The sequence below is a fragment of the Chiloscyllium punctatum genome, chromosome 4 (genome assembly GCF_047496795.1).
Source record: "Chiloscyllium punctatum isolate Juve2018m chromosome 4, sChiPun1.3, whole genome shotgun sequence".
NCBI lineage: Eukaryota > Metazoa > Chordata > Chondrichthyes > Orectolobiformes > Hemiscylliidae > Chiloscyllium > Chiloscyllium punctatum.
The window spans coordinates 34,829,209-35,117,566 of record NC_092742.1 but is presented as its reverse complement, the minus strand read 5'-3'; the positions used below and the strand labels follow the sequence as shown (position 1 = coordinate 35,117,566).

The 288,358-nt window shown below is 43.7% G+C and overlaps 1 protein-coding gene across 2 annotated transcripts; it reads left to right on the top strand.

Annotated features, from left to right (window-relative positions):
• The first annotated feature begins 53,451 nt into the window (after positions 1 to 53,451).
• LOC140476179 (protein kinase C epsilon type-like) lies at positions 53,452 to 277,675 on the top strand. 2 transcript variants are annotated; one of them, XM_072568361.1, is made up of 14 exons: positions 53,452 to 54,468; positions 127,216 to 127,234; positions 176,118 to 176,292; positions 179,136 to 179,170; positions 179,910 to 179,992; positions 185,646 to 185,775; positions 187,488 to 187,627; positions 189,440 to 189,580; positions 194,424 to 194,597; positions 216,080 to 216,234; positions 240,474 to 240,612; positions 247,445 to 247,633; positions 270,659 to 270,805; positions 275,641 to 277,675. In XM_072568361.1, the coding sequence occupies exons 1-14, from the start codon at positions 54,124 to 54,126 to the stop codon at positions 275,779 to 275,781; spliced, it is 2,013 nt and encodes a 670-aa protein (XP_072424462.1). In that variant the 5' UTR covers positions 53,452 to 54,123; the 3' UTR covers positions 275,782 to 277,675. The 2 variants fall into 2 exon arrangements, with proteins under 2 accessions (XP_072424462.1, XP_072424461.1); XM_072568360.1 differs by having other exon boundaries at positions 127,216 to 127,279.
• Positions 277,676 to 288,358: the final 10,683 nt, after the last annotated feature.

The following is a 288,358-nucleotide window of genomic DNA, read 5'->3' as shown; positions in this document are numbered from 1 at the left end:
TGCTTCCCCATATCAGCAAACACACGGGACTGCTTCCCCATATAGGCTTCCACACGGACTGCTTCCCCATATCAGCCTCCACACGGGACTGCTTCCCCATATCAGCCTCCACACGTGATTGCTTCCCCATATCAGACTCCACACGTGATTGCTTCCTCATATCAGCTACCACATGGGACTGCTTCCCCATATCAGCTAACACACGGGACTGCTTCCCCATATAAGCTTCCACACGGGACTGCTTCCCCATATCAGCCTCCACATGGGACTGCTTCCCCATATCAGCCTCCACACGTGATTGCTTCCCCTTATCAGCCTCCACACGTGATTGCTTCCGCATATCAGCTTCCACACGGGACTGCTTCCCCATATCAGCCTCCACATGAGACTGCTTCCCCATATCAGCCTCCACATGAGACTGCTTCCCCATATCAGTCTCCACACGTGACTGCATCCCCATATCAGCTTCCACATGGGACTGCTTCCCCATATCAGCCTCCACAAGGGACTACTTCCCCATATCAGCAAACACACGGGACTGCTTCCCCATATAGGCTTCCACACGGACTGCTTCCCCATATCAGCCTCCACAAGGGACTGCTTCCCCATATCAGCCTCCACACGTGATTGCTTCCCCATATCAGACTCCACACGTGATTGCTTCCTCATATCAGCTACCACATGGGACTGCTTCCCCATATCAGCTAACACACGGGACTGCTTCCCCATATAAGCTTCCACACGGGACTGCTTCCCCATATCAGCCTCCACATGGGACTGCTTCCCCATATCAGCCTCCACATGTGATTGCTTCCCCTTATCAGCCTCCACACGTGATTGCTTCCGCATATCAGCTTCCACACGGGACTGCTTCCCCACATCAGCCTCCACATGAGACTGCTTCCCCATATCAGTCTCCACACGTGACTGCATCCCCATATCAGCTCCCACATGGGACTGCTTCCCCACATCAGCCTCCACATGAGACTGCTTCCCCATATCAGTCTCCACACGTGACTGCATCCCCATATCAGCTCCCACATGGGACTGCTTCCCCATATCACCCTCCACACAGGACTGCTTCCACATATATGCCTCCACACGAGACTGCTACCCCATATCAGCTTCCACACGGGACTGCTTCCCAATATCAGCTTCCACACGTGACTGCTTCCCTATATCAGCCTCCACACGGGACTGCTTCCCCCTTTCACCCTCCACACGGGACTGCTTCCACATATCAGCCTCCACACGGGACTGCTTCCCCATATCAGCCTCTACATGGGACTACTTCCCCATATCAGCTTCCACACGGGACTGCTTCCCCACATCAGCCTCCACATGAGACTGCTTCCCCATATCAGTCTCCATACGTGACTGCATCCCCATATCAGCTTCCACATGGGACTGCTTCCCCATATCAGCCTCCACATGGGACTGCTTCCCCATATCAGCTAACACACGGGACTGCTTCCCCATATAAGCTTCCACACGGGACTGCTTCCCCATATCTGCCTACACATGGGACTGCTTCCCCATATCAGCCTCCACACATGATTGCTTCCCCATATCAGCCTCCACACGTGATTGCTTCCACATATCAGCTACCATACAGGACTGCTTCCACATATCAGCCGCTACACAGGACTGCTTCCCCATATCAGCCACCACACAGGACTGCTTCCACATATCAGCCTCCACATGGGACTGCTTCCCCATATCAGCTTCCACACGGGACTGCTTCCCCATATCAGTCTCCACACGTGACTGCTTCCACATATCAGCTTCCACACGGGACTGCTTCCCCATATCAGCCGCCACACGGGACTGCTTCCCATAACAGCCTCCACACGGGACTACTTCCCCATATCAGCTTCCACATGGGACTGCTTCCCCATATCAGCCTCCACACGGGACTGCTTCCCCATATCAGCTTCCACACGGGACTACTTCCCCATATCAGCTTTCACATGGGACTGCTTCCCCATATCAGCCTCCACACGGGACTGCTTCCCCATATCAGCTTCCACATGGGACTGCTTCCCCATATCAGCCTCTACATGGGACTATTTCCCCATATCAGCTTCAACACGGGACTGCTTCCCCATATCAGCCTCCACATGAGACTGCTTCCCCATATCAGTCTCCACACGTGACTGCATCCCCATATCAGCTTCCACATGGGACTGCTTCCCCATATCAGCTAACACACAGGACTGCTTCCCCATATAAAAACATCCACATGGGACTGCTTCCCCATATCAGTGTCCACACATGACTGCTTCCCCATATCAGCTTTCACACGGGACTGCTTCCCCATATCAGCTTCCACACGTGACTGCTTCCCTATATCAGCCTCCACACGGGACTGCATCCCCCTTTCACCCTCCACACGGGACTGCTTCCCCATATAAGCTTCCACACGGGACTACTTCCCCATATCAGCCTCCACATGGGACTGCTTCCCCATATCAGCTAACACACGGGACTGCTTCCCCATATCAGCCTCCACACGTGATTGCTTCCACATATCAGCTACCACACAGGACTGCTTCCAAATATTAGCCGCTACACAGGACTGCTTCCCCATATCAGCCACCACACAGGACTGCTTCCACATATCAGCCTCCACACGGGACTGCTTCCCCATATCAGCTTCCACACGGGACTGCTTCCCCATATCAGTCTCCACACGTGACTGCTTCCACATATCAGCTTCCACACGGGACTGCTTCCCCATATCAGCCTCCACACGGGACTACTTCCCCATATCAGCTTCCACATGGGATTGCTTCCCCATATCAGCCTCCACACGGGACTGCTTCCCCATATCAGCTTCCACATGGGACTGCTTCCCCATATCAGCCTCTACATGGGGCTATTTCCCCACATCAGCTTCCACACGGGACTGCTTCCCCATATCAGCCTCCACATGACACTGCTTCCCCATATCAGTCTTCACACGTGACTGCATCCCCATATCAGCTTCCACATGGGACCGCTTCCCCATATCAGCCTCCACACGGGACTGCTTCCCCATATCAGCTAACACACGGGACTGCTTCCCCATATCAGCCTCCACACGTGATTGCTTCCCCATATCAGCCTCCACACGTGATTGCTTCCTCATATCAGCTACCACATGGGACTGCTTCCCCATATCAGCTAACACACGGGACGGCTTCCCCATATAAGCTTCCACATGGGACTGCTTCCCCATATCAGTCTCCACACATGACTGCTTCCCCATATCAGCTTTCACACGGGACTGCTTCCCCATATCAGCCTCCACACGGGACTGCTTCCCCATAAAAGCCTCCACACGGGACTACTTCCCCATATCAGCTTCCACACGGGACTGCTTCCACATATCAGCCTCCACACGGAACTGCTTCCCCATATCAGTCTCCACACGTGACTGCTTCCCCATATCAGCCTCCACATGGGACTGCTTCGCCATATCAGCTTCCACACGGGACTGCTTCCCCATATCAGTCTCCACACATGACAGCTTCCTCATATCAGCTTCCACACGGGACTGCCTCCCCATATCAGCCTCCACACGTGATTGCTTCCCCATATCAGCCTCCACACGTGATTGCTTCCGCATATCAGCTTCCACACGGGACTGCTTCCCCATATCAGCTTCCACACGGGACTGCTTCCCCATATCAGCTTCCACACGGGATTGCTTCCCCATATCAGCCTCCACACGGGACTGCTTCCCCATATCAGCTTCTACACGGGACTGCTTCCCCATATCAGCTTCTACACGGGACTGCTTCCCCATATCAGCCTCCACTTGGGACTGCTTCCCCATATCAGCCGCTACACAGGACTGATTCCCCATATCAGCTTCCACATGGGAATGCTTCGCCATATCAGCTTCCACACGGGACTGCTTCCCCATATCACCCTCCACACGGGACTGCTTCCCCATATCACCCTCCACACAGGACTGCTTCCACATAGCAGCCTCCACACGAGACTGCTTCCCATAACAGCTTCCACACGGGACTGCTTCCCCATATCAGCTTCCACACGGGACTGCTTCCCCATATCAGCCTCCACACGGGACTGTTTCCCCATATCAGCCTCCACATGAGACTGCTTACCCATATCAGTCTCCACACGTGACTGCTTCCTCATATCAGCCTCCACACGGGACTGCTTCCCCATATTAGCTTCCACACGGGACTGCTTCCCCATATCAGCCTCCACACGGGACTGCTTCCCCATATCAGCCTCCACACGGGACTGCTTCCACATATCAGCCTCCACACGGGACTGCTTCCCCATATCAGCCTTCACACGGGACTGCTTCCCCATATCAGCCTCCACACGGAACTGCTTCCTCATATCAGCCTCCACACGGGACTGCTTCCCCAAATCAGTCTCCACACATGACTGCTTCCCATATCAGCTTCCACACGTGACTGCTTCCCTATATCAGCCTCCACACGGGACTGCTTCCCCCTTTCACCCTCCACACGGGACTGCTTCCACATATCAGCCTCCACACGGGACTGCTTCCCCATATCAGCCTCTACATGGAACTATTTCCCCAATTCAGCTTCCACACGGGACTGCTTCCCCATATCAGCCTCCACATGAGACTGCTTCCCCATATCAGTCTCCACACGTGACTGCATCCCCATATCAGCTTCCACATGGGACTGCTTCCCCATATCAGCCTCCACAAGGGACTGCTTCCCCATATCAGCAAACACACGGGACTGCTTCCCCATATAGGCTTCCACACGGACTGCTTCCCCATATCAGCCTCCACACGGGACTGCTTCCCCATATCAGCCTCCACACGTGATTGCTTCCCCATATCAGACTCCACACGTGATTGCTTCCTCATATCAGCTACCACATGGGACTGCTTCCCCATATCAGCTAACACACGGGACTGCTTCCCCATATAAGCTTCCACACGGGACTGCTTCCCCATATCAGCTTCCACACGGGACTGCTTCCCCATATCAGCCTCCACACGGGACTGTTTCCCCATATCAGCCTCCACATGAGACTGCTTACCCATATCAGTCTCCACACGTGACTGCTTCCTCATATCAGCCTCCACACGGGACTGCTTCCCCATATTAGCTTCCACACGGGACTGCTTCCCCATATCAGCCTCCACACGGGACTGCTTCCCCATATCAGCCTCCACACGGGACTGCTTCCCCATATCAGCCTCTACACGGGACTGCTTCCCCATATCAGCCTCCACACGGGACTGCTTCCCCATATCAGCCTCCACACGGAACTGCTTCCTCATATCAGCCTCCACACGGGACTGCTTCCCCAAATCAGTCTCCACACATGACTGCTTCCCATATCAGCTTCCACACGTGACTGCTTCCCTATATCAGCCTCCACACGGGACTGCTTCCCCCTTTCACCCTCCACACGGGACTGCTTCCACATATCAGCCTCCACACGGGACTGCTTCCCCATATCAGCCTCTACATGGAACTATTTCCCCAATTCAGCTTCCACACGGGACTGCTTCCCCATATCAGCCTCCACATGAGACTGCTTCCCCATATCAGTCTCCACACGTGACTGCATCCCCATATCAGCTTCCACATGGGACTGCTTCCCCATATCAGCCTCCACAAGGGACTGCTTCCCCATATCAGCAAACACACGGGACTGCTTCCCCATATAGGCTTCCACACGGACTGCTTCCCCATATCAGCCTCCACACGGGACTGCTTCCCCATATCAGCCTCCACACGTGATTGCTTCCCCATATCAGACTCCACACGTGATTGCTTCCTCATATCAGCTACCACATGGGACTGCTTCCCCATATCAGCTAACACACGGGACTGCTTCCCCATATAAGCTTCCACACGGGACTGCTTCCCCATATCAGCCTCCACATGGGACTGCTTCCCCATATCAGCCTCCACACGTGATTGCTTCCCCTTATCAGCCTCCACATGTGATTGCTTCCGCATATCAGCTTCCACACGGGACTGCTTCCCCATATCAGCCTCCACATGAGACTGCTTCCCCATATCAGCCTCCACAGGAGACTGCTTCCCCATATCAGTCTCCACACGTGACTGCATCCCCATATCAGCTTCCACATGGGACTGCTTCCCATATCAGCCTCCACAAGGGACTACTTCCCCATATCAGCAAACACACGGGACTGCTTCCCCATATAGGCTTCCACACGGACTGCTTCCCCATATCAGCCTCCACACGGGACTGCTTCCCCATATCAGCCTCCACATGGGACTGCTTCCCCATATCAGCTAACACACGGGACTGCTTCCCCATATAAGCTTCCACACGGGACTGCTTCCCCATATCTGCCTCCACATGGGACTGCTTCCCCATATCAGCCTCCACACGTGATTGCTTCCCCATATCAGCCTCCACACGTGATTGCTTCCACATATCAGCTACCATACAGGACTGCTTCCACATATCAGCCGCTACACAGGACTGCTTCCCCATATCAGCCACCACACAGGACTGCTTCCACATATCAGCCTCCACATGGGACTGCTTCCCCATATCAGCTTCCACACGGGACTGCTTCCCCATATCAGTCTCCACACGTGACTGCTTCCACATATCAGCTTCCACACGGGACTGCTTCCCCATATCAGCCGCCACACGGGACTGCTTCCCATAACAGCCTCCACACGGGACTACTTCCCCGTATCAGCTTCCACATGGGACTGCTTCCCCATATCAGCCTCCACACGGGACTGCTTCCCCATATCAGCTTCCACACGGGACTACTTCCCCATATCAGCTTTCACATGGGACTGCTTCCCCATATCAGCCTCCACACGGGACTGCTTCCCCATATCAGCTTCCACATGGGACTGCTTCCCCATATCAGCCTCTACATGGGACTATTTCCCCATATCAGCTTCAACACGGGACTGCTTCCCCATATCAGCCTCCACATGAGACTGCTTCCCCATATCAGTCTCCACACGTGACTGCATCCCCATATCAGCTTCCACATGGGACTGCTTCCCCATATCAGCTAACACACAGGACTGCTTCTCCATATAAAAACATCCACATGGGACTGCTTCCCCATATCAGTGTCCACACATGACTGCTTCCCCATATCAGCTTTCACACGGGACTGCTTCCCCATATCAGCCTCCACACGGGACTGCTTCCCCATATCAGCCTCCACACGTGATTGCTTCCCCATATCAGACTCCACACGTGATTGCTTCCTCATATCAGCTACCACATGGGACTGCTTCCCCATATCAGCTAACACACGGGACTGCTTCCCCATATAAGCTTCCACACGGGACTGCTTCCCCATATCAGCCTCCACATGGGACTGCTTCCCCATATCAGCCTCCACACGTGATTGCTTCCCCTTATCAGCCTCCACATGTGATTGCTTCCGCATATCAGCTTCCACACGGGACTGCTTCCCCATATCAGCCTCCACATGAGACTGCTTCCCCATATCAGTCTCCACACGTGACTGCATCCCCATATCAGCTTCCACATGGGACTGCTTCCCCATATCAGCCTCCACAAGGGACTGCTTCCCCATATCAGCAAACACACGGGACTGCTTCCCCATATAGGCTTCCACACGGACTGCTTCCCCATATCAGCCTCCACACGGGACTGCTTCCCCATATCAGCCTCCACACGTGATTGCTTCCCCATATCAGACTCCACACGTGATTGCTTCCTCATATCAGCTACCACATGGGACTGCTTCCCCATATCAGCTAACACACGGGACTGCTTCCCCATATAAGCTTCCACACGGGACTGCTTCCCCATATCAGCTTCCACACGGGACTGCTTCCCCATATCAGCCTCCACACGGGACTGTTTCCCCATATCAGCCTCCACATGAGACTGCTTACCCATATCAGTCTCCACACGTGACTGCTTCCTCATATCAGCCTCCACACGGGACTGCTTCCCCATATTAGCTTCCACACGGGACTGCTTCCCCATATCAGCCTCCACACGGGACTGCTTCCCCATATCAGCCTCCACACGGGACTGCTTCCCCATATCAGCCTCTACACGGGACTGCTTCCCCATATCAGCCTCCACACGGGACTGCTTCCCCATATCAGCCTCCACACGGAACTGCTTCCTCATATCAGCCTCCACACGGGACTGCTTCCCCAAATCAGTCTCCACACATGACTGCTTCCCATATCAGCTTCCACACGTGACTGCTTCCCTATATCAGCCTCCACACGGGACTGCTTCCCCCTTTCACCCTCCACACGGGACTGCTTCCACATATCAGCCTCCACACGGGACTGCTTCCCCATATCAGCCTCTACATGGAACTATTTCCCCAATTCAGCTTCCACACGGGACTGCTTCCCCATATCAGCCTCCACATGAGACTGCTTCCCCATATCAGTCTCCACACGTGACTGCATCCCCATATCAGCTTCCACATGGGACTGCTTCCCCATATCAGCCTCCACAAGGGACTGCTTCCCCATATCAGCAAACACACGGGACTGCTTCCCCATATAGGCTTCCACACGGACTGCTTCCCCATATCAGCCTCCACACGGGACTGCTTCCCCATATCAGCCTCCACACGTGATTGCTTCCCCATATCAGACTCCACACGTGATTGCTTCCTCATATCAGCTACCACATGGGACTGCTTCCCCATATCAGCTAACACACGGGACTGCTTCCCCATATAAGCTTCCACACGGGACTGCTTCCCCATATCAGCCTCCACATGGGACTGCTTCCCCATATCAGCCTCCACACGTGATTGCTTCCCCTTATCAGCCTCCACATGTGATTGCTTCCGCATATCAGCTTCCACACGGGACTGCTTCCCCATATCAGCCTCCACATGAGACTGCTTCCCCATATCAGCCTCCACAGGAGACTGCTTCCCCATATCAGTCTCCACACGTGACTGCATCCCCATATCAGCTTCCACATGGGACTGCTTCCCATATCAGCCTCCACAAGGGACTACTTCCCCATATCAGCAAACACACGGGACTGCTTCCCCATATAGGCTTCCACACGGACTGCTTCCCCATATCAGCCTCCACACGGGACTGCTTCCCCATATCAGCCTCCACATGGGACTGCTTCCCCATATCAGCTAACACACGGGACTGCTTCCCCATATAAGCTTCCACACGGGACTGCTTCCCCATATCTGCCTCCACATGGGACTGCTTCCCCATATCAGCCTCCACACGTGATTGCTTCCCCATATCAGCCTCCACACGTGATTGCTTCCACATATCAGCTACCATACAGGACTGCTTCCACATATCAGCCGCTACACAGGACTGCTTCCCCATATCAGCCACCACACAGGACTGCTTCCACATATCAGCCTCCACATGGGACTGCTTCCCCATATCAGCTTCCACACGGGACTGCTTCCCCATATCAGTCTCCACACGTGACTGCTTCCACATATCAGCTTCCACACGGGACTGCTTCCCCATATCAGCCGCCACACGGGACTGCTTCCCATAACAGCCTCCACACGGGACTACTTCCCCGTATCAGCTTCCACATGGGACTGCTTCCCCATATCAGCCTCCACACGGGACTGCTTCCCCATATCAGCTTCCACACGGGACTACTTCCCCATATCAGCTTTCACATGGGACTGCTTCCCCATATCAGCCTCCACACGGGACTGCTTCCCCATATCAGCTTCCACATGGGACTGCTTCCCCATATCAGCCTCTACATGGGACTATTTCCCCATATCAGCTTCAACACGGGACTGCTTCCCCATATCAGCCTCCACATGAGACTGCTTCCCCATATCAGTCTCCACACGTGACTGCATCCCCATATCAGCTTCCACATGGGACTGCTTCCCCATATCAGCTAACACACAGGACTGCTTCTCCATATAAAAACATCCACATGGGACTGCTTCCCCATATCAGTGTCCACACATGACTGCTTCCCCATATCAGCTTTCACACGGGACTGCTTCCCCATATCAGCTTCCACACGTGACTGCTTCCCTATATCAGCCTCCACACGGGACTGCATCCCCCTTTCACCCTCCACACGGGACTGCTTCCCCATATAAGCTTCCACACGGGACTACTTCCCCATATCAGCCTCCACATGGGACTGCTTCCCCATATCAGCTAACACACGGGACTGCTTCCCCATATCAGCCTCCACACGTGATTGCTTCCACATATCAGCTACCACACAGGACTGCTTCCAAATATTAGCCGCTACACAGGACTGCTTCCCCATATCAGCCACCACACAGGACTGCTTCCACATATCAGCCTCCACACGGGACTGCTTCCCCATATCAGCTTCCACACGGGACTGCTTCCCCATATCAGTCTCCACACGTGACTGCTTCCACATATCAGCTTCCACACGGGACTGCTTCCCCATATCAGCCTCCACACGGGACTACTTCCCCATATCAGCTTCCACATGGGATTGCTTCCCCATATCAGCCTCCACACGGGACTGCTTCCCCATATCAGCTTCCACATGGGACTGCTTCCCCATATCAGCCTCTACATGGGGCTATTTCCCCACATCAGCTTCCACACGGGACTGCTTCCCCATATCAGCCTCCACATGACACTGCTTCCCCATATCAGTCTTCACACGTGACTGCATCCCCATATCAGCTTCCACATGGGACCGCTTCCCCATATCAGCCTCCACACGGGACTGCTTCCCCATATCAGCTAACACACGGGACTGCTTCCCCATATCAGCCTCCACACGTGATTGCTTCCCCATATCAGCTTCCACACGGGACTGCTTCCCCATATCAGTCTCCACACGTGACTGCTTCCACATATCAGCTTCCACACGGGACTGCTTCCCCATATCAGCCACCACACGGGACTGCTTCCCATAACAGCCTCCACACGGGACTACTTCCCCATATCAGCTTCCACATGGGACTGCTTCCCCATATCAGCCTCCACACGGGACTGCTTCCCCATATCAGCTTCCACACGGGACTACTTCCCCATATCAGCTTCCACATGGGACTGCTTCCCCATATCAGCCTCCACACGGGACTGCTTCCCCATATCAGCTTCCACATGGGACTGCTTCCCCATATCAGCCTCTACATGGGACTATTTCCCCATATCAGCTTCAACACGGGACTGCTTCCCCATATCAGCCTCCACATGAGACTGCTTCCCCATATCAGTCTCCACACGTGACTGCATCCCCATATCAGCTTCCACATGGGACTGCTTCCCCATATCAGCTAACACACAGGACTGCTTCCCCATATAAAAACATCCACATGGGACTGCTTCCCCATATCAGTCTCCACACATGACTGCTTCCCCATATCAGCTTTCACACGGGACTGCTTCCCCATATCAGCCTCCACACGGGACTGCTTCCCCATAACAGCCTCCACACGGGCCTACTTCCCCATATCAGCTTCCACACGGGACTGCTTCCCCATATCAGCCTCCACACGGGACTGCTTCCCCATATCAGTCTCCACACGTGACTGCTTCCCCATATCAGCCTCCACATGGGACTGCTTCGCCATATCAGCTTCCACACGGGACTGCTTCCCCATATCAGCCTCCACACGGGACTACTTCCCCATATCAGCTTTCACATGGGACTGCTTCCCCATATCAGCCTCCACACGGGACTGCTTCCCCATATCAGCTTCCACATGGGACTGCTTCCCCATATCAGCCTCTACATGGGACTATTTCCCCATATCAGCTTCAACACGGGACTGCTTCCCCATATCAGCCTCCACATGAGACTGCTTCCCCATATCAGTCTCCACACGTGACTGCATCCCCATATCAGCTTCCACATGGGACTGCTTCCCCATATCAGCTAACACACAGGACTGCTTCCCCATATAAAAACATCCACATGGGACTGCTTCCCCATATTAGTCTCCACACATGACTGCTTCCCCATATCAGCTTTCACACGGGACTGCTTCCCCATATCAGCTTCCACATGGGACTGCTTCCCATATCAGCCTCCACAAGGGACTACTTCCCCATATCAGCAAACACACGGGACTGCTTCCCCATATCAGCCACCACACGGGACTGCTTCCCATAACAGCCTCCACACGGGACTACTTCCCCATATCAGCTTCCACATGGGACTGCTTCCCCATATCAGCCTCCACACGGGACTGCTTCCCCATATCAGCTTCCACACGGGACTACTTCCCCATATCAGCTTCCACATGGGACTGCTTCCCCATATCAGCCTCCACACGGGACTGCTTCCCCATATCAGCTTCCACATGGGACTGCTTCCCCATATCAGCCTCTACATGGGACTATTTCCCCATATCAGCTTCAACACGGGACTGCTTCCCCATATCAGCCTCCACATGAGACTGCTTCCCCATATCAGTCTCCACACGTGACTGCATCCCCATATCAGCTTCCACATGGGACTGCTTCCCCATATCAGCTAACACACAGGACTGCTTCCCCATATAAAAACATCCACATGGGACTGCTTCCCCATATCAGTCTCCACACATGACTGCTTCCCCATATCAGCTTTCACACGGGACTGCTTCCCCATATCAGCCTCCACACGGGACTGCTTCCCCATAACAGCCTCCACACGGGCCTACTTCCCCATATCAGCTTCCACACGGGACTGCTTCCCCATATCAGCCTCCACACGGGACTGCTTCCCCATATCAGTCTCCACACGTGACTGCTTCCCCATATCAGCCTCCACATGGGACTGCTTCGCCATATCAGCTTCCACACGGGACTGCTTCCCCATATCAGCCTCCACACGGGACTACTTCCCCATATCAGCTTTCACATGGGACTGCTTCCCCATATCAGCCTCCACACGGGACTGCTTCCCCATATCAGCTTCCACATGGGACTGCTTCCCCATATCAGCCTCTACATGGGACTATTTCCCCATATCAGCTTCAACACGGGACTGCTTCCCCATATCAGCCTCCACATGAGACTGCTTCCCCATATCAGTCTCCACACGTGACTGCATCCCCATATCAGCTTCCACATGGGACTGCTTCCCCATATCAGCTAACACACAGGACTGCTTCCCCATATAAAAACATCCACATGGGACTGCTTCCCCATATTAGTCTCCACACATGACTGCTTCCCCATATCAGCTTTCACACGGGACTGCTTCCCCATATCAGCTTCCACATGGGACTGCTTCCCATATCAGCCTCCACAAGGGACTACTTCCCCATATCAGCAAACACACGGGACTGCTTCCCCATATAGGCTTCCACACGGACTGCTTCCCCATATCAGCCTCCACACGGGACTGCTTCCCCATATCAGCCTCCACATGGGACTGCTTCCCCATATCAGCTAACACACGGGACTGCTTCCCCATATAAGCTTCCACACGGGACTGCTTCCCCATATCTGCCTCCACATGGGACTGCTTCCCCATATCAGCCTCCACACGTGATTGCTTCCCCATATCAGCCTCCACACGTGATTGCTTCCACATATCAGCTACCATACAGGACTGCTTCCACATATCAGCCGCTACACAGGACTGCTTCCCCATATCAGCCACCACACAGGACTGCTTCCACATATCAGCCTCCACATGGGACTGCTTCCCCATATCAGCTTCCACACGGGACTGCTTCCCCATATCAGTCTCCACACGTGACTGCTTCCACATATCAGCTTCCACACGGGACTGCTTCCCCATATCAGCCGCCACACGGGACTGCTTCCCATAACAGCCTCCACACGGGACTACTTCCCCGTATCAGCTTCCACATGGGACTGCTTCCCCATATCAGCCTCCACACGGGACTGCTTCCCCATATCAGCTTCCACACGGGACTACTTCCCCATATCAGCTTTCACATGGGACTGCTTCCCCATATCAGCCTCCACACGGGACTGCTTCCCCATATCAGCTTCCACATGGGACTGCTTCCCCATATCAGCCTCTACATGGGACTATTTCCCCATATCAGCTTCAACACGGGACTGCTTCCCCATATCAGCCTCCACATGAGACTGCTTCCCCATATCAGTCTCCACACGTGACTGCATCCCCATATCAGCTTCCACATGGGACTGCTTCCCCATATCAGCTAACACACAGGACTGCTTCTCCATATAAAAACATCCACATGGGACTGCTTCCCCATATCAGTGTCCACACATGACTGCTTCCCCATATCAGCTTTCACACGGGACTGCTTCCCCATATCAGCTTCCACACGTGACTGCTTCCCTATATCAGCCTCCACACGGGACTGCATCCCCCTTTCACCCTCCACACGGGACTGCTTCCCCATATAAGCTTCCACACGGGACTACTTCCCCATATCAGCCTCCACATGGGACTGCTTCCCCATATCAGCTAACACACGGGACTGCTTCCCCATATCAGCCTCCACACGTGATTGCTTCCACATATCAGCTACCACACAGGACTGCTTCCAAATATTAGCCGCTACACAGGACTGCTTCCCCATATCAGCCACCACACAGGACTGCTTCCACATATCAGCCTCCACACGGGACTGCTTCCCCATATCAGCTTCCACACGGGACTGCTTCCCCATATCAGTCTCCACACGTGACTGCTTCCACATATCAGCTTCCACACGGGACTGCTTCCCCATATCAGCCTCCACACGGGACTACTTCCCCATATCAGCTTCCACATGGGATTGCTTCCCCATATCAGCCTCCACACGGGACTGCTTCCCCATATCAGCTTCCACATGGGACTGCTTCCCCATATCAGCCTCTACATGGGGCTATTTCCCCACATCAGCTTCCACACGGGACTGCTTCCCCATATCAGCCTCCACATGACACTGCTTCCCCATATCAGTCTTCACACGTGACTGCATCCCCATATCAGCTTCCACATGGGACCGCTTCCCCATATCAGCCTCCACACGGGACTGCTTCCCCATATCAGCTAACACACGGGACTGCTTCCCCATATCAGCCTCCACACGTGATTGCTTCCCCATATCAGCCTCCACACGTGATTGCTTCCTCATATCAGCTACCACATGGGACTGCTTCCCCATATCAGCTAACACACGGGACGGCTTCCCCATATAAGCTTCCACATGGGACTGCTTCCCCATATCAGTCTCCACACATGACTGCTTCCCCATATCAGCTTTCACACGGGACTGCTTCCCCATAAAAGCCTCCACACGGGACTACTTCCCCATATCAGCCTCCACACGTGATTGCTTCCCCATATCAGACTCCACACGTGATTGCTTCCTCATATCAGCTACCACATGGGACTGCTTCCCCATATCAGCTAACACACGGGACTGCTTCCCCATATAAGCTTCCACACGGGACTGCTTCCCCATATCAGCCTCCACATGGGACTGCTTCCCCATATCAGCCTCCACACGTGATTGCTTCCCCTTATCAGCCTCCACACGTAATTGCTTCCGCATATCAGCTTCCACACGGGACTGCTTCCCCACATCAGCCTCCACATGAGACTGCTTCCCCATATCAGTCTCCACACGTGACTGCATCCCCATATCAGCTCCCACATGGGACTGCTTCCCCACATCAGCCTCCACATGAGACTGCTTCCCCATATCAGTCTCCACACGTGACTGCATCCCCATATCAGCTCCCACATGGGACTGCTTCCCCATATCACCCTCCACACAGGACTGCTTCCACATATATGCCTCCACATGAGACTGCTACCCCATATCAGCTTCCACACGGGACTGCTTCCCAATATCAGCTTCCACACGTGACTGCTTCCCTATATCAGCCTCCACACGGGACTGCTTCCCCCTTTCACCCTCCACACGGGACTGCTTCCACATATCAGCCTCCACACGGGACTGCTTCCCCATATCAGCCTCTACATGGGACTACTTCCCCATATCAGCTTCCACACGGGACTGCTTCCCCACATCAGCCTCCACATGAGACTGCTTCCCCATATCAGTCTCCATACGTGACTGCATCCCCATATCAGCTTCCACATGGGACTGCTTCCCCATATCAGCCTCCACATGGGACTGCTTCCCCATATCAGCTAACACACGGGACTGCTTCCCCATATAAGCTTCCACACGGGACTGCTTCCCCATATCAGCCTCCACATGGGACTGCTTCCCCATATCAGCCTCCACACGTGATTGCTTCCCCATATCAGCCTCCACACGTGATTGCTTCCACATATCAGCTACCATACAGGACTGCTTCCACATATCAGCCGCTACACAGGACTGCTTCCCCATATCAGCCACCACACAGGACTGCTTCCACATATCAGCCTCCACATGGGACTGCTTCCCCATATCAGCTTCCACACGGGACTGCTTCCCCATATCAGTCTCCACACGTGACTGCTTCCACATATCAGCTTCCACACGGGACTGCTTCCCCATATCAGCCACCACACGGGACTGCTTCCCATAACAGCCTCCACACGGGACTACTTCCCCATATCAGCTTCCACATGGGACTGCTTCCCCATATCAGCCTCCACACGGGACTGCTTCCCCATATCAGCTTCCACACGGGACTACTTCCCCATATCAGCTTCCACATGGGACTGCTTCCCCATATCAGCCTCCACACGGGACTGCTTCCCCATATCAGCTTCCACATGGGACTGCTTCCCCATATCAGCCTCTACATGGGACTATTTCCCCATATCAGCTTCAACACGGGACTGCTTCCCCATATCAGCCTCCACATGAGACTGCTTCCCCATATCAGTCTCCACACGTGACTGCATCCCCATATCAGCTTCCACATGGGACTGCTTCCCCATATCAGCTAACACACAGGACTGCTTCCCCATATAAAAACATCCACATGGGACTGCTTCCCCATATCAGTCTCCACACATGACTGCTTCCCCATATCAGCTTTCACACGGGACTGCTTCCCCATATCAGCCTCCACACGGGACTGCTTCCCCATAACAGCCTCCACACGGGCCTACTTCCCCATATCAGCTTCCACACGGGACTGCTTCCCCATATCAGCCTCCACACGGGACTGCTTCCCCATATCAGTCTCCACACGTGACTGCTTCCCCATATCAGCCTCCACATGGGACTGCTTCGCCATATCAGCTTCCACACGGGACTGCTTCCCCATATCAGCCTCCACACGGGACTACTTCCCCATATCAGCTTTCACATGGGACTGCTTCCCCATATCAGCCTCCACACGGGACTGCTTCCCCATATCAGCTTCCACATGGGACTGCTTCCCCATATCAGCCTCTACATGGGACTATTTCCCCATATCAGCTTCAACACGGGACTGCTTCCCCATATCAGCCTCCACATGAGACTGCTTCCCCATATCAGTCTCCACACGTGACTGCATCCCCATATCAGCTTCCACATGGGACTGCTTCCCCATATCAGCTAACACACAGGACTGCTTCCCCATATAAAAACATCCACATGGGACTGCTTCCCCATATTAGTCTCCACACATGACTGCTTCCCCATATCAGCTTTCACACGGGACTGCTTCCCCATATCAGCCTCCACACGGGACTGCTTCCCCATAACAGCCTCCACACGGGCCTACTTCCCCATATCAGCTTCCACACGGGACTGCTTCCCCATATCAGCCTCCACACGGGACTGCTTCCCCATATCAGTCTCCACACGTGACTGCTTCCCCATATCAGCCTCCACATGGGACTGCTTCGCCATATCAGCTTCCACACGGGACTGCTTCCCCATATCAGCCTCCACACGGGACTACTTCCCCATATCAGCTTTCACATGGGACTGCTTCCCCATATCAGCCTCCACACGGGACTGCTTCCCCATATCAGCTTCCACATGGGACTGCTTCCCCATATCAGCCTCTACATGGGACTATTTCCCCATATCAGCTTCAACACGGGACTGCTTCCCCATATCAGCCTCCACATGAGACTGCTTCCCCATATCAGTCTCCACACGTGACTGCATCCCCATATCAGCTTCCACATGGGACTGCTTCCCCATATAAAAACATCCACATGGGACTGCTTCCCCATATCAGTCTCCACACATGACTGCTTCCCCATATCAGCTTTCACACGGGACTGCTTCCCCATATCAGCCTCCACACGGGACTGCTTCCCCATAACAGCCTCCACACGGGCCTACTTCCCCATATCAGCTTCCACACGGGACTGCTTCCCCATATCAGCCTCCACACGGGACTGCTTCCCCATATCAGTCTCCACACGTGACAGCTTCCCCATATCAGCCTCCACATGGGACTGCTTCGCCATATCAGCTTCCACACGGGACTGCTTCCCCATATCAATCTCCACACATGACTGCTTCCTCATATCAGCTTCCACACGGGACTGCTTCCCCATATCAGCCTCCACACGGGACTGCTTCCCCATATCAGACTCCACACGTGATTGCTTCCCCATATCAGCCTCCACACGTGATTGCTTCCGCATATCAGCTTCCACACGGGACTGCTTCCCCATATCAGCTTCAACACGGGACTGCTTCCCCATATCAGCCTCCACATGAGACTGCTTCCCCATATCAGTCTCCAAACATGACTGCATCCCCATATCAGCTTCCACATGGGACTGCTTCCCCATATCATCCTTCACACGGGACTGCTTCCCCATATCAGCTAACACACGGGACTGCTTCCCCATATCAGCCTCCACACGTGATTGCTTCCCCATATCAGCCTCCACACGTGATTGCATCCCCATATCAGCTTCCACACGGGACTGCTTCCCCATATCAGCTAACACATGGGACTGCTTCCCCATATCAGTCTCCACACGTGACTGCATCCCCATATCAGCTTCCACATGGGAGTGCTTCCCCATATCAGCCTCCACACGGGACTGCTTCCCCATATAAGCTTCCACATGGGACTGCTTCCCCATATCAGTCTCCACACATGACTGCTTCCCCATATCAGCTAACAAACGGGACTGCTTCCCCATATTAGCTTCCACACGGGACTGCTTCCCCATATCAGCCTCCACACGGGACTGCTTCCCCATATCAGCCTCCACACATGATTGCTTCCCCATATCAGACTCCACACGTGATTGCTTCCACATATCAGCCTCCACTTGGGACTGCTTCCCCATATTAGCCGCTACACAGGACTGCTTCCCCATATCAGCCACCACACAGGACTGCTTCCCCATATCAGCCTCCACACGGGACTGCTTCCCCATATCAGCTTCCACACGGGACTGCATCCCCATATCAGTCTCCACACGTGACTGCTTCCACATATCAGCTTCCACACGGGACTGCTTCCCCATATCAGCCTCCCCATGGGACTGCTTCCCATAACAGCCTCCACACGGGACTACTTCCCCATATCAGCTTCCACATGGGACTGCTTCCCCATATCAGTCTCCACACATGAGTGCTTCCCCATATCAGCTTCCACACGGGACTGCTTCCCCATATCAGCCTCCACACGGGACTGCATCCCCATATCAGTCTCCACACGGGACTGCTTCCCCATATCAGCCTCCACATGGGACTGCTTCGCCATATCAGCTTCCACACGGGACTGCTTCCCCATATCAGTCTCCACACATGACTGTTTGCTCATATCAGCTTCCACACGGGACTGCTTCCCTATATCAGCCTCCACACGGGACTGCTTACCCCTTTCACCCTCCACACGGGACTGCTTCCCCATATCAGCCTCTACATGGAACTATTTCCCCAATTCAGCTTCCACACGGGACTGCTTCCCCATATCAGCGTCCCCATGAGACTGCTTCCCCATATCAGCCTCCACATGAGACTGCTTCCCCATATCAGTCTCCACACGTGACTGCATCCCCATATCGGCTTCCACATGGGACTGCTTCCCCATATCAGCCTCCACAAGGGACTGCTTCCCCATATCAGCAAACACACGGGACTGCTTCCCCATATAGGCTTCCACACGGACTGCTTCCCCATATCAGCCTCCACACGGGACTGCTTCCCCATATCAGCCTCCACACGTGATTGCTTCCCCATATCAGACTCCACACGTGATTGCTTCCTCATATCAGCTACCACATGGGACTGCTTCCCCATATCAGCTAACACACGGGACTGCTTCCCCATATAAGCTTCCACACGGGACTGCTTCCCCATATCAGCCTCCACATGGGACTGCTTCCCCATATCAGCCTCCACACGTGATTGCTTCCCCTTATCAGCCTCCACACGTGATTGCTTCCGCATATCAGCTTCCACACGGGACTGCTTCCCCATATCAGCCTCCACATGAGACTGCTTCCCCATATCAGCGTCCACATGAGACTGCTTCCCCATATCAGTCTCCACACGTGACTGCATCCCCATATCAGCTTCCACATGGGACTGCTTCCCCATATCAGCCTCCACAAGGGACTGCTTCCCCATATCAGCAAACACACGGGACTGCTTCCCCATATAGGCTTCCACACGGACTGCTTCCCCATATCAGCCTCCACACGGGACTGCTTCCCCATATCAGCCTCCACACGTGATTGCTTCCCCATATCAGACTCCACACGTGATTGCTTCCTCATATCAGCTACCACATGGGACTGCTTCCCCATATCAGCTAACACACGGGACTGCTTCCCCATATAAGCTTCCACACGGGACTGCTTCCCCATATCAGCCTCCACATGGGACTGCTTCCCCATATCAGCCTCCACACGTGATTGCTTCCCCTTATCAGCCTCCACACGTGATTGCTTCCGCATATCAGCTTCCACACGGGACTGCTTCCCCACATGAGCCTCCACATGAGACTGCTTCCCCATATCAGTCTCCACACGTGACTGCATCCCCATATCAGCTCCCACATGGGACTGCTTCCCCATATCAGCCTCCACATGGGACTGCTTCCCCATATCAGCTAACACACGGGACTGCTTCCCCATATAAGCTTCCACACGGGACTGCTTCCCCATATCAGCCTCCACATGGGACTGCTTCCCCATATCAGCCTCCACATGTGATTGCTTCCCCATATCAGCCTCCACACGTGATTGCTTCCACATATCAGCTACCACACAGGACTGCTTCCACATATCAGCCGCTACACAGGAGTGCTTCCCCATATCAGCCAACACACAGGACTGCTTCCACATATCAGCCTCCACATGGGACTGCTTCCCCATATCAGTTTCCACACGGGACTGCTTCCCCATATCAGTCTCCACACGTGACTGCTTCCACATATCAGCTTCCACACGGGACTGCTTCCCCATATCAGCCTCCACACGGGACTGCTTCCCATAACAGCCTCCACACGGGACTACTTCCCCATATCAGCTTCCACATGGGACTGCTTCCCCATATCAGCCTCCACACGGGACTGCTTCATCATATCAGCTTCCACATGGGACTGCTTCCCCATATCAGCCTCTACATGGTATTATTTCCCCATATCAGGTTCCACACGGGACTGCTTCCCCATATCAGCCTCCACATGAGACTGCTTCCCCATATCAGTCTCCACACGTGACTACATCCCCATATCAGCTTCCACATGGGACTGCTTCCCCATATCAGCCTCCACACGGGACTGCTTCCCCATATCAGCTAACACATGGGACTGCTTCCCCATATCAGCCTCCACACGTGATTGCTTCCCCATATCAGCCTCCACACGTGATTGCTTCCTCATATCAGCTACCACATGGGACTGCTTCCCCATATCAGCTAACACACAGGACTGCTTCCCCATATAAGCTTCCACATGGGACTGCTTCCCCATATCAGTCTCCACACATGACTGCTTCCCCATATCAGCTTTCACACGGGACTGCTTCCCCATATCAGCCTCCACACGGGACTGCTTCCCCATAACAGCCTCCACACGGGACTACTTCCCCATATTAGCTTCCACACGGGACTGCTTCCCCATATCAGCTTCCACACGGGACTGCTTCCCATATCAGTCTACACACGTGACTGCTTCCCCATATCAGCCTCCCCATTGGAATGCTTCGCCTTATCAGCTTCCACACGAGACTGCTTCCCCATATCAGTCTCCACACATGACTGCTTCCTCATATCAGCTTCCACACGGGACTGCTTCCCCATATCAGCCTCCACACGGGACTGCTTCCCCATATCAGCCTCCACACGTGATTGCTTCCCCATATCAGCCTCCACACGTGATTGCTTCCGCATATCAGCTTCCACATGGGACTGCATCCCCATATCACCTTCCACACGGGACTGCTTCCCCATATCAGCCTCCACATGAGACTGCTTCCCCATATCAGTCTCCACACGTGACTGCATCCCCATATCAGCTTCCACATGGGACTGCTTCCCCATATAAGCCTCCACACGGGACTGCTTCCCCATATCAGCTAACACACGGGACTGCTTCCCCATATCAGCCTCCACACGTGATTGCTTCCCCATATCAGCCTCCACACGTGATTGCATCCCCATATCAGCTTCCACACGGGACTGCTTCCCCATATCAGCTAACACATGGGACTGCTTCCGCATATCAGCCTCTACATGGGACTATTTCCCAATATCAGCTTCCACACTACTGCTTCCCCATATCAGCCTCCACATGAGACTGCTTCCCCACATCAGTCTCCACACGTGACTGCATCCCCATATCAGCTTCCACATGGGACTGCTTCCCCATATCAGCCTCCACACAGGACTGCTTCCCCATATCAGCCTCCACACGGGACTGCTTCCCCATATCAGCCTCCACACGTGATTGCTTCCTCATATCAGCTTCCACATGGGACTGCTTCCCCATATCAGCCTCCACACGGGACTGCTTCCCCATATCAGCCTCCACACGGGACTGCTTCCCCATATCAGCCTCCACACGTGATTGCTTCCCCATATCAGCCTCCACACGTGATTGCTTCCTCATATCAGCTACCACATGGGACTGCTTCTCCATATCAGCTAACACACGGGACTGCTTCCCCATATAACCTTCCACATGGGACTGCTTCCCCATATCAGTCTCCACACATGACTGCTTCCCCATATCAGCTAACAAACGGGACTGCTTCCCCATATAAGCTTCCACACGGGACTGCTTCCCCATATCAGCTAACACACGGGACTGCTTCCCCATATAAGCCTCCACACGTGATTGCTTCCCCATATCAGCCTCCACACGTGATTGCATCCCCATATCAGCTTCCACACGGGACTGCTTCCCCATATCAGCTAACACATGGGACTGCTTCCCCATATCAGCCTCTACATGGGACTATTTCCCCATATCAGCTTCCACACGGGACTGCGTCCCCATATCAGCCTCCACATGAGACTGCTTCCCCATATCAGTCTCCACACGTGACTGCATCCCCATATCAGCTTCCACATGGGACTGCTATCCCATATCAGCCTCCACACGGGACTGCTTCCCCATATCAGCCTCCACACGTGATTGCTTCCTCATATCAGCTACCACATGGGACTGCTTCCCCATATCAGCTAACACACGGGACTGATTCCCCATATAAGCTTCCACATGGGACTGCTTCCCCATATCAGTCTCCACACCTGACTGCTTCCCCATATCAGCCTCTACATGGTATTATTTCCCCATATCAGGTTCCACACGGGACTGCTTCCCCATATCAGCCTCCACATGAGACTGCTTCCCCATATCAGTCTCCACACGTGACTACATCCCCATATCAGCTTCCACATGGGACTGCTTCCCCATATCAGCTACCACATGGGACTGCTTCCCCATATCAGCTAACACACAGGACTGCTTCCCCATATAAGCTTCCACATGGGACTGCTTCCCCATATCAGTCTCCACACATGACTGCTTCCCCATATCAGCTTTCACACGGGACTGCTTCCCCATATCAGCCTCCACACGGGACTGCTTCCCCATAACAGCCTCCACACGGGACTACTTCCCCATATTAGCTTCCACACGGGACTGCTTCCCCATATCAGCTTCCACACGGGACTGCTTCCCATATCAGTCTCCACACGTGACTGCTTCCCCATATCAGCCTCCACATGGGAATGCTTCGCCTTATCAGCTTCCACACGAGACTGCTTCCCCATATCAGTCTCCACACATGACTGCTTCCTCATATCAGCTTCCACACGGGACTGCTTCCCCATATCAGCCACCACACGGGACTGCTTCCCCATATCAGCCTCCACACGTGATTGCTTCCCCATATCAGCCTCCACACGTGATTGCTTCCGCATATCAGCTTCCACATGGGACTGCTTCCCCATATCACTTTCCACACGGGACTGCTTCCCCATATCAGCCTCCACATGAGACTGCTTCCCCATATCAGTCTCCACACGTGACTGCATCCCCATATCAGCTTCCACATGGGACTGCTTCCCCATATAAGCCTCCACACGGGACTGCTTCCCCATATCAGCTAACACACGGGACTGCTTCCCCATATCAGCCTCCACACGTGATTGCTTCCCCATATCAGCCTCCACGCGTGATTGCATCCCCATATCAGCTTCCACACGGGACTGCTTCCCCATATCAGCTAACACATGGGACTGCTTCCGCATATCAGCCTCTACATGGGACTATTTCCCAATATCAGCTTCCACACTACTGCTTCCCCATATCAGCCTCCACATGAGACTGCTTCCCCATATCAGTCTCCACACGTGACTGCTTCCTCATATCAGCTTCCACATGGGACTGCTTCCCCATATCAGCCTCCACACGGGACTGCTTCCCCATATCAGCCTCCACACGGGACTGCTTCCCCATATCAGCCTCCACACGTGATTGCTTCCCCATATCAGCCTCCACACGTGATTGCTTCCTCATATCAGCTACCACATGGGACTGCTTCTCCATATCAGCTAACACACGGGACTGCTTCCCCATATAAGCTTCCACATGGGACTGCTTCCCCATATCAGTCTCCACACATGACTGCTTCCCCATATCAGCTAACAAACGGGACTGCTTCCCCATATAAGCTTCCACACGGGACTGCTTCCCCATATCAGCTAACACACGGGACTGCTTCCCCATATCAGCCTCCACACGTGATTGCTTCCCCATATCAGCCTCCACACGTGATTGCATCCCCATATCAGCTTCCACACGGGACTGCTTCCCCATATCAGCTAACACATGGGACTGCTTCCCCATATCAGCCTCTACATGGGACTATTTCCCCATATCAGCTTCCACACGGGACTGCGTCCCCATATCAGCCTCCACATGAGACTGCTTCCCCATATCAGTCTCCACACGTGACTGCATCCCCATATCAGCTTCCACATGGGACTGCTATCCCATATCAGCCTCCACACGGGACTGCTTCCCCATATCAGCCTCCACACGTGATTGCTTCCTCATATCAGCTACCACATGGGACTGCTTCCCCATATCAGCTAACACACGGGACTGATTCCCCATATAAGCTTCCACATGGGACTGCTTCCCCATATCAGTCTCCACACCTGACTGCTTCCCCATATCAGCTACAAATGGGACTGCTTCCCCATATAAGCTTCCACACGGGACTGCTTCCCCATATCAGCCTCCACTTGGGACAGCTTCCCCATATTAGCCGCTACACAGGACTGCTTCCCCATATCAGCCACCACACAGGACTGCTTCCCCATATCAGCCTCCACACGGGACTGCTTCCCCATATCAGCTTCCACATGGGACTGCTTTCCCATATCAGTCTCCACACGTGACTGGTTCCACATATCAGCTTCCGCACGGGACTGCTTCCCCATATCAGCCTCCACACGGGACTGCTTCCCATAACAGCCTCCACACGGGACTACTTCCCCATATCAGCTTCCACATGGGACTCCTTCCCCATATCAGCCTCCACACGGGACTGCTTCCCCATATCAGCTTCCACACGCGACTGCTTCCCCATATCAGCCTCCACTTGGGACTGCTTCCCCATATCAGCCTCCACACAGGACTGCTTCCCCATATCAGCCTCCACACGGGACTGCTTCCCCATATCACCCTCCACACAGGACTGCTTCCACATATCAGCCTCCACACGAGACTGCTACCCCATATCAGCTTCCACACGGGACTGCTTCCCCATATCAGCTTCCACACGTGACTGCTTCCCTATATCAGCCTCCACACGGGACTGCTTCCCCCTTTCACCCTCCACACGGGACTGCTTCCACATATCAGCCTCCACACGGGACTGCTACCCCATATCAGCCTCTACATGGGACTACTTCCTCATATCAGCTTCCACACGGGACTGCTTCCCCATATCAGCCTCCACATGAGACTGCTTCCCCATATCAGTCTCCATACGTGACTGCATCCCCATATCAGCTTCCACATGGGACTGCTTCCCCATATCAGCCTGCACATGGGACTGCTTCCCCATATCAGCTAACACACGGGACTGCTTCCCCATATCAGCTTCCACACGGGACTGCTTCCCCATATCAGCCTCCACATGGGACTGCTTCCCCATATCATCCTCCACACGTGATTGCTTCCCCATATCAGCCTCCACACGTGATTGCTTCCACATATCAGCTACCACACAGGACTGCTTCCACATATCAGCCGCTACACAGGAGTGCTTCCCCATATCAGCCACCACACAGGACTGCTTCCACATATCAGCCTCCACATGGGACTGCTTCCCCATATCAGCTTCCACACGGGACTGCTTCCCCATATCAGTCTCCACACGTGACTGCTTCCACATATCAGCTTCCACACGGGACTGCTTCCCCATATCAGCCCCCACACGGGACTGCTTCCCATAACAGCCTCCACACGGGACTACTTCGCCATATCAGCTTCCACATGGGACTGCTTCCCCATATCAGGTTCCACACGGGACTGCTTCCCCATATCAGCTTCCACATGGGACTGCTTTCCCATATCAGCCTCTACATGGGACTATTTCCCCATATCAGCTTCCACACGGGACTGCTTGCCCATATCAGCCTCCACACGGGACTACTTCCCCATATCAGCTTTCACATGGGACTGCTTCCCCATATCAGCCTCCACACGGGACTGCTTGCCCATTTCAGCTTCCACATGGGACTGCTTCCCCATATCAGCCTCTACATGGGACTAGTTCCCCATATCAGCTTCCACACGGGACTGCTTCCCCATATCAGCCTCCACATGAGACTGCTTCCCCATATCAGTCTCCACACGTGACTGCATCCCCATATCAGCTTCCACATGGGACTGCTTCCCCATATCAGCCTCCACACGGGACTGCTTCCCCATATCAGCTAACGCACGGGACTGCTTCTCCATATCAGCCTCCACACGTGATTGCTTCCACATATCAGCCTCCACACGTGATTGCTTACTCATATCAGCTACCACATGGGACTGCTTCCCCATATCAGCTAACACACAGGACTGCTTCCCCATATAAGCTTCCACATGGGACTGCTTCCCCATATCAGTCTCCACACATGACTGCTTCCCCATATCAGCTTTCACACGGGACTGCTTCCCCATATCAGCCTCCACACGGGACTGCTTCCCCATAACAGCCTCCACACGGGACTACTTCCCCATATCAGTCTCCACACGTGACTGCATCCCCATATCAGCTTCCACACGGGACTGCTTCCCCATATCAGCCACCACACAGGACTGCTTCCCCATATCAGCCTCCACACGGGACTGCTTCCCCATATCAGCTTCCACACGGGACTGCTTCCCCATATCAGTCTCCACACATGACTGTTTGCTCATATCAGCTTCCACACGGGACTGCTTCCCTATATCAGCCTCCACACGGGACTGCTTACCCCTTTCACCCTCCACACGGGACTGCTTCCCCATATCAGCCTCTACATGGAACTATATCCCCAATTCAGCTTCCACACGGGACTGCTTCCCCATATCAGCCTCCCCATGAGACTGCTTCCCCATATCAGCCTCCACATGAGACTGCTTCCCCATATCAGTCTCCACACGTGACTGCATCCCCATATCGGCTTCCACATGGGACTGCTTCCCCATATCAGCCTCCACAAGGGACTGCTTCCCCATATCAGCAAACACACGGGACTGCTTCCCCATATAGGCTTCCACACGGACTGCTTCCCCATATCAGCCTCCACACGGGACTGCTTCCCCATATCAGCCTCCACACGTGATTGCTTCCCCATATCAGACTCCACACGTGATTGCTTCCTCATATCAGCTACCACATGGGACTGCTTCCCCATATCAGCTAACACACGGGACTGCTTCCCCATATAAGCTTCCACACGGGACTGCTTCCCCATATCAGCCTCCACATGGGACTGCTTCCCCATATCAGCCTCCACACGTGATTGCTTCCCCTTATCAGCCTCCACACGTGATTGCTTCCGCATATCAGCTTCCACACGGGACTGCTTCCCCATATCAGCCTCCACATGAGACTGCTTCCCCATATCAGTCTCCACACGTGACTGCATCCCCATATCAGCTTCCACATGGGACTGCTTCCCCATATCAGCCTCCACAAGGGACTGCTTCCCCATATCAGCAAACACACGGGACTGCTTCCACATATAGGCTTCCACACGGACTGCTTCCCCATATCAGCCTCCACACGGGACTGCTTCCCCATATCAGCCTCCACACGTGATTGCTTCCCCATATCAGACTCCACACGTGATTGCTTCCTCATATCAGCTACCACATGGGACTGCTTCCCCATATCAGCTAACACACGGGACTGCTTCCCCATATAAGCTTCCACATGGGACTGCTTCCCCATATCAGCCTCCACATGGGACTGCTTCCCCATATCAGCCTCCACACGTGATTGCTTCCCCTTATCAGCCACCACACGTGATTGCTTCCGCATATCAGCTTCCACACGGGACTGCTTCCCCACATGAGCCTCCACATGAGACTGCTTCCCCATATCAGTCTCCACACGTGACTGCATCCCCATATCAGCTCCCACATGGGACTGCTTCCCCATATCAGCCTCCACATGGGACTGCTTCCCCATATCAGCTAACACACGGGACTGCTTCCCCATATAAGCTTCCACACGGGACTGCTTCCCCATATCAGCCTCCACATGGGACTGCTTCCCCATATCAGCCTCCACACGTGATTGCTTCCTCATATCAGCCTCCACACGTGATTGCTTCCACATATCAGCTACCACACAGGACTGCTTCCACATATCAGCCGCTACACAGGAGTGCTTCCCCATATCAGCCAACACACAGGACTGCTTCCACATATCAGCCTCCACATGGGACTGCTTCCCCATATCAGCTTCCACACGGGACTGCTTCCCCATATCAGTCTCCACACGTGACTGCTTCCACATATCAGCTTCCACACGGGACTGCTTCCCCATATCAGCCTCCACACGGGACTGCTTCCCAGAACAGCCTCCACACGGGACTACTTCCCCATATCAGCTTCCACATGGGACTGCTTCCCCATATCAGCCTCCACACGGGACTGCTTCATCATATCAGCTTCCACATGGGACTGCTTCCCCATATCAGCCTCTACATGGTATTATTTCCCCATATCAGGTTCCACACGGGACTGCTTCCCCATATCAGCCTCCACATGAGACTGCTTCCCCATATCAGTCTCCACACGTGACTACATCCCCATATCAGCTTCCACATGGGACTGCTTCCCCATATCAGGTTCCACATGGGACTGCTTCCCCATATCAGCCTCCACACGGGACTGCTTCCCCATATCAGCTAACACACGGGACTGCTTCCCCATATCAGCCTCCACACGTGATTGCTTCCCCATATCAGCCTCCACACGTGATTGCTTCCTCATATCAGCTACCACATGGGACTGCTTCCCCATATCAGCTAACACACAGGACTGCTTCCCCATATAAGCTTCCACATGGGACTGCTTCCCCATATCAGTCTCCACACATGACTGCTTCCCCATATCAGCTTTCACACGGGACTGCTTCCCCATATCAGCCTCCACACGGGACTGCTTCCCCATAACAGCCTCCACACGGGACTACTTCCCCATATTAGCTTCCACACGGGACTGCTTCCCCATATCAGCTTCCACACGGGACTGCTTCCCATATCAGTCTACACACGTGAATGCTTCCCCATATCAGCCTCCCCATGGGAATGCTTCGCCTTATCAGCTTCCACACGAGACTGCTTCCCCATATCAGTCTCCACACATGACTGCTTCCTCATATCAGCTTCCACACGGGACTGCTTCCCCATATCAGCCTCCACACGGGACTGCTTCCCCATATCAGCCTCCACACGTGATTGCTTCCCCATATCAGCCTCCACACGTGATTGCTTCCGCATATCAGCTTCCACATGGGACTGCATCCCCATATCACCTTCCACACGGGACTGCTTCCCCATATCAGCCTCCACATGAGACTGCTTCCCCATATCAGTCTCCACACGTGACTGCATCCCCATATCAGCTTCCACATGGGACTGCTTCCCCATATAAGCCTCCACACGGGACTGCTTCCCCATATCAGCTAACACACGGGACTGCTTCCCCATATCAGCCTCCACACGTGATTGCTTCCCCATATCAGCCTCCACACGTGATTGCATCCCCATATCAGCTTCCACACGGGACTGCTTCCCCATATCAGCTAACACATGGGACTGCTTCCGCATATCAGCCTCTACATGGGACTATTTCCCAATATCAGCTTCCACACTACTGCTTCCCCATATCAGCCTCCACATGAGACTGCTTCCCCATATCAGTCTCCACACGTGACTGCATCCCCATATCAGCTTCCACATGGGACTGCTTCCCCATATCAGCCTCCACACAGGACTGCTTCCCCATATCAGCCTCCACACGGGACTGCTTCCCCATATCAGCCTCCACACGTGATTGCTTCCTCATATAAGCTTCCACATGGGACTGCTTCCCCATATCAGCCTCCACACGGGACTGCTTCCCCATATCAGCCTCCACACGGGACTGCTTCCCCATATCAGCCTCCACACGTGATTGCTTCCCCATATCAGCCTCCACACGTGATTGCTTCCTCATATCAGCTACCACATGGGACTGCTTCTCCATATCAGCTAACACACGGGACTGCTTCCCCATATAAGCTTCCACATGGGACTGCTTCCCCATATCAGCTAACACACGGGACTGCTTCCCCATATAAGCCTCCACACGTGATTGCTTCCCCATATCAGCCTCCACACGTGATTGCATCCCCATATCAGCTTCCACACGGGACTGCTTCCCCATATCAGCTAACACATGGGACTGCTTCCCCATATCAGCCTCTACATGGGACTATTTCCCCATATCAGCTTCCACACGGGACTGCGTCCCCATATCAGCCTCCACATGAGACTGCTTCCCCATATCAGTCTCCACACGTGACTGCATCCCCATATCAGCTTCCACATGGGACTGCTATCCCATATCAGCCTCCACACGGGACTGCTTCCCCATATCAGCCTCCACACGTGATTGCTTCCTCATATCAGCTACCACATGGGACTGCTTCCCCATATCAGCTAACACACGGGACTGATTCCCCATATAAGCTTCCACATGGGACTGCTTCCCCATATCAGTCTCCACACCTGACTGCTTCCCCATATCAGCCTCTACATGGTATTATTTCCCCATATCAGGTTCCACACGGGACTGCTTCCCCATATCAGCCTCCACATGAGACTGCTTCCCCATATCAGTCTCCACACGTGACTACATCCCCATATCAGCTTCCACATGGGACTGCTTCCCCATATCAGCTACCACATGGGACTGCTTCCCCATATCAGCTAACACACAGGACTGCTTCCCCATATAAGCTTCCACATGGGACTGCTTCCCCATATCAGTCTCCACACATGACTGCTTCCCCATATCAGCTTTCACACGGGACTGCTTCCCCATATCAGCCTCCACACGGGACTGCTTCCCCATATAAGCTTCCACATGGGACTGCTTCCCCATATCAGCTAACACACGGGACTGCTTCCCCATATAAGCCTCCACACGTGATTGCTTCCCCATATCAGCCTCCACACGTGATTGCATCCCCATATCAGCTTCCACACGGGACTGCTTCCCCATATCAGCTAACACATGGGACTGCTTCCCCATATCAGCCTCTACATGGGACTATTTCCCCATATCAGCTTCCACACGGGACTGCGTCCCCATATCAGCCTCCACATGAGACTGCTTCCCCATATCAGTCTCCACACGTGACTGCATCCCCATATCAGCTTCCACATGGGACTGCTATCCCATATCAGCCTCCACACGGGACTGCTTCCCCATATCAGCCTCCACACGTGATTGCTTCCTCATATCAGCTACCACATGGGACTGCTTCCCCATATCAGCTAACACACGGGACTGATTCCCCATATAAGCTTCCACATGGGACTGCTTCCCCATATCAGTCTCCACACCTGACTGCTTCCCCATATCAGCCTCTACATGGTATTATTTCCCCATATCAGATTCCACACGGGACTGCTTCCCCATATCAGCCTCCACATGAGACTGCTTCCCCATATCAGTCTCCACACGTGACTACATCCCCATATCAGCTTCCACATGGGACTGCTTCCCCATATCAGCTACCACATGGGACTGCTTCCCCATATCAGCTAACACACAGGACTGCTTCCCCATATAAGCTTCCACATGGGACTGCTTCCCCATATCAGTCTCCACACATGACTGCTTCCCCATATCAGCTTTCACACGGGACTGCTTCCCCATATCAGCCTCCACACGGGACTGCTTCCCCATAACAGCCTCCACACGGGACTACTTCCCCATATTAGCTTCCACACGGGACTGCTTCCCCATATCAGCTTCCACACGGGACTGCTTCCCATATCAGTCTCCACACGTGACTGCTTCCCCATATCAGCCTCCACATGGGAATGCTTCGCCTTATCAGCTTCCACACGAGACTGCTTCCCCATATCAGTCTCCACACATGACTGCTTCCTCATATCAGCTTCCACACGGGACTGCTTCCCCATATCAGCCTCCACACGGGACTGCTTCCCCATATCAGCCTCCACACGTGATTGCTTCCCCATATCAGCCTCCACACGTGATTGCTTCCGCATATCAGCTTCCACATGGGACTGCTTCCCCATATCACTTTCCACACGGGACTGCTTCCCCATATCAGCCTCCACATGAGACTGCTTCCCCATATCAGTCTCCACACGTGACTGCATCCCCATATCAGCTTCCACATGGGACTGCTTCCCCATATAAGCCTCCACACGGGACTGCTTCCCCATATCAGCTAACACACGGGACTGCTTCCCCATTTCAGCCTCCACACGTGATTGCTTCCCCATATCAGCCTCCACACGTGATTGCATCCCCATATCAGCTTCCACACGGGACTGCTTCCCCATATCAGCTAACACATGGGACTGCTTCCGCATATCAGCCTCTACATGGGACTATTTCCCAATATCAGCTTCCACACTACTGCTTCCCCATATCAGCCTCCACATGAGACTGCTTCCCCATATCAGTCTCCACACGTGACTGCTTCCTCATATCAGCTTCCACATGGGACTGCTTCCCCATATCAGCCTCCACACGGGACTGCTTCCCCATATCAGCCTCCACACGGGACTGCTTCCCCATATCAGCCTCCACACGTGATTGCTTCCCCATATCAGCCTCCACACGTGATTGCTTCCTCATATCAGCTACCACATGGGACTGCTTCTCCATATCAGCTAACACACGGGACTGCTTCCCCATATAAGCTTCCACATGGGACTGCTTCCCCATATCAGTCTCCACACATGACTGCTTCCCCATATCAGCTAACAAACGGGACTGCTTCCCCATATAAGCTTCCACACGGGACTGCTTCCCCATATCAGCTAACACACGGGACTGCTTCCCCATATCAGCCTCCACACGTGATTGCTTCCCCATATCAGCCTCCACACGTGATTGCATCCCCATATCAGCTTCCACACGGGACTGCTTCCCCATATCAGCTAACACATGGGACTGCTTCCCCATATCAGCCTCTACATGGGACTATTTCCCCATATCAGCTTCCACACGGGACTGCGTCCCCATATCAGCCTCCACATGAGACTGCTTCCCCATATCAGTCTCCACACGTGACTGCATCCCCATATCAGCTTCCACATGGGACTGCTATCCCATATCAGCCTCCACACGGGACTGCTTCCCCATATCAGCCTCCACACGTGATTGCTTCCTCATATCAGCTACCACATGGGACTGCTTCCCCATATCAGCTAACACACGGGACTGATTCCCCATATAAGCTTCCACATGGGACTGCTTCCCCATATCAGTCTCCACACCTGACTGCTTCCCCATATCAGCTACAAATGGGACTGCTTCCCCATATAAGCTTCCACACGGGACTGCTTCCCCATATCAGCCTCCACTTGGGACAGCTTCCCCATATTAGCCGCTACACAGGACTGCTTCCCCATATCAGCCACCACACAGGACTGCTTCCCCATATCAGCCTCCACACGGGACTGCTTCCCCATATCAGCTTCCACATGGGACTGCTTTCCCATATCAGTCTCCACACGTGACTGGTTCCACATATCAGCTTCCGCACGGGACTGCTTCCCCATATCAGCCTCCACACGGGACTGCTTCCCATAACAGCCTCCACACGGGACTACTTCCCCATATCAGCTTCCACATGGGACTCCTTCCCCATATCAGCCTCCACACGGGACTGCTTCCCCATATCAGCTTCCACACGCGACTGCTTCCCCATATCAGCCTCCACTTGGGACTGCTTCCCCATATCAGCCTCCACACAGGACTGCTTCCCCATATCAGCCTCCACACGGGACTGCTTCCCCATATCACCCTCCACACAGGACTGCTTCCACATATCAGCCTCCACACGAGACTGCTACCCCATATCAGCTTCCACACGGGACTGCTTCCCCATATCAGCTTCCACACGTGACTGCTTCCCTATATCAGCCTCCACACGGGACTGCTTCCCCCTTTCACCCTCCACACGGGACTGCTTCCACATATCAGCCTCCACACGGGACTGCTACCCCATATCAGCCTCTACATGGGACTACTTCCTCATATCAGCTTCCACACGGGACTGCTTCCCCACATCAGCCTCCACATGAGACTGCTTCCCCATATCAGTCTCCATACGTGACTGCATCCCCATATCAGCTTCCACATGGGACTGCTTCCCCATATCAGCCTGCACATGGGACTGCTTCCCCATATCAGCTAACACACGGGACTGCTTCCCCATATCAGCTTCCACACGGGACTGCTTCCCCATATCAGCCTCCACATGGGACTGCTTCCCCATATCAGCCTCCACACGTGATTGCTTCCCCATATCAGCCTCCACACGTGATTGCTTCCACATATCAGCTTCCACACAGGACTGCTTCCACATATCAGCCGCTACACAGGAGTGCTTCCCCATATCAGCCACCACACAGGACTGCTTCCACATATCAGCTTCCACATGGGACTGCTTCCCCATATCAGGTTCCACACGGGACTGCTTCCCCATATCAGCTTCCACATGGGACTGCTTCCCCATATCAGCCTCTACATGGGACTATTTCCCCATATCAGCTTCCACACGGGACTGCTTCCCCATATCAGCCTCCACACGGGACTACTTCCCCATATCAGCTTTCACATGGGACTGCTTCCCCATATCAGCCTCCACACGGGACTGCTTGCCCATATCAGCTTCCACATGGGACTGCTTCCCCATATCAGCCTCTACATGGGACTAGTTCCCCATATCAGCTTCCACACGGGACTGCTTCCCCATATCAGCCTCCACATGAGACTGCTTCCCCATATCAGTCTCCACACGTGACTGCATCCCCATATCAGCTTCCACATGGGACTGCTTCCCCATATCAGCCTCCACACGGGTCTGCTTCCCCATATCAGCTAACGCACGGGACTGCTTCTCCATATCAGCCTCCACACGTGATTGCTTCCACATATCAGCCTCCACACGTGATTGCTTACTCATATCAGCTACCACATGGGACTGCTTCCCCATATCATCTAACACACAGGACTGCTTCCCCATATAAGCTTCCACATGGGACTGCTTCCCCACATCAGTCTCCACACATGACTGCTTCCCCATATCAGCTTTCACACGGGACTGCTTCCCCATATCAGCCTCCACACGGGACTGCTTCCCCATAACAGCCTCCACACGGGACTACTTCCCCATATCAGTCTCCACACGTGACTGCATCCCCATATCAGCTTCCACACGGGACTGCTTCCCCATATAAGCTTCCACACGGGACTGCTTCCCCATATCAGCCTCCACATGGGACTGCTTCCCCATATCAGCCTCCACACGTGATTGCTTCCCCATATCAGTCTCCACACGTGACTGCATCCCCATATCAGCTTCCACACGGGACTGCTTCCCCATATAAGCTTCCACACGGGACTGCTTCCCCATATCAGCCTCCACATGGGACTGCTTCCCCATATCAGCTTCCACACGGGACTGTTTCCCCATATCAGCTTCCACACGGGACTGCTTCCCCATATCAGCCTCCACATGAGACTGCTTCCCCATATCAGCCTCCACACAGGACTGCTTCTCATAGCAGCCTCCACACGGGACTACTTCCCCATATCAGCTTCCACATGGGACTGCTTCCCCATATCAGCCTCCACACGGGACTGCTTCCCCATATCAGCTTCCACATGGGACTGCTTCCCCATATCGGCTTCTACATGGGACTATTTCCCCATATCAGCTTCCACACGGGACTGCTTCCCCATATCAGCCTCCACACGGGACTACTTCCCCATATCAGCTTTCACATGGGACTGCTTCCCCATATCAGCCTCCACACGGGACTGCTTCCCCATATCAGCTTCCACATGGGACTGCTTCCCCATATCAGCCTCAACATGGGACTATTTCCCCATATCAGCTTCCACACGGGACTGCTTCCCCATATCAGCCTCCACATGAGACTGCTTCCCCATATCAGTCTCCACACGTGACTGCACCCCCATATCAGCTTCCACATGGGACTGCTTCCCCATATCAGCCTCCATACGGGACTGCTTCCCCATATCAGCTAACGCACGGGACTGCTTCTCCATATCAACCCCCCCACGTGATTGCTACCCCATATCAGCCTCCACACGTGATTGCTTACTCATATCAGCTACCACATGGGACTGCTTCCCCATATCAGCTAACACACAGGACTGCTTCACCATATAAGCTTCCACATGGGACTGCTTCCCCATATCAGTCTCCACACATGACTGCTTCCCCATATCAGCCTCCACACGGGACTGCTTCCCCATAACAGCCTCCACACGGGACTACTTCCCCATATCAGCTTCCACACGGGACTGCTTCCCCATATCGGCCTCCACACGGGACTGCTTCGCCATATCAGCTTCCACACGGGACTGCTTCCCCATATCAGCCTCCACACGGGACTGCTTCCCCATATCAGACTCCACACGTGATTGCTTCCCCATATCAGCCTCCACACGTGATTGCATCCCCATATCAGCTTCCACACGGGACTGCTTCCCTATATCAGCTTCAACACGGGACTGCTTCCCCATATCAGCCTCCACATGAGACTGCTTCCCCATATCAGTCTCCAAACGTGACTGCATCCCCATATCAGCTTCCACATGGGACTGCTTCCCCATATCAGCCTCCACACGGGACTGCTTCCCCATATCAGCTAACACACGGGACTGCTTCCCCATATCAGCCTCCACACGTGATTGCTTCCCCATATCAGCCTCCACACGTGATTGCATCCCCATATCAGCTTCCACACGGGACTGCTTCCCCATATCAGCTAACACATGGGACTGCTTCCCCATATCAGCCTCTCCATGGGACTATTTCCCCATATCAGCTTCCACACGGGACTGCGTCCCCATATCAGCCTCCACATGAGACTGCTTCCCCATATCAGTCTCCACACCTGACTGCATCCCCATATCAGCTTCCACATGGGACTGCTTCCCCATATCAGCCTCCACACGGGACTGCTTCCCCATAAAAGCTTCCACATGGGACTGCTTCCTCATATCAGTCTCCACACATGACTGCTTCCCCATATCAGCTAACAAACGGGACTGCTTCCCCATATAAGCTTCCACACGGGACTGCTTCCCCATATCAGCCTCCACACGGGACTGCTTCCCCATATCAGCCTCCACACATGATTGCTTCCCCATATCAGACTCCACACGTGATTGCTTCCACATATCAGCCTCCACTTGGGACTGCTTCCCCATATTAGCCGCTACACAGGACTGCTTCCCCATATCAGCCACCACACAGGACTGCTTCCCCATATCAGCCTCCACACGGGACTGCTTCCCCATATCAGCTTCCACACGGGACTGCTTCCCCATATCAGTCTCCACACGTGACTGCTTCCACATATCAGCTTCCACACGGGACTGCTTCCCCATATCAGCCTCCACACGGGACTGCTTCCCATAACAGCCTCCACACGGGACTACTTCCCCATATCAGCTTCCACATGGGACTGCTTCCCCATATCAGTCTCCACACATGAGTGCTTCCCCATATCAGCTTCCACACGGGACTGCTTCCCCATATCAGCCTCCACACGGGACTGCTTCCCCATAACAGCCTCCACACGGGACTGCTTCCCCATATCAGCTTCCACACGGGACTTCTTCCCCATATCAGCCTCCACACGGGACTGCTTCCCCATATCAGTCTCCACACGTGACTGCTTCCCCATATCAGCCTACACATGGGACGGCTTCGCCATATCAGCTTCCACACGGGACTGCTTCCCCATATCAGTCTCCACACATGACTGCTTCCTCATATCAGCTTCCACACGGGACTGCTTCCCTATATCAGCCTCCACACGGGACTGCTTACCCCTTTCACCCTCCACACGGGACTGCTTCCACATATCAGCCTCCACACGGGACTGCTTCCCCATATCAGCCTCTACATGGGACTATTTCCCCATATCAGCTTTCACACGGGACTGCTTCCCCATATCAGCCTCCACATGAGACTGCTTCCCCATATCAGCCTCCACATGAGACTGCTTCCCCATATCAGTCTCCACACGTGACTGCATCCCCATATCAGCTTCCACATGGGACTGCTTCCCCATATCAGCCTCCACAAGGGACTGCTTCCCCATATCAGCTTCCACACGGGACTGCTTCCCCATATAAGCTTCCACACGGGACTGCTTCCCCATATCAGCCTCCACATGGGACTGCTTCCCCATATCAGCTTCCACACGGGACTGTTTCCCCATATCAGCTTCCACACGGGACTGCTTCCCCATATCAGCCTCCACATGAGACTGCTTCCCCATATCAGCCTCCACACGGGACTGCTTCTCATAGCAGCCTCCACACGGGACTACTTCCCCATATCAGCTTCCACATGGGACTGCTTCCCCATATCAGCCTCCACACGGGACTGCTTCCCCATATCAGCTTCCACATGGGACTGCTTCCCCATATCGGCTTCTACATGGGACTATTTCCCCATATCAGCTTCCACACGGGACTGCTTCCCCATATCAGCCTCCACACGGGACTACTTCCCCATATCAGCTTTCACATGGGACTGCTTCCCCATATCAGCCTCCACACGGGACTGCTTCCCCATATCAGCTTCCACATGGGACTGCTTCCCCATATCAGCCTCAACATGGGACTATTTCCCCATATCAGCTTCCACACGGGACTGCTTCCCCATATCAGCCTCCACATGAGACTGCTTCCCCATATCAGTCTCCACACGTGACTGCACCCCCATATCAGCTTCCACATGGGACTGCTTCCCCATATCAGCCTCCATACGGGACTGCTTCCCCATATCAGCTAACGCACGGGACTGCTTCTCCATATCAACCCCCCCACGTGATTGCTACCCCATATCAGCCTCCACACGTGATTGCTTACTCATATCAGCTACCACATGGGACTGCTTCCCCATATCAGCTAACACACAGGACTGCTTCACCATATAAGCTTCCACATGGGACTGCTTCCCCATATCAGTCTCCACACATGACTGCTTCCCCATATCAGCCTCCACACGGGACTGCTTCCCCATAACAGCCTCCACACGGGACTACTTCCCCATATCAGCTTCCACACGGGACTGCTTCCCCATATCGGCCTCCACACGGGACTGCTTCGCCATATCAGCTTCCACACGGGACTGCTTCCCCATATCAGCCTCCACACGGGACTGCTTCCCCATATCAGACTCCACACGTGATTGCTTCCCCATATCAGCCTCCACACGTGATTGCATCCCCATATCAGCTTCCACACGGGACTGCTTCCCTATATCAGCTTCAACACGGGACTGCTTCCCCATATCAGCCTCCACATGAGACTGCTTCCCCATATCAGTCTCCAAACGTGACTGCATCCCCATATCAGCTTCCACATGGGACTGCTTCCCCATATCAGCCTCCACACGGGACTGCTTCCCCATATCAGCTAACACACGGGACTGCTTCCCCATATCAGCCTCCACACGTGATTGCTTCCCCATATCAGCCTCCACACGTGATTGCATCCCCATATCAGCTTCCACACGGGACTGCTTCCCCATATCAGCTAACACATGGGACTGCTTCCCCATATCAGCCTCTCCATGGGACTATTTCCCCATATCAGCTTCCACACGGGACTGCGTCCCCATATCAGCCTCCACATGAGACTGCTTCCCCATATCAGTCTCCACACCTGACTGCATCCCCATATCAGCTTCCACATGGGACTGCTTCCCCATATCAGCCTCCACACGGGACTGCTTCCCCATAAAAGCTTCCACATGGGACTGCTTCCTCATATCAGTCTCCACACATGACTGCTTCCCCATATCAGCTAACAAACGGGACTGCTTCCCCATATAAGCTTCCACACGGGACTGCTTCCCCATATCAGCCTCCACACGGGACTGCTTCCCCATATCAGCCTCCACACATGATTGCTTCCCCATATCAGACTCCACACGTGATTGCTTCCACATATCAGCCTCCACTTGGGACTGCTTCCCCATATTAGCCGCTACACAGGACTGCTTCCCCATATCAGCCACCACACAGGACTGCTTCCCCATATCAGCCTCCACACGGGACTGCTTCCCCATATCAGCTTCCACACGGGACTGCTTCCCCATATCAGTCTCCACACGTGACTGCTTCCACATATCAGCTTCCACACGGGACTGCTTCCCCATATCAGCCTCCACACGGGACTGCTTCCCATAACAGCCTCCACACGGGACTACTTCCCCATATCAGCTTCCACATGGGACTGCTTCCCCATATCAGTCTCCACACATGAGTGCTTCCCCATATCAGCTTCCACACGGGACTGCTTCCCCATATCAGCCTCCACACGGGACTGCTTCCCCATAACAGCCTCCACACGGGACTGCTTCCCCATATCAGCTTCCACACGGGACTTCTTCCCCATATCAGCCTCCACACGGGACTGCTTCCCCATATCAGTCTCCACACGTGACTGCTTCCCCATATCAGCCTCCACATGGGACGGCTTCGCCATATCAGCTTCCACACGGGACTGCTTCCCCATATCAGTCTCCACACATGACTGCTTCCTCATATCAGCTTCCACACGGGACTGCTTCCCTATATCAGCCTCCACACGGGACTGCTTACCCCTTTCACCCTCCACACGGGACTGCTTCCACATATCAGCCTCCACACGGGACTGCTTCCCCATATCAGCCTCTACATGGGACTATTTCCCCATATCAGCTTTCACACGGGACTGCTTCCCCATATCAGCCTCCACATGAGACTGCTTCCCCATATCAGCCTCCACATGAGACTGCTTCCCCATATCAGTCTCCACACGTGACTGCATCCCCATATCAGCTTCCACATGGGACTGCTTCCCCATATCAGCCTCCACAAGGGACTGCTTCCCCATATCAGCAAACACACGGGACTGCTTCCCCATTTAGGCTTCCACACGGACTGCTTCCCCATATCAGCCTCCACATGGGACTGCTTCCCCATATCAGCCACCACACGTGATTGCTTCCCCATATCAGACTCCACACGTGATTGCTTCCTCATATCAGCTACCACATGCGACTGCTTCCCCATATCAGCTAACACACGGGACTGCTTCCCCATATAAGCTTCCACACGGGACTGCTTCCCCATATCAGCCTCCACATGAGACTGCTTCCCCATATCAGCCTCCACATGTGATTGCTTCCCCTTATCAGCCTCCACACGTGATTGCTTCCGCATATCAGCTTCCACACGGGACTGCTTCCCCACATCAGCCTCCACATGAGACTGCTTCCCCATATCAGTCTCCACACGTGACTGCATCCCCATATCAGCTTCCACATGGGACTGCTTCCCCATATCAGCCTGCACATGGGACTGCTTCCCCATATCAGCTAACACACGGGACTGCTTCCCCATATAAGCTTCCACACGGGACTGCTTCCCCATATCAGCCTCCACATGGGACTGCTTCCCCATATCAGCCTCCACACGTGATTGCTTCCCCATATCAGCCTCCACAAGTGATTGCTTCCACATATCAGCTACCACACAGGACTTCTTCCACATATCAGCCGCTACACAGGACTGCTTCCCCATATCAGCCACCACACAGGACTGCTTCCACATATCAGCCTCCACACGGGACTGCTTCCCCATATCAGTCTCCACACGTGACTGCTTCCACATATCAGCTTCCACACGGGACTGCTTCCCCATATCAGCCTCCACACGGGACTGCTTCCCATAACAGCCTCCACACGGGACTACTTCCCCATATCAGCTTCCACATGGGACTGCTTCCCCATATCAGCCTCCACACGGGACTGCTTCATCATATCAGCTTCCACATGGGACTGCTTCCCCATATCAGCCTCTACATGGTATTATTTCCCCATATCAGCTTCCACACGGGACTGCTTCCCCATATCAGCCTCCACATGAGACTGCTTCCCCATATCAGTCTCCACACGTGACTACATCCCCATATCAGCTTCCACATGGGACTGCTACCCCATATCAGCCTCCACACGGGACTGCTTCCCCATATCAACTAACACACGGGACTGCTTCCCCATATCAGCCTCCACACGTGATTGCTTCCTCATATCAGCTACCACATGGGACTGCTTCCCCATATCAGCTAACACACGGGACTGCTTCCCCATATAAGCTTCCACATGGGACTGCTTCCCCATATCAGTCTCCACACATGACTGCTTCCCCATATCAGCTTTCACACGGGACTGCTTCCCCATATCAGCCTCCACACGGGACTGCTTCCCATATCAGTCTCCACACGTGACTGCTTCCCCATATCAGCCTCCCCATGGGACTGCTTCGCCATATCAGCTTCCACACGGGACTGCTTCCCCATATCAGTCTCCACACATGACTGCTTCCTCATATCAGCTTCCACACGGGACAGCTTCCCCATATCAGCCTCCACACGGGACTGCTTCCCCATATCAGCCTCCACACGTGATTGCTTCCCCATATCAGCCTCCACACGTGATTGCTTCCGCATATCAGCCTCTACATGGGACTATTTCCCCATATCAGCTTCCACACGGGACTGCTTCCCCATATCAGCGTCCACATGAGACTGCTTCCCCATATCAGTCTCCACACGTGACTGCATCCCCATATCAGCTTCCACATGGGACTGCTTCCCCATATCAGCCTCCACACGGGACTGCTTCCCCATATCAGCCTCCACACGGGACTGCTTCCCCATATCAGCCTCCACACGTGATTGCTTCCCCATATCAGCTTCCACATGGGACTGCTTCCCCATATCAGCTAACAAACGGGACTGCTTCCCCATATAAGCTTCCACACGGGACTGCTTCCCCATATCAGCTAACACACGGGACTGCTTCCCCATATCAGCCTCCACATGTGATTGCTTCCCCATATCAGCCTTCACACGTGATTGCATCCCCATATCAGCTTCCACACGGGACTGCATCCCCATATCAGCTAACACATGGGACTGCTTCCCCATATCAGCCTCTATATGGGACTATTTCCCCATATCAGCTTCCACACGGGACTGCTTCCCCATATCAGCCTCCACATGAGACTGCTTCCCCATATCAGTCTCCACACGTGACTGCATCCCCATATCAGCTTCCACATGGGACTGCTTCCCCATATCAGCCTCCACACGGGACTGCTTCCCCATATCAGCCTCCACACGTGATTGCTTCCCCATATCAGCCTCCACACGTGATTGCTTACTCATATCAGCTACCACATGGGACTGCTTCCCCATATCAGCGAACACACGGGACTGCTTCCCCATATAAGCTTCTACATGGGACTGCTTCCCCATATCAGTCTCCACACATGACTGCTTCCCCATATCAGCTAACAAACGGGACTGCTTCCCCATATAAGCTTCCACACGGGACTGCTTCCCTATATCAGCCTCCACACGGGACTGCTTACCCCTTTCACCCTCCACACGGGACTGCTTCCACATATCAGCCTCCACACGGGACTGCTTCCCCATATCAGCCTCTACATGGGACTATTTCCCCATATCAGCTTTCACACGGGACTGCTTCCCCATATCAGCCTCCACATGAGACTGCTTCCCCATATCAGCCTCCACATGAGACTGCTTCCCCATATCAGTCTCCACACGTGACTGCATCCCCATATCAGCTTCCACATGGGACTGCTTCCCCATATCAGCCTCCACAAGGGACTGCTTCCCCATATCAGCAAACACACGGGACTGCTTCCCCATATAGGCTTACATACGGACTGCTTCCCCATATCAGCCTCCACATGGGACTGCTTCCCCATATCAGCCACCACACGTGATTGCTTCCCCATATCAGACTCCACACGTGATTGCTTCCTCATATCAGCTACCACATGCGACTGCTTCCCCATATCAGCTAACACACGGGACTGCTTCCCCATATAAGCTTCCACACGGGACTGCTTCCCCATATCAGCCTCCACATGAGACTGCTTCCCCATATCAGCCTCCACATGTGATTGCTTCCCCTTATCAGCCTCCACACGTGATTGCTTCCGCATATCAGCTTCCACACGGGACTGCTTCCCCACATCAGCCTCCACATGAGACTGCTTCCCCATATCAGTCTCCACACGTGACTGCATCCCCATATCAGCTTCCACATGGGACTGCTTCCCCATATCAGCCTGCACATGGGACTGCTTCCCCATATCAGCTAACACACGGGACTGCTTCCCCATATAAGCTTCCACACGGGACTGCTTCCCCATATCAGCCTCCACATGGGACTGCTTCCCCATATCAGCCTCCACACGTGATTGCTTCCCCATATCAGCCTCCACACGTGATTGCTTCCACATATCAGCTACCACACAGGACTTCTTCCACATATCAGCCGCTACACAGGACTGCTTCCCCATATCAGCCACCACACAGGACTGCTTCCCCATATCAGCTTTCACACGGGACTGCTTCCCCATATCAGCCTCCACACGGGACTGCTTCCCATATCAGTCTCCACACGTGACTGCTTCCCCATATCAGCCTCCCCATGGGACTGCTTCGCCATATCAGCTTCCACACGGGACTGCTTCCCCATATCAGTCTCCACACATGACTGCTTCCTCATATCAGCTTCCACACGGGACTGCTTCCCCATATCAGCCTCCACACGTGATTGCTTCCGCATATCAGCCTCTACATGGGACTATTTCCCCATATCAGCTTCCACACGGGACTGCTTCCCCATATCAGCCTCCACATGAGACTGCTTCCCCATATCAGTCTCCACACGTGACTGCATCCCCATATCAGCTTCCACATGGGACTGCTTCCCCATATCAGCCTCCACACGGGACTGCTTCCCCATATCAGCCTCCACACGGGACTGCTTCCCCATATCAGCCTCCACACGTGATTGCTTCCCCATATCAGCTTCCACATGGGACTGCTTCCCCATATCAGCTAACAAACGGGACTGCTTCCCCATATAAGCTTCCACACGGGACTGCTTCCCCATATCAGCTAACACACGGGACTGCTTCCCCATATCAGCCTCCACATGTGATTGCTTCCCCATATCAGCCTTCACACGTGATTGCATCCCCATATCAGCTTCCACACGGGACTGCTTCCCCATATCAGCTAACACATGGGACTGCTTCCCCATATCAGCCTCTATATGGGACTATTTCCCCATATCAGCTTCCACACGGGACTGCTTCCCCATATCAGCCTCCACATGAGACTGCTTCCCCATATCAGTCTCCACACGTGACTGCATCCCCATATCAGCTTCCACATGGGACTGCTTCCCCATATCAGCCTCCACACGGGACTGCTTCCCCATATCAGCCTCCACACGTGATTGCTTCCCCATATCAGCCTCCACACGTGATTGCTTACTCATATCAGCTACCACATGGGACTGCTTCCCCATATCAGCTAACACACGGGACTGCTTCCCCATATAAGCTTCTACATGGGACTGCTTCCCCATATCAGTCTCCACACATGACTGCTTCCCCATATCAGCTAACAAACGGGACTGCTTCCCCATATAAGCTTCCACACGGGATTGCTTCCCCATATCAGCCTCCACACGGGACTGCTTCCCCATATCAGCCTGCACACATGATTGCTTCCCCATATCAGCCTCCACACGTGATTGCTTCCACATATCAGCCTCCACTTGGGACTGCTTCCCCATATTAGCCGCTACACAGGACTGCTTCCCCATATCAGCCACCACACGGGACTGCTTCCCCATATCAGCCTCCACACGGGACTGCTTCCCATAACAGCCTCCACACCGGACTACTTCCCCATATCAGCCTCCACACGGGACTGCTTCCCATAACAGCCTCCACACCGGACTACTTCCCCATATCAGCTTCCACATGGGACTGCTTCCCCATATCAGTCTCCACACATGACTGCTTCCCCATATCGGTTTCCACACGGGACTCCTTCCCCATATCAGCCTCCACACGGGACTGCTTCCCCATATCAGTCTCCACACGTGACTGCTTCCCATATCAGTCTCCACACGTGACTGCTTCCCCATATCAGCCTCCACATGTGACTGCTTCCCCATATCAGTCTCCACACGTGACTGCTTCCCCATATCAGTCTCCACACGTGACTGCTTCCCATATCAGTCTCCACACGTGACTGCTTCCCCATATCAGCTTCCACACGGGACTCACTCCCCACACCAGCCTCCACATGGAGCTCACTCCCTGCACCAGCCTCCACATGGAGCTCACTCCCCGCACCAGCCTCCACATGGAGCTCACGCCCTGCACCAGCCTCCACATGGAGCTCACTCCCTGCACCAGGTTCCACATGGAGCTCACTCCCCGCACCAGCCTCCACATGGAGCTCACTCCCCGCACCAGCCTCCACATGGAGCTCACTCCCCGCACCAGGTTCCACATGGAGCTCACTCCCCGCACCAGCCTCCACATGGAGCTCACTCCCCGCACCAGCCTCCACATGGAGCTCACTCCCTGCACCAGCCTCCACATGGAGCTCACTCCCCGCACCAGCCTCCACATGGAGCTCACTCCCCGCACCAGCCTCCACACGGGACACACTCCCCGCACCAGCCTCCACATGGAGCTCACTCCCCGCACCAGCCTCCACACGGGACACACTCCCCGCACCAGCCTCCACACGGGACACACTCCCTGCACCAGCCTCCACATGGAGCTCACTCCCCGCACCAGCCTCCACACGGGACACACTCCCTGCACCAGCCTCCACATGGAGCTCACTCCCCGCACCAGGCTCCATATGGGACTCACTCCCCACACCAGGCTCCATATGGGACTCACTCCCCGCTCCAGGCTCCATATGGGACTCACTCCCCGCACCAGGCTCCATATGGGACTCACTCCCCGCACCAGCCTCCACATGGAGCTCACTCCCCGCACCAGGCTCCATATGGGACTCACTCCCCGCACCAGGCTCCATATGGGACTCACTCCCCATATCAGCCTCCACACGGGCCTCACTCCCTGCACCAGCCTCCACATGGGACACACTCACTGCACCAGCCTCCACATGGGACACACTCCCTGCACCAGCCTCCACATGGGACACACTCCCTGCACCAGCCTCCACACAGGACTCACTCCCCGCACCAGCCTCCACATGGGACTCACTCCCCGCCACAACTTCCAAATGGGGCTCACTCCCCGCCACAACTTCCAAATGGGGCTCACTCCCCGCATCAGCCTCCACATGGAGCTCACTCCCCGCACCAGGCTCCATATGGGACTCACTCCCCGCTCCAGGCTCCATATGGGACTCACTCCCCGCTCCAGGCTCCATATGGGACTCACTCCCCGCACCAGGCTCCATATGGGACTCACTCCCCGCTCCAGGCTCCATATGGGACTCACTCCCCGCACCAGGCTCCATATGGGACTCACTCCCCGCACCAGGCTCCATATGGGACTCACTCCCCGCTCCAGGCTCCATATGGGACTCACTCCCCGCTCCAGGCTCCATATGGGACTCACTCCCCGCATCAGCCTCCACATGGAGCTCACTCCCCGCCACAACTTCCAAATGGGACACACTCCCCATATCAGCCTCCACACGGGCCTCACTCCCCGCACCAGCCTCCACACGGGACTCACTCTCCGCATCAGCCTCCACACGGGACTCACTCTCCGCATCAGCCTCCACACGGGCCTCACTCTCCACATCAGCCTCCACATGGGACTCACTCCCCGCACCAGCCTCCACACGGGACTCACTCTCCGCATCAGCCTCCATACGGGCCTCACTCTCCACATCAGCCTCCACATGGGACTCACTCCCCGCACCAGCCTCCACACGGGCCTCACTCCCCGCACCAGCCTCCACATGGGACTCACTCCCCGCACCAGCCTCCAAAGGGACTCAATTCCCACACCAGCCTCCACATGGGACTCAATCAAATTCCAAATCACTAGTTGAAATAGATGCAGAAAAGAGGCTAAAGAGAGAAAAAAAGTAAAAGAATGGATAGAGCAGAAGATTCCGACTGGAGCGTTTCACTCTGCCACCATCTTGCCATCTCTAGTAAAGAACTACACACAATTTGCCATCAATTACCATTAATTTGCTAATGTTACAATTAAAAGTTTAATTGGATAAACATTGTGGAGAACCTTAGCAAGGAGGTATTGGCCATGGAGGGAGTTTAATGTTGGTTTACGAGAATGATACCTGGACATCAGTGATTATGTTATGATGAGAGATTATTTAACAGACTATGATGAGAGATTATTTAACAGACTATGCCTGTTTTCTCCAGAATTTAGAAGGTTAAGGGAGAATCTGATTGATGACTTTGAGATATTTACTGGAAAAGACAGGGTAGATAAAGATAAACTGTTTACTCTGGTTGGCAATTCTAGAACTAGGGGCATAGTCTGAGAATTAGGACCAGACCATTCAGGAGAGATGTCAGGAAACACTTCAACACACAAAGGGTGGTAGACATTGGAAAGCTTTTCCACAAACAGAATTTAACACTTGATCAGTTAATAATTTTAAATCTGAGATAAATTAACCTTTATTAAGCAAAGGTATTGGGGGATCTGGGCCAAAGGCAGGTATGTAGAGTTAGGTCAGAGATCAGCCACGATCTAAGTGAATGGCGAAACAGGCTCAAAGGGCTGACTAGCTTACTCCTACTCCTCTGTGCCAATGATGTTGTGCTCTTGCTGTAGGGAATATTAACATGAGTTTAAGACAATGATAGCAATAGAATGGAAGGAACATGTAACCTGTGCCATGCCTATTGTTATGTTAAAATTAATGATAAATCATAAGATGATATTTGATCACAAATAATTTTTTTACCCTGATGAGCACAACAATGAAAAAACATGATTACACTTTGCACCTTTATTACTTACTTCCCAATGGAATATCTCATTGTGATGACCATTGCCATTCTCGAGGCAAACAAAAACAGAATTTTTTTAGCAGTTTTAGGCTAATGTTCTTCTTCTTATTTTTTAAAACCAGAAAGGCTCGAAACAAATCTTTTTAATTAAAATATCCCCAATGAATTCAGTTTTGGAATTGAGCCATTTGGCATCACTAAGTGTTCAATCCTGTGCAATGTTTTCCAAATCCAGCAGATGGTGCTTTAATGATTGGATGCCACAAACTGTGAGACAATCACTGCATCATGTCACATGGAACTTAACCAAGGAACGAATTAAGTCTAAAAGTCTTGAAAAATTGGTTAAAATTTTGAAATCCTCAAAATAATCCTAATGTTCTCATTGTTTCTCTGTCTGGATTGCTGATGTCAGGAATAACTCATAATATACTTTATAGAAGAAAAGAAATTACTGCTAAATTAGTTATCAAAATAAAATATCCCTTAAACCTTAAGGGATCGCATAATCTAATGCGACTCAAGGTTCATTAAAAAATTATATCATTGTAAAGAATTGCCTTTAATATAATTTATTGCTTTTAAACATTTCTGTTTATTCTGTTAAGTTAACAATATAGTCCAAGAAACCAGTTTGAAGAATTTGTAAGAGGAATTTAATTAATCTCATTACAGATACCATAAAAGTAGGGATCTTCAATTTGAACCCTGCCTGTTAATTTCAACCCAGATTCTGTCAGATGAAATGTTTTCTGTGAGCCACTTTTCCTGAAGATGGTATCTTACTGAATTTAATTGAATATTTTTGCAGATTTCATCATTACTTGGAAAGGGTTAACTTGTTATTCGTCTCTTTATACACTTGCTGCATTTTAACTAGAGGCGAGTAACAGCATCTATAAACCCTCTTGCATCATGCATGCCGATAGTAAACCTCATTTGAAGTTACACAGTTAGCATTTAACCTGATCCCGACACTTGTGGAATCTTGCCCCTACATGAGTTGCCAACTTCAGGTGTACTGTACTGGAAAGGAGTTGTGCACAGTGTGCATGCCTTAACATGTACAATCAGCCTAAAGAATGGGATGAGCTGGAATTGGCTATGATCTAATATAGATGTCTCAAAAATGAACTGTGAGGAAAACAATGAGTGATCAGTTTAACTTTCTATGCGGTTACATTCCAAAAATGCTTCCACTTTAGTTCATCTTTTCTATTGAAAAAACTCATTGCTTCCCACATACATATTAATGCCATAGTTACAATATAAAAAGTGTTTTTTTTGTATGATTTTGTCAATTAGGTAGACAAATTCTTCATCTTAAATGGCCTTGCTGAATTTTTACTCGAGCATTTTTTTCCCCTGAATCAACCTATTCAGGGATGTTATTATTACATACTGCTGGAACAGGTGAGACTTGAACCTAGACTTACTGGTTCAGGGGTTGGGACACTACCACTTCACTACAAGAGCCTCTTGAATATGTACTGTTGTTTTAACATAACAGGCGTGATGTTCCTGAAACATCTGCAGTGTTGCCAAAGTTCACAAATACTGCGAATATTTGAAACACTCTGCAAGCAGCTTCATCTAAAACAAAATGCTCAGATTTTTCTATAGAAATTCTGATTTAACCTGTTGTTTATGACCTGCTGTTGTGATGAATTATTATTTACTGAGACTTACTTATTCTTGTAGGAGTTGAAAAGTGTGGTGCTGGAAAAGCACAGCAGGTCAGGCAAAATCAGAAGAGCAGGGGCATAAGCCCTTCATTTGAAACTTCGACTCTCCTGCTCCTCAGATGCTGCCTGACCTGCTGTGCTTTTCAGCACCACATTTTTCAAATCTGACCCTCCAGCATCTGCAGTTCGCACTTTCTCATTACTCTATTAAGAACAAATTATGAAATGAAATGAAGGTCAATGGGTTTATTTGGTTATTGACAGACCATGCTTTTTTAACAATTGTTCTTGGGATGTAGACCTTGCTGACTAGGCCAGCTTTCATTGGCCATCCCTAATTGACCAGAGGCTAGTTAAGACTCAACCACATTGGTGTGGGTCTGGAGTCACATTTAGACAGACTAGGTTAACTTGTCTCTAGATTGCTAGTTAATACCATTACCATGAAGCCATGGCCTCCCCATGATCAATTTTATTAACAGGTAGTAAATGATTATTTTAAATTGTTCTAAACATTTTCAGTGTTGTGGGGAGTGTGTTACCTATTGGCTCTAGTTACATAATTTTCTACAGGGGAAATGACATATGATTAAAATGCTACTTGACCATCCAAGCCCCTCCTCCAACAATGCAACATAAAATCACCTTGGAGTGGGCTAATTGAATGAGCACAATGGTATTAGTAAATGTATTAACAAACATTAGGAGTAGGAGACCACTCCCCATTTGTGGGTCTTGAGTGACATATAGGCCAGACCGGGTGAGGATGGCAGATTTCTTTGCTGTATTTCCGTACAAGTGACTTTCTTACTTACTGGGTATCTTTGCAACATTAACTTTTTAAAAAAAGTTTGATACTATTTTCAGAGCTTTTCTGAAGGGTCACTGGGCCCAACCATTAATTCTGCCTTCTCTCTGCAGATACTGCCTGACCTACTGAGTTTTCCCAACAGTTTCTGTTTCTTTTACTAAGCCCAGTAAAATCTAGTGCTCTCTGGTTGATTTCAGAACCCCATCCTGTGACCACTCCATCTACGCTACCTTTGCTGCTTTGATTTTCTAGTTTAAATGTAAATTAAAATGCTGTATTATTATTATTGCTGTACTTTTCCCAATCTTTCTTCATTTTTACTCTGTCCTACCCTGTAGTTAGTGGTAGGTATCTGTATACTACTCCTGCAAGGAAGGGACTTGTCTTTATCGTAATTTAACATCTGTCTTCCAACCGCTTCTACAACTGCACTTGGGTTATACCTCCCTAATGTACTGAAGCAATTAATTAAGTCAACTTTTTCAGTCGGTCCTATCTTCCTAAATGTCATGTATCGTCCAACATTCAGGTCCCAGTTCATATTCTCCCGCCTCTGCGTCGCTATAATGGTTATCAGATTGTACTTTTCGCTCTATCATTTCATCTGTTTCACAGTAAATGCCAAGTGCATTCAGGTAAAAGGCTTTTCCTTTCCACCTTACACTAAACAAAACAGGACACACACAAAGACACGTCCCTTTCTCACTCAACACCTGACAACGTAAACCCCACCCAACAGGTGAAGTTGCAATGGGGCCACACCCTCAACAGAGGGGATGGACTGGGAGTCACCTATAGGTCGACGCAATTGGTACTTAACAGCCTTCAGTCGCCAAATATTTCAGCTTCCCAGCCAATCGCAATCAAAGCTGGGTCTATTGATGCACGCTCCGTTTTCTGGAAGTTGTAGTTTTGAATATTCAATCTTGTCCGTAACAAAAGTAAGGCAAGACTACAACCCCCAGAATTCTTTGCAAGGTATCCAAGTTAAAAAAAAATGTCAGCCTAAACCTGAGCCTTTCTAAAACAACAACAAATTGTGAGCAAGGTTTATTACTGAAGATTGATTTCCCCCAATTGGGAAGTGCAGCCCTTAGAGAAATGTAAGTCTCTGGCAGCGTGCATTGCTTTAAAAGAGCCCAACACTTCAGCAATTGACACACGGAAATTTGACGTTTGATTGCTTCCTGCTTCTCCGTAACCAAATAGTCTGAAATAACAAGTGGGTCCTGTTCACACAGACCGAGTGTCAGGGAATCCGGTACTGGTCTGGGGTCACTCAAAATCCTCAACTTCCTTCGATCCTTCTGAAGGTCTCCATCTGAAGAACCGAAAGTGTCTGGCGGACCATTTGAACAAAACCTGTTTCAGTCAGTAAAGGACTTCAGAGGTCTCCCGAAATTCTAGCCACCTGCAATGTTTCCTGCTTCAGGACTTGCTTGGCCAGGTAGGAATACTGGCAAATGAGGAATCTCTCTCTCTGTGGCGGTAATTAAACTCTCCTCCACGGTCAAATCAGGGTTGTTTTATTTTAAATAATTGTTTTCAGCACTTTTTGTTACTTATCTCCACGACTTTCTGAAGTGTGAATAGTCAGAAGGAGGGTTCCTGTGAGAGCCGGGTGATTATAAAGAGCGCACTGGATCTTCAAGCATGGTCGTTTTCAGTGGATCTCTGAAAGTGAAGATCGGGGAGGCTGTGGATCTGAAACCAACCCGATGCGCCCTCAGACACTCGATATCTAGCAAAAGTTACCAGTTACTGGATCCGTATGTGATGGTGAAGGTGGATAACCGGAGGGTCGGACAGACTGTCACTAAACAGAAAACCAGCCAGCCCACTTTTAATGAGGACTTCAGCACCCAGATCTGGCGAAGCAGTGAGCTGGAACTCACCGTTTTCCATGATACCCCCATTGGCTACGATGACTTTGTGGCGAACTGTACCCTCCAGTTCGAGGAACTGCTGAAAAATGGCACGAAGACCTTTGAAGGCTGGGTAAGCAGAGCTCTCGTTACTTTAGTCATTCATTTAAAATATTGTCACTTCAACACAGTGTACATCCGCGGGCAGGTCTCACGAACAGAACTGACCATTATTCTGTCATGACGGTTTGAAACAAAAAGTCTTGACTCCATCCATCCACTGTCAGGTTTTGACTACAGTGACCCAGAAATAAAATTGAAAGGACGATGTTGTATTTCAAAACGCCTTTTTTTTTTAGTAGGTTTGTAGACGAGACAATGGATCTATGATCACACATAAAATAGCTATGTGCATTAACATCGACTAAACACAAGAATTGTGCACAGTGAACTATTCCTGCTGGCAAAAGTGACTAGATGACAGTAGCTAAACATGTGCAAGAACTCCATAATGAGGTGACATTATGTCTTTTAAGTGGCATTGCCACTAAACATTGAGAAGTTGCATGTATTCTATACATACCTGCTGCCTTTAAACATTTCAAAGTTCCAGGTGAACATTTTTATGTATAGCTTAAGAGAGATGCAGGAAAGGTGTGTTGATCCTATGGACTTCAGTCTGCTATAGTTTCTGAGGCTGATACTTTAGAGCATTGTTACAAATTCAAGCAAATATTTAGTGGATACTGATGAGTCCTATAACTAGAAACTGGATGCAACATTTGGTGGTACTGGTGGGCTTGTTATAAAATACTGAGCCTGCAAACTATATGCGCTGTTTAGTGTTTACAGACCACAATGTTTCGATCTTTCGTGCTGCAAGTCTTCAGAGATTGGGAGGGAATTCTACTCCATCACAATCCTGTGACTCTTGGTTTATCTAGGGAGAGGAGGAGACGCAAATGTTTTCTTCTGTTTGAATAGACTGGTGCTGATCAGTGACCAGTGCTGTGTATGGAGGCCATTGACTGGAGTAAGATCATCAATGTGGGAACCAGGTCATGGGGCTCTTTGCATTGTACAACTGATCTCAAACTGGTCATCACCTGAAGTTAACACACGTTATTCCACAAAATATCACCAGATAACAACCAAGAGGAAGAACATTTAACTAATTTCCTCCATCCTTCTCCCACCTCTTGGTCCCCAACCCAAGTATTTTTAGGCCATTTGCAGCGCCCCAGATGCGGTCCAATTGAGAATGAAATGAAATTAAATACTGACAAATCACCAGGGCCAGGCAACCCACATCCCAGAGAACTACATGAAGTGCCCTTGGAAAGATTAGATGTATTGGTGGTCATCAGCTATGATCGAATGGTGGACTGAATGGCCTAATTCTACTTAGAACATAGAACATAGAACATAGGACAATACAGCACAGAACAGGCCCTTCGGCCCACGATGTTTTGCCGAACTTCTAACCTAGATTAAGCACCCATCCATGTACCTATCCAAATGCCGCTTAAAGGTCGCCAATGATTCTGACTCTACCACTCCCACGGGCAGCACATTCCATCCCCCCCACCACTCTCTGGGTAAAGAACCCACCCCTGACATCTCCCCTATACCTTCCACTCTTCACTTCTGCATATCTTATGGTCTTCCAACGTTCTATGGACTGTGGAGCAGTTCCTACAGATTGAAAGTCAAATATAGCCCCCACTATTTTAAAATGAAGGAAGTAGAACAAAAACAGAATTATAGCCAGTTGGCAAAACAGCAGTCATGGAGAAAATGCTAAGGTCTATTATAAAAGACATGATAACAGAGCACTTGGAAAGCATTAATGGGATTAGACAAAGTCAGCCTGGGTTTATGAAAGGGAAATCATTCTTAACTAATCTACTGGTATATTCGAGGATGTATCTAGCAAAATTGATTCGGAAGAAGAAGTCTTTTTATAAAGTCCTACATCAGAGGATTGTGGGCAAAATTTAAAGTTCATGAGCTTGGGGTAATATACAGACATGGATTGAGAATTGCCTGATAGACCAAAAACACAGGTTGGAAATAAAAAGGGTTGGGGTGGCAGGTAGTGACTAGTGGTCTTACAGAGGGATACGTACCTGGGCCATAGCGATTCATTACATAGAAGTGATTTGTATTAGGACACCGAATGCAAAAATTCCAAGCTTGCTGACCATGTAAGATTAGGTGGGTTTATGAGTGTGAGGAGAATATAAGAAGGCTTCAGGATAATCTAGTCAAATTGTGTGAGAAAAGCCACAGCAGTGTCGTAAAATGTGAGTAAGTGTGAAGTTATACAGAACTTCAGAGGATTACTTAGAGTGACATATTAGGAAATGTGGATGTACAAAGGGTATCCTTGTACATCAGTCAATGAAAGTAAGTGTGCAGCTGCAGCAAGCAATTAAGAAGTATGTTAGTTGTCATTGCAAGATAATTTGGGTTCAGAAATAGGGATGTCTATATGCCATAATACAGGGCTTTGGTGAGACCACACCTGGAGAACTATACAGTTTTGGTATCCCTGCCTGAGAGAGGATATGTTTGCCATAGAGGGAGTGCAGTACCAGGGATGGTAGATTTAGTGTATAAGGAGAGGTTGGTTTGACTGGGCTCGTATTGACCAGGGTTTAGAATGAGGAGGATCCTATTGAAAGATACAACAGGAGGTTGTCAGACTAGATACAGGCAGAATGTTTCCCTGGTTGGGATTTCTAGAAGGCCAGGGAGTCCAGGGGTCATGTCCTTAGGATACAGGTTAGGCCATTTAGGTCTTGGAAGAGGAAACAGTTCTTCATTCAAAGGGTAGTCAACATATGCAATTGTCTACCACAGAAGGCTATGCAGGCTGGGTCACTATCAATTTCTTTTTTGAATATAAACAATTTTTAAGATATTAAAGGTGTCAATAGGTAAGAAGAGAAAGGGAGAAGATGGTATAGAGATAGTGTATTACAGATGATCATGTTGAATGGCAGAGCAGGATCAAAGGGCTGAATGGCCTACAGCTGCTCTTAGTTTCTATGTTTCTGTGACTTAACTTAGCAGAGATTAGTTATGAGGATCAACATAGCTGTGTCCCACACAGTGGAATATATTTACCAACAAAGCATTTTGGGAAGCTAATCTCCATCTCTTCTCTCTTCTTCGGTTATATTCGATGCTGCTTTAATGTTATAATTCATAATTAGCACCCACTTCAATAACATGGATTCACACTTTTTGCAGTACATTCTATTTTAGCACACAGTACTTCAGCGAATCATCAAGCATCATCTCTTGCTCTTGCCCCTGCACCTGGTTCTGAATGAAGCTTAGAAATGCGTTTGGAAGCTGGGGGCGGAATGATCTGCCACACTTGGATTTCAACAAGCCGTTACTAAAATTTGGAGAAAATGCTGGTTCATTGCTGTCTCTGAGCAAGGGTTTTAAAAAGGAAGAAACTACTAACTATTTATCTACCAGTCTCCTGAATGCTCAACCTTAGCTTCATCTCAGTAAAAGTATTTAAAAATATTGTATGTTTGGATATCCTGATTTCTCTGGGGCTCTGTTGGGTTGCATTATTTTACCAAATGCATCTCTTTCTGGCAGTTTGTACCGTGTTGCCAGCAGATTTCTATCTGACTCTGAATATCAGAGGGGCTGAATTGCCTATTCCTGCTCCTAATTCATATGCCATAGACTCCTACAGCATAGAGGCAGGCCCTTTGGCCCAAACTCATCCATGCCGACCATAATGTCCATCCACGTCAACCCCATTTCCTGCAGTTGGCCCATGTCCTTTGAAATCTTTCTTATTCATGTATTTGTCCAAATGTCTTTTAAATATTATTAATGCACCCAACGCAACCACTTCCACTGGCAGCTTGTTTCCATATGTGTGCCACACTCTGTGTAAAGGAAAAAAAACGTTGCCCCTCAGGTTCACTTTTATCCTTTCCCCTCTAACCTTAAACTGATGCCCTCTGGTCTTCAATTCCCCAACTCAGAAAAAGACTGAGTGCATTTACCCTCTCCATGCGCCTCATGATCTTATAGACATCTATAAGATCCCCCTTCCATCTCCAATGCTCTAAAGAAAAAAGTCCTAGCTTGCCCAACCACTCCTTATAACTAAGACCATTGAGTCCGGGCAACATTCTTGTAAATTTTGTCTGCACTTTTTCCAGTTTAGTAACACCCTCCTATAGCAAGGTGACCAAGAATACGATACTCCATGTGCGGACTCACCAACATTCTGTACAACTGTAACATAACTTCCCAACTTAGAGTCATGGAGATGTACAGCATGGAAACAGACCCTTTGGTCCAACATGTCCATGCCGACTAGATATCCCAACCCAATCTAGTCCCACCTGCCAGCACCCGGCCCATATCCCTCCAAACCCTTCCTCTTTTATATTCAGTGCCATGACTGATGAAGGCCAGTGTGCCAAAAGTTGTCTTCCTGCCCTGTCTACCTGTGACTCCACTTTCAGAGAACTGTGATACTGAATTCCAAGGTCCCTCTGTTCCACTACTCTCCTTAAGGCCCTACCATTCACCATGAAACTCATACCTTGATTTGACTTTCCAAAATGTAAGTCCTCACATTTATTTCTATTAAGCTCTATTCTTGGTCCGCTGATCCTGCTGATTAAGGTCTGCTGCAAGTCCTGATAACCTTCCTCACTGTCCATGACACTGTCTATTTTAGTGCTATCTGCATCTAATCGTGCCTTGTACATTCTCATTTAATTAATTGATTATAGATAACAATAGTAATGGACACAGCACCAACCCCTGAGGCACTCCACTAGTCACAGTCCCATAAGCATCTTTCTACTATTACCCTCTGCTTCCTACTTTCAAGCCAAATTTGTATCCAATTTCCCAGCTTTCCCTGGATTCCATGTGAACTAACCTTCCGGAACAGCTTACCATATGGAACCTTATCAAAGACCTAGCTGAAATCTATGTGGACTATGTTCGTAGGGAGAAAGTGGGAACTGGGTACTGAGTTGGAAGATCAGCTAAATTTAAGAGGTCAGACTTTCTCAGTTTGTAAGAACCTTGGAGCGGCACGGTGGCTCAGTGGTTAGCTCCACTGCCTCATACTGCCGGGGACCCGGGTTTGATTCCAGCCTTGGGCGAGTGTCTGTCTGTGTGAAGTTTGCACATTCTCCCTGTGTCTGCATGGGTTTCCTCCAGGTGCTCTGGTTTCCTCCCACAATCCAAAGATAAGTAGGTGAGGTGAATTGGCCATGCTAAATTGCCCATAGTGTTAAAGGATGTGTAGGTTAGGTGCATTAGTCAGGGGAAATGTAGAATAATAGGGTAGGGGAATGGGTCAGGGTGGGTTACTCTTTGGAGGATTGGAGTGGACTTGTTGGGCTGAAGGGCCTGTTTTCATATTGCAGGGATTCTATGATTGTAATTCACAAACCTCGAGCTTTCTAATCAAAAACACCTGCTTTGAAAATCCCACAAACAAACCTTTCCCACTGAGGTAACTTGTTTCCTTAATTGCTCTGAAAAAACAGCTCCTTTTGCAGGAAAAAGACAATATTTGCCTTTGATCTTTGTCAGGTATCCTCCAAAACTGCACTAGAAGTTTTAATTTCTATTTACTAAGTTAAAATTAATCTTTAATTATTCTGAATCAAAAACAAACTAAAAGCCTGCAATGTTTACTCTCTCCCTACTGTAAACCTCCGTAGTATGCAACGTTTCCAATTGTACTTTAGGTGTTCAGTCACTTGCACTCTGACGTGTCATACTTGAGTAGGTCACGGTTCCAGAAGGACTCACTTATGTGTCTGTAACTGCCCATGTGCAGTGTGGACATTCTTGCTCGTTGGTGTGTCCCTCCTGTTTGTACTTGCCCTGTGTACCCGCTAGTGTGTGCATGCTGACAGGTGCACTGCAAAATACAGGATCACCTCAATCAAAAACTCTCTACACTCAGACTATGGCTCAGCCCAGGTCGGGGACATGACTTTGTGTGGTCATGTGCAAGAGTGAATGGTGTACCAAATTGCTTCCATCCCTATTTTAGTTTCTGTTGATTTCAGTGGACAGTGGTGAGGGATGTAGAATAGGGCAGCTGATTCACTGCAAACTCTTCCTCACATGGAGAAAAGGCTAGTCATTCACTATCTCCCAGTCCACTCAATCCAAATGATGCTCATGTTCTGATACATCAAAAAGTTACAGTAACAGCAGCCAGTGGGCTGAGGAGTGGCAGGTAGAGTTTAATTCAGATTAGGGGTGGCATGGTGGCTCATTGGTTACCACTGCTGCCTCACAGCGCCAGGGACCCGGGTTTGATTCCCACCTCGGGTGACTGTCTATGTGAAGTTTGCACATTCTCCCTGTGTCTGCATGGGTTTTCTCCGGGTGCTCTGGTCTCCTCCCACAATCCAAAGATGTGCAATTTGGTGAATTGGCCCTGTTAAAAATTGCCCATAGAGTTCAGGGGTATGTAGGTTAGGTGTTTAGTCTGGGGTAAATGTAGTGCAGTAGGGGAATGGGTTTGGGTGGGTTACTCTTTGGAGGGTTGGTGTGGACTTGTTGGTACAAAGGGCCTATTTTCATTCTGGAGGGATTCCATATCTTCTAAATCTATATCTAAGTGTTGCATTTTGGTATGACAAATCAGGGTAGGACTCGCACAGTTAATGGTAGGGCCTTGGAGTGATTTTGAACAGAGACCTTGGGTGCAGGTACATAGTTTCTTAGAAGTAGCATCACAGGTAGACAGGGTGGTGAAGAATGTGTTTTGCATGCTTGCCTTCATGGGTCGCAGCATTGAGTACAGGAGTTGGGATATCATGTTTAAGCGAGACATTAGTAAGGCCTCATTTGGAGTACTGCACACAGTTGTGGTCACACTGCTATAGTACGGATGTTATTGAACTGGAAAGGCTGCAAAAATGATTCACAAGGATGTTACCAAGACTGGACGGTTTGAGTTATGAGGAGGGGCTGGATAGGCTGGGACTATTTTCAGTGGAGTGTAGGAGGCTGAGGGGTGATCTTCTAGAGGTTTGTAAAATCATGAGGGGCATAAATAAGGTGAATAGCGAAGGTCTTTTCCCCAGGGTAGGGAGTTCAGAACCAGAGAGCATAGGTTTGAGGTGAGATGGGAAAGATTTAAAAGGGTCCTGAAAGGCAACTTTTTCAGAGTTCTGTGAATGAGCTGCCAAAGGAACTAGTAGAGGCGAACATGATTACAGCATTTAAAAGACATTTGAACAGGTCCTTGGATGGGAAATTATTTTTGTGATGTTGGTTGAAGAGTAAACATTGATTGTTTAACCTGTTTTGCTCTTGTTGAAAAGTTACTATTTGATTTTTTTTTACACTCCTGAGAGGACAGAGAAGGTCTTGATTTAAGATTTCACTTAAGTGTGAAACCATTGACATTGCAGAGTCAAAACGTATCGCGTGGAAAAACAACAGCGAGCCAGGCAGTATTCAAGGAGTAGGAGAGTCGACATTTTGGGCATCACCCCTTCATCTCTCCTGTTCCTTGGATGCTGCCTGATCTGCTGTGCTTTTTCCAGTGCATACTTTTCGACTCTGACTCTCCAGCATCTGGAGCCCTCACTTTCTCCTGAACATTGCCATTGCAGCATTCCTTTGGTACTGCGCTCAGTTATCAGCCTACATTATGTACTCCAGATACTGCAATGTGTTTGAATTAATTGCTTTTCTGCTCCAAAGTGAGTGTTACCATTCAACAAATGACCCATGTTTTGTGATGGTGGCTATTTAACCCAAAATATCTCTCTGAGGCAACTTCAGTTGTGGGTTGGACAGCCAGCCAAAATCCCTCACCTCTTTTTCTTTCTTTGAGGAAGGTATCTTGTCCTACGCAGAATTTGTCAGAGCAGGAATAGGTTTTCCCTCGGGATCAAGGGCCCTGAGGGGAAAATCCTCTCTCCTCCCCACTAATCAAGCCATCATTGCGTGGCGGCTGTATTGAGTGGCAGTACCATTGTGGAGGTGGTGACACTGCCAATACGACAGAGACCTGGGATCAGCACTGGATATAAGGCCAGAAGTGAGTGGTGGGGAGTGGTTTGTGGGTGGCGGCTGCTAGAGTGCTGAGATAAGTTGACGGCAAACCAGTGGGGTTGACTCTCAGTGGAAGCCCTCTCCCCAGTGCGGAGTCTCTTGTCCGTTTCAACAAAGGGCTACCCACCCACCCCATGGGTTTGCTTGTTGTACTTACCACATGTTGAGTCCTCAGTTGAGTTAACACATGACATGGTAGCATGAGGCATTAACTGCCCTCAACCATGTGACTTAATCAAAGTGGAGGCAGGGAGATGGCAGGGGTCCCTATCTGTCCCTCTCCTGCCTGATTAAATTGTGATCCACCACCAAACCCATTGGAGGGGAGGGCATGAGATTCTCCCGCTGGGTTCAAACACAGAACCTTGCTAAATTAGCTGATCTCTGCTGATACAGGGCAAGGGAAAACATGTGACTTGTGTTGATAGTGACTGAATGAATAGAAGACTTGGTTTGACTATTGCGTCTCTTTCTCTTTGAGTTGCACTGACTGCTAACATTTACTGTCCAAAGCAAACATACAAAGATTGATTGTTTTGGCAAGATGTCTGGATGGTTTTGCATACTGTGCACTAGTAGATGAGAAAATCAGAGGAACCTATGGGGCTTTAAGCAAATGAGTGCTCAATGCTGATATGGATTGTAACAATTGTAAGGAAACCTTTGAGCACAGATTCCCCAGTGAGAGAGCACAAACAAAATTCACACCCAGCTTTTTCCCCAAGAAAATTATTGTTATTTTCTAGAGACTGTCATCTTTTTGATATGTTGTATGAATCAGAATATATTTTTGTCAGGGTGATAAACAGTTTTATTATTCAAGACTGAAGAATGTTTTCACGGATTTCCGTTGTTAGAAACAATGAACTGTTATCACTGTTAGGAGTTTCACGATATTTAAGTGTATACAATATAGTTTCATTTTTGATTGGGTTGTTTGAAGTTTGGCAGCAGATGGCATGACTCAATGCCATCTAACACGAGGTTCCATTCTCCATACGCATTGTTAATAAATTTGCTCAGCAGGAGCTGTTTGTTAGTCTGTGTTTTTAAAACCAGACAATGTAATTATGCTCAACCCCCTGCAGTATATCCTTTTTTGAGGTGCAAGCCCTGCTCTAACATTTGAAGATATTGACCTAGAATTTGCAGGTCTTGACAAAACGGTGATGCTGATTTTTTTTTTTGTTTCATGATAATAAATGCCATAGAATTTATCTTTGGGCTACTGCGCAGGAGTCTGTGATTGCATGGTATTCTTTGCAGGCACTCTGTGGACAGGACAAGCAACAACAAAATCTTTCTTCTATCAGTCAGAGGCAAGTGGGATCTTAAATCAGGAAATGAACGTGAAACTGTAAAACCATGCAGTGAAAGCAAAGTAAAGGGAGGGAAATAAATAAGGAAATGTGAGAAAACAAAATAAGAGACAAAGAAAAATTTAGAAGCATTTTTATTAAATTGTAATAATTTTGAAAAGATCATGAACAGTAAGTACAATTTGAAGGAATGAAATTCTGCACTTGAACACTGCATTCTCTTTATTTTTGAGGTTGTGTGACAGCAGTTAAGATTTAGTGAATTTTTTAAAAAGATCACATCATCTGAATGGACAAGCCTTAACCACCAATTATGCTGGAAAAAGAAATACCTACAGGACAAATAGCACAATTTAATTCCTTTCATGTGTTTCAATGCTTGGCCTATTCAATAGGTGTATGATGTTTTATTCTGGGTGGTGTGGTGAGGTAGCAATAGATTGTGGGTAGTCTGGTTCTGTATGAGTTAAAGTTAATATGGGCAGGGGCTTAGCAAGTCAGTAAAGGGGCATTGGAAAAGTGGGGATCAGAAGTGACAATGGTTAAGATGGGGATTTAATATATGCAATGAGGTAGAACTGGAGTTGGCAGCATTGAGATAGTAGTGGCAGCCTTGTAAATGGAATATATGTCAGTTATTAAGCCCAGCACAGGGTTGATGTGGTTGCGGTTGAGTTGGGTTGAGTTTGGTTCAGTTTACACAGAAGCAAAATGGATCCAGGGAATGCAGTTTTTGCAGGGGCACAAATGGGTTCACTTTCATGTCGCTAATTTTCGGTTAGAAAATGTTTCATCTTTTCTACTATGGGATTAGACCCAAAGTCACATAATGTGATGCCAAATGGAAGATGGAGACAGTCATGGAACAATAATACTTCAATGTTTGTAAGTAAAATGGTTAGATCATTAATGACTCCTATCCTTGATTATCATTCTGATAATTAATTTTTTTTTCCAAACGTTTATTAACATTATACTTCTGCAAAGGTTTCATTCAATTAACATCATTTTTGATAAAAAAATTTAAATGTTGTTGAAAATTGCCTCCCTTGTATTGAATTATTCATGGCATTTAGGTAATAGCATTTTAGCTGTTTTAGAATATTAAACTTTGTATGAATTTGAATAATGATATTTTTAAGCTCTTCAGTCTCTGGTTTAGAGAGATACATCTATGGAGGCACATACATGTGAAGAATAATATATGTCAAATATGACACTTTGACACACTGGAGGTGACCATTTAGAAAGAAATCATTGCAGGTGACGTAGTTTATATCGTGCACGATAGAATTACGAGAATGTATTGTCACACAAATCTCCGTTTTGAAGGATGATGTGATGGACTGTTTCCAAAGTGTAAGAAAGTTGAAGGGAAGGAGAGGAATAACACATGATGGTCACATTATATAGAATGTCATTAGTGACATTCACTGGAAGGAATTCAAACAGGGACATGTAGGCATGAAGGTGATTGGTGACAATAATTCGTAACCTTTAAAGGACCTTTTTGATAAGGACATGAACAGGAAAGGTTTGGAGGAAAATAGGCCAAATACAGGCAAGTGAGACTAGTTTAGGTTGGGAATATGGTTGGCGTGGACTAATTGGACCAAAGGTTCTGTTTCCATGCTGTGCGACTCCATGACTCTTTTTTTTTTGAGAAGAAAAAGGATGCTGGAGAGGAGGGAGATATTTTGAGAAGGATGGTAGGATTAAGTGTAGGGCGGTGACCACAATTTTCATAAGGGAAACTATGCCAGAGGAAAGGGAGAAGTTAACAAAATTGGGCAGCATTGGATCAAGGAGGAATAGTTAGGCCAAGAGAATGTGAATTGGGTATGCTGGAAGAGTTAAGGACTGTAGTAGAGATACAGGGGATGCTGTAGAGGATTTGAAATACAGGGTGGACTGAGAACAGTTGGTGGGAACAGGCTGTGGAAATTGAGGCAGCTCAGTGGATCATTATTGAAGAGACCAAAAAGATTGTTTCTTGCAACAGAAACAAGTGGGACATAACACAAGCCAGTGCTTTTCAAGCTTGTGTGTGAAGAGCTTTGAGATAAAGCAGAGAGATATAAAAAGCTCCCTAAATAATTTTGATTTTTTTGGCAAACTAATAGAGTATTTGATGAGAAATGCTTGCAGTGTTTCAATTTTTTCCACCTGAGAGATTCCTAAATGGGGGTTAAGTTTAACGAAATCTAGATGGTCTTTGTCATTTGAACAACCAGTCCTCATCCAGCCCTACCCAACTGAACCTGTTCTTTCTTTGGACAATTTCTCCTTTAGCCTGTTTTGCTCCCTCCAAATAAATGGTTGCTATGGGTCCTCACATGAATCGTATCTATATCTGCCTTTTTATGGCTTTGTGGAAGCTCTTTGTTGCAGTCTGACTTGGGTACCTCTGCCTGAAATCTTTTTCCATACTTTGACTTCATTGATGCCAACATCTGCTCAAACATAAATACTACTTCAACCTTGCTTCAAATTGTCACCCTTCTCACATCTTCAGCTGGTCCACTCTGTGACACTTCCCTTCCCTCCCATGACTTCTCCATCTTCTTTTTTGGCGACAGGTTTGTAAATATTGTAAACCTACAAAATTCCATCTCTCCTTTTTTGTTTTACCCTTCCTCACACCCCGTTGCCTGCAAGGATTCCATTCAGTTCTCCCCATTTTCCTTCTCTGCATCTGCTCTGATGCAACCTTCCTCAACAGCACTTCTGACATATTTTCCTTTTTCCCTCCACCGAACACCATCCCCTATTGTGATTTACAGGGCCTTCCTCTGTGTTCAACTTGTTTTCCACACTCTGTTCTTGCCCTACTCCTCCCCCTCAGAACAAAAATGGGATTCCCCATGTTCTCACTTTCCTCACCCTCAGCCAACACTTTCAAAGGATCATCATCTGCCATTTCCGCCATCTGCAGCATGATGCCACAGTCAAACCGATCTTCCTCTCCTGCATCGGCATTTGAAGGGTTCCTCATTCTGTGATGCTCTGGTTGATTGCTGAATCACCTAAACTACACCCTTGACTTACTGCAGTGTTCCAGAGAAGCTCGGTACAAGCTGAAGGAACAGCAACTATATCTCCCAACTAGGCACTTTACTGCCCTCTGGAATCAACATTGAGTTTAACAAAGCTAAACCATAAACTCTATTTCCAAATTTTGAATATTTTTGCCAGCTGATTGTTCTTAATCATATTTTTGCTTTAAGACATGTTGCCATTACTGTATATATTGCAACTCCCTTGCACTATATTGAACAACCTTCCTTGTTATGGAAAGCTAACATGCTGCAGCAGTAAGTAAATCCTGCCCTGCACAGACAGTTAGTTATAAGTGGAATTTCAAACTGGAGGAAATCCTCAATGTAGCAAATTCACATGTTGACACCTTTTGAAGAGTGTTATGAACTTTTATTGTTTACTTGAAATATTTGTTTCATTTAACCTAAAATTGCTCTGTAGTTTTAAACTCAAAGGTTTTGATTAGGAACGTTCTGTTTTTGGCTCCAGTGAACCACAGGTTTGAAGGCAAATGACTAAAGAGTTCCATTTGGATTAATAATTGTAGATCCTATCTATTCACGTCGAAACATGAGCCCAGAACTATGTTGCCTGCAAGTCCTTGGAACCACATATTGTTATGGCACGAATACGTATGAATTGTATGGGTGGGTGTGTTCAGGGAGGCTGATGTGGTCAGTGTCACTTTTTTTGGAAAATTGCTGTAAAAGCACTTGCTGATTGCTCAATAAATAAGAATATACAAACTCACAGCCCAGTGTTTTATACATGATACATTGCAGCCAAATAGAGGGTAATTTTGGCATGTCCACAAAAGAAATGTATTTATTAGGGGAGACATTGCATCCCTTTTCTTTGGTTGGCTTTGCACTTGTATGTGTTGGGATGATGACATAATCACCGATTATTCTAAGTTGCTGAATATCTCAAATCTTTGCAATGTTTGTATGCAGTGAAAAGCTTCAGTGGCTACTGGTTTTTTGCTCTTGACTAGCTAGGTAAGACAGCAAATGGCCAAGGTAATTAGATCATAAAGAAGGCATCAAATTGAATCCCCAATATTTTTATTCCAAATCTTAGCTTCATGACTGATAGTAATTCCAGTCTTCTTTAAATAATGATCCTCTCCTAGCTCCTTAGTGAACCATTGCTCTTAGACCTGCAGATATATTTGGGAAAAGTTTGCCATATTGTAACATAATCCAGCTTTAACAATTTGAAGGAAATTTACAGTTTCCAAAATTGGAGAGATTTGGATTTCTAGCATTAATAGTCAGCGTGCAACCAAACTGTTCCCATGGGGAGTACTGGTTATTTGAATATTTTAATGAGGTTTGTGCATGGCCTGCATTTTGGGTTACCCATGGCCAGTTGTGGGAACCCTGGAAGGTGAGGAAAATTGTGTGGAAAGATTACATGATTTTCTCAGGCAAAGTTTAAAAATCACACAACACCAAGTTATAGTCGAACAGGGTTATTTGGAAGCACCAGCTTTTCGGAAAGCCAGTGCATCCAAATAAACCTGAGGGTTATAATCTGGTGTTATATGATTTTTAACTTTGTCCACCCCAGTCCAACACCGGCTCCTCCACATCATGGTTTTCTAGCACTGCTTGTGGGTCAAGAGATGAATTAGCAATTTGTGCCATCTCCCCAAGTTAACCAGCTTCCCATCCTGAGCACTGAACAATTGTTGCCCACAATCACTGAATTCTTTTCACCTCTCCACCCAATCTGTGTTTGCAATCACCCTGTGATCTCAATTCATACCGTACTCACTAAACCTCCATCTCCACCCTCCCTATGAATCTGCTCCTCCATCTTCAGCACAAGTTGGCCTCCCTAGACTTCAACCTGTCCTGTCGCATTACTTAGCCAACAGGAAGCCAGGTCTTTATTATGTTTGGAGCTCTCTTACATCGGTCTCTTATGTTGTTTGCCAGTTCTCCCAACCTGAAAAGTTTGGCATTGGTTGTGTTTGATGACATTGGGAATTTATTAATGCTTCAGATGAGATCAAATCTGTAAGTTGGATTTGTCTTGGTTGCAGACTAACCACTCAATTAATTTTATTGGGCAGGAACCAAGCATTTGAAAGTTTGGTGAAGCTTGCTAAATTTGTGGAAGCAACCATGAGTGTTTGAAAGTGAACGCAGCTTGTTGGAGTGAGTGGCAAGTGGGCAGATCGCCTTTATTTATACCCCATAACGTTCCTATTCTACTCTATTATCTACTTTCTCAATGGGGTTTCTTTTGTGTCTGCCTTTGAGGAGGTTTGCAGATTCTGATAGCAGTATGCACTCTTGCTCACTTCTGAATTGCAAACCAGCAAGTGAAAACCCAAAAAACAGTCTAACTGGACCAACAGAAGTGGAAGCATCTATGCTAGTACAAGGCTGGAGGTTCTGTGATTGTGCACCCTCTGTAGAAATGAGGCCTTTTGAGCAATTACTATTGATATGTCTGTACACATTCTTTGCTCTACTTGCTCTATGTTCCTAGCAGATAAAAGAAGATACAAATTTGCTGTAGAAAAGTAACAATCTTGACATTACTCGGCTTTTCATCATTCAGTCAGTGATAGGCACACTGGATTTATTCTATCAAGGATATTATTAATGCAATCACTTGGATGTTCCTACAATCTCCATCACTGATTGGGAGGCACATCAATGTGTTGTTTATTCTCTGTGACCTCTCCCTTTGTATTTGTGAGCTGTAGAATTTATGGAAACCTCTCCTTTGTATTTGCTCCCCACTGCAAGATGGAGGGGGAGGAAAGAACTGTAAGTTACACAATCACCTAAAGTACAATTAATGAAGATGACAACTAGACCAGTTTAAGTGTAAACGTGAGTGACAGAGATGGGGAATGGATATATAGGATATGTGAAGGGCATAGTGTATATTAAATGGCTGTGAGGGGTGATGCAATTGAGAATGCTTGGGAAAAGTGTGCAAGGAGCTTGGGGCTTACATCACAGAATGTCGATGAATCAGCAAATGTGGACCTGGTTAAATCATGAAGCTACTCTTACAGTATTCCAAACCAGGGCATAATATTCTGGTTCACCTCTTCAACCATCTCCAACCACACTTTTTTGACAGCAGCAAGGGTTTGGTTTTGTTTTGTTCCATCATTAGAGAAAAATTTGCTTTTGACTGCCTCCAACAGCAATTCAGGGTGGCATTATGGAATCTGAATGCTGTCCTTGCACACTATGAATCCAAACAATGCTGTAGATCTCCCAAAGCAGAGAGGCAACAACCTCTCAGTTTATCCCAGTCGAGTTCCTTCAGAATATTGTTTGTTTCCATCAGATTACACTTCATTGTTCCAAGTTCCAGTCCTATCTCTCACTGATTGGCTTTGCTTTGTGTTGTAACATGTGGTACTATTCCCTGAGAGGAGCCTTCCTAACATTCCATTGCACCATTTCTAACTAATTTCCTTGACCTGCAATCATGGTTTGATTTAAAATGATCATAATTTTATGACATTTCTTCAGAAGTGGGTATGTTCACTATTGAATGTGGAATGGTCTGTATCATTTGCCACTTCTCAGATACTGATGTGACGTGATCTGTGTCTTGCGATCTTATACTCCACTATCACCTGATGAAGGAGCAGCACTCTGAAAGCTAGTGCTTCCAAATAAACCTATTGGACTATAACCTGGTGTTGTGTGATTTTTAACTTTGTCCACCCCGGTTCAACACTGGCTCCCCCACACAATGTGACGTGTGTCCATTTGCTCTCTATTGGATGGAGTCCTACCTAGCTCAAATGATAATGGCTGGATTATTGGAGGTCAATTCACAAAGGATCACAGCAAAAGTTCCTCAGGAGTGTCCTAGGCCCATTTTCTGCTGCTTCATCAATGATCTCCCCTCCATTGCGTGGTCAGAAGTGAAGAATTTTCAGATGTGCGTGCAATGTTCAGCACCATTAACCAGTCTTCAGGCACTCAACAGCCTGTTTCCAAAGGCAGCAAGATCTGGACAACATCCAGGTGTGGGCTGAGAAGTGGAAAATAACATTCATGCCACATGGGTGCCAGGCAATGATCATTTTCACAAGAGAGAATCTAACAATCTCCCCTTGATGTTCAATGGCATAACTATCTCTGAATCCCAGACAATCCACAATCTGTGGGTTACCATTGACCAGAAGTTAAACTGAAGCAGGCAAAAGATATAGCAGAAGTAGGCCACTCTGCCCATCGAGTCTGCTCCACCATTTAATGAAATTATGGCTGATTTGATAATCAACTCCAACTTTCTTGCATTTTCCCAATAACCTTTGATTCCCTTACTGATTAAAAATCTGTCTATCTCCTCCTTTTAAAACCCGAATACTTCTAATAACCTAAAGCCCTCTGGTAAAGAATTCCACATTTATTACCACTGACATAGTAAGTTCCTCCTCATCTCTGTCCTAATGCCTTACTATGAGATTATGTCCTCTGGTTCTATACACTTCCACCAGGGGAAACTACTACTCTGTATCTACCCTGTCAGCCTCCTGAGAGTTGTCTATCTTTCAATAAGGACTGCACTCCTTCTTCTCAATACCTGTAAGTACCCACCCAATCAAATTGACCTATCCTCAGATGACAGTCCCTTCATACTCTGGATATTGATAGTGGGGGATTCAGTGATGGTAACAGCATCAACTGTCCCCAAATCAATATACCTTAATGCCAAAAACTGTCATACTATTCCTGCTGTAGTCTGACTAGTGCCTTGTATAGTTTTAGCAAGGTCCCACTCCTTTTATATTCCATTTGCTTTGCAGTGAAGGACAATGTCCTATTTGCCTTCTGACTGCCTGCTTAACTTAGAATCATAGAAACAGACTCTTTGTCCATTCTGACAAATATCTGAAACTAATCTTGTCCCACTTGCCAGCATTTGACCCATATCCATCTTAAACCCTTTCTATTCATATAGCCATCCATATGCCTTTTAAATGTTGCAATTGTACCAGCCTCCCATCTTCTTTGGCAGTTAATTCCACACATACATCACCCTCTGTGTAGAAAAGGTTGCACCTTAAGTCCTTTTTAAGTCTTTCCCCTCTAATCGTAAACCCATGGCCACTAGTTTTGGACTCCCCCACCCTGGGAAAAAGACCTTTGCTCTTCACCCTATCCATGGCCCTCATGAATTTATAAACCCCAATAATGTTACCCTCAGCCTCTGACACTCCAGGGAAAATAGCCCCAGGCTATTCAGCCTCTCTCTATAGCTCAAACCCTCCAAACCTGTCAACTTTTTTGCTAGCTATTTGAAATGTGTGCACCAAGACCCCAAAAGCTCTCTGTGCTGCAGCTTTCTGCGGCATCTCCCCATTTAATAATACTCAGCTCCTCCATTCCATCTACCAAAGTGTGTAATTTCATTTATATTCCATTAGTTAAGTTTTTTTTTTGCCTATTCACCTAACCAGTTGATATTTCTCTTCAGACTCTGTCATCTTCATGATATGCCTTCATGTCTGTTTTTTTTTGTCACCTGCAATCTAGGTGACTATACATTCACTTCCTTCGTCCATGTCATTAGTGAAGGTTGTGGCCCCAGCACTGATCCCTGTGACATGCTACTAGTTACAAATTGCCATTCTGAAAGTGCCCCTCTTCTCCTAACTCTATCTTCTATTCATTAGCCAATCATTTATCCATTCTGATACTATTGGCTCTTCCCTTATTAAGTACCTAAATCTGTGGTATCTTATTGAATGCCTTTTCAAGATTCTTTGGTTTTATATCCTTTGGCCCACTGTTTTTACACATTTTGTATAAATGACTTGGATATGAACATAGGAGGTATAGTTAGTAAGTTTGCAGATGATGCCAAAATTGGAGATGTAGTGGACAGTGAAGAAAGTTACCTCCAGGTACAGTGGAATTTTGGGGCAATGGGCTGAAGAGTGGCAGATGGAGTTTAATGTGAGGTAAATATGAGGTGCTGCATTTTGGAAAAGCAAATCAGAGTAGGACTTGTACCTTTTTAATGGTAAGGTCTTGGGGAGTGTTGAACAAAGAGTCCTTGGAGTGCAGGTTTGTACTTCCTTGAAAGTAGAGTTGCAGGTAGATAGGATAGTGAAGAAGGTGTTTGGTATGCTTTCCTTTATCGGTCATGCATTGAGTAGAGGAGTTGGGAGGTCATGTTGCAGCTGTACAGGACATTGGTTAGGCCATTTTTGGAATATTGCATGCAGTTCTGGTCTCCTTCTTATCTGAAGGATGATGTGAAACTTGAAAGAGTTCAGAAAAGATTTTCAAGGATTTTGCCAGGGTTGGAGGATTTGAATTATAGGGAGAGGCTGAATAGGCTGGAGCTGTTTTCCCTGGAGCATCGGAGGCTGAGGGGTGACCTTTATAGACGTTTATAAAATCATGATGAGTATGGATAGGATAAATAGGCAAGGTCTTTTCCGTGGGGTGGGATAGTCCAGAAGTTGAGGGCATAGGTTTAGGGTGAGAGGGGAAAGACATAAAAGAGATCTAAAGGGCAATCTTTTCATGCAGAGGATGGTGTCTGTATGGAATAAGCTGCCAGAGGAAGTGGTGAAGGCAGGTACAATTACTGCAATTAAAAGGTATCTGGATGGGTATATGAATAGGAAGGGTTTAGAGGGATATGGGCCAAGTGCAGGCAAATGGGATTAGATTAGGTTAAGATATCTGGTCGGCATGGATGAGTTGGACTGAAGAGTCTGTTTCTATGCTGTACATCTCTGACTCTATTCATTGCTTCCCCTTTAACTATCTTACTTGTTACCTCCTCAAAGAATTTTAGCAAATATGTCAGATGTGATTTCCCCTTCATGAAGCCATGTTGGTTGATTTTGATTCTAAAAAATATTTCTAATATTCTACTATTACAACCTTTGCAATCGACTCAGCATTTTTCTGATGATAAATGTAAAGCTGACTGACCTATAGTTACCCTTCTTCAAAAAGGCAGGGAGACAAAAAAGGTATTTTATTGTGAAATTTCCAATCCTGAGACTTTTCCAGAATGTATAGATCCCTGGAAAATTATTACCAGTGCATCCAATATCTCAATAGCTACTTCCTTTTAATATCCTAGAATGTAACCCATCAGGTCCATGGGATTTATGGGCTTTTAGCCTCATTACTTTTCCTAATGATTTTGACTGTAGTTACTGTATTTAGTTTCTACTCTTGCCATATCAATACTGCCATATGAATGCAGCTGTATAAAAACTGTGGCTACAAGACCATGCAAAAAGGGAAGTGTTCTCCAGTAAGTAACTCCCCTATCTCCCCATCACCTGTACACCATCTACAAGGCACGTATCATGAGTGTGTTAGAATACTCCCCACTTGTCTGGATGAGCACAGCGCCAAAAACAGACAAGAAGCTGGCTACCACCTAGGGCAAAGTGGCCCACTTGATTGCAAGCTGGAGCAACAGCACCTATTTTTTCACTTCGACATTTAAAAGCTACCAGGACTCACTCTTGAGTTCAACAAATTCAGACCACAAATTTCAGACCACCATTTTGAAGAATCCTAAACTACACTAGTGGAAAGACAGCCCATTATGACACTGAACAGGACAGTTTTGTGGTAAATTCAGCATCTGTGAGGAGGTCAGTACAGCATTGCAACCTTTGCAGTAGTTTGAATGTTGACATGTTACTTTTGAAGAATTACCTCTATGTGCATGTCTGTCAGATGGCTTCAATACAATAAATTTACAAACTGAGATAAACTGATGGGACTCTGTGGATGAGATCTCTTCCCAATTATATATTAATGCCAGGAAATGAGTGTGACATGTGACTGGATCCTGTGCATGTGTTGATTTTCGGCCATACCACTAGTGTTCAATTTTCCACCTGTGATTTGAAGCAATAACTGATTATTCTTGTCGTATTTGGTGGTATTTAATCATTTACTCTGTGGGGAAACATTTACTCATTTCTACGTCTGTTAATTTTTTTTTCCACCCTGTGGTCCACATTTTGTTTCCACTCAAGTGTTAAACAATCGTGATGTGCCTTTAGTTTGAATAATTGCCCACTCAAATTTGCCATGCTTGACAGAGTCGTGCAGCTCAGTCTTGATAGTTCTTGAACTTTCCTGCATTGTTTCTCAGATAAAGAATTACTTTTTTTGTTGCAAAGTTAATCAAGTAAGATTCGCCAACAGCACTCTGCACCTCAGTCTGCCTTAGAAATATGTGGGTGGAATAGCTGTGTGGGTGCTTGCACGAATGACATTTTTTTTCCATTTTTAATTATAGCATGCACTTTTCTGCAAAGCCTTTAAGTGCCTGATATACAGTGTCACTCTGTTTGGCTTCTTTGCAGATTGATTGCTGTGATCATCGTTGCCAAATTATAATGAAATAATTCTCTCTAAATATGTTCAATGGTGTTCATGACAGCTAAAATCCAAACATTAAAAACAATGATAGGCAAGTAAAGACCAGCTAGATCAAACACATGATGATTGAATCATCATGACTCAACACCTTTTTTTTTTCCCTAAAGTTATGTATGCTCTTAAAGGAGGGAAAACCCCAGGGTCAATGACTGGGGAAAGAAAATAGTCTTGCAAACGTCCTTTCCAACCACCTCAGGTGATTCTATCCGATGTGGGAGAGTACATGGATTATGTGCTATCTATTAACCAACTGATCTTGTACATGACGCAACCCCAGTCAAGACTGGGCTCAACACCCATTTGAAGATGTGGAGAGTCTTCAGACATAACAACAGCTGGGAACATAATCTAAGGGCTGACTGTGCTCTTGGGAAAAGAGGAATCTCCTGATGCCCAGTCTATTCCTCCTTGTGCACAGCTTAAACTCATTCCTCCATGTCCTGTCCACAATATTAAGGAAAACAAATAAGGTCCTCATTTCTACATTAGCTTTGCAAAGACTGTATGTCCTCGAGTTGGTAGGTCATTCTACCTAGTGTATGCTGTGTGGTGCCCCAGTTTAGTCCAAAACTTGAAGACTTCCTTGCACATATGGTGGTGTAGTGAGTTCCAAGAAAATCTAGAGCATTCTGTTAGTGCAGTACCTTGTATGCCAGCTTCACATAAGGTGAATCTGTATGCCAGTTAAAAATGAGTGACTGTACTGTTCTTTATGTGACATCAATTCTAAATCTGCAGTGTCTTTATTTAGTATGCAAAATCGTTCCAATCTCATTGTTTAAGATTTCTGTAATTTCTTTTAGTTGAATATCTTGTTTCATATTATTAATTGTTCCATGATATTAATTATTAACATAATAGGACATTGGTCAGGCCTCTTCTAGAATACTGTGTCCGGTTTTGGTCTCCCTGTTTATAGGAAGGATAATATTAAGGTGGCGAGGGTTCAGAAGAGATTTACCAGGATGTTGCTAGGTATGGAAAGTTTCAGTTACAGGGAGAGGTTGGATAGGCTTTTTTCACTCGCACATAGGGGGTTGAAGGGTGACCTTTTATAGAGGTTTATAAAATCATAAGTGGCATAGATAAGGAGAATATCAGGTGTCTTTTCCCTTGATTGGGGGATTTCAAGGCTTGGAGGCATATTTTTAAGGAGAGGGAACAGATTTTTAAAAAAGATATGGGGCAATTTTGTTTTTTGTTTCGATTGGTTCGTGTGTGGAATGAACTTCCAGAGGAAGTGGTGGATGTACGTACAGATAGAACGTGTATAAGACATTTAGGTAGGTACATGAATAAGAAATGTTTGAAGAGAGATGGGCCAAGCGCAGGCCGGTGGGACTAATTTAGTTTGGGATTACAGTCAGCATGGACTGGTTGGGCCGAAGAGTCTGTTTCTGTGCTGTATAATTCTGTGACTCTATGATACTACTAATGATTCCATCTCTCTCTCTACCAAATGGCAGGCGAATGTGTTTTAGTTTTAAAAACTAGGGATTTGTAGTAATTGGAACCAGATGGATTTCTGACCGAGATCCTTGATTGGTTCAGGTTAACAAACCCAATCGGGAAGCCCTGGCTGACCAATAGAAATGGGATTCGGAGTCTCTCAGATCAGGAATTGACTCTAAATTGGCTACAGCCAGTGTACTGTGCACATGTGACTTGATGACAGGCCACTGGCGCCGCTGCAGTTATTTCAGGATCAATCTCCGGGTCTGCTCGAAAACCCTTACAATCTAACGCAGATATAAAATAAGTGATTAACCTCAGGGCTTCCCAAATGATGTGTCAACACCAAATGGGTGTGTGTGCTGCAAACCAGCAATGGCCTCCATAAAGCTCTGAACCCACCACCCCCATCCCCACTTCCTGCCATACCTTTGCTGTCACTATTTTTCTTACTCCCACTCCTCTAACAGTGTCAGATTTCTACGTACAGGATACATATGCGTTTTGATCTTGCTTCTGCATTGCACCAAAATCTGGCTTTAGTAGAAAATAAATGTTGGTTTGGTACTTAATGGAGTGACAGATTTTGAAAATGATCTCCCATCTGGCTGTTTCTTTCGATGGTGGTATATTGCTGCTGAGTGAAACGCAACTTAGTAAAGTCTGTGCAGGAGACTTTGAACTTCTGACACTCTGAAAAGTCTACTGTATGATCTACAATTCTGTTTCACAGTACAGTTGAAATAATGGATCACATCTTAATCAACTATTTCTAACATTTCTCTTGAGACAAAGCCAGTTTCTATTCCATCATTATATGTTGCCCAGTATGTCTTAAGATCCTTACAGCAGTCAAATGGGATATATTTGATTTCACACTGAATTCAAATGTTCTTGCTGAGCTTGGATTTCCATTTGTGAATTTTACCCCCCTCCTTTTTCCACAAAAGGCAAAAATTAGATCTGTTGGAAATGGGGATGGCGATTTAACGTCTGGCTCCTTTCCAGCATAATTAAAGTTCCCGAGTTTTGGTTTTTTCAAGTCGTGGCTCATGTAACTTTAATTTATTTACTTGGTTTGAAGCTGTTAATACTCATCAAAATGGAATGGCAATTTTCTGTTCCTTTCCAGACAAAGAAAAACTATTTTATTATGCATATATTCAGTTTCAAGAAAGACATTGCTAGGAACCTGCCTCCCAGTTTTTTAAGACCAGCACTATAGCTGAATTTCTAGTTTCAACAACTATCCGTTGCTCCTATAATCAAGAATTTCCGCCAGTGCTTTGTAGCTATGTTTAACAATAGCAGCATTTAATGAATTATCAAATACCACAATTTGCACTTTGTACCATGGATCCTCTGACTAGATTCCCTACAATATGGAAACAGGCCCTTTAGCACAAGTCCACACCGTCCCTCCGAGGAGTAACCCACTCAGACCCATTCTCCTACCCTATATTTACCCTTGACTAATACACCTAACATGATGGGTAATTTAGCATGGCCAATTAACTTCACCTGCACATCTTTTGGATTGTGGGAGGAATCCACACAGACAGTCTGCCCAAGGCAAGAATCGAACCCAGGTCCCTGGTGCTGTGAGGCAGCAGTGCTAACCACTAAGCCACCATGCTGCCCATAAATGCTTAACTGTCTCATGACGATCCACTGATGGGTGCTTCAGGCTGAAAAATTATAAATTGTGACACATGAAATTTATAATCTTGAAAAGAACTACTCCAGTGACAGAACGACGTTGCTTTCATTTTGTTCAAATGGGATGTATATTAAAGCAATTGTTTACAACAACACCGTATTCTGCTAAGAATGACTTTTATTTCTCAGTATGGTAGTGGATACAATATGGCAAGGATGACAAATGAACTGAGTTCTTCACTCCTCTGTCCAATAGGTTTGTGGTCCAATCAGCAAAATCAAAATCAGATGTAGGCCTTTTCAGTAACAAATGAGAACTGTTGTATTTTCAGCATAGACAAGAGTTTGAATCCATGTTTGACTGTAATGTAAGCATTAACAGCCTGCAGTGATGTGTTCAGCAGTGAGAGCTGGGACACCTGTGGGGGAAGTGGGCAATGTGACCTCCACCTACTAAGCTCAGCTGCAACTGCTTCTAAAATGATCAAGGTGGGCAGTAATCGAAAGAAGCAGTTTGCAATAGAAAAAAGAACTGAGGTTGCTGTTCATTCCCACGCTAAGAAAAACTATCTTATAATTCATATATTCAGCGTCAAGATAGTCAGTCATTCCCATGAACCTGCCTGCCAGTTCTTAAGACATGCACTATAGCTGAGTTTCTAGTTAGGGACGTGGAAAGAAGCCTAAGACACTAGCAGTGCTCAGTTGAAATACAGTAAGACTTCTTTTAAGAACTTGAAGCCAGTTCCTTGGCCATGATTGTAAATATGGATCTAGAATTTGACAATAGCAGACGGCAACAGGAAAAGGAGAGGTTTTAGTATCAGATTGTTAGTCCGAGTACTGTGTTCACTAGTCCTAATGTAGTCTTCTTTACTTAAGAGAGGCCAAACACTGACTAAATGCTTTAAACACCGCTAATTTACCTGAAAGCATGGCTGTGAGCTTGCAGTGGCCTGTCGTTTTATTCTACAACGTCATCTCTCATTGATGTCTTTGTTCTTGGCCTGCTGTACTCTTCCACTGACGTCCAATGTAAGCTTCAGGAACAGCATCTCGTCTTTTGATGAAGTATCTTGCAGCCTTCTGGATTCAACATCCAGATTATTGAACTCAATATCTCCATTTTGTTTTATTTTCTTTGCACATTTCAGATTTTCTGCACTGTTGCTTTCAGAAAGTAAAACCATCAACTCGAGATACATCGTTTCTTGTGCCGTTTGGCCCTGAGGCTAACTTTTTCTGTCAATCTCTCCTCTTATTGCAGGCCTTCCTTTTTGATGTCTTGTCCCACCTTTCAAAACATACTACCCCTCTAGCTTTTCCTAGTTCTGATGAAAGGTCATCAACCAACAATATTACCTTTTTGCTTCTCTCTCCACAGATGTCTGACCCACTGAGTATTTCCAGCATTTTCTATTCTTGATGTTTTGAACAGGGAGAGCCATCTGTGTTCTGAGAGAAGCAGCAGGAGGGTGCAAGAAAATGGAGAAATCAGTTTTGACAGGCTTCCGGCTGGCAATGCCAGGAACGACTGCGCCACAGCACCAACTAATTGAAGACAACTGGGAGGACTTGATCACTCTTATTAAATGTAGCAGATGGAGAGGCAATGGCCTAGTGGTATTATTGACAGACTATTAATCCAAACATCCAGGTATGACTCTATAATATTCTGACGATCTGAGTTTGAATCCCATTGTGGCAGATAATAGAATGTGAATTCAATAAAATTCTGGAAATTAAAATTCTAATGGTGCCAATTTTTGGAAAAACCCATCTGGTTCACTGATCCCTATAGGGAAGGAAATCTGCCATACTTACCTGGTCTGGCCTATGTGTGACTCCAGACACATAGTAATGTTGTTAATTCTTAACTGTCCTCTGAAATGGCCTAGCAAGCCCCTCAGTTGTAACAATCGACAGAAAGCCTCAAATAAAGGAATGAAACTGGATGAACTACATGGCATTGACTGAGGCCTTGGAAATGGCAACCACGGCCCTGCTGAGCTTACTAACATCAGAAGGCTCAAACCAAAATTGGGAGATCTGTCTCAGACTAGTCAAGCAACAGCCTGATATAGTCATACTCATGGAATCATACCTTACAGACAATGCCCCAAACATCAACACCACCACCACCAGCAGCACAGGTGGTGGCACTGTGTTATGTTGTCAATAGGGAGAGTCTTTCCCATTGACTCCAGAGCTCATGAAGTCTCATGGCATCAGTGCAAACCTAGGCAAGGAAATCTCCTGCTGATTACTGCATACCGTCCTCCTCAGTTGATGAAGTTGTACTCCTCCACGATGAACAGCATTTGGAGCAAGCACTGAGTGGCAAGAAATTTTCTCTGGCTAGAGATTTGGCTGCAGCACTACGGATCAACTAAAGGACATAGCTGCTAGATTGGATCTGCAGCAGAGGGTGAGGGAACTAACAAAAACATCTTCCTCCAACTCCTCACCAATCTGCCTGCTGCAAAGGCATCTGTCCATGACCGTATAACTAAGAGTGACCACTGCACAGTCCTTTTGGAGACAAAGTCCCACCTTCACATTGAGAACACCCTCCATTGTGTTCTGCGGCATTATCATTGCGCAGACTTTGAACAGATCTAGTAATTAAGACTGGGTATCCATGCAGTGCTGTGGGCCATCAGCAGCATTGTACTCCAGCTGGATCTGTGACCTCATGGCCCAGCAATATCCCCCACTCAATCATTGCCATCAAGCCAGGGATCAACCTTGGCTCAATGGAGAGTGCAGGAGGGCATGCAAGGAGTAGCACTAGGCATAGCTAAAAATGGTGAGCTAACAAGCTGGTGAAGCTAAAAACAGGACTAATTGCATTCCACACAGTATAAACAGCAAGTGGTAGACAAAGCTAAGCGAATGCAGACCCATTGGATAAGATCTAAGCTCTGCAGTCCTGCCACATCCACTTGTGAATGACGGTGGATAATAAAACAATCAATTGGATGATGAGGCTCCACAAATATCCCCATCCTCAATGATGGAAGAGCTCAGCATATCAATGCAATAGATAAAGCTGAAGCATTTGCACTAATCTTTAGCTAGAATTGCCAAGTGGATGATCCATCTCAGCCTCCTCTAGTGGTTCCCAACACCACAAATGGCAGTTTTCGCTCATTCACATGTCACTCCATGTAACATCAAGAAATGATTGGAGGCTCTAGGTACGACAAAGGTTACAGACTCTACAATGTTCTGGCAATAGTACTAAAGGCTTGTGCTGCAGACCTTGCCATTTCCCTGGTCAAGCTCTTCCAGTATCACTGGCATCTACCCTACAATGTGGAAACTGACCAGGTTTGTCCTGTGCACTAAAAGTAGTACAAATCTAATCTGGCCAATTATCCCTGCATTAGTCTACTTTAGATCATCAGTAAAGTGAAGGACGGTGTCATCAACAGTGTTATCAAGCAGCACCGGGTCAGCAATAACCTGCTCAGTGACGTCCAATTTGGATTTCACCAGGGCCACTCAGCTCCTGACCTTACTACAGCCTTGGGTCAAACATGGACAGAGCTGAATTCCAGAGGGGAGGGGAGAGTGACAGCCCTTGGCATCAAAGCTATATTCAATTGTGATTGCAGAAGTGTTGGCAAAACTGGAATTATGGATATCAGAGGGCCAACTCTCTGCTGGTTGGAGTCATACTTGACACATAGGAAGATTGATTGTGGTTGTTGGAGGTCAGTCATCTCCGCTCCAGGACATTTTTGTGGGAATTCCTCAGGGTATTATCCTATGTCTAACTATTAGGTGCTGCTTCAATGACCTTCCCTTCGTCATAAGGTCAGCAGTGGGGATGATCGCCAATTATTGCACAATACTTGTTCCGTTAGCAGCTCGTCAGATACCGAAGCAGGCCATTTTCAAATGCAACAAGATCTGGACAATATCCAGGTTTGGACTGACCAAAACTAAACTGGACCAGTTATCTACTATTGGCGAAATGAGGTCAGAGACTCGGAGTCTTGTAGTGAGGTAACTCGCCACCTGACTCCCCAAAACCTGTCCATCATCTATTTGCTTCAAGTCAGGTGAGTGATAGAATACTCCCCACTTGCCTGATGGGTGCAGCTCCAACAACACTCAAAGCTTGACACTATTAGGACAAAGCAACCTCCTTGATCATTACCATTTGCTCCCTCCATCACCAATAGTCAGTAGCTGTAGCTAATGCCATCTTCAAGATGCACTTCAGCAATTCACCAAGTTCCTGAGACAGCACCTTCCAAAGACAACGAGGTAAAAACAATGACTGCAGATGCTGGAAACCAGATTCTGGATCAGTGAATAAAAGTAAAGTGACAAAATGGTATGTAACAGATGCCTAAAGTATGTTTTGTTTACTTAACTTTACTACAGATGTAAACGTAAACGTACATTGATCACTGATACAAATTTGTGTCACCCTTTACCAAAAACCAAACCGGTCGCTCATTTCCTGATCTTTTCTACTGACAATAGAAATGGTTTGGGGTATTTCCCAGTTGCTAGATATCTACAATGGAACCTTTTCACCAAAGGCATTTCCGTGAGATTGCCATTAGGGATATCTAGAGATCAGCTAGTCTCATTTTGACCTCTGGCTGGATCAAGTTAGTAGTTAAATATTGTGGCCCTGCAAAAATACACTAGTTCCTCCTCCGTACAAAATAATGTATTGTGCATTGGTAAGATGTACATATTTCATAGCTGAAATAATCAAATCTTGTGTTCTTCTATACCCATTTCTTTCAGGATGTGTGAATAATGCATTAAGTTTTCTCCTTGTGGGTGTACATTTTCCAGGCGACATGGTATATTGTGGGAGGACAATTTGATGGAAGCTATTTATTAAAAGCATATGAGATTCAGAGTTTCAGAAATAGTTACAAAACAAGAGGTAATGCTAAATTATATAAATTGCATCATAGACCACATTAAAATATTGTGGTCAAGATGTAGGTTCCCAACTTAAGGTTGGATTTAAAATCATGAAAGTGCTGCTGAAGGAAATGATGAGGAAAAAAGTAAGAAACTGGTGCTTTCTTTTTCATTTGACCAATGATGATGAGGGTAAGGATGGATAAATGCTTCCAAAATTGGTAAAATTAATGAGTAGAAAATGATTGCCACTGGCCAGTATGTTGTTTATCTGAGCACATTGACCTACCATCATCAAGGGTGTATTAGGAGAACTATTTTTATGTTGTGAGATTATAGACTAACAGACATTAGTCGAAGCTGAGTCTAAATCTCTTTAAAGAGGGATAGAATTGAATCACAGAATGGCTATGGCACGTGAAACTGTTCAGTCAATGTGTCTGCATTGCCTCTCTGAAGGAGCAATTTACTAGTGCCAATCTGTCTTTTTTTTTCTCCATAAGTGCACACAATGCCCCTTTTCAGTTCATAATCTAATTTCGTCTGACACATCCGACTGCCTCCACCCCCAATTTAACACATCCTAATTCTTTGCTGCATGAAGAAGATTTTACCAATGTTGTGAAGGTATAGTTGAAAAACGAAAACATATAGAGTTTGGAGAAAGAACAGCGAAATGGCACCGAATGGAATCATCTTTAGTTATCAGGCTTAGTTATAACTGACTGTGTTCTGAAATTCTTTAACTCTTTTATAAATCCTGCATACATTTCATAATTTAAGTACATACTTCAATATAATGTAGATGCTATTGTATAGATTGACTTTGAATACATTTCCTGTGTCTTTGTGGCAGTAATGGGGCATTGTAATCATTTTTAATGGACTAGAGCAAAATTCTCCATTTGATCTAACTACATTAAACTGCATCTCTCACCCTTACTGTACACAGCATTCAGCAAATTAGATGAACAGAGGTGGCCAGTTAAGGTGCCTATGGAAATCTGTATGCCAAGTTAGGGAAAAGGCCTTAAATTCCCTCTGCAACTTCCCTCTCCATGCGAAAAGGAGAATTAAACTTCTTAAAGCTAGATTCCCTGAAGAATAGACCTCTGTTGGCGGACTTCGGGCAATCTGAGTTTGCTTGCTTGTGAGGCCTTTGTGTCAGTAACCACTAATTGTGCTGATCCCCATACCCTTTTTTTTAAAGAAGGGAAAATTTTCCCATCATTGTTTAAAAAGCTGCAAAAGTATAACAAAATACACAACCTACTTTTAATGTTCTGGAATAAAGCTCTTTACCTAAGTGTTCCTTCAGATGGCAACTTGTGGTTGATAGCACCACGTTTCTAATTCTCTCTCTGGTTTTTGAAAATGATCGCACCTATTAGCTGATGCAAGAATCTTCTCTGTAACGATTGTGTAAGCTTTAGATTTTGAGCATGCTCTGACATGCGCAGCACCTTAACCCACAATGAAACTATCCCACACACATTTCACTGCATTTGACAAAGCAATTGCTTGTCAACACAAAAAAGAAAATGTTGTTTCTTTTCCTTATTATTTTTTTTTAAAAGTATTTAAATCTATAAAAACACAAGCACAAATGTCAGATGTTGCAACCTCTGAGACTACTGTAAGAGCAGGTTGATGCAAAACAGTTACATAGAAAACATAGTTTAGTTCCTAACCGATAAGTTTATTTTGCAGCCTTCATGCTGTTCTCAAGGGCAGTGTGGGGGACAGAGAGAGCATGGGTATTTCCATCCTGCTAAGGGAGGGAAACCTGTAAACTTGAAGAATGGGTGTGTACTCAAAAGCTTGTCTGTACTGAACCAACTCCGGTGCTGAAAATGTAAAACTTCTAGTTTGTGCTTGACCACATGGTTGCTATAATCTCTGCGGTTTCCATTGTGTTTGTGCACAGTACAGTGAGCTCTTTGAAACTGACTTGGAGCAGTTCTTTTTTTCACTTTACTACCTGTGATTATACTGATATAAATAATACCCTATGAGCTGGTAGTTTCCTATATGGGAATGACTTCAGCACACAGCGCAGACATTGAAGTTACTCAAATGATGACTGAAAACACTGGATTATACAACAAATGTGGCAACAACAGTCAGGAACATCCCCACCCCCTGCAGGGTTTGTGCAAATATTGGACTTCGCTCAGCACTGGAAGCCAAATGCGAAGAGTTCTCACAGACGTGACTAAATAGATTGCTCCTAATGCATACAATATTAAAAATATGACCTTCACCTCTCTGTGGTACACAGAGCTAGCTGGGAGACTATTCAGGAGAATTCTTCAGAATTCTTCAGAAAATTGACCCAGTTAGACTGTAGGCACCAGCCAAAGCCATCAGTAAAAATTTTATATTGTTGCCTTTTCCTGTGTCTAGTTATGTTCGTACTTTCTATTATTTAAGTGGATGGTTTTGAAAGGATCTCCTATAGAAAGGTTTACTCCTTTTATCACTACTTGCACCTCTTGGAGATGATTTCATGTAGCTTCTGTTGACCAAACTGCCTCTCTCCCTCCCTGCCTCAGCCCATCTGCTGCTCACTCAAGACTTGACTGTTCTATCATCGAGTCAAAGAGATGTACAGCATGGAAACAGACCCTTCGGCCTAACTCGTCCATGCTGACCAGATATCCTAACCCACTAGTCTCACCTGCCAGCACCTGGTCCATATCCTTCCAAACCCTTCCTGTTCATATACCCATCCAGATGTCTTTTTAAATGTTGCAATTCTATTAGCCTTCACCACATCTTCTGGCAGCTCATTCCATGCACATACCACCGTCTGTGTGAAAAAGTGACCCCTTAGGTGTCTTTTATGCCTTTCCTCTCTCACACTAAACCGCACCACACCCCCCTCCCCCCGGGAATGGACTTTGTCTATTTATCCTATTCATGCCCCTTATGATTTTATAAACCTCTATAAGGTCACCCCTCAACCTCTGACACTCCAGGGAAAACAGATTCTTGTAGGAGAAAGTGAGGACTGCAGATGCTGGACATCCGATAAAGACTGTGTTGCTGGAAAAGCACAGCAGGTCAGGCAGCATCCGTGGAGCAGCAGAATCGACGTTTCGGGCAAGAACTCTTCATCAGGAATGTTCTATTCTTCTCCTGACTGGCTTCCCATCTTCCACTTTGCATAAGCATAAGTTTTACCCAAAACTCCAGAAACTCTATCAATATTATGATTTTGTTGAGATCAATAATTTTTGAAGGGAAATTCTAACATAACCGATTTAATAGCTGAAAAAGCGAATGCAGCAAAATATCGTGTCTTTAATTCTTTAACTGTAACAAAAGAGTAAAATCACTGTTGATTAACAGTATTTTTGTAGGCGAATCATATATAAACTAAGGAACAAAACAATCATTTTTGACATCTAAAACACTTGAATATCATCCTTTACATTCCACCCTGCCCCCAGAACTCTTCTCTATTGCATTTGGAATCTCATGGATCTTGTATTCAGATATAAATACTGATTAGCAAATTTTGAACTCCAGGTTTATCCTATCTAGAAACCAAATGGGCCGTCTTAATACAACTGTTTACAATCTGCCATTCTTAACACCTTCCTGGGATATTGGAAGCTACCTGTTTAATCATTGTATGCATATATGCTATTGTCATTGCTTTCTGAGTAAACACCATATATCTATGCCCAGTAGAACAAGCTCGTCTCCCTTAATCTTTAACAGCCACGTCACCTAAACCTGTTGTCAGGCTGACCTTAAGAACAGTTTACATGATTCACTTCATGTTGCCCCAAATTAAAGACACTGCCCAAAACACACACAATTGTTAGGATTTAATAGTTTAACAAATTATTGTAGCCACGATGTGTCCATTGCCTTTGTTTGCAGACCTGCAGTGGGCTCTTGTTCCACCCATCGTTTTAATATTCTCCTTCTCACATTCAAATCTCCCTCTGGCCTCACCACTCCTTATTTCCATAATTTCATTCACCCCATTCTTCTAACTCAGGAGCCTCTGTTGTGCAACCCCAGTTCCTCTGATTCACTGTTGGCAGCTATACCTCCCAGCTACCTGGGCCATTACTGCTGGAAAGCTTCTTAATCCTCTCTGCATCCCTCTCCTCCTTTTTAATTACTGTCTTTAAGTCTTGCTTCTTTGATTAAGCTTTTACCACCCATTCCAATGATCAGAATATCTCCTTGGCTTTGTGTTAAATGTTACTTAGTTTTGTTTTTGTTGTAATTCTTTCACAGAATGGAGTGTCACTGGCTTAGCCAGTATTCATTGGTCACATCTAGTTCTTGAGAAAGTGATGGAGAGCCACCACATTGAACTGTTGCAGTCCATACTTTACAATATGGGACTTAGAAGTTGGAGCTGGCTACTTGATCTTTTAAACCTGCTTCAGCATTCTGTAAAAAGATGGATGATCTGGATGTGGTATCAGTTCCACCTTCCTGTCTTCACCCCTTATTCCTTGACTTCTTTTTCTAGCAAAGAACTATTTAATATAACAGAGTCAAGCAGACCCTTCGGTCCAACTTGTCCATGCCGACTAGACATCCTAACCTGACCTTGTCCCATTTGCATCCATTTGGCCCATAGCCCTCTAAACCCTTACTATTCATATATCCATCCAGATGCCTTTTAAATGCTGTTGTTGTACCAGCTTCCACCACTTCCTCTGGCAGCTCATTCCAAACACGCACCACCCTCTGTGTGAAAAAGTTACCCCTCCTATCTTTTTTAAATCGTTCCCCTCTCCCCTTAAACCTAGCCCTCTAGTTTTGGACTTCCCTACCCTATGGCTATTTACCCTATCCATGCCCCTCACGATTTTATAAACCTCTATAGGGTCACCCCTCAGCTTCCATGCTCCAGGAAAAAAAGTCCCAGCCTTTTCAGCCTCTCCTTATAGCTCAAACCCTCCAGTCCCGGCAATATCCTTGTAAAGCTTTTCTGAACCCTCTTGAGTTTAACAACATCCTTCCTATATAAGGGTGACCAGAATTGTATGCAGTATTCTAAACATGGCCTCACCAATGTCCTGTACAGCCACAACATGACATCTCAACTCCTATACTTAATGTTCCGAATAATGCAAGCGAGCATGCTAAACATAACCTTTGCCTTGAATAAATTTAAAGATTTATTCTCCCATTACTTTCTAATGAAGGGAATCCTACAAACCTGAAAGTAAACTTGACTCTTCATCTGTGTTAAAAGGGGTGGCATCTTATTCTTAAACTCAGTCCTTTAGCTTTTGTCTTTCCCATAAGTGGAACATGTTCAGGATGTCCATGCAGTCCCCTCAATATCTATTATCTTTCAAAGGATCACTTCTCATTTTTCTAATCTCCAGTGGGTATAGACCTAAGCTGTTCAACGTTTCTTCATAGTATTACCCTTTCATCCCAGCTAGGAGTCTGGTATAGGTATCTGATGTAGGTGCTGTTAGGAAAGGGCTTTCAGGATTTTGACGCAGTGACTGTGAAGGGATAGCAATATAGTTCCAAGTTAGGATGGTGAATTTACAGGGGAAAGTCAGGTGAATGTTCTATGTGATAGAAGTAGCACTTTGAAAGGTGCTGTCAAAGATATCCTAGTGACATCTTTTGGATGATGCACACTGCTGCCTCAGTGAGTTGTTGCTGGAGGGAGTGACCTTTTGAAGGTGGTGGAGGGGTACCAAGCAAGGAGGTTGCTTTGTCCTGCATGGTTTTAAGCTTCTTTTGTGTTGGTGTAGCATCTAGGCAAAAAACATTTTCTCTTCACTGGAAAGCTCTGTGCATGTTGATCAAATGTGTCAATGAACGTCTTATGCCTCTGGAAGTGGCTGCTGCACTCGAATCTCTGAGGACCACACTTATTATGGCGAGACGGTCATTAATGAAGAAGGTCAACAGAGAATGGTTTACTACCCTGAGGAACACCTGCAGAGATGTCCATGACTGACCTCCAACAACCACAGCTATCTTTTTGTGCCAAGTATGACTCCTGATTCCTGTAGACTCTTGTTTTGTTCAGGCTTCTTGATGCCATATTCAGTCAAATTCTACCCTTGATGTTAAGGGCGATTATTCTACCCTCCACAGGACTTCTGCTTTCCTATCCACATTTAGCCCAAGCATTGTCATGAGCTAAGTAAGCAGGCATGTAAGCTGAATATTGCACTCTTGTGAAGAGGTCTGACATCGTCATAGGCACTACACAAAAGTAATGTTGTTGTTAAATAAATTTGGCTTAGATCACCATAGCTATATTACAACTTGACTCAAAAACTGCCACATATGGGGGAAAAATGATTAAAAAATAAATTTAAAGGTTGGGAGTCATGTAAGATTAACATAATCCAACAATTTAAATGTGTTGCTACTTGACTTAATGCTGGGCCCACAGAGTGGTTTCAGAAATTTAAATGTGGGAAGACCACATATTACTAAAACATCGCTTTTTAACAAATGAACCATACAATATATGCATTCAGAACAATAGCAGAATACTGAAGATGATAGAAATCCAAAATTAAAAAAAAGTTGGAAATATTCAGCGGGTGCAGCAGATAGAGAAACAGTATTGCCAGATCAGTCTGATGACTGGAACATATTGGAGATAAGCTGCTTTGAGCAAGTATAAAGGCAGAGAAACTTGGACCAGGCGCAATAAAATGGAAAGGCGAGGATTGCAATTGGTTGGTGGAGTAACTCAAGTGATGATGGTGCAAGGCAAAAAGGGATGCTACTGAGAATAGCACTGAACCAAAAGTTGGTTGCTGTGGAGGTGTCAGTGTATGTAGCAGAGTAGCAGCACTGAGGAAGCTTGGAAAATCTGACTAATACTGGGTACTGCCTGAATCCAAGTATGTACATTTTATAGTGTGTGCTGTACCCTCTTTGCACAGAGATTATCTTTGTGTTGAGCATTGTCTCTATCCTATCCCAGCAGTGATTGGAACAAATGAAGCATGCAAATCCCTGTCTACAGTGAGAAGTCTTAAGTTTCCATGGCCTTATTCTCCACCTGTACATCAGTGCAAACAATCTCCCCCTACTCACCTATGATAAAGTGTTCATGTTTCCTGCACTTTATAGACTGTTACTCTCTCACTAGTATACCCACTCATTTCCTTCATTTGCTGCTGTACTGGATCCCAGGACCCACTGCTACCCAATTCTATCTTTCTGTCCTATACCACCTCCAATTCCATGTACCTAGTTCCTGTCCACTACTTTTTTGTCCAGCCTCACAAATCAGCTGCCTCTCTGCATCTATTCCAGTAAGTCCCTTTCCTGATTACCTCTAATTCGGTGCTGACTCTGTGTGATGGAGGAGATTCTGGATTAGTGGTGCTGGAAGAGCACAGCAGTTCAGGCAGCATCCAAGGAGCTTCGAAATCGACATTTCGGGCAAAAGCCCTTCATCAGGAATAAAGGCAGTGAGCCTGAAGTGTGGAGAGATAAGCTAAAGGAGGGTTGGTGTGGGGAGAAAGTAGCATAGAGCCTTTTCTCCCCACACCAACCCTCCTCTAGCTTATCTCTCCACGCTTCAGGCTCACTGCCTTTATTCCTGATGAAGGGCTTTTGCCCGAAACGTCAATTTCGAAGCTCCTTGGATGCTGCCTGAACTGCTGTGCTCTTCCAGCACCACTAATCCAGAATCTGGTTTCCAGCATCTGCAGTCATTGTTTTTACCTCCGTGATGGAGGAGATGTAATGCCACTGAAAAGAAAGGGAGCAGTATTACAGGAATACAGAGTCAGTGAAATTTTTATGCTGCTTTACCAGAGGTATATAGTAAATGTCAATTCCCTGCAATATTTGGGTGCTTTCATGAATGATTTAAAGTCACAAATATGAGTGTAACTTTATGAATAAATGTGCAAAATCTACTTCTTTTTACTGCAAAGTGACCCTGGAAGTTTAGAATATACCTAACTTTGAAACTCTCATCCTTGCTTTCAGATCTCTTCATGCTATTGCCCTCCCTATATCCACAGACTCCTCCAACCCTACAACCCTTCAGGATATCTGCATCAAATTAATTCTGACCCCTTACATACTTGTGATTGTAATTGTTTCACCATTGGTACTTTTCTTTCTTTTTGTCCCCAGGCAATGCACCAAGCAATTTCTCTCTGATATTCAATTATAGTACATTCTTGTTGCTGAGAAAGTCAACAATTTTGATGGTTACTAATCCTCCTTGGGAGGGTATCGGTGAGTCCCTTTTTGATCTGTTGCTTGTTGCTTGATGTAGGTACACCCATAGTTCCACATTGGGAAGTTCCAGCTTTTTGTCCCTGTGTTGAAGGAATGCTGATATTGTTTCCAAGGTGGGGCAGTATGTAGTTTGAAGGTTGATTGATGCTCTGGGCATCCACGATGCCACTATCTTTCAACGTGGTAGAAGTCAGAGGTTCAGAAGCAAAGAAAACCTTGGACGAATAGAAAATCGTGTGAATGGTGCACAATGTTGTCACTGTGCATTCATGGTGAAAGGAATGAATATTTTATAGGGGTGGATGAGATGCCAATCAAGAAGAATGTTTAGTCCTGGATGGTGAAAAGTTTTTGATTTGTTATTGGAACTGCATTCATCTAAGTAAATTATTTTATCATTAACTTTTGATTTGTGCCTGTAGATGGATAGGCTTTGGGGAGAAAGAAACTGAGTTACTCACCATCGAATTCCCAGCGACTGAACTGTTCTTGTAGTCATAGTATTTATGTGACTGATCCACTTCAGTGTCTAGTCAATGGTAAAAGTCCAGGTGTTGATTAGGGGTTTCAGGGATGCCAAAGAGAGATGTTCGTCTTTTGTTGGATTCTCAAGAGATCTCAATTCACCTTGTCTCTCTCAATGCGACTCTTACGTAGAGTCTGACCTCAAGACTGCAAATAGTGACACTGAGGGATAGCATTTAAACGAAAAATAAAAAATGACCAAAGTTAAATCTTTGGGGTATTCCTCCAGCTGACAGTATAAGACTGGATGAAAGATACCCTGATTGGACACTGTGTCCGTCAGGGGCAGAGAAATGGAGAAGCAGACGTGTTTCAGGAGAAAGTCGGACTGCTCGGTGTTTTGCTGTATGTAAAGCTGCAAATGGTATGGTAAAAACAGGCAGATGCAGAAGAAACCAGAATCACAAGAACAAAGATTTCAGTCAGGAGACTTTGTAGGGCATGAGGAGATAGAGATATTGATAACTGAACCTTGTGAAAGAATGTTTAAAAATTAATGAGAAATTTTAACATTTGAAATATTGGGGGCATTCAGAAGGCAGTATAAATAGCAAAGACAGAGTTGACATGCTGGGCAGGTAGTGGACTGAAAGATTGGTTTTGGATGCAATCAGATACTGGAGGGGCAGGAAAATCGACGTTTCGGGCAACAGTCCTTCATCAGGAATAGAGACAGGAAGCCTCCAGGGTGGAGAGATAAATGGCAGGGGTGGAGCTGGGGAGAAGGTAACAAACAGTACGTTGCTGCCTGCCTGCTGTGCTTTTCCAGCACCACTCTGATCTAAACTCTGGCTTGCAGCATCTGCAGTCCTCACTTTTGCCTAGATACTCAAGGGACTTTCCTGATAATGTCACGAGTGACATTTTTTCTGTTTTATTTTCTCAATTGACATGTACCTGCGTTACATATGAAACTTGGAGTCCTCTGTCTTCTAGAATGTTGGAGATAAAGTTTTCTCTTCCAGTGCGGCTCACAACCACTGTCCGATTTGGTGCTGACCTGTGACCATATTTTAATGGAATAATTCATCTGAGATGATTAAGTGAATCTCTGTATATTTTGTCCAATAGTGCAAATTTGAAAGTTGCAGTCCTTCAAGTTATTGGCTGCTGTAGCAGTCAAATCTCTTCTGTATAACGATATCTTACATTTCTATCAGATTTTCTCTTTGGCTCGTTATAAGAAGACAGAATGGTGGTTAATGGAAAATGTTCATCCTGGGATTCAGTTACTAGTGGTGTGCCACAAGGATCTGTTTTGGGGCCACTACTCTTTGTCGTTTTTATAAATGACCTGGATGAGGACAAAGAAAAATGGGTTAAAAAATTTACAGATGACATTAAAGTTTATGGTTACAAAGAGACATAGATAAGCTTTGGAGCTGCTCTGAGAGGTGGCAAATGGAGTTTAATGCGGAAAAGTGTGAGGTGATTCAGTTTGGAAGGAGCAACAGGAATAAAGGGTACTGGGCTGGTATGATCTTGATAGTGTGGATGAGCAGAGAGATCTCGGTGTCCATGAGCATGGATCCCTGAAAGTTGCCACTCAGGTTGATAGGGTTGTTAAGAAGGCTTACAATGTGTTAACTTTTATTGGTAGAGGGACTGAATTTTGGAACCATGGCGTCATGCTGCACTTGTACAAAACTCTGGTCCGGGCGTAATTGCTGTATTGCGTACAGTTCTGATTGCTGCATTATAGCAAGGATGCGGAAGCATTGGAAAGGATGCAGAGGAGATTTACCAGGATGTTACCTGTTATGAAGGGAAGGTCTTTTGAGGAAAGGCTGAGGGACATGAGGCTGTTTTCGTTAGAGGAAAAAGGTTAGGAGGTGACTTAATAGAGGCATTCAAGATGGTCAGAGGATTAGGTAGGATAGCCAGTAAGAGGCTTTTTCCTCTGATGGCGATTGCTAGCATGAGGGGACATAGCTTTAAGTTGATGGGTGATAGATATAGGACAGATGTCAGAGGTAGGTTCTTTACTTAGAGTAGTAAGGGCATGGAATGCCCTGCCTGCAACAGTAGTGGACTCGTCATCATTAAGGGCATTTAAATGATCATTGGATAAACAAATGGATGATATTGGAATAGCGTAGGAGAGATAACCTTCAGATTGGTTTCACAGGTTGGTGCAACATCGAGGGCTGAAGGGCCTGTATTGCATTGTAATGTTCTATGCTGTAAGCTTTATGAAACAAAATTTTTTTACCAAGCTACATGAGAAAAGTTTGGGCCAGTTGATCAAAACCTTGGTCAAAAATTTCAGTAAAATTGGTTTGACTTACAGTCAATTGTGAATGAACTGGCAACATGCTTGCTGAATGTTTTCCGAGAGAAAATGGGGATGGATTCCATATTAGTATGGTCATATTTCAGTGATGTACTCTGGCACTATGAGAACTGATTTGCTAATCTGAAGCTATTGAATTCGTAAGATTTCTGTGTTAATAGCAGTACATGTTTCTAACTATACTGCCTTGGCGACAAAGTCTAACCTGCAAAAGGTGTGAATATGCAAGGCTTTTTCTCTTTGGGTAATTTTCTTTAAACAGGGTGATTTCAAAACATGGTAGGTTTCTGGAATTGAGGGAGGTTTTGCGACACTGCACATTCTGGAGCAGTAAACAAAATTGCTTCATTACTATGCAAATATGCCATATGCGTTGAGCAGAAATCATTTCAGCGATGTAGTTATACCTTAAAGCTGGAACTTTGCCAGAGTATCTCTCATTCCATTGACGTCAGTGATGTGTGGATCAAAGCTGTGCTTCCTTTAAATGAATTTAGCACTCTAACATCGGAAAAGATTGAACCTGGCAACAGATTGAAATGGCTTCTTGCGATTGTGGCATCCAACATGTTGACAGTGGGGGACTCATCAATAGTAACACATTTAAAGATCGTGCAGAGGTGACCCTTCTTAATATATGACTATTATCTATCACTTAGCCCAGATCTGGATGTTGTCTCAGTGTTTTCTTGGACTGGCGTAGGCTGATATTCTGCTTAATGATGTTGGATAGATGCTGGGCAGCCCCACACCTGGCCTAGTGGTGAAGAGTAAGCCATGAATGAACAGCTAAACATTGTCATGTTAACAAACTCCGATGTCCTGGGCTGTGATGACAGTCACAATCATTGACATTTTGTGCCAAGTATAACTTCAACCTTTCCCATTTATTCCTATTGACTTCAGTTTTCCTAGAGGTGTTTGTACCATTGTTGAAAAAAACAGTTTTGATGTGAGGAAAGTTACTCTCGCCCCTTCATTATCTTTCAGCCCAGCCATAGAATCATCGAGGTATAGAGCATGGAAACAGGCCCTTCCATGTCTGAATTTAGGTTGTGGAGAAGTCAGAAACTGAGTAGTTCTGCAAGAGTTCTGAACAGGTTCTTGTGAATAAGAGCTGCTTGATAGCACTTTGTTCATAGTTTTTGACGAGGGTAGGACATACTTAGGCAATTTTTCACATTGTGTGGAAAGTGACAGCCTCACTGATGGGCTGACTTGGGGGTTGATGAGCTCACTTGGCTGGTTGTGATGCAAAGTGATGTCAACAGCATGGGTTCAATTCTGCATGTGATGAGGTCACCATACAGAACTCTCCTTCTCAACTTTCCCTCTCATCTGAGATGTGATAGTGCTCAGGTTAAACCAGCCCCAGCCACCTCTCCTATTCGAGAGGACAGTGAATTTTTTTTAATGGAACACTTTGAGAGGAGCAGGTATTTCTGGTGGATCGATCTTCAGCAGTTCCTCTTGTCTTAATGGCTTTGGAAGTTTAATCCATAACTTTTCTATTTAAAAAACAATCTAGCTGGTCATCTTTAAGATCAAATTAGTAACAACATTTGTATAAAGTGTTTTATTTTCTCAATTAAATTCTTTGAATCCTAATTTACTGATTGGAATGAACAGTGATGTTTTAAAATTAAAATGATTCCTATGCAGTAATTTCAAACATGGTGGTGTTAGGTCACACTGAAGGCTAAAAGAAGCAAACCAGCAAGATTGCATTGGGAACTTGGAGGCTACTCTTCAGACTGCCTTGTAACTAAGGAGCTTGAGTATCACTTACCTCAGAGGTTCACGTAAAATAACCCCAGTGGAAGGTGGATACTTCTGACCGGGGATTCTCTTGAAATATGTGTAGTTAAGATTGTGTCGATTATATAAATTCTAGGTTGCATCTGATAAACTGGAAGAACAGGCTTAATTTAACCATCATCATGCCCAACTGACATACTTAACATTCTGTGTGTAAGGGTAATCAGTGAGAATTCTAAAGGCTAGTTACAATTCAAGTTGTTTACAGCATTGTTTAAAAGCAATGCACTGTGATGTTGGAGCTTTCTCCTTTGTCTATTTCACTATAAAATTTAGGTTCATAGTCTGGTATATTGCTCATTCCTCCAACACTGGCACATTACCAAATTGTTTTGGTTGCTGTAGAAGAACATGCCAGGGGCAACACCAGGCTTACCTGACAATGAAGTGCTAAACTGGTGAAGTTACAGCATACAACGGGAACAGTAAAGAGTGCAAATGACCTGATGTAGACTGAGGTCAATTCCACAATGTACAATGATTGGTTCAAAACTCCACCTGCAGTCCTGCCACGATCAGTTGTTGATGGTCAAATGAGTAACGAATGTTTGCAGGAGGTTTGGTGAATATCCTCATGGTACTGTAGCCTAGCATATGAGCGCAAAGGACAAAACTGAAGAATTTGCTGCTATTGTCAACCAAGAGTGCTGAGTGGATGATTCTTCTCAGTCATCTTCTGAACTTGGTGCCATCATGGATTCCTGACTTTAGCCAATTATGTTCACTCCACATGGTATCAAAAAGCAACTGAGTACACTGGACTTAGGCTGCAAAGGTCCAACAGCATCCTGGCTATAATACTGAAACCTTTTGCTCCAGACCTATCTATACCTCTATCTAAGCTGTTCTGACACCTACTCAAACAGTTACTAAATTCCAGCTTGGGCATGTGTCCCTCTTCCTCCTTTGTCACGGGATCATAATCCTGAACCTCTCAACAGGATTTTAGGATTACCTTCACCACATGGACTTCAGCTGTTCAAGAGAAAACCAGCTACCACTTTCATGAGGAGGAATAGGGATTAGCAATAAATACCGTGGAGCTGGAAAAACGCAGCAGGACAGGCAGCATCCGAGGAGCAGGAGAATCGATGTTTCGGGCATAAGCCCTTCTTCAGGAATGAGGCTGGTGTGCCAAGTGGGCTGAGATAAAAGGTGGTGGGGGGGGGGGGGGGGGGGTGCGGATTTGAGGGAGGGGCTCTGGGAATACGATAGTGGAAGGAGGTGAGGGTGAGGGTGATAGGCTGGAGAGGGGGTAGGGGCAGAGAGGTCAGGAAGGAGATTGCAGGTCAAGAGGGCGGTGCTGGATCCAAGGGTTGGGACTGAGATAAGGTGGGGGGAGGGGAAATGAGGAAGCTGGAGAAATCTACATTCATCCCATGTGGTTAGAGAGTTCCTTGGTGGAAGATGAGGCGCTCTTCCTCCAGGCATCATGTGGCCAGGGTCTGGCGATGGAGGAGGCCAAGGACCTGCATGTCCTTGGCAGAGTGGGAGGGGAGCTAAAGTATTCAGCCACGGGGCGGTTGGGTTGGTTGGCCGGGTGTCCCAGAGGTGTTCTCTGAAACGTTCCGCAAGTAGGTGGCCTGTCTCCCAGTGTAGAGGAGACCACATCGGGTGCAGCGGATACAATAAATGATGTGTGTGGAGGTGCAGGTGAATTTGCGATGGATATAGAAGGATCCATTGGGGCCTTGGGGGGAGGTGTGGGCGCACGTTTTGCACTTCTTGCGGTTGCAGGGGAAGGTGCCGGGAGTGGAGGTTGGGTTGGTGGGGGGTGTGGACCTGACGGGGGAGTCGCAGGGGGAGTGGTCGCTCCTGAATGCTGATAGGGGTGGAGAGGGAAATATATCCTTGGTGGTGGGGTCTGGCGGAAATGACGGAGGATGATGCGATGTATCTGGTGGTTGGTGGGGTGGAAGGTGAGGACCAGCGGGGTTCTGTCCTGGTGGCGATTGGAGGGGTGGGGTTCAAGGGCGGAGGTGCGGGAAGTGGAGGAGATGCAGTGGAGAGCATCGTCAACCACGTCTGTGGAGAAATTGCAGTCTTTGAAGAAGAAGACCATTTGGGCTGTTCGGTAGTGGAATTTGTCCTCCTGGGAGCAGATGCGGCGGAGGCGAAGGAATTGGGAATATGGGATGGCGTTTTTATAGGGGGCAGGGTGGGAGGAGGTGTAATCGAGGTAGCTGTGGGAGTCAGTCGGTTTGTAGTAAATGTCTGTGTTGAGTCGGTCGCCCGAGATAGAAATGGAGAGGTCGAGGAAGGGGAGGGAGGAGGCTGAGATGGTCCAGGTAAATTTGAGGTCGGGGTAGAAGGTGTTAGTAAAGTGGATGAACTGTTCAACCTGTTCTCCTAGTTTGAATGGCATCTGTTGGGGATGATTCTATTTTCCACTGAAAAAACCCTGTGAACTACCTTTTATTGCTTTACTTGGCCATTATCATTCTCTTTAGCCGAGTAAGACTAACCCTCCTGCCATTTAATCTCTTCTGTCTTGCACTCAATCACAGGGTGATTTTCCTTTTGTCCTTTTTTCACACCTACCCCTTGATTAAAATGTATTACATTCATAATTCTTACCAATTCTTATGAAGTGGCATGGACCTGTCAACTCTTTCTTTCTCCAGGCTGTCAGACCTGCTGTAGATTTCAGGCATTCTGTGTTCTTTTTTTGGATTTCCAACGTCTGTTGTTTTCTACTTTTTCATTACCATCTCCTTTTCCATTACACGACCATCCCTTTTATCATTTTCATCACTCCTGTCTTCCATCCTATCATGGAAGATGACTTTGTCCCTGGCCACCTTTTTGCTGCCATTCTGCTTCCTTAAAATGTGTTGGATCTCTAATATTCACGAGTTATGGTGAAAAGTTTCCAAAATATAATTTTAAATGTTTTTTTCTCCATTGATTCTGGCTGCAGAATATTCTGTGCTGTAACAATTTTGTAAAGATCAGTCTATCTTACTGTGACCAACACCAAAATAAACAGATTATCTGGTCATTATAACACTGTTATTTGTGATATCTTGCTGTGTATAAGTTAGCTGCTTGACTGGTTAGTGCTGCTGCCTTACTACACCTCAGACCTGGGTTCAATTTCATCCTCTGCTGACTCTTCATGGAGTTTGCATGTTCTGTCCACATCTGCATGGATTTCCTTTTGGGTGTTATCGTTTCCTCCCACAGTCCAAAGATGTGCAAGTTAGGTGGATTGGCTGTGTTAAATTGCCTGTAATGTCCAGCAATGTACAGGCTAGGTGGGTTAGCCATGGTAAAAATCCCTGGGTGGGATACTCTTCAGAGAGTCAGTGTAGTCTCAATGGGCCAAATGGCCTCTCTCTGTGCTGTAGGGTTTTGAGGATTATTATAGTGACTACACTTCAAAAATACCTAAGTACTTTATGATTTCCTGATGTGAAAAACCCTACATAAATACAAGTTTTTTTTTTCTGAAGTCCTGCCTGACAAATCTGCTAGACTTTGAAGAAGTAACGAGCAGGTTAGACCAAGGAGAGCCAATGGATGTTATCCACCTGGACTTCAAGAAGGCCTTTGACAAGGTGCCACACAGGAGGCTGCTGAATAAGATAAGGGCCCATGGTGTCAGAGGCAAATGCTAGCATGGATAGAAGTCTGGATAGAATGCAGAGAGTGGGGATAAAAGGTCCTTCTCAGGATGGCAGCAAGTGGCAAATGGTGATCTGCAAGGCTCAGTGTTGGGACCACAACACTTCACTTTATACATTAACAATCTCGCTGAAGGAACTGAGGGAATTCTGGCTAGGTTTGCAGATGACACAAAGGTACAGTGACAGGTAGCATTGAGGAGGCTGCAATGAGGCAATGACAGTAAGATGGAATATAATATGGGAAAGTATGAGGCATGCATTTTTCTAGGAAGAATAGAGGCATGGATTATTTTCTAAATGGGGAGAAAATACAGAAGTCTGATTGTTAAGGGCTCTGGGGAGAAGGCGGGAGAGTGGGGTTGAGAAACTTATCAGCCATGATTGAATGGCGGAGCAGACTCGATGGACTGAACAGCCTGATTTCTGCTCCTATGTCTTATGGTCTTAAGTGTTTGTTTAATGTAATTTTGTATGACTTGCAAGTAAAAATAAAAAGACCTTTTATAGCTTGGTTTAATATGACATACAATTAGCATCATCAGGGGACTTTACATTCAGAATTAGAGAGTCACATGTTATTTACCACTTGCAGCAATCATGTCAATACAGACCAGTACACCCTCTAACATTTCACAAAGGGAACAATTCTGAACATTAAGTTAATGGAAAATTGTTCACACTGCTAGCTGATGCTATTCCCTGAGCTCTCAATATTTCTCTTTCACTCTCTCTCGTATGTTTTAAATTCAGCTGTTAAACTTGTGGCAACACTGTCCCTATGGGTCATGAATAATTCTTGCACATATTCAAAGATAGACCCAGATCAGGTTTGAGCTGTTCTGTCATAGCAAGGAATGTGAGGGAGTGTTTGTTGATTTCCAGCAATGAATTTAAAATATTTTGATTTATTTTCATATGGAAATTTGCCAAAATGACAAACCATAAATCCGGGAAAAATTAAATCAAAGTGATTTTTTCTTTTCAGGCCTGTTATTTACAGGCAGAAGTTTCAGACAAGATGGTAATCTAAGGTTCGGGTTTGCGTCATCATTTTTTAGACTTGCTTTTGCTCTGTTCCAGATGTTAGAATGAATAATGTCTGCCCTTTCTGCAGGTGTAGGGCGTGCTCTGTTAATGGGCTCTGTTTTTGGCATCAGGGTGTTGTTTGTTACGCATAGGATGTACCTGAGAATTGCATTCAGGTTGGGAGACAGGCCATGGCCTAGCTGAACAATCAACAACAGCTAATGGATAGAAGGAGTGGAAAAGTAAGGCTTGAGGGCTTTACGTATAGAATTACAATTCCCAGACCATGAACATCAAAAAGGTTGAGTGCATTCCCCAATTCTACTGAACTCAGTCCAAATGACGTACTATAGCGCAACACCCTCTCTCCATGAGTAAAAGGGTTCTCACATCAGTAACAGTAAGGAAATGTGTACGATGTTTAGGTATTAGTAATTTTAAACAATTCTTTACAACTTCCAATTTCAGTTTAGATTCCTTTATAAGAAAGGTAATTTTAATCAAGTTGGAAGGACTCCTATCAAAGTAATGTTTAATCACTGCTTTGCTCACAGAAATGTGTGTTCTAATGTAAAAGTATTACTTAAATTACCAAGTGTGTGAACTGGACAAGTAAAATCATTGCTCTGTTAAATTACTTCTGTACACTTCCAGAACAACTCCCATATGATCCAACTATAATGTACACTATGACTCCATTTCACCCCAGGCATGTAGGGGATTTATTTCAAGTAGAAACACTGCATCAGGTGGAAGCTTTCCATTCTCACATATTTTGAACTTTAGCTTTCTAACACGAGGTGTGCCAGGAACTGTACTGGTTCAGAGTAATTTCCCCTGCAAGCAAAATTTACATATGTCAGTGCTCAGGGAAGCAAACAGAAAATCTCAAGGGGGAAGGAAGACTTAAAAAAAACCCATCTAAAAACACTAAACAGCTACAGCAGGAAATGGCACAATTGAAGTGTGATTTATAATAGAGGGAAATACAGTTAGCTCAAAATACAGTCCACGGCTTCAGGACATATTACAGCTATCTGCAGGTACAGAGAGCATTTCATGTGTATCACATAAGCAGAGATTCTGCTAGAGATCCCAAACAAGCAGTCTGGATTGACAATATGCAGGGTCAAGTAGTTGAACAACATGGGTTATTTGCCAGTTCCTGAGTTCCCAGTTTCTGCTGTGTAACTACGAATAAATCTTCATGCCTTCCCAGAAACTGAGGCCACGTTGGAAAACAAGTCTTCATTCCTATTGTTGCTTGCCTCCTGGGTTGTCCTTCACCGTTGGACATTGTACACCAGCCGGAGGTTACATCAGATCACCTTCCTCTTTCCTACAAACCATGTGTTATGCATTTTAGGTTTTTAAATGTTTTACAGCACACAATGGATTCTATTTCCAGGGCATGAAAATAAAACATTTTTGACAGACTCATTAAGCAATTATAGAACAGAAATGATAATTGGAGTTAATAGCAGAAAAATCTTTACTAAACATGATCCAGTGTCTTCCCTGTGATGGGCATGATTACACCATTTATTTTAACTGGGTTAATAGTTGACAGAGAAAAGTCATATGAGCATGTTTAGCATTCAATTGCTGTTATTATCAGCCATAATTTCTGCTGCACTATGTTTAAAATGCACAATAGGTTCATCAAATCTGCAAAATGAAAAAAGAATTGCTTGAGTGTTTGGTGAACTTCATTTATTATTGGAATATTGGACAGAACCTAATGTCCTTCCCTGGCTTTTATAAGCCTTTGACCTGATTTGAGTCCATGTGAGGGAAGGCCAGTAGATGGTTACCTGCCCCATCATCCATTGAAACTCTTGGTGGGTAATTAAAGCTCACTTGTTCTTCCCCAGCAACAGGCAGGCAAAACAAGAACCAAATGATGCAGTGCTTGCCTGCAGGCCCCCCAAAGAGGAGTCGGGGTTTCCGCAAGGTGGAGAGGGGAGTGATTCATGTCCAATATCCAAAACCTGGTACCTAAGCCATTTATACAAACTAATTTGACATTGAATATCCTGAAGTGAAATAACTCCAGATTCTTGCTGGTGCTTCATTTGAAGCATCCATGTTTTCTTTGTCAGATGCAAAGGGAGGAGTGTAATGTGATACCTGCAGGACACAATAAAAAGGTGTTTGAACAAGGACCAGAGGTTAACGTCAAAACACTGTCAATGAGGGTAATAGGAGATGGGCAAAGCAAAGTTCAATGCTTCTCTCTTAGTTACTCCCTACCTGCATCCACCCATCACCTTCCCTGCGACTATCCGCCCTCCATTTTCTTATTTATCTCTCATCCTCCTTCCCCCTTCACATTCCTGATGAAGGGCTTATGCCCAAAACGTCAACTTTCCTCCTTAGATGCTGTCTGACCTGCTGTGCTTTTCCAGCACCACCCTTTTTGACTCTGACTCTCCAGCATCTGCAGTCCTCACTTTTCTTCTCCCACCGATACATTGACCAGAGTCAAGGACCTTTCATCACAACGGGTGAGGAGCTGAATGTTGGGCACCTGCCATAAGACCATAAGACATAGGAGCAGAAATTAGGCCATTCAGCCTAGTGAGTCTGTAACACCAGTTAATCATGGCTGATAGGTTTCTCATCTTCATTCTCTCACTTTATCCCAGTAACCCTTGATCCCCTTGAGACTCAAGACTCCTATTTATCTCTGTCTTAAATATATTTAATGACCTGGCCTCCACAGACTTCTGTGGCAATGAATCCCATAGATTCACCACTCTCTGGCTGAAGAAGTTTCTCCTTATCTCCATTCTAAAAGGTCTTCCCATTACTCTAAGGCTGTGCCCTTGGGTCCTAGTCTCTCCTGCCAATGGAAACATCTTCCCCACATCTACTCTGTCCAGGCCATTCAGTATTTTACAAGTGTCAATTAGAGCTCCTCTCTTCCTTCTAAACTCCACCGAGTATAAACCCAAACGTTCCTCATATGTTAAGCTTGTCATTCCTGGGACCATTCTTGTAAACCTCCTCTGAACACATTTCAGCGTCAGTACATCAATCCTGAGATATAGGGCCCCAAAACTGTGCACAATACTCCAAATGTAGTCTGACCAGAGCCTTATAAAACCTCAGAAGTATGTCCCTACTTTTATATTCAGATCCTCTCAAAATAAATGCCATCATTGCATTTGCCTTCCTAACTACTGACTCAACCTGCAAGTTTCCCTTCAGAGAATCCTGGACTAGAACTTCCAAGTGTATTTGCACTTCAGACTTCTGAATCTCTTCCCCATTTAGAAAATAGTTCCTGTCTCTATTCTTCCTACCAAAGTGCATGACCTCATACCTTCCCACATTGTATTCCATCTGCCATTTCTTTGCCCACTGCCCTAACCTGTTCAAACCCTTCTGCAGCCTCCCCATCTCCTCAATGCTACCTATCTTTGTATCGTCTGCAAACTTAGCCAGAATGCCCTTAGTTCCTTCATCTAGATTGTTAATATATAAAGTGAAGAGTTGTGGTCCTAACACTGAGGTTTGTAGAACATCACTTGTCACTGGCTGCCTTCCTGAGAAGGACCCTTTTATCTGCTTTCTTCCAGACAGTTAAGCTTCTGTCTATGCCAGCACCATGCCTTTGAACCATGGGCCATAATCTCACTCAGTAGTCTCCTGTGTAGTACCTTGTCAAGGGTCTTCTTGGTCTAACCTGCTCATTTTTTCCTCAAAGAAGTCTAGCAGATTTGTCAGATCTGACTTTTCTTTGATGAAACCATGCTGACATTGCCTTATTTTACCAAAGACTTCCAAGTATTCAGAAATCTCATCCTTCACAATGGATTCTAGTATCTTACACCCAACAGAAGTTAGATTAATTCATCTGTAATTTTCTGTCTTTTTCCTTGCTCCTTCTTTAAACAGGGGTGTCACGTTAGTAATTTTCCAGTTCCTCTGGGGCCCTCCCTGATTCTAGAGATTTCTGAAAGGTCACCGCTAACATTTCCATGACCTCCTTTAGAACTCTGGGGTATAGTCCAGGTGATTTATCCACCTTCAGGCCATTCAGTTTTTCTAGCACCTTTTCCTTGGTGAGGGCTACCATATTCAGCTCTGCCCCCTTAATCTCTTGAATTTTTGGGATATTACTCATATCTTCTACTGTGAAGACTGACGTGATGTAATTATTCAGTTCCTCAGCCATTTCCTTGTTCCCCACTGCTATCTCTTCAGCGTCATTTTCCAGAGTCCCTGCACCATGCATCTTTTTCCTCTGGATGAATCTCTGCCATGTCTCCTGAATTACTCCCAGAAATTCCTGCCATTGCTGTTCCACTGTCTTTGCCACGAGGCTCCTTTCCCAGTCAATTGTATCTAGCTCCTCCCTCATGCCTCTATAGTTGCCTTTATTCAGCTGTGATACCATTACCTCTGATTCTATCTTCTCCCTCTCAAATTGAAGAGTAAATTCAATTATATTATGATCACTGCTTCCTAAGGATTCCTTCACCTTAGGCTCCCTGATCAAGTCTGCCTCATTGCACAGCACTAAATCCAGAATTGCCTGTTCCCTAGAGGACTCCATCACAAGCTGCTCCAAAAAGCCATCTCGTAGACATTCCACAAATTCCTTTCCTTGCAATCCATGGCCAACCTGATTTTCCCAGTCACATTGAAATCCCTCATGATCACTGTGACTTTGCCCTTCCTCCACATCTTTTCTATCTCCTGGTGTGTCTTGCACCCCAGTTCCTGACTACTATTTGGAGGCCTGCACATAACTTTGACTATGGCTTTTTTTTTAAAACCTTTGCAGTTCCTCAATTCTACAGACTTGCATCCAAGCTGGCACTTTTTGGCTTCTTATGAGCAGTTTCCCCCTTGGAATGAGAGAAAGGGAGGGATTGGGTGGGGGTGAAACTGGGTGACACAGCTGGTATTGCTGGTGTAGGTGAGGGAGAAGTGGTGAGGTCTCCCAAATGAGTGAGTAGGTAGCACAGAGGCCATGCAGGATTAGCATGTGGGGTGTTGAAATGGTCAGAGCAGGTGGGACCAACTGTTGCATGCATCAAGAGAGATGTCTAGGGCAAATATCATGGACCATGTAGGGCGGTTCCAGCCTGTCTGACTGGGTGCATAATAGTTGGCACCAGGAATTCTGGGATATCTTGGCAATGGTGAGCAGGGCACCATAGAGTGTGATACATCATCCATGGTACACTTGGGATGAAAACCTCCTTAACATTGTGGAGAGAAACCCTTCATAACAAAAATGGCGCTGTCAATTTCTGCTAGGATTTGGTGGCAACACAGTTCTCAAGCATCACAAAATAAAAGCAGCTGGATTAAAGTGGGTGGAGAAATAGACGGTTGCCTGCATGACTAGATCTAAACCTTTTGTTTTTCTAGTAATGGCTGAACTCTTGTTACCTTTTGTGGGGTGAAAAAAAAAGACCTGCATTTATATAGCACTCTTTTTTTTCAATGACCAGCTGATGTCAGTGAGGAAAACACCCCACACGTGACAATCTGAAAATGACCAGAAACTCTTTTTAGTGATGTTGATTGAGGGTTAAGTAAAGAAGAGTTGATTTGTACGTTTGGGTTGTGACTCACGTCTGTTTTTGGGTGCCACAGTGCACTTCAGGACTTTCATCGTAAGGGTCTATGAACCCTGTGCACCATGATTGGCTCCATATTAGAGAAGATTCTCCCACTCACACTTTCTTCGCCTGAACCTTCTACTTACTGCTCCCTTGTGGAACCTCGCATATGCCACTCCTTTGGCCACTCACCCTGTTGCCAGGAGAATCTCCTTCCCTCTGGGAGCATGCAAGCACTGTAAAAACCAAAGTGTTTTTCTGAGGAACTTACCAGACTGCAGGGAGGACAGAACTTTAGTGAATGTTGCTGAGTTTCATCAAAATTTTACTAATACCAGTTTTATTTCCATGTTAGTGTTCCTCTTTTGTCATTCTGTCACCAAAGCTTTTTGTATTATTATTATCATACCTTACTATTCCAGTTATGTGACACACATTCCATTTTCATTAATGTACTTCAGTTCAAGTTCCCAAATCAGCAGTTAGTTATATTATCACTATTCAATAATTAGCTTAAATGTCAGCCTGTTTCCACTTGGCTCCATTTGAATTTGTGGTTTTGATTATCATTCTGAGCAGCAATGCGTTGATCTTAGGGCGTTCATGATCACACTTACCTAATGTAGGCAGTTGACGATTTGCAGCAATTTTCTGATAGTTTATCATGTTTGTTAACCAGCAACAGTTTAGATATGATACATTAGTGAATTAAGCTAAGGGAGTATAACACCATGACAATTGGCGATTGTCTTCTGGAATCAGTGAACCATCAGGTTGACCGGGCAGACTGTTTCCATCTTGTTAACTTTATGGGGGACAACATCTGGCTCTTTGGCCTAGGGGAGCTCTTCCCTGGGTTGTCTTCCTCTTCTTCTGGTCTGGTTCTGGTCTTTGGAGAGGTCAGCTCTCTGAAAGTTGCCTAATGATGCCTGCAATCTCAGGACAAGTGAGGAGAACTCTCCTCTGCCTTGAGTGCTCATGGTTATGATTCTAGGTGCAAGTTATTGGTGTCAGTCAATTATCTGAACCCTTTTGTCCAATCGCCATAGAAATACGCACTCATGATGTCAAAAGTCTGTTGTGCCCCCTACCCACCTCCATTTACAGATTAATTTTCATTCCTTTTACAAAAAAAATCATCTTACTTTTAAAAACAACACACTTGATAATTGGGTACGTTTAGCACCAGGTAAATTATTGACATTTGTTCAATGTGCATCATGACCTCTGTTTCTCATAATTCCTTCCCTTTGTTTTCCCATGCTAGAATTTTGGAAAGTTAAGTACTCTGTAAAAGCTGATAAATGAAATTTCATGCTGTACAGTAAATACCAGGAAAAGTCAATTTCTGAGGGACCACAATTTCCACTTTTTTAAAAACTGAGGAGCGATCGAGTTGAGGATTTTTAGCCAAATGTTGGAAATTTACTTTCACACAAGATTCACTTTTGCTCAAACACTACATAGCATTGACCAGGATACCAGACAGTGCCCATACTCCTCTCTGCATTAGAGTCATACAGTCAGTTCTATCCGCCCTGCAGTCTGGCAATAGTGATTTTGTACATCTGCCTGAGCATGCTGATGAAGCTCCCAAAATGTGACAATGTGGTGGTCCCTTAGTTCTTTATTTGAACCTGAGCTAGGATTTGTTTTTCAATTTCATTGATATCTGTTTTTAGTCGTAATTCTCTCCACTGTTTAATCAGAGCAAAAACGATAGTGCTGATGTTATCCGTTGGAGTTTCTTATCTCTCCAACACAACAACCAGGGAAGGCACAGGTGAGTGAAAGAAGAGGAGGGTTGTACAAAGGGAGGTGCAAGTCAGTCGTGTGGCTTGGCTGCAAAAGCACGGTGTGGAATGAAGCCCAGCTAAAGAAGCATCAATGTTGCAGGACTGAAGCAGTCTACATTCAAAGCAAGCCGGTTTGCAAATTGCTCTGAGACAGTGGCACCTCGTCCTCGTCCTTCTCCTCCTCCTCCTCCTCCATTTAAAGACTTTCTGAGCACTACTTTGAATTTCTCAGGGTGGCTTCATTAGGAGCCCATGGGTTTGATGGGAATTAGAACTGGAGAATTGAGATGCGGTTACAATATTATAATACCATTTTGTTGCATAATTTCTTTACTTCTCTGAAATGAAAATTAATGCCTGTCATTTTATAATATTAACAATCACGACCTTGATCACACTTGTGCTTAACCCATCAGTTCTGTTTTGCTCAGCATTTATTTTGGCTTTTTTTTAGAGAAGCAACAAAATATCATTGAAGAACAAAAACCCAGTCACTCAAGTTCAAAATGTTGTTTCTGAAGGGAAGTTGGAATTACATTGGTATATAAACAAGCATATTCAATGCAAGAGATAGCGGAGTGAAGGAGGGGTAGGACCAGAGAAATAACTAAACATCTGCTACCTGTGGTACTGGTGAGATCAAAATGTACATCCAGAAAACTGCACGCCCCTGTACGTTGGTTACCGAGCTCAATAGCTATGTGCAGACAGGATGTGGACTAAGCCAGTAATATATTTTGCTTCTGTAGAAGCTTATCTTGGGTTATGTCTGACTTTAGTATAAAAGTGACTCTTGCACTTTGCAGGTTCAAAAGATATTATGATCTCAGGCCATTTAGCCCATCGACATTGCCCCATCATTCATTAAGATCAGGGCTGATCTGTTTGAGATTCAAATTTCGCGTTTCCATTTACTCCTAGAAATCTTTGATTTGTCTTGCCTCACAAAAATCGCCCTCTGCATGAAAAAATACTCAATGATCCGAGATCCACTGCTTTCTGTAACAAAGTTCTAGTGTCACTCAAACCCCCAGGGAAAAAAAAACAAGCCTCCTCATCTCATTACTAAAAGGCCAACCCCTACTTTTAAAACAATGGCCCTTGTTCTGGACTGACCCACAACAGGAAATGTCCTTTCCTTGTCCACCTTATCAAGAATGTCAGGATCTTATACACTTTAATCTAGTGACCCATCACTTTTCTTAACTCCAACTGAATCAAGCTCAGCCTGTCTAACCTCTCCTTATTCCATAACCCATTCAAACCAGCTATCTACCTGGTGGAACTCCTCTGAAACGGCCTGTAATGCATCTACATCCTTTCTCCATCAAGGAGACCCAAAATTGCAAACTATATTTAAGATGTGGTTTCATCAATGTCCTGTATAACTCAAGTACAATGCTCTTACTTTTATATTAAATTCCTTTTGTAATAAAGGAAAGCATTCCATGAGCCTTTCTCCTTACTTCCCATACCTGAATGGTAGCATTTTTAAAACTATAAAACACCACGATTCCTCTTCATCTTGGAACTCTGCAGTCATTCTTTATTGAATACAGTGTTTTTTAATTCTTCATACCAACGTGAACAAGTTTATATTTTCCTATATTGTATTCCATCTGCCAGATGTCAACCTAAGGAACCTGAATTGGTCTACAACCTCCTCATTGTTTTCACAACGTGCTTTCCTGTCCATATTTGTCACCTTATAATTTAACTATCATACCAACACTCCTCTCGTTTAAGTCATTGATAAAAATTGTAAAATATTGAGGCCCCAGCGTAAACCTCTGTGGGACCCCACTGTCAGTCAAGAAAAGATCCATTTGTGCTTGCTGTTTATTGCCAGCTGGCTCATCCTCTATCCCTGGTAATATGTTACTCCCGTACACTGTGAGCTCCTACTTTGTGCATTCACTATTTCTGTAGCAGTGTTGTCAAATGCTTCTGAAACTGTAGCACAATTATTGATGTATGTACAGGTATTGACTAAGTAATTATCAAACTCTTTGGGGTGGCATGGTGGCTCAATGGTGAACACTGCTGCCTGACGGCGGCAGATATACAGGATCGAGTCCACCCATGGGTGACTGCCTGTGTGGAGTACACATGTTCTCCTCATGTCTGCATGGGTTTCCTCCGGGTGCTCTGTTTTCCTCCCAGGTTAGGTGGATTGGCCATACTAAATTGCCCATAGTGTCTAGGGATGTGGAAGCTAGGTAGATTAGCAATGGGAAATGCAGGATTACAGGAATGGGGGAGGTCTGGGTGGAATGTTCTCTGGAGGGTCATTATGCATTCGATGGGCCTGCTTCCATGCTGCAGGAATTCTATGATTTAGGGATATCTGTAATATTGCATGTGGAATAAATATGTCAAATTGACCATGCAAGACATTTAAATAAATGTAAATATTTGAAATAAATTGGAAAAATGTAGAACTTGTGATCCTTTTTTGACTAGTTTTCAACATCTGATTTATCACCCAAGAACTGGCAGACACCAGGAGCTGTTTTTAAATACTTATGACAGCTGGCTAAAGAGTTGTTAGCATGTACATCTAAGGGTGATTGTATATGTCAGAGAAACCAGAGCTGGATTTTTGTGCAACTAAGAAAAACCTGACCAGTGCATTTTGCGTCTTCTACAATGCACACTCAACCCATGCCCAGCATGTTTGCCTTTTTAGAAAGGAATTGAGTTCAGTGTATTTTGTTTAATACAATCAAATGCATGAAAACTGAAAGAATAGGAGGCAGAGGGAATAGAAAACCTACTTCCATTCTCCAATGCAGCAATTCACCTTACATCGTTTATTGAAAAGCCTCCTAAATCTCATCCTTCTCCTCTGGATTATCCACCCTTCCTCCAGCCCCTCCCCTCAGAAAACCAAATTCAAGCCCCCTCCCTTAACCCCCATATACCCCCATATGTGGGAGGCAATGGCTACTGTATTCTTGCTAGATTATTAGCCCAGAGACCATGGTAATGATCTGGGGATCTGGGTTTGAATCCATTTGGCGGAATTTGAGTGGAATAAATGTGTGGAATTAAGAGTCTAATTATGACCCTGAAACCATTGTTGATTGTCAGAAAAAAAATCACCTGATTCTCTAATTTCCTTTAGGAAAAGAACTGCCATCCTCACCTGGTTTGGCCTACACATCACTCCAGACCCACAGCAATGTAGTTGACACTTGACTACCTTCTGGGCAATTGGGGATGGGCAAGAAATGCTGGCCCAACTAGTGATGCCCACATCTATTGAATGAATCAAAAACAACTTTCCATAGTCATTCGCCCAGAATATACTTTTAGGAACTATGCAAAAGCAATGGGAATTATATTAATCTTGTTGGGGGCAAGAAATACTAAACCTCTAAGAATCTAATAACATTTTGAACTCAAATCCATTGTCATAAATACCGTTTAAAAAACACCCTAGTGTTTTAACAAATTATAATTTGTTATTGCCAATTAGGTTTGTAAATGATAAATACACCACATCCAAAGCACATTCTTTTGTTACAGCTTCCAGAAATTGGCAATCATTCTTTGACCAATAGAGCATCTACTGAGCTGAAGCTACATAGAGTTTGAAGTCCAGCCGAGCAGTTATAATGACCACAGCTGTTATTACTAAAGCTGGCAGTGACTTTGTCTGAAACTGACAGAATAGAATCTTGTACAATCAATGAAGAGGAGGAAATGAAGAGGTTTTATTAACTTTCAAAAGCAGGATTTCTTTTGGTAACAGCCAGAGTTGTCAGTTGATTTAAATGATGAGACAAAATCTGACAGCACAGGTTGGTAGCATGGTTTTTTTTCGCATTTCTTTAATTTATTATGGCACCTTCTCAGTGGAAAAAGTAATACAATGCATGACCGCACTAACACAATGGTAGTCCACTCACCTTCACAGGACAGATCCCCAGGATTAATCATTGCATTAAGAAGATTGACATTACAATACACAATCTAGTAGGGATATTGGAAGGTGTCAATTTTTTTTTACACTTCAGAATGTTTTCCAATCCTCAGCAGACTTCCCCCACTGGTGGGGAACTTTCCAAAGAATGTGTTTACAGAGCTTCCTAACCCAGCACAGACACATTATGCTTGGGAGCAATGTAATTTTCTTGTGGCACTTACAATGGGTGCCCGATCCTCAAAGATGCATTTGCATGGAAAGGTCAGATGAGAATGTTTGGAGGTAAAGTATGAGCAGCAGAGATTAGGCTACATTTTGGTACACAAAATCAAATTTGGGAAGACCTAATGTCAATGTTATTGATGTAATTAAACACTCCCTTGGAACACTTTACTGAGTAAAAGGCACCAACAAAGACTGTACAGTAAATGGGCTGATTGTTACAAAGTTCTCATTTTGACTCTGACAGAGACAGGATGACGTCCTTAAGGGGACAGCAAACACCCACTTAAGGGGTCTCAGTTGGCTGACTGGTATGCGGCCTGCTTGATTTCACTGGTTCCGGTATTAAGATTGCAGTGGGGACCAAGGGTAGGCTGGTAAAAGGCAGGCAGGTTGTCCACCAGGTTATATGTTCAAGCCTGTCATCAAACTTTGTTCGCAGGATAGCATTGAATCCAGCTGTGTGTCTCCGATTGGTGGAGCTAACTTTTAGATAAATTTGATTGCCTTGAGAATTTTAATGTTGGTCTTGGAAACATTTTAAAAATGCAAGGCAAGGTGAAGTAATTCTGGAAGTATAGTTTGTCCTTTGAGCAAAGGAGGCTGAGGGGAAATTTGACTGAAATATACAGAATTGTGAGAGCCCTGGATAAAGTGGATGAGAAGTATGTATTTACCTTAGCAGAGCACTCAGTGACTAGGGGGTATGGAACGGTAGGAGAAAGTGAGGACTGCAGACGCTGGAGATCAAAGTCGAAAAGTATGGCACTGGAAAAGCACAACAAGTCAGACAGCATCTGAGGAGCAGGAGAGTCAACGTTTCGGGCGTAAACCCTTCATCGATTCTCCTTCTCCTGAGCTGCTGTCTGACCTGTGCTTTTCTAGCGCCACACTTTTTTGGCATGGATTGGTAGAAAACGTAGAAGGAAGAAGACGATTTTCCTCTTTTTTTTTCCACAGGTGGAATCTGAAATTTACTACCAGAAATTCTGGATTCATTTAAGGGGTGCCTGGATATGCACCTCAAGTGCCATATGAACAGAGGTTGAGTAGATTAGGTTTATTTTCACTAGAAAAAAGGAGATTGAGGGGGGGACCTGATTGAGGTTTACCAAATCATGAAGAGTATAGACAGGATGGATAGACACTAGCTTTTTTCCAGGGTGGAGGATTGAATAACCAGAGGTCATGCTTTCAAGGTGAGAGGTGGAAAGTTTAAGGGGGATACACGCGGCAAGTACTTCACACAGAGGGTGGTGGGCATTTGGAACGTGTTGCCAGCAGAGGTGGTAGAGACAGGCACGGTAGATTCATTTAAGTTGTGTCTGGACAGATGCATGAGTAGGTGGGGAGCAGAGGGATACAAATGCTTAGGAATTGACAGTACATTTGGATCGGCTCAGGCTTGGAGGGCCGAAGGGCCTGTTCCTGGGCTGTAAATTTTCTTTGTTCTTTGAATATTGCAAAATGGAATCTGTATGGCTGATTTTTATTTTGTTTTCTTCTGCGCTGTAAATTTTCTATGATTTTTCTCAAATATAACTGATGTGGTGATAAGTGGACACCTATATTTATAGATAGCACCTTTCAGGATTTCCAGAAGCACTTTACGGCAAATGACATTCTTTCTGAAGTATATAGTCTCCATTGTATTGCAGGGAACAGGCAATGAGACAACAAATAGTTATTTTGTTTTGTATTTTTGTTTTTGATTTGAAATAGAAATTTTGGGGAAAGCACCAGGAATAAGTTCTCTGCATTTCTTCGAAATGTTGACATTGAATCTTTTGTGTCCAATCAGGAAATAGATGAGGTACTCAGTTTAAAGTGTCAACTGAAAGATGTCATGAAGATCATTGTCAGAAGTACTGACTCACTCAGTACTTCACTGGAGTGTCAGCCTCAATCTTCATAGCTTCGTGTCCACTGTGAGACTGGAGCCCATGATGCGTTTTTTTTTATTGGAGCAAATGATCAAGATGAAGTAGGCATCCCCTTCAACTCAAAATAAAAGCAAAGAACTGTGAATGCTGGAAATCAGAAAGAAAAGCAGAAATACTGTAGAAAGTCAGCAGGTCTCTGAATAGGAAAACGGAATTAGTATTTCCAATCCAGTGACCCTTCATCACTGTTTCTCTCTGTCAGACCTATTGAGTTTCTCCAGTACTTTCTGGTTTTGGCTGCTGTAAAGTTTTTATGTGCTGGCTACATGGAACTCGGAGGCAACATGACCCACAACTTTCCGGTTCAGAGGCCTGAGGGGAAAAGAGATAAAAGCTTTCCAATCTGTAACAGTCAGTTTTCAGTTAACTGGTAAATCCCTGGGTTCATTGAAATGTTTGCATGGTGAATACCTGTACATCAGGAAACCACAGAAATGCCAACAATGCTTTACGTAGTTATTGTTGGTGTGTTGTTATTACATACTTCAAAGGAACAAAATGACTTTGAAATAAACCACTACACATACAATAATAACTTGCATTTATGTAGCACTTTTAATCTGGCAACATAGATGAAAATTGACAGTGGAAAAGAAGATAACTTTAGGGTAGGTGACTGAAAGCTTGATAAAAAAAGTTACTTTTAGGAAGCATTTTAAATAACAGACAACTGGAGAGGTTTAGGGTGGGAATTCTTGAGTCTTAGGCTTAATTTACAGGTGGTTGATGAGGAATAAAGGGAGTGGGGGCTGCCCCAAGAGGAATGCTTTTCTTATTAGAACAGAAATTAAAATTAGATTTTGTTTGGTTATAGCAGTGAACCTGCTGATTTGTGTTCCAGAGAAGTGCTAGCTTTCCATCGAAAGATGTGGTTTAGGGATGGAATGTTGGACATTCAGTCTATACCTGACTCAGTTATATTTACTGCAACCTCTTCTGTCCCCTCACTTCTGAGATATTGGCACTGTAAAAGAGATGTTCTGAGCAAGTGGTTGATAATCTCTTTAAATAATACTGCAAAGGGTGGGAGGGGTTAATGCCACAGTAACCATCCCCATAATGAAGACAATGTTGAACATATTGTCACACAGCATGCCACATTGATATGGTGCCTGTGCTGACGTTTTTCAGCTCAATACTTCAACCAACACCCTATTCTAACAAGTTAGCTCAATTGACTGGACAGCTGGCTTGCAATGTAGAACAACAGCAACAGCATGGATTCAATTCGTACAATGGCTGAGGTTACCATTAAAGGGACTCACCTTCTTGATCTTGCCCCTTGCCTGAGGCATGGTGACCCTCAAGTTAATCGATCAACAGTCATTGCTCACTAATGAAAGAGCAGCCCAATGGTCCATTGTGATAATGGCACCTTCACATGTGTCCTAACCGTCACCGAGTTGAACTTGCATTCAGCAACGGGAAGGACCTCTCCTACCCTTTACAGTATTATTTAAAGAGATTATCAACCACTTGTGGTTAGTTGCTGGTTGACATATTCTGGCTGCTGCTATGATTCTACAAGTACCTGATGCTTTCTAGAATTTCAATTGCTAATGCTTACAGGGAGCACAAGTGCTGAAGTGTATTTTGGTGACTTTAAGATTATAAAACAAAGCAAAGATGATCATACTTAGTAAGACTGCCACTTGGAATATAGCCTGATGAGGAAAATGAACAGAAGGCCATCTACAGCAGGACAAACTGTTCCTAGACCACACGCCCACATTACTCACCAACCAAGAATTCCTGTCAGTCGATACTCATGCCTAATGTTTATGGGTATCACTTCACCCTCACACATTGTACAAATATATAATCTCACAGCTTGCACACATTACCAGTTATTCAATCATGACATCCAAGCACATTGTACAATTTTCACTGTAGCTTGACACACCAAGTTGCATTTATTGATTTGGAACTGCTCCTGTGAGTACATTAAACATCTTGTGGCATTGCATCCAATTCCTCTGGGTATAGCTCTCTAATCTCCCTGTTTCTATTGTGTTTTAATATCTGCAACTTTAACTCCATACATACAGCCTTGCCTTGTATACCTTAATACTTTGGTTGAAAACAAACTTTCCTATTTTAGTTTTAAAACGAAAAATGAATTTAGTCTCAATAGCCATTTGCAAAAGTGAGTCCCAATTTCTGCCAGTTTTTGAGTGAAGATGTTTCCTATTTCTATTCCTGAAAGGTTTGATTCTAAACTTTTAAAAAAAAATAACCTATCCCTAGACCTTCCAAACAGAGGAAATAATTTCCATTTTTATGATCAAATTATTTGCTTTTGCAATTTGGAAAGTGTTCTGTTTTATCCACTCTTCATCCCTACATTGAAAAAGGCTCAGTTGGCTGGCTTGTCGGTTTATAGAGCAGTATGATGCCAACAGCATGGGTTCAATTCCCATCACTGGTTTGAAGGAACTCTCCTTCTCAACCTTTCCCCTCACCTGAGGTCTGGTGGCCCTCAGGTTAGATCACCACCAGTTGCTTCTCTATCTCCCTAATCAGAGAACAACTACAATGGTCTGGTAAGACCATGGTGACACAACAATATTGAAATCTATTTGCCACAGATTTGTTCATTATCTTAATCTATCAATATCTCTTTGAAATTTAAGCTCCCATTTATCTTTCTACAATGCTGCTGAACTTTTTGTGTCATTAGCAAATTTCAATATGTGGCATTGCAACCCATTATCTAAGTCACTAAAAAATATAATACACTTTGCGTACTGGAATATCACTGATACTACATGACCAATTAGAGAACCTCCTGTTATCCATAGTCGACTGCCTCTCAGACGATTTTTGAATCATGTCATTTCCATAAGCTTCAACTTTAGCTAGCACTCGTGTATGAGATTTATCAAATTTCTTCTGGAAGTCTATATAAATCACATCTCTAGAAATTTCCTAGTAACTCTTTTAAAATCCTCAATCAGATTTATCAGGCATTACCTTCCCTTTACAAATCCATGATGTTTATTGGCAGAACATTTTTGAGATAGTCCATCATTCAATCACTTAATGCTAAACTCTAGTACTGTCCTGAAACATGCAAACTAACTGGTCCTTAGTTTCTTCATTTCCCTTGCTTACTTTTCTTAAACATCAGAGTGATGTACACAATTTTCCAATTGAAGGGAATGGCTCCCAAATCTGGAAACTCTAAATCTTAGTTATATGGTATTGGCAATGTTGTCGCTTAATTCCTTTAAAACCTTGGAATGGGAATCATCTTGTCCTGGTGATTTGTTATTCTTTCATGCCATACTTTCTTCATGTCTGATCTTTTGCTTATGTTAGTTTTGGCTTGACCTTATCCTTGATGCAGTATTAATTTCCTTGATGCTGATGTCTTCTCAAACTTCAATTACTTCAGAGTAGTTAAACAGCATGTTTGAATTTAAGTGGAGGAATATAGGACAAAAGAGCAGGAATAGGACATTCAGTCCGTTGATCTTGCAGATCATGCATGATCTCTGATCTCAACACAACTTTCCCACATTGATTCCATGTCCCAAATGCCTTGATAGTTTTAATATGTTCATTGAGAACATCCCTGCCATTGTTTTTCGAAGGATCTCCATTTCTCCTAATAATTTTTTAAAAACCCTAGAAACGTAATGTTTTTGGTTTTAATACTGATAACCCCTGTGAGCTTCTTTACACCGTCCCTTTTTATGGTACCCTTGTTTTCTGTTTTCACTATTTTCTGTTCTTTGTTACCCAGGTCTTTAGCTATTCATGGCTATTTTGTTTGATTAGTAATTATCCCTTAGCAATCTAAAAAGGTCATATATCACATAACATAATTCTCTGATCTTCTGTTGTTTTTTGCCTGGTTTACTGTATCCAGTCTCTGTCTCATCCAATTAAAGCCTGACCTAAAGCCTAATAGCTCTTCAGTTTTCTCCTTTTCACACTCTGCATTGAAATCAGTCATATTATGTGTATTACATAAATGTTTACATACTATTAGGCTGATATATAACTTCTGCTCATTAGAACAGAATGTGAAGCTGCTGTGTGCTTCCATAAGATCCCTACAGTGTGGAACAGGCCATTCGGCCCAATGAGTCCCCACTGATCCTCCAAAGAGCGTCCCACCCTGACGCATCCCTCTACCCTATCCCTGTAACCCTACATTTCCCATGGCTGATGCACCTAACCTATACATCCCTGAACACTATGGGTAATTTAGCATGGCCAATCCACCGAACTTGCACAGAGTCATAGAGACGTTTAGTATGGAAACAGACCCTTTGGTTGAACTCATCCATGCCAACTAGGTATCTTTGCACATTTCATATCTCTCACATCTGTAGTGCTTTGGTGTGTGGCATGATCCTCTGTTGGCTCCTAGACTTATTGTTGCAGGTATAACTGTGGCAGGGTAACTGGAAGCAGTGTGGGCGAGCATTCATTGGCTCTATCACGTTATAGTGTTGGGTCCCCAGCTGATGCATGCAACCAATGAACAATGCATTGACTGTTAGCTGTACGCAGCAATCATTTGATTAACTAGAAGGTACTAAAGTTGGCATGTTGCTGCGTCACAGTGATTGGCCATGAATTATTCACAGAGTGCTATCCTCCAGAATCCTTTTGGAGATATCCAATTTAGGCCTCACTTGAGAGTTTACCTCTCAGTGGTCAGGGCAGCTCTTCAGCCTATTAATTTAATTTTAGGAATGTATGACCTGACCAAAAGTGAATACAGCCTCACTTTTCACGTCACCATATTGTTTTAGTGGCTGCAGTGCTGAATCCACGGACAATTGTGTGAGGGAAAGCTATAATCCAAACCAGACTAAGGTTTATTTTCCAAAACAGACCTGAAATTGTTATAGTTAGGCTTACAAAAATGACGGATGAACCTTGCCTCCAACTCATGTATTTACTCCAATAGCCAGAGATCTATAACACGATTCATATGCTAGTTTCTCAGAAAATCCAAGAAATTACTAGCATTAGACATACTGTTTCAATTATACTGGAAAAATGAATTGAACAGTGTGGCTTTTCAATGGATTGGTTTTGTTGCAATCCACTGTGTGACTGAGAACAGGCTTCTCCATTGGCCAAGGTCAGGATGAATGTCTGTGAGAAGCAATCAAGTGGTCCACCCAGTCCTTCTGAAATGCTTTCACATTACCCTTCCAATGCTTAATATTCAACAATTGTGGCAGGAATTACAATGACAATACATTTCCCTAAAACTGATGTACCTGTATCCTTCTGTTGACAGACATAGGCCTGAGTTTTATAATCTGCCCACAGTTGGGGAAAACAGGCAGGTGGACCCATAAGTTAGGGCAGTTTTGCTGCCAATTTACCCTCCCCTCCATGATTGTAGGGGCGGTGAGAGTTGTAAGATGGGTTGTCCACCTATGTTGAAGAGTGTGGTGCTGGAAAAGCACAGCCAGTCAGGCAGCATCCAAAGAGCAGGAGAATTGACGTTTCAAGCATAAACCCTTCATCAGGAATGAAGGACCTCCCCTGCAGGAAAGTTTTGATTGATACTTTGAAGAGCACTGATAAGTGACAAACATGATGTTGCTGATCTGACCATACCTTTTAGCATCCCATGACACTGTGAGATGAACTTTGAGAACAAGTGAATTGCACTCTTGCAATTGGTTTATTTCATGAAAAAGTAATTGCTCTGATACATTTAAGAGACAATGAAAAGGGAGACGTGGACCATTTTACACAGCTACATTCTGCAAGGATTGTTTCAATCAAGCTTTTGCAATACATTAGTTTTTAATTCCAAACCTTTGCCCAATATCCATGAAATGTTTGCCAGTCAAGCCAACAAGCTGCTTGGCTTTAAGTAAGATTTCAATGTCAGGGCCATTAATTATGTGGAGCAATTTGACAGACATTGTTTGATCTCTCCCTGGAGCTGCAGCCTCTGGAATAAACAAAAAGATCATTTTGAGCTGAAATATTAGCAGAACAAGTTATGAATATAAGGTCCTTTTTTGCTGAAAATAGTAAACTCTAATTTTCTGCTTTGAAGCTGTGACCTGTCTCTTTATGGTGAAGCCAACTTTTGCATTGTGCCATTTACTTCTTGAATATTACCACTGAATTTTTTTGAGATTGGTTTTGGTTTAGTTTAACCAGTTTGCATTTTTGAATAAGTTTTCAATCCTAAAGGAGAATTCTTAATTGTGAGATTACTGCAAGGTGTGGATATTTAAATATTTATCTCATTAAAGAGTTGGTGTCATATGGGTGAGTGATCATTTTAAAGTTGTGGATTACTAATAATTAGTATTTGTCATCATAACATTGTTGTTGAACAAGGGAATGGAATTATTATTAAATATTACTTCCTTGCTTGCTGTATCTTCAGCAAATAAATACAGCCATTAAGAATTCTACCAAACTTGACCGTCTTTTATTTGTAACATAGATACTGTACATAGAAGGGATAGACACAACAGTATAACAAATAGATCTGAAGATAGGTAATACACATACGTTGAATTAACAGTCTTCAGTAATGGTTTTAGAGCTGATGAAACAATTTTAGTGTAAACGACTGCTGCTAATCAGTTAATCCTCCCTCGCCCAGGCTATCCTGGCCTGAACAAGTTAGAATTAATCAAACCTTTGAGAGGTTGACTGAGCTCGGACTTTTTTTCATTGGAGAAAAGGAGGAGGAGAGGGGACCTAATTGAGGTATACAAGATAATGAGAGGCATAGATAGAGTCAATAGCCAGAGACTATTTCCCAGGGCAGAAATGACTAACACGAGGGGTCATAGTTTTAAGCTGGTTGGAGGAAAATATAGAGGGGATGTCAGAGGTGGGTTCTTTACACAGAGAGTTGTGGGAGCATGGAATGCATTGCCAGCAGCAGTTGTGGAAGCGAGGTCATTGGGGACATTTAAGAGACTACTGGACATGCATATGGTCACAGAAATTGGAGGGTGCACACATGAGGATCAGTGATTGGCACAACATCGTGGGCTAAAGGGCCTGGCCTGTTCTGTGCTGTACTGTTCTATGTTCAATGTTCTATGTTCTTTGTATCACTTCCAAATTATTTGCAAATAAGCCTTTAAAAATAATCGCTGATCTATTTTTACTGGGTTTTTTTTGGCATCCGGCCATGAGGAATATTCTAAATGCAGTGGTAGGAGAAAGTGAGGATGCTGGAGATCAGAGTCGAAACATGTGGTGCTGGAAAAGCACAGCAGGTCAGGCAGCAACTGAGGAGCAGGAGAATTGATGTTTTGGGCATAAGCCCTTCATCAAGAATGGCTTCTGCCCGAAACATTGATTCTCCTGCTCCTCGGATGCTGTCTGATCTGCTGTGTTTTTCTAGAGCCACACTTTTCGACTATCATAGTATCAATATTCTGGTCATAATTCCGGATTATTTCATTGTCTCGTGGGGTGGGATGATGTTTCTGTTCCAGAATCTCTAGAAATGGGTTCATGATATCATTGCATTTTGAGAGAGTTTTTCTTCTGTTTGAAAGATGAAAACATTTGTACTCAGGAGTGTAAAGAATGCCTTTCCATAGAATCCTGAAGCACAGACAGAGACCAGTGGTCAACTGTGTCAGTGTTGGCTGTTTATTTGATTGTACTCATAATTTTTATGCAGAAATATACTTGCCCAAGGACTCCTTGCAATGTTACACATTTTGCATTGTGTCCCTGATTTAGAATACAGCTGGATAGCTGACAGTATTTCTTCATAGGCTCTAACACTATTACTGAAGCCTGTTAATTAACTTTGTTTAATGCAGATCTTCAGGTCTACTCCTTATACTAGGTTGTGTCTGTCCCTCTTGTAAACTTGGTGAACTGAAGCATTCCTTTTGCTGACATGTATGTCGAATGAATTTCAATGTTGCCTCCTGAATAATGACATTCTACAGGAGTGGAGCTACAGTTTCCAAAATTTCAGCTTTATTTGTTTCAACTTCTGATCTCAAAAATAAAGTATGCCGAGAGCAGTAAATAAAAACCACACCACAAATAAAGGATGTTGAGCAGAAATGAAACAAAAACCACATTCGATAGGATTGTATGCAACGGGTAGACAACAACTCACTTGAGACTAACACTTGGTTAAAGCACACAAAATGTGCTCAAACTTCATCTAATGGTCAGCCGTTTCTTCTAATCGTTTGAAAGATAGTCATCAGTAGCACTTTCTTTCAGTTATCACACGTAACTTCAGGCTTATGACTAATGGACTAACATTTTTCAATTGTTTCTTGCCCTGGTTCTCATTGCAATCATGGCTTTAATGAAAATATTTAAGTATTTCACTGATTCAATTTTGAGAGCAATACCTGCTGCAAGCTGGTTTTGAATTGGCCAGCCCACTCCTGATGACTTCTCACGAAGTTGTCTAGAAGTCAGACTTCAATTTGAAAGTGTGTGGATTTTTGTTTTAATTCTCATTTGAAGATGCCATCCTTCTACATAACCTTAATGAGCTAACATTTAAGTTTTATTTCTTCCACAGAAAACTGGTGAAAATCATAAGATTGAAACTGAAATAGGATAAGTTGCAGTGCCGTTTTGTATTTGATTCTATCAAATTGCCTATTAGATGAGAACCAAAACACAAGCTGCAGTGCATCCAGCGAATCTGAGAAATTACTAAGAAAAATATTGCAAAATTACTTCATTCTTTTATTAACTGTGAATTAACTGACCATTAAAAATACCAAAATGTACACGTTTATAACTCAGCTGTACCACTGGGGGACCTGAGCCAATATCAGAGAGAACACGGATTTAATGTAAAATGGTTGTCATGTAAAAATATTCCTATACTATTAGCCAGAATATCATTATCTCATTGTTCAATAAAAGTGCAGGATGAAAGGGATGCAGAAAACAGTTCCTGTATTTAACTGAACATTACTTGGTAAAATCCTTTGAACAAGTTGGCTTCATTTATTTTAGTTCTTAAGAAACATAGGAACAGTAAAATGTTATTTAGCTTATTCAACCATTTAATATGATCATGGTTGATCTGCAACTCTACTTCACATGTTCACCGTTGTCCCATATCCTAAAATATCTTTGGTTTACCGTAATCTGTCAATCTCAGATATAAAATTAGCAACTGACCCAGAATCACTAGCTTTTTGTGAAGTGTTGCAAACTTGTGGAATTCTTCCCTTGGTGGAAATTTATGTACATTTTTTCCCCACTCCCTTAGTACACTGCCTTTCTCTCTCACTCTATTTCTCCACCCACAATAACCATTGTTGGATGCAGTGAAATCAGATACAATGGCAGCAACAGTGGCAAAGTACATATTGTTTACCTGTCTCACCTGGAATTCAACCATCAACTGGGCATCAGGAGGCTTCCCTGCCCTTGGGCCAATTGAGGCTGGTTTTGTGGCATTCTATCCAGTTGTGGGATCATTATGGTGGCTTTTTGCAAGCTGAGGAGGGGATCCCTCCTGTATGGACACCCTGTGCCTATTAGAAGTAATTCTCTGCCATCCTTTGTGTTCCCTTCTCCTCTAACCTGCAGCTCCTGGTCACCCATTCTGTTGTACTGGGGCCTGCCAACCTGATCTGAGATTTCCTTCCTGATCTGGCAACATATTACCTCTTAGCAGATTTCCTGCAGTCCTAGCAATGGCCACTACTCCTACTGGCCCTATTTCGATAGGAGGGCAGCCAGGCATTTGATTGTGTCAGATGGGGTGGTGACCTCACAATGAGCCAGTTAATGACCTAATGACTGTTAAATGGCGGTGGGGTTACCCTGGTAAATGAAGGCAGGCTTGCCTCAAACTTTCTACCTTGCCATGGACCCACTGCCAAACTGAAGGCTTTTTGGGTGGAAGTACTTCTTCATTTCACTTTTGAAAGGGTCCATCCCTATTTCTTAAACTATAACCCTTCTAGTACTCTAACTGCTGATGTTCTTTTTTTCTATCAGCTCAATCTTTGCAGCTTAAAATCTTAAAACTTTAATCAAGTCATCCCTTAACCTTCTCAAAAATAGGATGTATGAACTTAGAAGATTCTAAACTATTATCAAATCAAACCACATTGCACTTCTTCCAAAGCTGTACTGCTTCCTCCTCATCCTGCACTTCCTCCTTGATCAGATAACCCAATCAGAGAAGGCTATTAGAATGTTGGCTTTCGATTCAATGGGAATTGAGTATAAATACAGAGAAGCCTTGCTAAGGCAATGTAGACCACATCTGAAATACTGTGAACAGTTTTGGTCCCCTTTTCTAAGGAAAGATGTTCAGGTATTGGCGGCAGTCTTAAAGGTGCTTTAGGCTGATCTTGGGCATGAAAGGAATGTGATATTAGGAGAGGCTGAGTAGTTTGGGTGTGTACTGACTGGAATTTAGAAGAATGAGAGACAATTTTATTGGAACTTGTAAGATTCAATGGTCAATGCAGGGAGGTTATTTTCCCTTGTGGGACAGTCGAGGACCAGAAGGCATAATCACAAAGTAAGGGTTCACTCACTTAAAACAGAGGTGAGGAGGAACTTCTTCCCTGAGGGTGGTGAATCTGTGATGTCTTCACTGCAGAGGGGTGTTGAGGTTTGATCTTGGAGTATATCCAAGGTGGATTTACATTTTTAAGTAGAAGGATATTAAGGACTACGGGGAGGAAACATTAATGTAGAGTCGAGTATTATCAAATCAGCCATTTAATGCTAGAGCAGAGTCAATGGGCTGAATGGCTGACTTGCGTCCTATTTGCCTTACAATCAAAGCCATTGCAAGGATGTATTGCAAACAATAGCACAAGAACCCAAGAGGACTCTGCGGTCCCATTGGATCCCAATGTTTTGGATAGTGGAACCCTTAACAGCAGTGATTTATTGGATTAGCCATTTTAAGTATAATATTTTACAAAACCTGTCAGCCTGTTTACCTGAAACAAATACAAATGACATTAGAGTTCCATCTGGATGAACTGGAACTCCCTTGAACGCATCATGGCAAGTTAGTGTAAATGGGGCATTTATTTTATTCAGCTGGTTATTATGACACTAAATAACCTGCTGCAATGGCTTCATTGCAGCTGAATCAAATTCTCCAGGGATGTGTTTATTCTGTGAAAAGTTGAACTGTGTGTCATTAATCCCAAATAGGCAACACAATGATGTCACTGTACATCTGTTTGCTGAGTCAACCTTGACAGTGTCAGACTCCACCTATCTCACTGTGCTGCATGTCAGTCCTTAGTTTCAGTATGTTATTCTAAAATTATTGTTTTTCATTTCCTCCTTTCTTTCTTTCTCTCTCTCCCTCTTTTTCTCTCTCTCTCTCATACTCACATTTGCTCCCTCCCTCTCTCTCACTCACACTCCCTCCCTCTCTTCTTCTCACACTCATACCCTCCCTTCCTCCTTCTCACCCCCTCTCCCCCTCACGCACACAATTAGTCACCTTCTATCTGCCTTAACTATTCAGCTGAGTAGCATCTAGACTCACAGCCATCAGAGCAGTCCATATGATTCTCTTAAAATCAAAGAACCTACAGTCCTTTCAGAAATGAAGTAGTTCATTAAAACAAGTTAAAATGACAAGCTGTTGACAATTTCCCAATGCTTAGATTCTAATTACAATGTAACCTGTTCCAGCCATAAAGCTATGCTTTCTGGCATTACCTGAACCACTAATTATGTGATTCCCCTGAGCAGTACTCATGGCCATTGATTATACGCATTATTCTTATTAAATAAATGCCTCTATTTTCTCGGGAACAAAGAAACAAGGGAGGAAACCAAAAGGCAAGCATAACCTTTCAACTGAAATTCCTTTGCTGTTGTTTAATAGTTTCTCTGTGAGGAACCAGGAATCCCTAACTGGGTTCTTCAGCTTTCAAGAGGAAAACATCAAGCATAGAAACTTTTTAAAAACAATGTAGATAATAAAAGGATTTGAATGTCTGACACATTTCCTACATTCGTCTCCTAGGAAACTGGAAGATTATTAGTTTTGCATTTAATGAGAAATGGGAGAAAGTGAGGGCTGCAGATGCTGGAGATCAGAGCTGAAAGATGTGTTGCTGGAAAAGCGCAGCAGGTCAGGCAGCATCCAAGGAGCAGGAGAATCGACATTTCGGGCATAAGTATTAGAAATTAGAAATATCGAGTAGTTATCCTTGATCCCAACTTCCTTTCTTCTTAAGTAAAGTTTACTGTCTAATGTTTTATAAAATAATAACTATGACATCCTTCTAAAACATTGGACGGCTTAATCAGTTGTGGACTGAGAAACTGCTGTCATTGTCCCTGAAATAACTCCATGAAGGCCGGTATCCTATTATCAAGTCACCGTTTATTTAGATGTTCTCAATATATGACACTGACCCAGCTAGCTCAGAGCTGGCTTCTAGGGTGAGTAGAACCTCTGACACTTATGTTTATATCTATCAGCCAGGATTCCCTGATTGGGGCTGTGAATCTTGTATTCTGAGTTAGCTGACTCGTATTCTGAGACAGTCACCTGGCTGACCTCCTTCCAATGACTACAGTCCCCAAGCAAAGTACAGTACCTTGTGCCACTCATTCAATAAACTACTATGATCCTTGCTTAAATCTCGCTAAACAATAAACCATTGCATTCAGGCAGACTCCAGCATGGATCACATGACATCTTAATCTACCATAAATTTAATGTAACGGATCAAAAATGTAGTATTTGTATAAGTCAAAAGGTACAATTCTAGTACTTAGCCATTTATAAACCTTTGTAATTCTAACAATATAGAGAAACATTAACATCGAACGAAATGTGCTAATATAGAGAAAATAGACACTGGGTTTAGATTTAGGTTGCTCAGAATGGTAATCTTCTGTGTCATAAAACTTCTATGGTTGCATCAATTTAAGGGTCTGGCATGAGAATTCATCTTGGTTAGGCTTCATTATGTTTCTGTACATATGAGTGTATGACATATTACTTGTATTAGTTTGTATTTTAATCTCTCCTCATGTTCTTTTGTTAGGTCGATTTGGAGCCAGAGGGTAAGCTTTATATCCTGATAGATATGAAAGAGATGACTTCTGAAGGTAAGACCCAACCTGTTGCTAAAACAATGCTGATGTTTGAGACCACTACTATATTTGCTGATTGAGCCAATTAACAAACTATTCCGCGCCAGTTTGGTTTTCATTTTGTGCTATTAATAAAAGCCAGTGAAATTCCATATGCCCTGTTTTGAAACAAAATGGCAGCTAGTGCAGAATATTTGCAGCAAGTTTTATAGATTTGAGTTGGAAGTCATTTAGTTTGTCATTTTTAAAGAAGTTTTTTTTTAACTTAGTAAATAATTCAATAAATCAATACCATCTAGAAATATTGTAGCTCTGAGTTTGTTAGTTCTGTAAGCAATTACAAGATCAATTTTAAAAAAATACATCAAATCCCACTAGTTGAGCTAATACAATAAAGTCTTAAAGTCCTCATTGTTTTGTGTTCATTTGGCTGGAAAAGTATCATGTGGAATAAGTAAATCATATTTATGGGAATTTATAGTCAAAATGAGGGATGGAGGGGGTCGTCGAGGGTGTAGTGTGTGTTTGTTTGTGTGTGAGTGTTTTCTAAAAAAAAATCTTCAAAGCTCCTGCACAACTTTCATCAAAGCCTATTGTTTTTATTGATAACGTGCACAACATATTGATATGTTGAATACAAGAGTAATCAATGTCAACATATATTTATGTAGCATGTTTACCATAATTAAAAATGCCAAGGCACATCACTGAAACAATGTGAATCAGTGTATGGCACTGAACCCTATAAGAGGATAGCAGTTCAGGCAGCATCCAAGTAGCTTCGAAATCGATGTTTCGAGCAAAAGCCCTCCTGATGAAGGGCTTTTGCCCGAAACATCGATTTCGAAGCTCCTTGGATGCTGCCTGAACTGCTGTGCTCTTCCAGCACCACTAATCCAGAATCTGATTTCCAGCATCTGCAGTCATTGTTTTTACCTATAAGAGGATAGTAGGTCGGTATGATGAAAAGTTTAGACAGAGAGGTTAGTTTTAAGGAATGCTTAAAGGAAGAACATTCGCTTGAGACACCGAGATGTATGGGAGAGAAATCCAAGCGTTTGACCCAGCAGCTGATGCACACCCAATAGAAATCAGCAATATTCCAGGGGGCAGAATGATAGCAGCATATAAATCTCTGGAAGGTCATGAGGCTAAAGGAGATTACAGAGGAAGAGTTGAGACCGTGGAGGGACTTATAAACATAGAAATAACCGTTAAAACCAAGCTATGCTCAACCAGGAGCCATTATAGGTTACCCAGCACAATGGAAAAGGTTAACTGGACTTGTTGCAGCTTAAGTCAATGGGCACCCGAATCTTGAATTTATGGAGAGTGATGGGAGACTAGTGAAGAGCATATTGAATAGTTACATCTAGAGCTAGCAAAGAGGAAATTATACATTATTTTAGTTACAGTTAACATACTGTATGCTTTGTTGAGTATCTCAACTTAGAAAACGCATATGAATCAAAGAGATCACACGTGGATGTAGTGCTGGAAAAGCACAGCAGGTCAGGCAGCATCCGAGGAGCAGGAAAATTGACGCTTCGAGTATAAGCCCTTCATTAGGAATCCTGATGGGCTTATGCCTGAAGTGTCGATTCTCCTGCACCTCGGATGTTGCCTGACCTGCTGTGCTTTTCCAGCACTACACTCTCGACTCTGATCGCTAGCATCTGCAGTCCTCACTTTCTCCAAAGAGATCACACGAGGACTACCCCAGGGATGGCAAAGTTCAGTTAGGATACTGAGAATACTTGCACCGGAACAGGAAAATTAGAGGTTAAATACTTTTGGCAGAGGTAAACGGGAAAGATACTTGATTTGCCGTACAGTACTTGGGGAAGGGTTAGTGATGAGGAGTCATCAACTTAAAAGTGTTATAGAGAATGAGGAAATGTGTGAGAAGAAATTTTGCAGCATACCTTTGGAGTATGGAATGTTGTACCATCCCAAATAAGGAGTGATGAGACTGTTGCATTATTTTAAAGGGAAAAATTAGTAGCTGCTTGAAACAAAGGAGGACACAGGATTGTGCAGAGAACAAAATGGAGGGATTGCTCCAACAAACAGCAGGCATAGGCAAAATGGGCCAAATAGCCTCTTTCATATTATAGAGTCTCTATGGTCTAAAACAATGGTTTGAAGTGGGTAGTCCTTGATCTGTACTGAAAGATAATGCACACTATCTAGTCCTCCTTCTATTTTAATACAGGAAATAGAGACCAAGTCATGAGAATCATTTGATCTGTGAGAGAGATCTTTTCTAGCAATGCTGGCTGGAAAATTCTGAAGTAGAAATGTTCCTCATGATAGCCATTGGCCTTTGCGAATTTTGCCATGTTTAACTAGAATTCTTCAACAATAATGATTTCCTAATCCTTAAAAAAAATCCAGCCACTGGACTTATTTGGGGGTATTATTGGTCAATTAACACCAGACAAAGGATGTCAAATAGCTCCCTATTGACGACAGTTATATTCACACAGCCACCATCCAGGTTTATGTTGAATTTATACCTTTGCCTTGAAGAGATTTTACCTTTAAGGACTCCGGCTAGTAATACACATGACATCTCAACCTTTCTATCTCTGTTATAGACTGGAATTTCCCTCCTAAAAGAGCAGACTTGTAGCCACTTCCTTTAGCTGTCAAAACATTTGCTGAAGTTCTGAAGGAATTTTGCTGATCTCAATTGGTAAAGCAGGTTACAGAGGGACATGAGATTTTCACAGGCATTTTGGTCAGCTGTTTTATTTGTGTAATGTCCAGAATGTTTTTTTTATTAGTTGGTCGTTCTGCTCCATTACTTTGGAAGGTCCCTGATTCTGGAAAGACCCAGCAGCAACCATCAACATGCACATTGAGCCGAGCTGGCTCATAGTTGATTCTCGAAATATCAACATCTCGTGCGCCCTAATCCTGCAAAAAAAATCAAAATACTGTGACTGCTGGAAATCTGTAATAAAAACACAAGTGATGAAAATACACAGCAGGGAAGTCACCATAGTCCCGCTGTCTCTTTGGAAAAGACTGCTGATGGGTTAAGTAGAGGGTCACCATGCCCCAGCTGAGGGTGAGGTTGGGAAACCAGCTTGGGCATTGTCTGCATAACTCTGTACTGCAAACAAACTGACCAGCCAAGTGAGCTAACTGAGTCGAGACCAGCAGTATTGCTGTCAAGAAAAATATAATGTTTTGAGTTGAATATGACTTTTTTTAAATTTCTGAGATTCCAAAAGTTGACTATGTTTTTCTCTCACCACAGATGTTGCCAGAGCTGCTGAATATTTCCACTTGTGTTTACATTTTACATAGTTCTGGGCTCCGTGGGATAATTCTTGAATGCAAAGGAATACTGTCCTTAAAATTGTGCCTTGTAATGAAATATTGACCTCCTTCAAGGTGTGGATTAGTGGTGCTGGAAGAGCACAGCAGTTCAGGCAGCATCCAACGAGCAGCGAAATCAACGTTTTGGGCAAAAGCCCTTCATCAGGAATAAAGGCAGTGAGCCTGAAGCATGGAGAGATAAGCTAGAGGAGGGTGGGGGTGGGGAGAGAGTAGCATCGAGTACAATGGGTGAGTGGGGGAGGAGATGAAGGTGATAGGTCAAGGAGGAGAGGGTGGAGTGGATAGGTGGAAAAGAAGGTAGGCAGGTCGGACAAGTCAAGGAGGCAGTAACTGAGCTGGAAGTTTGAAACTAGGATGAGGTGGGGGAAGGGGAAATGAGGAAGCTGTTGAAGTCCACATTGATGCCCTGGGGTTGAAGTGTTCCGAGGCGGAAGATGAGGCGTTCTTCCTCCAGGCGTCTGGTGGTGAGGGAGCGGCGGTGAAGGAGGCCCAGGACCTCCATGTCCTCGGCAGAGTGGGAGGGGGAGTTGAAATGTTGGGCCACGGGGCGGTTTGGTTGATTGGTGCGGGTGTCTCGGAGATGTTCCCTAAAGCGCTCTGCTAGGAGGCGCCCAGTCTCCCCAATGTAGAGGAGACCGCATCGGGAGCAACGGATACAATAAATGATATTGGTGGATGTGCAGGTGAAACTTTGATGGATGTGGAAGGCTCCTTTAGGGCCTTGGATAGAGGTGAGGGAGGAGGTGTGGGCACAGGTTTTACAGTTCAGTCTCCTGGATAGACACCAGAGTTCCAAATTGGGAACAATGCCACCTAATGTTACTAGAACTTCAGACAAACTCTTGCCTGTTGAATTGTATGATATTTTCTAATCAACCTTGTCAGACATGCCTCTGGAGTGGGTGGGACTTGAACCATCTGGCTCAGAGATGCAGACACTACACTGCACGACTATATATGTAATACATGTGTAATGACAAATGAGTGGTGATTATATTGAAATATAAGAATTTTAATTATTGTTGTCACCTGTATCTATGTACAGTGAAACATTTTGTTTCGCTAGCAGTACAGGCAGATCATAGTAAACAACAACATAATGATCATGGGGTGCTTATACCGAGGCATACAAGGTTACAACTGAAGAAGAAGTACCCAAAGCAAGATCAACATTATTTGAAATTAGAGAGGTCTGTTCAGCAGTCTGATTACAGCAGGGAAGAAGCTGTTCTTGAACCTGTTGGTACGTGTGTTCAACCTTCTGTATCTTCTGCCTATCGGAAGAAGTTGGGAGAAAGTATTACAAGGATTGCAGTGGTCTTTGATGATGTTGGCAGCCTTTCCGTAGCAATGAGACATGCAAATGGAGTCCATGGATAGGAGGTTGGCTTCCATGATGGTCTGGGCTGTGCACACAACTTTCTGTAGTTTCTTATGGTCCGAGGCAGAACAGTTACCAGACCAAGCCATTATGTACTCTGATAGAATGCTTTCTGTGGTGCGTCTGTAAAAGTTGGTGAGGGTCCTTATGGATATGCTGAATTTCTTAAGCTGCCTGAGGAAAAAGAGGCATTGGTGTGCCGTCTTGACTGTGGCATCCATGTGGGAGGTCCAGGACAGATTGTTGGTTATTGTCAGTCCTAGGAACTTGGTGCTGTTGAATCTTTCAACCTCAGCTCCATTGACATAAATGGGCTGTGTTCTCCATTGGAAGCGGCTTTACAGGATAAATGCTGAGACAATGCTTCTGTGCGTGAGGAATCTAGATGTCAGGGTCACTGTTTCAAAAACCCCAATTAATATGAAGTTGAATGCATGAAATTTGAAGAGGGTCATTTTGTTTTTGCAGTTTTCTTCCCATGTTAGTAGTGGACACTAGATCACTGCAAATCTATGAAATGAGTTGGCCAGATTTTGGATTCATAAGGGTGTCGAGAGTCTAAATGACCTACCTGTGCTGTAATTCCTTATATTCTTATGCCATAATTTGTTTCACTTAAAAGCTTGACCAGGCACCATCCATCCACCATCCTACTCTCACGACACAATCATAGAATCCCTACAGTGTGGAAACAAGCCATTTGGCCCAACAAGTCCACACCGACCCCCCAAAGAGTAACTCACCCAGACCCATTCCCCTACTCCATTACTAGACATTTCCCCTGATCAATGCATCTAATCTACACATCACCAAACACAATGGGCACGTTAGCATGGTCAATTCACCTAAGCTGCACATCTTTGGATTGTGGAAGGAAACCGGAGCTCCCAGAGGAAACCCCCACACACACTGGGAGAATGTGCAAACTCCACACAGACAGTTCCGAGGCTGGAATCAAACCAGAGTCCCTAGCACTGTGAGGCAGCAGTGCTAACAACTGAGCCACCATGCCACTAATGTGCTGAAGTATTGGAAATGTGTTTTGGCCCTGAAACCTTCTGACTCTAATCATATATGTTATGATCCCAACTGATGGTAATGTATGAAAAGACAGATCCCAGATTGAACCTAACTTGATAGGCCATATGTTTTGTTTTAGCACTTCAGATAAGGAGGCTGGTTAGCTCATTTGGCTGGAAGGCTTGCATGTGGTTCAATATAACAGCAACATGTAGATTCTGTTCCTGTTCCAGTTGAGGTAGATTTGGAGCCCTGCTTCCTTGCCTTGCCCCTAAGAGTGGAAAGCATTTTCAAGTACACAATGAGAAGGTTTGATTAATTATCCTGATATATATGGTCCCTGAGAGTGGCAATAACATTATTCTTTGGAATGGAAAGTGAAGTAGTCTAATTCAATGCGAGGGTGCTAATTCTAAACAAGAGGCGGCACGGTGGCTCAAGGGCAGCACTTGGCTTAGTGGTTAGCTCTGCTGCCTCACAATGCTAGGGACCCAGGTTCGATGCCAGCCTCAGGCGACTGTGTGGGTTTGCACATTCTCCCCGTGTCTGCGTGGGTTTCCTCTGGGTGCTCTGGTTTCCTCCCACAATCCAAAGATGTGCAGGTCAGGTGAATAGGCCATGCTAAATTGCCCATAGTGTTAGGTGCATTAGTCAGAGGGAAATGCGTCTGGGTGAGTTACTCATAAAGTCACAGAGCTGTAACAGCATGGAAACACACCCTTTGGTCCAACTCATCCATGCCAACCAGATATCCCAACCCAATCTAGTCCCACTTGCCAGCACTTGGCCCCATCCCTCCAAACCCTTCCTACTCATATCCAGATGCCTTTTAAATGTTGTAATTCTACCAGCCTCCACCACTTCCTCGGCAGCCATTCCATACACGTACCACCCTCTGCGTGAGAAAGTTGCCCCTTAGGTCTCTTTTGTATTTTCCCCCTCTCACTCTAAACCTATGCTCTCTAGTTCTGGACTCCCCCACCCCAGGGAAAAGACGTTGTCTGTTTATCCTATCCATGCCCCTCGTGATTTAATAAACCTCTATAATGTCACTCTTCGGAGGGTCAGTGTGGACTTTTTGCACCAAAGGGCTTGTTTCTACACTGTAGGGGAATCTAATCTCCTAGAATCTAGTCTAAACTGAAACTGTAAAAGAATGAGGGTGATATATTCATGAAAGGTTGGAAGGCAATGGCGAATATTTAAGAAATGAATACGTACATTGCAACAGTTGTACAGACAGGTAGTTCCTCTATGAGATGTGATGGTTGTGTTCTTGTGCAACCTTGCATTATAGAAAAATTGTGCTTTAGATACCGCACTTAAAGTGTTGGTGATGTGATCACAATACAGCCAATACATGTATTAAAAGTTCACGCTTTAGAGACAGTGTCCCCACTTTGTCAATCATGTTACAGCGAATTCACATTAACGGAACATGTGTTATAGCAGAACGACCTGTACATATTCTGGTACAGCAAACACGAGAAAAAGTGACTCACATATAGCTGACAAAATAAATTAAGGGTAGTATTACATCCAAAGAGGAATGATCTAGAATTGAGGAAAAAGTAGCAAACCCTTTAAGATTGAGAATTTAGAATTCAGCAAAGGAGGAACAAGAGATGGATTCAGAGGACAAAAAGTGAGCATGAGGGCAAATGTACAGCATAAAAGATTTTAAAAGTCTTTCGGAGTGAAAAGCAAATATTTAGTGAAGACAAATGTGTGTCCTTACCGTCTGAAACAGGAGAATTAATAAGGGAGAACAAGGAAATGGCATATCAATTTAACAACTATTTTGGTTCCGTGTTCACAGGAGAAGACACGGTCAATTCCCAGAAATTCTAGGGAACCAAGAGTCCAGTGAGAAGAAAAAAATGAAGGAAAATAGTAAAAACAGAAGTGCTGGACAAATTAATTGAACTTAAAGCTGCTAAATCCCCTAGTAATCTACATTTCAGGATATTAAAGGTGGTTGCCATGGAAATAGTCAATGCATTGGTTTTTCGTCTTCTAAAATTCTGTAGGTTTTGTAACAATTTAGCTAGATTCACAGGTGTTAAAGATAACTCATTATTTTTTAAAAAAAGAGGGAGGCAACAATAGAGAATTATGGATTGGTTAGCCTAACTTCAGTAGTAGGGAAAATACTGGAGTCGATTATAAAGGATGTGGTACAGAACATTTGAGCACATAGAAAATATCAACATGGTTCAACAAAGTCAACATGGATTTATGAAAGGAAAACTACATTTGACAAACCTGCTGGTGTTTTTTGAGATTATAACTAATAGAATAGATAAAGGAGAAATAATACAAATGAAATAATTGGATTTTTAGGAAGCTTTTGATAGAGAACCTGTGTTTGCGTGTCTGCGTGTCTTACGTGTTTAGTTTGCAAAATCAAAGTACATGCGATTAGGGATAATATGCTGGAATGGATTGAGAATCGGCTAGTGTAGCGATTGTAACAAAGTCAGCCAGGTGGACATCATAGAAGGAGTTCCCTGATTGGGGCTGTTAATCTGCTCCAATTGTGGACCCCTGGCTGATGGATAACAACAGGAGTGTCAGAGGTTCTGCCTCTGAGTAAACTGGATCAGTGTTAAAGAATCTTCAAGGGTAACTAAATAGTGAGTTGGTGATGGGATACTAGCCTGTGTGGTAAAGAGAAAAAAGCAAGCTCACGAAAACATTTGTTCACAATGGTCATCTTTGAGTTTTTTAGATTAGATTAGATTCTCTACAACGTGGAAACAGGCCCCTTTGGCCCAACAAGTCCACACTGACCCTCTGAAGAGTAACCCACTCAGACCCATTTCCCACCTAACACTACGGGCAATTTAGCGTGGCCAATTCGCCTGATCTGCACATCTTTGGACAGTGGGAAGAAACCTGAACACCTGGAGGAAACCCATGCAGACACTGGGAGAACGTGCAAACTCCACACAGACAATCGCCTGAAGCTGGAATTGAACCTAGGACCCTGGTGCTGTGAGGCTGCAGTGCTAACCAATAAGCCACCGTGCCGCCCTGTGGGGGTAAACATTTCTGGCATCATGTTGTTATTGGGAAGCTTGACTCATTCAATTCTGTCATCGAAGACTGAGCTCAGTATGTGGAAAGAATATTATTGTTTCCAGGGAAATGACATTGGGGCAGATGAAAAGCAATGAGTAATTCTCCTGACAGCTTCTGGAACCATAACCTTTTTGGTTATTAGGAGCCTAACTTTACCTGAGACACTAGATACTAAAATGTTTCAAGATTTCGTTAAGGAATATTACAAGCCCGAGCAGCCTTTATTTCTGAGATATTATCAGCTTTACTCAGCAATTCAAGAATCAAGGGAATCCATATCGGGATTTTTGATTTGTTTAAGGTGGCTGGCAGAAGGATATGACTTTGGTTTATCCCTTAATGAGATGCTGATGGATAGTCTGATTTGTGGGATTAGTGACGTAACCATTCAAAAGTGTCTAATAGCTGAGGTCCAACTGGACTTCAAATAGGTACTACAAATGGCTTTATCATTGGAAAATTCAGCAAGTGGAGTTGCAGTGTATTTAAATGGAAATGGGCACCCCTGCCAGTCCTACTGAACTTGGGAAATACCACTTATGTGAAGGCAAAGGCATAGCCTGACCCAGGACATATCCTGAACAGAAGGACTAGAAGACAGAGGGTGGTGGTGGAGGGTTGTTTTTCAGACTGGAGGCCTGTGACCAGTGGAGTGCCACAAGGATCGGTGCCGGGCCCTCTACTTTTTGTCATTTACATAAATGATTTGGATGCGAGCATAAGAGGTAGAGTTAGTAAGTTTGCAGATGACACCAAAATTGGAGGTGTAGTGAACAGCGAAAAGGGTTACCTCAGATTACAACAGGATCCTGACCAGATGGGCCAATGGGCTGAGAAGTGGCAGATGGAGTTTAATTCAGGTAAATGCGAGGTGCTGCATTTTGGGAAAGCAAATCTTAGCAGGACTTATACATTTAATGGTAAGGTCCTAGGGATGTTGCTGAACAAAGAGAGCTTGGAGTGCAGGTTTATAGCTCCTTGAAAGTGGAGTCGCAGGTAGATAGGATAGTGAAGAAGGCGTTTGGTATGCTTTCCTTTATTGGTCAGAGTATTGAGTACAGGAGTTGGGAGGTCATGATGCGGCTGTACAGGACATTGGTTATGCCACTGTTGGAATATTGAGTGCAATTCTGGTCTCCTTCCTATCAGAAAGATGTTGTGAAACTTGAAAGGGTTCAGAAAAGATTTACAAGGATGTTGCCAGGGTTGGGGGATCTGAGCTACAGGGAGAGGCTGTAGGTTATTAGGAGCGTCGGAGGCTGAGGGGTGACCTTATAGAGGTTTACAAAATTATGAGGGGCATGGATAGGATAAATAGGCAAAGTCTTTTCCCTGGGGTAGGGGAGTCCAGAACTAGAGGGCATAGGTTTAGGGTGAGAGGGGAATGATATAAAAGAGACCTAAGGGGCAACATTTTCACGCAGAGTGTGGTCCGTGTATGGAATGAGCTGCCAGAGGATGTGGCGGAGTCTGGTACAATTGCAACATTTAAGAGGCATTTGGATGGGTATATGAATAGGAAGGGTTTGGAGGGATATGTGCTGGGTGCTGGCAGGTGGGACTAGATTGGGTTGGGATATCTGGTCGGCATGGACATGTTGGACCGAAGTGTCTGTTTCCATGCTGTACATCCCTATGACTCTATGACTCTCGGTCAGCCCACAGCAAAACCCCAAAATAAAGCCAAGCCTCAGCCAAGTGATGAAAATTTTCTTCAGGGTCTGGGCTAACAAGCCTTTTTTGTTCGTACCAGTATATGGACTTGAGACAGTCCCACTTTACATAAATTGAATACAAGAACTCATAGGTCAGCATCCAGGAGATTGTACACCTTGGAAAATCAATCTACATCTGGTTTGCAACAGTTAAATTGCTTAGTGACATCCAAATCAAAGCCAGTCAACATAAATGTCTGGTTAAGTGGTCACCCAATTCCATTGGAGGTTGATACTGGCATGGCGGTTTCAGCAATTGCTGAACCATTCTTTAACAAAGTTCACTCTGGACACCAACCCTTAAATTTGTGCAAGATCTCAGCTGGACTGAGAACGTATATCAAAAAACCTTTACAGATTAAGGGTACAACTTCGGTTCCGCTCTCTTACGAGAAGCAGCCGGTTTAGTTCCCATTGATTGTTGTAGAAGGTTGAGACCCAAGCTTGGTGGAGTGCAATTGATTGAGAAAGATTCACGGTTTAATAATAATGGACCACAAACCCCTGCTAGGTTAATTAAAGGGGAGAAGGCAGGGCCACCCATAACTTCAGGTCAATTCAGCAGTGGACTCAAATACTAGGTTCATTCAATTACCAGATGGTAGTCAGCGTGAAACAGCATCAGAAAAGGTAATGTCAAACATAAGACTCTGCCAAATGAGAGAGAAGTTTAATTCAGAGGATGAGGTATTGTCTAGGAACCCTGGAAATGATCCTGCACAGGCAAGAGGTGTGGTTGATATAAGGTCAGGTCCAGTTTGGGTAGGTGTGACAGTCCTGAACATGGATGTGGATTGTATGAAAGCTACAAACTCGTAAACAGTGTGAGAGCAAAACCTACATGACTCCTCGACTGCCCTTCAGACTGTTCCAGAACCCATGGGTTCTCCCTCTCCATCAGGCATTGAAGATATCTCGGAATCTGAGACAGACGCAGATACAGTGGATGTTGCAGCCTTGACATCATTGCTGCCTGGACAGGAATATCAATTTCTTCCGAGACACTCTGGGTGTAAGAGGTGAACTACTGCACGTTACATGCTGTCCATATTGGAAGCAGAGTTGGAGGAATTTGATCTGATGCTAAAACCTGCCAGGAGGAACTAAAAGAGAAAAGATCCGGCCTATGTCCTCAAACTCTGGGAAGGGGCGAGGGAATGTAGTGATAGTGACGAGGTCAGCCAGTTGGACCTCCTCAAACATGAGTTCTGTGTTAACCTGGTTCAATCAGGGAGCCCTAGCTGACAGATATAAACATGAGTATCAGAGGTTCTGTTCACTGAGAGCTGACTCTGAGGGAGTGGGATCAGTGTCAAGGACTCCCCACATGTAAATGAAGGGTGGCTTGGTGACAGGATATATTGGCCTCTGGAACGATTTCAGTTAACAAACCAAAATAGTGATTAGGTCTAAAATAGGTCTATTTCAGAGCGGCAGTTGTGGTGATTAATAGGGGTACTGTAATGATCAGTGCTTGGACCTCCGCTAATCACAATACATATCAACAATTTACATGAGGGATTAAATGTAATGTTTCTAAGTTTGACAGTGCAAAACTAGATGGGCTTGTGTGAGGTAGGAAAAATATAGGATGGCCGCAGGCAATGTCAAGTGGAAGAGTGGAAAATACAGAACCAGTTCAGTATAAAGTGGTAGTTGGGTTCAAATAAATCACTTAATCAATGTAAGGAGTATAGGAGCATTCTTAAGAAGGAAATTAGAAAAGCAAAGAGGGGAAATGAAATAGCATTGGTCGATAAGGTTAAGGATAATCTCAAGAGATTCTACAAGCACGTTACTAACAAGAGGGTAATTGGAGAGAGGGTAACGCCCATTAAAGAACAAAGAGGTCATCTTTGTGTTGAACCCCAGAGATGGTAAAGATATTAAATGAATATTTAGTGTCAGGTCTTACTGAAGGGGTGGAGGGGAGGAATGGAGGCAAGAGAACTCTGGGAAATAAATATTGATGTTTTAAAAATAGTTCCCATAACAAAAGAGGACTTTATGGAGGTCTTTGAGAATATAAATGTGGATAAATCTCTGGGACCTGGTCTCAGGTATCCCAAAATGCAGTGGGAAGTGAGGGAGCAAATTGTGGGGCCCCTTGCTGAAATATTTGCATCATCTATAACTGAGGGTGAGGTGCCTGATGACTGGAGGATGGCTAATGTTGTGCCTTTGTTTAAGAAGGGTTGTAAGGAGAAACCAGGGAACTATAGACGCGGGAGTCTGACGTCGGTTGTGGGTAAATTGTTGGAAGTGATTCTATAAGATTAGATTTATAAATATTTAGAGAGGCAAGGAATGATTAGGGATATGCAGCATGGTTTCACGTGAGCAAAATCACGTCTCATAAACTTGATTGAGTTTTTTGAGGAAATTACTAAAAAGATTGAGAGCAGACCAGTAGATGCTGTTTACTTGGACTATGGTAAAGCCTTTGACAAGGTTCTGCATGGTAGATTAATTAGTAAAGTTAGATCACATGGGATTCAGGGTGAGCTTGCCAATTGGATACATGATTGACTTAACAGCAGGAGACAGAGTGACGGTGGAGGATTGTTTTTCGGTCTGGAGGCCTATGACTAGCGGTGTGCTGCAAGGATGAGTACTGGGTCCTCTTTTGTCATTTATATAAATGATTGGGATGAGAATATAGAAGGCCTGATTAGTACCTTTGTACACAACCCCAAATTGGTGGCATGATAGGCAGTGAAGATTTTCTAAGATATCAAAGTAATCTTGATTAAATTGGTCCATTGAAAAATGACAAATGGAGTTCAGTTTGGATAAATGTGATACATTTCATTTTGGAACCTCAAACAGGGTTATACAATTAATGGTCGGGCCTTGGGTAGTGTTGTAGAACAGATGGACTTAGAGATTCAGTCTGTAATTCTTTGAAATCACATGTAGGCAGGGTGATTAAAAAGATGTTCAGCACATTTACATTCATTATTCAGTCATTTTAGTGTAGGAGTTGGGAAGTCATATTGAGGTTGTGCAGGCCTCTTCTGGAGTACTGTGTCTATTTCTGGTCACTCTGTTATAGGAAGAATGTTATTAATCTAGACAGGGTTCAGAAGAGATTTGCCAGGATTTTGCCAAGTGTGGAAGGTTTGAGTTATGAAGAAAGGTTGGGAGTTTTTTCACTAGAGCATAAGATGTTGAGAGAAGACCTTCGACCTTTATAAAATCATGAGGGGTATCGATAGGATTAATGGTAGGTGTTGTTTTATTGGGATGGGACATTTCAAGACTGGTGGGCATATTTTTAAGGAGAAAGGAGAGAGACTTAAAAAAAAACATGAAGGACATTTTTTTTACACAGATGGTGGTTTGAACTGCCAGAGGGAGTGATGGATGTGGGTACAATTACAACGATTAAAAGACACTTTGATAACTTTGTGAATAGGAAAGGTTTGGAGGGATATGGGCCAGGAGCAGGCAGGTGGGAAGAGTTTACTTTGGGATTATATTCAGCATGGACTGGTTGGACCAAAGAGTTTGTTTCTGTGCTGAATGACTCTATGTGGGGTTATTCACATCTGTAGAGAAAGTAGAATGGAAAAGAATCATTTATAATTGTGGAGCCAAAGTCACTGAATATATCTAAGAAATAAATGGATTTCTAAGGGCCACAGTTATCCAGAAGGAATGGAAATATGGATTTTAGTTTGATGCTCAGCCATGATCATATTGTATGGTGGAGCAAGCTTGACGGGCTGAATGGCTTTCTCCTGCTCCTATTTTCTATGTTGCTATGCTATTGTGGTGGTCAGTCACTGAATATATTCATAGAAGGCTCTCAATATACTTTTATTAGAAGAACATCCAAAGTTATTACACACCAAAGGGAAGAAGTGGGCATTATGGTGGTAGTGGGTGTCATGGTGGCACAGTGGTTAGCACTGCTGCCTCACAGCGCCAGAGACCTGGGTTCAATTCCCGCCTCAGGCAACTGTCTGTGTGGAGTTTGCACATTCTCCTTGTGTCTGCATGGGTTTCCTCCGGGTGCTCCGGTTTCCTCCCACAGTCCAAAAATGTGCAGGTCAGGTGAATTGGCCATACTAAATTGTCCATAGTGTTAGGTGAAGGGGTCAATGTAGGGGAATGGGTCTGGGTGGGTTGCTCTTCGGAGGGTCGGTGTGGACTTGTTGGGCCAAAGGGCCTGTTTCCACACTGTAAGAAATCTAAATCCTTACCATTTTTACACTATAAAAATAGTTGAAATGATCTTATCAAAAATAAATATTTAAGCCTTTTTATCCTCAACAGCAAATGATGGATACTGAAACCTCAGTGGAAGGGCATCCTGCTTCCATTTTAAAATTCCATTTTTAGTTACCATGGCTGTACTTCCTTTATTTCTAGCAAATACCTGCAGACACTCAACATGAGTTTTCTTTTAATTCTTCATAAGACCCTTAAGTGAACTATATTATCCGTTTGTTTATTCCTTCACATGAGTCCTTGCAACCCCTCTTCAATAGACTTCCTTTTCTGGAGCTTCTTGGGACTTTTTTGTCCTGCACTGACTGCTCTGAAGACTGCTGAACAACACTGCTTCTAGTACAGGCCTTTTTCTCTGAAGGACACTTGTGCACTGCCCTGAAATGAAGGAAGGAATGTTCCCACTCCCTGGTATTTAGATGGATCTGATTTTCTAAAAGAACTGACTTATGTCTCCCTGCGTCATTATACACTTTGTTGCTATGCAACCGTTTGATTTGATTTCTCTCTCACTCCTCTTCTTAATTGATTTGGAGATGCAGGTGTTGGACTGGGGCATACAAAGTTGAAAATCGCACAACACCAGGTTATAGTCCAACAGGTTTAATTGGAAGCACACTAGCTTGCGGAGCGCTGTTCCTTCACCTGATGAAGGAGCGTCGCTCCGAAAGCCAATGTGCTTCCAATTGAACCTGTTGGACTATAATCTGGAGTTGTGAGATTTTTAACTCTTCTTAATTGTTAGAGTGAGTCAATTACCGGAAAGGTTTTAAAATCCTCAGTTTCAATGCTTGTAAACAAAATTTCAAACACCCCTGCACCATTCGCAGAACTCAGGAATGAACCAAAAATTAGTTTTTTTTTCTTATCCTTCACAATATAGGTCTTAACTTTTAAGACCACTTTGGTCCCAAGTTTCCAGATAGTAATAAGAATATCATGAATCTTCATTCCACCCAGGCAAACACTTCTGAACCTGATCTGTGGATTGGAAAACCATTTTTCTCCCCTGATTTTACTCTTTTGACTTTTCCTAAAATTAGTGACTTCAGACTTCAGAGCTATTGAAGAGTGGTCAGGGCTAAGAATTCTGGTTAACTTTGTGAAATTCTGCTCCCTAGCTAAGTATGCTGAGTGTCGAGTTCAGGCATTGAGCAGGTCAGCCAACTTAACTGAGGCCAGGGCTTGAAGCTAGTTCATTCTGATCTATTTATATTTTTCACAGTTAAACTTTTGGAAGAGCCTGCAAAAGTTTCTAGAGAGAATAAAGTTTGAAAGTGATGCTGTAGTTAGCCAACTAGAAACATTAAATTCTCTGCTCCCAATGGATTTGTTTAACCAAATAAGACCATGTTTAAAGTGCGATTAACTAAAGCTTAGATAAACACCACCCACTTGACTTCTGGCCAGGTATTCTTGCACTGGTATGCAATGGATTCTATGTGCACTGGGTGTGGAGAGTGCAAATTGAAATGTGTTGCTTGCTTTGCACTCGACATTTTGTTCTACCCTCCTGTAAAAATGCTTAAGCTTCGATTTCCTATCAAAACCACTTTAAGAAAATAAATAGCACATTTGCTGCATGCACTGACCACACGCTCAGAAGGGACTGATTGCAAAGCACGTGACCAATGTAAACATCCCCTCATTGTCACACAAACGGCATCTTTGAGTCACTTGCTTCAGGGCACTGACATACTCCTGCTGCAACATCTTATCAAAACCCTTTTAAAATACCAATTGAAATACATCCCTTCCTAAGGGATGTCTTTAAAAAAAAACTTTTGTTGGGAAATATTAACAAAGTCTATGACCTGAAAGTTTTGTTTTGTGATCATGACACACAAAATGGTTAAAACTCAACATTTTTCTTTAACTAGCTTTTCATATTCTGTACACCATAACAGAAAGAAATTTTATGTGAATTATAAAAATCTTCAGGCACAGAGTCATTTCTATGTCTGTAATATTTTATAAGATCCACTGCTGAAGATTCGTTCTGCTGACTATTTGGCATGAAGTAGGGTAAAGAAGGATTATAACTTCACATGTCAGATTTGACTCTGTAGATAGCCATATTCCTATCAGTGGTAGATGTCCCATTTCAACTATTTGAGCAATTATTCTTGGCTCACACTCTGTCTATTGCAGTGTTCAGGGAGTTCTGTACTATCAGAGGTGCCAATTGTTGAAAAAAATGTTAAATTGAAGCCTCCATTAGGGCACACGTTTAGGGTGAGAGGGGAAGAATTTAAAAGGGACCTAAGGGGCAACTTTCTAATGCAGAGGGTAGTGCGTGTATGGAATGAGCTGGCAGAGGAAGTGGTAGAAGACGGTACAATTACATTTTAAACACATTTGGATGGGTAAATGAATAGGATGGGTTTAGAGGATATGGGACAAGTACTGGCAAATGGGACTAGATTGGGATAGGATATCTGGTTGGCATGGAGGAGTTGGACTGAAGGGTCTGTTTCTGTGCTGTACATCTCTATGACTCTATGACTTGGGTAGACATAATGATCTTATTGAAAGGAGAAAGTCGAAAATTTGTCCTGGCTAACTTTTATCCCTCAATTCATGCCTAAAGCAGATATTTGTGGGATTTTGCCGTGCTCAGATTTTCTGACATTACTGACAACGTTCAAAATATATTTAATTAGCTGTAAAATATGTTGAAAATCCTCAAGTTGCAGTGACTGCTATATGAATGCAAAATTATTTGTTTCATCCTATTTGTCTCTCTTAGAGCAAGGAAAATCTCACAGAATTTTCAAATATATTATATAACTCAGTGAGCTAATATTTTATCTGTAGTATTTGGATACTAGCAGTTGGTGATAAACCATCTTTAACAATGGATACATGTAGTGACTCAGGGCCTGCTAATGCATTAATGCTATAATGAAGGCAGTCACCTTTGATTCTAATTTGGGGCCTAAGCTTTGTGGTTGACATGCAGTGTCCCTTACTGGAGAATTAATTTCATCCTTTATAATGTTTTTGTTTTTCCATTGAGCATTGGCATGCTGAACTATGATCCAACATATATGTCTGTAAATACCCAGTCTAATTGGGCAGTCCTCAATTCTGACTGCTTTATGTTGGAGTTTAATGTCGAAAGGCAAATTAGCTGCGAAACCTGATCTAGCCTTCCCTTTGCTTCTAGTTTATGCCTTGACTCTATTGTGTCATCTCACACAGTTATTTTTAAAGTGTAGAATTTCCCACATGTAAAAGCTCAATGCGCAAAGTGAATTTCACAACTATTTTCTGTCATTTCAGAAGTCTGTAAATTAGGTTTGTTCTAACCATCTTTCAATAAATATATACATTGCAGACCAAACTATATAGATTGTATAGTAAAGAAACTGGCTGTTTGACTCTGCTGTCTGCACTTGTGTAAGTGCCTTATGTGTCCCTTCTCTCCCATCACCATATCGTTTTGCTTGTTAGTCCCTCAAATCATTATCTAGCTAAACAATAAATCCATTTTAGAATCCTATAATAATAATAAAAATAATAATAAAGAGCCTATTTGGCCTGCCATATTTTTTCCACCTTTGAGTTTTCTCACTGCCTCTCTTTACCCACATCCCTTCGTTTTCTTCTCCATTAAGTATTTATCTTTTGAAAGTTAAAAATCACACAACACCAGGTTATAGTCCAACAGGTTTAATTGGAAGCACACTAGCTTTTGGAGCGACGCTCCTTCATCAGGTGATAGGCCTGATCACCTGATGAAGGAACGTCGCTCCAAAAGCTAGTGCTTCCAATTTAAACCTGTTGGACTATAACCTGGTGTTGTGTGATTTTTAACTTCGTACACCCCAGTCCAACACCGGCATCTCCATACCATATCTTTTGAAAGTTACTGTTAAAACTCAAGGCATCACCCTGTAAGGCAGCAGGATTCAAAGCACAATCCTTGCTGCATAAAAATGTTTCTCCTCCTACCAGTCAGACTCCTTTGCTAATAATCTCCTTAAATCTGTGCCCTTTGGTCTTCCCTCCCTGTCTGCCTTGTCAGGTTATATAAGCTGTGAGAGACCATACTCCACCTATCTTTAATGGCAGCCTACTGTCAACAAGCTGAATCTATTTTTGAATGAAATATTTTTTAAAATGAGAGATAGGATGCTACTGTAACCACTGAACAAGGTCAGCCAGGTGGATCACCTAGAATGAGTTATATTGGGCCTGTTAACCTGGCTGACAGATATAAATAGGAACGATTGAGGTTCTGCACACTCTGAGAGCTGGCTCTGGGGAAGCTGGATCAGTGTCAAAGACTCTCCATGTGGGAATAAAGGGTGACTTGACGATGGGATACCAGCCTCTGTTGAGCTATTTCAGCCTCCATCCCAAGGCGCACACTCTATTTTTTGCCTTTCATTGCAACCTGCCAGCTTGTGACAAAATGCCATGCTTTTGATTGATCTTGAAACTTTAAGAACACATGTGCCACCCTTCACGGGATGGTGAACCTGTTTCCAGGCTGCCCAGTGGCAAATCACTGGTGAATGATTGATTGATTGTCTCTCCTTCCACCCACACCCTTGCTGGGGGTGAATTCAACAACTGAACCAGACTCCTCTTGTGTCCCCAGAGGGAAGATTCAGCATTTATGTACTGGAGCATCACTATTTTACCTGACCTCTCTGTATGTGCGCTTATCAACAGAGCTCCCTCAGTGCTGAGCAAGCTTTCACGTCCTACACTGGCTTGAATTTGTTCCTCCCTGAGATCAGGTTTGCTGAGGACAACAGTAGTTTCATCAGTTCCAAAGAAGAGTCATACTGGACTCAAAACATTAACACTTGTTTCTCTCTCCATGGATGCTGCCAGACCTGCTGAATATCTCCAGCATTGTCTGTGTGTGTGTTTCGGTAGGTCTATCCCTGCAGTCTCAAATGAAACAGTCTAAGGATAAGCCACAGTTTAAATTTTGTATTTTGTATTATATTGTTCCACGAGATCATTAAAGGGGACACAATGCCTGTATTATTTTGTCTCTGTGTGTATAAGTTCAGTTTGCCCATCTTAAAATGTAATAGCCCTTTCCATCCAGCACTCCCAGTTACTGAATCCGCTTCATTGTGTTTGTAGATAATATCTATCACGCTTTCTATGGGAGCTGGCCATGACTTACATTGTTCTCATGGTTCGTGTTCAAACCATTGAGTTGTAAATAATATTTGTAAGGTATACAACTCTAAAATTAAAAGAGAAGCATCTTAACGTTCTTACACAGTGGTCGAATTAAAACCTTGCCATGTCTGCCAAAATTGCTCAAATAAAGACAAAATAGTACAGAGGCTGGAAACTTGAAACAAACACAGGAAATACTGAGGAAACTCAGCAGGTCTGGCAGTATCTGTGGTGAGAGAAATTGAGTTAATGGTTTAAGTCTTAAAAGCCATACCCAACTTGAAGTATTAACTCAGTTTCTATCTTTGTGGATACTGAGTTTCTCCAGCATTCTCAGCTGTGTTAATTGATGTGAAGTGAAAATTAGATTGGATTACTTAGTGTGGAAATAGGCCCGTCGGCCCAACAAGTCCACACTGACCCTCTGAAGAGCAACCCACCCAGACCCATTCCCCTACATTTACCCCTTCACCTAACACTATGGGCAATTTAGCATAGCCAATTCACCTAACCTGCACATCTTTGGACTGTGGGAGGAAACCAGAGCACCCAGAAGAAACCCATGCCGACACTGGGAGAATGTGCAAACTCCACACAGACAGTTGCCTGAGGCGGGAATTGAACCCAGGTCTCTGGCGCTGTGAGGCAGCTGTGCCACTGTGTTGCCCATAAATTGAAAAGTTTAATCCTGGTGAAATAAATGAGAGTTAATTGTATGGCCTGAATCTTTTATAGGTTTTTGGCTAAGTGTGAGTTGTCAGGTTTTTGGGTGCTGTGAGGCTGAGTCAGATTTCTTGCTGTATCTTTGTCAAATACGCTTCATTAACTACTTATTCCACTGCGAGGATATGTCTCATGCTATTCTATCAGCATCTTACCGTGTGCATTTCCCAAAACAACTCACCACTCCACGGATACATGCTGATACCTTTGTCATTCCAACTTTGAAAGACCACTGCCAATGCTTGCCTTGGTGCACAATCTAGGCATTGCCATTCAGCAGCATAATGACACAGCAGTTCCAAACTGACACTGACCATGGCACATACCTGGTGTGGCTGGCACTCCCTCATATTTACAACATTCACTGCAGCCTATGTTTAACCACTTTGCTACCCTTGTTTATATCTCACGTAAACTCTCTCCCGGAGTCATTATTACTCTTTCCCCAGTGTCCACTGGTCAGCTGCTTCTTGTTATTGTCTAGTTGGGGAATATCACATACAGGAAAGCAATCTGACATTTCCAAACATGAGTGTTTATTGACAGTCAGACAAAGGAAACACAAAGGAAACGAGTAGGGGCTGAAGTTTGCTCCTACAATGGGATCCAAATGCTGACACCATGACCTTGATGGTCGAAGATGGTTTGCTGCCCCCAGCTCTCCTTGACTGGAAGCGGGTGTCAGTCAGGTCCTTCTGCCTCCTAGCGCCCAATGTAGCAGAGCTCTGCCATTCACAAAGAGAGCTTCTTCCAGCTCAATGTCTTTATCTCTTTCCTTGAATGACTGACTCTCTTCCCTCATTCCTGAAGAAGGGCTAATGCCCGAAACGTCGATTCTCCTGCTCCTTGGATGCTGCCTGACCTGCTGTGCTTTTCCAGCAACACATTTTTCAGCTCTCTTCCCTCAAACCCTCAGCATCTCTTGCATCATCTCATTGCCTGCTCCACTTGTACACAGAACACAGTACACCAGGATGGTGCAGCACACTCTGGCCGGACTATTTTGGTGGGCCCACCAGACCACTCCAAGCTGCCCAGGTGAATCCTCTGCTCCACCATGGTCCTGGTCACAGCATGTGCACCAACGTGGTGAAGGGGTTGCACCAGCTGAGTGATCAGCACATTGCATCCAAAAGGGAATGTCTGCTGGCCTCTGACCCTCTTCCCATTGCAGACCCATCACAAGCATTCCACTTTCCATTGCATTCATTCGAGTCCATCGTCCTATCTGTACAAAATAGGATGGAGTGATGTTCCCCTTGTGCCTTAGCAATCTTGGAAGTTCCCCAAGTGATGGGCCATTTTTGCTGCTAACTGCTAACTTCTACATCACTGAGATGAACAATGTTAGCTTTGCAAGCACCAAAAGCCTGGTGCAATCCACCCCGACCAGCATTTCCCATATCAGCATGTTCACTCGGCATGCTTTACATACATGTGAAGGGACATTTGCAAATGAAACATAGCTGCAGCTTGCAAACCCATGCTTCATGTATCAGCTCCTTCAATGTTCTAATAGGCAACAGACATGGATCCTGTGTGCTTTAGTCCATATAAGTGACACTGATCCTGTCTACCCTGGACATTGTATTTCACAAGAGGTGATGGTGAGCACAGCTCCCAGTGGACACTACTAGCACTGTGCTCTGCCTGGTCACCTGACTGACAACTAGCCCCCTCCTCCCCGCCCCCACACCATGGAACTAATGTTGGCCTTTAGTTCTGGCTAAAGCTAACACCTGCTATCAGGTACAGCCAAGCACTGCATGGATGCAGCTCAGTGCTAAATGAGTGAGCACTAAGGGAGCACACGAACAGCCCTGAGTTTCCAACCTGCTTCAATCCATCAAGAGTGTGGTGCTGGAAAAGCACAGCAGGTCAGGCAGCATCTGAGGAGCAGAAGAATCGACATTTTGGGCAACAGCCCTTCATCAGGAATCCCTCCTGAAACCGAAACGTCGGTTCTCCTGCTCCTCGGATGCTGCCTAACTTGTTGTGTTTTTCTAGCACCACACTCTCAACTCTGATCTCAAGCATCTGCAGTCCTTACTTTCTCCTGCTTCAAACCATCAGCTTGCAATGCAGGTCTCTCCCCTGAACCACCTATAAGTGTATTAATGATGGTCACAAGGAGTTGGTAAATGTTGGAAGGCAGTGTCTGTGGATGAGGGGTATGCATGGCAGGTTTTGAAATGCTGTTTAATCCTAAGCAGATCCTTCAGAGCCTGTTGTAAACGGAAGTCCCCAGGTATCCGCTTTAGTTTCAATTGGAGCCTTTCCTGTACTTCTGCATGGCTATTTGATATTGTCCTGCCTTGTGTTCCGACTTGCGTGCAAATTAACACGTAAACAGACTGGGGAACAGAACCCCATCACAACTCTGAGATTGCCCCAAAATGGAATCCAGCAAATCTGACCGAACGAGCTTCATTGCACCATTAGATCACTGTCTAGTTTTAAACGACAACATTTGACTTTTATCTCAGTAAAGTAGGGCACCATGTGGGTTCCACCACCCACATGAAATATACAGCTGACCAAATCCATGTTACAAAGAGAGACAAGCATCTCATCTGTGTATATTTGATCCAGAAAGAGTCTGTTACCTCTGGGCAGTTGAGATCACAGGATAAGAGGCACAGTGGAGCCTTGGAGTACTCATTTAGTGGAAGTTTCCAAATCAAACCTACCCTTCCCCACCTCCTGTCAACTTCCTATGTTCACCTTTAAAATATTTTTCAGTAATTTCCACTAATGAATGCGTAGAAACTAATTACCCTGTTTCCTGTTTGAGTTTATCAACCATGATTATTGTTATTATCCTCATTAAATTTAGACTGTGCACATGTTTAACGCCAGTGTCTTTCTTTCCTGATGAATAAAGGCCGTTGCCACTAAATGTACCTGTCTTTTGTCTCCCATCACTGACATTTTGATGAGTAAGCGACGAGAATCATTTGCATTGTATCACCAGTGGGAGTAACCTGGTACTGGTATTCGTGTGCAGGATGTGAAGGTGTGTGGTCAGAGTCACCATATCAGACGGGTTATTTAATTGTGTGAGGCACGTTAGCTCAAACATGGAAATGATTTAGGTTTTACAATATTTGGCAGTTGGATAAGTCGAGAAACAATTCCAGTTTAATATTAATATCACTGGACTAGTAATTCAGAGACCCGGATTAATGCATCCAGGGACAGGAATTTAATTCTCATCACAGAAGATTTAAATTCAATTATTAATACACATTGGGATAAAATGTCACTTTCACAATTGTGCAACTATTCAGTTGTCCTAAGACCCCATTGAGGTCAGTAGCAGCCTTTGGAGAGAAAATCAGCCAATGTTAGTTGGCCTAGCCTCAAGACCCACAATATTGTGTTTGCCTCTTAACTGCCCTCTGAAATGCCTGAGCAAATCACTTGGTAAAAGGACAATTAGGAATGGGCGGTAACTGCTGGCCTTGCCAGCAATACTGACATTCCATTAATTAATTTTAAAAATACAGCCTGTGCCTGGATCAGGCACAATCAGTGTAATGGTAAAAACAATGACTGCAGATGCTGAAAACCAAATACTGGATTAGTGGTGCTGGAAGAGCACAGCAGTTCAGGCAGCATCCAACGAGCAGCGAAATCGACGTTTTGGGCAAAAGCCCTTCATCAGGAATAAAGGCAGTGAGCCTGAAGCATGGAGAGATAAGCTAGAGGAGGGTGGGGGTGGGGAGAGAGTAGCATAGAGTACAATGGATGAGTGGGGGAGGAGATGAAGGTGATAGGTCAAGGAGGAGAGGGTGGAGTGGATAGGTGGAAAAGAAGATAGGCAGGTCGGACAAATCAAGGAGACAGTAACTGAGCTGGAAGTTTGAAACTAGGATGAGGTGGGGGAAGGGGAAATGAGGAAGCTGTTGAAGTCCACATTGATGCCCTGGGGTTGAAGTGTTCCGAGGCGGAAGATGAGGCGTTCTTCTTCCAGGCGTCTGGTGGTGAGGGAGCGGCGGTGAAGGAGGCCCAGGACCTCCATGTCCTCGGCAGAGTGGGAGGGGGAGTTGAAATGTTGGGCCACAGGGCGGTTTGGTTGATTGGTGCGGGTGTCTCGGAGATGTTCCCTAAAGCGCTCTGCTAGGAGGCGCCCAGTCTCCCCAATGTAGAGGAGACCACATCGGGAGCAACGGATACAATAAATGATATTGGTAGATGTGCAGGTGAAACTTTGAAGGATGTGGAAGGCTCCTTTAGGGCCTTGGATAGAGGTGTGGGAGGAGGTGTGGGCACAGGTTTGTAATGTTGAGTCTATGGACAGAGAGTACACTAACACACAACTGAAGTACAGTATATAGGAGAAAGTGGGGACTGCAGATGCTGGAGTACCAGAGTTGAAAAATGTGGTGCTGGAAAAACACAGCAGGCCAGGCTTCCCTCGGAGAAAATTCTTGCCCTGACCTACTTTCAATCTCTTAGAATAATGCTTTCAAATTTATAAAACTCCAGTTTTGTCATTTATTCAACATCACTTGATGTTTGTAAGATTATTATATATTTGACACTGTAACTTTAAATTTAGGGTAAATGAAGGGAGTTATTGGACCTGTTCTAAAATCTGCCAAACAGTAGAACTGGGTAGTTTTAATTGTTAAAGATCAAAGGAAAGTGCAGGTTATGATACTAAGAAGGTGGTGCAAGGTATTTGAGACAATTACAGCAGGCACTGAGTTTACTGTGAATCTCCCAATGTCTCAGAAAGGTGTGGTTGATATTGGATTGTGAGGATTACACCTCTTCCCAACCTATCTCTTGCAAAAATGCCATCCCGTATTCCCAATTTCTCCGCCTCCGCCGTATCTGCTCCCAGGAGGACCAGTTCCACCATAGAACACACCAGATGGCCTCTTTCTTTAGAGACCACAATTTCCCTTCCCACGTGGTTAAAGATGCCCTCCAACGCATCTCGTCCACATCCCACACTTCCGCCCTCAGACCCCACCCCTCCAACCGTAACAAGGACAGAACGCCCCTGGTGCTCACCTTCCACCCTACAAACCTTCGCATAAACCAAATCATCCGCTGACATTTCCGCCACCTCCAAAAAGACCCCACCACCAGGGATATATTTCCCTCCCCACCCCTTTCCGCCTTCTGCAAAGACCGTTCCCTCCGTGACTACAACCCACCATCCCATTCTGGCACTTTCCCCTGCCACCGCAGGAACTGTAAAACCTGTGCCCACACCTCCTCCCTCACCTCTATCCAAGGCCCTAAAGGAGCCTTCCACATCCATCAAAGTTTTACCTGCATATCCACTAATATCATTTATTGTATCCGTTGCTCCCGATGTGGTCTCCTCTACATTGGTGAGACTGGGCGCCTCCTAGCAGAGCGCTTTAGGGAACATCTCCGAAACACCCGCACCAATCAACCAAACCGCCCCGTGGCCCAACATTTCAACTCCCCCTCCCACTCTGCCGAGGACATTGAGGTCCTGGGCCTCCTTCACCGCCACTCCCTCACCACCAGATGCCTGGAGGAAGAACACCTCATCTTCCGCCTCGGAACACTTCAACCCCAGGGCATCAATGTGGACTTCAACAGCTTCCTCATTTCCCCTTCCCCCACCTCATCCTAGTTTCAAACTTCCAGTTCAGCACTGTTCCCTTGACTTGTCCGGACTTGTCCGACCTGCCTAGCTCCTTTTCCACCTATCCACTCCACCCTCCCCTCTCTGACCTATCTCCTTCATCTCCTCCCCCACTCACCCATTGTACTCTATGCTACTCTCTCCCCACCCCCACCCTCCTCTAGCTTATCTCTCCACGCTTCAGGCTCACTGCCTTTATTCCTGATGAAGGGCTTTTGCCTGAAGCATCGATTTCGCTGCTCGTTGGATGCTGCCTGAACTGCTGTGCTCTTCCAGCACCACTAATCCAGAAATTGGATTGTGAGGAGTCATATTGTAAACTATCCATTTACTACTAAAGTGAAAGGGTGTTGGGATTAAAGATCGATGATCTAGATTTCTACCTTGAAATAAAGTTATTGTCTTTCACTTTGCTGTGGGGAAGAGGATAGAGGAAGCCATTTCTATGATCAGGTTACAGGCCTTCCTCACAAGTTAATGAATATCATGGACATCAGAGTATTGGTGTGGTTACCAGAGGGAAAAAAAAACCTGAACTCCTACAAGCTATTGCAGCCAGGTGCAGGAGGCTAATGGAGGAACATTCTGCAATCTTCTAAATTTCTAGTTTGTTCTTGTATGGGCAGGGGAAGATAAATTATTGAAATAGGCTTATTAGTGTTGGTAGATTTAAGAAACTCTCTGAAACCGAGGAAAGCACTTCCAGCTAGTCACTCAGAGTTAGTAGTGAATGAAAGGGGGGATGTAGGAACCCATTGGAAGCTGGAAGCAAAAGTGGACTTTTTATTATAAGAGCCATTATCATTACTTCCTGCTGTCTCAGGAAAGCAGGCAACATGATTAAAGACCCCTCCCACCCTGGTTATACACTCTTCCACCCTCTCCCATTGGGCAGAAGATACAAAAGTTTGAAACTATGTACCAACAGGATTAAGAACAGCTTCTTCCCCACTGTTATCAGACTTATGAAGGATCTCTCATACATTAAACTTGATCTTCTCTGCACCTTCTCTGTAGCTGGAACACTATATTCTACATTCTGTTCTGTAACCCTGATGTATGATTTGTCTGTATGGCATGCAATACAATAATTTTCACTATGTCAGTACACGTGACAATAATAATATATCATATTGTTGATGAGTATAAAGGAGGAATCATCCTCTCCCTAGTTTGATGCATAAATTGTCTACAAATCATTGTCATCAGCAATCACTCGCTAATGAGTGTGATTGTCCAGCTAGGAAATTGCGAGTTACTGGTCCTAGGTTCTGTGGGACCTTGTGTGGCTGATGAACCCGATCCTAGAGCTACATCTCCAAGTGCATAGTTGGCAACTGTTTCTGGGAGGTGGAAGTGGACCTTGGCCTTGATCATTGGCATTCCTTTCTCCATTTCCTTTTCTTTACTTCCTCTTGCTGCCGGGTGTACTCAGAGTTGTGCCCCTTCGAGCTGGAAGTTCCTCCAAGCCAGTTTTGTCTGAAAAAAGGGGGTTTCCCACACATTCACATCAATTGTTGCATTTCTTGGGAGAAGCTTCAGAGACTCTTTCAAACACTTCCTCTGCCCCCCTCTTGTTCGAGTGCCTTTCTTGAGCGGGGCAAAGATTTGTTACAGGTAATTGGAGCTCAGGCATCCTAAGCAAGTGGTTGGCCTAGCGGAGTTGGTTTCAGATGATTGTGGCCTCGTTGTTGGTGCTGTTAACTGCTTCAAGGATGCTGATATCAGTACACCCATCCTCCCAGGTGATATGGAGAATTTGTCTCAAACAGCAATGGCGGTACTTTTCAAGGATTTTGAGGATGCATCTATATATAGTCTATGTTTTGGAGCCATATAGAAGAGTCAGAAGAATGACTGCCTTATACACACGGATCTTGGTATCAGCACAGATGTCACGGTCATTGAAGACTCTCATCCTTAAGTGCTTGTAGATTGGATGCGATGTTGAACCTCTGTATCGACGTCAGCCTTAGATGACAGGTAGCTTTCCATGTAGGGGAAGTGTTCACATTTATGAGGGTTTGTCTGTTGATCTTATTGGAGGGATGAACCAGAACTATACCTATGACAAGTTGGTAAAGGATTTGAATCTTCTTGAGGTTAAGGCTGAGACCAATTCTTCAGTGTGCTTCTGCAAAGGCACTAAGTGAGACTTGAAGATTCACTTCCGAGAGAGCAGAGATGCCATTGTCACCAACGTACTGAAGGTCCCTAAACAAGATCAGTGTTGTCTTTTTCCTTGGATTTCCACCAGTTTAGGTTGAAATGTTTTGTAGATAATGTCCACAAACTGGGAAACTTGTGCTTGCCGGAATGAAGAATGGTGATGATGAAGGTGGAGAAAATGTTTGGGCTGATGTCACATCTCATCTTGACCTCCAAGGATCCTGTCATATTACTATTGGTGAAAAGCACTGCCAACATCTTGTGGAGAAGATGGAGAATGTTGATGAATTATTTTGGAAATCTGACACAATCTTCCAAAGCAGTCCCTGATTGATTGAGTCGAAAGCCTTGGTTAGGTTGATGAAAAATAGAAATTAATGTTTAGTCAATAGAGTTTTATGTCATTTGTTCCAATAAATATTTTGTGACATGTAACTTTAACATTTTATTCTTCTATTAACTGGAAGTTTGAATTTAATTTTGAACTTGATCTATGTCCAAAATGATTGGAAGCGGTAAGCTAATAGTTAACTGAACACTTATGTAGTATAAACAGGGTAACCCGCTGTTCAGTTTAGCTGCTGGAAGATGAGACAGATGTAGAGTTATTGTTCCCATTTTGAGGTGGAATCAGTGGTCAGGTTGCATTAGCAGTGTTGCATTTAGCACATTTTGAAAGTGGATCAGTATTGTGCTTGGTCATCCAATAAAGAAGCAGCACAATATGACTAACTTTCTCCCTTATACAAGAAGAAAGAACAGATTTTTTTATAATTAACAAATACAATAGCCGAAAGCATCATGCTGAAAATAATGCACTATCGTTGACTAAACCTCGATCTCACCAAGAAAGTTTCTTGCATATAATACTTTTACAAATAAGTTAGACCTTGCTGGGACAATTCAGTGCCTTCATTAATATGTTAAATATATGGCCAACAAATCTATTGTTGCATTTAATTAACAATAGTGATAGTGGGCATGCAAAGTTGCATATATTGATCAAGGTAGTAGATATGGCAATAACACAAGTGAAAATACAAAATCAGTAAAAGCAAGGCTGGGCAAGTGGTTTAGAATAAGAAAGCTTTAAGTGTAAAATGGAGAAAACATTTAAATATGGAAATAGTGCAATTATGAAGGAAAGGTTTTGTGCCATTGTGTACGTTTTGAATTGGTAAAGTCAAAATGAGACAAAGCAAAAGGTATCTGGTCCTGAAAGGCAGAATGCCTGTTACACCAGTGATTTGCTTCAAGATGGAATTTCAATCCCATCTATTGCCTTCATGGGGACAGTTATTTCAACACCTTCTGTCATTTCTGTAGCACAATTCTCATGTGACAATAACAAGTATAATAAGTTTTATACAGCACCTACGATATTGAAAATTCTGTCAAAGAAATCACAGTGAAGTAATCAAACAAACCGATGTTGACACTAATGTGTAGATAATAGGTGAGGTGGTTAAAAGCTTGTTCAAAGATAGTGTATTTGGTGGATGTTTTAAAGAAGAAAGGAGAGGTGGAGAATATGAGAATTTAACAAGGAGTATGAGCCTAGATGGCTGAATGTTCATTCGCCAATGGCCAAGCAAATGAATGGGTGCTCCAAATGTGCCCACTGGAGGATTGGAGAGATTTCATTATTGGGGCCACTTGCTGAGAAAGCGAGGGGGTCTGAGGCCATATTAAAGCATTGCAATGATAATTTAAATTTGTAGATATTGGGTACCAGGAGCCAAAGTAAGTTACCAATAAAAGGAGTAAAAGGTGAATGGAATTAAGTGCAATCTAGGCATCTGACTGTAGTGATTCGAATAAGACAAAGATTTTCAGAGTATGGGAGATGGGAGGGCAGGGGAGGGGAGCATGGGAATATTTGTGTTGGAAGTGACAAAATGGTAGATGAGAATCTCAGTACCACTTGAGCAGAGATGGGGTTGGGATGCGTGTGGGGGTTGCGGGGTGGGGGAGGTGTAGTGGTCAATTGGTTCAGCCTGATATAATGGCTGGGGATGGATGTAATTCCTGACAAGGGGCTGCAGGCTCTGTGATTAGTGCTGATGTTGAAGGCGCCTGTCATCAAAACTTTAAGAGCAGGACATTTTTTCTTTCTTTTCAAAATCGTACAGAGGCTTTGGTGGGATCACGAGAAATGATGAAGTGATAAGTGTTGGCATTATCAGCTGATCCACAAGTTTGGATGATGTTGCCAAGCACAGATGTTTGGGGACTCCAGAGATACTGATCTGTGGGGTTGGCGGGGTGGAGTGAAGATATTGAGAGACAGGTTTTGGGCTAGGATTAAATAGATCAGAATTCAAATTTATGAGGACAGTCCCATTCAGCTGGACAATGGGAGATGGTTATGGAGAAAAATTGTTGACCATATCAAAAAGATTTTTTTTTGTTATTATCTTCATGGTGATTGAGTTTTAGGAATATTGGTTACTACTTCTTACTTTGCAACACCTAAGGTCCATCTAGGTTGTCTTCTGTTCCCAACTAATCACATGATATGATGACCATGAAGTCGTTGGAGGTGGGGATAGGAGGAAAGGTCAGATGCTGTCCTGGTGTAGCAAGGCTTCTTGGGAAACATGATAAGCAAGGATGCACAGTGGCATGGTGGCTTAGTGGTAGCACTGCAGCCTCACAGCGCCAGGCACCTGGGTTTGATTCCAGCCTCTGGTGACCATCTGTCTGTGTGGAGTTTGCACATTGTCCCCATATCTGTGTGGGTTTCCTCTGGGTGCTCTGCTTTCCTCCCACAGTCCAAAGATGTGCAGATTTGGTGGATTGGCCATGCTAACCTGCCCCGTAGTATCTAAGGATGTGCAGTCTAAGTGGGTTAGACATGGTAAGTACGGGGTTACAGGTGACCAAATGGCCACTATCTACGCTTTAGGGATTCTGAGTTGACCAGTAATGAGAGCTGAGGCTGTCTGGTATTGAGATGAGTTGTGCAGAAAGTCCTGATTGGTGCACTGACACTGTGTTGAAATTTAAAAGAACAAAAAATGAAACAAGATACATCTGCATGCTCCATTCATTCCATCATTCCATTACTCTTCCCTCCCCCCCCCCACCACCACCACCCCTGCCAAGTTATGCTGCTCAACCCAACCCCCCTTTAAAGTTTCAATTCCAGCTTTGTCCCAACTCATTGCCCTCACAACATTTGCCATTTCCCTACCTGTAGATACCTGCCAGTATCTACACTGGGCAGATTTCAAAACACAAGCAGATTTGAGGCAAAGCAAAACTCTCCAAAACAAAATTGTTTATGGTAGAATTTACATTGCAAATAAAAACCTCACGTTTGTAAACACATTTACATCCCTTCAACTGAATAAAACCTTGCACAGACCCTTATAACAACAAGCAATGGAACTCATTCATAGTTCCAGTTCACAAGGCATGTAAACACTTGTAGCTGTCAATGGGAATGGAAGGCACCCCCTGTGATAATAGATGATGGTGTAGCAGCAATTAATCATGTAGCAGCAATCCAGTAACAAAGCCTTCAGGCTTATATCAGATGGCAGAGGGAAAAAGCCATCAATGATTTACTTTAAAATATTCCAGACATTTTCTTTTGAAATAAAGTAAAATATCTCATTAGCTTAGTGAATTTTGAGAAGATTTGTAGCTCAGGTTGAGGTTTTGGATGTAGGTTTGCTCGCTGAGCTAGAAGGTTCATTTCCACATGTTTCATTACCCTACTAGGTAACATCTTCAGTGGGCCTCAGGCGAAGCAGTGCTGAAAATTCCTGCTTTCTATTTATATGTTTGGGTTTCTTTGGTGATGTCATTTCCTGTGGCAAAGTCACTTCATATTCCTTTTTTAGGGGGTGGTAGATGGGGTCTAACTCGATGTGTTTGTTGATAGAATGCCATGCTTCTAGAAATTCTCGTGCATGTCTTTGTTTTGCTTGTCCTAGGAATGATGTGTTGTCCCAGTTGAAGTGGTGTCCTTCCTCACCCATACGTGAGGATATTAGTGAGAGAGGGTCATGTGTTTTTGTGGCTACTTGGTGTTCATGTATCCTGGTGGCTAGTTTTCTGCCTGTCCAATGTAATGTTTGTTACAGTCCTTGCACGGTATTTTGTAAATGACGTTAGTTTTGCTCATTATCTGTATAGGGTCTTTCAAGTTCATTAGCTGCTGTTTCAGTGTGTTGGTGGGTGTTGGTTGGTAGGACGACTCAGACCCCTTGGCATCATGGTGACCCACAAACCCACCTGATTAGTGTCAGTTGTTGTTAATTACAACTAGAGCATGCAGATGTACCCATTCAATTGACCCAGCATTTGCAACATTCGAAGAATCACTGAGTCCCAGAGTCATACAGCACAGAAACAGATCCTTCAGTCCCACCAGTCCGTACTGAATATAATCCCAAACTAAACTCATCCCACCAGTTTGCCCCGGCCCGTATCCATCCAAATATCCTATTCATGTATGTGTTCCAATGTCTTTTAAATGTTGTAATTGTACCCACATCCACCACTTCCTCAGGAAGTTCATTCCACACGTAAATAACTCTGTGTAAAAAAAATTGCCTTTTGTCTTTTTAAAATCTCTTTCTCTCTCAACTTAAAAATGTGTCCCCTAGTCTTGAAATTTCCGATCTTAGAGAAAAGACAACTATCTTCAACTCTGACTATTTTATAAACTCCTAACTGGTGACCTCTCAACCTCCATGCTCCGGTGACAAAAGTCCCAGCCTATCTAGCCTTTCTTTATAACTCAAACCTTGCATACAGGCAACATCCTGGTAAATCTCTTCTGAACCCTCTCCAGCTTGATAATATCCTTCCTATAACTGAGTGATCAGAACTGGACACAGTGTTCCAGAAGAGGCCTCACCAAGTTGTCTTTTGTACAACAGCAGCATAATATCCCCATTCCTATACTCAAACGACTGAGCAACGAAGGCAAGCTCCCAAACACCTTTTTAACCACCTCTTTCCTAAGAGAGAAAAAAATTAACAAGCATGTATTTACAGACAAAGTAAAAAGAAAAAACAATGAAGGGAGAGGAATGTGCCTTACACATCCAAGACTTGTATCATGAGGCATCCTTCTTTTGGAACACCCCCCACCCCCAATAGTTTCTGATTGTTTGACCAAAATGAACACTTTCAGTCAGACAGTTGCTGGTTTTGCTATCTGGCCATTTAGATTTGGAGGTATGTTTTACAACATTTGTGTCAAACTTACAATAACAACACATTACAGATTAACATCCACCTCAAAGTAAAATGAATTGATCTATATGGTTGTAGTTTTGATCCCCCATTTCTTGCAGACACACGCTTTCATTTCCTAGCATCAAAGAAAATTTCATCATTAGCCCTTTGGCAACACATCAACCAGGTAGCTGAACCACTTTAAAATATTTACTTCATAATATCCATTCTTATAATATGACAGAAATGACTATGACAACTGTTGTATTTTTAAAATTAAATCCTGTACATAAATTGTTCATGTTTAGGTTAATATCAAACAGAAGCAGCAAAACAAAGATTAGTCCAGGATGCTTCTTAAAAAGAAGTTTTATTTTAGTTAATGCTCTAGATTCTGCACCAATAGGCATTGTTATTGCCGTTCATGCATCAAATTTATCTTTTCTGTTTGCTGCTTCCTTCAGTGTCCTGGTGTTCCTTTGTTTGTTAGTGAAGAACTAGGAGTTGCAATATGTGTCTCTTTATCAGTCAAAATTGGCCTGCATTCTCACAACCTAATATCAGGGTTTACTGTTCAGAATCATAATCCCACTTCGCCTATCATGTAAGCGTTCCGATTTTTTCTTAGTTCCAGACATTGTAGAATTGAATGTTTGGGTGGATTTACCTAGTGTTAGAAATGCATCTTCACCATTTTAAATTGTGAGAAAACTTACTGTGTGTTAATTGAATTTCTGATCATACCAAAGGGTGCATATGTTGAGCTGCAATTAATCAGTTGGAGCTAATTTCTGTCAATATATGTGACAGGGAGATTAATCTATATTCTATAAATAATTTGAGCATCCATGGATTAGCTCCAGTACCCTATCCATCTGTGCAAAAGACATAATATTTATTGCACCAGACACCAGGTTTTAATACTTGTTAATTATCTCTAGATTTGTGAATAGCCACATTCTGACGCCTGTAATGTCATGTTCATATAAGGCTAACAACTGATAATCCAGTAACCTTGCTTTGCTAAATTATTAAACAGGTTATAGACATTTGTTTTGGTGCCTGCCAGACCTGCTCCTATTTTGTAGTCTCGTAAGCTTGTATTCGTGGTGAAAGTCAAACTGATGACAAATAATAGGAGTATAATAAAAGAAATGTTTCCTGTTTCAATGGTGAGCGTGGAAGGTACATTTGTATTGAAGCATTTCAATATTGTTGCTGTCTGCCCAAGTTAAAGGAGTAAATTGACAAATGTTAAGATCACCCCGTCTGAATGAGTGGATTCTTGAGTGATTGAAGAAAGACTGTAGCCACAATCTCCAGTCCTTTTCAGATTGGGATTGGAGGATTGTCAATTGACATTCCTGTTCAACAAGAAAAATGGTATAAACCCAACAATTAACCTAGCATCAATGGTAGGGAAATTGTTGGATATATTAATCTAAAATAAAATTATATTGAATACATAAAATAGTATTTTTAAAATATAAGTTAATAAATGAAGGTTGACTTGAGTTTGTCAAATGTAAATTTAATAACTTGATTGAGTTTTTGATGCAGAAATGGAAAGGATGGATAAGGGTAATGCAGTTGATGAGTATGTATATGGACTTTCAACAGAAGTCTTATATTGTACAACATATTAGTCTTGTCAGCAAAATTGTAGTGAAGCTCATTAGGGCAGCGACTGCATAGCTTTGAAAATGGATAGGGGATAAAAACAAGGAATACTAGTGAACTGTTTCAGACTGTGAGTTGAGATGATGTAGAATAGACTGACTGAAAGTGTGGTGCAAACAAATTTAATAATAACTTTCCAAACGAAGGAATGTGTTATTTGTCATCATATAGATAGCAGTGATGCCACATAGAGGTCACTGTTGGGAACACTGCTGTGTTTTATGATTATGAATGATTAGGTATACAGATCATAATTTCAAAGATTGTAGATGACATTAATCTCTCAAATGTGATGAACAGTGAAGACAATAGTGACAGACTGGGTGAAGATAAAGACTGGTGAAATAGACAGGCACATGGTAGATAAAGTTTAACACAAGTGCAAAATTGCTCATTTTTAGGAGGACAAACAAGAACAGGCAATAAAACTTATACAATTTTGCAAAGAGAGAGCCAAGAGTTGTTGACGGCAGTGGTGGTGAAAGCAATTTAAAAGGTATACAGGATCCTTTGTTTTCTAAACGGAGGCTCACAGTATCAAAACGTGGAAGCTGTACTAAACAATTACACTAGTCGAACCTTGGCCAGAGTAACGTGTTAAATTCAGATCACTACACTATAGGAAGGATGTCAAGGCTTCATAAAGGATGTACAGGAGATTCCCTGGAAATGTACCTGGATGGACATTGGTTACATGCAGCAATTACACCAGCTTAGGCTTATGTTGTTTAAATTCTTGGAGAGTTTTGATAATGTAAGTAAATGGCAGGCAGGTCTGTAATCAGAGTTCATTGATGTAATTGGCAAATAAACCACAGGTAACGTAAGGAAAATGTTTTTCAGACAGTGAGTTAAGATGGTCTAAAATAGACTGATTGAAAGGGCGGTGGAAACAAATTTAATAATAACTTTCCAAATGAAGGACAATAAATGCTTGATGAGGAACCAGCAGCTGGACAATGGGAGAGAAAGCATGGAAGTGGGACCAATCAGTTAGTTCTTACAAAGACCTAGCAGAAACATGATGAACTAATAACCTCCTTCTGTGCTGAGTCTTTCTTTGAATATAGGAACAGTTCTTCCCATTCATTTTGACAAAACTGTAATTGGTACAATCTGAACACTAATTATATGTGTGTTGAGAGAATCTGTACTTTTATTGTTTGCTAAATGTTTGGGCTTTTTATTACTTGATTTCACATCCGTCGGTTATGAAAAATGCTATATAAATGCAAGTATTTTGTCTTTTACTTTTGTAATTGTAATTAAATGCATCTAGTTCTTTGGTTTGTGTCTAATATTCCTTAATTTAAAGAGTATTTAATGGAATAGAGTTTGACTGCATTTAACCCAGTAAAAATTGCATCAATTACAGTCCTCTCCATTCCATAAGGGACACATTTCAGTGTGGGCAGGAAAAAAAACTAACTTAAGATGTCGGGTGTACGATTGACTTGGAAGAACCAACCACTCAATTTTGAGAGAAAACTTTTCCAGAAACACAAGATAATATCATAAAATAATCTTGGAAGAACGGAACAGGAGTAGACCATTCTGCCCCTTGAGCCTGTTCTACTGTTCAATGAGATCATTGCTGATCTGGGGCCTAACTCTATATGCCTGCCTTTGGCCAATATTTCTTAATACGTTTTGCTTAACAAAAAAAAGCTATCTTAAATTTAAAATTAACAACTAATCTAGCATCAGCTGCCATTGTTGGAAGAGAATGCCAAATCTCTATCAACCTTTGTGTGCAGACATGCTTCCAAACATCTCTCCTGAACAGTCAAGTCCGAATTTTCTGACTATGCCCCTTAGTTTTAGAATCCCCACCAGTGGAAATAGTTTATCTACTGTATCTTTTCCTGTTATTATCTGAAAGACTTACATTGCCTTTTCATCAGTGAGAGTATTTAGGATTTAAAAACTGAAACACTTGTGCTCTATTTGCAAATGCATCGTGGTATTGCCTTGCAAATATAATACATCTGCCATTGGCTGCTCCTCTGTAAAAGTGGTGCATCTGCATATTACTGGATTGCTCTGTTATTTTGCATCATTATGCAACTTTGCCACATCTGTATTTGCAAACTGCTATGTGCTGGATAAAGTAGATAGGTTTCCATACATTAATGAGTAAATAGAAGCATCTCCATATCATCATGTAATTTCAATAACAATGCATATTTTTACACCAATGGTAATAAATTCCCTAAAAGCAATGGAATTACACAGCAATGTTTGCAGAGAGGAGGGTACATGTATCTGTGTATTTGAATTGAGTTATCGTTTTCAGTACTTTGGTACTCCAGATTGGATTTCTACAGTAATGAGTTTGATTTTGCTTCTCCGTTTGACATCACAACGATATGTAAAAGTCCTACCAGCATGAACTTCTGTAGAATGTCAAGTCATCCAAAATGCAAGTCAAATGTGACCTTAATGTACCTTTGTGGTGTTTGGTTCCTACATATGTTGTTAGAATGCAGTTGCTATAGAGTTTAGACAGATGCACTTGGATCTTTCACATGAGGCAGATAAGCGCATGTTGTTGTCTGTTCCTATGGCTCATTCTTCCTGGAACAGACCATAAGACCTAGGAGCAGAAGTAGGCCATTCAGCCCATTGAGTCTACTCTGTCATTCAATGAGATCATGGTTGATCTGATAACCTTCAATTCCTCTTTCTTGCCTTTTCCCCATTCCCTACTGATTTAAAAAGATTGTCCATCTCAGCATTGAATATCCTTAAAGACCCAGTGGTAAAGAATTCAAGAGATTCATCACGCCCTGAGAGACGAATTCTTCCTCATCTCAGTCCTCAATGGGTAACCCCTTGTTCCAACATGATGCTGTTGTGTGCTGAACTCTCCAAAAAGGAGAAACATCCTTTCTGCATCTACCCTGTCAAATCCTCTGAGATCTCTGAGATTCTTGGGTGTTCCAATAAGGTCATCTTTGATTATTCAAAACTTTAATGAGTATAGGGCCAATCTACAAATGCTGACCTAAGTAGATAATCCCACCAAACCTGTGATCAGTCTAGTAAGCCTTCTCTGAACAGGCCATTAGTCTGTCACTTTAGGGCACCATTCCACATCAAACATATCTGACTTGGAGACTCTTATACCTGCCATAGACATTTTGAAAGAATTTCCAGGGTGATATTCCTCCTTTTTGACACATTGTGAACACATTCTTCATAACTATCAAGTCCCAGAATGGGACTTGAACCCAGAGCAAGAGTGCTACCCGCTGCGCCAAGGACCCCTCCTTGGTAAAATTGGAAAGGACTTATTGTTTCTGTTTTCATAGTCTGTGTCTGACTGGGGGCATATTGCTATTTTTCTTTGTCAGGTTGCAAACACAGGTCTTGGTGAGTTTTCTTTTTCACTTATATGGATGAATGAACTGGACTACTGATTACGCTTATTTACAGTCCAGTGATTCTTGGCAATAGCCAACTCAAATGAAAGATAGCAGAAACAAAATTTCCAATCTTCAATAACACCCGTCTTTTCAAGTCTTGGGAATCACCACTGACCAGAAACTTGCCTGAGAGAAAAGCAGATTTGCATGGACTGGACAAACCACTGTGCTGCAAGACCAAGGCAGTGGTTTGGTACTCTTCAATAAGTGACTGAGCTTCTGACAGCACCAAGATTCTCTACCACGTGCAGTATCACACCAAGAATATGACGGAATACTCACTGTTTGTATGGATGGATGCAGCTACAGCAACATTTGTAAAAACTTAAGACTTTCCAGAATGAAGCACATTCACGTCACAGTCACATTATGCTGACAGAGTGTGTGACTTGTGAAGATAACGTCACCAGACCTTCACTCCTTTGTAACCCCTGCAACTGACAGGAGCAATCAATGTTGTACCATCTCCAACTTGCCTCCAAGCTGCACATGTTTCTGTTGTGGAGGTGCATCATCATTGCCATTCCACCTTCATTCATGGACCAATATCTTGAAATTTCCTCTGCAAAGCATCATTCTGAACCCAGAACCTAATCATTCAGCGGTTTGAGAGAAATGAGGCAACTAGTTATGGACAATAAATGCAGCCAGGCCAGGGTTCCCTAGGCCTCAACAAATTTATTCAAAACCTATGTCCTCCAAAAGATAGAGAGGTAAGAAGCAGTCATTTTGATGAAAATGGGGCAAAAACGAGTCAATGTCAGGCACGACATTCCTAATGTGGTGTAGATGCACCTACATCATGAGCTCTGCTATGACTGGAGAGGCTACCTTGGAGACAACAGCCTAAGGCAAGGGTTAGAATCCTGGTATATGTAACTGCATTAACCATGAAGTTCCCTCCTTCCCAACCTCTCCCCTTGCCCTGAGGTGTGTAACCCTCAAGTTTAAACCACCATCAGTTATCTCTTTTTAATCAGAGAGAAAAACCCTATCGTCTCCTGGGACTATGGCAACTTTATTTTATATGTAAATGAGTCACCTGACGTCTATTCCATGTCCTATTGCAAAAGCTTGTTTGAATTGATCAAAACAGGGATAATCATTGTTGAAGGTGTCTAATGGTTAATATTTGTCTTGGCAATGAGGCAACATAAAATTTGAATGTTGCCTTTCCACAGATAACCTCTCAACAGCCAACACTGTTCATATTAATTTCATGTTGGCCTCAGCTCTCCCTCTTGTAGTATGCTGTCCTTGAAAATGAGATGAAGGAATACCAACTCCATCAAGACCATCCTTATTCAGCACTGCACCAAAGAGTATCCCTAGATTGCATGTAGTCGTTCTTTAAAAATGCAGTGTTTTGATTAGGGGAGAGAGTGCCTCCATCTGAATCAAACTAATATAGTATATTTATTTCCAATGTCCATGGGTTGAACTATGAGGGAAGACTGGAAAAATTGGGTTGCCAAAGGATATTGCTGAGGTGAAACCTCACAAAGGTAGACAAGAAAGATTTGATGTGGAGCACTAATTCAATGCAAGATCTAACAACAATAGAAGGGACATAAGCTGAAAATAATGGAAAGTCAACTTAAGAATGATGAGTACCACAATGTAAATTGAACAATATTTCTAATGGTTTCAGAGCACATTGGTATAGGACAGATAACCTACAGGAGAAAGCAGCCTTCCTTCCTTGTATTTATTATAAGTAGATCTCCTCACTTTTTCCATTGGACCTGCTGCCCCAAGTACATGAAAAAATGTGATGTACAGTACTGCAGAGAATGGCGATCTGAAATAAAACCAGCAGGTGTAGCAGCATTTGTGGGAAGAGAAGCAGTTACCATTTTGAGTCCAATGTGAATCATTTATGGAATTGAAGAGAGGTAGAAAGGTGATGCTATTGAATAAGAGGGAAAGGTCAGGAAGAACAAAAGGGAAAGTCAGAACTAGGTTAGAAGGAAATTGAATACCAAAGATGTCAAGGTGTAAAAAGCAACTGGAATAGTACTGTTATTGGTCCAAAATTACACAAAAAGGCCAATTCTGTCTGAAAGTAAATACGTGAATAAAAAATGCATATGGCTCTTGGTCGAAAGAGATTAAAATGGAGAATAGAATTTATGGTCTAAAATAATTGAGTCCAGAAGGCTGTAAAGTGGAAGATGACTTAATGTTTCTTCAGCTTGCATTGGCAAGAATGTGAAATTGGGTGTTTGATCCAGACAGCGATTGGTTGTAACACTGAAGATTGCAATCACTGTCATACCAAATGCATATGAAGATATTCCAAGTATAACTGAGGATGCCTTGTGGGTTATGTGTGCTCACATTATACTGATACCTCTGAGATTGTATATACAAGCGGAATCCTTCATCCACAGTCCTCACTTTTGTTTTGAATCCAGCTTTGATAGATGGTTCAGATGGGGCACGGTTTTCACGCGCTTGCTTTTTGAGAGAGTGATGATCATTTCAACTCTTTGTTTAAGCTAATCACATGATGCTTCCTGTGGTTGTGGTCTGCAGAACTTTACAAACAGCTCAACATCACTTTGTGAGTTTTTACTTCTGCATATGTGTGGATGCAGGTTCAGAATAGAAATGAGAGTTTACCAGTGTTAAATGGGGATTTAAAGACACTGACCACTTGCAATGCTCACAGGCAGCTGCATACTTCTTCAAATTCATCGTCAGGATTTGGGGAGACAGTGGTATATTACATCTCTCAATGAATAAACCAGAGATTTAGGCTAAACACTCTTGGAGATAAGTGTTCAAATCCCACCATGGTAATTGGTAGAATTCAAACCAAATAACTAAAATATGGCAATGAAAGCTCATCTTGTTAATGGTGTTGAGGAAACAATTATCAATTGCCGTATGAACCCACCTGGTTCACTGTTATACTTTTGGGAAGGAAATCAGCCTCCTTACATGGTTTGGCCTACATGCTACTCCAGGCCCAGGGCCATGTGGTTGACTCTGACTGCCCTCTGAAATGTCTTATCAAGCCACTCAGCTCAAAGATGAACAATACATATGATAGAGTCATACAGCACGGAAACAGGTCATTGCATCCAACTCGTCCATACCGACTAGGTTTCCTAAACTGATCTAGTCCCATTTGCCTGTGTTTGGTCCCTATCCCTCTCAACTTTCCTTTTTCATGTATCTGTCTGAATGTCTTTTAAATGTTGTAATTGTATCCATCTCCACCACTTCCTCTGGCACCACCCTGAGTAAAGTGTTTGTCCCTCAGGTCCTATTTAAATCTTTCCCTGCTCACCTTAAACTTATACCCTCTAGTTTTTGATTCCCCTGCCCTGGGGTAAAGACCTTGGCTATTCACTTTATCTGTGCCCTATGTGACTTTATAAATCTCTCAACCTTGTATACTCCATGGAGAAAAAAATTCTGCCTAAGTAGCCTCTCCTTTTCACTCAAACCTTCTAGTCTTGATAGATAGTCTAGATATTTTGTGCACCCTTTCCAGTTTAATAACATCCTTCCTCTATAGGGTTGTCCAGAATTGTATGCAGTACTCCAAATGTGGCCTGACCAATGTCTTGTATAGCTGTAATATGACATCCCAACTCCTGTGCTCAATGTTCTGCCCCATGAGGAAAGCATGCCAAATGCCTCCTTCACCACCATGTCTACCTGTAAAGCTGCTTTCAAGGAACTGTGCACTTACACCCCTAGGAGAAAGTGAGGACTGCAGATGCTGGAGATCAGAGCTGAAAATGTGTTGCTGGAAAAGCGCAGCAGGTCAGGCAGCATCCAAGGAGCAGGAGAATCGACGTTTCAGGCATGAGCCCTTCTTCAGGAAGGGCTCATGCACCCCTATGTGCACCCCTTCTTACACCCCTAGGTCTCTCTGTTTGTCAACACTCCCCAGGGCTCCAACATTAACCATGTCAGTCCTGTCCTGGTTTGTCTTTTCAAAATACAAGACCTGGCATTTATCTGCATTAAACTCCATCTCCCATTCCTTGGCCCAATTCATCCCATTGTGCTCCTAAATAACCTTCTTCACTGTTTACTATATCATCAATTTTGGAGCCATCTGTAAAATACCAGCCATGCCTCCTATTTTGTCACCCAAATAATGTATATAAATGATGAACAACAGTGGACCTAGTACCAATTCTTGTGGCACACTGTTGGTCACAGGCCTCCAGTCTGAACACCAACTTCTCTATTACCACGCTCTGTCTCCTACCATCAGGCCAATTTTGTATCCAATTGGCTAGCTCTCCTTGGAATCCATGTGGTCTAATGTTATTAACCAGTCTAACATGTGGAACCTTTTGAAGATCTTGCTAAAGTCCATGTATCTATCTTCTTTATCACATTTTCAAAAACTTAATCAAATTTGTGAGTCATGATTTTCCACACACAAAGTCATGTTGTCTCTCCCTAATCAGTTTTTGTCTTTCCAAATGCATATTGATCCTGTCTCTCAGAATCCCCTCCAAGAACTTAGTCAGCATTGACATTAGGCTCACCGGCCTATAGTTCCCTAGTCCTTCCTTACAGCCTTTCTTCAATAATGGCATCACATTAGCCACCCTTAGGTCTTCTGGCACCTCACTCATGGCTATCAATAATGCAAATATCCCTGCGAGGGAATCTACAATTTCTTCCCTAGCTTCCAACAATGTCCTGGGATACACTTGATCTGGACCTGGGATTCGTCTACCTTTATGCATTTTAAGACCTCCAGCACCACCTCTTCTCTAATGTGGACTAATTTTCAAGACATCAATGTTTATTTCCCTGAATTCCCTAACTTCAATGTCCTTCCCACAGTAAATACTGACGAGAAATATTCATTTAAGATCTCACCCATCACCTGTAGTTCCACATGTAGGTGATCTCATTGATCTTTAAGGGGTCCTATTCTCTCCTTAGTTGCTCTTTTGCCCTTAATATACTTGTGGTATCTCTTTTACATTATCTATCTGCCAAGACTATCTGATGTGCATTTTTGTCCTGATTTCCCTCTTGAGTGTACTCCGACACCTCCTATACTTCTCAAGGCATTCACTTAATTCCAGCTGCCTATACCTGACATATGCATTCTCCTTTTTCTTGACCAGTGCCTCAATATCTCTGGTCAGCCTACATTCCTACTCCTGCAGCTCTGCCCTTCTCACTAACACAAACATACTGGCCCTGAACTCTCGTTATCTCGCTTTTGAAAGCCTCCCACTTATCAGATGTCCCTTTTTTACCAGCAGACAGCCTCCCCCAATCAACATTTGAATGGTCCTGTTAAAACCATCAAAATTGGCCATGCCCCAATTTAGAACTTTAACTTGTGGACCGGACCTATTCTTTTCCATAACTACTTTAAAACTAATAGAATTATGGTCCCTGGTCCCAAAGATGCTCCTCACTAATGTCTCAGTCACTTGCCCAGCTTTATTTCTGAAGAGGAGGTCAAGTTTTTCCCCTTCTTTAGTAGGGCCATCTACATATTGATTAAGAAAGTTTTCCTGAATAGACTTAACAAATTCCTCCCCATCCGAGCCCTTAACACTACGGTGTTTCCAGTCTATGTTTGGAAAATTAAAATCCGCTACTACTGCAACAGTCCTATTCTTACAGCTATCTGTGATCTCCCTACATATTTGCTCCTCAATTTCCTACTGTCTATTTGAGGTGGGGGGGGGGGGGGGGCTATAATACAATCCCATCAGTGATCAACCCCTTCTTATCTTTCAGTTCCACCCATACAGCTTCCCTCAAGACAGTCCCTCAGGAATATCTTCTCTAAATACTGCTGTGATATTTTCCCTCATCAAAAATGCCACTTCACCTCCTCGCTTGCCTCCCCTTCTGTCCTTCCTATTGCATCAGTACCCCAGAACGTTGAACTACAAGCCCTGTCCCTCCCCCCCCAGCCATGTTTCTGTTATAGCTATAATATCCTAGTTCCATGTTCCCATTCCGTGGCCTGAGTTCACCTACCTTACCAGTCAGGCCTCTTGCATTGAAGTAAATGCTGTTTCATTCAGCAGTCTTCCCTTGTTTCCTGCCATGCTCTTGCCTGCCTAGTCTATTTGACTTGCTTTCTTTAACATCTGCACTCACCTCACCTTTTCTTCTGTCTCACTTCTGTTTAGGGTTCAAAACCCAGTGAAGAATAAAGGAAGGATGCTGTTGGCAAGATTGGCATTTATTGCCCATTTCTAGTTATAGTAGGCCTTGTGATTGAACCACTGCATGGTGAGGGCACCAATATTAGACTGAGGGAACAAAATGACATTTGTCTCTTGCTTCCAGGCTGCAGGCTGACAATTCACTGCAGTGTTGAAGATAAACCATGTTAGCATGAGAATGGAGTCATCCATAAATCTGACAGACTGGGTAAAGCCAGCATCTACCTTGCCTAAATTAATGAACCAGTTGGGCATTCATATCCATCTAACAACTTTATAGTTATTATTTTCAGATATTTTTCTGACTTGTAATATCATGGATTTTAAACTGAATTCAAACCGACAAATTCTTGTGACAAAATTTAAACTACCATTCTCTGATTTTCTAGCCAACTGATCCCACTAGTACACCATCGCCTTGATGATACGTTCATGCATGCAAGAGAAAATGTGTAACCTTAAGAGCCTCCTCTGCACATGTGCAGAAGAGTTTTTGTTTTCTGTTTATGCTGGGCAATAAATACAAACCATTAAAGTTTGCCAACCAAAATAATCTTTTATTTCCACATCCTCAAACCTATGTTCATATTCATTTCAAGAGGGTTGGTACGGATTCTCATATTACCACTGGAGATGGGACCCTGCCAATTATGTTTTGGATTTGACAGGTAGCAAAAGTAAAATCAAGAAACATTGAAAGTGCATGGCAAGGCAACCAGCCATGAGAACTAGAAAAGACAAGTTGGTAATTCTGAAGAGGACATTTGTCAGCGCACAATGACATAGGATCTTGCCCTAAATATTGCCTTATCTTCATTATTTGTGTAAAAGGGTACTCTGATTGCCAACTATCTACATAAAGCATCAACCAGTCATGTTTTTCAGCTTCCTTCCTGCGGCCCATGCTGTAGCTGAACTCTATGGTTCATTGCTATTTTACTCTATTTTGTGTTATTTGCTACCTACACAATGTTGTAATATATGTGCAAAATTAGAAGACTCCAAAGCATTATAATTGTGGCACCATTGGCTTGAAACCCCGTAGATGGGTAATGGACTAGGTTTTACTTGCTATTTGGAGGTAGGTGGGAAGCAGATAAAATGACGTTCAAATGGGTTGGGGGGTAGCAGGCGTCCAATGGCTTCCTCCTCCCATGACATTTTACCAGTGGTGAGATCCTTAGGTATGCCGCTGCCCAGTGGAGGCAACAGAAGTAATTAATTCCATTACTAAGAACCACCTTGCCACCATCACCCTGCTGCCTTTAGAATTGTATCAGTGTCAAGAGGGGCCGTCTCTGTATCGGGCAGTCTTCCTAAAAGTTCCTGAAATGGAGGGTAGCAGATGGGTGAATAATAGCCCTCAAAACTCATAGTTTGCGTGATATCCTGGACTGCTTTGGTGACCTAAGAAAATGGGAAATACATTTTCTCAGGCATTGTTTCCTTCTTGGCTCTGGGTTTTCCTGTTTCTTCACCTGTTCCAGAATATTACATGCCCACAATGGGCCAGGGAAGAGTCTAGTATAATACTGAGGCCAGTATGAGCATGGGACAGGCTTCGTGGGCTCACTGGCCACTTCCTGCCCATCCACTTAGTGTCTGTCAATCAGTAATGTGAGGAAGACAACTGAAAACAAAGATTCCGGGGACCATTCAGACAGGCAATAACATCAACATAATAATAAATGAAATCGCTTAAAAATAAATGCACACTTTTATTAATATTTGTGCAGCTCCAATCACTAATTTTTCTTGCTTCTCTTGCTGTACCTTTGTGAGGTTTATGAAGTAGTACATTAATGCTATGAATGGTATACTTAATGAGTTTTACCAAATTAGTTTTGTCTAGTACAGTTCGTGTGAGTGAGAGGTTAATGTATAACTTACTCACCAAGCTGGTGAATTGTTGGTGTGTAGAAAGGAAACTGAAATGGTTTCTGATCAGTAGGGGAGGAATGCTCTGTCCTTGAAATAAAGAACCGAAACGCAATAATGGGAAATGTAAATAAGATACTTTACTTTTAATTTTGATTTTAAGGAAAGGGAACTGTTTGTTTGATGCGATTTGGATAAATTCTCGACTGCTCTGACAAGCTTAGTTTTCAGATCAGACTAGATTGCACTGGCTGATTCAAGTGTTACTGCCTCTCTGACTAAAATTTAAGTGAGGGTGCCTCTTAGATTGTGAACATTTATCACTATCTGTAAGTGAATGGATCCAGTTTAGATACAAAGAACCATCGGATGGCACTTGCTCCTTAGTGATTACAAGTAGTAAGATTCACAGTATCATCTCTCTCTGTGACATATGGGCAGTCTTGCTTGCTCTATCACCTTCCACTATTATTAAACTTTATAGAAGAAAAAACATTATTTATAGAACACCTGTTTGGTGTTAATACAATTTACACCATTTCATGTGAGTTTTTGATCTCAGTCGGGAATGTGTCAATTCATCTTTATTTTTGAAGTTGATTTGCCAGCTCGTTATCTGCTCTGCATCAATACAGACAAGGAAAAGGAAATAGTGTATTAAAAATAACCAGAAAGCAATTCCAGAAAGTTCATGCTCCCAGATATCCCTGAAAAAACTTGTAAATTTGCAAAACAAATTGATATTCTTCATTCGACTGCAGCTTTAATGGAGATCATTTGTTGCCCTCCACTTTCCCATTTATAATTGATTTTTTTGACAGATGACATGAGATTATTGGGTTTTACACAAAAGTGAACAGAATCACTTGGGATTGCAAAACAATAAATCAAATTCCTTAATTGCAATCCAACAAAAAGAAATTTAATCTATTTGGTGTCCCTTGGAGTAGGGATCTTGGTTAGAGACTTTTCTTCAGTGCTATTTATCAGTTCTTTATTGAAATATCAGCTTTTCTCACACAGCCATTTTTTCTTAAGGCCATGGATTAGTTTTGCCAAGTTGTGTGGGTTAACATGGACCATGGAGCTGTCACGCAGTGTTGGTGAAGGACCTAATAAAGCTACAGGCACTTTGAGTTTCAACGGACTATTTTAGCTACAGCAATAAGGGCTCTTGAGGTAGATGTCCTACCTCTGAGCCAGGTGACCTCAGTTTAAGTTTCACCTGCTCCAGAGGTGTAATAACATCTCTGAACAGCTTGACCAGGAAATACTTAACTGTTGAAATGAAAGCAAGTCACCTTCATCTCACCATAACATTCTCTTCCTTCGCTTGCTTTCCTTCCGTTCTCTAGTGAAAGAAATGTCACAATGTACCAGTAACCAAGATGACAGTCCAAATCTGTGAAAATGGGAGGCTCTATTCTTTCAGACAATTTCTGGTTGTAGGGATAAATCTGCTTTAAAGAATTCAAGGCCATCAACTCAATGAGAAGTTGGCAGTCTTTGATCTAACCAGGGAGGGCAAGAGTTGGGAAAACAGTGTAATGATTGTTACATGTTTGTAAGCATTTTTATTTTGCCAAATATATTTGTGCTCCTTCAGAGCCCATCAGAGCCATCTTGTAAAACGTGATACCAATTGTTTAAAGAGAGTTATTTAATTAATAGTCATTGATGAATAGCCATGCTTTAAGGAGATTTGCGTGTGGTTTCCGAAATAGCCTGAACGAGTAGCAAAAATGATTCTCAAGTCATGTTATAGCTTGATAAAAGAAAATGAGGTGCACTTTGTCAAATGCAGAGTTGTTGTTCAATGAAGTCATCGAGAAAGGTGAGTGCAAAGTGCTGAAAGATGAGCTTTAATCTCCATGGCAGTGATGTTGCAGATTGGTCTGGCTTATTCCGTTCTATAACCCCTTCCTTGCCTGGTGCCGCTGCACATCCTGGTTGAGGCAACTGAAAAATGTACTAATTTTTAAATTTGATGTTCACTTTTAATAATACAGTTTACAATTTCTTCTTAGATCCTGAGGAGCAAGTCAATTCCAATTCAAATGAAAGAGCATTCAAGGAGCGCATATTTTCTAGAAAACGCCAAGGAGCAATGCGGCGAAAGATTCACCAGGTCAACAATCATAAGTTCATGGCCACGTACCTGCGCCAGCCCACGTACTGCTCCCACTGCAGAGAATTCATTTGGTAGGAAGCTCCTGTATTAAGTTACAGGTGTTAAATATTGTACTTTCTGTTTAAATGTTACATAACATAAAAAAGAAGCACTTGCCAAGCCATTTATATCTGTGACATTTTTAACACAGGATAATGAAGATCTGCCTCATAAGGGTACTCATCCACTCACTACCTCATGCGCTTGGGCAAATAAATATCCCTGATGTTGAAGTTTATTTGCTGCTACATTATCCTGTGTTGTAAATATAGCTTATCTTTTGTAAACATTTTGAAAGGCAAAATAGTCAAGCATGATGTCATTTGAAATTAAAAGGCAGATTTCTATAGGGCTTTGGTAAATATGGCCTAGGGCAGCACTTACCAAACTACTTTCCAATTCAATTCACATTAACATTTAGAAGTCAATGAGACCTCAGATGCCAAAAAAAAAGCAAAACAGCTTTTCTGGAGAGGGAGAGACAGAGAAAGCAATTGTAGGCTGAAAGTCTCTCTAATTCTCTGCAGCAGAAATTGGCAGAAGCTGGCACTCAGATTGAGCTGAATAAATTGTGGGGAGCTGAAGTGAGGGTGAAATATTTGCCTGGCTACAGCTAGGAGAAGTCTTCAGGAAAATTTCCACATTAAAAGACTGTTTTCCAATTAAAATCTGTCAAAAGAAAATTTCTGAAGTAAGCTCTTGGCGCTCAGATTCATTTTGGACTGATACTGGGAGAACTGAATGTCAGCCTAAAGAACAATGTAACATATCCTTGATTGTAGGCTTTCCTGGTTTTGTTAAAAATAAGAATGGAATATTCCATTCTGTCCTTTGAAAAATAAGTTGCTGACAAAACTAGTGTTCAATTGGTAGGGCTGTTGTTTGTTACAGTAAATGTCTTAAACTCTTTCAGTTATTGACAGTAAATTAAGATATGTTGTTCAAATGTTATTAGTATCCAAACAATCAGAACAAATGATTAAACTTCATGTATGAAATTTCTTATAACTATGGCAACATGTAATGAAAATCCCAGTCCTTCAGTGAATGAGCTGTCATTGGACACTAAATCCATGTCCACAAACTCGCTGTGACAAATCTCTGACATACTTATAACAGTGATATAACCGACCGACTCCCACAGTTACCTAGACTACACCTCCTCTCACCCTGCCCCCTGTAAAAACGCCATCCCATATTCCCAATTCCTTCGTCTCCGCCACATCTGCTCCCAGGAGGACCAGTTCCAAAACCGTACAACCCAGATGGCCTCCTTCTTCAAGGACCGCAATTTCCCCCCAGACGTGGTCGATGATGCCCTCCACCGCATCTCTTCCACTTCCCGCTCCTCCACCCTTGAGCCCCGCCCCTCCAAACGCCACCAGGACAGAACCCCACTGGTCCTCACCTACCACCCCACCAACCTCCATGTACAGCGTATCATCCGCTGTCATTTCCGCCACCTCCAAACGGACCCCACCACCAGGGATATATTTCCCTTCCCTCCCCTATCAGCGTTCCGAAAAGACCACTCCCTCCGTGACTCCCTCATCAGGTCCACACCCCCCACCAACCTAACCTCCACTCCCGGCACCTTCCCCTGCAACCGCAAGAAATGCAAAACTTGCGCCCACACCTCCCCCCTTACTTCCCTCCAAGGCCCCAAGGGATGCTTCCATATCCGCCACAAATTCACCTGCACCTCCACACACATCATTTATTGCATCCGCTGCACCCGATGTGGCCTCCTCTATATTGGGGAGACAGGCCGCCTACTTTTCAGAGAACACCTCTGGGACACCCGGACCAACCAAGCTAACCACCCCGTAGCTCAACATTTCAACTCCCCCTCCCACTCCACCAAGAACATGCAGGTCCTTGGACTCCTCCATCGCCAGACCATAGCAACACGACGGTTGGAGGAAGAGCGCCTCATCTTCCGCCTAGGGACCCTCCAAACACAAGGGATGAACTCAGATTTCTCCAGTTTCCTCATTTCCCCTCCCCCCACCTTGTCTCAGTCAAATCCCTCGAACTCAGCACCGCCTTCCTAACCTGCAATCTTCTTCCTGACTTCTCCGCCCTCACCCCACTCCGGCCTATCACCCTCACCTTGACCTCCTTCCACCTATCGCATTTCCAACGCCCCTCCCCCAAGTCCCTCCTCCCTACCTTTTATCTTAGCCTGCTGGACACACTTTCCTCATTCCTGAAGAAGGGCTTATGCCCGAAACGTCGATTCTCCTGTTCCTTGGATGCTGCCTGACCTGCTGCGCTTTTCCAGCAACACATTTTCAGCTTATAACAGTGATATCCCAGCATGCCTTGTTGGAGCCACCATAACCATTCAAAGTGTGCGATATCAAGGGAGTTCATCTTGTGATCGGTTACTTCTCACCTCGCAGACAATACAAGACACAGGAAGATTAACATAATTTTAATTATTATGAGCCATTTTGCTTTTTCTGTGACTGTATTTGGGATCGAGACCACTAATTTAGAAACCAGTGGCTGTGGAGTTGTTTGGGGAAAAGCCCTTCACTGAGGAGATTAGCAAGTCAACATATTGTCAAAGTAATGTTGCAGCAGTTAAGAGAATGCAGCCTGCGGGAGATATTCCATCATAAGGTGGGTGATCAATAAGTGAGTAGGATGCCAGGAAGATGGTTGATACCAGAGCATTACTGAGAAGACTAGCATTTATTCTTCCTCTGTAAATGCCCTTGAGGATAAGACGCAGTGAGCTGCCACCTTGAATGTGTTTCAGAAACCATCAGATGCTGTAATGGAGAATGATAAAATGTTGAGATAAAATGCATCGGTGGATGCCTTCATCCCAATCTATCTGGTGACTTTCATGTTCTTTTATCCACAGGGGAATTTTTGGAAAGCAGGGATACCAGTGTCAAGGTAATCATTTATTTTAACTTAGTGAGCCTGAGGAGGCTTTATCCAGTGAAGAATGCACCTTAATCTGTATTCATGCAAAAACACAACTTTTCAGTCATGTTCCTCATCCTAAATACGATTTCAGCTAAAAACAAAAATCTTTATTTTATCTGACCACTGGCAGATTGACTTAGAAAACTGGGTTTGTGCTCATTTTCACTCTGACCTGAAGTTCCTGAAATGGGGACAGCATGGTATTCATGAAATAAGTGAGCCAGTAAATAACTCTGATGATCAGTGTTAACCCATCTGAGAATGGCATGTAACTTATTGTGTTCCGGACAATTTAGGAATTTATGACTAGTATACAGAGAAAAGTTTATTGTTTAAAATAAAGTCCCTTTCTCATCTGTTAAATTCTAGAAGGGTTTGTTGTATAGCACACATTATTTGTTCTTTACTTCGTCTTGTATATGAAGAACTGTCAATATCCATAGATTCACGCTTTTTTTCAAGGAATAAGCCTCACTGGGCCCTCTAGGCACATCTGTTCAGTGGTTCATGTTTGAAAAGTGATTCTTTAATAATATTGTCTGCGTTACAACATTGAAACCTTCTTTGAGCTGAACAAAATATTCATAATATTTTGAAAAAATTGTGCTTTCATGTAAAGAATTGGATCTGTTTGTGATAGGCACAGTCTGCAGTTTAAATGGCTGTTAATTTGTAGCATTAATCTTCCCTCCTGTTTATCTCACAGTGTGTACGTGTGTGGTTCACAAACGCTGTCACCAGTTAATTGTCACAGCATGCCCGAGAATAAAGAAGGACAAAAAAGAGGAGGTACAATCAGCACAAAATTTCTGTTTGTTTAATGATAGTTTGGTCTGGTGTAATCGTCTAAATGGCTTTGAATGTGTGAGATTTCCAATTGTGTTTTAGCAGCACTTGCAACATATATCTGTATAGTAGGAAGGTAAAGGTCCGTCACATGGTGATACGTCACAGGTTTGGAATTCTGTGGTGAGTAACTCACCTCCAGTCTCCCCAAAACCTGTCTATCCACCTGCAAGGCACAAGTCAGGAGTTTGAAGAAATACCATTGTTTGCCTTGATGGGTATAGCTCCCACAAAACTCAAACCAACCAGAACAACAAAGCAGCCTGCTTGATTAGCAAACCATCGAACACCTTTGATATTCACTCATTGCACCACTGACACTCAGTAGCAGCAGTTTGTACCATCTCCAAGAAATGTTGCAAAAATTAACCAAGGTTCCTTGGACAGCGTCTTCCAAATCAATGTCCACTATCATTCTAGAATGACATGGGCAGCAATCGTTTGGGAATACCACTACCTGCAAGTTCTCCTCCAAGCCACCCACCATCTTGACTTGGGATTGTTTTGCTGTTTCTTCACTATCTCAGTGTCAGCATCCTGGAACTATGTCCTGACAGCACTGCAGGTGTTACTAAACCCCAAAGATTGCAGTGGTTCATGAAGGCAGTTTCCTACCTCCAAGGCAATTAGGAATTGAAGTCTCATATTCAGATGAACCCAACTATTTTGTCAAAAAGTTAATTCAGAAATTGAAAACAGCAGCCATTCACGTCTATGGGAGATAACTTCTGAAATGTGGGGTGACAGGGGATGTGACTGTCTGCCTGGCTAGGGCACTCATCTCCCAGCCCTGAAAGGGTGCCATCTGAGAACTCAACTCTCCTGCTCCCATCACCTCTGAGAAGCTGGGAACCAGCTGCAAAATCCCAATTTGCTTCCATTGATACATTGATAAGCTTTCATAAGTCCTTGGTGGCATGGTGGCTCAGTGGTTAGCACTGCTGCATCACAGCGCCAGGAATCCAGGTTCATTTCCAGCCTTGGGTGACTGTGTGTGTCAAGTTTGCATGTTCTCCCTATATCTGCCTGGGTTTCCTGTGGGTGCTCCAATTTCCCCCCACGGTCAGAACATGTGCAGGTCAGGTGAATTGGCCACACTAAATTGCTCATAGTGTTCAGGGGTGTGTAGGTTAGGTGCATTAGTCAGGTAAAATGTACAGTAATCGGGTAGGGGAATGGGTTTGGGTGGGATACTCTTTGGATGGTTGGTGTGGACTTGTTGGGCCAAATGGTTTGTTTGCACACTGGAAGATTTCTGTGATTTTTCTATGATTGTGTCTAATGAGTGTGATTGGCTGCCTACCAACATCGCAATGTGTGTATGGCCAACAACCCCCCCCCCCCAAAGACACCCTACCATACCTCCCTGTTGTCCGTCTACTCCCCTATGCTACCTCCATGGCCCAGGAGCATAATCCCAGGAAATTGGCATACCCAGCTAATGGGGTCTGAGCAATCCAGCCCACATTTTTCCCTGGGGTGGGTAAGTTCAAACTAGTGATCATCATTTTAAGTGAGAGGAGAAAGATTTAAAAGGGACCTGAGGGGCAACGTTTACACAGAGAGGGTAGTTTGTACGTGGAATGAACTGCCTGAGGAAGTGGAAGATGCAGGTACAGCTAGAATGTTTAAAATACATTTGGACAGGTACATGAATAGGAAAGGTTCAGAGGGATTTGGGCCAAAAGTGGGACTAGTTTAGTTTGGGAAAATTGGTCAGCATGGAACCATTGTTCTGTGCTGTTCAACTGTATGCCTGGTCTGTCCTAGTCTGTGTGAACATGGACCAGTAGCCCTTCCCAGCTGTTTCTGTAACAGATTAGCAGCCCACACCAAACTTATCCTCTGGGAGTGAGAAGCAGAATTGCTCCTAATCAGAAATTATCTGCAAACAAAATAAGTTTCTGTCCCAAAGTCACGATATTTTTCTGATCATTTTCAAATCCGCGTCTCTTTTTTTGCTTCATACTCACTTTCAGCCAAATAATGTGCCAGTGCCCTCTGGTGGCATGAGACAGGAGGAACCTCAAGTATCCGAAGGACACGGGCAGGCAGCATTTCGTTTGGTTAATTGAATTCCAGATAATCGAATGCTGGATAACATAGTTAAACTGAGATTGGGACTTTGCGATCTTGCCGGATAATCTGATATGCGGATAATCGAATGCTGGATAATCAAGGTTCCTCTGTATTTCAATACACCATTCAATTTTCTTAAGAGTCACACTGTCACAGATGTACAGCATGGAAACTGACCCTTTGGTCTAACTTATTGCAATCAGATATCCTAACCTAATCTACTCCCATTTACCAGCATTTGGCCCTTATCCCTCTAAACCCTTCCTTTTCATATAACCATCCAGATGCCTTTTTAAATGTTGTAATGGCACCAGCCTCCACCACCTTCTCGAGCAGCTCATTCCATACACGCACCACCCTCTGTGTGGAAAGGTTTCCCCATAGGTTCCTTTTAAATCTTTCCTCACTCACCTTAAACTTATAACTTCTAGTTTTGGATTACCCTCCCCTGGGGAAAAGACCTTGACTATTTACCTATCCACGCCCCTCATGATTCTATAAGGTCATCCCTCAGCCTCTGACACTCCAGGGAAAACAGACCCAGCCTATTCAGCATCTCCCAATAGCTCAAATCCTCCAACCCTGGCAATATTCTTGTAAATCTTTTCTGAATCCTTTCAAATTTCACAACATCCTTCCTCTTGCAGGGTGACCAGAATTTAATGCAGTATTCCAATAGTGGCCTAACCAATGTCCTGTACAGCAGTAATATGACATCCCAATTTCTATACTCAATGCATTTATAAATAAAAGCAAACATACCTTCTTCACTACCCTGTCTACCTGTTACTCCACCTTCAAGGAGCTATGAAGCTGCACCCCAAGGCCTCTTTGTTTAGCAACACTCCTCAGGCTCCTTTTTGCTTCATGATCACTTTTTCAGCCAAATAATGTGCCAGTGCCCCCTGCTGGAATGAGATTACCATTAAGTGTATCAGTCCTACCCTGATTTTCCTTACGAAAATGCAGCACGTCTCATTTATCTAAGATAAATTCCATCTGCCATTCTTTGGCCCATTTGCCCACCTGATCAAGGTCCCATTGAACTCTGAGGTAACCTTCTTGTGTTCATTACTCATCTCCTATATTAAAACAAGGTCCTGCAGCCTTGTGACCAGAATGTTTGACAGTCACTGGAGATGAAAATTTATGCGTACTGTAGTGATTGCAATGAGGTCAGCCAGGTGGACTTCGTAGAATATGAGTTCCGTGATTGGACCAGATTACAACCCCAATTAGGAGGCCTGGCTGACAGATATAAACTGAAGGGTCAGAGGTTCTGTTCACTTTGAGAACTGGCTTTGAGGGAGCTGGACCAGTGTCAAGGAGCCTTATAAATAAAGGGTGACTTGGTGACAGGATACCGGCCTCTGTGGAGTTACTTCAGTGGCGATGAGAGTAAAGCATGCTCCTAAAGAAATTTGCGTGCCACAGTTGTCTTTGAGTTGGGGTAATTTCCAGCATCATGCCTTTATTTGGAAAGCTTCATGCTTCAATCCTGCCATCGAAGACTGGGCCCAGTATGTGGAATGAATGCATTTTTTTGGGGGGCAGATGAAAATAAAGAGTAACAGCATGTGGACCCGCAGCTTTTTCAGTTATTAGGAGCCTAACTTTACTGGAGGCACCAGATATGAAAACCTTCCAAGAGTTCATGGATTTAGTTCAGGAATATTATGACCCTGAGCCTCCTGTAATTCTGAGAAGCTATGGGTTTTACTCGGCAAATTCAGAACCAGGAGAATCCATATTAGGATTTTAACTGGGTCAAGATGACTGAGAGAGGCTTGTTACTTTGGTTTAACCCATAATGAGATGCTGAGACACTGTTTGGTATGTGGGATTAATGATGTAACCGTGCAAAAGCGCCGATTAGCTGAATTCCAACTGGACTTCAAACAGACGTTACAACTGGCTTTATCATTGCACAAGTAGAGCATAATAGTTGCAGGATATTCCATTGGAAGGGGACACCTTCACCAGTCTGACTGAGTCATTTGTGTGAAGGCAATTGCATAGCCTCAGTCGGGACATATCCTGAATAGAGGGACTCAAGGTCAGCCCATAGCAAATCCCCAATACAAAGCAGAGTCTTGACCAAACTGTTAAAATTTTCTTTGGGATCCGGTCTGGCAAGCTATTTTAGTTGCTGTCGGTATGCGGACTCGATAGTAAACGAGTCCCTTTAGACCTAAATTGAGGAAGGGAACTTTGGTACCCAGGACATTGCACATTCTGGAAATTACACTTACATCTGGTTTGGAACAGTTAAATCAGAACCAATCAAAATAAACATTTGGTTAAATGGTCATCTGGTTCTAAATGGAGATTGATACTGATGTAGCCATGTCAGTGATCACAGAACCAGTCTACAACAACATTCACTCTACACTCCAATCCTTAAGTCTGTGAATACATATGGTAGACTGAGAACCTATACCAGGGAACCTTTACAGATGAAGAGTACTTCTTTGGTTCTGAGAAGCAGCTGGTTCAGTTACTGCTGATTGTAGTAAAAGGCTCGAGCCCAAGTCCCAAGTCTCTTTGGACATCCATGCATTTAACTTCATATCATTAGATAAATCATCTTTTCTGTTCTTTTTTGGTCTAAAATTGATAACTTCACATTGTTTATATTGAACTCCATCTACCCCCAGTTTTGCCCATTCACTTAGTCTATCAATATCTCCTTGTAGTGTTATGTTATTGTCTACACTGTCTACAATGCCACCTAACTTGTGTCTTCAGCCAATTTGGATATATAACTTTCTATGCCATTATCAAAGTTGTTAATAACTAATGTGAGTAATTGAGACCCTGACGAAAGATTCTAATGGGAAACCACATCCTGCCAATTGTGTACCTACCGTTATCCCTATTTTCTGTCATCTGCCACACAACCAATTCCCCAGCTATGTCAGTAATATGTCCTCAATTCCATAGGTTACCTTAATTAACAGTCTGTTTTGTGGGACTTTATCAAATGCCTTCTGTAAGTTCATATAAATATCTATAGACTTTCCCCTGTCCACTAACTTAGTCACCTCTTCAAAAACTTCTATCAGGTTTGTCAAGCATCACCTATCTGTCATGAATCCATGTTGGTTGTCCCTAATTCACTGAAAATTTTCAGTTACCCCTATCCTTAATTATAGACTCCAACAATGGCCCTACCTCTTTAGAGGGTTGTTTGTAATGCTGCTGTTTATGCACTCTCACAGCAACTATTGGGTGAAACATCTTTTGGAATGTTCAACATAGACAGGCCACTGTAGGTGCAGTTTCAGATCAGTTGCCTGTAACACAACCCATCATGATTGTTTGGTCATTCCAGCTAGGAAGTAGAACATTCTATCCAAATGAAGAGAAGAGAACACCCCCTGCAGGGAGAAAAAAATTTGAAAAGTGATATTGAAAATAAAATCAAACCTTAGAAAGTGGCTCCAATAGGCAAGTCTATCTTCATGTTTATTTATGTCTACAGCTGTCTTAAACAATTGACCGTTATATTTCATAGGTATGTGAACAAAGATTTAGCATCAATGTACGTCATCAATTCAACATTCATAACTACAAGGTGCCAACATTCTGTGATCATTGTGGCTCCCTTCTGTATGGGCTGATGAGGCAAGGAAAACAGTGTAAAGGTAATCCTGTTCGTAAGACACTCTTACATTACTTAAAGTCATAGAGATGTATAGCACGGAAACAGAATCTTTGGTCCAACTAGTCCATATCGATCAGTTATCCTAACCTAATCTAGTCCCATGTGCCAGCATTTGGCTCATTTCCTTCAAAATCCTTTCATTTCATATGCCCATTCAGATGCCTTTTAAATGTTGTAATTGTACCAGCCTCCACCACTTCCCTCTGGAAGCTCATGCCCTAGACAAAGCAAATGAGAAAAGTCGAGTTTGCATATTTATAGAGAGCAACAGATAATGTGAAATAGCAAGCACTGATTTTTAACAATGCAGAAAGGATTTTCAGAAGTGTAGAAAACAGATTTAATTCCCTTGACAACTTGCCAATTCTCTTGATGTACCAATGAGTTTATCCAAATTTACACGCATTAATTTATAGTTGGAACGATCACATAGGGCACTTCCCCTCCAGGGCACTTAACCTGTCCCAGAAGTGGCCTTTGAACTACCCAGAAGGGAATAGCAACTGTCCAAAAGAGCTCCCTACATCTCTGTGAACTCGAGCAGCTTTAGATCTTCTCCTGAAAAGTGTAAAGTCCATGTGTCATGCTTTTGACATCCCAGTTCTGGAAATTAGGTCTATTTGAAGGCAATTATATTTTTTTCATGTGTAGCTGTCTCCATGGCCACTGAGGTGCAAAGAACAAATTGCTCCCAATCCCCACTATCTCCCAATTATAGTTGGATGATTATATTGAGAGTGTGGTCCTGAAGCATTTATTTCACTTGCATTAAATTGTTTCCTCAATGTTGTTGGCAGGTGATGCTTCTGAAATGCATTACTGTTTGTAAACTCAATTAATAATTCTGTTCGAGTCAACTTAGCTCAATCAGGTAGAACTCATCTGAGTTAAAATGTAACCAAGGTAATTTTAATAAGAAATAATCTGCTAACAGCCATTTAGCACTGCACCAAAATCAAAATGAACTCTATTGTTCTGTATTGCCCTTTTAAAGCTGAATTAAGATCCTTTCTCTGTGTTTAAGCAGATTTTAAAAGATCATAGAATTTTTTTTTGAAAAGGGCAACATGAGAAAACCTTCCTACATCCAAAGCTACATTTCATTGCTGTGTGTTAGATGTTGCTGGCAGACTACATAAGAATTCTATTGGTCAACTTGCTCCCATTGGATTGGTAACTGGAATGACAAGAAGGTTACAATCAGGAGTGAATACAGTATGTTGAAGTCTACCAGCTGTATACATCTTGAACTCTGAATTGTTCTAAAAAACACAACTGAAAGATAAATTCTATCCAGGACTTAATTACAGGATTGTGGTAAAGAAATAGAGTGTCTGTCAAATGGCCTCACTAATACAGACAATCAGCACAGTGTTGTCCCTTTTAATCAGAGCAGTTTAATAGATATCCTGTCAGTGAAGGAATCCTGAGATCATACAGACTCCTTTATCAAGAGAGTCAGTGGCCTGCTGATGATTATGTGAACAGAGTCAGAGTGACTGAGAGAGCTTGTGTTATTTCCTGGATACCTATTAAGAGCTGGTCAATGTGAAGGTGTTACATTATACGCTGGACATGTAGAATTCCACAGGGAAGTTGTTTTCCCTTTGGCTGTTTTAAAAACTGATATTCCTGACTAGGATTTATTCTCCATGAAACACTTATATAAAATAATGTCTCTCCTCTTGACAGTTTGCAAAATGAACATTCACATTCGCTGTGAGAACAACGTTGCCCCAAGCTGCGGAGTAAACTCTGTGGAACTCGCTAGGAAGCTGGCAGAGATGGGACTCAGTGCAGGAGGCATCTCGACTTTAAAGAGGAGGCAGACGGTAAGGATGCTGCTGAGCTGCCTCACTGGTATTTCTAACATTGAATTGTTGGAGGTTTGCACTTGTAATCAATGGACAATGATGCTATCGGTGATGCAGTCCTTGCCTTGGCTGTCCTGTTTTCTACATTACACCCTCAAAAGGTTATTCTTTGGCTCAAGTTCTTTGGCATGCTGAGATTGGAAAATGTGCTAAGGACGTATAAGCCACTGTTTATTCCAACTGCACACATCCATTGGGAACCATGCCTGGCAATAAGTGCATTAGAATTTCAGGTGGATGATTGCCAACTATTTTAATTAGACTTCCCAAAAATTCTATTTAATTAGACTTCACCAAAAATTGATGATGGTATAACTGTCAAACATTTGTTGTGTACAAATTCATGTGGCTCTGGAAACAAAGCACATCTATCTTTTACACAGATGGACTCCATCGGCTCAGGGGGTGATTAAGTGAATGATTAAGCTTGACATTCCAGAATATTCCACATTCGATGCCTGCTCTGTGCTGAAGAGACCATTCTCTATTGGTGCACCAGTCAGATCAGTTCATTTGCCGTTAAGTTAATTGACCTTCACTGAGGCATCAGGCAGCCTTTTGCAGCTGACATTACAGATGCTGGGTTAGAGAGGGAGGCACTGGCCTGGGCTTCTCTTCCAGGACATTGTCCTGAACTCACTGGTAGCTGATAAGGACAGGATTGGATTCTGTTGTGATGTTTCAAATGTGCACATGAGTAAGCACCAGACAGAAAGACAGGTTAGCAAAGACAGTCAAACAGGAATTTAAAGTGTATAGAAAAGTGATTGGACAGAAAAGAAAATGACTCACTGTTACAGTGGTTAATCCAGACTGAGTGTGTGTGTGTGTGTGTGTGTAGGTGTCTGCATGCAGATGGAATGGAGTTTTTGTTATGACTGAGGAGTATCACGAGTGTAGTTACATTCTCCTTGCTGTGTAGGTGCAAGTGTTGTACTGTATCGTATGTAGAGAATGGAATGAAGAGAGAAGAAATTGACGGGAAGAGTAAAATCCCATTAGAAATCTGGCATGTTTAAACCACTTTGCATTCAGGTGGTGTCACTGTAGAGCTTAATAGAGGTGCGAGTGTATAAAACAAGTAACAAAGTTGCAGCCTCAGGGCTTTCTCAACACTACAGAGGGGATTGCAGCAACCTGTACTGGGCTGCAGCTTCTGGGAATGAAAAAAAGGATCTGATCGTGGAGTGCAGTATTTTAAGACTTTGGACCTCCTGATTTTCCACATTATTCCCAAATTACTGTGCTGTTGTAAAAAGCTCGACACCAGCAATGCAAGGTTCTGTATTTTATGACGCAGACCTCTTTCACTATATTCCCCATTGAAAGACATTTGTGTGATGCAGGACACTAAATTTATATCATTACATGTTTGTTCTCAAACAGAAATTCTGACAAAAGAAACATTGCTAGTGTTGGTATCACATTGCAAGAAACAGGTGATGACTGTGACTCAGTCACAAAGTACAGTTTTAAGCAATACAAAGGAAACAATGGCAAGGTTTTGAAGCAAGAGCAGGGTGTGGGATTAATTAGAGAGCTACTCTGTCACAATAGTGACGGGTTAATGGGCCACTTCTTTACCATGTGATTTTCTGAAATAATTGTGTCAATCAGACTTTATAATCTTGACACTATTTCTGTCCTTTAGAAAACATTCTGTTGCAATCTGTCAGTTGTATAATCCAGGAGCATTAATTAGCTGGTATTAGTTATTCACTCCACTGTATGTAACAATAACTCTTTGTATCTATCTTTTCTCGAATAAAGAGACAAAGTCGACAAAGCCATGAAGAAAACGAGACCCTGGGTAATGCAGTCGAGAACAGTACTGGCCAGCAAGTACGACGTAAACTGGGCATTGACGATTTCACCTTCCTCAGTGTCCTAGGGAAAGGCAGCTTTGGGAAGGTCAGTGACACTGATAAACCAGAGAAACCATAAGCTATGGGACTGAATCTTGCTCTGGGCACAGGAAATCCCGACCTGAGCATTTCTGTAGCACACCAACTGCACATTCAACACATACATGCCTTTACAAGCTATTTGCAAAGTGGGGTCAGATTTACAGTGCAGGTTGTGACCCACATTGGAGTGTGGTTGTGGAAGCAGGCCATTTAGAAGGCCTACCTCAGTTCTCCAATACAACAGCCCGGCTCCCAACAGTACATGCATACCCCTCAAAGCACACCTCTTCCCTTCACCGCTGCCACCTGTCATCCCCATTCATGCCATACCCCCTCAAATCAGCCATGCCATCCCTATACCCACATGCCTACTGAAATCACCATGCCTTATCTATGTTCTGTATATCATCCATAGCCACTGGCCCTGTATGCACTCTGCACCTCAGAATCCATGCAATGTCAAAGGAAAATATTTCACATATCTTGGGGGAGGAAAATAAATCTCTCGTGACCTTTAAAAAGTCTTCGTATCATTGAAACTGGGAAGAAATTCTTTCTGCTACGTGAAAATATCCTTGTAATATTTGTATTTATTTTAGCGTTGATTAACAAACCAGAAATCACATCCAAGTAACAATCTGTTATCACAAACCTTTGTCATTCACCGTTCCACCCAGCTTTGTGTCATATGCAAACATGGAGACATTGCATTTAATTCCCCCATCTAAATCATTAATATGTTTTCAAAGCGGGATCCAAGACTGATCCTTGTGGTACTCCCCTATTCACAGGCTGCACTTGGAAAATTACCCATTTATTCTGACACTTTTTTTGCCAGCCAATTCTCTATCTTTAACTTCACGTATTAATCACTTCTATGGAAGCTTATGGAAAAGCTTTCTGAAAGTCCAAGTAAACCACATCCACTGGTTTCCCTTTTTCAAATCTACCCATTACATCCTCAGTGTTCTTGCACATTTGTAAAGCATGATTTCCTTTTCGTAAATCCATGCTGACTCTGTCCAATCCTGTCATTGTTTTCCTAGTGTTCTGCTATTAAATTGTTTATAATGCACTCGAGCACTCTCCCTCCTATTAATGTCAGTCCAGCGGTCTGTAATCCTCTGTTTTCTTTCTAACCTTTTTTATAATGGTAGAGTTATATTAGCTATCCTCCAATCAGTAGGAATGTTTCCAGAGTCTATATGATGACCTTAATGCATTCATGATTTGGAGATGCTGGTGTTGGACTGAGATGTACAAAGTTAAAAATCACACAACACCAGGTTATAGTCCAACAGGTTTAATTGGAAGCACACTAGCTTTCGGAGCGCCACTCCTCAGATGAACCACCTGATGAAGGAGCGTTGCTCCGAAAGCTAGTGCTTCCATTTAAACCTGTTGGACTATAACCTGGTGTTGTGTGATTTTTTAACTTAATGCATTCACTATTTCTAAGGCCACTTCCTTAAGTGCTCTGACAGGCTCTGGGGATTTATCGGCCTTTAATCCCATCAATTTTCCCAGGACCGTTTCTCTCCCAATACTGAGTTCCTTCAGTATTTCTTGCTGTCACTGGATCCGTATTCACCAATATTTTGGAATATTATTTGTGTCCTCCTTATGGAGACAGAACCAAAAATGTGGATTCGATTGCAACAGAAACAAATATATTTTTGGAGAAACGCTGCAAGTCTTGCAACCTCTGTGGAATGAAAACAAAGTTTCAAGTCCAGTGGCACTTCTTCACAACTGATGTAGCTCGAGAAAGGTGGCATATAAGTTGAGGTTGGGTGGTGGAGACAGAGATCGAGAAAGAGAGAAAGACAGTTAGATGGACAAAGGCCTTGATGGTATTAAGTAAGGGGAGGTGAAAAGCTGAAAATGGGATCCATAAGTAGGGGAAAATGATTTGGCTGTCCTGAAAATAGTCGTGTCATGATAGAGCCTGGGTTGTGGGGCTGGGTAAAAGACAGGGAAGAAAGTGCTAAGATTGTAAAATGATTGAACTTGATACCGAGTCCTGAAGGCTGTAGGGTCCTTAATTAGAAAATGAAGTGGTGTTCTTCCAGCTTGTGCTGAGCTTTACTGGAACACTGCACCAAGCCTGAGATACAGGGATCACAGTGCGTTGAAATGGCAGGCAACAGGAAGCTCAGTGTTTATTTTTTGCAAACAGAATGTAGATGTTCCACAAAGTGGTCACCCAGACTGCGCTTCATCTCCTGGGTGTAGAGGAGACCACATTGTATCTCTCCTCCTTTTTCTCTTTTTCCCTTTTTCCATCCTTCCCGAACACTGAATATCCCTGGATATTCAGTACCCATCCCTGGTCACCCTACAGCCACGTCTCTGTAATCCCAGCTATATCATTCACTTTTATTTCTACTTGTGTGATTTATTCATCCACTTCATTGCAAGTGATCCATAGATTAAAAAACAAGGCCATCAGGCTTGTCTTTTTAACAGGCTTATTCCTTTTCACATTATTTTGCAACATGGCTCTGTTGATTCTTGCCCTTGAATTTGCTGCCTATCACTTTTCTTATTTCCCATTCTGTTTTTCGATCTTGCCCTTGTTTCCCTCTCTTCTGTCTGCCTGTACAGAGTCCCATCCTGTATCACTCTAGTTTAAATTCTGCCCAACCTCGTTAGCGAATACTCCACCAATTCAAATGCCTCCTCAATCTGAAACCCTCCCACTCATACCATTTTCTTTTTAACTTGCATCCTAACTTCCTATATTCTACTTTTAGAACTTCATCCCTTGTTTTAACTTTTGTCATTGGTACCAACATGTACCACAACTAATGGATTTTCACCCTTTCACTCCAGGATGTCCCGTAATTGCTTCATGATGTCCTTGACTGGAGCCCCTGGGAAACAACATATTATCATGTGATCCTGTTTGCATCCACAGAATCTATCTATTCCCCTTGCCGTCAAATCCCCCATCACTGTACCCTTCCTGTGCTATTCCTCCCTCCTCTCCAGTGCACCTGAACCAACCATGGGGCAATGAATTTGGCTGCTGCTGCTTTCCTCTGCAAGGCTATGTCCCCGATCAGTATCTAAAGCAGTAAAATAAATCAAGCAATTGTGGATGCTGGAGATCTGAAGCAAACAAAAACATAAAGTGCTGGAGAAACTCAGTAGGTCTGGCAGCATCTCTGGAGAGAAAACAGAGTTGAATTGTTCTGAAGATGGGTTGCTGGTCTCAGTGTTGACTGTTTTGTTGAGCTTCTTCAGCAAATTCTGTTTTTGTTGTATCCAAAGTAGTGAATCCATTTTGCAAAAGAATGGTTTTCCTGCATTGTCTGCACTGCCTAGTGCTCTTATTTTTCCTTGTTGCTATTCCAGTCTGGAAGCTATTCCACGGTGTCTCCAGCTGCTGTTCCAGCTCCAAAACCTGGGCTTCCACAAACCACAGCTGGAGACCCTTCCTACATGCATTCTGGTCCCAGGTACTGACCTGAGCCTGACATTCCACAGCCTTGAGCTCTCGTTCCAAGTCTTGCTCCTTTAAGTTAAACCTGTAGATTGTCCGAGAAGGGCTTCAAAATCTTGAACAGGCTGGATTGGATAGATAAGGAGAAATTGTTCCCACTTTTAAAGAATATAGATTTAAAGTAATCTGCAAAAGAAGCAAGGGTGAAGTCAAGAAAGACCTTTTCAGCTCAGTGAGTAGTTAAGGTTTGAAAATGTGGTGGAGACAGGTTCAGTTAAGACATTCACAAGGACATTAGATAACCATTGGCATTTTATTTTTTTTATTTTTTTTTTATTTTTTCTTTTTCTTTTTTTTTACCTGAGTGGCCAGTGACAAGCACTGCCCTTCAAACCACAGGGCAATGCTGTGTGAGCAACCATTGGCATTTTAATAGATGTGTAGAATATGGGGATAAAACAGGAGATTGGTATGAGGTAATGATGCTTATTTAATGAGCTAGTGCATGCACAATGGGCCAAATGGCCTCCTGCACCATAACAATTCTGTGATTCTCTGATTCCTCCCAAAACAGCTAAGTGTGGCATGCCAACTTGGCGTTGCACCCAGACATACATTCAGCCATTGGTATATAATATTATCTCATAGAGTCATGTAAGATGCTGGAACAAAACAAACCACCACATGTGCTGCTCGCTGTTTGCTTTGCTCAACATATGGTAGTGGAATGACAACAGGCCTGTTGCTAATCTTTTATTATTCATGAACCAATCCATTATTGTGAAGCAATTCATCATATTCTGCACAGCATTCTGAGAGCAACACAACTATCACAAATTAACCTAATTCTGGGAGCGTTCTGCCTTAAACAAAATAATCAGCATATGATCTGGAGGCAAGAGCAGGTCCCATGATCTTGCTTCTGTTTGATTGGGTTCAAGTGGTTCCTTTTGGTGAGATGGGGTTACTGGATACAGAGAATATTAGTGTTTTCTTTCATGACTGGAGTCTAGAGCAAATAATTTATTACATGATAGAATTCCACATTCCTTTGAGAAGTCAGTTTGCACACTTTGTTTTAATGTTATGGGCCCACATCCTGAGAATTATCCTTATAATAGATTCACAGTCAGGAAGTATTTTTGTAATGTCGACTGCAAGATTGAATTCAGCTTTTGGTTGTCCTTATAATTAGGTTTGTAGCTTTTTTGTGTAATTAAATACATAATTCGTTATCATCTTCAAGAGAGGAGGAGTCAAGCCAGAGGATTTCTTGACATTTGTTTAGGAAGAGAAGCAGTACCATATCAGATCAAACATGTTTTAACTTTACAGAAAAAGAAAGGTCCAATTGTTTCTTTGTTTTGTATTTACCCCATAACTTGCTGCCAACCCTCAGGTGATGCTGGCTGAGTTAAAAGGCACTGAAGATGTTTACGCTGTGAAAATATTGAAGAAAGACATGATTCTCCAAGATGATGATGTGGAGTGTACGATGACTGAGAAACGGATCCTGTCACTGGCCAGAAATCACCCGTACCTTACACAGATCTTCTGTTGCTTCCAGACTGTGGTAAGCATTGTAGAGATCAATTAGACCAGGTCCTGTTACAATGAGTGTTTCCAGTGCATCATCCACAGCACATTATAATTTTATCCCATTCTGAATCAACATTCGAGAATGAGATCCTTCTGGAAACCTGGAGATGGTCAAGTTTGTGCATTTATGTCCTGCATGACTGGTGTAGTAAAATGTTAAGCGTGAGAATGAATATTGTAAGCATTATATAGTATCTCCCGTTAAATGCATCAATGCTAGTCACCTCAATGACACAATGTTTTCCATTTGCTAAACATGATTGAGTAAAGAAATTTCTTCTGAATTCTGAATTTTCAATAATTAGATTATTTTGATGGTTCCTCATCTCACCCATCAGTGGAAACCTTTACACTACAGCCATCTTATCATCTTTCTTAATCATAAAGACCTCTATCAGACCATCACTCTATTTTCTTGTTTGGAGAGAAAACAGCTCCAGTCTGTTCAACTTTCCTGAGAGGTAAAACTTGTCAGTTCTGTCATCATTTCAGTAAATATTCTATGCACTTTCCCCAGCACCTCTACAGCTTCTTTTATAATAAGGAAACCAGAACTTTTGCTGTTCATCTCATTTTCCTGCATGAGATTCAACTCCTCCAATTTCATCCTCATCAGGCTCCTGACCTTAATTTAACCCAAAGTCCATCACACATTTTATCATCCTGACTAAATCCTGGCCACTTACCAGTCCCATCCTTACTGTGTTTGCTAGCTCCCAAGTATTTGCAATAAACTTAAAACCCTAGCATTCATTTTCAACTACCTCCAAAGCCTTGCTCTATCTGATCTCTCCAGCCTCAAGTACTTTATTACACGCACTTCAGAATTTTGTTTTTATTCATTCATGGGATGAGGGCATCTCTGGCAAGGCCAGTAATTATGTCCATCCTTAATTGTCCAGAGGGCAGATCAGAGTCAACCACATTGCTGTGGAGTGACATGTAGGCCAGACCAGGTAAAGATGGCAGTTTCCTTCCCTAAAGATAAGTTATCCCCCTGACAGTCAGCACTGGCTTCATGATCTTCATTAGATCCTAATTTCCAAATTTTTAATTGAATCCAAATTCCACCATCTGCCATCATGGGGTTTGATCCTGGGTCCCCAGATTATTAGGACTCTAGATTAATAGTCTAACGATAATACCACTAGGCCACTGCCTGTCCTGTGTGCACATAATTCTGTGCACCGTCAAGGGGAGCATGAAATGCTGGGCAATTCTTGTTATGTTTACTTTGCTGCTCAATAGTCATCCTAACACCACCAAGAAAAGGTAATAACATTGTAGATGTCAGTGAAGGAGTAAATCATGGATGGCCTGGTGTTGTGGGGAAAGATGAAGAGAATATTAAGCCCTTGTAGTTTGTGAAAAAAAATCTGCAGTCTTTTTGTTGTGTTTGACCTATTTCCCATGTTATTGCTTGTGCAGTACATACAGCCTAACAGCAGAGGGATCTAGGAGCATTGTACAGCTCACTTGGTAACTGAGTTTAAGTTAATGTATGAATAGGAGAATCTGAAGCAGTAGTTAATGTTTTTTAATGAAGATTGGGTTCACTATTGTCATGTGCTATCACGTAGAATCAGTGACTTGATTGGTTGATGTGTCTCTGAGTTTACAATCGCCAAGATTTTGTGTCAGAAGAAATTGTGGACAGAATCTAACCAGGCTATAAGTGATGTGGGCTGTGGCACGATTAATGGTAGGATTGGATGGCTGCCTCAATGCCAAGGTAATCTCACTACAATTTCTGCCCCTACCTTTTGCTTAAATGGCACAATGAGATTCTTGTGAGAGGAGCTGCCAGTTGACGCTCTTTGTTATTTGTTAAATGGCTAGTTAACAGTTTAACCCATTATGGGCGGTGATCTTACCAAACTCTCCTTGTAAACTTGCCATTGGGTAAATATGACATAGAGACTGGCTGCTTACTCCAAGGCCATAGATGTTAGACACTGGGTACCACATCTCAGGGCAACTCCATGAACACCAGCCCCATGCACCCACATCCAAGGACATTGGCATCCAACATTGGCAGCCTCTAATGAACTTGCATGGCACATCTCTGATCCATTTACAAGATGCTTCTGCATGTCAATGCTGCATCTCAGGCTGCACTGGCACCTACCATTGTAATGCTGCAGCAAAGGCACTTTACTCTTAAGGACTTGTGCCCACATATCAACTGGACCATGCTGCATCTCTGGGCTCTTCACTCCTTGTCATAGTCCTCACTCACTCTGAGCCTATCTGGATGCTTGCATCATCCCTGCCTTACATTTTACACTTTTCTGCCTCAAACAGAGGTATTTGGTTCACATTACTGCTATCCTGCTGTACCGTTTGGCATTGACACAAAATCTGGAGACTTGTTGTCAGCAGGTCTCAAACCAGACAAGAGAGACCGCCTTTGCTGAACACTGGAAGTCAAGGGTCAACTCCATTATCAGTATGTGTCGAGAAAGTGATGCTGGAAAAGCACAGCAGGTCAGGCAGCATCTGAGGAGCAGGAGAATCGACATTGTGGGCATAAACCCTTCATTCCTGATGAAGGGCTTATGCCCAAGAGGTCGATTCTCCTGCTCCTCGGGCGCTGCCTGACCTGCTGTGCTTTTCCAGCACCACACTCTCAACTCTGATCTCTAGCATCTGCAGTCCTCACTTTCTCCATTTCAGTCTGGGCCTTGCTCAGGACAGTCAGAATCAGGACCTTTTTCTCATAAGGGGTAAGAAGCCAAAGAGAGGATGTCTACCATAGTCTTGACTCTTTCTGCCCTATTGTGATTGTTTGCTCCTGGTAATAGACACAGGCAGGTACTATCAAAGATAAAACTGGGTGGCACAACATTACTGTAAGTACAGGTCAAGTGGTTTACTGAGTGAATGAGTAAATAGTGCAGAGGGTGCACAAGGTTAGTGGTGTTTCAGGATGGGTGAGGGTGATTGGGGAAGATGTTACATGCCTTTGAGAGAAAGTTAAGCAATGGCCTTGGAAGCAGGGATAGAATGAGTGTGAGGCATGAGGGAGAATGGTCGCACTTATGCTCGTAAAGTGGTGAAGCATATTGATCTCCTTCTACAACGTTGGGCAGTGACTGGTTGATACCTTCAACCAGATTGACATGTTCTGGTGTTGTAGCCTCCACTGCTAGTCCTGTGGAAAGATGAAGTCCCTCATCTGCACACTCCTTCCAGCTGGAGCCTCAGAATCCTGCTGGCAAATCAGGTGCTGGTCTACCCCCGTCAGCCCCGGGGCCAAAGGCAGAATCTGTACAGCCCCAGATTGATGATGCTTATCCAGGTGCACAGTGGCCTTTTAAATATGGTACCAGTGCAAGGCCATGCTGGTTAACTCCAGGATGCCCAGTGAGTGGCAAGCTGCTCAAAGAACCGCATTGGGTAAGGTGGGGGCAGATATAGAATGCGATTCTCACTGCCAGGCCTCAAATAGTGAGTGTGGCAAAATACTGTGAGAAAACCTATTCTGTCTACTAGTGAGAATCATTCCACCAATCATAATGCAATTTACACTAAGCCAAAGGTGAGATTCCACACTCTGTTACTTACACACAACATTTTGTGTGGCCTTTTTAGATTAGATTAGATTAGATTACTTACAGTGTGGAAACAGGCCCTTCGGCCCAACAAGTCCACACCGCCCCGCCGAAGCGTAACCCACCCATACATCTACATTTACCCCTTACCTAACACTATGGGCAATTTAGCATGGCCAATTCACCTGACGTGCACATCTTTGGACTGTGGGAGGAAACCGGAGCACCCGGAGGAAACCCACGCAGACACGGGGAGAACGTGCAAACTCCACACAGTCAGTCGGCTGAGGCGGGAATTGAACCCAGGTCTCAGGCGCTGTGAGACAGCAGTGCTAACCACTGTGCCACCGTGCCGCCCACTTTTCTGCAGTGATTAGAAATGCATTTTCATACTGCATCCTCAGTGAGGGATTTCGGTCTTGTCTGAATCAGTCAAGGAGTTGTGTATCTTGTCAACCAATCAGATTGAAGAATTTGTAATGAGCAGCTCAGAGTTCACATACTGAATTAAATGCCAAATCTGGTTCAGAAGCAAAATAAAGAAAAGAAAGATTAGATTAAAAGCCAAAGATAAAAAAAACATAAAAAGGTTTTAAAATTTTCATTTTACATTTTTGAAATCTTAAACAATATCAAAGGAGCAGAAAGAGATTCCATACTGTATAAGCTCACTTTCAAGACCAGAAAGGTTATCTGCACAGAATTAAGACTTGTTACTCCATTCAAAGTCCACTTCCACATAAGCCTTCACTTTCTTTTGGCAAGTTCAATGGGTAATTGATAATTAATTACTCCAACTTCACACACTGCATGTGTTGCAACTGATTATTCCATCTCTGGGTTAGACACCCACTGCAGGAGCAGGGAAGCAGGGAAGCAACTTCCTGACTTCTACAGATCAAGAAGCAACCTGATTCACTGCTCAATAATTGGGAATGCTGAAGGCTTAGGATTTACAATGAGAAAACTAGTAAGGCTGTTTTGTTTTTCCTTAACGCTGCTGTCTCAAACAACGATGTCCTTGAGCAACCCTGTGACATTTTATTGCTTTGATATTGTTCCTATTTTAATTTTGACTCTGGAATATGTGTCAATGAGCTGTTACCCATCACTCTCACCTCGTAAATCTAGTTGCCTTTTCCCAGGGGCAGACTTGAAACCCCTGGGTCTCTCACAAACTTAGCCTATCGCATTTGCATTTTGTTGAGCAATTTGCATCTGCAGATTCGAAACTAAGCTGAAATCAATGTAATATTTGTTGTTGAAAAATTAAAATGCATTGAAACTTCAGAATAGTTTCTTCACATGACAAATCCCCGTGGGTGAAAACTGCATCATTATTGATTCTGAAAATGTGCATACTGATCATTCTCTTGATAGAGAAAAGCAGAATGAAAGGAAGAGGCGTTTTCGAACAACTGAAATTGTGATGGTAGTGGTGCATTGTAGTTCACTCAGGAAGTCTACGTTGCTCTGGAAATGTGAACTTTTATGTGCATGTTGTTATGTTCTGGAGTTAATGGTAGTGATATGTTGTTGTGGTTCTGTTCGCCGAGCTGGGAATTTGTCTTGCAAACATTTCATCCCCTGTCTAGGTGACATCCTCAGTGCTTGGGAGCCTCCTGTGAAGCGCTTCTGTGCTGTTTCCTCCGGCATTTATAGTGGCCTGTCTCTGCCGCTTCCGGTTGTCAGTTCGAGCTGTCCGCTGCAGTGGCCGGTATATTGGGTCCAGGTCAATGTGTTTGTTGATAGAGTCTGTGAATGGCACTCATCCACAGACTCTTTCAACATACACATCGACCTGGACCCAATATACCGGCCACTGCAGCGGACAGCTCAAACTGACAACCGGAAATGGCAGAGACAGGCCACTATAAATGCCGGAGGAAACAGCACAGAACGCTTCACAGGAGGTTCCCAAGCACTGAGGATGTCACCTAGACAGGGGACGAAACGTTTGCAAGACAAATTCCCAGCTCAGCGAACAGAACCACAACAACAAGCACCCGAGCTACAAATCTTTTCCCAAACTTTGGTAGTGATATGTGATGAATGGTATCTAATTTAAATGTACTACTTTCATTTTTGGAGTTTTGATTTCAAAATCAAGACATATATGTGTTGGTACTTCTCTGCAGGAACTCCTCTTAAGAAAAGAGAGAGGTCAGTGTGTCTTTACGAAACAGTGAACTAACTCCATCACTTTTTTTCAGAAAGCAAGTCATAACGGACTCCTGTGGTGTTAATGGAAAGATGTTTGTACTATTGGGTTTATGACAGGTCAAGTCAAATCTCAGGCCATTAGCTTTATTTTCAGTTCAGAGAAATTTAGGATGAGCATTTTTTCTTTTTAAATTCAGTTTGGAATTTAAGAAGATGACACTGGTGTTGCATTTAGCATTGTTTAATTCCTCTCCTAGAGGGCGGAGTCACAGCAGTTCAGGGAACATGTGATCTCATCAGAAGGGATTCATTTGTAAAACATGCAAGCCAGGAGAGTTTGGTTAAAAATCTGCAAAAGTTGAACCTGTCAGATTTATAAAGTGTTCACCTTGGTGGACTTGGAAGGGATTCATCTATGGTCTTACTCAGTCCAGGCAAGGAAGTTGTCAACAGTTGCCCACTTTATTACAGTGAAAACATTAGAGCTTTTTAACTTCTTTGTCCCCCTCTAGGGTTTCTTTTTTACCTTGTGGTAAGTTATCCTTATGACCTTCACTTTTATCTACCTTTCCCTTTGCACATGAAGGTTTCTCTTTGTCCCAATTTCTATCCCTCATGGACTGAAATTGATTCTGAAAGCCAGACTGAGTATTATGGACGAGCTCATAATCATCAGCCACTTCAGCTGTTAACCTTGCTGTTTAAATTCTTGCTCTTCCACATGAGTTTGCATTACATCTTCACTAAGGTTACCTTCAGCCTTTATCTCCAGCCTTTTAAGCTGACTTCTGTTTTTAAGTGTCAGTTTTTGAAGTTCAAAAGCTCTTTCTTTTTCTTTCTCTCCTGCTGCTCTCTCTTTTTCCCTCTCTTCTGCTGCTCTCACTTTATCTCTTACCTCTAACTCAAGCTGCTTCATTTGCAATCAAATTCTTGCCATCTCTGTAGATTCTGATGGTTTCTCCAGCAAGTTTAAATGCTGAGCTACTGCTGGAATTATCTCTCCTTTCCTCACAGAATAAGGCAGTTCCAATTCCAGCTTCACTGCTAATTCTTGCAACTTGGTCTTATTCACCATTTGCAAAACTTCCAAAGTCACCGCATCCACTTCCAGAAAACTTTTGGCAACTCAAAGAGCCATTACTATCCCAAGCTTTCACTACCCAACCAAACCAACACCCGAAATAAAGACACTAGCACCTACCACTCACTGTTTAAGATCCCACATTCTGTTATGGACCAGGCCAGACCACTCAAAACATTCTTGAGCAGGCAGCCCAGACCATAACTTTGCAATTTGTTTTGGTAAGTGTCCAGTGAGAATTACTTGGAGTAAGCTAGTTATGTTGATCACTAGATTTTAAAAGAGACAAAAGTTTGTTCACAAAATTATACAATGAAACACAAAGAACAGAATAAAGAACCACTACAGAACTCAGTCTATCCAAACTAGACTTAATTATGCTGTTCCAAATATATGCAACAGTCCCAAATAAGTAAACTTCCTTAAAAACAGTAAAGAAAAAGTGGAATAGATTGAAGCTAGAAGGGCAGGAGGAGAGAGAGAGCCTGTTCGCACATAGCTTGCTGTTGAACTCTCAACTAGGTCTGGACTGAACTGCTCAGCTAGAGAGCTGACCACTCCACTTTCATTATATAGGTCACTTTTAAAACATGACCACTTTGGCCTGAAATCTCATCTGTTTACACATTAACAAAAGGCCTTTCAATACCCTTTTTAATCTCTGTACCAAACCAGTCTAATTGGAACCAGAAGTGTTTACAACCCCTCTGATAAAAAACCAAGGACATGGTATCCTTGAGAAAAGGAGCAGCTTTTAGTAAAAAGGAACCAGCTTTGTGACAAATTTATGTTATAAATGTTTTCCATTGTTTTTAAAAAACACAGTCTGCAGCCTCATGCAACTATGTCTCTGTGACTATAGACTACATTAATGATCTGAACAAAAAGAATATGACCTGTCAAATCAGATTTCATTCTGGGATCTGACTTGTTCAATATTACCATCATCTGGGATCATTAGAGCTGGTATCAGTTTCAATGTTTCTTTGATCGCATGATTGACCAGGAATCTCTCTCACGCTTCCTTCCTGCTATTGTAATTGCTATAAGGTTTGCAAGTTGGTGGTCAACATTCTTGGCTGTATTATGAGTGCACCTTCTGTCATAATGCTGCTCCTTGGTAGGTAGGTAGGTAGGTTTATCCTTGGTTTTGTTTTCAGGAGATCATAAAGACACTGATTCCTAAGTGTCTGGGGTTAATTTACTTGAGAATGCATTTGCATTTATATAAAAAAAGACTTGTACAATGAAAGGGGAGTGGCTGGTTCTCCCAGCTCAGCTTTTCTTTGGTTTGGTCTGGTTTTTTAGCAGTTTGGCTGTTCACTAAAACCAGTCTGTTCAGTTTGAGGCTACTGGTTAAAGAAACAGCTCCATGGAAGAAGGTGTTCCATGCTGAATCTCTCTGCCATCTCTCTGTCCTGTAAGACCCTGTTTTTGATTTTACCTTTTTTGCCAAGGGATCTTTATGGGGATTGTTGCAGGAATTTAAAATGGCATCATTAAATTGAGATTATCTGTTGAGTTTTGGATAGGTTAAATTATTCTGTATTCTGTTCTCTTTTGTTTGTATTTCATTCAGTGATCTTGCAAATAAATTCTGTTTCATTTAAAACGAAGTGGTTGGGCCAGATGCATCCCTCCTGGAATATCCACGTTGCACCCGCTTAAAACAGCGAGCAAAGTTAGGGTCCAGGCTACTTTCTTGAAATGTTTTGTAGGGGACTGGCATGGTCCATAATACTGCCTTGAACTGAACACAGAGCAGTTCAAATCTAGTGCACACTGTAGTTTAGTGATAATGCCACTGGACTAGTAATCCCAAGGTCCAAGCTAATGAGTTCAAATTCCACTGCAGTGGCTAGTGAAATTTAAATCCAAAAATAAATCTGATATTGAAAGCTAGTTTCTGTAATGCGTTATGAGGAGATGACACATAATGGTTTTTATCACTGTTCCAGAGACCCAGGTAATGGGGACCTGGGTTCAAATCCCACCATGGCAGATATTGGAATTTGCATTCAATAAAAATCTGGAATTAAGATTGTACTGATGACAATGAATTCATTTTTGATTGCCAGGAAAACCCATCTGGTTCATTAACGTCCTTTAGGAGGGAAATCTGCCATCTTTATCTCATCTAGCCTATATTTGGTTCCAGACCTACAGCAGTGTGGTTGACTCTTGACTGTCCCTGGGCAATTAGGGATGGGTAATGAATGCTGGAGTAGCCAGCAACTTCCCCATCCATGAATTAATAAAACAAAAATCGTGCCAAGAAACTATCATCAGTTACTGTAAAAGCTCATCTGGTACTTGATTGTCCTTCATGCAGTCTTGCCTACACATGATGCCATAATGTGTTTGCTTCGTTATTGTCCTCTGCAATGACCTGGCAAGGTAATCAGTTCAAGATTAATTAGTATATAGATTATGTCCTTTCCACTGATTCTCACATGCCTTGAAAGACTAAGCTAAACTTCCTTCTTAGAAATGATTGGCAGTTGGTCAGAAGAGGTGGTTCAGGTTACTGAGCGTCCAGGTTACTGAGAAATGTAGATGTTTTCTCAAATGATTGATACTCACTCTTTTTTTTTTGTTTGTGTATTTTTCTCCCTTGCTCTCGTATGAATACATCCTCATGTTAGGATCAGAATTGATCCTTCAGATTCAGGAAGGAGAAATTACTTCAGACACTGCAGAACAGGAGTAGGCCATTCAGCCCCTTGAGCCTGATCTGCCTTAACCTAGTTGGATGGTGTATCTCTGTATCAATTCCTTCCCCCTACTTGGTTCTGTAACCTTTAATATACTTAACTAATCTCAGTTTTAGCATTTTCAGAAATGATAATCATATATATTTCATAGTGTTGTCCATGATAGTCGGTACCTGGCAGCACATATTCCTAAAACAGGGGCCAGTGCTACTTCCAAGTTCACCTGTGAGTAGAAAAATGAAGTTTGGACTATTCTGTACCAAAACCTCCTCCCCGGCACACAGGCAAGTGTACCTTAAGGTGACGAGACATAAATTGTTTGTATTATTACTTGATTGAGAAGGATGTTTTATTCGTGGCATTTTATTGTTTGCCTCTTTGCATGAATAGAGAAGTATGACTTGCTTCAGGGAGGATTACAAAGTTTTTATTTGAATCTTGCTGGATCAGTTCTGAGTGATTCTGGACTGAGTGGAAGATTGGTCCATAATATAGTTCTATCCTCCTCCTGTGCGTCCTAGCCAGTAGTATCCACATTCCATGGCTAGCTTTTGTTTTGTGGGTAGTCAGAGGCTTTTCCCCAGGGTGGAAACTTCAACTGCAAGAATACACGAGTTCAAGTTATGAGAAGGGAAAGATTAGGGGAGAAGTGTGGGGAAATTCTTTCACCCAGAAGTTGGTTGGTGTCTGGAATGCACTGCGGTGTTGGAACAGGCATGTTAGCAACATTTAAGGCCTATCCTAATTGACACATGAACAGGAGGTGAACAGAGGGATAGATACTGTGCATGGGTAATAAGTAGCAGGTCTAAATAAGGGTTAGGAATCAGCTTGGTGGGCCAAAGAGCTTGTTCCTGTGCTGTACTGCATTGCCTGTGTGCGTTTGTGTGTGTGTCTATACATCACTACACAGTGTGTGTATATGTGTGCTTTGTGAGGTTTCTGTGTTAGTGTATCTGTACATAAAAATACAACCCCAGACTGGGGTGTAGAATACTGCTGCCTGTTCTATTTTTAGATTTACATTGCTCCTAAGGGAATATTCAGAGTGACAGGGACCATGTGATGATTGGGGGTGGAATAGAAATGATGACAAGACACAAATACTCAATGTGGTTTCTTTATTTTTAAAAACTGAATTGCTTGGGAAAACAACAGGATGTTTTTGTCCATTTCCAAACATGCTGAAAGAGGAAGAAGGATAAGGAGAGAGAGAGAGGGAAAGATAAAGAGAAAGTGAATGAGTCTGAGAGAGAGTGAGAGGCGAACAGACTGAGAGATAGAGGTGACTGCAGAGAGAGGACTGAATAGATAAAAAGAGTGAGAAAATGTGTCATTGGTTTTTGGTTTTGCATGGAGAAATTATTCAGATTGCCCTCTGCCATTCCCAGATTAACCTATTGCAATACATTCAGTTCATATATCCCAGTCACCTTATTACAGCAGAAAAACAGTTGCTTTTCCATACCTGTGGATTTCCTTCTGTGTGAATTTTGGAAATAAGATATTCAAAAATAACAAGAGGGAATGAGCAGGTTGAAATCCCAGAAAGCAAAGTAAAATCTTGGAACGTCATTTTATAAAATCAGAATTTGATTTTATTTAGTCACCATAAACCAGTATCCCTGTCTAGAAGTTATCTCAAATCTCCATGCTAGCTGCAATTCAATTGATTTCTATTTTTTTTTTAATTTTCCAATTCACTTTCAAGTTGAAGTCAATAGATTTTTGTTGAGTAAGTGCATCATGTCATATGAAGACCAGGAATGTTAACAGAGTTGAGGAGCATATCAGCATCGACTAACTGAATGACTTGCTATTCCTGATCAGTATTTTTTAAAATTAAATTTCCCATGTTTTCTCTCTTTTCTCCCTTGTTAAACCTTTCTACTCACTCAAAACCATCCACTTTGTCCATGCTTTTAGTAATTTTCTCTAGTTGTATATCAGTGCTTAATGTCTGCTTTCAGCTCTGGTACTTTGTTTTAAAGTAATATCATATCCCAATGTATAAGTGCAAATGGTTGTTATTGCACAACTACATCCATCAATTTTAAAAACCGCTAGTTGGAGAAGCATGGTGGAGGTGAATAAGTCAGCCAGACTTAATTCTCAGCACCTCTTGGGATAGTCAGAACAAACTACAGGGAAGAGTTTTTTACACTACACTTTGGAGATCGAGGATTTTATTTGACCTGTTGGACAATTACATTTTCAAAAAGAAAAATTAATTGGTTGCTCATTGTGCCTGACGGTGTAGGAAAATCAAAGTCGAGAATAATTCGAAGGTGAAACACAACTGGGAGACAGGATCTGTAGGCAAAAGATTTTCAATAAGTATAGATAAACATACCATGAAGTCAATATGATCCCATTTAAAATGGATATTGTCCCTTTAAATGTATCTTAACATTATTAAAAAAGCAATGCTTGAGGCGGTTTGAGAAGTGAATTGAGGTTTTTGAAGCGCAGGACCTGTTTTTGCATTTTATCTAACGGCACCAAAGCAGATGATCTTCTTGATACTCTGTGCGTAGCAAGGAACCACAAATAACAATGTTGTTGCTTTGTTTCCTGGCATTACAACAACGTCTGAACTACAAAAGTAATTAATCAGTTGCAAAGTGCTTTGGCATGTTTCTGCAATGTGAAAGGAGTCTCAAATTGGAAGATGCAAACTTAATATGCTGCAAAGTCCGTGATGGCAAGGAGTAAATACACTACAACAGGCTTAACTGACCAGTTTCCGTTAATAATGGAGACAAATGTTTCAGAGGTAGCAACTGCATAAACACATTAAAGTTTTAGTACAGAATAATTAAAGTTGTAAGAAACATTTAATTATCAAAGGTAGAGGTACTAAAACTGTAGCTCAGCTAATAGCATTCTCATTTCTGGGTAAGAAAATTATGGGTTCAAGCTCCACTCCAGGTCTTGAATATAACAATACTTGCTGGCATTTCAGTGCTGTACTGAGAGGGTAAAGGTAAAATCACCATAGTCTTACCAGACCATGGGCATCAGAGAGAGAGAGAGAGAGAGAGAGAGAAACAACTGTTGGTGGTTCAACCTCAGGGTCACCACACCTCAGGTTAAGTGGGGGGAGATTAAGAAGAGCTCTATGGTCATCTCAGTTGATGCAGGAATTGAACCTATGCTGTAGGCATCACTCTGCATCATATACCAGCCATCTGCCAACAGAACTGCTGAGCAGACCCTTAGGTTAAACTTTTAATCCTTATGTTAAGCTATAGCTGCGTCTGCCCTTTCACATGGGTCCAAAATATCCGTAAAACTATTTGAAGACGAACAGGGGAGTTATCTCCAGTGGTCTAGTCAGTATTTGCCCCTCAACTGCCTTCACCAAGATAGATTTTCTGATTATTATCACATTGCTGTTTATGGGAGCTTCCTTTGTGCAAATTAGCCTCTATTTCCCATATTTCAAATACGACTTTATGTCAAAATTAAAAATCACACAACATCAGGTTACAGTCCAACAGGTTTATTTGGAAGCACTAGCTTTCGGAGCGCTGCTCCTTCATCCAAAAGCTAGTGCTTCCAAGTAAACCTGTTGGACTAGAACCTGGTGTTATGTGATTTTTTTTTAACCTTGTCCACCCCTGTCCAACACCGGCACCTTCAATTTATGTCAAAACTAATTCATTAGTTGTAAAGCATTTCGGGACGCCCTGAAGTCATGGAAGGTACTATATGAATCTAAGTCTTTTTTAAAAATTTTGATTGTAAAGTACAGTCAATTAATTCCATGATGCTGTTGACTACTAAATGTTGGTTTTGTTAACTCTTGTTTGGCTTTTTGATCTTCAGGCTTCAGTATGATTTCCCTTTTTCCCTAAACCCCTTTAACTGTTTACCTTCCTGCTTACCTTTCAACCCTTCTCAAACCCATGCCTTCAGTCAAATTTTCTGTCACCTTTGTACAGACCCAGCATCCTCTCCCTTTCTCCTTCATCATTCACTTGATACACTTATCTGCAGTAAGGGTGTTTTGTAAGTACATGTTTTGTCATTATTGGAACAACATCAAAAAATAATGTCTTAAGAAATTGTTGCTACATTAACCTATATCCTTGCACTGAGATCTTTTGTGTCTGATTCTGTTTTTCCTTTCTTGCCTTTGCTTCTTCCTGCTTGGTTTTTTCTTTGTATCTGTCACCATTTCCTGCTGTTGTCTGTTATTTTCATCTTTTTGTCCAGTTGGGTTCCATAAGGTTCTATTCCAGGGAGCAGGCTGCAGACTGCTTTTGGTGTAGAAGTTGCAGGAGAGCTATATGCAGCAGTTCCATTCCCAATCTCTACTCTGCTCAATGTTTCCTCTCTTACTTCATTTGGCACCTCTTGACACTTCTTCTTCTCACCAATCAGTCCTCTTCCTGCGGTCCCTTAACCCTTCCACCACCATCCTTTCCCACCCTCTTTAAATGATACACTTAATACAACAGGTTTAGAAACTGATTATCTGACTTTAAGTTTGATCCCACACCAGGGGAGAGAATAGACGTGGGTGCAAGCTAAAAACATCAGCTGGCGTGGTGGTTCCCTGGTTACTTTCTAGTTCTGGGACATTTATGCAGAGACAGGTGGTGGATAGTCATTTGTAACTCATTTAGAGTCTTTCTAGTGCCCAGTTTAAGTGCCTATGTACTGGCCTTCAATAACTGCAGTGACAGCTTTGATTTTTCTCCTCATGTTCTGAAGTGGGAATTGAACACACAGCTTTCTGACTTGAGGCAAGGGTGCTCCCAAACAAAAGACAACCGGATTCTTACCATATGACTGTAATGATACATAATTATGACAAAATGGAGTCATCCTCTGCAATGGAACCTGTCGATATACTGTTAACAATACACTATCTTGGCAATACGGTCACCTTTGTAAGAATCAGATCTTTTGTGGAATGGTATTTACACAATTGAAATTGTCAAATAGATATCAAAGAAGCAAATAAAATATAAAACCATCTGGAATAATTCTATTTTGCCTCATGAGTCCATGAAGTCAATGGTCAGTTTATGGGTATTTTAGCTTTCCATTCAAATGAAAATGGCTGGTTCAAAATGTCATCAGATTGTGATAGGTCATAGATTATCCAAATAATTGATTGGAACACACAATACCAGCGAAACCTGGATCTGAACTCCAGCAGCTGTCCTTTCTGGTCACAGTTCTAATTCAAAGTTTGGTAGAAGATTTGTAGCTCGGGTGCTCGTTGTTGTGGTTCTGTTCGCCGAGCTGGGAATTTGTCTTGCAAACGTTTCGTCCCCTGTCTAGGTGACATCCTCAGTGCTTGGGAGCCTCCTGTGAAGCGCTTCTGTGCTGTTTCCTCCGGCATTTATAGTGGCCTGTCTCTGCCGCTTCCGGTTGTCAGTTCGAGCTGTCCGCTGCAGTGGCCGGTATATTGGGTCCAGGTCGATGTGTTTGTTGATAGAGTCTGTGGATGAGTGCCATGCCTCTAGGAATTCCCTGGCTGTTCTCTGTTTGGCTTGCCCTATAATGGTAGCGTTGTCCCAGTCGAATTCATGTTGCTTGTCGTCTGTGTGTGTGGCTACTAAGGATAGCTGGTCGTGTCGTTTCGTGGCTAGTTGGTGTTCGTGTATACGGATCGTTAACTGTCCCATGTTAAAATGCCATGCAAGGACTGCACAAAACACTACATCGGACAAACAGGAAGACAGTTAACGATCCGTATACACGATCACCAACTAGCCACGAACCGACACGACCAGCTATCCTTAGTAGCCACACACACAGACGACAAGCAACATGAATTCGACTGGGACAACGCTACCATTATAGGGCAAGCCAAACAGAGAACAGCCAGGGAATTCCTAGAGGCATGGCACTCATCCACAGACTCTATCAACAAACACATCGACCTGGACCCAATATACCGGCCACTACAGCGGACAGCTCGAACTGACAACCGGAAGCGGCAGAGACAGGCCACTATAAATGCCGGAGGAAACAGCATAGAAGCACTTCACAGGAGGCTCCCAAGCACTGAGGATGTCACCTAGACAGGGGACGAAACGTTTGCAAGACAAATTCCCAGCTTGGCGACCACAACAACAGTTCTAATTTTCAAATGTGTGCATGAGACAGAAAGGGAAATTAATATATTTTAACAGAACAGCATTTACAGAATATTGAAAGGTTCAATCTCAATACAAGTTAAGACAATAAGTACAAGGCATCCAGATTCCAGTTGCTGATTTACTCTGTAGTTCCTGCAAATGCATTATTTTGAAAGTAGTTTGGAAGTTGCACTGTACAATAAATACACGCCAGACTTCCAGGCTGCCATATAAATCCAAAACATAAATCATTTGGACATCCCTATTGCTTTTTCCTTTATCATTTGTGAATGATTTGTCAAAGTTTAAAATGTTTTAATAGCTTCAACTACACTAGCATTGAAATAGTAGTGTTCCCAATTTACAAAGGTAAAATGGCAAGTGAGTTTCTTATCTGGCCAATAGCTGGTAATGCAGCCCCTACCTTATTGACAGGTTGTCCTGCATTCCCATTCTGAATGTGTACCTGAGACCTGTTTGAGAATCTCTTTGCAAAATTCTGCTAATCTTTGCAATAAGTTTCTTTGTTTTTACTGGGTGCAGTTTGACTGCTGCCTTTTCACCCATTGGTCAATGTGACTTCAGATACATTTGATTTGCTATAAAGTGCTTTGAGAAATCCTGATTTCACCTTCAGCACCCCATGTCTGCCAGTTTGCTCTTTCTAGTAGGAATTTAGTTGATCTGAAGAGAGGAGGAGGGAAAAATTCATGATCACACCATATTTACTGAGAAAAGAGATTCAGAAACCTCAACTGTCATTTTTCGTTAATAATGTCGGAATGTAAGGGATGTTCTTCCATCCATCTGCTGTTGTTCATGACTCCCTAAAATATTGCTGCAGAAATAAAGAGCATTGTGAAAGATTACATTCTCAAAAAAGGCCAAGTGAATTGCTTGTCCAGTGAAGCATGCTAAAACTGATCTGAAATTAATGTCTAATTCAATTACAGTCAAGAGTACTGGTCACATTGAAGCACCTTGGTTTGTCTTTCAAACTAAAGTTTTAACTCTAATCATATCAACTGATTTCCATTTCATTTTAAATCTAGTTAGTGCTTATATAGCAGTAGCTGGATGATGTGCTCTAAGGGAACAGTGGTTCCTGTTAATGAGTCAGCTCCTTGTATTGTCCTAAATGATGAATAACCATCCAGTGACAGTTACATTTATATCATTACCATGGGAGGGTTATGGGAAACTGCATCCTTTCAAAAGGGGAAGGACACACAATTAAGAATGTAAGCAGATTAGACAGGCTGTATTCTTTCTTGTTGGCTGCACACGTTATTAGAAACTGGCTGCATCGCTCAGTATAATTTTTCAGTGCACTGCTCATTCTGCATCAGTCAGTCTCCCTGTGTAAATAGAGACGAACTGTGCTCTTTTGTTTTTTAACCCAGTCGGTTGGGCTGTTTGCCAGTAGTAAGGCACTGACATTATTTGTTGATCTGAGAGATCAAGTTTGCCTGGCAATTAGCCAAGAGCACTGTCTGTATGTATGCTTTGCATTATTTAGTGCAATCAGTGGAACTGATGGTCAGGTTCCAGTCTATAGGGAATGTGAAATCATCAGGGTTAAACAGGAACCTAGGATTACTACAGTTATGCTATGTTATACTCCCTTCTGATGTTAATGCCTGACTTCCCAACTTATCCTCATTTATAAATAATTTTCCTTGTTACGTTACTTAGATTGCTGCCAAATATTAGACCGAACTCCATAACCTTGAGTAAATTTGGCTGTACCTCAAGCTTTCAGTGCTTGATTGGCACCCCATCATCTATACTAATTGTTCACTCCCCCTATCAAACTCATATGCACAGTGTCTGATATTTCTACCATCCACAACATGGATTGCAGCAACTCAATAAACCACCAACCAACGAACCCTAACAGGAGCCAATATGGCCCTGCCATAGCTAGTATTAAGGGTGACCAAACTGATCAGAGCAGGGAAGTGGTCAGAATTTTACTGGTCAGAAGTTGACTCCATAATCCTGACCACCTGAATGAGGACTTAGGGCCTTTGTGGCAGCAGAAAGATACTTCTTTAAAATAAGTGAGGGTGAGGTCTATCAAGGTTGGGTCTTTAAAAATATTCACGGCTGAGGTACTCAAGCTTGGGATAAGGCAGCAAGGCGGAGTTGAGGATTATCAAATCAACCAAGATCTCATTGAATGACAGAGTAGATCCAATGGACTGAATGGCCTACTGCTGATCCTGCATCTTATGGTCTTATAGTGATCAATTTGTTAGTCGATATTTATTCCCTCATCCATCCCCAGCCCACCTGTACCATCTCAGCATTACTTCACTTAGCACAGCAACAAACTTTCAATTCATTCAAAACTTTTGACGACGTTTGTTGATTGCATCTTTCACTCATAAAACTCCTTTGCAATTTTATACAATTACCGACATTGTTTGGTCACTCTCCTAGTGTCTTCCAGGTCAGGGTTAAACAATGGATATGAACAACTAGGTACTGAATGGATCTGAAGATTGTTTCTTCTTGAAAGCAACAAGAAGCAACAGCCATCCATAGCCACAAAGTAAAAACTCATTCATAATGCAGAATAGCTGCCAGACACTTTAGTAAAAGATACTGGTTGATAAAATACCAGCAAATCCTTATGTTCATCTAATGTACAGTTTGGAATTTTGGCCCTCCCAAGAATAATAAACATGAGATGATAGAAGTTGAAAAAAGTCATTAATTTAAATAAAATGAAGTGTTTAATTTAAAATTTGTGCCAGAGTGTTTTGGCACTATGTTTTCCCAGCAGTCAATTCCTAAGGGGCTTTTGAAGCAACTGTTCCAAATAAATCCCAAATTTCACAATTAAAGAGTCAGAAACAAATTAGTGGCAGGGAAGTGGATTTCCTACAGTCAACAACTGTGAAACATTTTGCACACAAAAACAGAAATTGCAGAAGTAACTCAGCAGGTTTGACAGCATTTGTGGAGAGAAAATAGAGTTGAAGCTTTGAGTCTGGTGACAAGACTCACTTTTGAATTCCAGCCCACTTGTGATGAAGATCATTCCCCTTTCAGATTACTAACTGTTACAAAGATATAAAACAAAGATATGAAAATATTGTCACAATTTAAACCAAAGGATCAAAAAAGATCTGTATTATTGATATAGATGCTGGTTTCATAATTATTTTACAAGGATAGTGAATCCATGTATCACATTCAGAACAGTGCATTGGAGTTAGGCTATTTGTCTTTGTCATGTCTCCAGAACTAATATCCAAACGCTGAATATCCAGGCACTATATCTGGCCTGTGCTGAGCCTACATGATCCTGTTAAACTTTTCACCATTTTATTAAGAAAGAATAGTTGTCCAAAGTTTGCATTCCCGATTCTTATCTGCAACGCTTGCTGGCGGTATCTATGTTCTAATATGAAACGAGTATGGTTTGAATGATTCCTAGAAGGTGATTTAATGGACTCCACAGTGACATGCTGTTCCCCCTAGCCCCAACACCACCTGCCAGTCCATGGCCTAGGACAAGAGTCCTGTTCCAGCACATTGATGCGGCACCTTGTGTCGAATGTGCAAGGGATCAGCCCTTTATAAGGTGAGGATTGACTTTTGCTTTGATATTTGAGAAGACGCATTTGATATTGATGTTAAAAAAGTATGACAGTGCAGAATACCTCTCGATCCCTCTTGCACAACTCATGGTTCTGGTCTGAGCTTGACCAGCAATTTGAAATGAAATCTTCATATATGTTTCCCCATCTCTCTAGCAGATGATTCTCACAAGATGAGACGTAAAAAATATTGTTGGAAAGAAAAAGTTTTTAATTCAACAGTTGAAATTTGGAAGTGTGCTAATTGTTGCCAGAGCGATTTTAGGCTATAGTAAGGTTAAGAACAAAAAGGCAGGAAGAATTTTAAAACACTAAAGTTGGGTCAAATAGAGTAAAAATCAAATTAGGTACAGCAGGTATAAATTCTTGGAAGTATCTGCCTTTGGATTAGGATGAAAGAGATGTTGTTGCCATGGCATGCTGAATATAATTTATGCATACTATTCAAAATGTTGTCTGAATTATGTTACACGCATTGTTTAAGCATCACAGAAAGCAGAACAAATTGTAATTTTACCTTTGACTTCAGGACAACTACATGACCAAGAATGTTTTTGATGTTCATAGAATCCCTATAGTGTGGAACCAAGCCATTCAGCCCAACAAGTCCATACCAACCTCCTGAAAAGTAACCCACCCAGACCCATGCCCCTCCCTATTACTCTATATTTTCCTCAGACAAATGCACGTAACCTACACATCCTTAACACTATGGTCAATTCATCTAACTTACACATCTTTGGCTTGTGGGAGGAAGCCCACGCAGACAAGGGGAGAATTCCTGAAGTGGGAATCAAACCTGGATCTCTAGTGCTGTGAGGTAGCAGTGCTAACCACTGAGCCACTGTGCTGCACACTAACATTAGACAACTAATTAAGATAATTGGCAACCATCTTCTCAAACATATTTAATTGCTAAAGCTTTTTAATTCTTGCAGTGAATTATTTAAACAGATTAAATATTCCCACTGTTCCACCCTTCTAAGCTTTAAGTTAATACACCTTTCCTGAGGTCTCATGTATAAAAACAATGGAGTCCTTAACAGAAAGTCACGATATAATTGAAATATCAGTTGCTCACCTTTGAATTCCAGCCCATTTGTGATGAAGATCATTCACCTTTCAAATTGTTACAAAGATATAAAACAAAAAGATGACAATATTGTCATGACTTAATCCATTGGATCAAAGAAAGGAGATCTGTATTATTGATATAGATGCTGGTCGATTAATTAATCTGTAGGTGTTAGTGAATCAATGTAACACACTTGGAACAATACATTGAAGTCAAGTTATGTTTCTTTATCATGTTTGTTCTTTGATTTTGGTTTGATATTAGAGTTAGAGTTGTATAGCACAGAGATACCCTTCAGTCCAACTCGTCCATACCAACTAGATATTCTAAGTTAATCTATCCCATTTGCCAACATTTGGCCCATATCCCTCTAAACCCTTCCTATTCACATACCCATCCAGATGCCTTTTAAATGGTGCTTTGCACAAGCCTCCACCGCTTCCTCTGACAGTTCAGACCATACACATACATCCCTCTGCATGAAAGAGTTGCCCCTTAGGTGCCTTTTAAATCTTCCTCTCTCACCTTAAACTTATGCCCTCTCGTTTTGGACTCCACCACCCTGGGGAAAAGACCTTGTTTATTCACCCTATCTATGCCCCTCATGATTATAAAAATATCAATAAGGTCACCCCTCAGCCTCCAATGCTCCGGGGAGAACAGCCACAGCCTATTCAACCGTTCCCTATAGCTCAAACCCTCTAACCTTGGCAATGTCCTTGTGAATCTTTTCTGACATTAATTCATCAGTGTTCCAAGCATTGATGAATTGGAAAGAATCATCAGAAAATCCTTTGTCCAAGCTGATCTTAGGCTTTAAGCACCTTCCAAAGCAACATTGCTGTCAAAATGCTTACTTCCATTTTGGTAAGTAAGCAATATAATCAATCCTGGAAGAGAACTGGGCCTGATAAAATGGGTGAAAAGCCTAAGGAACTGTTCTTGCCCAGTGTATCACTGGCACTAAAAATTAATATAATTTTACTTTGTAGGTAAGAAACTGTTGTGTAATTCTGAAGTCATTTTTTTGTTGACTTGCCTTTATTCATTTTGTCCCTTGTGTTGTTTCCATTTATGGTATGTGTAATCCTCATCTTTTATTCACTGATTTATAGATTTAGTGATAATGTATTGACCTCTGTACATTTCTCTTGCAGGATCGGATGTTTTTTGTGATGGAGTATGTAAATGGAGGAGATTTGATGTTCCAAATTCAACAAGTACGAAAATTCGATGAGTTGCGTGCCCAATTCTATGCTGCAGAAATTACATCAGCCCTGATCTTTCTGCACAGCAAGAGAGTTATATACAGGTAAGGATGCAATATGTATCTTTGTGACCAAACACCATCATTGCAAGATGTACAAGATGGCTCAAAGGATCTCATGGTTGCAATGGGCAATCACATAGAAAAGCAGAAATTTGCAATGGAGGTGGTGAATCAATAATTTTTGTGTTAATTCTTTACTAAAACATTTCAAACCTACAGTGTTGCGCTCTGTTGTGAAGAGGACGTGCTAGGTTTACCTAGCTGGAATAGAGCTGTATTGTTTTTCAAACTTTAAGAATGCTTGGTAGCTGTGACTGCTAGTGTTCAAAATTAGATTCACGTGTTTTATTCACTGAACTTTAATTTTAATCAGCAGCATCTTTCCACTGAAAAGGAATTTTAATATTTTACAATAACCAGCAATTTCACAGTTGGTCAACATTTTGCTTCACATTGTTCACCAGTTTTTCAGTTAGATGCCTAGTTTTAAACGTGCAGGTGAGTGGAGTGGGGCGGAATGTTTGCTAACTATAAGCTAACTATGATAGGAGTCAGTTGATAATTTCTGTTACTGTAAAACACTTGAATATAAATTCCACTGACGAAAATGGGAGAAGCTAATGGGAACTTGTAGTGGTAGGTTGACATTGTGGGATTTGTTCTGACATGTTTGTGCTGTGATGAATCACTTTCCATGTATATGATTTATGAAAGCCGGAGATTACTTGAGTCAGTTAGAGGAATGAATGATTTAAATGTTACAATTTCCAGTAACTGGCATGTGCAGTGGCATCACCTGGTTGCTAGTTGGATATGCCACTACAACGTGGCATAACAGTCAATGTGTAAATATTTGCATAAAGATAATAAATGTGTTCAATGGAAGTGTGCAGAGTGGTTAGTCAAATTTGAAAAGTGAATTTAGTACATTTTTGCATTGGGATTTTGCCCTTTGTTAAAAATACACAACTAAACACATTCAATGGTGATTCAGTTCAAGGTTTTCTCAATGAATTCACGATACCTGCTGAAATATTTGTGCACCATGAATCAGCACCTTTGTGAATGTAACTTGATAGTCTGAAGGTTAGCCATTATAGAAGTCTGATACTTCTATTTAATGTCAACAATTTGCTCCTCCCTTTCTTCCTCTCTGTATTTCATGTCCAGTGGGATTTGTTTGTAAGTAAATTGAATATAGGTAGTACTATTTTTGGCAATAGGTTTCTCCAACAAGAAATTTTTTTAATGCCGTGCACAAAGATCCATTCTGTTCACATGCTCATCACAGGGCCACCCAGCAACTTCCTGTAAATCTGTCTGTCACGAGAGAGATCCAGAAACCACTGAATGCTCACTACATTACAAACCATTTGTAATTGGTCTGGCTACTGAACAGATTCTATAAATCAAACTGTCAAAAGTCACCTGTGAATGTGCAACATACAGAGTACATCAGCTCCAATAGATGAATATTGGGCTGATGATCCAACGATTGCAAACATTTTGCATTTGAGTTAATTTGGATCTTGTGACAGCTTTATCAGATGAATGCTGCTGTCACTGACTGACTGCAGCTATCTAGTGTCATCGGTTCTGAACACTTGAGTTTTTATTGTTTCTGATCTTTATAATTTTTTCATTTATGTTGGATCTAACACAGCCTCATTTCAGAAAAGGTTTCCAGATGAAATGTGTAGGAATGATAATGTAGGAATGATGATGACAGTCAATTGTCACACCTTTGGAGCTTATTCTATTTGAAACATTAGCAAGTTTTGAGAAGATTTATAGCTCAGGTTGAGGTTCTGGATGTAGGTTTGCTCGCTGAGCTGGGAGGTTCATTTCCAGATGTTTCGTCACCCTACCAAGTAACATCTTCAGTGGGTCTCAGGCAAAGCAGTATACATGATTCCTGCTTTCTAATTATATGTTTGGATTTCTTTAGGTTGGTGAAGTCATTTCCTGTGGTGATGTCATTTCCTGTTCTTTTTCTTAGGGGGTGGTAGATGTGGTTTAACTCTGCGTTTGTTGATAGAGTTCTGATTGGAATGCCATGGCTCTAGGAATTCTTCTGCATGTCTCTGTTTGGCTTGTCCTGAGATGGATGTGTTGTCCCAGTCGAAGTGGTGTCCTTCCTTATCTGTATGTAAGGATACTAGTCGGAGAGGGTCAAGTCATTTTGCGACTAGTTGATGTTCATGTATCCTGGTGGCTAGTTTTCTGCTTGTTTGTCCAATATAGTGTTTGTTACAGTTGAGAGTTCTTGCACATTTGATAAATGATCAGACTAGAAACTTCACATTTATATTGCTACCGCAGTGATATTAAACAATGAAATAAAACAAAGAACTGCAGATGTTGGAAATCTGAAACAAAAGTAGTAATTGCTGGAGAAATTCAACAGCCCTGGCAGCACCTGTGGAGAGGAAGCAGAGTTGACATTTTGTGTCCAGTGATCCTTCTTCGGAACCAAGATTAAATTGTGACCAGTTTAAAGTAGCTTAGAGTGATTTGACTTTACTTGCTCCCCAGTTCTCCTCCCTTCCCCTGATGGTCTCCTTTCTGTCATACAGCTCATAGATTCCAACAAGTGTGATGTGACTGTTTTGCACGTGTCAGCTGACATGGTGAATGGTGACAGACAACTTGAGCATAGGAAGCAGTGTATCAGAGCCTGCACCTCTCCTTGGCTAGTAGCTACACCCATGTACCTTCCAGCCTAGACACTGGAAAGAGAATACTGACAGATTTTCCCCTTCCATTGTCACTGAGCATTGAGGCTAATTTTGGTGACTCAACTGCTACAGTGTGCAGTACTTGTTAGAATATGACATGGAGTAGGCCATTTCCCTCATCATCATTGATTGTACTTAATTCAGGAGCAGCCAGATGTATTTATGTGCAAGCCTTTGACAGGGATCAGATAGTATAAGAATTTAGAATGTTGTGTTTGCTGGTTAAGCCTCAGCTTTCTTAAAAAAAACTCTCAGACTCTATGTTTCAATTTATCTCCAATCCTCTGCATGTACTTAAATGAGCTGGGACATGGCTTTAGGAGTAACTAGTGCCCTCATCCAATTGGTTTTCTTTCACATATGTTGTGTGACTGATGAATCATAGGAACCATTACAATAGCCTGAACCTGATGTTTTTAAACATCTAAACAATTATACTTTCAGTATGGTCTGAAAAGCAGCTTTTGGGGATACTGTGGCCTATTGGTAATGTCACTGGACCAGTAATCCAGGCCTAATGATCTGGATGTGATTTTCTCCCTCACTGATGGTCTTCACTTCAAAGACTTATTCATGATGTCCTAACTGTATCGTAGCCAGTGATCTGAGGGTATGAAGATTTCCTGTTCCACCTTAGCTTGAATCATCTGAAGCATTACGCTATACTTGAAGAATGCTACGCTGTTATAACCTAACAGCTTAATCTTAGCCCAGAAATTTATGTGCCTGGGGAATGTAATGTTTGTACATAATGATTAGCTGTATAAATGCCCATTGGATTCTTCATTGCTATGTTATTCCCAATCACTTTCTTATGTTTCAGAAAATAACATAAACATTGCTACATTGGGAATATAACACTCTTTTGGAGCCAACCCCAGCTTGAGAAATAGCTTGAGAGGGAGGCAATGGCCTAGTGGTTTTATCGCTGGACTGTTAATCCAGACACCCTGGGGACTTGGGTTCGAATCCCACTATAGCAGATGGTGGAATTTGAATTCAATTAAAAATCTGGAATTAAGAGTCTAATTATGACCATGTATCCATTGTCATAGAGTCATAGAGACATACAGCATGGAAACAGACCCTTTAGTCCAACTCGTCCACGCTGATCGGATATCCCAAACCAATCTAGTCTCACCTGCCAGTACCCAGCCCAAAACCCTCTAAACCCTTCCTATTCATATACCCATCCAGATGCCTTTTAAATGTTGCAATCGTACCACCCTCCACTACTTCCTCTGGCAGCTCATTCCATACACGTTCCACCCTCTGCATTGAAGAATTGACTCTCAGACTTTTTCATATCTTTCCCCTCTCACCCTAAACCTACGCCCTCTAGTTCTGGACTCCCCCGACCCCAGGGAAAAGACTTTGTCTAATTATCCTATCCATTCCCCTCATGATTTTATAAACCTCTATAAGGTCTCCCCTCAGCCTCCGACACTCCAGGGAAAACAGTCCCAGCTTATTCAGCCTCTCCCTATAGCTCAAATCATCCAACCATGGCAATATCCTTGTAAATCTTTTCTGAACCCTTTCAAGTTTCACAATATCCTTCCGTTGGAAAGGAGGCCAGATTTGCATGAAATATTCCAACCGTGGCCTAACCAATCCACAACATGATCTCCCATACACTGAATGATAAGATCCTTGAGAATGTTGCTGAACAAAGAGACCTTGGAGTGCAGGTTCATACTCCTTAAAAGTGGAGTCGCAGGTAGATAGGATAGTGAAGAAGGCATTTGGTATGCTTTCCTTTATTGGTTAGAATATTGGGTGCAATTCTGGTCTCCTTCCTATTGGAAAGATGTTGTGAAACTTGAAAGGGTTCAGAAATTATTTACAAGGATGTTGCTATAGTTGGAGGATTTGAGCTATGGAGAGAGGTTGAATAGGCTAGGGCTGTTTTCCCTGGAGTGTCCGAGGCTGAGGGGTGACCTAAAAGAGGTCTATAACATCATGAGAGGCATGGATAGGATAAATAGACAAAGTCTTTTCCATGGGGTGGGGAGTCCAGAACTGGAGGGCATGCGTTTGGTGTGACAGGGGAAAGACATGAGACCTAAGGGACAACTTTTTCGCGCAGAAGGTGATGCGTGTGTGGCGCGGACTGCTGGGGTGGGTGGTGAAGGCTGGTACAATGGCTGCATTTGGGGGGCATTTGGATGGATGTTTGGGTGGTGGGGGAAGGTTTGGAGGGATGTGGACCAGGTGCTGGCAGGTGGGGCTGGATTGGGTTAGGGTCTGGTTGGCTTGGATGGGTTGGACCGGGGGATCTGTTTCCGTGCTGCGCATATCTCTGACTCAATGACTTTGAATGACTCAATGACTTTGACCCAGTGATACTGAAGGTACAGAATCATGAGTGGTTTTAGTAGGGAACTTGTAGGTGGTGGTGTTCCCATTTATCTGCTGCTCTTCTAGTTGAAAGTGGACATGGGTTTGATGGCAGATGTTGTATAATTTGGATACATGTAGGGTTTTCACTTGGTAGCAAAAATAAGAGGGCACATTATTGTTTGGATGTAATTTGAGTGGGAAATGCTCAATGAGGTCTGGATGTTCTTGTGCACCAGTCTTTGGAAGTAAGGTGCAGCAGGCAGTAAAGAAAGCAAACTGCAAGTTGGCCTTCATAGCTGGAAGACTCAAATACAGGAACAAGGATGGTCTCATTATCTGAGCAAGGATGTTTTTGTTATCACAGGAGTGCAGTGAAGGTTTACCAAGTTGATTCCTGGGCTGGCATGGCTGACAACTGAGGAGAGATTGAATTGGCTAGGATTGGATTTATCAGAGTATAGAAGAATGAGTGGGGATCTTATAGAGATGTATAAACTTCTAACAGGGCTAGACTGGTTAGATGCAGGAAGGATATTGCCATTGTTTGGGGAGTTCAGAACCAGGAATTGTACTTTAATGAGAGGGGAAAATCCATTAGGACTCAGATAAGGAGACATTTCTTCAACCAGAGAGAGGTGAGCCTTTGGAATTCCCTACAACAGAAAGTGATTCAGGCCTAAGCATTGTGAGGTTTCAAGGAGGAGGTAGATTTAGTCTTGTGGCTAAAGGGATCAAAGGATAATGAGAGTGTGGGATTAGGATCTTGATCTCAATCAGTCATGAGTCTGGTGAGATGGGAAAAATTTAAAAGGGACCTAAGGGACAAAGTTTCACACAGAGGGTGGGGCTTGTTTGGAATGAGCTGCCAGAGGAAGTGTTGGAGGCTGGTGCAATTACAACATTTAAAAGGCACCAGGATGGGTGTATAAATAGAAAGGGTTTAGAGGAATATGGGCCAAGTGCTGGCCAATGGGACTAGATTAGTTGAGGATATCTGGTCAGCAAGGACGAGTTGGACCAAAGGGTCTGTTTCCCTGCTGTACATCTCTATGATTTTATGAACTCCTATACTCAATACTCTGGCCAATAAAGGAAAATATACCAAGTGCCTTCTTCACTTTCCTATCTACCTGCGATCTACCTGCACTCCAAGGTCTCTTTGCTCAGCAACACTCCCTAGGACCTTACCATCAAGTGTATAAGTCCTGCTAAGATTGCTTTCCCAAAATGCAGCACCTCTCATTTATCTAAATTAAACTCCATCTGCCACTTCCCAGCCAATTGGCCCGTCTAATCAATCGTAATCTGAGGTAACCTTCTTCGCTGTCCACTACACCTCCAATTTTGGTGTCATCTGCAAATTAACTAACTGTACCTCTTATGGTCACATTTAAATCATTTTTATAAATGACGAAAACTAGTGGACCGATGTTTGTGAAAACCCACCTGGTTCACTAATGTCCTTTAGTGAAGGAAACTGCCATCCTCACCTGTTCTGACCTGTATGTGGCTTCAGACATGTCGCAATGTGGTTGACTCTCAACTGCCCTCTGGGCAATAAATGCTGGCCGAGACAGTGACGGCTTCATCCTGTGACTGAATAAAAAAAATCCCAGCATGACAGATGGTGAAATTTAAATTAAATTAAGAAACTTGAAATTATAAAGTTGGTCTCAGTAATGGTGACCATGTTGACTATCATGGATTATTGTAAAAAGCTAACTGATTCACTAATTTTCTTAGTCTTCCATCTTTACTCAGTATGGTCTACATGATTCTCCCAGACCCACAGTGATGTGGTTGTGTCTTAGCTTACCCCAAATGGCCAAGCTGTCAACTCAGTTTAACTGCAATAAGGCATGTTTGACAAATGCTGGCCATGCCAGTGATGTCCACATTAAATGAATAAAGGATCAAGAACAGAACCTCCTTCCAAATCCACGTATGCTGAAACCAATTTCTAACACATTGAGGAAGCATGAAATGAGAAAAGGCTAATTCATCCATCACAAGCTATGTCCAAGCTTTGTATACAAGCTGCCCATTAATGGGCTTGATTTATACAACTTTGCAAATGTTCAGATTGTAAAAACACCTCTGATCCCAGAAGTGAATTAAGAAATCTCTACCTTCTTTTCACATCACTTGTATGATTGCAGGACTGCAGAAACTATCTTGTTTCAATGAAAAACTTAATAAAGAAATGATACTCCCTACAGTGACTTCCTACCAGGTTTGTAGGATATGGTGCAATAGACTCATGTAACATAGAAGGAGGCCATCATGTTTCAGCACTTGATTTTTTTTCTGAGAGATGCCAATATAAGCCACTTTTGAAAGTCATTATTGATCTTCTTTCACCTTCTCAAGCATTGTATTTCAGCTCATACGAACTCATTTTCCTAATTTCTCCCTGACTTTAATGCAAATATTTTAAAATCTGTGTCTCCTGGTTACACAATCTTCAACTAATGAAATATTTACTGTGTCAAAACTCTCCTGCATTTGCCCACTGAACCAACACTGAAGTTGCCCCTACTCTTCTTCATTTGCTTACCCCATTTCAGATCTCATATCTATTAAGATGATGTTTGTATGTAACAACATGTGTTTTCACAGGATAACCTTGCATGTCACATACAGAAATAACATTACCACTTACTACTTGGTTCCTATCTGGAAGTTGTCTGTCCAGATGACACAGAAATTCATGGTGGAGTAGACAGTGAAGAACTTATCTCAGAGTACAGCAGGGTCTTAGTGAGATGAGCTAATGGGGCAAAGAGTGGCAGATGGAGTTTTAATCTAAATAAATGTGAGGTATTGGATTTTGCTAAGGCAAACCAGGGCAGGACTTACACAGTTAATGATAGGGTACTGGAGAATGTTGCCAAACAAAGGTACAGATACGTAATTTCTTGAAAGTGGACTCACCGGTAAACAGGATGATGAAGGAGGTGTTTGATATGCTTGCTTTCTTTGGTCATTGTTTTGAGTGTAGTTGTTGGAACGTCATATGGCAGCTGTACAGGACATTGGTGAGGCCACGTTTGGAATACTGCATTCAGTTCTGGTCGCCCTGTTAGAGCAAGGATGTTAAACACGAAAGGGGGGTTCAGACAACATTTACCCTGCCAGGATTGGAGAGTAACCTTGTGGAGGTTTATAAAATGATGAGGAGCATGGATTGTGTAAATAGCCAAGATCTTTTTCCCAGGGTAGGGGAGACCAAAACTAGAGAGTATAGGTTGAAGGTGAAGGGAAAAAAATTTAAAAGGGATCTGAGGGGCAACCTTTTCATGCAGAGGGTGGTGTGTGTATTGAAAGAGGTGCCAGAGGAGGTGATAGAGGCTGGTACAATTGCAACATTTAAAAGGCATCTGGGTGGGTAGATGAATAGGAAAGTTTTAGAGGGATATGGGCTACTGGCAAATGGGACCAGGGCAGTTTAGGATATCTGGTTGGCGTAGACAAGTTGCACTACTATTCTATTTCTGTGCTGTAAAACTCCATGACTCTATGGTCATTTCCGTAGTCATTCTCACCCAGTACAGTGTTTACCTTCCAGGTTAATATCATTGATGCACAAAGTCCCACTCCTACACATTCTGCTAAACGTACAGAATAAACCATTCATTCTACTGAAGCAGTCCTTGTACCTGTCCTCACTTTACGTGCTTGGCTGAGAGCCCAGACCTATAAAAGGATTATTTCAACAGAGAGTTCTATTCTGAAATTGTAAAGAATTGTTGACTTTACTTGATTGATGACCTTAACTGATCAGAATAAGTTTTATTTTCTCTCCCTGAGAACTTTTGGCAATTTCTATTTGGACAAGATTAAAACATACTAAGTGTTTAAAGTTCTTGGATACTTTAATGCTCCTTCAGATTGACAATTTTATAGGGCCAACAGTTTTTTTTCTCAAAAGAGGATTTGTGAATGAGTGGATTTTTAAAAAGCATATCCAGATGTGTTATTTATTCTCTATGGCTTATTAGTTCTGCACAAAAGGCATGAAAGGACCATGAGTTGTTATGGATCTTCGTGGATGACCGGGGGCAAGGCAAGAGTTGGATTGAGATGACATGGAACAATAAAGGCCATGGAGGATGATATGGGAGATGTGTTGGCATTGAGTTGAAATGGAGGGGCATGGGTGGGACTTTCTGAACTTAGGTTCCAAAGATCTATCAAACAAGATCTTGTTTGATAACTCATCTGAGAGGCCATGAACCACACGAAATGGAGAAGCTGGTCCATGAAGACTGAGAGTCCATGAGGTACCTACCCCGCAATAGAGCAGCTGGGACTGAAAATGAAGAATGCAGGCTCCCTACCTCATCTCGTGGCAGTGAAAATTGGGAACACAGGAAATCAGAGCAAGAGTCCTGGATTTGGATTCCACCTGCCATTTTAAATGACACCAGAGCCATTCCAATTCTGTGAAAATCCTGACAAATGGCTTTGATATTACCAAAAGACAAAAAAAAAATGTAGGTGCTGGAATCCAAAGTAGACAAACAGGAGGCTGGAAGAACACAGTAAGCCAAGCAGCATCAGGAGGTGGAGAAGTCAACGTTTCAGATATAACCCTTCTTTAGGACTGAGGATGAGGATAGGGAGAGCTATAGTTAAAGAGAGAAGGGGTGGGGAGTTGGGGAGAGTACCAGAATGTTGAGAAAGGGATAGGTGACCACAGGTAGTGGGTACGGCCTGGTTGGTCGATAGAAGGGATGAGTCCAGTTGGTAGCCGGAAGGAAGGGTCGGTTGGTGGAATGGAAGGGAGGAGGTAGGGCTGGAAAGGGAAGGTTACTTAAAATTCAAGAATGCAATGTTAGTCATCCGGGCTTTGATGTTACCAATATTTACTTAAAAGAAATTTCTTCTCATCTAATACAGGCAGGCTCATGATTTAGAAAGAAGGGAGGAGTCAATAGTAGTGATGGGGAAGAAAGATGTAAAGTTCAGCCCTGTTTTAGTTCTTATTCAATATCTGAATGGATTTTAGTTAATACAGTCATGTACCCATCAAACAATGTGTTTTGAGAGTTTGTTTTTGTAGAGTTTGACTTTCTCAGCATTCCATTGCTGATTCGAACCAAGCAGTGTGTAAATAGGCTGCTTTCCGATCAACAAAGATACCTAATAATTCAAAAAGTTTTGAATTGCTAACACTATAGCAAGCTTTGGAGATGTTTTCTCTCTTTGTTCAGCTGCTGTTTTTTATAACAATGGAGGATGTTTTAACTGCTGTATGTAGTTAAATGGCAAACATGTTCTTTTTTCACTGAGTGAACCCGTTCAGACACAAGACAACTGGAGCAATTCTTTCTCAAATGAGTAAAGAAACAAGTACCAAGCCACATTACTGCTTTCATTTCAATAATAAAAAATGAGAAACTTGTCGTGCAGCATTCAATTTGGGACTTTCCTATGATTATGTGGGAATCTAAATGTGAATTCTAAGTTTATCCTTGAGAAATTAGCCAGCTATTTGTAGCATTAATCTTATTTTCAATGTGAAGGTTAACATTGTAAGAGTGTAAGTCACAGTATGCAGTTAAGCCAGCTTGATCAGATCAGAACACTAGAAGCAGCTCAGAGAATCTGCAAGGTGCACTGGAAGGTGAATTAGGTCACTGCTTGATGTGTCAGACCTAGTAGCTACTGTTTAAAAAGAAACTGCAGAAATATGATACTGCCAGCAAGGTTATTAAACCACCAGAATAGAACAGTTAATTTAATTAATAAAGCATCGCACATGGGAATCAATTGAAAGCTTGATCGGAATGAGTTAAATGACATGCTGCTTTTAGATCTGAAGATAGGACACATTATTAGGCATCATTGACTTAAAAGAACTATGAGACAGAAACAAACTGAATTAAAAAACAAGAACTGGTAAAATATTGAAGCACTCTTCAGTAAGATACTAAATGAATGCAAGTTTTTTTTAATATACATTTACAGCATCTTCCTCGAACATTTCTAATGTTACTTCAACTCCCTTACATCATAAAACTAAATATTTCAGAATTCCTCATGGCCTAATGATAAATACTCGAAATGGAGGAAAACAGAGCAGGGTTAAGGAGAACCCTGTTTTTGCCCTATTCATTTTGCTTCCTGGGAAAACATTCAACAAAATATTTCTCTATGCACCACTAAGGTCATCAATGTGAATAGATCAACACTCCACATTCTAGATAATCTAACTCTGGTCTCTCTTCTTCCCAGACCAGTCACCTTTTAATTTACATATTTTGAACTTGGAATAATGGATAGAAACTGCCCATTCAAACATGGCAGCTTCTGAAGTGAGTGTTTTAAACTAGGGTAAAGGTCAGAGACTGAGCACAAGGCCAATTAATTTGAAAGTGTACTTATTTATGGCTGATCATTATGCAAAGGCAGCATCGCAGTTTTATAAAGCTATAGAGTGATACAGTGCAGAAACAGACCTTTTGGCCTATCATGTCTGAGCTGATAACAAACACCAAACTGCATAATCCCTGCACTTGGTCCATGGTCTATTCTGCACTGGCATTTTACATGCTCATCCAGACACTACTTCAATGTTGTAAGAGTGCCTGTCTCCACCACTCTCTCAGGCAGCGCTTTGCATTTATCTCCTTCCCCCCCACCTCCTCTGCTCCCAGGAAAACAAGCCCAGCCTGTCCACAGAAACTTTTCATCCCAGGCAATACCCTGGTGAATCTCCTCTGCACCCTCTCCAGTGAAATCATTTCTTGTGATAGTGTAGTGACCAGAACGCAACTGTTCCATCTGTGGCCTAATGTTTCTTAAAGGTGCAACAAGACTTCCTCACTCCTAAATTCTATGTCACGGCTAATGAAGGCAAGCACCCCATATGCTTTCTTCATCACCTGTCTACCTGTGTTGTTACCTTCTGGGATCTATGGACTTGTACACCAAGGTGCCTTTGTTCCTCAGGGACCTACCATTCATTGCGTACATTGTTCTCTTATTAGATCTCCCAAAATGCATCACCTCACACTTCGAGTCATAGAGATGTAAAGCTTATCGGGATTAAATTCCATCTGCCATTGCTTTACCTAATTTGCCAGCTGACTCATGTCAAACTATAGCCCGATATCATTCTCTTCACTATCAACAACACTCCCAATTTCTTTGTGTAACTGTAAAGTTACTAATCAAATCTTGTATATGCACATCTAAGTCATTAATATGCATAACAAGCAGCAAGGATCCCAACAGTGACCCATGTGGTACACTACTGGTTACAGGCTTCCAATTACAAAGACAACCCTCCATCATGACCCCTTGCCTCCTATTTGTGAGCCAATTTTGCCCCCAGCCCCCATGGCTCCTATAGCAGCCTGGGGTACATCTCCTCAGGCCCTGAGATTTATGCACCTGTATGCCCGGTGCTTCGAGATAATTCAATGTACCAGCTTCAAATCCTAGCTCAGGATTTTGCCTTTGTTTTTTCACTAATGAGGGAGTGAAGGCTATAGGGAGCAGACAAGAGAGTCGAGTTGGGAGCATAAACAGACCATAATCTTATCAAATACCAGAGGAGGATCAAGGGACCAAAGAACCTAAACCTGCTCTTAATTGACATGTTTGTGTGTTCCTCTAGTACTCAGTAAAGAGCCTTAAGAAGCAGAGTGAGAATAAATGAGTGATTTTTCTGGTTGGCCATCAGTAACTAGTGGTGTGCCTCAGGGATCAGCGTTGGGACTGCAGTTATTCACAATTTATATAGATGATTTGGAGTTGGGAACCACATGTAGTGTTTCAAAGTTTGCCGATGACACTAAGATGAGTGGCACAGCAAAGTATGCAGAGGACTGTGAAACATTGCAGAGGAACATAGATACTTCACATGAGTGGGCAAAGGTCTGACAGATGGAATATAATGTTAATAAAAGTGAAGTCATCCATTTTGGTAGGGGTAACAATAAAAAAGATTATTACTTGAATGATAGAAAGTTGCAGCATGCTGCTATGCAGATGGACCTGGGTGTCCTTGTACATGAATCACAGAAGGTTGGTCTGTAGGTACAACAAGTAATTAGGAAGGCAAATGGAATTTTGTCCTTCATTGCTAACGGGATCAAAAGCAGGGAGGTTAGGTTGCAGCTCTATAGGTTGCTGGTGAGGACACAACTGGAGTACTGTGTGCTGTTTGGTCTCGTTATTTGAGAAAGAATGTACTGGCACTGGAGGGGGTGCAAAGGAGGTTCACTAGGTTGATCCCAGAGTTGAGAGGGTTGACTTATGAGGAGAGGCTGAGTAGACTGGGATCATATTCATTGGAATTTAGAAGAATGAAGGGGGATCTTATAGAAATATATAAAATTATGAAGGGAATAGATAAATTAGAAATAGAGAGGATGTTTCCACTGGCGGATGAAGCTAAGACAAAAGCCTTGAAATTAAGGAGAGCAGATTTAGGACTGAATTGAGAAGGAACTTCTTCACCCAGAGGGTTGTAAATCTATGGAATTCCTTGCCCAGTGAAGTAGTTGACGCTACATCAGTAATCGTTTTTAAAGCTAAGATAGATTTTCTTTGAACAATAAAGGAATTAAGGCATACAGTGAGAGGGTGGGTAAATGGAGCTGAGTCCACGAAAAGGTGAGCCATGGTCTTATTGAAAGGCGGAGCAGGCTGCAAGGGCCAGATGGCCTACTCCTGTTCCGAGTTCTTATGTTCTTAATTGAAAGTACTTTAGTTTGTATTCATTTCTGTGTTTTCCTAACGTGACAGCCCTATTCATTTTATTGATTGAGAAACTATATAAGTTATTGAAATACTACTTCAATAACAGAAATCATGAAAAGCAAAGGGGATAGTTCTTCCTCAAAATGGACATTCAAGACCATTGATTGTCTTTTCCTGCTATTAATTGGTCAGTTTGAAAACTTTCACAGCAACATAACCAAATTGGCTTATTGTATTTTATTTGCCTGCAGGACACACACAGAATGAGATCCATTTCAGTATTGTACTGTGTCAGAAGAGAATTGGCTGACACTCAGTCTGTTGAACTCCTCAGAGAAAGTAATATTGCCTATACATTAGCTAAAGTGTTACTCCATCAGAAGTCCTTTTAAGACAAGCCCACTTTTTTAAGCTTAATGAAAATGTATAACATTCTAGAATTCCATTGACACTGGGAGTCCTGCCAGGAATCACAAACCCAACAACCAGTTGATCTAAGCCACTCCTGTAACATTAAAGTTGGAAATATTGCACTTCAGATTGGCAGCATGCCACGCTCTGTCAGAAGTGGCGTGATTCTATCTCCCAGTCCTGTCCTTCCTGCTCTTAACCCTCTGTGGTAAGGTATTACATCAAAACCTTATATCAAGACTAACCTGCTGTTTTAAATATAGAGCTTTTTGATTAATTTCAGAAATATAAAACTTGCATTTTAAAACTTCTTGAAAACAGCATTACATTTCTAAATATCCATAGTAGAACAGGCTTTGATGTAAAATGGTGACTGCTCACATGGTTGTTAAAGGAATGCTATGATAGTCAAATGAACATCAGTGGAAATCTAATATGTTTGAATCATTTCAACAACAAACAGATTTCTTCCAGCAACTTTCTTGTTTCTGGAATTGTTTTTCATTCTAATTCCTTTTCTACATTTTTATTTGTTCATGGGTTATGAGTGTCACTGGGAAGGTCACATTTGTTGCCTGTTGCTAATTACCCCTGAGAAAGTGGTTCTCAGCTGTTTGGAATTGCTGCAGTTGTTATGGTAAAGGTACGTCGACAATGCTGTTGTGGTGGCGATCCAGGATTTGGATGCAGTGACAGTGAAAGAACAGAGATATAGTTCCAAGGTAGGGTGATGTGAGACTTGAAGGAAAACTTGTAAATGGTGGTGTCGCCATTGGCCTGCTGTCCTTCTAAGTGTGGGTTTGGAAGGTGCTGCAGAAGGAAGCTTGGTGCATTACTGCAGTACAACCTGTGGATACTGTACAAAGTTGTCATTGTGCATTAGTGGTGGAGGAGTGTATGTTTAAACTGGAAGATGGAGTGCTGATTAAGTAACCTGCTTTCCCTGAATTATGTTAAGCTTGAGCGTATTGAGTGTCGTTAGAGCTGCACTATTTCAGGCAAGTGGGGAGTGTTGCATCATACTCCTGACTTGTGCCTCATAAGACCAGAAGAAATAGGAACTGGGTTAGGCCATTTGGCCCCTCAAACCTCCTCCACAGTTCAATGGGATCTGATATTCCTCATGCCCACTTTCCTGCATTTTTACACAAAACCCTTGATAGCTATATTGATCAAGAGTCTATCTATCTCAGATTAAGACGACGGACAGATTTTGAGGAGTCTGCTGTCCACAGAATTCTGGCCAACCCTTGCCGCCACAGTATCTATATAGCTGGTCCTGCTCTATCTGGCTACTTGTAAACGTGAGGATGCTGATAGTGTGAAAGTCAGTAATGGTAAGATTGTCCAGTTTGAAAGGGGAATGGTTAGAGTCATAGATTCATACAGCGTAGAAATAAACCTTTTGGCTCACCATGTCTTTGCTGACTAACAAACCCCAAACTACACGATCCCATTTACCTGCATTTTGTCCATAGTTTACTATGCCCTGGCATTTTAAGTACTCATCCAGATGTTCCTTAAATGTTGAGAGAATACAAGCCTCTGCCACATACTCAGGCAACATGTTCCATATGTCCACCAGGATGTTGCCTGAGATGAAAAGTCTGGATTGGCTAGGTTTGTTTTTCTTGGACCAGTGGAGGCTGATGGAGGAATCTGATTGAAGTACACAAAATTAGATTGCACTAGGTGCAATTTTTTTTTCTCAGATGTCCTCTTAAACCACTTTCTCTCCTCACCTTAAACCTATGTACTCTGGACTTAGACATGTCTGCCATGGGGAAGAGATTCTCTCCATCTACTGCCGATGCCTCTTATAATTTTGTGTACTTCGATCAGATTCCCCCCATCAGCCTCCACTGGTCCAAGAAAAACAAACCCAGGCGATCCAGACTTTTCATCTCAGGCAACATCCTGGTGAATCTCCTCTGCATCCTCTCCAGTGCAATCACATCCTTGTGATAATGTATCAACCAGAACTGCACACAGTGTTCCATCTGTGGACTAACCGATGTTTTATAAAGTTGTAACAATACTTCCTTACTCCCATATTTTAAACCAGGTTAATGAAGGCAAGCATCCTATCTGCCTTCTTCATCATCCTGTCTACCTGTGCTGTCACCTTCACGGATCTATGGGCCAGGAAACCAAGGTCCCTTTGTTTCTCAGTACTCCCTCGAGATGTACCATTCATTGTGTATGTCCTTTTCTTATTAGATCTCCCAAAATGCATCAACCCCTTTGTGGCCAGCGACCATAATTCTATTAGTTTTAAAATAGTGATAGAAAAGGATAGACCAGATCTAAAAGTTGAAGTTCTAAATTGGAGGACGACCAATTTTGACGATATTAGGCAAGAACTTTCAAAAGCTGACTGGGCCTAGATATTTGCAGGTAAAGGGACAGCTGGAAAATGGGAAGCCTTCAGAGATGCGATAACGAAAGTCTAGAGAAAGTATATTCTTGCTAGGGTGAAAAAAAAGGCTGGTAGGTATAGGGAATGCTGGATGACTAAAGAAATTGAGATTTTGGTTAAGAAAAAGGAAGAAGCATATGTCAAGTATAGACAGGACAGATCGAGTGAATCCTTAGAAGACTATAAAGACAGTAGGAGTATACTTAAGAGGGAAATCAGGAGGGCAAAAAGGGAACATGAGATAGCTTTGGCAAATAGGGTTAAGTAGAATCCAAAGGGTTTTTACAAATACATCAAGGACAAAAGGATAACTAGGGAGAGAATAGGGCCCCTCAAAGATCAGCAAGGCAGCCTTTGTGTGGAGCGACAAGAGATGGGGGAGATACTAAACGAGTATTTTGCATCAGTATTTACTGCAGAAAATGACATGGAAGATATAAAACGTAGGGAAATAGATGGTGACATCTTGAAAAATGTCCATATTACAGAGGAGAAAGTGCTGCATGTCTTAAAACGCATAAAAGTGGGTAAATCCCCAGGACCTGATCTGTGTACCCGAGAACTCTGTGGGAAGCTAGGGAAGTGATTTCTGGGCCCCTTGCTGAAATATTTGTAACATCGATAGTCACAGGTGAGGTGCCAGAAGACTGGAGGTTGGCTAACGTGGTGCCACTGTTTAAGAATGGCGATAAGAACAAGCCAGGGAACTGTAGACCAGTGAGCCTGACGTCGGTGGTGGGCAGGTTGTTGGAGAGAATCCTGAGGCACAAGATGTACATGTATTTGGAAAGGCAAGGACTGATTAGGGAAAGTCAACATGGCTTTGTGTGTGGGAAATCATATCTCACAAATTTGAGTGAATGTTTTTGAAGAAGTAACAAAGAGGATTGATGAGGGCAGAGCGGTGGACGTGATTTATATGGACTTCAGTAAGGCATTTGACAAGGTTCACCATGGGAGACTGGTTAGCAAAGTTAGATCTCACGGAATACAGGGAGAACTAGCCATTTGAAATAGAGAACTGACTCAAAGGTAGAAGACAGAAGGTGTTGGTGGAGGGTTGTTTTTCAGACTGGAGGCCTGTGACCAGTGGAGTGCCACAAGGATCGGTGCTGGGTCCACTATTTTTCATCATTTATATAAATGATTTGGATGGGAGTATATGAGGTATAGTTAGTAAGTTTGCAGATGATATCAAAATTGATGGTGTAGTGAACAGCAAAGAAAGTTATCTCATGATTACAATGGGATCTTGATCAGATGGGCCAATGGGCTGAGAAGTGGCAGGTGGAGTTTAATTTAGATAAATGTGAGGTGCTGCATTTTGGGAAAGCAAACCTTAGCAGGACTTATACATGTAATGGAAAGGTCCTAGGGAGTGTTGCTGAACAAAGAGACCTTGGAGTGCAGGTTCATAGCTCCTTGAAAGAATAGTCGCAGGTAGATAGGATAGTGAAGAAGGCGTTTGGTATGCTTTCCTTTATTGGTCCTGCATTGAGTAGAGGAGTTGGGAGGTCATGTTGCAGCTGTACATGACATTGGTTAGGCCACTTTTGGAATGTTGCATGCAATCCTGGTCTTCTTCCTATTGGAAAGATGTTGTGAAACTTGAAAGGGTTCAGAAAAGATTTACAAGGATGTTGCCAGGATTTGAGGACTTGAGCTATAGGGAGAGGCTGAACAGGCTGGAGCTGTTTTCCCTTGAGCGTCGGAGGCTGAGGGGTGACCTTATAGAGGTTTACAAATTTATGAGGGGCATGGATAGGATAAATAGACAAAGTCTTTTCCCTAGAGTGGGGGGTCCAGAACTAGAGGGCATAGGTTTAGGGTGAGAGGGGAAAGATACAAAAGAGACCTTATGGGCACATTTTCATGCAGAGGGTGGTACGTGTGTGGAATGAGCTGCCAGAGGAGGTGGCGGGGGCTAATACAATTGCAACTTTTAAAAGGCATTTGGATGGGTATATGAATAGGAAGGGTTTGGAGGGATATGGGCCGGTGTTGGCAGGTGGACTAGGTTGGGTTGGGATATCGGGTTGGACTGAAGGGTCTGTTTTCCATGCTGTACATCTCTATGACTTTATAACCCACACTTATCCATCTGCTATTGCTTTGTCCAACCTTCTAGCAATATCAGACTGTAGCCTGAGACCATGCTCCTCACTATCAACAATACCACCAGTTTTCATGTCATTTGGAAGTTTATTAATTAAACCCTCCTCATTCACATCATTAATGAACATGACAAACAACAAGGGTTCTACCAACAACCCAGGTGGTAAACCATTGGTCACAGGCTTTCAATCACAATAACAATCTTCCACCATCACCCTGTGCGTCACGTTTGTTAGCCAATTTTGGATCCAGTTTGTGAATTTGCCTTTGGATTCTTACCTTTTGGACTAACCTTCCATGTGGGATCTTGTCAAAGGTGTTACTGATATCCATGTAAGCCACATTAACTGCTTTACCATTGTCAATATATTTAGTTACCTTTTCAAAAAAAATCAATTAAATTAATCAGATAGGATTCCCCTTTCACAGATCCGTGCTGACTATCCCTAATAAATCCCTGCCTTTCCAAGTATGGATTAATCCTATCCTTCAGATCATTTTCTGTAATTATCTGACCTATATCTCCAGCCCTTCTTGAACAAAGGAACCACATTAGATCTCCTCCAGTAAACTGGTACTTTGTCTGTGCTCAGTGAAGTATTAAATATATCCGTTAGATTCTCTCTCGTTGAAGGTGCTTAATGCCTGGCACTTGTGTAACACCAATGTTACCTTCTACTTATTAACCCAAACCTGGACATTGTCCATCTCTTGCTGTATGGAATAATGTTTTGCTTTAGTGTCTGAGAAGTTGTGAATGGAGTGAGTACTGTCCAATTATCAGTCAACATCTCTACTTCTGACCTTATAATGGAAATAAATTCATTTACAAAGCAGCTGAAGATGGTTGGGCCTAGGATATTGCCCTGAGGAATTCCAGTAGCCATGTCCTAGAGTTGCAAAACCACACCATCTCTCTTAATGCTCAGTATAACTTCAGTCAGTGGGCTGTCTACCCCCTAATTTCCATTGACTCAATTTTTCCAAGCTACTTGATGCCTTACTTGGTTAATTGCTACCTTGAAGTCAAGGGCAGTCACTATCACTTCATCTCAAGACTTCAGCTCTTTTGTTTATGTGTGGTCTGTGACTGTGAACCAGATGAGTTTATTTTAAAAATCCATTATGATTTCATGGTCATCATTAGACCATCTAAATTCCAGATTTTCATTGAATTCAAATTCTACCATCTGCCATGGTGGGCTTTGAACCCAACTCCCCAGACATTGTCTCTGGGTTAAGACCATAGTGATAATACCCTTGAGTCATTGTCTCCCTTTATTGTCCTATTGAAATGTGTATTCACGGGACATGGGCACTGCTGCAATTTATTGCCATCAGTAATCATCCTAGAATCATAGAATATTTCCAAAAGAGTTTGTGCCACCTCTTTCAATAAGCTATCCAGTTGGTATCATTACTGCATTATTTTTCCATATCCCTGCATTTTTTCCCCTTTACTTACTTATCCAATTTCCATTTGAAAGCCACTACTAAATCTATTTGTACAAATTTTATCAAATTCCAAATCCTAGCAACTCACTTTCCTCTTGTTACTGCCAGTTCTTTTGCCTGTCATATTTATTCTGTTCCCCTTGGATGTTGACTCTTCAACCACTGGACACAGTTTATCATTATTTCCTCTGTCTAAAGCCTTCATGATTCTACATTATGTTAGCAAATCATCTTGGTCTTTCCTGCTCTAAGGAGAACTTTGGGTTCTCCAGTCAGTTCACGCAGCTGTATTCCCTCATCACTGGAACCATTTGTAGGAAATCTCTGTATGTTGTACAAATCTTCTATATTCTTCCCATAGTGTGGTGCCATTAAAGGTGGTGATGGGTTTTCTTTTTGATACATTGCAGTTCATGTGCTGGATGTATTTCACTTCTGTTGGTAGGTTGGAACATCCCAGGTTTTGGCTTAGCAATAATGGATGCGCAGTGAGACATGGTGAAGTTAGGCTATCCTATAACTTGGAGAGGAGGTAGGAGATGAAGGTGTTCCATGTATTTTTCCTCTTGTCTCTCTAAGCAATAGAGACCACAGATATGCGAGCTGTTGTCATTGTCTGAGCTGGCTTGTGAAAATGGATATATTGGCAAGGTAATGGAGGCTGTTGGCCCCATTTTGTGACATCATTTTCCCTTAACAAATCCATTGCCAACTCTTCTGAATCAGTCCACATTATTCCATGTCTACAATCGCTCTGCATTTACATGATGTATTTTTAAAAATTCTTTCAGCCAAAATGGACAATTTCACATTTTCCCACATTATCCTCCATTTGCCACATTTTGACTCCCTCACTTTACCAATTTATATCTTTGTGAAGCTTCCGTATGTTCTCTTCACAACTTACTTTCCCATGTATCTTTTTATAATCAACAAATGAGGGTGGCACGTTGGCTCAGTGGTTAGCACTGCTGTCTCACAGGTTCGATTCCCACCTCTGGCGACTGCGTGGAGTTTGCACATTCTCCCCATGTCTGCGTGGGTTTCTGCCAGTTTCCTCCCACAATCCAAAAGATGTGAATGTGTCAGGTGAATTGGCCATAGTGTTAGGTGCATTAGTTAGAGTAGGGGAATGGGTCTGGGTGGGTTACGTTTCAGAGAGTTGGTGTGGACTTGTTGGGCTGAAGGGCCTGTTTCCATACTGTAGGGAATCTAATTTTAAAAATCCAATAAATTTGGCAACTAAATCATCTGAGCCTTAATCTGAGTCATTTATATAAATTGTAGGTAGTTGAAGTCCAAGCACCAATTCTCTTGGCTCCCTGTTAGGATTATGGATGAGAATCTTGAAGTTAATTTTGACTTAGAGAAGGCTTTTGACAGAGTCCCACATAAGAAATTAGAGTATAAAATTAAAGCACAAGAGATCTAGGGTAGTGAGTTAACATGGCAGAAAACTGGTTAGCCGATCAAAACCAAAGATTAGGAATAAATGGGTCTTTTTCTGAGTGGCAGGCTGACTCGTGGAATCCAACAGGATCAGTACTTGGACCCCAGCTATGCACAATATACATTCATGATTTGGGTGAGAGAACCAAATGTAATGTCTCCAAATTTGCAGATGGCACAAAGTCAGATGGGAGGGTGAGCCGTGAGGAGGATACTGAGATGCTTCAGTGTGATTTATACAAGCTGAATGGTGGGCAAATGCATGGCAGATGCAATATAATGTGGATAAATGTGAGATTATTGACTTTGACAGCAAAACCAGGAAGAAGGATTATTATTTGAATCGCTAAGAATTGAGAAGGGGCGTATGCAAGAAGATCTTGTACGCCAGTCACTGAAGGGAAGCATCCCAGTACAGCAGGTGGTCAAGAAAGTTGGCTTTTGTAGCAGGAGGATTTGAGTACAGGGACAGGAATGTTTTGCGGCATTATAAAGAGCCTTGGTGAGACCATGTCTGGAATGTTGTGTATAGTTTTAATCTCCTTATCTGAGGAAGGGTGTTCTTGCTATTGAGGGAGTGCAACAAAGGTTTCCCAGACTGATTCTTGGGAAATAGGACTGATATATGTGAGAGGTTGAATCAGTTGGGATCACAATTGCTAGAGTTCATCGAAACATATAAAATTCAAACAGGACTAGATGCAGGAAGATGTTCCTAATGGTATAGGAGTCCAGTACCAAGAGTCATAGTTTAGGGATTTGGAGTAAACCATTTAGAACTGAGGTAAGGAGATATTTCATCCAGAGAATGGTGAGCCTGTGGAATTCATTACAACAGAAAGCAGTTGAGATCAAAACATTATATGATTTCCAGAAAGAATTAGATATAACATTTGAGGCCAGAAAAATCAAAAGATATGTTGGGAGTGGGTGGGGGCGAGTGGAAAGCAATCATGGGCGATTGGGTTAGATGATCAGCTGTGATCATAACGAATGGTGGAACAGGCTCAAAGGGCCAAGTGCCTACTCCTACTCCTATTTTCTACGTATTTACACTGCACTGTCCATACTTTGTGTGACGGTGAGATTTGTAGAAGTGAAACAAAAAAGATATAGATTGTTTTGAAAATGTGAAATAGTTTCTCCCTCAATCTAGTTGAAGTTTAGGGACACACCTACTGGATCTGATGAAAACAGAAGATAGTCAGAAACAGATAGTCCATCAACATTTGTAAAAGAAAGACATTAATAGATCTGCAGTGTTTCAGATTTTATTTCCATATCAGATTTCCAGTATTTTTGTTTCTACTGATTAATATTTTTCAACAAAGTTGCTCAATCCCAACTGACTGCCACAGTTGCCTGCATAATAATAGTATCTATACTTTTAAAAGTAATGAGTTGGCAACAAAGCGATTTGACATATTTTGAGGATATGGAAAGCAGCTCTAAATGCATCTTCTTTCAAAAATAAATACTTTCTCGCTGGGCTCATGAATAGACCTTTAAATGGAATGCACAGTGGAATACAGTCAGCCTTGTAGCTCTCTCTGCAAAACAGCTTGTCATTTCCATTTTTGTTTTGCTTCCAACTGAAATTGGAAGAGAAGCTGGTTTGTTGGTTTCTGTGAGTTTGCAGCAATGAGATTTGACTGTTGATGGAAGTGCAGCCAGATTTCCAACTTAACAGTAACTGCAATGTAAGTCTTCATAAAAGCTCCAGCCACAAGTGTGATAGGTGGGAGATGAAGAAACACAGCAGCCATGTGGGCTGCAAAACTAATGGCGTCTAATGTGTGCCCAGTGCTCCCTGCTAATTTCAGTGACCAATTATTCCTTCGTCTGCCATTCCAAGCCACGAATATTCTCCCAACAAGAATAAGAATAGCTGTAATATGTTGTGTGAATTTTCATTCATGCACTGGAGATTAATGTGCACACAGAGGGGAAAGTGAGGACTGCAGATGCTGGAGATCAGAGGCGAGAGTGTGGTGCTGGAAAAGCACAGCAGGTCAGGCAGCATCCAAGGAGCAGGAGAATCGATATTTCGGACAAGAGCCCTTCATCAAGAGCCTCGTTCCTGATGAAGGGCTCTTGCCTGAAACAACAATTCACCTGCTCCTCAGATGCTGCCTGACCTGCTGTGCTTTTCCATCACCCCACTCTCGACATTGATGTGCACAAAGCCAAACTAATATTTTTTTCTTTCCTCTCCTATTGTAGATGTTAATTCTTGTTGCCTATTCGTCCATGGGCATTGGTAGCCTTTTGACATTTTGACTCAAAAGTAGCCCTTCTAGGAGAATAATTATTAGAATAGAGTTTGATGCTGGATAATGTGTTCAATATTCATACGGTTGTCCTTTCTGCCAGAGTCACTGAGACCAGTCAGAAATTGGAAACCTGGCTTATTACATCTGCTACACTCCTCAATTTCTAGGCCTCACATCATTTATCGCATCGAACAGTTGCTGTGCATGAGAACAGCCAAAGGCCTTTACCTATTCATCAGGCAATCTGTTCTGTTTTACTATTTATATTCAGTAGAAACAGGAAACCAGATAATAACATATATTGTTACTTACAGCAGAATTTTAAGAATTTACAAAATGTTATTTTGTGTATTCCTCTTATAGAGATTTGAAACTGGATAACGTTCTGTTAGATTCTGAGGGACACTGCAAACTGGCTGACTTTGGAATGTGCAAAGAGGGAATCTACAATAACTGCACAACTGGGACCTTCTGTGGTACGCCTGATTACATTGCACCGGAGGTAGGTAAAACCCAACGGAGAATCCTTTCTCATGTGCTATTTTGGTAGAAATCCAGTTAGGAATAAGAATAAACACACCACTGGGGCTGGGTATTAACTGATTTTCGCTAGTTAGAATCCTTCATCCTCAGTGTTATCACTCTTTCGGAAGCTCATGCAGAATTCTGCCTACAGAATTGTACTGCTCTTGACATTAGGTTTGATCTGAGGTAAGCATATCATGACCTTGGCTTATTCATATGATTTGATCCATCATGGGTAGAATTTAATGTCTCCCATTTGATGGTATGGGGGGAGGTGGAGGCATTTAAATGGGGAGAAGGTGGCAGGTCGGAACTCTGGAGTTAGAATGCAGGACCGCAATGCTGTAGGGGGCAACTCAATATATAAGTGGGGGAGACATTTGAACACAGGAGAGAAGGGTGTCATGGTTGGTGGGAGAGGGGATTGTTAACTGCACCTTGGCTTCCATGATGATGGGGGACAGTGTACTACCAGACCCAGCATGTTTACTTGATATGTCTGGGCTGGCCCGGTGATAAAGCAGCAGGTGTAAACTCGGACTGTTTGGATGGGACTGAGAATCATAGAATCCCTATAGTGTGGGAGTAGGCCATTCAGTCTGCACAGACTCTCTGAAATGCGTCCCACCCAGACCCACCTCTTACCCTATCCCTGTAATCATGCATTTCCCATGGCTAATCGCCTACCCTGCACATCTTTGGACTGTGGGAGGAAACTGGAGCACCCAGAGGAAACCCATGCAGGCATGGGGAGAGTGTGCAAACTCCACACAGACGGTTGCCCGAGTATGGCATTGAATTCAGGTCACTGTGAGGCGGCAGTGCTAACCATCAAGCCTCCATGCCACTGAAGAGCAAGAGCAAAGAGAAAAACCTCTGGGGTTGATGAGGAAGGCTTTCAGGAGGGGGATGTTTAAATTAGGAGCTTCAACAAGACAGAGAGGCAGAGTCTGAGGAGTGACTGCTGTTCCCTGCCATTGTGCTGCCAAAGGAGATGAAAATGGCTGCCCAGAGTGCCTGGAGTAAGTGCATCCTTGTGTGAGGGAAACATCCTCAATTTTGAGTGATGTGAGCCGGTTCAAAGAACAACACTGTTCTGCAGACATCCATACATTGAAGCTGAAAGCCAGCCCCGAGTCATGCGTCTATGTGAATTTTGGTATTGACTTACTTCATACAGTCCAAATCCTTGACCCAAGCCATCCTCGGCTGATCATGTAAGATAATGGCTAAACCCCAAAAATGTCCTGATGTGCTGCTGTCTTTATAGCTTGGATCCTGGAACATCATGTATTTCTCATGATGACTAGCCTCTGTACCTGCAGTTGCAGCTAGACAGATACTTGCGTACCCACTTGATTGTGAACGATGAACATATATTTACAAATGGGATCACATATTTACAGTAACTTGTTACCTGTGCTATCTATGTGCCCTCAGAAGGATGCTTTATTTCTTCCTTCCCATTATGTCTCAGATTCTGAAGCTGTTTTGATGGGAGCCTGCCCAAGAGTGGAGCTGGTTGGCCTTGGAGATTTGATCAGCCGACCCTGGGTAATTTGTTGTGGCTTGAGGGCCCAAAGAATGCTGGGACTGCCATGCACAGAGGCAAGTGACCCCTCTCAGAAGGCAATAGCAGCAGGCAGGCTGCTGTTGGGAAGCCTGGCCACCTCTGAAGGATTCCAAGTTGAGATGTCTGGGGCAGTTTTTTAAGGTTCCTCCTCTATCTGAGTATCTGCTGGCCCTGTCCTGCTTTCTTGTGAGGAAGGGGCACCTGGAGTCAGCTGAAGGCTCCTCAATCCCCTGTTGCCTTGCTGCTGGTGCAGAGCACCAGTGGCAGGAGCAATGGAGCTTAAGTCTGTGTGTATATCCGGTAGACACCGAAAGTGCTGGATTTAGCTGTCTGTGGCAGCCACCAATTTGTTCATGGAGGCAGCCAGACCTCCTTGCACTTGAGGTCGCAGGGTTCACCATGATGCTGCAGTCCTCCACTCTTTGGGTTAGATTGTCCAGTGCTCCTGAGAAATCAGCCTGCTGCTCCAATATCTACATGTGCCAACACCTTGGGGTCCTAAAATGGCTGCAGTTGAACTGGTGCCTGATCACGGGCAAAACTCCAAATGCCAGCAGCCTGGTGTGTTTCACCCTTGTTCTGGATTAGTGGTGCTGGAAGAGCACAGCAGTTCAGGCAGCATCCAAGTAGCTTCGAAATCGAGACGTTTTGGGCAAAAGCCCTTCATCAGGAATAAAGCTTTATTCCTGATGAAGGGCTTTTGCCCGAAACATCTCGATTTTGAAGCTACTTGGATGCTGCCTGAACTGCTATGCTCTTCCAGCACCACTAATCCAGAATCTGGTTTCCAGCATCTGCAGTCATTGTTTTTACCTCGTGTTTCACCCTTGGTCAGTTGCGGAGACATGACAGTGAAGTACTCACCAATTAGTGCTCCCTCCTTCGATCTAGATAGAATACCCACTGGGGTGTGAACATCTGAGCTGGTGGGGAAGACTGCCATGTTGACACTTCCGCTGAGGTATCAATGTTCTCTTCCTTAGCTGTGGCAGATGGCATGTCTTGGTGGGCAGGTCTGATAGCAGATACCATGGACATGCCACCAGTCGAAAACTTAAAATAAAAATGTCACAACCAAGGAGAATAAGTTGTGACATTTTTAACAGTAAATGCATCTGGCAGTAATGGGAGAATAGAACAATAATGAGCAATGCTTTTTACTGGGGGGTGAGACATGAATGCTTTGGCAGGTCCTGGTCTTCACTGGTCACTGCCAAGATGCTCTCCTGGAAGGGGGTGAGGATTTGAATATCTGGCATCCTATCACCCAACCTGGGTCCCTCAGCCCTTTGGCATAATGGGAGAAGGGGAAGGATTGAGAGGAGATATAAGCACAGCTGTTGTGACAGTAGAGGAAAAGTGGTGAACTGTCCTGAGTGAGTGAGTAGGCAGCATGGAGACCATGCTGGTTTAGTAATGTGGGGGCATTTGGGCAGGCAAAAAAGAGAGTGAGAGAGAAGCTCAACGGAGCTCTGATGAGAGGTGAGTGCCGTAGCACAGATAGAGGGAGTGTGAGGTAGCGGAGAGCAGAAGGTGACACTTAACTTGGCAATGTGAAGAAGATCATTCACCTACTTCCTGGACTGTTGGGCCTTCCTCCAGTAGATGGAGACTGCACTGACCTTGGTGGCAACCTCAGTCCAGGCTGGCAGGGTCTGGGAGTGTGGCCTCCTCTTGGAATCAGACAGCATCTCCTCTGCATGATCCCATCCACCAGGTCTTCCAGCCCCCTATCTACATGATGGGGTGATGCTTTCCCCTGCTCAGCCATAAACGGAATGAAATGTCTGTAAAAGTGCAGGCCAGTTCCCAATGCCAGCACTTGACTTGGTGCACAATGGCTTTTTAAATATGGCGCTAGCATTAGGGTGCCAGTGTATCCTGGGATTTTCTAGCAATGGTGAGTAACTCTGGCTATAGTAAGTGGGTGAATTGAGCTAGCATTGGGCAAGAGGGGTGTAGGGACGTGGTGTGTAGTTAATGAGGTGAGTTTGGGATGATTGCATGAGAATACCCACTAATGGAGAGAAACTCTTCACAAAAATGACTTTTGTCAAAACATGGTAAAATTCAGCCCAAAGGTTCTAAACCACATTTTAAGTGGCAATAATGCATAATTACAGAGACATTAGTTTCATGCAACATTCACTGCAAACTATCTGCTCTACATAATGAGAATAGGGTCGTTGATAAACTTCCCTTGTCCGATTAGCTATAAAGGTTCAGATGTACAAGGATACTGGATTCATTTTAAATTCACACAGTCTCAAAGTCTCACTTCATATAAGTTAAGATATGCAAACAGTCAAGTTTCTCACTGTAATGTTGATAGGCTGGGCTCAGAGCTTTTTTATTTAGTGGAAGTCCTATTTGTGTAAGAGGTTAAAATTCAAATATTAGATAATAGAATACTTTAAAACCTGTCGTACACTGTCACCATCAAGCACTCACCTAGCTCACCTTGGACACGATCAAATGCAACTGGTTTAATAACATTTTAGCTTAAAAAACACTTCAGCTTCACAAAAACAGTCCACATGGCATCAGATAGACTTTGCTAATAATGATCACTGTTTTATTGCAAGTTTCTGATGAATTCTGTGAACAGTATTGTGCTTTGAAACTTTTCCTTTCAGGATTTGTTAATATGATTCTCATATTGGGTTTTTAAAGATGTTTAGGAGAAGAGAGCATCATAAAATCTAGACTGAATTGCAATTCTGGTCCCTCAAATGAATGACTTCTTTTTTGCATTTATGTGTTTCTAAGTAATTGTGGTTTAGTATTTGAATGTGTGGCCTTACTCAACTTAGCCAGTGCAAAGCTTACTGTCATCATAATGGCCTCTATAACTCTGGGCCTCACCACAAACTCTTTAATCACCAATTCCATTTCTCTCCATGACCACTATGATGCTGTGTCTGAGACTGAACCAAACTGTTTGGAATCTCAGATTTGACTCTGACATGAGGCTTCTGGCCACATATTTGCACGATAGCTATTTATTCTCTTAACACTACCTGACACTGCCCTTTTCTGAGCTGTACTGCTGCCAAAGGCCTCATCTTTGTTAACTCTATATGATTATTCCAAACCTCCAGACCAGCCTTCCATCTTCAATACTCCATAAATTTAATGTTATCTAAAACTCTGATGCCTGTATAGTAATCCACATTATGTCTCATACACCCATTGTCCTCTATGTTCTTACTTACATTGATCCTGGGTTAAGAAGTGTCTTGATTTTAAAATTTATCTTGTTTTTCAAATCTCCCCCCTACAATCCTTTTAGCCGTTTCTTTTGTACTGGCCTCTTGCACTTGCAGGTTTGAATACCTCCGTCTTGGTAACCATGGTTTGAGTTGTTGAGTCCTTAGCTTTGGAGCTTCCTGCTTAAACCTCTCTGCCTTATACTTCTTCTTCCTTATTTAAGATACTCCTAGCCATGGTTGGATTTTATGGCCCTCTTAGTTGGAGGTGGGAGAGGAACCGAAAATATATTGGTTGGGTAAGCCACCACCTTTCTGCTCACCCCCAATCCAGTCCCCATAATATTGGAGAGTTGGGGGGAGCTATGGAACTTCATGGGAGCAGTAGAAGGGTGACAGGCCACACACACCCTTGGGCCTATTAAGATTCTTAATGGCCATTTATTGTCCACTGACACCCCTAATCTGTAATGGAAGGCAGACAAGAGTGGGAAAACTGATTTTAACCCTGTCTTGGTTGGGGGCCACCCTGTTTTGAATAGGGAGGGACAGAGGGGATATCTTCGACACCTCAGAGGACCTCAGGTATAATCGTATCCCAACTTTGTTCCAACTCATTTGTCCATCCTAACCAATCCCTCCCTGTCCCAAAGCCCAACCTGGCTGACTCCATGAACCGCACACTGTTCTCCTGAGGGATCTATTCCATTCCACAGTACTGGTGCTGCTTGGAATGTTAAAGCTGCTCCCAGTTGGCTTACCTGCCAGTTCCAAAAGGTGGGACTTCCTTCAGTAACGATGGATGTCCATCCACCCACAGCTTTTATAGGCTGCCTGAAGCACCAGGGATGGGACTTGTTCAAAACAGGCTGACTATTCTTCTGAGGTGGGAGAGCAGATTATTCCATCCCTCCATTCCTCCACCAAGTCCCACAACCGAGTCAAATTGAGCCTACTAAAAACTCTCTGCTTCATCTATCCTTATGTGGCTTGCTGTCCAGTTTTGTTACATAATGCTCTTGTGAATCTTATGCTCCTGCAATGTGCAAAGTACTTAAAAAAAATGCAAGTTATTGTTGTTGCTTTATCATATCAAACCACCTCCCCTCCTACCTCCCTGGCCAGTCAGAGCAGCTCAGTAACGATTCACCAAGCAACCTAATTCAAGTTGGTGAAGCCAGGTCAGAAGTTTACAATTCCTTCCACTCGGTATACAAACCACACCAACTCCATGTTTCACTGTGTGGCAGAAAAGCTGACAACCACGTTCACCAAGGCAAGTGTGTTGCAAAACCAGACACCACTTGCAATCTCGAGGCCATTTAGTCTATGGCACCTGTGCCAGTGCTTTGGAAAAGCTGTATAAATAGTCCAACTTCCCTGAGGTTTTATTTCACTTAAGTACTGTAATTATTTAGGGGTGTGTGGAGAGGTTCTGTTAGTGAAAGCAAATACTTCTATCTGAATTTTTGGTTGTTTGGTTTACTTATTTATTTAGATATTTTTATTTGCCTTTAGTTGTTCCAGGAGATTGTGCCTGGCACCCTAGACTTAATTATGAGCCATCATCACTCTATCATTCAGTCTAAAATAGTTACTTCAAAAGTATGCTTAAAGGCATGGTATGCCTTAATGAGTCCTTATTCAGTCAAATAATTAATGCTGTAACTCCTGCACCTACCATCTGTCAAATAGAAGTATAATTTTGGAGCTGTTGTGTGTTTCATGCCTAGTTGAACCCACAGCCTCTTTCCTGGGTAGCACATGGTGCACAGTAAAAGGTCTGTTGAACACATTTAGATATTGGATAGTACAGCTGAGTTAGATGAGGCAGATGGAAATGGCACTGAGGGAGCAAGTGACAGAACAGTGGATTTTCTGTGTCCTCACCAATGGTTTCCTCTATGCCTTTCTTTAATGGTCTCCAACACCTTCAGGCATGAACCAAATATTTCTACCATATTGAAATTTCTGGTTAGTTCCAATGGATAACTTGTTGGATTGACAGGAGTTTTATTTCTGGGCAGATTTTGCAGGAGTTGCAGTATGGCTCCTCGGTGGACTGGTGGGCACTCGGTGTGCTGTTGTACGAGATGCTGTGTGGGCAACCACCATTTGAGGCTGAGAATGAAGATGATCTGTTTGAATCCATTCTGAATGATGAGGTGCTTTACCCAGTCTGGCTGAGTGAACGTGCAATGGCCATCCTGAAAGCAGTAAGTGAAGACCCATTCCCTAACCTTTTGTTCGCCCCTCAATCAACCCTCAGGAGCAAGGTTGTCTCGACAGGAATAGAATTAACATTTCTGATCTTGAAATAGCCCTAAAGTTGTGCATGCAATATTAATTGTCTCTCCAAGGCACATTTAGCAAATGCCTTTTCTACATGCTACTGATTTGTTATGGCACTGAGGAATTGCTTTGCTCCACTTGAATCCCTTCTCTCCTGAAGCTATTAACTGACAGTGAGCGTTTCTGCTCAAGCCCAATATCCATAAATGTATTTTTATAGCAGCTTTAACATCATAGAACAACATCATAGCAAGACACTTCACAGCAGCATGATAAAACATAATATAACATTAGGCCCCATGAGGAGACATCAAGTCAAAAGCTTTGCCAAAGGGTTCAACTTTAAAGAGCTCTTTTGAAGGAGAAGAGTGAGGTAAAGGGTGTAGATAGGGAGTTCCAGAGCTTGGCACAGTCATTGGAGACTTTAAGAATGGGAATAGAAACATGGAAATTAGGAGCAGGAGCCTGCCCTTTTGGCCCTTTGAGTCTGCTGCCCCATTCAATATGATCTTACCTCAATGTCATATTCTGGCTTTCTATCTATACCCCTTGATGGCTTCAAAACCAAAAAAATGTATCTATCTCTTCCTTGAATATCAGAATGCTCATAAGATTAGAATGAGAGGTGTGCAGAGATCTCGAAGGCTTGTTGTTTTGGAGCAAATTACTGAGATAGTGAGGGGAGAACTCACGGTGATATTGAAAAACAAGGATATGTATTTTAAAATGGAGGTGTCGCTTGCGCAGGAGCCAGTGTAGATGAGTGAGCACAGGAGTGTTAGGGGATGGTACCAGGTGCAAAATGGGACAGAGGGAAACAGAGTTTTGAATGAGCTCCAGTTGAGAGTGTAGAATGTGGAAGGCAAGTCAGGAGTGGGTTGGAATAGTCAGATCTTGCAGTAACAAAGGTATAAGTAAAGCTTTCTGCAGCAGGTAAGCTGAGACAAAGGTGAAGTCAGGCAATCTTAGAAATTGTTGCTCTTTGTAAGAATGTACAAATGTATTTGAAATCTCATTTTGGGATTAAACATAACCTCAAAGTTGCCAACAGGTCTGATTTTGCTTTAGACAGTCGCTAGACAGAAGGATGGAGTCAGTAGCTGGGGAACAGAACATGGAGCAGGGCCCAAACCATGGCTTCAGTGTTCCCTTGGAGAAACATTCTTCTTATCCAGTATTGGATGTGAGATAGCAACAGAAGAAGAGTCACAATAGGTGGTGGTGAGGGAGAGCTGGCTGTCATCAGCATGTATATGAAAACTAACACTGTTTGTGGATAATATCACTAAGGGGCACTGTGTAGATGAGGAATGGGATGGGCCAAGGGTTGACCATTGATGGCCACCAGAGATCATGGTGCAGGAGCAAGAAGAGAAGTCTTTGTAAATTAAACTGGGGCTGAGAGTAAAGAAATAGGTATGGAACCTGTCAAAAGCAGCTCCCCCCAATTGGATGAGAGTGGGGAAATGTTTGAACAGAATGTTGTGGTCAACCATGTCTCAAAAGCAGTCAACACTTCAAACAGGATAATGAGGGAATTGTTACTATTTGCACAGTCACAGCCAATATATTTTTTCTCTTTAATGAGAGTTGTTTTGTACAGAAGTTCCAGTCGATCATTGGTCTGATATGTTGAGCAGGGGCTGGTTTTGAAATGCTGACCCCAATTCGAGCACCTTCATTTGGTGGCTAGACTGAGATCAGTTAATTCAGTTGTGACTCTCAGTCCAGTGCTGAGGGAGTGCTGCACTGACTGTGATGTTGTTTCCTGCCATCTCTGCACAAGTTAGCTGCTGCATTTCTTCCATTACACAAATAACTAGGCTTCAAAAGTACTCCCTTGGTTACAAAGTGCTTTAGGATGTCCTGACATAAAGGTAAGTCTGCTTTTTTCTCGTAATTCAGCACAGAGTAGGAAGTGGACCTGGCATTTTACAGTGTTATTTAGCTCAGTGCTGTTCTGGACATTGTTTTACATTGTTTTGCTTATCGAGAGATAAATGGACTGCAGCAATTTAAGAAGACAGCTCACCACCACCTTCTTAAGGGCAACTAGGGATGTGCAATAAATGCTGGCCGGCTAGCGATGTCCACATCCCACAAATAAATTTTAAAAAAGATAAATCTCCCAACCAAATGAAAGAGGCAATTCTATTAGAATTGTTTCCATTCTGAAATTGACCCTAATAAAAGCAAAATATTCCTTATCTCATGCCTTGCAACAGAGAGCACTGTCTTCGTACTCGGGGAAAGTACCTGAATGGTACAGCACTTTAACCCAGTGCAACCCAGATGGTTTACACATTGTATTCCTGGTCAGGTTCATTGGAAAAATTAAACAGACAACATGTCTGTTGTGCACATCAGCAGAGCATCTTAGAACAGCATTGTAAGACCCATGAGAATATGATAGTTATCAGGGTGGGGAAAGAACCTGGAGAATGACCTGAATAAATCAAAAGGACAAAGTACCACAGCACAATATGATACAGAAATAAGCCATCAGTCATTTTTTTGGCTTAGACTCATAGAACACAGAACAATTCAGCGTAGAACAGGCTCCTCGGCCCTCGATATTGCACTCACCTTTGAACTAGTCTAAGCCCATCCCCCACACTGTCCCAACATCATCCATTTGCTTATCCAAGGACTGTTAAAATGCCCTTAATGTGGCTGAGTTAACTACATTGGCAGGCAAGGCATTCCATGCTTTTATCACTCTCAGAATAAAGAACCTGATTCTGACAGCTGTCTTAAATCTATCACCCCTCAATTTGCAGCTCTGCTCCCTCGTACAACCCAACGTCATCAGCCTAGGAAAAAGAGACTCACTGTCCACCCGATCTAATCCTCTGATCATCTTTTATGTCTCTATTAAATTCTCTCCTAGCCTCTATCTCTCCAATGAGAACAGACCTAAGTCCCTCAGCCTTTCCTCATAAGATTATCCCTCGATACCAGGCAACATCCTGGTAAATCTTCTCTGCACCTTTTCCAATGCTTCCACATCCTTCCTGTAATGGGGCGACCAGACTGTACGCAATATTCCAAGTGTGGCCGCACTAGCGATTTGTATAGTTGCAGTATGACATCACAGCTCCAGAACTCAATCCCTCTACCAATAAAACCTAACACACCGTATGCTTTCTTAACAGCCCTATCCACCTGGGTGGCAACTTCCAGGGATCTATGTACGTGGACTCCAAGATCCCTCTGCACATCCAAGAAACTTTCCATTGACCCAGTACTGTGCCTTCCTGTTATTCTTCCCAAATTGAATCAGCTCACATTTATCTGCATTGAACTCCATCTGCCACCTCTCAGACCAATTCCGCAGTTTATCCAAGTCCCTCTGCAACCTGGAACATTTTTCCACACTGTCCACTACTCTACCGATTTTAGTGTCAACTGCAAATTTACTAACCCATCCACCTATGCCTGCGTCTAAGTCATCTATAAAATTGACAAACAGCAGTGGTCCCAAAACAGATCCTTGTGCCACATCACTAGTAACCGGACTCCAGTCTGAATATTTTCCACCAACCACCATTTGTTGCCTTCTTTCAGAAAGCCAGTTTCTAATCCAAATTGCTAAATCACCCTCAATCCAATGCCTCTGCATTTTCTCAAACAGCCTACCATGTGGAACGTTATCAAAGACTTTACTGAAGTCCATGTATATCACATCAACTGCCCTACCTTCATTTTCATGCTTGGTCACCCTCTCAAAAAGCTCAATGAGGTTTGTGAGATACGACCTGCCCTTGACAAAGCAATGTTGACTATCTCCAATCAAATTGTTGTTTGCAAGATGATTGTAAATCATTTCCCTTATAATCCTTTCCAAAACTTTTCCTGCAACAGACGTAAGGCTCCCTGATCTATAATTACCTGGGTCATCTCTACTGTCCTTCTTGAACAAGGGCACAACATTTGCAATCCTCCAGTCCACTGGTACTAAACCTGTAGACAATGGCGACTCAAAGATCAAAGCCAAAGGCTCTGCTATCTCCTCCCTACCTTCCCAGAGAATCCTCAGATAAATCCCATCTGGCCCAGGGTACATATCTACTTTCACACCTTCTAGAATTGATAACACCTCCTCCTTACTAACTTCAATCCTTTCTGGTCTAATAACCCGTATCTCAGTCTTCTCCTCTACAATGAACTCCTTTTCCTGAGTGAAAACTGATGAGAAATGTTCGTTTAGCACCTCTCCGATCTCCATAGGGTCCACACTCAACTTGCCACTTGCGTCTTTAACTGGCCCTATTCCTACCCTTCCTGAAGAAGGGCTTATGCCCGAAACATTGATTCTCCTGCTCCTCCGATACTGCCTGGCCTGCTGTGTTTTTCCAGCACCACATTTTTCAACTCTGGTACTCCAGCATCTGCAGTCCTCACTTTCTCCTATTCCTACCCTAGTCATCCTTGTATTCCTCACATACCTAGAGAAATCTCCTTTGTTCTCCTTGCTAAAGACTGCTCATGTCCCCTCCATGCTCCTCTTAACTCTCTCTTTGAATCCTTCCTAGCTAATCTTTATCTCTCCATCATCTCATTTGAACCATCTTGTCTCAATGTCACATAAGCCACAATTTGTCCGCTTAACACGAGATACAATTTCTTTAGTAAATCACGGTTTCCTTACCTTATCACTCCCTCCCTACCTGACAGGGACATACCTATCAAGGACATGCAATATCTGTTCCTTAAACCAGCCCCATCCGCTGCAGTTTGCTGCCCCGTTCTATGCTTCCTAAGTCTTAGGCAAAAACAATGACTGCAGATGCTGGAAACCAGATTCTGGAGTAGAGTGGTGCTGGAAAAGCACAGCAGTCCAGGCAGCATCCGAGAAACAGAAAAATCGACGTTTCGGGCAAAAGCCCTCCATCAGGAATACAATATAATTCCCCTTCCCCATATATAGCTCTTGCTCTGTGGCATGTACCTATCCCTTTCCATCGCTAAACTAAACGTAACCAAATTATGTTCACCATTCCAAAGCGCTCACCTACCCCTAAATCAAACACCTGGCCTGGTTCATTACCAAATACCAGATTCGGTGTGGCCTCCCCTCTTGTTGGCCCTTCGTCAGGAAACCCTCCTGCACCCATTGGACAAAAACTGATCCATCCGATGCACCAGAGTTATAGCATTTCCAGTCAATGGTGGGGAAGTTAAAGTTCCCCATATGGCCACCCTGTTCCTTTCACTCCTACCCAGAATCATTTTGCAAATCCTCTCCTCCACATCTCTGGAACTCTGCGGAGGCCTATTAAAAAAAACTCCCAGCAGTGTGGCCACTTCTCTCCTGTTTCTCACCTCAGCCCATACCACCTCAGTAGACGAGTCCTCGTCAAAAGTTCTTTCAGCCGCCATTATAATGCCCTTGACTAACAAGGCCACACCTTCCCCTCTTTTACCACCTTCCCTGATCTTAATGAATGATCTAAACCCTGGAACCTGCATCATCCATTCCTGACCCTGCTCTATCCAAGTCTCCAAAATGGCCACAACATCGAAGTCCCAGCTATCTATCCATGCTACAAGCTCACCTACCTTATTCCGGACACTCCTGGCTTTGAAGTAGACACACTTCAAACCAGCTTGCTGTCTGCCATCACACTCCTGTGACCATGAAATCCTGTCCATGCCCTCCCTACTCACATCCTCTTGTGCACTGCAACCACACCACAGGTTCCCATTCCCCTGCTGAGCTCAAGCTGGTGGGACAGGAAGTGCCATTTAAACCTGAATTCTGTGTTTATTTTGTACCTTAATTGCTATCTTTAATATTTAAATGCTTTGGTATCATTTGAGAAAAGTGGAAAATTTAACTTGTGTATATATACCAGAATTGTTGCCTCTAGTTTTCATTTTCTCACCCAGGCCTATCTGCTGGGACCCTCAGCTGTGTCTCTTGTCTCCCCAGGTCATAAATAATGGGGTTTTTCACATCTGCTTCGTGTATTTATTTTTACTTCAATTTCTTAAGTATTTCCAACTTTAATTTGCTGTTACAGTTAGTACATTGAGATTTGACAAAGCATGTTTTTGGATTGTAGCGACAGTAATGAGATAAGCCAAAAAGGAAGTGAAAAGATCGAGCCACTGAAGCTGCACAGAAGTGTTGCCCTGGGGTGGTGGCAGTGATATCAGAGATAAACTGTTATCGCTGTGGGTCAAACCTGGTACATCGCAAACATCACTGACAGCACATTTCCTTTAGATAGTTCAGGAAGATAATGTTGTATCTACAGAGTGTATAAAATCCAACCCTCTTCCATGAATCATCTATTGATGCTTTGAGGTTGAGCAGATGTGGTTCCGAGGAACTATGTTGCAACACGCTCTATTAAGACTTCCATTTTAGCTTCAAAAATGAGCTAACATCTGAGAAACTTACCCTGACTTGTCCGGATCATAACTTGTTTAGATATCCAGGGTTTTAAAAAAAAATTTGTTCTTGTGACTTAAGCATCGCTGGCAAGGCCTGCATTTGTTGCCTATCCTTCATTGTGCTTGTGCCGGCTTAAACCATTGAAGTCCAAATAGTGTGGGAACATCCACAGTGTAGCTAGGAAGGGATTCCAGGGTTTTGATCCCAAGGTAATGAGGGAATGATAACATAGTTCCAAGTCAGGTGACTTTGAGGAGAGCTTGCAAGTGGTGGTGTTCTCATGTAGCTACTGCCCTTGTCTTTCTCAGTGGTAGAGGTCACTGCTTTGCAAGTTGCTGCATTGCCTTTTTTAGTGGCGTGTTGCCTTTTATAGTGTACCAATGAAGGGCAGAGTAAATGTCTGAGAGTGTGCTTTCCCTGGATGGGTGTGGAGCTTCTTGAACATTGTTAGAGTTGCACTAATCCAGGCAATTAGAGTATTCCATTGCACTCCTGACTGGTACCTTGGACAGGCTCCAGGGAGTTGAAAAGTGTGATAACAGCAGAATTGCCAGCCTCTGACTTGATCCTGCAACCACAATGTTTCTTATCACTGGTTAGTTAAGTTTCTGATCAGTGGTAACTTTCAAGATGTTGACAACAGGGAATTCTGCAGTTGTATATAAAGGGGTGGGGAGATGGTTAGGTTCCCTTCAACTTTGGCTGGTCATGATCTGGCAGTTTTTTAAAATCATTCCTTGAATGTCAATATTGCTGGTCAAGCTGGAATTAATTACACATCCATAACTGGCCTTAGTAGTTGATGGCGTGCTGCCTTCTTGAAGAGTTGCAGTCCTTGGGGTGTAAGTACAGCCACAGTGTGGTTAGGAAAGGGGGGGGGGGGTTCCATAATATTGACCCAGTGACACTGAAGGCATTAATATGTTTCCAAGTCAAGACGGTGAGTAACTTGGAGCAGAATTGGCAGGTGGTTGTATTCCCATATATCTGCTGCCCTTTGTCCTTCTAATGATAGTGGTCGTGGGTTTCAAAGTGGCTGTTGGAGGAGTCTGGGTGAGCTATTGCAGCACACCTTGCAAATGGTAACACTGCTGCCACTGAGCAGATATGATGAAAGGATTGAATATTGAAGGTGGTGGATGGGGTGCCAACAGAGCAAGCTGCTTAACCTGGATGTTGTCAAACCTCTTGAATTTTGTTGCAGCTGCACTCATCCAGGCAGGTGGGAAGTATTTCATCACATCCTTGATTTGAGCTTTGTAGATGGTCTGGGGAGACGGGGAGTGAATTACCTTCTGCAGAATCCCCAGCCTCTGACCTGCTCATATAGCTCCAGTTGTATGGTCCCGGTTCAATTCCTGGTCAATGGTAACTGTAGTGATTGTAATGAGGTCAGCCAGCTGTACCTCACAGAATGAGTTCCCTGATTGGTGCAATAAATGAGACAGTGACTCTCTGGTCCCTGACTCTGTATGAGGTAGTACTATAGTCAACGACTGTTTATTTGTAAATAAATGGCATCTTACTGACAGGTACCTGCCTCTGTGGAGCTAATTCAGTAACCTTCTGGATGTTGATCATGGGGGACCCAGTGACCGTAGTGTTATTGAATATCAAACGGATTTGCTTGTGTTCTGTCTTGATTGCACTGTTGATGACACCTTACAGCATCCTGATATGTATTAACGATCTAGATCTTTATATGCAAAAGAAAATTTCCAGTTTGCAGATGACACTAAAAGAATTATAAACAGTGAAGAGAATAGTGTGGAACTCTGAAAGGACATTGATAGGTTGGTGATGTGGGTAGATAGGAGGCAGATAAGGTTCAATGCAGAAAAGTGTGTGAGGTGATGCACTTTGGTCATAACAGTGAAAAGCAACATAAAATTGGGGTAACGTTTTAAAGGGGGTGCAGGAGCAGAAGGATATGAGAGAATATATGCACAGATCATTGATGGTGACAGGACAGGTGAACAGAGCAGTAAGTAAAACATGCAGTGTTATCCACTTTATTAAGGGGGCATAGAGTACAAGAATAAGGAGGTGATGCTGAACTAATACAAGACACTTGTTAGATCACAGCTGGAGTATTGCATGCAGTTGTGGATGTCACGTTGTAGGACAGACATGAATGCATTGGAGCGAATGCAAAAGTGACTTTCTCAAATGGTTTCAGGTCTGAGAAACTTCAGCCAAGAGGATAGATTGAAGAAGTTGAACTGTTCTCCCTGAAGAGAAGAAAACTGAGAGGAGATCTGCTTGATATCAGTATCATGTGTGGGAAACCACTTGTAACCACTCATTACCACTTGTAAAAGAAGCAAGAACAAGAGAATGTAGGCTTAAAGTGATGTGCAAACAAAGCTAGGCTGATATGAGAAAAATCTTTTTCAAATGATGAATGTTTCGGGTATGGAATGCAATACCTGGAAATGTGATGGAGTCAGATTTAGTTGAGGCAATCAAGAGGATCTTTTGTTTTGAATAGTAATGGTATGCAGGGATGTGGGGAAAAGACAGAAGATTGACACTAGATAAAGAGTGAGGGCAAATGGCCTCCCCCTTTGCGATAGCCATTCTCTACTTCTGTGATAAATTTGCAGGTGATCCAGAATAGACTGGGGCAGTAATTAGTTGGATTAAATTTGTTCTGCTTTTGTGTAGAAGACATATCTGAGCAATTTTCCACATTGTCAGGTAAATGCCAATGTTGTAGTTGTAATGGAAAAGCTTCACGAGGGCAGCTAGTTCTGGAGCACAAGTCTTCGGTAGTGTTGTTGTCAAGGCACATTGCCTTTGCAGTATCCAGTGCTTTCAGCCTATTAGTTAGAGTAAACTGGATTGATTAGAAGCTGGTAATTGTGATACTAGGGATCTCTCACTGAGGCCAAGATGAATCATCCACTCAGTACTTCTGACTGAAGACTATTGCAAGTGCCTTACCTTTTGCACTGATGTGCTGGGCTCTCCCATTATTGGGATTGGTGATATTTGTGGATCCCCCTCCTTTACTGAGTTGTTGAATTGTCCATCACCACTGATGACTGACAATTTTAGCACTGCAGAGCTTAGATCTGAGACGTTGGGATGAATTCACTTAGTTCTGCCTGTTGCATGCGGCTTCCACTGTTTGACATACAAGTAATCTGGTTTGGTGCTTCACCAGGTTGACACCTCTGTTTTTAGGTATGCCTGGTGCTGCTCCTGACATGCCCTCCTGCACTCGCCATAGAAATAGGATTGATCCCCTGGCTTGATAATAATGGTTAAGTGAGGGACATGCTGGGCCAAGGATTGAAAACAAATGTTTGCTGCTAATGGCCCACAGTGTCACATGGTTACACAGACTTGAGTTTCTCATTCTCTTTGAAATCTATTACATTCAGCATGGTGCTCCACGATGGAGAGAATCCACAATTCAAAGACAGGACTTTTTCTCCACAAGTATTGTGTGGTAGTCACTCTTGCTAATACAGATTCATCTGCAACAGATAGATTAATGAGAATGAAGTCAACATCTAAACAGTCAAGTTAGGACTAGGAGGCCATTGCATCCTCCAAGCCTGTGCCACCTTTTAATAAGATCATGGCTGATCTGCTTGTAACCTCATCATCGCCACCTCCTCCCACATTCCTACCTATTCCTGTTAACTTTTCACTCCTTTTCTTATCAAAAATATTCAAGGAAATTGACTTTTAAGGAAGAAAGTTCCAAAGTCTTACAACTTAGTGAGAAAATGTTATTCCCCAAATCTGTCTTGACTGAGTGACCCTTTATTTTTAAATGGTGACCCTTATTTCTAGATTCTCCCCCAAGTGAAAACATCCTTTCCACATCCAAGCAATCAAGCCCTTTTGGATCTTATACTTCTCTATTACATCATCTCTTAGTCCAAACTCTAGCAGATACCAGTTCAGCCTCTGCAACCTTTCTTCGTATAACAACTCAGGTATTAGGTCTGTAAACTTTACCCAAATAGCTTCCAATGTATTTACATCATTCCCCAAATAAGGAAACTAACACTGTAAGTGGTACTCTAGATGTGGTCTCAATGGCACTCTGTATCTGACACAATACTGCCCAACTGTTGTATTCAATTTTCATCACTATAAATGATAACATTTTATTAGCTTTTCTAATTAATTGCTGTACCTGCTTACTAGTCTTTTGCGAATAATGTACTAGGGCCTCCAGATTCCTCTGCATCTAAGAACTCTCTGCAATCTCATTTAGTTAATATGCCATCTCTTTGCATACTCATTTAATGCATCCTTGAATCATGTTGTAGCCTCTGTTATCCTTGTCACAACTTACGTTCAAGCGTACCTTTGTATTAGCAACGACTGTACCTTGGTCCAAGGTATTTATTATATAAGCTGTTGAATTTGAGCCTCAGTACTGATCCCTGTGGCACACCACTCGTACATCTTTGTCAAACAGAAGAAGATTCATTTATGCCTACTCTTGGTTTCCTGTTAGCCACCTAATCTTCGATCTAAGTCAATATGATACCCGATGAATCATGAGCTTTTATTTTCTGCAGTAAGCTTTAACATGGCAATTTACCAAGTGTCTCCCAGAAATCTAAATCCCCTTTATTCGCACCACATGTTACTACTTCAAAGAATGCCAAGAAAATGATTTGTGTTTCTCTCCCTTTTTGAATAAAAGAGTTACATTTTCTATCCCCCAATTTAATAGAAGCTTCCCCAAATGTAGGGAATTTTGGAAAATTCGAATGAATGTAACAACTATGTCACTAGCCTCTTCCCATTGTCATAGAGTCATAGAGTTATAGAGATGTACAGCATGGAAACAGACCCTTTGGTCCAACCTGTCCATGCTGACCAGATATCCCAACCCAATCTAGTCCCACCTGCCAGCAGCCGGCCCATATCCCTCCAAACCCTTCCTATTCATATACCCATCCAAATGCCTCTTAAATGTTGCAATTGTACCAGCCTCCACCACATCCTCTGGCAGCTCATTCCATATACGTACCACACTCTGCATGAAAAAGTTGCCCCTTAGGTCTCTTTTATATCTTTCACCTCTCACCCTCTATGCCCTCTAGTTCTGGACTCCCAGACCCCAGGGAAAAGACTTTGTCTATTTATCCTCTCCATGCCCCTCATAATTTTGAAAACCTCTATAAGGTCACCCCTCAGCCTCCAACACTCCAGGGAAAGCAACCCCAGCCTGTTCAACCTCTCCCTATAGCTCAAATCCTCCAACCCTGGCAACATCCTTGTAAATCTTTTCTGAACTCTTTCAAGTTCATCTTTCCATTAGGATCCAGAGTCTTCACAGCATAAAGCTGGGGTGGCATGGTGCTTCAGTGGTTAGCACCTGCTACCTCACAGTACCAGCAACCTGGGTTCAACTCCCACCTCGGGTAACTGTCTGTGTGGAGTTTGCACATTACTCCAGTATCTGTGTGGTTTTCCTCCCACAGTCCAAAGATGTGCATGTCAGATGAATTGGCCATGCTAAATTGCCCATAATGTTAGGTGCATTAGTCAGACGGAAATGGCTCTGGGTGGGTTACTGTTCAGAGGGTTGGTGTGGACTTTTTGGGCCAAAGGGCCCGTTTCCACACTGTAGGGAATCTAATCTAGCTCCAACAATTTGCTCTGTACCATTTCTCTGGCCATTGTAATTTTCTTTAGTTCCTCCCTTCATTCCTTTGCCTGAATAATTTCTACTTCTGGGATTTTATTTAAATCTTCTACAGTGAAGATCTATGCAAAATATCTATTCAGTTTATCTGCCAACTCCTTATTTTTCATTGTGAGTTCCCCAAACCTACCGTCTGTAGGACCAATGTTTTCTTTAACTATTCTCTCTGTAACCTCACTCTTCTTCAGGCTATCATGAATTTGGAAAAATTTAGTCAAACAACCTAAAGTCCCTAATTTATTTGACTGACTAATTCAGTATCATGTCACTGCCTCACGCCCTCTTCACTGGTGCACTGAAACTGTACTTCCTTGAAGCGTATCACTCTGGACTCAATCCTCTTTTCACCCAATGTTCATGTTTCAGTCACTAAATAACAAACAGGACTGGAATTCTGATGATCACTTTCCCTTCTTGGGTAATTTGTTGCACCCTGACAGTTGTCACACCTAAGATCAGATAACTAAGTCGAGACAGCGGGTTTAATCCAGGTCCACCACCTCCATGCAGTATCTTTACCTTTGTTACAAATGAATTACTAAGCACCTTTAAAAGCCTCCACAGGAGAGCTTCCAGAATGCCTTCTGTAAATGTTATTAATTATGCCCATTGATTGATTTCCATCTTACAACAAATGTTTTTACACACAAGGGAAGAATTAAGTGCAGTTTACACTTGACGTGACAGTACCATTCCCTGTTTGCAATAAGAGTTTTTAGTCAATAGAGTTTCACAAAAATAGGTGAAATAAAACTTTCCAACAGATTTTTGCTTGTTAGTCATACTTAGATTCACTTTGGTTTGGAGATGCCGGTATTGGACTGGGGTGTACAAAGTTAAAAATCACACAACACCAGGTTATAGTCCAGCAGGTTTAATTGGAAGCACTAGCTTTCGGAGCGCTGCTCCTTCTTTGGGCATTCACTTTGGACATTGAGCTTAATCTTGTAATAAAGAAATAGCTGTTGTTTTTAGATTTGTTGTCACATCACAGTGTAGTTTCCAGCTATCGTTGCAGTTTGCAATGGTCTGTTTCCTACATTGTTCAAGGTCCAACCACATTTCTGATATTCATGTACATTACATGCCCGCCCTGTCCAATTGCTGTGCCATGTGGAGTTTGTATTTTTGTACACAGTGACAGTGTCTCAAACAGAAATTCACCTCAAATGCAATAAAGTGGCCTTAGCCATTTCCCTTTTTAAACTAGATTATGCGATAGCACTGTTCTAATTGGTAGGAGTTAACAGCTCTGCTGTGGCATATATACTAGTCATGCTGTAACATTTTCCAACTGCTTCTGCAATTGTGGTTTTGCACATTCATTTGCTATTTGAGTGCTTAGGATCATTGAATTGACGCACAAAGAAAGATGAAATTTGAATTATCTGAGGGCTGCTCCTTGCATCCATATATAGATACAATAAATTATCCTTTCCCAGGGCTTATCCAGGAAGCACAGTTGGTCTTTTTATGCATTACCACCGACACAACTTACATTTGTTATCCTGCTACTTATCTTTCCCATATGTGCAATTTCTAAACAATTTTGTAGTTGCTTTATGCTATTAATTCTGGAGATGCGAGCTAAAAAGTTGAGTTAGATTGGCAAAGACCACAAGAATTAAATGTAGGGTTAATCTGCAGTGAGAACTGGCTTCTGTCATAAGGACCTGATGAGAATGCCACATTAACAAGTTAGATACATTCCTGATGAAGGGTTTTTGCCCGAAATGTCGATTTTCCTGCTCCTTGGATGCTGCCTGACCTGCTGTACTTTTCCAGCACCACTCTAATCTTGACACTAACCACAGAAGGAGGCTATTCAACCTCTGTGCCACAGATATTGTTTGGACTCTTGTTTCCTTCCGCCTGGATCTTGGTTTTCATCCTGCTTACCTGTGGAAGGGCACGTGATCAAGGATAAGCCATCTCCTTGCTGGTGCCGTGGCCTGTGGCCTTGCAACGCAACAAGGGTGAAAGGTGGCACTTTGAATGCTGCTGTCAGATTGTGGTGAAGACTGGCTGCAGGGACATGAAGCGAAATGAACTGGCTTCCAAGAAATATACTGTCATGCACTGAAAGAACTGCACCCTCTGACCAGGTCAAGCCTCGAGCTCTTCAGAGTAATTGTCAAAACATCACAAAGACATGCAGGCTTTTATTAATGATGTCATGCTGCAGTATGTCATGCTGCAGCTTCAAGTGAACAGGGCCTGGGAAATGACTATTCAAGGCTACACGTGCTATCGTAAGGACAGACTGACGGGCAGAGGGGATGGGGTGGCCTTGTTGGTAAGGAAGGATATTCAGTCCCTTGCGCGGGGGGATCTAGAGTCAGGGGATGTAGAGTCAGTGTGGATAGAGCTGCGAAATACTAAGAGTAAAAAGACCCTCTTGGGAGTCATCTACAGGCCCCCAAACAGTAGTCTGGGTGTTGGATGTAAGTTGAATCAGGAGCTGAAATTGTCCTGTTGCAAAGATGTTACTACAGTTGTTATGGGGGATTTCAACATGCAAGTAGACTGGGAGAATCAGGATGGTATGGGACCTCAAGAAAGAGACTTTGTGGAGTGCCTCCGAGATGGATTCTTAGAGCAGCTGGTGCTGGAGCCGACCAGGGAGAAGGCAATTCTGGATCTGGTATTGTGTAACGAACCAGAATTGGTCAGAGACCTCGAAGTGACGGAGCCATTGGGAAGTAGTGACCATAATACATTAAGCTTCAATCTGCAATTTGAGGGGGAGAAGGTACAATCGGAAGTGACAATATTTCTGTTGAATAAAGGGAACTATGGAGCTATGAGGGAGGAGCTGGCCAAAGTTCAATGGTGCAATACCTTAGCAGGGATGACTTCTATAATGCAGAAGTTGCAGGATCAGTTCATTCTAAAAAGGACGAAAGATCCTAGGAGGAGGTAGGGGTGGCCGTGGCTGACAAGGGAAGTTAAGAAACATATAAAGTTAAAAGAGAAAAAGTATAACATAGCAAAGGTAAGTGGGAAAACTGAGGACAGGGAAGCTTTTAAAGAGCAACAGAGGATTACTAAGAAGGAAATACGCAGAGGAAAAATGAGGTACGAAGGTAAACTAGCCAATAATATAAAGGAGGATAGTAAAAGCTTTTTTAGGTATGTGCAAGGCAAAAAAATGGTTAGGACTAAAATTGGGCCCTTGAAGACAGAAGCAGGGGAATATATTACGGGGAACAAAGAAATGGCAGAAGAATTAAATGGGTACTTCAAATCTGTGTTCACTGGGGAAGACACAAGCAATCTCCCTGAGGTAACAGTGGCTGAAGGACCTGAACTTAAGGGAATTTATATTTGCCGGGATTTGGTGTTGGAGAGACTGTTAGGTCTGAAGGTTCATAAGTCTCCAGGGCCTGATGGTCTGCATCCCAGGGTACTGAAGGAGGTGGCTCGGGAAAACGTGGATGCGTTGGTGATAATTTTCCAGAGTTCGATAGATTCGGGGTCGGTTCCTGAGGATTGGAGGGTGGCTAATGTTATACCACTTTTTAAGAAAGGTGGGAGAGAGAAAGCAGGAAATTATGGACCAGTTAGTCTGACCTCAGTGGTGGGAAAGATGCTGGAGACTATTATAAAGGATGAAATTACGGCACATCTGGATAGTAGTAACAGCATAGGTCATAGTCAGCATGGATTTATGAAGGGGAAATCATGCTTGACTAATCTTCTTGAATTTTTTAAGGATGTAACTCTGAAGATGGACGAGGGAGATCCAGTAGATGTAGTGTACCTGGACTTTCAGAAAGCTTTTGATAAAGTCCCACACAGGAGGTTAGTGAGTAAAATTAGGGCGCATGGTATTGGGGGCAAAGTACTAGATTGGATTGAAAATTGGTTGGCTGATAGGAAACAAAGGGTAGTGATAAACAGCTCCATTTTGGAATGGCAGGCAGTGACCAGTGGGGTACCGCAGGGATCCGTGCTGGGACTGCAGCTTTTTACAATATATGTTAATGATATAGAAGATGGTATCAGCAATAACATTAGCAAATTTGCTGATGATACAAAGCTGGGTGGCAGGGTGAAATGTGATAAGGATGTTAGGAGATTACAGGATGACCTGGACAAGTTAGGTGAGTGGGCAGATGCATGGCAGATGCAGTTTAATGTGGATAAATGTATGGTTATCCACTTTGGGGGCAAGAACAGGAAGGCAGATTACTACCTCAATGGAATCAATTTAGGTAAAGGGGCAGTACAGAGAGATCTGGGTGTTCTTGTACACCAGCCAATGAAGGCAAGCATGCAGGTAAAGCAGGTAGTGAAGAAGGCTAATAGCATGCTGGCCTTCATAACAAGAGGAATTGAGTATAGAAGCAAAGAGGTGCTTCTGCAGCTGTACAGGGCCCTGGTGAGACCACACCTGGAGTACTGTGTGCAGTTCTGGTCTCCAAATTTGAGGAAAGACATTCTGGCTATTGAGGGAGTGCAGTGTAGGTTCACGAGGTCAATTCCTGGAATGGCGGGATTACCTTTCACTGAAAGACTGAAGTGACTGGGCTTGTATACCCTTGAGTTTAGAAGACTGAGAGGGGATCTGATTGAGACATATAAGGTTATGAAAGGATTGGACACTCTGGCAGGAGGAAACATGTTTCTGCTGATGGGTGAGTGCTGAACCAGAGGACACAGCTTAAAAATACAGGGTAGACCATTTAGGACAGAGATGAGGAGAAACTTCTTCACCCAGAGAGTGGTGGCTGTGTGGAATGCTCTGCCCCAGAGGGCAGTGGAGGCCCAATCTCTGGATTCATTTAAGAAAGAGTTGGATAGAGCTCTCAAAGATAGTGAAATCAAGGGTTATGGAGATAAGGCAGGAAGAGGATACTGATTAGGAATGATCAGCCATGATCATATTGAATGGCGGTGCAGGCTTGAAGGGCTGAATGGCCTACTCCTGCACCTATTGTCTATTGTCTGTTACCTTTCTGCTGGCCAACCAGTGTTTCTTATTAAAAGAATGCTGTTAACTGAAGCAGTTCATTCATCTGACCAACCACATCCCTCTCGAATCTAGAGCTGGTGACCTTCAGAGATCTAATTTACCAGAGACTTAGAGATTTATTACTCTCCAAATGCTTTTTCTCCTCTCTTAAGTTATAATGGTCTATTCTGATCATTGCAATCGGAATCTGATCAGTTCTAACAATCTGTCTCCAGAACAGTAGGAATTGGTTCAATTTTTGGAATGATCTAACATGATGTTGATAGCTATCAATGCTTATTTACCATGAGATCCTCTTATCAGTTGTTAATGCATCTTCATGCATCCGAATGATAAAAGTGTCACTGTGGAGGAGGACAAGTGAATATTGAACACACTTGTTTTCACAGTAAACATCAAGAATAACCTTATTTTCAGGGACAAACAGGCTAGAATAGGTACTTTTTGCATGTGGGTGGGTCTATTGTCATTAGAGCAGCTTGGTAGTTTGACAAATATGCCGACCAAAGTTCTTCAGATGATAATGAAAGTATCTGAATATCCAAGGACTGTTAAAATGCCCCTAATGTGGCTGAGTTAACTACTACATTGGCAGGCAGGGCATTCCATGCCCTTACCACTCTGAGTAAGGACCTGCCTCTGAAATCTGTCTTAAATCTATCACCCCTCAATTTGCAGCTCTGCTCCCTCGTACAAGCCAATATCATCATCCTAGGAAAAAGACACTCACTGTCCACCCTATCTAATCCTCTAATCATCTTTTATGTCTCTATTAAATCCCCTCTTATACTTCTTCTCTCCAATGAGAACAAACCCAAGTCCCTCAGCCTTTCCTCATAAGACTATACCTCCAGGCCAGGCAACATCCTGGTAAAACTCCTCTGCACCTTTTCCAATGCTTCCACATCCTTCCTGTAATGGGGTGACCAGAACTGTACACAATATTCCAAGTGAGGCCACACTAGCATTTTGTACAGTTGCAGCATGACATCACAGCTCCGGAACTCAATCCCTCTACCAATAAAACCTAACAGGCCTTATGCTTTCTTAACAGCACTATCCAGCTCTGAGTGGCAACTTTCAGAGATCTATGTACATGGACTCCAAGATCCCTCTGCACATCCACACTGCCAAGAATCTTTCCATTGACCCAGTATTCTGCCTTCCTGTTATTCTTCCCAAAGTGAATCAGCTCACATTTATCTGCATTGAACTTCATTTGCCACCTCTCAGCTCAATTCTGCAGTTTATCCAAGTTCCCCTGCAACCTGCAACATTTTTCCACACTGTTCACTACTCCACCGACTTTAGTGTCATCTGCAAACTTACTACCCATCACCTATGCCTGCGTCTAAGTCATTTATAAAAATGACAACCAGCAGTGGTCCCAAAATAGATCCTTTTGGCACACCACACGTAACCGGACTCTAGGCTGAATATTTTCCACCAACCACCACTCGATGCCTTCTTTCAGAAAGCCAGTTTCTAATCCAAACTGCTAAATCACCCTCAATCCCATGCCACTGCATTTTCTCGAACAGCCTACTATGTGGAACCTAATCAGTCCATGTGCACCACAACTGCCCTACTGTCATCCACAGGCTTGGTCACCTTCTCAAAAAGCTCAGTGAGGTTTGTGAGACACGACCTGCCCTTGATAAGACCATGTTGACTATCTCCAATCAAATTGTTGCTATATATCCTATCTTATCATCCTGTCCAAAACTTTTCCTGCAACAGACGTAAGGCTCCCTGATCTATAATTACCTGGGCCATCTCTACTGCCCTTTTTGAACAAGGGCACAGCATTTGCAATCTTCCAGTCCTCTGGTACTAAACCTGTAGACAATGACGACTCAAAGACCAAGGCCAAAGGTCTGCCATCTCCTCCCTAGCTTCCCAGAGAATCCTCGGATAAATCCCATCCGGCCCAGGGGACATATCTACTTTCACACCACCTAGAATTGATAACACCTCCTGCTTACTAACTTCAATCCTTTCTGGTCTAAAAGCCCGTATCTCAGTCTTCTCCTCTACAATGTTCTCCTTTTCCTGAGTGAAAACAGATGAGAAATATTCATTTAGTACCTCACCAACCTCCATAGGGTCCACACACAACTTCCCACTTTTGTCCTTGACTTGCCCTATTCCTACCCTAGTCATCCTTTTATTCCTCACATACCTAGAGAAAGCTTTAGGGTTCTCTTTTATTCTACATGCTAAAGAACGGTCATATTCCCTCCTTGTTCTTCTTAACTCTCTCTTTAAATCCTTCCTAGCTAATCTGTAACTCTCCATCGTCTCATCTAGACCATCTTGTCTCAATGTCATGTAAGCCTCCCTCTTCCACTTAACAAGAGACACAATTTCTTTAGTAAACCACAGTTCCCTTACCTTATCACTTCCTCTCTACCTGACAGGGACATACCTATCAAGGACATGCAATATCTGTTCCTTAAACCAGCTCCAAATCTCGATTGTCCCCATCCCCTGCATTTTGCTACCCTATTCTATACCTCCTATGACCATTATAATTGCCCTTCCCCTATCTATAGCTCTTGCCCTGTGGCACATACCTATCCCTTTCCATTGCTAAACTAAACTAGACGTCACCAATGAAGTACAGCATGTCCATATGTAGCAGTAAAGAGAGAATGCCCATCACTTCAAGATAAAGCTACCATTTATAACTATCTATTTATTAATATCTATTTCCCTCACAAAATAAAGGATGGGGAAATTGAATAATAGGCAGACTCTTCTCAGGCCGTGAATGACATCAGCATTAGTGAGCAAGCTGGATAACTCGCACAGAATAGGCTATGAAGCAATTCTCTTTGTCGAGGGGAAAATGTCTCTTCTTCCAACTTGGTGGACCTGAGTACCTGGTGAGACACCAGCTCGCTGCTTCCTCTTCCAGTCTTGCACATCATTAACCAGTATCTCAGGACATGACCATGTACAGTGATCAATTACGTCTTCCGTCCCTGGAGATTGGCATTGGATATACTTTTTAAAAATTCATGTATAGGATGATGGCATTGTTGGCTAGGCCAACATTTCTGGCCCAACCCAGAGGGCAGTTAGGAGTTAATAACATTGCTGTGCAGAGTTGAGAGTGTAGTGCTGGAAAAGTACAGCAGGTCAGGCAGCATCCGAGGAGCAGGAGAATCGACGATTCAGGCAAAAGCCATTCATCAGGAATGAGGCTGTGAGCCGAGGGGCTGATGAGATAAATGGCGGGGGGTGGGGCTGGGGGTAAGGTAGCTCAGAGTGCGTTAGGTTGATGGGTGTGGTGGTAATAGTGATAGGTCAGAGAGGAGGGTGGAACGGATAGTTGGGAAGGAAGATGGACAGGGTGGATCAGATAGGTGGTAAGAGAGATGTCCATCTTCTTTCTGACCAATCACTATTACCTAGAGAGAGGTGGACAGCATGCATATGGTGACACAGGGCACTGAGTGTGGATCTCAGGATGCAGAGACACTAGCTGTCTGAGGAGCATTGTACATCATGGAGATAAAATATATAAAAGAATACGTTCAGCGTCAGAGCACAGAAGGTCAGATGTTCGGAAGAATGGTCACCAGTCCTGAAACATGAACTCTGCTTTCCAACCACACTCTCAACTCTAATCTCCAGCATCTGCAGTCCTCACTTTCACCAGCATTGCTGGTGCATCTGGAGTCACATGCAGGCCAGACCAGGTAAGATGGCAGTTTCCTTCCTTAAAAGGAATTAGTGAACAAGATAGGTTTTTACTGAAAAATTGACAATAGATTCATGGTTATCAGTAGTCTCCAGATTTTTATCAAGTTCAAATTCCACCATCTGCCATGGAGGGATTTGAACTTGGGTCTCTGGATTGACAGTCTTGTGATAATGCCACTAGGCTATTGCCATCTCCAGCTGCTTTCCTTCCTGAAGCCACAGGGCACATCTCTGCTCCACATACGATGCACTCTGCTCTTCTTTGCAATGTTGCTGCCAGGACATTGTAGACACATGAACAAGCAGCAACCTCATGGCTTCAATCAGAGTGCACTGTTCACTTAATGTTCACTCGCTTTGCACCTACATAGATGATCATTACATCGATGTCTGGTCCTGCATTGTCTTCTCTCATCTTTTCACACTTTGGTCTCTCAGCCAAAGCTTAAAGACTTACATATTTCTGTCTGGCGTTACCTTTTATTACAGCCACAAAGCCAGGCAGCTTAACTTGGTAGTCAGCCGCGATCAGTCAAGGTGTTGGACATCTTGCTGTATATCACTGGACTATGTCAGGGGTGTATATCACTGGACTATGTTAATCCCACGCCTGCACCATGTGCCTGCTGTGTACGTGGCAAACACACTGCATGTATTTCTATGGAATGGCTAAGTCAAGTCAAGGGAGACAGCCATCTGTCAGGGGACAAAGAAACAAAGAACTGCAGATGCTGAGAATCAAAACCAAAACCAGAAATTGCAAAACAATCTCCGCAGGTCTGGCAGGATCTGTGGAGAGAAAGCAAAGTCAATGAAATATGTTAAGAAGAATAAATTCCGTATCAGAGAGCAGGAGGTCAGTTGGGTTAGTAAATACATAACAGGAGTTGGGTTAGAAGAAAGGATGAAGTCAGAGGGAAGGGGACAGGTGGAAGATTCCTGAGGAGCATAGGTTTCTCTTGAGTTGTTGCACCTTGTGTTCCTTAATGCCTAAAAGGAAAAGAAAAGGTTAGAATGTTGAATGAGCCAGAGGATGAAGTGGAACTGGGTGGCAGGGTAGCTCTGAGGTAGTGCTGATGGAGAGAGAGGTTGCGAGCATGCATATGGTGACACAGGATCCTGAGCTGGATCTCAGGATGTAGTGACCGTAGTTTTCTGAGGAACGTTGTACATCATGGAGATAAAATATATAAAGAACACGTTCAGCATCAGAGCGCGGAAGGTCAGAAGTTTGGAAGAAGGGTCACCGGCTCTGAAACATGAACTCTGCTTTCCAACCACAGACCTCCCTAGTTTCTCCAGTAATTTCTGTGTTTGCTCTTGTCAGTGGCTGCTGTCACAATAAATCCAGGGGAGCCTCCGATACAGCCTGGGGCCTTGGGCACAATCAGTTGGGTGCTTGGGACTGTCATGGTCAGGATCCTTTTCTCATAGAGGGTGAGGATCCCAATGTCAGGCCTTCTCTGCCATACTGTGAGCTTTTTTTCTCCTGAAATGAGAGAGAGACGTAGCGATCAAGAGGAATGAAACAGGCTGGGAGAGCTGTTAATGCTGGTGTAGGTGAAGGAAAAGTGGGGAGGTGGCCGAGTGAGTGCTGGAGCATTGCATAACCATTTTGAGTTAGTGGGTTTGTTCAAGACATCACATTAGTTGTATGACACTATGATCTTTTACTGTAAATTCTGTGAACTATGATCCTGCCCCACAGCTACCAAATGAAGAAGCAGCGCTCTAAATGCTTGTACTTCCAAATAAACCTGTTGGACTAAAACCTGGTATGGTGTGATTTTCATCCGCGTAAAGAGCAAGCTTAATACCTGAGACTATTCTGTTCTTCAGGTCTGAGTACCACCACAAGGAGTAGAAGATCTACCAAATTACTATGAGCCTTCCTGATTTTGTTTAAATCTGAGAGTGAACCTAAGAAAGGATTCAAGAAAAGTTAATCAAGACCAAAATATTAACAGGAATCAGCCACTTGCGTAAAGTGCTTGGTGGTTGGCTGACAGTTAATAATGTGCTCTTGGTACAAATTGCTGCTTTCAGAGAAGCAGAGGAGAAAATGTTGGCAGAAAATGATACTAAGATGTGCAACTACTTCCCAAGCTCTGGTTGTTCCGGGCTGTATAATTGAAGACAACTCATTGTCTTTCCTCTCTCTTTTTTTCCACCAGTTCATGATCAAAAATCCAAACAAACGGCTGGGCTGTGTCTCAGCACAAGGTGGAGAGCAGGCCATTCTGAACCATCCCTTCTTTCAAGGAATTGATTGGGATTCACTTGAACAGCGACGAGTGAAGCCACCTTTCAAACCCAGAATTGTAAGTCCTCCTAACAAGCTGTAAAAGAGTTTGTGTTGCATTCCTTACATGTGCCTTCAAAATATTGCAAGGGTGGTCATGGGTAACCGTGGGCAAGAGCATATTGTTCTCACACTTAGCTTTTTTTAATGATTCATGCATTAATGCTTCCTGCTTCTGACACGGTGTACTTTGCACTCAAATGATCATAAAATGTGTCTCTGTTATGTTTTGGCAATGAGATTTAAAAGCATTTACTGTGTTTATTTTCTCTGTTAAGGCAATAGCTACACCTTTCTGGAGTACATTTAAAATAACAAAGATTCAATCCTGACTTAGTTACCAACAGTTTTCAGCACAAGTACATTTGAGGGATTTCTTAAAATGCTGGAGCATTTAGAATGTTGGCTACAGTGTAGAGGCAGATTACTAATAATGATTGTAAGTGAATCGTAGACTACCCATTTCCAATCATTTTGCCTCAGACACTCATTTCACAGTCACATTTTTCTGAGATAGATGTAGTTCTGTTTAACTTGGCAGCCAGAGCTGTGGAATCTGTCTAGTTTATACTGCGGTGCACATTATTCCAAAGCTGCAAACCTGGGAAAGTTTGTACAGCCATTAATCAAATTTACTCAAGCCACCAGCTCTGAAATATTAAGTTTGTGTAGCCAACTGTCATCCACATCATCAGCAGACATCATGTTATGTTGCTGCTCCAGGTCTGCCATTACTGGCAGTGGAGGAATAAACACTTCCCGAAATGATTCTTTTTGCCATCTTGTCAGTAGAATCATCCCATTTACTTCAATTGGAGTCAGGGTTTCCATTGCAGAAACATAGTAGATTGATTACAACATGGCCATTGCTCTGCTTCTCCAAGAGGGAATGAATAGAAAAGCACAAAGGTGTGAACTATTTTCACACTGTGAGCTGCATTTAACCAAGGCAAAAAAGGGCTCACCCACCATTTGGGAAATCAGTTTAGATTAGATTAGATTAGATTACTTACAGTGTGGAAACAGGCCCTTTAGCCCAACAAGTCCACACCAACCCTCCGAAGAGCAACTCACCCAGACCCATTCCCCTACATTTACCCCTTCACCTAACACTACGGGCAATTTAGCATGGCCAATTCACCTAACCTGCACATTTTTGGACTATGGGAGGAAACCGGAGTACCTGGAGGAAACCCATGCAACACGGGGAGAATGTGCAAACTCCACACAGTCAGTTGCCTGAGGGTGGAATTGAACCCAGGTCTCTGGCGCTGTGAGGCAGCACTACTGATCTTTAAAAATAGTTTACAATTTTACATAGTAGAGGTATCTTCATTGTAGGTTTATTATTCATTTGAGTTTAAACATCAATAGAAGAATAATTGTTTGCAATTAACTCAAGTATATATAAACCAGATTACTGCGGATGCTGGAATCTGAAACCAAAAGAGAAAATGCTGGAAAATCTCAGCAGGTCTGGCAGCATCTGTAAGGAGGGAAAAGAGCTGACATTTTGGTCTAACTGACCCTTTGTCAAAGCATTTTCTCTTTTGGTTATATAGATACCAGAATTACTTTATTACTTTTGGGCTCATGTATGAGGGATGTGAAATATTGTAAAGGTCCCAAAGAAGACACATGTACAACAAGGTATCATGATAAATTTCCATGCCTTTACAGTTTAATTTCTATTATCTTCATTCACTATAATTCATGATAAATAACTCTGCAAATATATATCAGTTGAATGGGCTTTTCACATGTGAGCTGGAAAGTAATTAAATATCTGTCGTGGGTACAGGTTACCACGAATAATTATTTTTTAAAATTTCACAGGGTTAAGTACTTCTGTTTATTTCAAACCTTATCAGTTTTGTAAGGCATAATATCATGAACATTTCCAAAAAGCATTATGATGGGTTTTACTGTACATCATAAGCTGTGATTTCCTGCTGCATTACTCATAATTACTTGATGTCATTGATTCTGTGGGTTTCCCCTTTTGGTTTTCTGCTGGGCTTGTTTAAAACTAGCATAAACTAGTTTAAAACAAATGAATTAACCTCCCATCAAAATAGTATTGACCAAATGTTTAGGTTAATATGTTCTTATATGGGCAGTTTGCTGAGGGCAATGCCACACAACAAGTTTGGATTGAATTTTCATGAAGATGGAAGACTCCAAGTCTTATCCAAAATGGTGCGAGGAACCTGATTCCAGATAGTGTAACCCAAAGTCCTGCGCACACATTTTTCTTTGGTGAAAGAGTGGTAACAGGGCTAGGTTTTAGGTTACACATTTCGTAGTTCATGAGGATAGCTGCATATAGGAAAACGCAGCTGCCTTCATACACGAGCAGTCTTCATAAGTGTATTGCCCAGAACGCAATTCATGGGCTTTAGGCATTTCCCCATTCTGAAAATCTGTTGTTGGGAAAGTACCCAGTTGGAGAATTCCAGGTAGCTCCATGGGAGAGGTCAATACTCCTTTGAGAAAGGACAGATGCCCTTTGCAATTATTAAATCTAGATGTGAATGTGCATGAAAGTTTAATAAAGCAGTGGAAGTGTCCATAAAACCATAAGACATGGGAGTGGGAGTAAGACCATTCTGCCCATCGAGTCTACTCCACCATTTAATCATGGCTGATCGGCATTTCATCTCCATTCACCTGCACTCTCCCCGTAGCCCTTAATTCATTGCGAGATTAAGAATATATCAATCTCTGCTGTGAAGACATTTCACATCCCAGCCTCCACTGCACTCTGTGGCAATGAATTCCACCGGCCCACCATTCTCTGGCTGAAGAAATATCTCCTCATTTCCATTCTAAATTGACCCCCTCTAATTCTAAGGCTGTGCCCAGAGGTCCTAGTCTCCCTGCCTAACAACAGAAACAAATTCCCAGCATCCACCCTTTCTAAGCCATGCATTATCTTGTAAGTTTCTATTAGATCTCCTCTCAACCTTCTAAACTGTAATGAATACAATCCCAGGATCGTCAGCCGTTCATCATATGTTAGGTCTACCATTCCAGGGATCATCCGTGTGAATCTCCGCTGGACGTGCTCCAGTGCCAGTATGTCCTTCCTGAGGTGTGGGGTTCAAAGTTGGACTTAGTATACTAAATGGGGCCTAACTAGAGCTTTACAAAGTCTCAGAAGCACATTGCTGCTTTTATATTCCAAACCTTCTGAGATAAATGACATTACATTTGCTTTCTTAACCATGGACTCAACCTGCAAGTCAACCTTTAGAGAATCCTGGACTAGCACTCCCAGATCCCTTTGTACTTTGGCTTTATGAATTTTCTCACTGTTTAGAAAATAGTCCATGACTGTGTTCTTTTTTTCCAAAGTGCAAGACCTCACATTTGCTCAAGTTTCAAGTTATCAAAGCACTTAAATCCATAAGCTCTTTACATGTTTTTAAAGAAAGCTAAACTTTGGTTGAAAACAATCAACAAATGCAATTTTGATAGCTGTCTGCAGCCATGATCTTGAGGGTTAACATTCTAGGATGATTGCTGCCTGTTAGATTGTACAGATTATCATTATCAGAGTTCGGTGGTGGGGGACCGGGACTGTAAGTTCACACTTTGACCAACAGCCTTAAGTGGTTATAAATGTTTTATATTCATTGTCCCAAATCTGTAATTTTAAAGTATCAATCACATGAGTGAAATGAATTGAGTAGGTTATCAATGAGAATGAATTTTTTGTAAAAAAAACATCAAAGTCATCAATAGATGTCTTAAAACTTTACTTTATGTTGTCTCACCAAGGCTCCTGAGGTCTGTCCACGGTGAATGCTGGATGAAACGGTTTTGTTTCAAAACTATACAGCTATGAGAGTTAGTAGTCTTAAGACCTTGGGTTTCCACTCTTTCTCAACATTTAATGATAATGATGTCTATTTTTAAGGGCACCAGGTTGGGACTAGTTTTATAAAGGGCATGAGGGTTACTGGGGTGCTGTCTTAGCGAATATGAGGAGCATGACGGTGTGTACAGCAGCATAGATTTGCATGGAGGACATTAGGGATTGTAGCAGGGGCATTGGTTGACATGGAGGTTAGAAGGGACAATGGAAGGTGGGTACAGAGGTATCGGTTAGCGTGGAGATTATGAAGGTAAAAACAATGACTGCAGATGCTGAAAATCAAATACTGGATTAGTGGTGCTGGAAGAGCACAGCAGTTCAGGCAGCATCCAACGAGCAGCATTTCGCTGCTCGTTGGATGCTGCCTGAACTGCTGTGCTCTTCCAGCACCACTAATCCAGTGGAGATTATGAAGTCATGGAGGAGTGGATGGGATCAAGAGTTGACATGGGGAGTGCGTGGGTGTGTGAGGGGTGAGGGCTTAGATGTCTGTTTTTCGTCTTAGTTCCAGCTGTAAAAGCTAAATAATAAGTGCCAAAGCATCAAGGTGGGCCTTTGAAACAAACCACCTCTTCATCCAGCAGCACTTGTGCGATTACCTTCATGCTGTTTCTGCAGCAGTGGGTGCAATTCCTGTTAAGAACTCTCCAGTTGAGTTGACAGCTTGATATTGTCAGTTTAAAGCTTCATTGTAACATGGAGAAACATAGATATGAAATGGAGAGTGTAAGCTCTCTCACATCAAATAACTTTTAAGAAAGTCTCATTGTGTAAATAAAAATTCAGAGATTAGAATTAACCAGTTCTTGGAATTTTCTCAGCTCTGTGAATGAAAATTCAACTCTCAATCGCAAGCAAAACATTTGTTGAACGTACAGCCAGAGAAGAGTGAAGCTTAAAGTTGAATGTTTTGCTTGGTTAACGATAGGTATGCTCAGCTGACAACAATGTATCTTGTTTCTCTTTTCTGTCAGAAAACAAACAGGGATGTAAATAACTTTGATCGAGACTTCACCACAGAAAAGCCTGTACTGACACCGATTGATGAATCCCTGATCCGGATGATCAATCAGGATGAATTTAAGGGATTCTCATTTGTTGCTGAAGAAGTGTGAGTTTGAAATATGAATCTCAATCTATTGGTGAGAAGACAATTTCAGAACTCTGACAAGTCCTGGCACAACAGACTTCACCACAAGCAAGTTGAACAGTTACTCCAATGTGAGGACAGAGAAGTTTATTCAGGCATAATCATCATTTACAGTTGCTGAAAGAGAACTGGCATGCTATTTATATTGAATTTTGGTGTTGTGTAACTTTGTGACAGTAAGTGGCTTTGTGTTGTTGTCCATTATCTTTCCATCATTCTGAATGCCAGAACACATTTTTATCCATCGTTTACAAATAAGTATTGTTGCAGTGAATAATTATTGAATTGTGCATGTTTTTTAAACTCAGCCATTTAGATATTTAATGAGCTGCGTACTGATAAGTAAAAACTTAAATTTGTTACAAGAAAGCAATTCTACACTTTCATAAATGGTAATTGACTCTTTTCAGTGGCAATCTGTTTTCAGGGACCCATGTATTTGTTAATGTGGGATAGAATAGCTTGCATGTCATTATACCATGTACTTTGTTGTCTGCTTGAAGTAGCCATTTTAAAATTTGGGTGCGTTATGGAGACACATAGATACGGAATGGAAAGTGGAACCTTTCTTGTGCTTGTAAGTTATAGCAGTTGGAAAATAAATGTTACAAAAATGCTTATTTTGTATTAAGATAACCTCTAAGATTATAATTGCCTTGTTTTTTTGGAAGTGCACAATACAGGAGATGTGATGGCATGAGCAATGATAAACTGATGTGTAGAGTGTTGTAAACTCATGCATGGGGATAGGTAGAGGGAGAGTTTCTGCCTCTGCTTGATTATCCAGCATCATCAATGGCATATTACTGTTGTCCTGTTCAATTGTACAGTATTGTGTCTAATTAAAGTTGACCAGACTTTTTAAAAATGCAGCTTTGTGCTTAAAGTTAGCCTGAATTCAGTGGAACCAAAGTGAGTAAGTTTCCCTTCAGTCAATTGTTTGTGTCTCTCACTCACAATTGACCAGCTTTTCCCAATATATTAGATACATTCTTTTTTAATTATTTTGTGTAGATTGCCCATGACCAAGACATATTGCTTATAGCACAGCTCCAGTGTGTAAACAGCACTTGCACTCTTTACGATGACTACATTCTTGACTGAAAAGCTGTTGCCATGTGTAAAGTTATCCAAGGGAGACAATTGGAATAAAAGCTATTTTCCTCAATCATAATAATTGAACACTTTTCAATTTCAATGGGAAGGCAGATTAAAAAGCCAACAATAATGGCGATAACAGTCTATATTTTTATTGCACCTTTAGTTTAATCAAACATCCCAAGGAACTTCAAAGGAGCAATATAAAATAAAATATGGAGGTATGTTTTGGGAAACTTCTCAAAGGAAAAATGAGGTACAGGGTTAAAGAGGATATTCCAGAAGATAAGGCCTCAACCACTGAAGGCTAACTCGCAGTGGTGGTGAAAATAAATCAGGGTGCACAAAGGCCACATGTAGGATATCCCAGAGGTTTGTAGCCAGAATGTGAACATTTCAGCAGCAGATAAGCTGATGTGGGCATAGTTGTGCGATGTTATTCAGATACAAATTGGTGATCTTAGCGATGGCAAGGTTCAAATTTGCCCCAAAGATGATAAATTATCTAGTTGCCTCTCACACAGTTGCCAGGGAGATGCATGTTGTTGGTAGCTAGAGAGCAGAGTTTGAAGCAAAGAGGGAAAACAATGCCTTCATTCTGCTTCATAATTGACTGGAAGAAATGTCTGATCATCCCATAGTGGATGTCAAATAAGCAATTGGATAAGTTAACAACAGTGGGGGAATTGAGAGAAGTGATGGTGAGTTTGAGCTTCATGACATCAGCATACATGGCAAACTATGTGCATTCAGGAGATGTTGCAAAGTCTCTGGCACTGTGAGGTAGCAGTGCTAACCATTGTGCCACCATGCCACCCATGAAACAAATCATTTTTAACATTGTATGTACTCTCTTTGGGGATGAGATTAGATTACTCACAGTGTGGAAACAGGCCCTTCACCCCAACAAGTCCACACCAACCCACCCAGACCCATTCCCCTATACTTACCCTTGACTAATCCACCTAACACTACAGGCAATTTAGCATGGCCAATTCACCTAACCTGCATATTTTTGGACTGTGGGAGGAAACCAGAGCAAACCCATGCAGACACGGGGAGAATGTGCAAACTCCACACAGACAGTCACTTGAGGCGGGAATTGAACCCGGGTCTCTGGCACTGTGAGGCACCACTGTGCCACCGTGCCACCCACTAGGGTGAGAGGAGAAAGATTTAAAAGAGATCTGAGGGACAATTTTTTCACATAGAGTGTGGTTCATAAGTGGAATGAACTGCCAGAGGAAGTGATAGATGCGGGTACAGTTACAACATTTAAAAGACATTTGAATAGGTACATGGACAGGAAAGGTTTACAGAGATGTGGGTCAACCGCAGGCAAGTAGGACTAGTTTATTTTGGGAGAATTGGTCAGCATGGACAAGTTGTATTGAAGGGTCTGTTTCATTTCTTTATGACTCTATAAGAGCTAGCTCAGGGGAAAGTAGGGATGAGCAGCAGCCAGTGATGCCCACATCACAAGGGGAATAATATTTTTAAAAAAGTGATATGGTGGCTGTGATTAGAGAGAGAAGGAAAAAACCAGGCAAGTGGTATTCCATCCAATAAGAATGGAGAGAAGAAGTGCTGCAGAGAGTGGTGTGGTCAGTCATATCAAAGACTCCAGCTCGCACAAGAAGGATGTGGAGAAAAAAATTTCCATTTACTAACCTTATTGACAGGGAAAAAAACACATTGATTGATGATCAATGCACAGCTCATTACTGAAAAGAATCTTGTAAGAATGTACTAAAGAAAACTGAATGAAAGAGACTGGAGTTATGGAGTCATATAATATGGAAACAGACCCTTTGGTCCAACCAGTCCATACCTGCCATAATCCCAAACTAAATTCATCCCACCTGCCTGCACTTGGCCCATACCCCTCCAAACATTTGTTATTGGTACTTATCTAAACGTCTTTTAAATGTTGTAACTGTACCCGCATCTACCACTTCCTCTGGCAGTTCATTACGCACACGAACCACACTCTTTTAAAAAAAACACCCCTCATGTCTTTTTAAGGTGTTTCCCTTTCCACGTTAAAAATATGCCCCCTTTTCTTGAAATTCACCATCTGAGGGAAAGGACAGTTGCTAACTATACCCTTATCTATACCCATCATGACTTTAGAAATCTCTATAACATTACTGCTCAACCTCTTACGTTCCAGCAAAAAAGTTATTTTGAAAGATTAGTGAAATAAAGCAAAATGCACATGTTTCAAAGATATAATGACTTATTTTTTCAGAATAAATTAAACTTTTGATATCACGCATTCAATGATTGACTGTACCCATATCTCAAAGTTGAGTTGCCAAACACAGAATGATTGTGTTCAATTCAGTATTTGTTTTAGATTTTGAAAGATAGAGAAAAGAGTTGCAATAATAATTGCAGAGCTTTTCGAAGAGGTGAACATCTATATCACATAAAGAGAGTAACTCAACAATAGCACAATAATTGCACAATTTGTTTTGTTTGCATATTTTACAGGAATTATAGTTCTGAACAGGTAAGGGCAAACTGACAGATAAACAAGTGTCATGTTCTTGAGATGACTTGGAAAGAAAGGTCAGTTACAGTTGAGACATTGTGGTCTGCATCTTACCAGAAATGGATTGTCTTTCTTGTTGAGTTTCATGGACTGTTTCACTTTTCAAACCCTGGTGAGTTTTTTTTCAAGCTAACATCCAAAATGACGTACCACGCCCCAGATCACGCAGCTTCCCCACTACTCCCCCGCTTGCTGTAGGCGGGAATATTCAACACTGCTGAGAAGAATCCAGAGTTCCTGCAGCCAGTCAAACTCTGCCAGTCTGAAGCTGCCCTGCCTATTTGTGAACATTCATCCTGGGCACAGCTGAGAAGTGAACATTGGTGCACCATTCCCAGACGTGCAGCTGAAATTTCAGGTAGGTGGAATGGTGTAGAGGTGAGCTACCTCTCTGTCCCAGAACAAGAAGATGAGGCCACAACACCAGATCTGCCAGCCTTGTCTGAGGTTGGCACCCAACTCTGTATGGTTTCAATGGTCCAGAGGACCACGTAGTAGTGTAGCAAGAAAGTGAATGACCTTCTCTGCTCCAACAGGATGGGAGTCACCATCCTCTGTCAGCTAGGTCACACTCTATCTCTGCTACTGCCCCCATCTTGCTCCAAGGCTCATGCTTCACCATCCTCACTTTTGCATGCAACAGCTTCCCTCACTCGCTCTAACCCGAACCCAAACCCAAACCCAAACCCAATCCAATCCACTCACACACACCACTAGTCATACATGGCCTCAGCAGCTCCTGATCACTTGCTCAAGTGAATTCACCATCTTTCCCCACCTGAATTAGCACTAGCAGATGTACCAGCGACTCTCATCTCACTCAATCCTTCCCTTAGTCTCATTCCAGGTCTGTCTCTTAGTAGAGAACTGCTCCCTTTGGACATTGAGACTTGGCCACTTGCTGAAGTACATCCAATGCATTTGATGTGCACACAGCTGGCACATGGTGCAGGATGAGATGGACATAGCCCTATGCCACCGCAGAAAAATGACAGCCCTGACAAACCGCCTGACTTTGTGATCATGCTAAAAGGCAAGGCAAACTGGTCTAGCTGCGGGAGGAAGCACAAAAAGGCAAGGCAAGGTAAAACAAAGATGGTGTGCACATCAACATAAGCTCAGAGTGAGAGAACACTAAAAGAGCAACTGAAGATTCCTGGGAGGCATCTTGGTCCAAACCATGAGATGGATGCTCAGCCTTACACTTTGCGTCCTGGCAGCAGCATTGCAATGAACGCTGCTGGTGCAGCATTGAAATGTTGATATTGTCTCCAAATGGATCGGAGATGTGCCAGAAGGGTACAATGGGGCTGGTACATGTCAGACGCCAATGTCCTTGGATGGTATCAATGGCCATGGAACTTGCCCCGAGATGTTGGTGCCTGCTACTTCTCCACATCACTAGCTCATTGTTGTTGTACATCATCATTGCATCACATTATTTGGCCAAAGGAAAGTTAAATTCTTTTCCTTTCCCAATTCTCCTCCCAGTTTAACATTCAACCTTTTCCTAAATGAATCAAACTTTCTTTTGCTTCCACTATTCTATGTAGACTGTTCTATTGCATGCATTGATCATTACTTGGAGCCAAATTTCACTGATTAGTGCTAACACCTGGATGGCGATGAGGACCTAAACAGCGAATCAGTGCTGGTCCTGCTCATAACAAGGGGTTGATTGTTGGGGTTATGTTTAAGAGGGACATAATGTTAGACAACCAAATATCTGTATGTTTTGGATGACAAACCTTTTTCAATGCACAGAACCTTGATGGACACTTTAGGAAATGATTGATTGGACTTTGCGGGGTGTTTAGTGGGGACACGTTTCCTTCGAATTATTCAAAATATTTCTTATTTATAGTCATTGACTCTGTTGTTCATTGCATGCTTCTTTCCTCTTCTCTAGTTGTGCTTTATCTATTGTGGTAGTAAGATATATGCTTTACCCATGTTTTTATATTCTATCTTCCAGATCTGTCTCCTTCCCATGTGATCACTTCTTAAAAATATCAATAGAAACTATCACTATCTGTTATTATATTTCTAGCTAGCTTTCTCTAATAGTCTAATGTTTCCCTTAATATTAATCTTTTAGTCATTCTTTGGTGATTTTTAATATTCTGTCCAATCTTTGAATTTGGCACCTATCTTTGTGCGAGAAAGGGTCTTTTTATTTTTGTGCTTTTTAAAGTGGCAGACTGAAATTGGGAACTACTGTTTTAAAACCAGTGTTTTAGAGGATTGCTGCATTTTTTTGAATGCTGTGGGAGTCGGTGGGTTTGTAAAAAATGTCCTGCTGGAAGAGCACAGCAGTTCAGGCAGCATCCACATTTTTTACAAACCCACCGACTCCCACAGCTACCTTGAATACACCTCTTCCCATCCTACCTCTTGCAAAAATGCCATCCCTTATTCCCAATTCCTCCGCCTCCGCCGCATCTGCTCCCAGGAGGACCAGTTCCAACACAGAACACACCAGATGGCCTCCTTCTTTAGAGACCGCAATTTCCCTTCCCACGTGGTTAAAGATGCCCTCCAATGCATCTCGTCTACATCCCGCACCTCTGCCCTTAGACCCCACCCCTCCAACCGTAACAAGGACAGAACGCCCCTGGTGCTCACCTTCCATACTATCAACCTTCGCATAAACCAAATCATTCGCCGACATTTCCGCCACCTCCAAACAGACCCCACCACCAGGGATATATTTCCCTCCCCACCCCTTTCCGCCTTCCGCAAAGACCGTTCCCTCCGCGACTACCTGGTCAGGTCCACACCCCGCAACAACCCACCCTCCAATCCTGGCACTTTCCCCTGCCACCGCAGGAACTGTAAAACCTGCGCCCACACCACATTCCTCACCCTATAGCCTACTTGTCAGTCTGTGTGTGTCTATGTATGTGCTTATGTGTAAGGAAACATTTATAAGAGGGTTAGATTTTTCTTTCTAGCGTTACATGATGACATTTTAGAACTGTTTACCTATCGCTAGAGTTTAATTACATGTAATAAAAAATAATTCTTGTTAAGTACAAAATAATCTGGTCCATGTTTTCTAACAACCCTGGAATTTATCATAACATCTTGAACTATTGTACCTTTTGTGACTGTGAGAATAGTGGGATTTGACTTCCAGTGAACTATCCAGATTATTTGTGAAAAGATTGCACAGTATTTGCTTTTTCTTTATGTTTGATCAAATGATTCATTTATTGTCACGTGTTCTGAAGTACAATGAAAAGCTTTATTTAGGAGCAGTATAGTAAATCATAGTAAGCAAGGATGCACAGATCCAAGGTTGTAAAAAGACTTAGAGACATACAGGTTACACTACACAGGGCGTGCGCTATGTGAGATCAGAGTTAGCAAGATCAGCATTATTTGAGGCGAGAGAGTCCATCCATCAATCTAATAACAGCCAGGAAGAAGCTGTTCCTGAATCTGCTGGTGAATGTGTTCAGGCTTCTGTATCTTCTGCCTGACTGAAGAGGACTGAAGAGGAGATCTTTACCGAGGCACAATGGGTTTTTGATGTTGACAACCTTTCCGCAGCAGCAAGCTGAGTAAATGAAGTCCGTGAATGGAAGGTTGGCTTCCGTGATGGTCTGAGCTGTACACACCACCTTCTGTAGTTTTGTGTAGTCCTGGGCAGAGCAATTGCCATACCAGGCTGTTATGAACCTAGACAGTACGCTTTCAATGGTGCATCAGTAGATGTTGATGAGGATCGTTATGGAAATGCCAAATTTCCTGAGCTGCCTGAGGAATAAGAGTGCCTTGTGACTGTCACGTCTATGTGGGGAGTCCAGGACAGGCTGTCGGTTATTGTCACTCATAGGAACTTGATGCTCTGAACCTCCGCTCCATTGATGTAGTTGGGAATGTGTTGTCATCCTTTCTTTCTGAAGTCAATTATCAGTTCTTTAGTTTTGCCGACATTGAGAGAGAGGTTGTTCTCATTGCACCATGTCACAAAGCTCTCTATCTCCCACCTGTACTTTGACTTGTCATTGTTAGATATCCATCCTACTATGTTTGTGTCAAAAGCGAACTTGTAGATGGTGTTCATTTGGAATTTGGCAACACAATCGTGTGTGTGCATAGAGTACAATAAGGGGCTGAGAACCCATTCTTGGGGGCTCCAGTGTTGAGTGTTATTGTGGAGGACGTGTAGTTGGCCGTCTTCACTGATTACAGTCTGATGGTCAGGAAGCTGACGATCCAGTTACAGTGGGTGGAGCCGAGACCAAGGTCACAGAGTTTTGAGATCATTCTGGAGGGGATAATGGTGTTGACTACAGCTCCACCTTCAATGAGCAGGAGTCTGACATAGGTATCCTTGTTGTCTAGATGTTCCAGGGATGAGTGGAAGGCTAGGGAACTGGTATCTGCTGTGGACTTGTTACATCAGTAGGCAAATTGTAGGGGATCAAGGCTGGCTGGGAGACAGGAGTTGATATGGGCCATGACCAGCCTCTCGAAACACTTCATGATTATTGAGGTGTGAGCCACTGGGCGGTCGTCACTAAGTTGCATTTTATGTCCTTTCTTGGGTGCTGGGATAATGAGGTCTTCTTGAAGCAGGTGGGGACTTTGGGTTGTAGGAGGGAGAGGTTGAAGATGTCAGTGAATACCTCCACCAGTTGGTCCGTACAGGATCTAAGTGCCCAGCCCAGGGACTCCGGGCACATTGCTTTCCTTGGGTTGACTCTTAGGAAGAGCGATCGAACATCTGCAGCGGTGACCATTTGGTACAATCTTTAACATTTTTTAAAAAGTAACTGCAGACTTCAGAAAGAAAGGAGGCGAATACATCCCTATCTACATCAACGGAGCAGAGGTTGAGAGCATCAAGTTCCTACAAGTGACAATAACTGACAGCCTGCCCTGGGCTTCCCACGTAGATGCGATGGTCAAGAAGGCACAACAATGTCTCTTATTCCTCAGGCATCATCGATGTAACCTGTTTGGAATTTTTCTTTGTTTTGCACTGGAATGTATCTATTCTAGGTTATGGTCAGTGCTGTTTGATATGCAATTGCTGCGGCCAGTGCATACACAGCAGAGACCCACAAATAGGAACGAATGCCCAGAAAATCAGCTTTCAGAGATATCGGCTAAAGGTTAAATGCTCACCATGACGCCAGGTGAAGCCCCTGCTCTTCTCTGAACAATGCCATGAGCCACCTAACTTGGGAACTAGAGATGATTTTACTTGAATTATTGTGGGAAAAGGATCAAGTATGATGAGATGTGATTAGTCAAAGAGTAAAGACAGGCATAAGAGACCTGGCATTGTGTAACAAGATAGAATTAATTAATGACCCCATAGTGAAGGCACTCCTAAGTAATGGGAATCATAATATGAATACATTTTATATTCAGCTTGAGAGGGAGAGAGAGAGAGGAGTATGTCTGAGACCAATATGTAAAATGTAAAAATAGGCAATTATGAAAGCAGGGCGAGATAAAGTCATGGAGTCATAGGGATATACAGCATGGAAACAGACTCTTCAGTCCAACTTGTCCATACCGACCAGTAATCCTAAATTAATCTAGATCCAGTTTGCCCATATCCCTGTAAACATTTCCTATTCATATACCCATCTAGATGCCTTTTAAATGTTGTAATTGTACCAGCCTCCATCACTTCCTCTGGCAGCCCATTCCATACATGCACCACCCTCTGTGTGAGAAAGGTGTCCCTTAAATCCCTTTTAAGTCTTTCCCTTCTCACTATAAAACTATGTCCTCAAGTTTGGACTCCCCAACCCAGGGAAACGACTGTTGATTTACCCTATCCATGTGCCTCATGATGTTGTAAACCCCTATAAGTTCACCCCTCAACCTCCAACGCTCCAGGGAAAACAGCTCTAATCTATTCAGCTTCTCCCAGTAGCTTAAACCCTCCAATCCTGGAAACATCCTTGTAAATCTTTTCTGAACTCTTTCAAGTTTCACAACATCTTTCTTATAGCAGGGAGACCAAAATTAGCCTAACCAATGTCCTGTACCACCTCAACATGACCTCACAACTCCTATACTCCATGCACTGACCAATAATGGCAAGCATACCAAACGTCTTCTTTTCACTATGATATCTATCTGAGACTCCACTTTCAATGAACTATGAACCTGCACTCCAAGGTCTCTTTGTTCAACAACACTCCCCAGGACTTTACCATTAAGTGTATAAGTTCCTGTCTAGATTTACCTTTCCAAAACACAGCATCTCACATTTATCTAAACTAAACACCATCTGTCACTCCTCTGACCTATTGGCCCATCTGATCAAGATCCTATTGCAATCTGCGGTAACCTTCTTTACTGTCCACTATACCTCCAATTTTGGTATCATCTGCAAACTTACTAACTATACCTCCCATGTTCACATCCAAATCCATTATATAAATGATGAAAAGCAGTGGACCCAGCACCGGGGATTCTTGTGGCACACCGCTGGTCACAGGCCTTCAGTTTGAAAAACAACCCTCCACCACCACCTTCTGTCTTCTATCTTTGAGTCAGTTCTGGATCCAAATAGCTGGTTCTCTCCCTATTCCGTGTGAGCTAACCTTGCTAACCAGTCTCCCATGGGGATATTGTTGAACGCCTTTAGCTGGTGAATTAGGTTAAAGAGTAGATTATTAGAGATGCAGTTTAAGGAGATATTTCAGCTGGCTCCCAACCACAAAACAAAAGGATTCTTTAAAGGGGCACTAACAATATTCCTGTCTTGAACTATTCACAGGAGAAAAAAGTAAATCTTCCAACTCTTTTATGTCTAGATCACAGCTGAGTGCAAGGAACTATCTTACACACATTGTGCATTTATAGTGAGTGCTGGAAGGCTATCTGACTTATAAGGAGAAAGTGAGGACTGCAAATGCTGGAGACCAGAGTTGAAAAGTGTGGTGCTGGAAAAGCGCAGCAGGCCAGGCAGCATCCAAGTAGCAGGAGAATCGGCGTTTCGGGTATAAGCCCTTCTTCAGGAATGAGGTTGGTGTGCCAAGTGGGCTGAGGTAAAAGGTGGGGGGGGGGATTTGGGGGAGGGGCGCTGGGAATACGATAGGTGGAAGGAGGTGAGGGTGAGGGTGATAGGCCGGAGAGGGGATGGGGGCAGAGAGGTCGGGAAGAAGATTGCAGGTCAAGAAGGCGGTGCTGAATCCAGGGGTTGGGACTGAGATAAGGTGGGGGGAGGGGAAATGAGGAAGCTGGAGAAATCTACATTCATCTTGTGTGGTTGGAGGGTTCCTAGGCGGAAGATAAGGCGCTCTTCCTCCAGGCGTCATGTGGCCAGGATCTGGCGATGGAGGAGGCCAAGGACCTGCATGTCCTTAGCGGAGTGAGAGGGGGAGTTAAGGTGTTCAGCCACGGGGTGGTTGAGTTGGTTGGTGGGGTGTCCCAGAGGTGTTCCCTGAAACGTCCACAAGTAGGCAGCCTGTCTCCCCAATGTAGAGGAGGTCACATCGGGTGCAGCAGATACAGTAAATGATGTGTGTGGAGGTGCAGACGAATTTGCAACAGATATGGAAGGATCCTTTGGGGCCTTGGAGGGAAGTGAGGGGGGAGGTGTGGGCGCAAGTTTTGCACTTCTTGCGGTTGCAGGGGAAGGTGCTGGGAGTGGAGGTTGGGTTGGTGGGGGGTGTGGACCTGATGAGGGAGTCGCGGAAGGAGTGGTCTCTCTGGAATGCTGATAGGGGTGGGGAGGGAAATATATCCCTGGTGGTGGGGTCTGTTTGGAGGTGGCAGAAATGATGGAGAATGATACAATGTATCTGGAGGTGCAGGGGTGGAAGGTGAGGATCAGTGGGATTCTGTCCTGGTGGCGATTGGAGGGGCGGGGTTCAAGGGCGGAGGTGCGGGAAGTGGAGGAGATGCAGTGGAGAGCATCGTCGACCATGTTGGAGGGGAAATTGCAGTATTTGAAGAAGGAGGCCATTTGGGCTGTTCGGTAGTGGAATTGGTCCTCCTGGGAGCAGATGCAGCAGAGGCGAAGGAATTGGGAATATGGGATGGTGTTTTTACAGGGGGCAGGGTGGGAGGAGGTGTAATCAGGTAGCTTGGGAGTTGGTTGGATTGTAGTAATTGTCCGTGTTGAGTTGGTTGCCCGAGATAGAAATGGAGAGATGTAGGAAGGGGAGGGAGGAGTCTGAGACGGTCCAGGTAAATTTGAGGTCGGGGTGGAAGGTGTTAGTAAAGTGGATGAATTGTTCAACCTCCTTGTGGGAGCACGAGGTAGCGCCAATATAATCATCGATATAGCGGAGGAAAAGGTGGGGGATGGTGCCAGTGCAGCTGCGGAAGATGGACTGTTCCACATATTTGGAGGAAGTGGGAGGATTGGAAGGAGAAGTTGTTAAGAGTGAGGACCAGTTCAATCAGGTCCACACCCCCCACCAACCCAACCTCCACTCCCGGCACCTTCCCCTGCAACCACAAGAAGTGCAAAACTTGCACCAACACCTCCCCCCTCACTTCCCTCCAAGGCCCCAATGGATCCTTCCATATCTGTCGCAATTTCACCTGCACCTCCACACACATCATTTACTGTATCCGCTGCACCTGATGTGGTCTCCTGTACATTGGGGAGACAGGCCACCTACTTGCGGAACGTTTCAGGGAACACCTCTGGGATACCCGCACCAACCAACCCAACTGCCCCATGGCTGAACACTTTAACTCCCCCTCCCACTCCGCCAAGGACATGCAGGACCTTGGCCTCCTCCATTGCCAAACCCTGGCCACATGACGCCTGGAGGAAGAGCATCTCATTTTCCGCCTAGGAACCCTCCAACCACACAAGATGAATGTAGATTTCTCCAGCTTCCTCATTTCCCCTCCCCCCACCTTATCTCTGTCCCAACCCCTGGATTCAGCACCG

Coding starts and splice junctions, on each gene's coding strand:
- LOC140476179 (XM_072568360.1), top strand. CDS start 54,124: ATGGTCGTTTTCAGTGGATCTCTGAAAGTGAAGATCGGGGAGGCTGTG. Junction 189,581..194,423: donor GGAAAGGCAGCTTTGGGAAG/GTCAGTGACACT, acceptor GCCAACCCTCAG/GTGATGCTGGCTGAGTTAAA. Junction 194,598..216,079: donor TCTGTTGCTTCCAGACTGTG/GTAAGCATTGTA, acceptor TTTCTCTTGCAG/GATCGGATGTTTTTTGTGAT.